The sequence below is a fragment of the Hippocampus zosterae genome, chromosome 1 (assembly GCF_025434085.1).
Source record: "Hippocampus zosterae strain Florida chromosome 1, ASM2543408v3, whole genome shotgun sequence".
In the NCBI taxonomy this organism is placed as follows: Eukaryota; Metazoa; Chordata; class Actinopteri; order Syngnathiformes; family Syngnathidae; genus Hippocampus; species Hippocampus zosterae.
In genome coordinates, this window is record NC_067451.1 from 40850586 (window position 1) to 41138943 (window position 288358).

A 288358-nucleotide genomic window follows, 5' to 3' on the forward strand; every position below is an offset into this window, starting at 1 on the left:
TTCCAGTCCATACTCCGCACAGATGTTTCGGTAGACTATGCCAGCCACCTGGTTATGGCGTTCCATGTAGGCCTTCTCTGCCAGCATCTTACACCCTACAGTTATATGTTGGATCGTCTCAGGTGCCTCTGTGCACAACCTACAGGTCTTGTCTAGTGTTGTATATCTGGGCCTCAATGGCTCAGGCTATACACAGGTTGGTATGTCGGGACCTGCAGTCTTGTGCGACTGTTCTGTTAATCAGGAGCTGATATTTGGCACAGGTTATTGGCCGATAGTTGGATGGGACTGCACCCTTTAAGGGATCCTTCATGTTCAGGATCGTTCGCCCTTCGTTTAGCCATCCTGAGTGAGTCCCATCCCTCAGCAGCTGGTTCATTTGCGCTGCTAGGCGCTCATGGAGTGCTGTGAGTTTCTTTAGCCAGTAGGTGTGGACCATGTCCGGCCTGGCGCTGTCCAGTTCTTCATATCTGAGAGTCTTTCCTGTATGTCTGCCACTCTTATGGTAACTGGGTTCTGTTCGGGGAGGTTGCTGTGCTCCTCTCTCAGGTTCACCAGCCATTGTGCACTGCTGTTATGTGCAACCTCCTTCTCCCATATGCCTTTCCAGTACCTTTCAGTTTCCAGTCTTGGTGGGTCACCTATATTGTTAGGACCCTGAAACTGAGTGTACATTTTCGCAGGTTGTGTTGTGAACAGCCTGTTTATTCATCTGGCCTCATTCTCTTTCATGTACCGCTTTAGGCGGCTGGACAAGGCTTGGAGCCTTTGTTTGGCAGTTTCAAGTGCTTCAGGTATGGTCATATGGATGTACCTCTCGGGTATCGGCTTTTTCATCACACCTCTCTGGGCCTCCATCACTTGACTCACATCTTTCTGAGCCGCCTTGATCTTAGCCTCCAACAGTCTTTTCCATGGTGGGTAACGTATCTCATGGCTTCCATGGTTGCCAAGCATCTCTCGGATCACTGATGCTGAAGCGTATATCAGCTCATTGGTTTCTGTGATCGTTACGGTCGGGATCACCCTCAGTGCTGCATTCACACTTTCCATGAGACTTTCAGGTGGTACTTCACGTAGCCGTTGTAATCGGTTTCTAGGTTGCTCAGTTTTCATTCCCGCCATGATCTGAGCTTTCAGGTCAGTTGCTGCCTCGCTCAGCATGTCATTCATTGGGGCTGGCCTCCCAATCTCATCATCTGCATTCATTGGGGCTTGCCTCCCAATCTCTGGTATGACCTCCACCTCTGATCTGGCAGCCTGGGGCCCTTCACCATGGAAACTGTGTTGTACATCATCAATCTCAAGTTGTCACAGCAGTTGCTGTTTGTTGATGTTGGAACACGGAGTTACGAGTTGTTTCGTGGTCAACCGTGACTGTGGGTTTCGAAGTAACCATTTAGCCTACATTCTCTGCATGTAACCCCTCTGACTAGGGTTGCTTGAGTAGTAGCATTCCAACAGAGCCATGTTATCGCATCTCGCCCATCTCTGCTTTGTTCCAGTAGACCATTTTTCATCATCGTGCTCTGTTTCCCCACACCTGACGCAGACCTTGTTTGGCCGGGCGACGTCTGAGCCGGCATGTCATTCGTTTTATTGTCTCTCATCATTGTATGAGGTAGATATTAGCGTGAAGGATCTTACCCAAGGACCCAAAAAATTCCCCAAGCGGGATTCGAACCACCGACTCCCGTACGACTCGAGGACTCGAGGATGTAGTGCAGCCCTATGTTGACTGCGTCCTCCACAGACCTGTTTGCCCGGTACGCAAACTGAAGAGGGTCCAGCAGGGGTCCGGTGACATTCTTTAGGTGGTTCAGCACAAGGCGTTCAAAGGACTTCATGACCACAGACGTTAGGGCGACGGGCTTATAGTCGTTCAGTTCCGATGTTGCCGATTTCTTGGGAACTGGGATGATGGTAGACTGTTTGAAGCAAGATGGGACCTCACACAGCTCCAGGGATCTGTTGAAGATTTGTGTGAAGACCGGAGCCAGCTGGTCAGCGCAGACTTTCAGGCAGGAGGGGGACACTTTGTCGGGCCCCGCAGCTTTCTTAATCTTCTGCTGCTTGAAGAGCCGTCTCACGTCCTGTTCGTGGATCTGTAGTGGAGAAAAAGAGGGTGGTGGGGGGGAGATAGAGTGGTTTCTGGTACAGGTGGGTGTGTCGACAGAAAAACATGTTTAGTTCATCAGCAAAACCCTTATTGTTCACTGTTTGGGGGGATGGCATTCTAGAGTTAGTGATTGCTTTCAGGCCATTCCATACAGATGCAGAGTCATTAGCAAAGAACTGATTTTTCAGCCTCTCTGCATAGCTTCTCTTAGCGATGTTAATTTCCTTTGTCAATTGGTTTCGGGCGTGTTTGTACAGTGCCCGATCGCCACGTTTCAATGCGGCCTCTTTCCTGAGTTGCCTGAATTTGGGAGTAAACCATGGCTTGTTATTGTTGAAGGAGCGTAAGGACTTCGTTGGTACACACGTCCTCACAGAAACTGATGTATGATGTTACAGTGTCTGTGTATTCATCCAGTGTGCCCGTTGAAGTTTCAAAAGACGCCCCAATCAGTGCAGTCTAAGCATTTAAAAGCGAAGAAGATAGATGACACGACGAAGAACAAATTTGCTGAAGCCATAGCTAAATGTATGGCTTCATTGTAAACAGCTCAACTCAAGCTGAAATCATTCGCATTGCGTCTCACGACTCCACTACAGATTGCCAGCGAGAGCCTCCATTACAAGCTGTGTACAGAGATTGTACGTAGCGGAGAAGACTAAGATATACTAAGCGGGAGAAGACACTGTTTCGGGAGAGAAATAAGAGACTAGGTTCATCAGCTTCTGGTGAATAAAGAGCAAGCAGCCTTTCGAATACGATGTTTGGAACTATTTTGTGGGGAAGGTTACAGTGTTCCATGTCCATGTAAATAAAGCGGGTGGAGCTTCTCTGTGTTTGTCTGACAGTGATGGTGCGCTGAGGCGTTCGTTCATGACAACAAAAGTTCAGCGGTGCAGTGGTAGCGACCGAGCGAAAATAAAACGTCTCCAGTGTTATCATCGAACCAAGTGTAGTCATACGAAATGATGTCTACACAAAACCGTAGAGAGACTTCCGCGCAAGAAGGACCAAAAGAATCAACATTGCCTGACTGCTGTGTTCAAAGCAAACTTGAGAAAAACGAAGTATGCAACCATGACTTAAATCCACTACAGGCTGAGTACTAGTTGACCTTAGATGTGCACTTTAATATGTTATATTGCTCTGTTTTGATTCCATAAAACGAGCTGTTAAAACAGCTGTTGTGTGACAAAATATTTCACTGTTGTTGATGGACCGTAATATTGTGTGAGAGATTATGTGTGAATAACGCTCCAAGTGAGAAATGTTCATGTAAAATTGAAAATTGTTATTTTAGTAAATATTTGCATTTTGCACATAGAAAACTGATTCACGAGTCCATGTTGATGAGAGCATTAAAATGGGGAAAAATGGGACAAAAAAATATAAAAGGAAATTCTGAAATTATTCCGCTAGAAGTAGTAGTGGAACATTGTTGAGGAATTTCATGCCTCCACCACCTCGTAAAAATCCCTGAAGGCTGTCAGGTGCCCTCAAAGAGGAACCCTAATCTCAAGATCTGTGACCAGCAGCAGTGGTCTATACTTTGTCATCATATCAAGATCGAACTTTGCTTGACCTTCTTTGTCTCTACTTTTTACTTTGTTGGGTTTGGTGGTTGTGGTGTTGTTCCTCTCTGTTAGTTGTGTTTGTTCAGGCACTTGGAAGAAGCAATGTACAATGCGGTTGAAGGTATTTCCTGCTCACTGTTTTTACAATCACCTTTAGTGCCCTCGACCCCCACCACTTTGGACACCCACAGGACATGTTTAACGTCAAAAGAGGAACTGTTATCTCAAGTATCTGTATTCCTGCCATCACACAAAATGGTGGGTAGTGGTGATCTGGTCTCACCCCACCGCTCCCAACTTCTTCCAGCCACACCGGGTCAGATGACATGTTACTTTCTTTGTTTCGGGGATTTGCATGAGAGGCGTACCTCCCCGCCTCTCATTATCATATTGTCTCTATATAATCTCATGAATGTGTTTCTTCTGGGCTTCCTGTTGAAATCTGAGACTCACAGGAGCCCGAATCGATTCGTGTTGCGTTGTGATAAACTGAAGAAAAGACACGTGGTGTTGGGTCTTCTTCCACCTTCTTCCTTCTTCCAGAGAGATAAAAGAACCTGTAACCAAGGAGGGCCAAGAGCAAATTGACCGCTCCCATTCCTCAACAGACATCACGATTAATTGTTAGTGAATTTGAGTTAATTATGACAGTTGCATTTTTAATTAGGTTAAATATTTTAATCGTTTGACAGCTCCAGTATAAATTATACATTATAAATAAAGCGGCCTCGCCAAAGGAAAAGATTCAGACCACGGACGTTAAGACCCGAAAGCTTCTAACCATGCATGGGGGGTTCCATCCCAAATCCAGCACCCTGAGACTGTACGCAAGCCAAAAGGAAGGAGGCCGGGGACTAGTGCGTGTGAGAGCCACTGTCCAGGATGAAACATCCAAGCTCCATGAATACATCAAGGAGAAGGCTCTAACGGATGACGTACTCAGAGAATGTCTCAGACAATGGGGAACAGAGGATGAGGTGCTGGAAAGAGGGACCATCATGGGAGGACAAACCCCTACACGGGATGTACCACCGGACCATAACTGAAGTGGCCGATCTGAAGAAGTCCTATCAGTGGCAAGAGAGGGCTGGCCTGAAGGACAGCACAGAGGCACTCATCCTGGCTGCTCAGGAGCAGGCCCTGAGCACCAGAGCCATTGAGGCCCAGATATACCACACCAGACAAGACCCAAGGTGCAGATTGTGCAAAGAGGCACCTGAAACGATCCAACACATAAATGCAGGGTGTAAGATGATGGCAGGGAAAGCCTAAATGGAACGCAATCACCAGGTGGCTGGCATAGTCTACCGAAACCTCTGGAACTGGACTGAAAACCCCAAGGTCAAAATGGGAGAAGGAGAGATACCGACGCGCGTTCATACCGACCGCTGTCAGGCTGCTGAATAAAAATAACAATAATAATGATAATAATTAAATGAGGGCGGCCCGGTAGTCCAGTGGTTAGCACGTTGGCTTCACAGTGCAGAGGTACCGGGTTCGATTCCAGCTCCGGCCTCCCTGTGTGGAGTTTGCATGTTCTCCCCGGTTCTGCGTGGGTTTTCTCCGGGTGCTCCGGTTTCCTCCCACATTCCAAAAACATGCGTGGCAGGCTAATTGAACACTCTAAATTGTCCCTAGGTGTGAGTGTGAGCGTGAATGGTTGTTCGTCTCTGTGTGCCCTGCGATTGGCTGGCAACCGATTCAGGGTGTCCCCCGCCTACTGCCCGGAGACAGCTGGGATCGGCTCCAGCACCCCCCGCGACCCTAGTGAGGATCAAGCGGTTCGGAAGATGAATGAATGAATGAATAATTAAATGATGTGAAAGACAATTGTAAATAGCACTGCGATTTATCCATTTTGTGTTTATATTGCACTTAATTGAACGGTGTTTGTTGTTGTTGTTTTTTTCTTGTTTCTTCTTTCTACCTACATTCTTGCTGCTGGAGGCTGTAAATTTCCCCAGTGTGGGACAAATAAAGGATATCTTATATATTAGAGCTGTCAGTTTAGCGCATTTTTATTGGCATTGATTTAAATAAATTTTAACGGGATTAAATTTTTCTCGCGAGATTAACGCGACACTTCACAGCGGATGTTACGTTGCGCTTTAAATAAACCAGAAACAAAACAACAAGCACGCTGCACAGGTCCACGCACGTTTGTTTTGCCAGCCACGGCAGCGCAAGACACATAAGTAAAGCAAGTATGCAACCATGGCTTAAATCCACTATAGGCTGAGTACTAATTTACCTTAGATATGCACTTTATAATGTTATATTGCTCTGTTTTGATTCCATAAAAAGAGCTGTTAAAGCAGCTGTTGTGTGACAAAATATTTTTTTCACTGTTGTTGATGGACAGTCATCTTGTGTGAGAGATTATGTGTGAATAACTGCTCCAAGTGAAAAATGTTCATGTAAAATTGAAAATCAAAGTTGTTATTTCAGTAAATATTTGCATTTTGCACATAGAAAACAAACTTATGAGTCCATGTTGATGAGAGCATTAAAATGGGGAAAAATAGGACAAAAAAACATAAAAAGAAATTCAGAAACGATTAAAAATGCGTGAGTAATCGCGATTAATTTTTTCGTTCATTTTTGTTAATTATGACAGTTGCATTTCTAATAAGATTAATATTTTAATCGTTTGACAGCTGATATATATATATATATATATATATATATATATATATATATATATATATATATATATAATTTAAAGCCATTCAGAGGTGCACTTGCTCATGTGTTTTGGATCATTATCCTGCTGCATGATCCATGATCCAACAGCACTTGAGTTTGAGGGTGCGAACTGACGATCGGACGTTCTCCTTCAGAATTTTCTGGTCGACAGCAGAATTAAATGTTCCATCAATCACAGCTGGTCCTGAGGTAGCAAAGCAGCAACAGACCATCCCACTGTCACCACCATGCTTCACTGTTGGCATGTTCTTTTTTTCAAATGCTGTGCCATCTTGAACCCCAGATGTGACAGGCTGCTTATCTGAGCTGAGGTTTGTATTCTCTTTGGACAGCTGATGGAGAAATCTATGCGCAAAACTATAATGTTTAAAGTTTCATTTAATTAAGATTTTTATTTGTCCCGCAATGGGGAAATTATAGTCAGAATTCAGAAAGGAAAACACTGGGTCAGGAGAGGGAAAAAAACACGCTCCTCTTCTGAGGATAATTTAAGTCCAGGATAAAAAAAGACCCTAGCACATAAATAAGCATATGACAGTTACAACAAGTCACAAGACATAACATGTAATAAGGGGGAAGATGAATGGGAAGGGGGGTATAGGAAGGGGGGCTGACGGCGACGCGGCACGTCTGACCAGCTGCACGGACCACCTTGCGCTCCGCAGATCGTACCATGTCACCGGGGAAAAGAATCGGAGTGATGAAGACGGTGATAATAAGGATGTGTATGCGCGTATGATTGTCTAGTTGTGTATGTGTATGCGTGTACAGGCCACAGCTGCTTCGTCAAGGTCTGCTCATGAAGACAGTCCCGGCTTATCAGTCCATGGCCGAGAAGGAGGGGAGTGATGGTGGGGGGCACTAGCTTCCATGCATACTTCCATCAAGGAGAAAGGGTCCAGAGTAGCGTTGTTTGTTTTGGAGGGACGGCCGCCAACAATTTCAGACAGCCTTGAGTCTGTGGCCTGTATCTCTTCACTGGCGCCGATCAGCCAAATCCGCAATCTCTTTCCACAGCGCGGATTCCAACTTCCAACTCCATGTTGTTGTCGATTGTACGGAGTCGCTCCAAAACCGCATCTATATTGCGGTTGAGCTCAGTCACTGCTTGAGTCTGAGTGTTGGACATTCGCGCCAAACCATCCAGAATGACCGGCAGCTTCTTCACTTCCAATAAAGCCGCTCCCATCGGTTGAATTTTGCGATAGAACAGGAAGCTGCTAACACCAAACAGCAGCATACCTGCTGTCAGAAGGCTGATAATGTAGATGTCTTCCACATCCTCAACGGACAGTATTGACAGGCACACCATTCTCCACTTTCTCCATGGATCAAGGGCGTATCCGACAGCAAATGTCCCCGAGGGGGAAGTAGGCTCCTCACTGTCTACTCTTTTCGTCCAACCAACCAATTCCATGGTTAGTTCTTCGGATGAAAACACGGTAGGAGGCTAGGAGAAATTAGACAAAGACAGCACAAACACCAAGTAATTTAGACTCGTAATTTGGGCACGTATAGACGTTTGGGTGCATATCCAGCACCCCCAAATGCCTGTGCACAAAGGCCTCGGCTGTCTGGGTGGAGGGCTTTTGAAACCCACAATTATCACGTCAAAGCAAGGGTTCGAACAGAGGGAAGAATGCTAGACTCAGTCAAAAAGGGTGAATGAACAATTTGGGAACAAAGCGTTGTTGAACAATAAAAGACAATTTGAGAACACCCGTCGCGCCCAGGCGACATTTGTCGTCTACAAAGTCTGCGATTTGTCGATTCATTGTAGACCAAGTCAAGTCAACAGTATTTATAGAGCACTTTCAAAGAGCCATCGCTGCATACAAAGTGTATGCAGCAATAAACAGTAAGACGAATCGGTAATAAAGGCGGTAGAAAGCAATAAAAACAGTAAAACCAAGAACAAATCTAAGTCATGCTGAGTCAAACGCCAAAGAATACAAGTGAGTTTTGAGGAGGGCTTTAAAGATGGGCAGCGAGGAGGCTTGCCGAATATTCAGTGGGAGGTCATTCCAGAGAGAGGGACCAGCAACAGAAAAGGCTCGATCCCCTTTAGCCTCAGTTTAGTTCTTGGTACTTCTAACAAAGAATGGTCCACAGACCTGAGGCGCCGGGCAGGTGTGTAGGGGCGGATGAGCTCAGAGAGGTAAGGTAGCGCGAGATTATTCAGAGATTTGAAAACAAAGAGGAGGGTCTTGAAAATAACTCTAAAATGAATGGGGAGCCAGTGAAGGGATGCCAAAGTAGGAGTTATATGCTCCCTCTTACGAGTACCAGTCAAGAGGCGAGCAGTGGCATTCTGTACCAGCTGAAGGCGCTTAATGGAAGACTGGCTGACTCCAAAGTACAGGGCATTGCAGTAATCCAGCCGCGATGTGACAAAGGCATGAATTACTGTCTCAAAGTGTTCATGTGAGAGGAGAGGTTTTATTTTGGCCAGCTGTCTAAGGTGAAAGAAGCTGGATTTAACAACGGCACCAATTTGCCGATCGAGTTTGAAATCACTGTCCAGTTTAAAGCCCAAGTTTGAGACCGTTGATTTCAGATAAGGAGACAGGGGCCCCAAGTCTACAGGATGGAATGTACAAGGGCCACTGGGACCAAACAATATCACCTCTGTCTTCTTTTTGTTGAATTTCAAGAAATTTTGTGCCATCCAGGTTTTGATTTCTTCCAGACAGGATAGGAGTGGCCTTAATGAGAAGGCGTCTTTCTTGCTCAGTGGGACATAGATCTGGCAGTCATCTGCATAGCAGTGGAAGGGAATACCATGTTTCCTTAAGATGGAACCAAATGGGAGCAGATACAGTGAGGATAGCAGAGGCCCCAGAATTGAGCCCTGTGGAACACCACATGACAGGGGGACAGTGCGTGACTCAGAGCAGCCAAGGCTGACACAAAAGGTCCCGTCAGCTAGACAGGACCTAAACCACTCAAGAGCACTCCCGCCAATGCCCACCAGACAGAAAGGTGTCATCGTATCGGTGGTTCAAAGCTTAAACCAAGGTAACCAATCACTACCGAGGGGCCGGACCGTGGGCGGTGTATGCAAATATCGGGGGCAGTCTTTTCTTGTATTTCACATACGTAACAATAAAAGTTCAAACTGGCGGACAGGGAACTGAGCATGATCATCGGGGCAACTACCGTCGTTGTACAGTACTGTTAGAACAGGAGAGATGGCGGAGCTGCAATATAAAACTTTGAGATGTAATACAATCGAACGTTTGACCTTTCCATGGACAATATTATGGAATGTTTATTCAGTATTAAGATACAGTGTCACCTCTACTTATGTAATTCATTGGTTCTCGAAGAATTTTCTTGACTAGAAAACTTTGTAAGTTGAGACACATTTTCCATGTAAATGCCTTAAATCGTTCAAAATTCAGACAAATGTTTGTTAAAGCATAAAAATGCATCACAATGTGTAACAAAATGTTATAATTAGATTACTGCAAAATTAATGAGAGTCTTTCATTGTGTAAAAAACAAAGAGGAGAGTAAATAATAAAAATGATGATCATTTAACTTGTAACTGCGTCCTCATCGTTTTTGCTCTCTTTCGTTCATGTTCTCTCTCAGAAGTGTTTTTTGACTCGTGTTTTGTCAAGAACTGTTCTAAAGACGTTTGATTTGTCGCCTTTTAACAATCCTTCGAAAATATCCAAGGCAAACATCAGTATAGTGAGCGACTGGTGAACACTTTTTCTGGGTGTTCACATTGACGTCAAACTATCGGAATGTCTCATGGCCTGAGGGGTGAATGACGAGGACACTGCATTGACACATTCTATCTATCTACACACATAGACACATATGGTAGAGGTCCCTCTTAGTCAATTGGATGCCAGGAAGATGGTAGGTAAGCGCCAAAGACAGAACAGATAGAAGTATGTTGCTTTCAGGAAACTTGGAGTTGAAGGAAGCAGCCCATACTGTATTTTTACCTTTTGTATCCTGAAATTTCAGAGCGGCCCGGTGAGCGCGTTGACCTCATAGTTCAGAGGTCATGGGTTCGGTCCAGGCTCCGGCCTTCCTGTGTGGAGTTTGCATGTTCTCCACGGGCGTGTGTGGGTTTTCTCTGGCTACTCTGGTTTCTTCCCACATTCCAAAAACATGCGTGCCAGGCTGAACACTCGAAATTGCCCCTAGGTGTGAGTGTCTCTGTGTGCCCTGCAATTGGCTGGTAACCAGTTCAGGGCGTCCGTCCACCGCCTCCTGCCCAAAGATCTGAAGGATAGACCTGAAGCACCGGACGGATACCTTGGGGCGGAAGAGCTCAGAGAGGTAAGGTGGGGCGAGGCCAGTAATAGATTTGAAAACAAAAAATAGAACCTTAAAAAGAACACTGAAATGTATAGGGAGCCAATGAAGGGATGCCAGAGTCGGAATTATGTGCTCCCTCTTAAGAGTATCAGTCAAGAGACAAACAGCAGCATTTTGGACCACCTGGAGACGCGCTTGATGGATGATTTGCTGACTCCACAGTAAAGTGCATTACAATACAGTCATACCTCGGTTTTCGACAATAATCCGCTCCAGAAGGCTTTTCGAAAACCGAAACCACGCTCTTTAAAAAAAAAAATCTCCATGAATACGTCTGGTCACTATGGAACGCTACACAAGGAAGTGTCACTCCCTCGTCTACCCGAGGAAGCGTCACTTCCTGGTGAAGGAAGGCGAGAGGAGTCAAGTGGTGTATTCAAGTGCGCTAAGTTTGGACGAGAAACGATTTTCGGTCATAATCCGAGGCATAAAAAACTCTAAATTTTGGGTCGAAAACCGATTTAGTCGAGAACAGAGGGGTTCGAAAACCGAGGTTTGACTGTAACCTAGCCGAGGTGTGATGAAGGCATAAATTGCTTAGCATAGAAAGGACAAAGGCCACTGGGACCAAAAACCATCACTTCTGTTTTCTATTCTTTGAAATTCAAGACATTCAGTGCAATCCAGTTTTTGACTTCTTCCAGACAAGACAAAAGTGGCCTAAATGAGAAAGCGTTTTTTTTGCTCAGCGGGACATCTGACAGTCATCTACATAGCAGTGGAAGGAAAATTCATGTTTCCTTTCGAGGTGGGCAAAATGCAGCCAGCGGGCCGGATCTGACCCGTTGGTCTTGTCAACCCTCCGGCCCACTGAAGGTTGGTACACAATTAAGCTTTGATGTAAAGTCATTTCATTTAGACTTGTAATGACAGGCATTTTGACGCCATGTGGCTTACTTGAAGTTGCAGAGCACAGGGCGGGAGGGGGAGACGATACGGAAGCCCGCAGTAGCGCCAACTCAAGCAACTCCCGCTCAATAAGACGGAATCGGTGTGCTGCTATTTTCTATCAATGAATCCAAGACAGCCACATGCAAGTGACTCTTTATTGCAGTGAGGTTTACTGGAATTGCGAAAATATTTCCATCCTGTAGATCATGGCATGCAAACGAAGAGGAACAGTAATGGCCGCGGTAGAGAAAATGAAGTGTATCTGATTAAACGAAGCGGGTTACAAAGTACGAAACATTCAGGAGACGCTTGGAGTCTGAAAGACTCAAATCTACGAGACTTTGAAAAACGAAGCGATTCTTGCTCAGTCCGATTCTGGCTATTTCCATGCTCAGAGTGAATTGCTTGCGGCTCGACGGACAGTTGAGTTGTAGCGACACCACTCAAGTGAATGGTTCGACTGTTATCGTGCTAAAAACTTGACGCAAACTGGACCTCTAATAAGAGAGGAAGCGAGTTCCATAGTGCTATGGGCATCGAAGCGTCCTGTGGCTGCCTTCAAAGGTTCTTTGCACGACATCAGCTGAGCAACGCTCTTTTGTGTGGTGATCGAGCGTAGATCAAGTTCGAGACAGTGAGTGAGTGGAAAGAAAGCCACCAAGTCTTTTACTCGTCTCATTTTGTAGCAAATAGTCCTGTTATGTTTTGTCATATACCTGTACTGCATGCTGCAATTTTTGGGCAATATATTGTTGCACTTTGTTGCTTGTGTTGTCACACATGTTAACATACTTGGACGTTCATACAGAACATATACCATCAGTTGTTTCACTGTTGTCATTCAAAAAAAGTATGGTAATACTATATTGCTTTTGTTCTGTTGATGTTTGGAATGAACTGTCAACATATGCAGTTTTTTATATGTACCGTATCTTGTGTTGACGCTGCCCACCTGTCAACTTTACAAATCAATGTGGTCCCCAAGCTAAAAGGTTTGACCACCCTTGCTTTAGAAGGAACCCAAAGGGAGCAAATAGAATGAAAACAATAGACGGCCCAGATTTTAACCCTGTGGAACACCATACAACAGTGGGGCAGTTGGTGACTGAGAGCAGCCGAGGCTAACACAAAAGGTTCTGTCATCCAAAATGGACCTAAATCACTCAAGCACGCTACCGCTACTGGGTGCTGAAAATGGGCCAACAGAATACTGTGATCCACTGTATCAAACACTGCAGTTAAATCCAATCAAACCAGACACACATAGTCTCCAGTGTCGTTTGCCAGGAGGATGTTGGGGGAAGAGCGGCCTTTCTCTTCCTCCGCGTGTTCATTAATTTTGGGTAATGAGGATGTTGGTTATCCAAATACAGGCTGGAGTCAATGAACAGTTCCTTCGAAGGGTTTAATTAATTTTTCTGCAGTTTACGAATCAATTCGGGCTCTGGAGGGTTCCAGATTTCAGTCAGGAAGTGTAAAAGAAACACATTCATGAGATTACATAGAGACAATATGATAATGAGAGGCAGGGAGGTACGCCTCTCATGCAAATCCCGGAAACAAAGAAAGTAACATGTCATCTGACCTGGTGTGGCTGGAAGAAGTTGGGAGCGGTGAGGTGAGACCAGACCACCACTACCCACCATTTGGTTTGATGGCAGGAACACAGATACTTGAGATAACAGTTCCTCTTTTGATGTTAAACATGTCCTGTGGAGGGGGCCCCTAAAGTGGTGGGGGTCGAGGGGCACTAAAGGTGATTGTAAAAACTGTGAGAAGGAAATACCTTCAACAGCATTCTACATTGTTTCTTTCAGTTTGTGAAGTTAAATTTGATAAAAATGCTTGGAATGCAACATTAGGATCTTCATTTGAGTAAAACTCAGAACAGTTTTGATTTTCTAGATTCATCTGTAAAGCAGTATTTGTTATGTTCTAGGTACATTTGACAATAAAGTTGTATCCAATCCAATCCAATTATTTCTGATGTTTGCATGATGTGTTTTAATTGCAATAACCTTGTGCAAAGACAAGCAAGTGATCATTTATATCATCTGAAAAGACCACCTACTATTTCATAATGAATTTTATTAGATATAGCATTCGGCAAGCCTCCTCGCTGCCCATCTTTAAAGCCCTCCTCAAAACTCACTTGTATTCTTTGGCGTTTGACTCAGCATGACTTAGATTTGCTATTGGTTTTACTGCTTGGTGCTTTCTACCGCCTTATTACTTATTACTTATTACTGATTCGTCTTACTGTTTATTGTATATGCTAAATCGCTCCATGTACAGCACTTTGTATGCAGCGATGGCTGTTTGAAAGTGCTCTATAAATACTGTTGACTTGACTTGACTTGATAGCATATTAACGTGGCTCTATCTATTGTTACTCTATGCACGGTAGGTTTTATAATTACCGGAAAAAGACAATTCCTATACGTTTTATTAATAAAGTTAACTTTCTGGTAGCAATTTGGATGTACAGTAATTAATCAACATTAAAGAACCCCACAAAATATTCTTTTTTTTGGTCAACATTTGAATAGCCAAGCATGTCAGCTAGTTTCTTATTAAACAGATCAAGGGAAGCTCCTGTTGTTCTATAGAGATAGCTTATGATTGATGACAGATGATTTTTTACAAACTATGTACAGTGGTACCTCAACTTACGAACGTCTCTTTACACGAAATTTTCAAGTTACGAAACGCCTCAACAGGAAAATATTTACCTTTGTTCCGAAAAAAAATTCAATCTACCATGCATCCATCTATTTTCTGATTTGCTTTATCCTCACAAGGGTATATACTTATTAGATGTACCGAAAACTAAGCGGAGGCTCAGAGAGGATTGTGCCTTTTCCATTGCCGGTCCCTGTCTTTGAAATGACCTGCTGAACGTTAGGCAAGGCCCCTTGCTGCCCAGCTGTAAAACTTGTCTTAATGCTCATTTTTATTCTCTGGCTTTTGACTTGAGACTTGATTTAAGTTGGACTGTTTTTGTGTTTTTTACTGTCTTTGTGATTAAATAGTTTTATTGTTTGTTGTTGTATGAATTCTTTTTGGTCCATGTAGAGTGGTTTGTATACAGCAGTGGTTGGTTGTTTTAATGTACTCACTAAATAAAGCCCCCTAGTATCATATTTCCCTTTCACATCTCAGGTATCGGGGTGCTTTCAAGCAAACTGCGAGGCCCTTTTGTTTCCCTCTGTTGGTCATTGTTTTGTTTGTGTTCATCTGGATGGGTTGTAACTGAGAAAGTAAATTCCTTGTGTGTTTTACATACTTGGCCATTTATCTAATTCTGGATTTGAGTTGACTTGGCCTGAGAATGCATATACAAGAAAATATTTGTTTTAAAAACGTTTTTTTTTTATTTAAGAACTAAACATGCTGAACTTAAGTAGAAGAATTATAAACAGAAACTAATAAATATAAGAACACGCCAGAGACAACACCATCATGCACTATTAGAATAGAATAGGAGTAATACACAAGAAACATCCCAGTGGGCATCTGTTGTCATGTCAACATCAATATGATATCCAACACTGCTATAAAATTGGCATCATAATTTGGTCAAAAATATAAATTACCATGGGCGGCCCGGTAGTACAGTGATTACCACGTTGGCTTCACAGTGCAGAGGTACCGGGTTCGATTCCAGCTCCGGCCTCCCTGTGTGGAGTTTGCATGTTCTCCCCGGGCTTGCGTGGGTTTTCTCCGGGTGCTCCGGTTTCCTCCCACGTTCCAAAAACATGCGTGGCAGGCTGATTGAACACTCTAAATTGTCCCTAGGTGTGAATGTGAGTGCGAATGGTTGTTCATTTCTGTGTTCACTCAAGTAATGATATCGATGGAACTGTGACATTGTGACATTTTGACATTGTTTCTATGTCAAAAAAAATAATCAAGCACAGCGGGAAGGCTCTTGCACGGTCATTCATGTCTTGCAAACAGAATTAATTGGCTTTATTTACGTAGATGAACATTCGGTCTTACAACCTCTTCATTAGGATTAAATTAAATTATGAAGAGATGGAAAATACATTGATTTAGGCAAATATATTTGAATTACAAGACAGTGTACAAGATTTTTGCATTTCTGCAGCGTTTCACTTTGTCATTCCAGGTATCCTTTGTCATTCCAGGTATACTTTCCTGAAGATCTGATGTTGCATTTTAAAATGAAAGGCCTCTGAAATCTGCAATTTTGACCAATACCCCTGATTTAAATAAGTCAGAAATTTCTAATTTCATCATCCCATAACCAGACAAGGTCTAAGGCAGGGGTGTCAAACTCATTTTTTGTCACGGGCCACATTGTAGTTTTCCTTGGAGGGCAGGTATGACTGTGAAAACATTTAAGAAGTCCAGAGTAGTTAATTCAACGATTGTTTAAGTTACAGTGATTAGGGGAATTAACAAGAAAATCTTACAATATCTCACCTATTTATTGCACATGAGAAGTAGAAATTCTGGTACAGATTTGTCATTGTAGAAGTAGACATGTTTGATTTCCTTTCACAGGCCACATAAAATAATGTGGCGGGCCAGATCTGGCCCCCGGGCCTTGAGTTTGACACAAGTGGTCTCAGGCACATTAGTCCAACCTTGTTATCCAACAACGTTATCGCTCCATTTCCCATGTCCCCCGCCTCCCCCGGCACATGGGAAAAGCTCTGACGGAGGTGGGAGTTGAAACTCTTTCTGACAGGGGATTCTGCCAGACGCTCCCAACAAACCCTCACGATAGGTTTGGGTCTGCCAGGACGGACCAGCAACTTCCCCCACCATCGGAGCCTACTCACCACCAGGTGGTGATCAGTTGACAGCTCCGCCCCTCTCTTCACCCGAGTGTCCAAAACATGCGGCCGCAAATCCGATGATACAACCACAAAGTCGATCATCGAACTGCGGCCGAGGGTGTCCTGGTGCCAAGTGCACATATGGACACCCTTATGTTTGAACAAGTTGTTTGTTATGGACAATCCGTGACGAGCACAGAAGTCCAATAACAAAACACTACTCGAGTTCAGATCGGGGAGGCCGTTCCTCCCAATCACGCCCTTCCAGGTCTCGCTGTCATTGCCCACGTAAGCATTGAAGTCCCCCAGCAGAACAAGGGAGTCCCCAGCAGGAGTACTCCCCAGCACACCCTCCAAGGACTACAAAAAGGGTGGGTACGCTGAACTGCTGTTGGGTGCGTACGCACAAACAACAGTCAGGACCCATCCCCCCACCCGAAGGCGGAGGCAACCCTCTCGTCTATCGGTGTGAACCCCAATGTACAGGCACTGAGCCGGGGGGTAATGAGTATGCCCACACCTGCTCTGCGCCTCTCACCGTGAGCAACTCCAGCGTGGAAGAGAGTCCAACCCCTCTCAAGAGAACTGGTGCCAGAACCCAGGCTATGTGTGGAGGCAAGTACGACTATATCTGACACTAACAACAAATCTTATATATATATATTTTTTTACAAGAACCGATTTCAGTTGCTTTGAAGTGCAATCAGTTTCCTATCCCTTGTCTAAAATACGATTCCTGATTATATCTTTCAACAACATTTAAAACATGGGCTCTTTGGGCTGTCATGGGCTCTTTGGAAATGCATCCATACAGGGTTGGACCTTTTTGTTTGTACCTTTACATGCAAACAAAAGGGTACAGAAAACTTGTTTGTACCTAGCGGTTTGATTGTGAACCCACAACGTACGTCACATAAATTTGTACATTTGAGAACAAAGATGAACCGCTACAGTACCCTTTTTTTCTGACTGTGTACCTTAAACTTCCCGAAAGAGTGCTTGGCTGCAAAAGAGTTGGAATCATGCTTCACTTTCGTTACGGGTACAACCGCTTTAATTTGAGTGCACACTAAAGGGAAGCTAAGTTCCAGTTGGTTCTAACAGGGGTTTTTTTCTGTCTTTACAGCACTTGGTGAAGGGAAGGATGGATTTATTCGTTGTCCTCTTGAGGCTCTCAATTGGAGTGAAAGAAAGTACTTAATCTTGGAGGAGATCCTCACCCACCGCCCTGACATTGTTTGCCTTCAGGAAGTTGACCATTACTATGACACTTTCCAGCCAATCATGGCCAGCCTAGGTTATCATGGTAGCTTCCTGGCAAAACCCTGGTCTCCTTGTTTAGATGTGGAGCAAAACAACGGTCCTGATGGTTGCGCGTTGTTTTATCGCAGCTCGCGCTTCTCCTTACAGACCACACTTCATCTGCAGCTGTCAGCAATGATGTTACCCACCAACCAGGTGGCCATTGTGCAGATACTCAACTGCCAGCTAACAAGCCAACAACTTTGTGTGGCTGTCACACATCTGAAAGCGCGAAGTGGCTGGGATAAGGTGAGGAGCGCACAAGGTGCTAATTTGCTCCAGAGCCTCCGAAGCATAACTTCCAGGAGTAGGGGCGGCAATGTGCGTTTATCAGGGACAAATCCTCTTGTGGTATGTGGAGATTTTAATGCAGAGCCTTCAGAGGATGTTTACCGCCGCTTTAGATCCTCTCCACTTGGCTTGGACTCTGCATACAAGCTGTTGAGCGCTGACAGACAGACGGAGCCACCGTACACGATCTGGAAGATCTGCCCGACTGGAGAGAGCTGTAGCACGCTTGACTATATCTGGTATACACAAGATTCCTTGAGTGTGGACTGTCTGCTTGATATTCCTACTGAAGAGCAGATAATTCCAGACCGCTTGCCCTCGTTTCACTACCCGTCAGACCATTTATCGCTGCTTTGTGACATCAGCTTCAAAGAGGCACCTTAATGCAGCCTTATTCACGGAACTATTGAAAGTTGAATAACGATAAACGCCTCTGAACAAAGATTTATGCTTGAGTAAGTGAGGAGAATCTGCTTATTTTTGTCTAGTTTTTGTAAAGAACTGGTTAGGTTTGCACATTGAAAATGGGATACACAAGTGATAGTCAAAAGAGGCATCCTTCACTGCTCTTGCACATATAAATGCAATTTTAATTTCAACTTAGGTGATTTTAATGAGTGTGTAATTTTCTTAGGTCTTTAAGTTGAGTGAAATGTTTAGTGTTGATGTGATGTGCAATAACACTGCAAAATATCATTCTCAATAAACATTACCGAAGTTATGATGTGGTTGTAAAGTAGTTGGAGTTTCACCACTTTATCTATTTTTCAATACCGTAATTGATTTGTGAGAATTCTTGAAATAAATTGCATTTCAGTACTTCATACAATGCATTGTCTTTGTTGACATGAATTTGCATTCAGAAAAAAATAGTAACCTATACTTCACTAGTACAGTAGACCCCCAATCTCAATACATCATCCATACATGTCACTTATTTTAAGTGCACGATTGAGCGTCTTCCTTTCAGGTTTATGGGATTGACTGGAACAGACCTCCTGCTCGAGCCGTACGAAGAAAAGAAGGTGCGTTCTCGAATGGGAAATGCTACAAAGTATTAAAGAGATGTTGGTCTCTTTATAAACACATTAGCTAAACCCCGGTGGAACGAAAAAAGACGTCGTGGACAGGTTACAGCTATTGTTAGTAGAAAAATGTGGGCATGGGAAGGACACAGGGAACTGGACTGAGTAACATTTTTATTTTTCAAAGATGGCAGCCATCAGCAAGTGCTCTTCAAGAGCCTTGGGTTTTTTTTTTGTTTTTGTCTTGTTTTGTCACATGATGTTACGTCGTGTGGACCTGATGTGGACTGTTTTCAGCATATTTGCCCATGGCATTCGTCAAAGAAGAAGAATTTGTGCTTGACTGGGAGGAATGGCGGCGCCATTTGACTGTCGTTGCTGGACATTCTCGGGGCGATTGTATCTTGCGCCTGAAGTAGGCAGCATTTTCACAGCCCCGCTTTGTTCAGCGAAAAGGTCGGGGCTGATGGACAGTTTGCGGCTCGATGGTTGCATGGATTGAGGAGCCGACGTTGAGAAGAAAGGAGCGTCAGCGCAGAGCGCCGATGCGTATGTGGAACTGGGAGTTGCGGCTTGGAATTGAAGCAGACTTACATGGGACAGGAGAAGAGAGACAATCTCTCTTTTTCGTTAATGGATGCCACAGCTTCTTGTTGCTTTCAAGCTTAGCTTGTAGCAGACGTGTGCATATTGCAGCATGACGTCTTTGATCGACTGGTGAAAAGGACACTTTGATTCGCTCCTCTTTCATCTATAACTGCTTCAGACAACAAAGTTTATGCATGAAAGTGGTTACGAGTGCACGATTGTGTCTCATGTGTTGTGTATTATTTTGTCATTTTTTTGTTAACTTTTCTTTTGATAGCGGCGCAGACACACACAGCGGCTCCTCGTTTTATATTAAGAGGGAGAAATTTCATCTGTGCTGTATGTTAGACATACAGTATATTTATACATATATAAATGCATACATATATCTTCCCATAAAAAGTGCTTGCACTGAGGGAAGCCATTTTCTTACTTTTTCTAACCCCTACAAATTTGGTATCACTGGAAAGCACTGAAAGTCCTCTTTAGAGTAACAAAAGGAGTTAATGCGATTGGAGGCACTGGGTGGGAGATATTTAGGTTCACAAGTGTCCTCTACAGAGGACAAATTTGAACTACTGGTAGTCAGGAGGATATTACACACACCGCATTATAAGGCGCAATTTACAATGCATCCACTAGATGGAGACACAGCCGTTCATTTGACTCGAGAGGCGTTCACTACCGCCTCCAAAAAACGTAAATTAATGATTACTTCAATGAAAGTACAAAAATCGAAATTGCAGTAATTCATCAAAAGAGAAAATCAAGTGAGGAAATCACAAAATAACGTACAAGATTAAAATTAAGATATCTCCTTTATTTGTCCCGCAATGGGGAAATTACAATCAGAATTCAGAAAGGAAAAACGCTGGGTAGGGAGAGGGAAAAAAAAAAAGAAAAAACACGCTCGAACTATCCTCTTCCGAGGATAATTTAATTCCAGGATAAAAAAAAGACCCTAGCACAGGAATAAGCATATGACAGTTACAACAAGTCACAAGACATAACATGTATAAGGGGGAGGATGAATGGGAAGGGAGGGGGGGTAACCACGACACGGCCGAAAAATGACCAGCTGCGCCGTTGCGCTCCGCATTATCGAACCACGTCACGGGGGAAAAAGAATCGGAGCGATGAAGACGGTGATAACAAGGATGTGTATGCGCGTGTACTTGTCCAGTCGTGTATGTGTATGCGTGTACAGGTCATAGCTGCTTCGTCTAGGTCTGCTCATCATGAAGACAGTCCCGGCTTATCAGTCCATGGCCGAGAAGGAGGGGGGTGGTGGTGGGGGCCCGAGACTCCATGCGTATTTCCATCCAGGGGAAAGGCCAGATAGCGTTGTTTGTTTTGGAGAGACGGCCGCCAACAATTCCAGACAGCCTTGAGTCCTTGGTCTGTATCTCCTCACTGGCGCCAATCATTCAGATCCAAAAATTGTTTCGCAGCATGGATTCCAACGTCTCCATGGTATTTTCAATTGCGCGGAGTCGCTCCAAAACCGCAAAGTCACAAAAGTCGCAACAATATTGCGGTTGAGAGTCACCACTTGAATCTGAGTGTTGGACATTCGCGCCAAGCCATCCAGAGTGACCGGCAGCTTCTTCACTTCCAATAGAGCCGCTCCCGTCGGTTGAATTTTGCGATAGAACAGCAAGCTGCCAACACCAAACAGCAGCATACCTGTTATCACAAGGCCAATGATGTAGATGTCTTCCACATCCTCCACGGACAGTACTGTCAGGCACACCGGTCTCCACTTTCTCCATGGATCCAGGGCGTATCCGGCAGCAAGTGTCCCCGGAGGGCAAGCAGGCTCCCCACTGCCCGCTCTTTCCGTCGAAAAAATTTTGTTGATAACATCGAGAGACCAGCCAACTAATTCCATGGTTAGTTCTTCGGATGAAAACACTGTTGGAGGCTAGGGAAAAAAAAGTTGGACAAAGACAGCACAAAAGACTAAGTGGCGAGCAGGGAAAAAAAAGGTGGGAGGGCAGGGGAGCTGTGCAAAAAGCGTCCGCCTTCGTCGAGAGCCAAGCAAAAAAAAAAAAATGTTATATGGCCCCCTACAGAATTTATTTAGGCATTTCCTTGAGCATAGCTCCTACAGAAAGATCAGACGATGGTAAAATGTAGGAGACCGGACTGTCTTAGATGTGTTTATTTATTCCTTTGTCGTGTACTGTGTTCATAAACCAGGAAATCACAAAATAAATTCTGTAGGGAGGCTAGAGAATTAATTTTGTGATTTCCTCGCTTGATTTTCTGTTTTGATGCATTATTTTAAATTTTCGTAGTTTCAATAATTCATTCATTCATTCATCTTCCGAGCCGCTTGATCCTCACTAGGGTTGCGGGGGGTGCCGGAGAAAACCCACGCAGGCCCGGGGAGAACATGCAAACTCCACACAGAGAGGCCGGAGCTGGAATCGAACCCGGTACCTCTGCACTGTGAAGCCGACGTGCTAACCACTGGACTACCGGGCCGCCAGTTTCACTAATGCAATTGTTAATTTATGTTTTTCCGCGGCGGTCATGAACGCCTCTCGAGTCAAAGGAAGAAGAGACTGACAGACGTACAGTAACTGTATTTGTTGAGAAAATTCATAAAGTGTGCATTTAAAAAAAAGAATAACACCACCGCTCTCCTTTTTTTGGAGCTGCAACACATACTTATTTAATAAAGCAGCGACACAGTTCACTGAACCAACAGCAAGTAATAACATTGTAAGCATGTGTCCAGGAAGAAGCCATCTTGGGGTCGACATGTTACCATTTATGACCATACACAAGGTGCAAAAGAAAATGGAATACTTTTTGGCGCGCCTTATAGTGCAGAAATACGGTATTCAATATTCTGTTGGCTACAATAACATTATTCGAAACTAATCTAGATAAAAGGAGAATGGTTAGCATTTCATTTGTAGTCATCGTTATTTTTGGGGGATCTCATTCTCCCATTCAACAATTCCATATCGTCGCTGGTTTGTGATAAGCAAGCACGTACAGTTTTGTCTTTAAATTTAAAACAAACAAGCAGACAAATAAATGTTTACATTCATGCTGTGCATGTTACTGATACGTTGATATAACAGCATTTATCTCCCCTACCAATAAGGCTACAATGGAGTGAACATGTCCACTCTTGCTGCTCTTTTCAGAACGAAAAAAGTCCCGTTCTCACTTTGCCTTCCATCCACATTCATTCTCATTGGATGCATGTTCCGTTGTCAGACTCTCTTCGGAATCTTTTCAGTAAGCTTCCATTCAAGAAAACAATGAGAGTAAAGTTTTCCTCTGTTCCTGAGAGATGTGTTATAAGTTGCCCACATAGGGCACAGGTTTTTTCCACACAGGGAGGTAGGGTCCTGGAATCGAACACTGCACCTCTGCACTGCTAGGAGGATGTGCTAACCCAGGGGTGCCCCAACTTTTTGGACCGAAGATCGACTTTTCGATCAACCAACCTCTCGGGATCGCCCCTGACCGTGCATGCACACATACACACACGCCATGATGAGAAGCCGGACATGGAAGCAAGCGATGCACTTTGGCACCTGTTGACTATCGTAGCTCACACGTACCGTTTTAAAGTTGCTTCCCTCAACTCTCTAGATTCCTATTCTTTGCCCGTGCCCTCGGTGAATTGTACACAAAGCACACTCTGAATGAGAAAAGTGACGATAAGAGCTATACCGCAACAGCTCTGATCACAAGCTGCAATTGCAGACTGCTGAGCACTAACAACTTCCGGTAGCGTAGGTCACGCGCCACCGTAGGTTAATGATTTACCTGCTTTATTTTAGTTATTAAATATTTTTTTTGTGAAAATGAGACTGATAGGATGATTAGGGTGCAGTGTACATTAACACAAAAAATATATTACTAACATGTACAAAGACACACAAATGTTTTGTTTTGGGTTTTTTTCTCCTCTGCACCTTTCAGATCTACTTGTGACCAGTCCTAGATCTACCGGTCGATCAGGATCGACGTAATAGGCACCCCTGTGCTAACCATTCCACCACCATGCCGCCCCTGTCAAACCTTAAAAAAATAAAATAAAATGTTTTGAGGTACGCACTTTAAATTAAGAGGAACATGACTTTAATTTGAACAGTTTACAAATGTAATTTCAAAGTGAGAAACACACTGGGGTTATTCTGATTGAATCTTTACTCTCCTTCTTGTCATGGTTCTGTTTGTGACCAACAGGTGGCACTGTAGGGATCTGCCTGCAGCTGCACACCTGTTGGTCATTGTGTCATTAGTTTGTTTGTTTAAAAGGACTCCCGACACGACCACTCGGGTTCGGGTCATTGTTGCCGTTTGTTGCTGTTGCTGTGTGCACGTGCCATGTTTTGTTTTCTGTCTTGGGTTTTTGCTTTTAATTTATTGTGATTTTGCTGGACTTTATTTGAATTAGTTTTTGAGTTTCTCCTGTGTATTCCTGTTTCATTTTTGTTAAATACATTTTGGTCAGCCACCTTGCTCCTTCCTGCCTCCCTGCCTTTTGGGGTCCTCCAACTACCACGTCGCAAAATGTGATACATCTGTTGTATTTTCAAGATGAATACATCTTTCATTTTTTGATCCAAGAACACATGTGCTTTGGTCAGACCTCTGAGAGTCCACCCATTCGGGTTGGGTTTATGACACCGTTACAAACACTGGACTCGGTGTATTTCCATGACAAAAAAAATTAATTGTAAAATAAATTCTTTGAATTTGGATTATGAAACTAACCGTTTGTTAATACATTAGAAATGATGTAACCTTCTCTAACCTTTTGTACCAAGTATTTGTTCCAAAAATATTACCCTAAACGTTAAAATACAGTTGTGAAGTATGCCCAAGTGTTCATTCACAATGTGAACTAAACATTCCTTGATGTTCCTAAAATATTGGATCGTATGGTACTCAGAAAAATAAACATGATGCGTAGCCTACAATCGAATGTATGGGATTGCATGTTTGAAAGGGAAATATTGGAATGAATGTCGTGATTCGTTTTCTCCGGGCACTCCGGTTTCCTCCCACATTCCAAAAACAAAAGCATGGCAGCTTCATGGAACACTCTAAATTGTCCCTGGGTGTGTGAGTCTGAATGTGCGTGGATGGTTGTTTGTCTCTGTGTGCCCTGAGATTGGCTGGCAACCGGTTCAGGGTGTCCCCTGCCTACTGCTCGAAGACAGCTGGGATCGGCTGAAGCACGCCCGCGACCCTCGTGAGGATAAGCAGATCAGAAAATGGATGGATGGATGGATGTCGTGATTCTCCCCACCCACCTCACGTCCAACTTTGCAGATGACCCATATTGTTTTAAAATAAATGATGTAAAAGTATTCATTCATATACACTAAAACAACATAAAAAAAGACAAAACAAGGCACTTTGGATGAACACAAGTCCCAAGCCAAACTCACGGCATTTATAAAACAAGACAAACGTGACTGATGATGGCAGAAACAAAAACAAAGAATCAAGAAACCCTGCAACTCCATCCGAGCCAATTGACGAGACATCGAACTAGACCGTGCCAGGACGAGTGGTTGAGCGGGTGCCTGCTTTGATGTTCAACATGATTTCTAGCATTCTCTGATGGATTCATCTTTGCTCCATGTAGAAGTCTATGGATGGCCCTCTCCGGAATATCCATCTAGCCAGTTTCGTACATACATGGTGGTAATAAAGTATGATGAGCTATATTTCCCATGATTATTCATGCCAATGGGGATCAACTGGACAACCCTCACATATGTCTTTTCACAAACGCATCATGCAACGGATTTCATACTGTCTGTTTGATGCAGTTAGATCTATTATGTGACAAGCAACGGTTCCTCCATGCGGGATCCTTCTTTTTGTCCTCCTCCTCTGCCGTCACCACCGTTTGTGTGTCTGGAGATGTCCTGGTAGCTTGAGAGATTCAGCAGGGCGATGTTCTCCTTCTCTGCCTCCCTCACCATGACACTCCATTGTAAGAATGTGGTCACTGGAAATGATCAGGATGGCAGGAGTGTGGGTACTCAGCTCTTTGGAGTTCCAAAGTTTTTTTTTCATCAATGGGTTGTTTTGATCTGGTTTGAGATTGATTGGTTTATATCTTCTGAAAAGGGGGGCTGACAACACGCCTTTTCACCATCTGCGTTGTTTGTTTAGGTAGATTGCGAGAGAGAGAGAGAGAGAGAGAGAGAGAGAGAGAGAGAGAGATGGACATTCCATGGGGGTGGGGGTTGAATGATTTTATTGCATTTTTTTCCTTTAATACCAACATTATTAATCCACATGCGGCCACACAAACATTTTCACATGACCTGCTGTTTGTTTTCTTGTCATTTTTGCTGATCTCATAAAATGTTTTTTAAAAAACAAAGGAAAAAAAAAGAAAGCATACTCAAGTCCGAACACTCAAGTAAAGTGTAATGGTAGATATCAAAACTCGAGCGGAAACAAAAAAAAACCTCAAGTACTGTCCTGAGTCACTATTGACTAACTTTTGAGTCACTATTGACTAACTTTTGTGTCATTCTGTCTTCGTCAGTGCATGAATGTGCATCACTCAGCTTGAGCTTTTTTGCTGAAACAATACACAAAGTATTGTATGGGATGGTTTTACCGCCTGCTTTGCGAAATCAATTTACAATTACCTCAAATAATGATTCTTGGGAGAAAAAACTAACAAAAGGAAAAAAAAATCTCTTGTCAACACACATCTGTTCTAAAAAATAAAAAAAAAGAGATATGCATGTGAGTAAGTCCAATACACATCCAAATATTTTTCAGCGTGTGTCAGAAAATTATTCCTGGGAATTTTGGTTGCAGTACATCCCGATATCAGCTTTGGCAGTTGAGAGAGCAACGTGTTTCTCCACAACGCCCATAACCAACTCTCCCCCCCGGTAATTCTATGACGAATTACTTTCTCTACTTGTAACGGCATCCGACTGCCAAGGCACAGCTTGTTTGGGTGCTGTCTCTGACAGTTGCAGTCTAAAAAGCTGATAAAACAATTAAAAGAGGCAGGCATGAAAACAGGACCGAATAATCAGAGGAAGATTCTTCGATGTATCTTCCATACATCGAAGAATAAAAAAACAAAACAAACGGAAGAGGAAAAGAGCAGGCGTTAGAGGCCACGCAGGGAAATAATAGCAAGTTGGCATGAATCACAAAGTACCGGAGAAAGAGGAGGGGAAAGAGAAAGAGAGAGAGCCGGGGAAAGAACCACCCCCCACCCTCAATGGAATTTATTTGCGGTTTTGTAACTGCATGGTCGCAAAGGCAGATTGGCCCCGACCTCAACTTGTTGCACTACAAGAGATTTTGTCACTCTGGAATCGAAATATGAAGAGAAGGTCCTCTAGTGAACATGTCGGAGGAGATGAAAATGGACATCAAATGCTTTCCTGTGAACCTCCGAGGGAGAAAGACACAAAAGTTGAACTGGGGAAGAAGGTGACATTGCTTTCAGGGATTTCAGTCATTGTTGGGATCATGATTGGAGCTGGGATCTTCATCTCGCCAAAAGGAATCCTAAAATACTCGGGCAGCATTGGGATGTCTCTGATAGTCTGGATTGCTTGCGGCGTGCTTTCACTGTTTGGTGAGTTTTTGAACGTATTTAATCTTTCCCATGTTTCGTGGTGGAAGCAGACATTAACTTGTGATGAACACTTGCCAAATGTGCGCCTCCAGAAGGAGCCAATTAAAAAAACCCTACTCCAGCATTTTTAGATTCTTATTTTCATAGAAATTCTCATGTGTTAAACACTGAAGACCTTCCCTTCATCTTTGAAAGACATTGCAAACATTGGGACCAAATCCCTTTCATATCAATGAAACAATACTCTGTTACTATTTGATAGTACTTTTGATTCCTAACTCAATTTGTTGTTGAAATGTTGACATGAATATGAAATCCAGGTATACTATTATAATACAGGTATATTATTCATTCATTCATTCATTCATTCATCTTCCGGTATATTATGAAATGTAATAATTTGGTGAGGTAAATACAACTGCGACAAGTCTATACATTTATAAGAACCCTCGTAGGGAAAGCCTAACGACGATATAGCCCCGACACTCCCCACTCCCCGTCTAAATTGTATGGAGATGTGTCCGGGTGTGAGTGGTTGTTCGTCTTCTCATGCTCTGCTATTGGCGGGCGACCAGTCGAGGGTGTACCCCATCCATCTTTCACCCAGTCAGCTCTGAGAGACTTTGGGTCTCATAAATCCTATTTTTAATCACTTATTAAATTCAACCTTTGGTATGATACCACTTGCCGCTGTAGATGAGATCAAATATAAAACACGAACTACAAGAAATAAAAGAAAAACATAATATTACAGTTATATAACTAGCAATAATGGTAAAATAATGAAATGTTATATTAATAGATGAAATCTTATTTTATATATACAAGAGCTCCGTTCATGTTGGCATTTGGCATACAGGAGGTCCAGTTTATCCTCACTAGGGTTGCGGGGGGTGCCGGAGCCTATCCCAGATGTCTTTAGGCAATAGGCGGGGGACACCCCGCATTGGTTGCCAGCCAATCGCAGCGCAAACAGAGACAACAACCATGCACGCCCACACTCACACCTAGGGACAATTTAGAGCAGGAGTCCCCAAACTTTTTCCTGTGAGGGCCACATAACTTTTCCCTTCTCTGATGGGAACCTCGGTACCTCTGCACTGTGAAGTCGACGTGCTAACCACTGGACTACCGGGCCATCCCATTGCTAGAGATTTGGAACACAAATAAAATTAACCTGAGTCGGTAATGATCAGTTGAGAATTATTGTCAGGATCGTCCCAAATGAACTTTTCCGGAAACCAATGCAAGTAAATTCTGATGATTCTGATTCTGATTCTGATTCTAAATGGGAATTTTGTAAGAATCAAAATTGTGAGTAAAGTATGACATCACTATTTACGATTTAATGAGATGACAAATATTAGTTATCATTAATTATCGATATGCTTAAGTGGTTGAAGAGATCAACTCAAGTAAATGTTGTATGAAACTGGTGAAAATGAATAGTAATTAATAATAGTTTTGCTGTTAGATCATCACAACAGATTTAAAAAGCAGGACGAATGGCCTAAATTATAAAACTCACCTTTAGTCAAAATTTAACTTCAGACAAGGGGGTGGTGGGGGAGCTGTTTGCTTTGGCCTCAAAATGGTTAGCAACGACCACTGACTGAGCCAAGTAAAGTGTGCTCATTCGCAGATCGCGCTTGTATGACAAGAGCAACTCTGAGAACTCCTGCGGAGAACCTCGAAGCCATGCAGAAGAAAACAATTCCCCAGACTTTATTCCTTGCTGTCCCCTTGACTGCATCTTTGACTTCATATGGGCCAAACAGATCCTGGGTTGTATACTCAAGAAGGCCTGCCCTTTGTGTGCGCTCCAACGGGAGGTCACCCATCACTTGCTGGCATACTCTAGCTCTTTGCTTTCGGCAGTGGATGCAGACATTTATTACTCTTCTGACGACGTGACGGCCCTGTATGATCCAGGCTCTTTTCTAAGTGTCTAGGATAGTTGCTGCGACCCCCTCATGGTTCTTCTCATGAGCCTCGTAATGTGGCCAGTCTTGTTTGCATAGGCACCAGAGGAATAGCACTTTTGCTTTCATTCCAGGACTGAATGCGTCCTCCACAGAGTAGGAGTCATGTCCCCTCATCGACCACGAGTGGGTCAAGAGTTGTGTCATGGATTTCAGCTCCAACTTGGGCTTCAAGGGCAAGGCATTGGAAAGCTTCTCCTCTCTCAACAGCTGTAAGACTGGGTTTAGGGTTTCTATTGACAGTGGGCTGGTGGTTGCCTCCTAACCAGGCCTCCACCGCCCGACGTGTCCAGGCAACCATACCACACAGCTTAGCGAGGGAGCTGAATCTCCCAGGCCCAATGAGGCGCACAAGGGCCACGACCTGCACCGATACGATAGAAAGAGGTGGAGTGGTCCCCAGTCTACCAAGCAGTCTGCTAGCTACCAAGACTGCTAGGCGGGGGACACCCCGAATTGGTTGCCAGCCAATCGCAGCGCACACAGAGACAACAACCATGCACGCCAACACTCACACCTAGGGACAATTTAGAGCAGGGGTCCCCAAACTTTTTCCTGTGAGGGCCACATAACTTTTCCCTTCTCTGATGGGGGGCCGGTGTAAGTTTATAAGAGAAAAAGTGTGACGATCGTAGGGGAGCTTAAAACATTTATTGTTTTCCAGAAAGCCACACATAACCAAATAACCCATTCCAGGTTTTTTACAGAAAAAAAGTCAGGAAACAAATAATAACGCTATTAATTAAATAACTAACAACTAAAAAACTCTCTCTGATTTATTTACAGAAAAAACAGGAAATAAATAATAACTAAATAACTCTCTCTGGCTTCTTCATAGAAAAAAAAGCCATGGAACATTAAATTTTTGTTGTGCCATGCACAATCTTAACATAAAAGTTCAGCTCAGTTGTCAGAGAAGAATCTCTCTGACACATATGAGCAGTCTCTTAAAGTTCTTGTGTTCCTTCCTTATAATCCTTTTGTAGGTTCCAGTCGGCTTATAGACACCGCTGTTTGCGGTTAGGGTTTTTTTGGGACGATTTTAACACAGTGACAGGTCATTTTGAGGGTTAGAGGGCCGGGCCAAATGTGCGGACGGGCCGTAGTTTGGGGATCCCTGATTTAGAGTGTTCAATCAGCCTGCCATGCTTGTTTTCTGAATGTGGGAGGAAACCAGAGTACCCGGAGAAAACCCACGAAGACCCGGGGAGAACATGCCAACTCCACACAGGGAGGCTGGATGCCAACTCCACACAGGTAGGCCGGAGATGGAATTGAACCCGGTACCTCTGCACTGTGAAGTCGACGTGCTAACCACTGGACTACCGGGCCACCCCATTGCTAGAGATTTGGAACACAAATAAAATTAACCTGAGTTGGTAATGATCAGTTGAGGATTATTGTCAGGATCGTCCCAAATGGACTTTTCCGGAAACCAATGCAAGTAAATGGGAATTTTGTAAAAATCTAAATTGTGAGTAAAGTGTCACATCAATATTTACGATTTAATGAGATGACAAATATTAGTTATCATTAATTAACAATATGCTCAAGTGGTTGAAGAGATCAACTCAAGTAAATGTTGAATGAAACTGGTGAAAATGAATAGTAATTAATAATAGTTTTGCTGTTAGATCATCGCAACAGATTTAAAAAGCAGGACGAAGTGGCCTAAATTATAAAACTCACCTTTAGTCAAAATTTAACTTCAGACAAGGAGGGGTGGGGGGAGCTGTTTGCTTTGGCCTCAAAAAGGTTAGCGACGACCACTGACTGAGCCAAGTAAAGTGTGCTCATTCGCAGATTGCGCTTGTATGACAAGATCAACTCAGAGAACTCGTGTGAATTGCCCAACACACTGACCACTGAAACTGAATCTGTACATCAAGGTAACATCCATCCATCTATCAATCCATTTTCTGAACTGCTTATCCTCACAAGCGTCATGCGACGTGCTGGAGCCTACCCCAGCTGTCTTTGGGCAGTAGGCAGGGGACATCCTGAACTGGTTGCCAGCCAATCGCAGGGCACACAGAGACGAACAACCATCTGCACTCACACCTCAGGACAATTTAGAGTGCCCTATAAACCTGCCACACATTTTTTGGAATGTGGGAGGAAACCGGAGTAGCCGGAGAAAACCTACGCAGGCACGGGCAGACCATGCAAACTCCACACAGGAAGGCCTCTGTGCTATCCTTCAGGCCATCTCTCTCTAGCCACTGATAGGACTTCTTGAGATCAACCACTTCAGTTATGGTCCGGTGGTACATCCTGTGCAGGGGGTTGTCCTCCCATGATGGTCCCTCTTCCAGCGCCTCATCATCTGTTCCCCATTGTCTGAGACATTCTCAGAGTACGTCATCCGTTGGAGCCTTCTCCTTGATGTATTCATGGAGCTTAGTGTTTCCTCCTGGACAGTAGCTCTCACACTCACTAGTCCCCGGCATCCTTTCTTTCGGCTTGCGTACATTCTCAGGGTGCTGGATTTGGGATGGAACCTCCATGCATGGTTAGGAGATTTTGGGTCTTAACGTCCGTGGTCTGAATCTCTTCCTTTGGCCACCTTATTATTCCTGCAGGGTATCTGATCACTGGTAGGGCATTGCTGTTTCTTGCCCGGGTCCTATTCTTGCCATTGAGCTGGCTTCTTAGGACTTCCCTCACTCGCTGGAGGTACCGTAGTTTCACAACCATTCGATGCTGTTTCTTGCCCGGGTCCTATTCTTGCCATTGAGCTGGCTTCTTAGGACTTCCCTCACTCGCTGGAGGTACCGTAGTTTCACAACCATTCGATGCACCGTATTGTTAGGTGCAGTCTCATTAATGGGTGCTATTTCTGTATTTGACACATAGACAAAACGCACTGTATTATTGGGCGCAGTTTTACAGTGGTAAAACATACACCAGCTTAAACATACGGCATGCATGTGCGCACGCTAAAAACACGTTAGCTTGAAGCATAAGGTAGCATGCCAAGACATCAGAGATGTGTTCCTCGAGCTGGTCCTCGAGAGCTGGTCCTTGGCCTCGAGGACCGGCTCGAGGACCGAGGGGTGGTCCTTGGTTCTCGGCCTTGGCCTCGGAGTCAAGTCCTTGGTCCTCGGGCTTGGCGTCAAGTCCTTGGCCTCAGGAGTCAAGTCCTTGGCCTTGGATTGCCAGTCCTCGGACACTATGAGGGATTAAAGCCTCGAAACCCTTGTATGAGGAGTGCAAAAATCGCGAAGGAATCTAATAAATTCCATCCAAGGAAACCCATATTGATGGATTTACTCTGGCGCTTTAAGAGGGTCGGGTCTGCCACTGACAGGTAACAGTCAGCGCAATGTATAAAGAGCGGCATCGCAGTTAGTTTCAATCACGGTTTGTTGCGTTCTCGATCGGCAGTTTAAATAGCGTGTAAAGCCTTTCTATAACAGTGGTGTCTTATTTAGTTATTTTTGCGCAGTCGTCACGTTTGTGCAGTCGCACTAGAATGTTTGAATTAAGTAATTTGCGTTACAGCTGGAGTCAATAATGTCGGCAGTTCACTTCCGGCCGGGTTTGGCCGTTGGGATTTGGAGTCCTTTTGCCCGATTCCAGTTATGTTTGCAGAATGCTTTCTCATGTTTGAAATAATGAATATTGATAACACATAGTTTAAAATCATGGTTGATTTAATTATTTTTTATGATTATTGTGAATTTGAAGGTGTTAAATTACTTAATGTAGTATTAGTGGGAGTGGTAATAATAGTAGTACTCAGAGAATGTTTAGAGATTCAGCCATCTCGTTTACCTATGCGTCCCACTTACTTGACGCATAATTTTCCCATGGGACGGACAGTTCCGTACAACGTGCGTTTTTGGGACGCAAGGAAATTTCTCAGTGAAAACAAACAAATAAACAAAAAAACTACGGCAAGCCTGAGGATTTCACAGGAACAATCGTTACCGAGTAGCGTGTCGTTTCCGTGGCATCATTTTCACGGTACCGAAAAATAGTTTAATTAGTCACCGCACTTGAATTGATTGTGTGATCCACGCAATTTCACTGCGCCTGTGTGTTTGTGATGTGGTGTGGTGTGTGACTGTGTTTCTTCTAATTTACTTTCGTTTTGTTTTGTTTTCAGTGTTGGGGGGGGGGACACAACAGATGACGTCATGTGCGCATGCGGGTTGTTATTTTAGTCCGCAAACTGAGGAATTGCGCGGATGAAAGTTTGAGATGGCGGCGAAAAAAACTCACCAAAGTTTACTAATTACGATATTTAAGAAATGGGAATGCTTGTCTGATTTTTCGTATGAATCGTCCAAAGGGCGTATCACAAAACTCACCTGTGACGTATGCACAGAACGCGAGAGCGAAATATGACGCGAGGCACGATTACGAGGCAAATTGGTCATTAGATTTGTAGGCTAATCGCTGTGAAAAATATAATGAAACAGTATCTGTTATTCTATAATGTCCTGGTTGTAGCATGGTAACTTTGTGGATAAAACATTCATCACGGGGTGTACAAGCGCAGTCATGGCGTAGGACACACGGCTGCAGAGCTCCTTGATCACTTCGAGCAACGCCGTACCTTATTAGTATTTTGACGAGTTTTATTTGTATTTAAAGGCGTTGACGAAATGCCTAAAGCAAACAAAAAGTCGGTTTCACGGTTTGAAATAACCCACTCAGACGGAGAGTATCGTGCCGCACGAACCCGGGGAGCTACGGGCTAATGAGGCTACAACTAACCTATCAACGATCCTGCAAGAATTAAGGGAATTCCGGCGTGAAAGCCCCAATCAAGGGGCTTTTCTCACCGAAATCAAGGACGAAATTAAGACGACTAACAACAGAATAGATGACGTCGAAACGAGGATCTCAGAGACGGAAGAAAGAGTGCTGGGGCTGGAAGAAGTTACGAAGGACCTCCTACAGCTACAAGCTAAAATGCAAGATAAGATTACTGGTCAAGAGGGACAAGCAAGACGGGACAATATAAGAATTTATGGTGTTGAGGAGGGGCCTCAGACCAACTCGGCAACGATGATAGTGTTTTGTAGAACATCTCTTTAAAGAAAAGCTCGAGCTTTCCACCTCCACCGATCTGAAGATTGAGCGGGCGCACCGAGCGCTAGGCCGTAAACCTCCCGCCGATTCCCCCCCGAGGTCTATTATAGTAAGATTTGCCAGCAATAAGATGAAGGAGGAGGTCCTGCGTAAAGTTTGGCACAAGAAGGGATTTCTGTACAAAGAGAAGAGAGTTTTGGCAACCACGACTATGCTCCAGAGACCCTGAGGAAACGCCTGGAATATGCAGAGGCGAAGAAGGTGCTGCGGGAGAAAGGGATACCATTCCAGACTTCGTTTCCAGCGAGGATGAGAGTATTCTACGAGGGAGAAACGTGCCTTTACAACTCAGCGGAGGTGGGCACTTCCGACATGCTCAAGAGGGGTTTTCCCGTGGCTGTATACAAACCTCCTACCACCTGGATTGACAGAATTAACAACAGACTGTGGCATCGGTCTGCGAGCGGTGAGGAACAACAGCGGGCAAATCCACGTGAGGGTTTCAAAAAGAAACTGGCCGCATACAGGAGAGTGGACAATGAAAATTGTTGAAGCATGACGAGGTGACGAGATTTTCCACTGTGGGACAACCAAGGGTTCGTTGAATTGAACAGTATTTGGGTTTTTGTGTGAATATGCTTGGGCATGGGTGTAAGCATGCGTGTGTTGGCGTATACGTGAACAGGTGTTTGTCGGGGTATGAATGGGTGTGTGGACAGTTATGTATGATTGCACAGGGGTGTATGTGAGTAAGAGTGTATTAGTAAGCACTGTAGGAACATGTGGAAAGGTGTCAGAGATTTTCTCGAACAAAGTTAAAGAAACGACTCGGCACACAGGAAAATTGTCTTCAATATCGGCGGAAGCGGACCTCTGAGAGCGAACGACGGTTGTTGCTCCGCGATCACACTCAAAGTCCCGTCTCCGCGAGTTTTACATTTTATTGTAACATATGCAAAATACAAGAAAAACACTGCCCCCGATATTTGCATTGTGATTGGTTACCTGTTGTTCAACCTCGAACCACCAGTACAGTGGCGCCTTTTCTGTCTGATCTACATTGAATCAACATGTTGCCGACTTTGCGGATGGCCAATGTCGCCTGGGCGCGACGGGTGTTCTCACCTCGTCTTTTGTTGCTCGCCCACTGTTCCCGAATTATTCATTCTGTTCCCGAATTATTCATTCCCCTTTTGTGACCAAGTTTCGCCTTCTCCCCTGTGGTCGCCCACCTGTATTAACGTGTTAGTGTGGACTTTAACAGCCCGCCGGCCAAATGGCCGGCGCCTTTTTGTGTAGGCATTTGGGGGTGCTGGATATGCACCCAAACGTTTAGATGTGCCCAAATTGAATGAAACTTTAAACATGATACAATTTAGCTCATAGATTCCTCTAACAAAAGGTATGTAGGGGAATAGGTAGGTGCGAGTATGTGTGTGGGTGTATGTATGTATATGTGAAATGCAACTAGGTGTTTATACTTCAGAGTATACGTGAGTCATTCAGTATGTATGCCTGTTCGTGTGTGTACTTATGTGTGCATGTATGTATACATAGATATGATCGGAGACGCTTGGACTCCTATGCATAAATGTGTTTGGGGAGCGACGACTAACGGAGGGCCCTCTACATGGGAACTGTAGTGGAGGCTTCCCCTCCGAGCCAGCAGAAGATCCTGTTTTTTTGGGGGGTCAAATTTGAGACCTCACAGCGGAGTGTTTACTCGGCGGAACTTTCGCAAGTTACTGAGTTTGTTCTTCTCAGATCTTGTGCTATTTTTGTTTTTTTCTTTTTTTTCATTTACATGTCAGAGTACGAGTGGAAAATGGGTCGTTTAAGCAATAGGCATTGTTTACTTTTTGATGGAGAGTCACAAAATGCCACTTAGGTTCGCTTCGTATAATGTGAAAGTTATCCTAAATCCTATCAAGAGAAGCAAAATTCTGGGCAAAATGGCGAAAGACAAGGTAGACATAATGTTTCTGCAAGAAACCCACCTAAATGACTTGGAACATTTGAAACTTAGAAGACAAGGATTTAAACAGGTGTTTTCAGCCTCCTACGAGAAAGGACATAGGAGGGGGGTGTCTACTGGTATTTCTACAAAAGTAATATTTTAGGTGCAGTCAGAAATTAAAGACAAGGAAGGGAGGTACAATATGATTGTGGGTAAAATGGAGGGATCTGTTGTGACCCTAATAAATGTTTATGCTCCACTTGGGGCATCGTGGGGGTTCTACCGACATATTTTTGACTTAATGATAACTTAGGCCCAAGGATTGGTCATATGTGGTGGTGACTTTAATATAAGATTGGATTTCAAAATGGACTTGCCACAAACATCACAGCAGCACAATAACCCAATGGCTGAGAAAGTGGGAAAGATGATAAAGGAGATGGGCATATGTGATGTATGGAGAGAGCTTAACCCAACTACCAGAGATTACACTTTTTACTCAGCGCCACATACTTACTCAAGGATTGATTACTTTTTCATGTACAGTAAAGATCTCGGCCTTATAAGGACATGTAAAATTGGAATAACGAACCAGGCCATAGCCCAGTTTATTTAGATCTGCAAGTAAAATATAATAAAGGTCCATGGGCATGGAGGCTTAACTTAAATGCACTTAAGGGAAAGATGAGGGAGGAAATAAAAGAGGAAATCTCACCATTTTTGTCAGAAAATGACAACAGAGTGGTGTCCCCAATTATGGTGTGGGATGCAGGCAAGGCAGTTTTGAGAGGGAAAATTATTGGCTTCGCAAAAGAAATCCAGACTGGAGAAATTGGAGAAACTTGAAAACTCATTGCAGCAATTAGAGAGACAACATTAAAAAAAACGTTCAGTCGGAGGTGGACCAAAAAATTAAGGCAGTTAAAAATCAGATAAAAGATATCTATGATCTAGTCGTTCAGAAAAAAAGTTACTTTCTTAAAACAAAATTACTACGAGGCGGTTAGTAAAGCAACGAGAAACCTGGCATATAAATTAAGGAAACAACAAGCCTAGAGGGTGGTACATAAAATTAAGGATCCTTGTACCAGACAAATGAAACATGACTTCAAGGATATCCAAAGTTGCTTCGAAAGATACTATAAAGATCTCTATTCTCTAAGGGTCCCTGACGATGGGGGAGCTCCTGACGCTATGTTGGAGTCACTCAACCTCCCAACGGTCTCAAGAGATCAAAATGAAGTTCTCATGGCTGAAGTGATTATGGGTGAATTACAGAAGGCTATTTTCCGACTAAAGCCGAATAAATGCCCGGGCACGGATGGATTTCCCTCCGAGTGGTACAAGGCTTACAGTGACATTTTATCGCCACTACTACTGAGAACATTCAATTGGGTCCTAGCAAAAGGAACCATCCCCCCCCCTCTTGGCGATCATTGCTTTGATACCAAAAAAGGGGAAGGACAAAACAGACGTTTCCGTCCAATTAGCATCTTGAACCAAGACTATAAACTTTTTACATCGATTTTAGCAAGACGTTTGAAATTGATACTTCCAGATATTGTACACTTAGATCAGACGGGCTTTATTAGGCAAAGACAGACTATGGATAACGTCAGAACAACCCTACACATAATTGCTCATATAAAGGCACATGACTTGGATGCGGAAAAGGCCTTTGACTCAGTCAACCGGTCATATTTATATAAGGTACTACGGAGATTTAAATTCAAGGACAATTTTATAAGAACTATACAGGCTATATACGATATGCCAATAGCAAAAGTAAGGATAAATGGAGGATCTACAGATTTTTTCAATCTAGAAAGGGGATGCCGACAGGGGTGCCATATTTCCCCACTCTTATTTGCCATTTTTATCGAGCCCCTAAGTCAGTGGATAAGGCAGAAAGACGAGATCGAGGGGATAACCGTTGGACAGGATACTCATAAATTAGCCCTATTTGCGGACGATATATTAATATTTCTGGGAAAACCATCTACCTCTTTCCCAGAATTGCTTTCTACGATCAGTGAGTACAGAGGATTTTCGGGATACAAACTCAATATACAGTATTTTCATGACTATAAGGCGCCATTAAAAGTCTTAAATTTTCTCCAAAATGGACAGGACACCTTATGATGCGGAGCGTCTTTTGTATGCGCTGAGTTCCAAAATCTGACTGACAGCCGACACGCTGTTTATATAGAGAAAAGGCGGAAGTGACTTGACAGGCATGCGGCAAATAAGTTGGCCAATCAGGGAAGGGTGGGCGTGTATATATACATATATGGAGAGGGAGACAGAGAGAGAGAGAGAGAGAGAGAGAGAGAGAGAGAGAGAGAGAGAGAGAGAGAGAGAGAGAGAGAGATAGAAGGCAGACGTGAAAGAGGAAAGGCATGCAGCAGTCCGCCAATGGGTGAAGGGTGGGCGTGTAAGTAGACGCTAAAGGGTCACCCCGAGCAGGTACCAACACCTGTATAGAGTGTGGCAATGTGCATTGTTGCAAAACAACTTCGGTTTTGGTTTCTAAAAACCCCCGAAAATAAATTCTACAAAGATACATGCCTATGAAGCTCAGATCAGACTTCAAGCCATCGGTTATGCTTTTGGCATGCGTGCCCATCTCACAGCAGCGGTGAAAAACCAAGTCAAGCAAATGAACTCTGAGCTTGCCGTTATTCCTGGAGGCTTGACTAAAGAACTCCAACCGCTGGACATCGGCATCAACCGGGCGTTCAAAGTAAAGTTGCGAACGGCATGGGAACAATGAATGATCGATGGCAAACACAACTTTACAAAGAGTGAGAGGCAGCGCTGGGCGAGTTACGCCACAATTTGGAAAATGGATTGTGGCTGCTTGGACGAACGTGTCTGCTTGCACTGTTGTTCGAGTTTTTGGCAAAGCCGGCACATTTCTGAGGAGCCACATGGCAATGAGAGTGACTCTGACAACGAGAGGGAACACGGCTTTTTTGATGGATTACCGGTACTTGCACAATTGTTCGATTCTGATACAGAGGATAAGGACTTTGGATTTCTGGGTGATGATTGATCGAAAAACGTGAGTACATTGTACGATGGCTAAATAAAATAAAACGGAACTCAGTTTTGCTTCCGTTGCCTTTTTAAAAACGTGTTTTTAGCTTGTATCTGTATATCTTGGCATGCTACCGTATGCTTCAAGCTAACGTGTTTTTAGTGTGCCCGCATGCATGCCGTATGTATATGTGTAAGCTGGCGTATGTTTTACCACTTTAAAACTGCGGCCAATAATACAGTGCGTTTTGTCTATGTGTCTATGTGTTCTGACACTAGTTTTCATAGTGTCAGAAATAGCACCCATTTCTTAGACTGCGCCCAACCATACGGTGCGGCGAATGGTCGTGAAAATACGATACATAAAACTCAGATATTGTCATTTAAGTACTCTCCGAGCAATGTGATGAGAGATGAATTCAATTTTAACTGGGACTCAGAGTCGATCAGGTCCTTAGGCGTGAATATTCCAAAAGATTTAGATACAATTATGCTTGGAAATTATTCCCCTCTCATTGCCCAAATTAAGGCTGACTTGAACAGATGGAACCTGGTTCCATTCCTTGGATTACTGCAAAGAGTGGAAGCGATTAAAATGAACATGCTACCCAGACTACTATATCTATTCCAGACTCGAGCAATTGACTTATCCAAGGATATGTTCCAAGAGTTGGACAAAGTAATATCGCGATTTATTTGGCAAGGGAAGAGGCCAAGAATTAGATTCAAGACTCTACAATTGGCAAAAAGCAAGGGAGGCCTCTCCCTACCGAATATGTTAAACTACTATAGGGCAACCCAAGTAAAGATTTTGGCCAATATTTGTAATCCGTCCTATAGTGCGAAGTGGAAAGACATTGAATGTCAGCTATCTAGTAATATTCCACTACAAGCAATTATCAGGGACCCTGGTTTGGTCGATTGTCTTAAGAGTGTTAACCCTTAGATAAGAACCTCAATTAAGGTGTGGCACGGAATATTAAAGCAAGACAAAGCCCATATTTGCTTCTAAGATGGATTGAGTATGATTCGGATTTCTTACCAAACAGAATGGATACGGGATTTAAAAAATGGATTTGAAACGGGTTAAAGATATATAGGGACCTCCTTGAGGTGGGCGGGATGCGACAATTCCAAGATCTTAGAAACAATTTCGGATTGAGTAATCAAGATTTCTATCAATTCTTGCAGCTTAGACATTACTTAGAGAGATCTCGACGCACAGGATGGGTCCAACAAAGTGGTTTCGGCTTAATCAAGATTTTCCTACTATCGTATGGGTCAGATCCTGGAAGGGGTACTATATCGAAAATTTACAAAAAGTTGCAGGTACTAGAAGGTGGAGATACAACATATATAAAGAATAAGTGGGCTAAGGAGGGTGGCATTTCAATTCAACTGGAAGCATGGGAGAGAACAATAGCACAGCAATGGAAATGTACATCGGCTCTCTCTTGGAGGGAATTGGGTCAGGTTTTTTAGAGTTCTGCCCCAAGGGACTTCACAAGGAATGAATACAGCGTGTTGGAGATCCTGCAGTAATAGCAGAGCCTCACATTTTCATGTGTTTTGGGAATGCCCGGTCATCTCCAAATACTGGGAAGAGACAAGGGTAGGATTATCGGAACAGTGGTCCTTCCGACCTTTGAAGCCCTGTACTTGGGACTGGAACCTGACTTTACCATTAACTTTGCTCAGAAATATACCTACAACATCTTACTGTTAGCGAGCGGTGGTTGGGGAAATTTTTGAAATGGAGACACTGACATTTACTCTTCGAGGCGAACAAGAGAAATTTGAGACATTATGGGGTACCTGGATAAAATATACTGAAAAGTAAGGAAGTGCTTGAACAGATAGTTGAGTTACCCTCTTGGCCTGATTCCACTCAAGTTTATTTCTGTTTATTATTATTATTTTATTTTATTTCATTACTTTTCTATTCAAATGGCACAGTGCTCAGGACATTGTATATGTGGGAGGGCAGTAATTGTAACCAGTTTCACAGGGATGTCGATGTATGTATGTGCTATTTCGATCCCCGGAACTGGCGGGGTTCTATGTACTTAAACACGTGACCATGTTTTTCTTTTTTCTAAGTGTTTGAAAAAATTCAATAAAAAGTTTCATAACAAAAAAAAACCATTCGTCACAAGGTTTAGTAACGCTAATGTTAACTGTTGATGTGAACTAATGATGACGTGTGTTAAATTCTTTCGTCAAATTGATCGTAGATTACACATGCATCGTCTTGGAAGAGGATGTCAAGCTACGTCAATACTTACCTGCATTAATGATTACCAGTCAATTAATCTTTGCAGTGTAAGATTGGAAAATACTCTGATGATGCCACATGCACATGAGTACACCAGTTTTTGATCCATTTATTTTTTGGAATAAACCTGGAGTACACAGCTGCTGATGTAAAGTTCATTGTTAATGCATAGTTCAAACACTGACCCTTGAAACATTATACTTTTGAGTTACGGAATTCTTGATTATCAATATCAGTCAAAATAGAAAAATGGGTTCCCATGATGAACGTTTACATTTGTTATCGTGGTTTCCCATTGGGTAATCCGACGGAATCGAAAAACGGTTCCCATGAATTTCCGAAATCCTCAGGCCTGCTCCTGAATTATTTAAATTTTTGCAGCATTTGTTTATCATTGTATGTCTATGTTGTTGTTTGTGTTATTATCATATGCAATTGAATAAGTAGACCCTTTCAGAATTCGAAATTTGGGACTCTCTCAATCCATAATAGCACTCATACTTTTCTGATCAGCGAGTCCCTAGGACTCGCTGCCAGTAAACTGTAAAATTATCACTGAGAGATGACTGCTTTTTCTGCAGTCAGTGATTGACTTCTATGCAAATTCATTTCTCAACTTGTGTTCCGTGCAACGTCATGTCTGTTGAGTGTTGATTTACTTCATATTAAGAAACGACTGCACGAAAACATTAATTCATAAAGATATCCTTTATTTGTCCCGCAATGGGGAAATTACAATCAGAATTCAGAAAGGAAAAACGCTGGGTAGGGAGAGGGGAAAAAAAAACACGCTCGGACTATCCTCTTCTGAGGATAATTTAAGTCCAGGATAAAAAAAAAGACCCTAGCACATGAATAAGCATATAACAGTTACAACAAGTCACAAGACATAACATGTATTATATAGTTTCTTTAGCCAATAGGTGTGGACCATGTCCGGGCCTGGTGCTGTCCAGTTCTTCATATCCGAGACTCTTTTCCTGTATCCCTGCCACTGTTATGGTAACTGGGGTCTGTTCATTTATTCATTCATTCATTCATTCATCTTCCTAACCGCTTGATCCTCACTAGGGTCGCGGGGGGTGCTGGAGCCTATCCCAGCTGTCTCCGGGCAGTAGGCGGGGGACACCCTGAATCGGTTGCCAGCCAATCGCAGGACACACAGAGACGAACAACCATTCGCACTCACACTCACACCTAGGGACAATTTAGAGTGTTCAATCAGCCTGCCATGCATGTTTTTGGAATGTGGGGGGAAACCGGAGCACCCGGAGAAAACCCACGCAGGCCCGGGGAGAACATGCAAACTCCACACAGGGAGGCCGGAGCTGGAATCGAACCCGGTACCTCTGCACTGTGAAGCCCACGTGCTAACCACTGGACTACCGGGCCGCCCTGTTCATTTATATGTTCACAAAATATTCTGTATATAATATATAAATGTGTATATGCGTATGAAATGTGGAGTTTGCATGTTCTCCCCGGGCCTGCGTGGGTTTTCCCCGGGTGCTCCGGTTTCCTCCCATATTCCAAAAACATGCGTGGCAGGCTGATTGAACACTCTAAATTGTCCCTAGGGGTGAGTGTGAGCGTGGATGGTTGTTCGTCTCTGTGTGCCCTGTGATTGGCTGGCAACCGATTCAGGGTGTCCCCGGCCTACTGCCCGGAGACAGCTGGGATAGGGTCCAGCACCCCCCGCGACCCTTGTGAGGATCAAGCGGTTCAGAAGATGAATGAATGAATGAATGAATGAATGAATGAATTAATTAATTAATTAATGTATATCCTCATAAAACTTGGTCCTCGTCCCCTTGAAGTCCAAAAATAGGATGGACTAAATAAATGAGAATATGAGGAAAATTAAACCAAGAAAATCAAACTTTGCTTGTGAATTGTGACTCAACCAAAATATACAGTAAAAAAACAACCTCTTACCTTCACATTTGTTGCACAACTTGTGAGGCAATCACTGTCATCATGAGTTTTGTAACCTTCAATGAGACTGTTGCACTCATCAGCAGGTGTTTGACTCACTATTCATGAGCAAACATTTATGTCAGGTGCTGTTCCCAGATGTAACATTTCAGCTCCTTCAACAGATGGTTGATTTTTTTTTTTCAGGCCTCAATAGAAAGGGAGTTCAGAATCGTCCAATGTTAATTTCCATTCGTGGGTGTTTTAGCTGTGTGCTTGATTCACTATCCTGTTGCAAGACCCCTGAGCCAAGGACCAAGCTTCCTCACAGTGGGTGGCACATTTCCCTCGAGAATAGATTGATAGTCTTGAGATTGTACCATGCACAGACTCAAGACACCCTGCACCAGATACAGAAAAACAAAATGTAACGGCCCCTCCTCCATGTTGCACATTGGCGACAGTGTTCCCCCCCCCCCCTTGCTATGCTTCATATTTGCGTTTTTGAACATTGACACATCACAAAAGATTTGTGGCTAATCAACATGCACTTTGGTAATTTCCAGTCATGCTTTTTAATTATTTATTTCTAAAAGTTGTGTCCGCCTTGGTCGCCTACTTTGGCTCGACAACAACAGATGGTGCAATCACATATTGATGTACCCTGACCATATAGTTCCCCTTTTCTTTGCAGGTTGTTCAAGGTTCTTTTGTAACTGTGAGCATAATCTGTCTCTTCAAGTCAAAATAGTTCGAAATACTGATTCATTTGAAAACCACCTTGAAACTTACCAGGTATTTATGTCTTTACTGAATGTATGTATGTTCTCTGGATACATGCCACTCGCCTCAAAAACGTATTCTGCCTTTTTCACATTTCCAAGATTCGCGCATCTTTCAAGGGGACTGAGAGTCACGTGTCAATCAAGTGGGGTGCCACTGGTCCCTGACATGTCAGCAATTTTTCCCCAATATAACCTGCCCTACTCTGCCTCTGTTTGGCTCATCAGTTATCCAACGTAGAGTTGACCAATCTAATCAGCCAAGGCATCAAGTAGCAGCCAATTAAAGCACAGAAGGGTGCGTCAAGGTTTTACCATCCTTGAGCCAAAATGGACAGGGGCGGTATTTACACGTGAGTATGCGCAATGCTGACTGAAAAATAATAGGTATCCTCCGTAATACTGTACACATGTGTACCCTAGACGACACCACTGAGATTTGAGGTCAATCATGTCAAGCTAATGATTTTCCACATTGCGATGCTCAGCATGGATACAAAACAGATAGTAACAGACAAAATCCGACCTGGTCATCACGCCCTGCACTGTGAATGTTGTCACAATCAGGTATCCCAGGCTGAACTGTGGTCTGGTACTAGTGATGTTGTAGTTGCGAACGAGCCGGCTCTTTGACATGAACGATGACACCCTCACACCCATTTTCCCTCTCTCTTGTGTTGTTCTTCTTATAAATGATGAGCCATCATTTTATGAACAAATGAGCCTGAGCTCAACTTTATTACTCAGCATGCATGGTGATCTCTCGTGCTCCCTCGTTACCGGAAGCCTTGTCATATGCTATCAACTCTAATCCCACAGCGCCCTCTGTTGGCTATATGTTTCACAAACACATATCAAGACATTCCCTTTTCTTTATAAGAAAACATACATATCCCGCTTCCTCAACTGGCGGACCGCGATCCACGACCGGATCGCCGACCTCCTCTGTCCGGACCGCCGACCTCCTCTGTCCGGCCCTCCTCTGTCCGGACCGTCGGCGAATTGTATAAAATAATAATTTATAAAGTGATTTTTACGTTATACATTTTATATTTGTGGACTATAATCTGCGCATTACCGCGATCGCTTGTTAAAATTATCCGTTGTATTCTTTGCGTGCACAGATGTAACGCAGAGGACCGCAACAGCGCGACTTTGCGTGTATGTTTGACTCACTGGGGACCCTAGCTGACCAGGGCATGTCGGCGATAAGATGCGCTGATTGGCTCCTCTGAACTGAAGGTGTGGCCATACATAAGCGTCAGCATATACGATGTGCTGATTGGCTCATCTGAACTTAAGGTGTGTCCATACATAAGCGTCAGCACGCGTCTATCCCAAAACACACCCATTCAAAATGGATGATTGCGTCAGGAAACAGACGCATGCGCGACCCCACAGTGTGCTCACAGCTTCAGCCCAGGAGAGCCGCACACAGACAATTAGACAAGACGAATCGCGTGAGGTTTCGATTGTGTGCAGTTCTGCTCCCGTCTCCATCGGGGATCTGAGCAGCTGCTTAATAACAGAACACCGCAACATGGGAAATGAACATCACAATGGCGTCTTCAAATAATATTGCATGCCTCAGACATTGCATTCACCTTTAGTGGAAGAAAAGCACTGCACATTCCTGTGCTCCCTTGTGTCAGTATTTAAAATGGTTCTTAACTCCTCTTCTGATATATTTTTTAAGTGATTTCAGAGGGGATGTGAAAAGGGGAATTGTACAAATGAAAAGGATATTTTTGTTTTCATGTTTAGTATTTATTTTGGTAAAATTAGTATTTTGTTTTTGTTAAATTAAGGGGAAAAAGACAACTACTGTTTAACAAAGTTAAAGTAAAAATGTCTTATTTCCCTAAAAGGGCTATTTCTATTATTAAGCAGGCACAACTTAACAAAATAAAAGAGTTTCTGTGCCTCAACACAATACCTCTCATTATTTGCTGTGTACTGGCAAAGTGAATAATTGTTATTTTCATGCACCCCATTATTGGTTGGTTGTGAAGAGTGTTGATTTGTATAAGCTTGGCTTGACCATACTAAATGGGCATATAGCCCTGCTCCCTCCCCATGACCGCCGTGCATGGGACCGGACCTTGGTCTTATTAAAAAAAAAAAGTGGACCGACAGCATTTCTAGTTGAGGACCACTGATATATATAGTTCCACATACAGTATATGCAAACATGCAAATGTTTTCTTTTTTTTAATTTAAGTTAGCGTAAACAAATTCTTTATTATGAACAACTTTCTCTTCTTTTTTTAAACACCTGTCAATCTTACTAGAACATTTAAATATTTTTTTTCTTTTTCTTTTTTTTTTTTTTACAAATCAAGCCTGACAGGTTTCTTAATGTTACGGTTGGACGTCCTTAGAACAGGTGATGTTGAGGTATCATTCTCTGACGATGGTTCATGACCATTCTCGTTCAGCTCAGTCATGTTGGATTCAGTTGGAGTACACACAACATCCTGAGACTTGGCGTTTCATCGTTTGTCTCTTGGAAATGTTCTTTGGTTTTGCAAAGGTTTCGACGATTTCTCCTGAACACGTTTCCGTCCTCGGTTCTCACTTCGTATGACCTTGGTCCAACTTCCTTGAGTACTATAGCTTTCTTGTTCCACACCTTTTGATCCTGGATTCGAACAACATCATCTTTGACCAGTGGTGGAAGTGTTTTGGGCGCTTCATCATAACGTTGCTTTTGTTTGCTTTTTAGATAGTCCATCTTACTTTGAATGTCTTTGTTCTGTCTCGTTTCTGAATAGCAGGGCAAAGTTGTGCGAAGTTTGCAATTCATTAACAACTCAGCAGGTGATTGGCCACATTCAACAGGTGCGGGCCTGTAACTCAGAAGAGCTAGATACGGATCAGATCTGCTGTCTGTTGCCTTTTTAAGAAGTCGCTTGACAATATGCCCACCTTTTTCTGCTTTACCATTCTTGTGCATGCAGGGGACTAGATGTTACATGACTAAAGCCAAACCGCATTGCGAACTGTTGCCACTGTTACACTGTTGGAATGACAATCCTTTTGTCTCCCAGTAATAGGTAATTTGTAACACTGAGCTCTGACCTGATGCGGTAATACTTTCTTAATGATCCACTCAGCCAGCCTTCTCTCATCTGTGTCATCACCGTCTGCATTTCTGTGTCTTTCATGGTTTCCTCCCTTATTTGTTTGGATTTTGAATCTGAGACCGGCAGGGACACCACTATGAGGTTTACATGAGCCTCGACTTCACTTTCAGTGGAGCTCTGGTGCTCTTGATAGCGCATCTGCTAACACTAGATGTTTGCCTGGTGTGTAAATCAATTCAAAATCATACCTCTGCATTTTCATGACGAGGCCCTGGGTTCTTGGTGACATCTTGCTTAAATTCTTCTTGATGATGGATATTAATGGGTGATGATCTGTCTCAACTGTGAATGTTGGAAGGCCATACACATAATAATGGAAAATGTCCAGTCCATAAGCCAATCCCAAACATTCTTTCTCAATTTGTGCGTATTATGTTTCAGTTCTTGTCATGGATCAAGAAGCATAAGCTACAGGTTTCCAATTTTCACCTTCTGCTTGTAGTCAGACAGCTCCAAGACCGTCTTTGGACGCATCTGTCGAGATTTTCAGTCTTTTTGTTGAATCGTAGTATGCCACAACTGGCGCAGTCGTGAGCGTAGTTTTCAAAACATTCCGCTCTTGCTCATGTCACCTCGTCCATTTAAACTCTGTAGCATCATGAAATAGCTCTCTCATGGCTGATGTTTTCACTGACAGATTCGGAATAAACTTTCCAATGAAGTTAATCATTCCCATGACTCCTAGTACACCCTTTTTGTCTGTGGGGCGAGGCATGCTGAGGATGGCTTTTATTTTCTTTTTATCTGGTTGAATACCTCAGTTGGACAACTTATCCCCCAGAAACATTATCTCCTGGACACCAAACTGACATTTCGCACGATTACGTTCAATGCATTTTCTTCTTTGTTGCACTTTTGCCAGTCTTTCATTGTGTTTCTGTAAGGTTGTGCCCCATATGTCAACATCATCCACATAACAGCAAACCCCTTCAAGTCCTAGCATATTGTCCCTGGTTCTACGAAATATCTCTGACGCTGAGATTATTCCAAATGGCATTCTCAAGAACCTATACCTGCCAAAGGGAGTATTAAAGGCGCAGTATTTTGAGCTTTTCTCTTTGAGCTGTATTTGCCAGAACCCTTGTGCTGCATCAAGCCTTGAGAAGAACATGGCTCCGCCCATTTCACTCACAATCTCACAATCTCACAAACTCATGTCCTGGAGGGCCGCTGTCTTGCATGTTTTCCAAATCTCCCTGTTGCAACACATCTGATTCAAATGATCAGATCATCAGCAAGCTCTGCGGAAGCCTGACATTGAACTTGTTCATTTGAATCAGGTGTGTTGCAACAGGAAGACTTTGAAAACATGCAGGACAGCAGCCTTCCAGGACCTGAGTTTGACACCCCTGATCTACATTGTCTGTGTCACGATGCACCATGCCTACAAAAAATATCTCACTTAAGTCAGTTTCTCCAACTGGTCGCACAGATCCAGATTTTGCTTTCGATAGACATTGCTTGGCAAAGTGATTATTTCCATTACATTTTGCACACTTCTTGCCATAAGCAGGGCACTGTCTGGGCTCATGTTTAGAACCACAACGTTTGCATGAAAATGTATTTTCTGAGCTTTTGTTTTGCCTCACATTTCTCTTAGTTTTGTTTTTGACAACCGCTAGCTTGGCGCCATCTCGAGGACTTGACTCATCGAAGGTCTTGGTGTGGTGTTGAGCTAGCTCTGGAGCATCACACGTTCTTTCTGCCTCCACCAAAGTGAGCTTAGCCTCCCTAAGAAGCCTTTCTCTCGTCCTCTTCTCATATATACCATACACGATTTGGTCACAAATCACTAAGTCCTTAAGATCACCAAACTCAAATGACTTGTCTTTCAGCTTCAAATCCGTGATAAAGCTATCAAAAGTTCCTTCCTGCTGCTGCCCACATGACTGAAACACGTACCTCTCATATACGGTGTTCTTCTGCGGAGAGCAATGAGCATCAAACTTCCCAATAACTTTAGCATAGTCCTTGATGTCGTCAGCTTGATCAAATTCAAAAGTGTTGAAGACTTCAATGGCTTGAGGACGAGCGACAGTGAGTTAGAAGCGCTATCTCTCTCTCTCTCTCTCTCTCTCTCTCTCTCTCTCTCCCCCACTCTATGTCGCTCTCTCTTTTTCACGTGTCTGAAGCGAGGTTTGGCAGTTGCTCAGCTGCCGTGCTCAGAGATGTAGACCGGAAGAGAAAGGAGAGGGGCGAGGAGCTTGGTAGGTACTTCGCGGAATGCACGCTGAGCACATGCTCCATCGCGTCTGCGCAGCAACAGACAAACACTAAATTAGGGTATATCTTGAAAAAAAACATATTTCAAGGCCAGCTGATCCACTGAGCTGGTGGAAATACCGAGATTCCGTCTGTCCCCGTTTGATGAAAGGAATAGGGAGTAGATTGTGCATTGTAGCAAAATCTGTCCCGTCAGAGAGGGTGTTCTCAAAGACTGGACAAATAATTACAGAGAGAAGGAGCCGGATCAGCCCGTCCAAGTTGAAGTATTTTGTTTTGTTGACTGCAAATTTAAAATAAAGCAAGGAGTAGCTTATGTTTGTGTTTACTGCTGCCGTTGCAGTTAATACTCAATATTTTTGTTATGATGCAGCATGTTTGATTGCTGTTGGTTGAAGTTTCATTTTGTTGCTTGTTTATTGTTTGGAGCCTTTTTAATGTTCAATAAAATAAGTAAAAAGCCATTTCTTTGCGTTATAATTGCTATTTGCAGTCAGTAGAGTGCAATATTTGCTTCACCAAGTCAGTTATCAAAATGTATGCTAAATTTGTCATAAATACAAGAAAAGCTAAAGTCAAAAGAGCCATTTGGGAGACAAAAAGAGCCGTCTCTTTTCATTGAGCCGATCCAAATGAATCGGATCACCAAAAAGAGCCAAAAATCCCATCACGATCTGGTACTTCTACCTACGGGGACATGTGTGTACTTTTTATTTTACTGTATATAATAAAACCAGAACAAGATAAAAACGCCAAGACTCGCAATACTCTTGGAAATCAATAAACACACGCACACACACACACACACAAACACACACACACACACACACACACACACACACACACACACACACACACACACACACACACACACACACACACACACACACAAAGAGAGGCACGCATTACATGTGCAAAGGCACTATAGACCTTGATAATTTTGTTCAAAGATATTGCTGGCCACCATAATTATTGCTGGCCACCACTGTCTTAAATTGGCTGAATGAGCTTTGTGAATTTGCCTGATAAATAAGATTGTCACGTCCCGTGCCCGCCAGCAGGTGGCGGGCTTTTCCCTCCGCCAACTGCACACCTGTCCGTTATTTCGGGTTGATTATCTGCCTTTATTAAGAGGCTCTGGCAGTCCACTCACTGCCGGAGAATTCCACGCCGTGCCATTGTTCTCTCGTGCTAATTCCTCTATTGTAGACTACTCGTTGCCTTCTTGCCTTGCGGCCATTACTCTTGCTATTCGCGTTAGTCACTAAATTGTATACATATATATTGCCTAATCATTACTTCCTCGCACTTTGTTTTTTCAGCGAGCGTTTTCGGTTGTTTCCTTATTTCCTGGTCCTTAATTGACCAGCGCTTTTTGTTACTGTTTCCCTGTCGGGCTCTTTCTGTTAGTCATTAAAGACTCTTTTGTTTTTCTGACAAGATCTTTCCGTGTCTGCTTTACTGGGAATCCACCCCTTTATTTTGTTCTGTACGAAGCGATCTGTTCATCGCCTCGGGCAGAACGTGACAGAATTCTCCGGCCACCATGGATCCCACAGACATCGATAAGATATTGTCCGCTCTTTCCCTACAAGAGCAACAGATGAGTCAGCAGGGCCAAGCCATTTCGGAACTCCGCGGCGTGGTCTCCGTGCTGGCTCATCGGTTCGATGATTTCGAACCTCGCTTAGTTCGGGTGGAGGAACGGAGACCACCTCCCCCCGGGGTTCGTCCAACCACCCCGGAAGCGCCCTCCTCATATCCCACTATGTCGAGGGAGCCATCGCTTCCACACCCCCCTCGTTACGGGGGTGAGTACGGGCAGTGTGGACACTTCCTACACCGGTGCTCTCTCATATTTGACCAACAGCCGTCTGGCTACGCTAATGACGCCGCCAAGGTGGCTTATGTTATTAGTCTGTTGACAGGTCCGGCGGCGTCATGGGCGATTGCGACCAGTGACGCAAAGCCGAATCTCCGTTCGTCGTTCCCTGATTTTGTGGCAGCATTTCGTCGGGTGTTCCACCATCCCGTGCGGGGCAGAGAGGCAGAGGGTCGGCTACTCGCCCTCCACCAGGGAAAGCGATCGGTCGCGGACTACTCCATTGAGTTCCGGATCCTGGCCGCACAAAGTGGATACGACGATCGAGCACTGTGTGGACTGTTTCGCCGTGGCCTGAACTCGCAACTCAAGGACGAGCTGGCAGCCCGCGACCACAGCACCGATCTGGAGGAGCTGATCGACCACTCCCTCCTCATGGACAATCGCCTGAGGGAGCGAAGCCGGGAGCGTGGAGCTGATCGGTTTCCGCTTCGACGCACCGCGTACCGTGAGGAACATCGTGGGGTACCGAGCAGCGGGGCTCGGTGACCACTCCCGAGTCCGGGAGACAGCACCCACGGAGGAACCGATGCAGCTGGGAGGCAAGGACGTTGGTGCGGAGGAAAGAAGGCGGCGTCTCAGCGATCGTGCGACGACTGACAGCGTCCAACCATCTCCTCACGCCGCAACCAGCTATTGGCGGTTATGCTATGACCAGTCGTCATTCCATGTCCACCCCGATTACTGTGAGTCACGACCCCGCGCGACACCCTCCGTGTCTAGGCGAGTCGACACGCGACCGGGACACCCCAACAGACTTGAGCTCGAGGGGGAGATATTTGGTGGGTCCCGGTCGAGGCGGGTTCGGGCCCTGGTAGACTCAGGAGCAGATGACTGTTTAATGGACACCAATCTCACATCCGAGCTGGGTTGTTTTTTGGAAGAATTGATCGATAAGAAGCGGATTCGTGATCTTGATGGGCGTCTCCTGGCGGTAGTAACGCATAGAACGGAGCCGCTAAAACTTCAACTCTCCGGCAATCATATCGAGCATCGCCGGTTTTACGTAATGCGGTCCCGCAACGCTCCGATCATCCTCGGATTACCATGGTTTAAGACACATAACCCTGTGATTTCCTGGGCGCGCCCAGCAATAGATAGCTGGATCCAGTATTGTTATCAGCACTGTTTACAATCAGCCGTCGGGAAGCACGAACGCGTCACATCCCCCGAGGAGATCTGCCTTGACGGAGTGCCGGATTGCTATCGGGATCCAAGGGAAGTATTCAGCGAGGATCGCGCGCGCTCCTTGCCCCCACACCGCCCCTACGATTGCGCTATAGACCTGCAGGCGGGCGCTCCGTTGCCGACCTCGCGGCTGTATCAGGTATCCCAACCCAAGCGCGAGGCGTTGACGGAGTACATCAACAGCTCGCTCGCTGCAGGTATCATTAGACCATCACGTTCACCGTTAGGGGCGGGTTTTTTCTTCGTGGGGAAGAAAGACAAGACCCTGCGACCCTGCGTAGACTATCGGGGATTAAATGAAATCACAATCAAGAATAGATACCCACTACCCTTGTTGGACTCCGCCTTCGCCCCACTGCAATCAGCCACCGTCTTCTCAAAACTAGACTTGCGCAGCGCTTACCATTTGGTTCGCATCCGGGAGGGTGACGAATGGAAAACCGCTTTTAAGACCCCTCTGGGCCATTTTGAATACCTGGTTATGCCTTTTGGACTGACAAACGCTCCTGCCGTATTCCAGAACCTGATCAACGACATTTTAAGGGACAGGATTAACATTTTTTGTTTCGTTTATCTTGACGACATTTTGATTTTTTCCCGGTCATTACACGAACACCAGCAACATGTTAGGCTGGTGCTACAACGTCTACTGGAGAACCGGCTCTTCGTCAAGGCAGAAAAGTGTGAATTCCATGTTCCCGTCATCTCCTTCCTGGGGTTCATTATAGAACAGGGCAGGTTACGAGCGGACCCCATTAAGACGCGTGCGGTCACTAATTGGCCGGTTCCTACCAATCGCAAGGAACTGCAGCGCTTTTTGGGGTTCGCCAACTTCTACAGACGTTTTATCCGCGGTTACAGGCAGAAGGCGCTTCCCTTAACCCGCCTTGCGTCCGTCAAAATCCCATTTAAGTGGGACCCGACCGCGGATGCGGCGTTCGCTAACCTGAAGGCGGCATTTACTAGTCCCCCCGTACTACAACATCCTGATCCTGATCTTCCCTTTATCGTAGAGGTGGACGCCTCGGATTCAGGGGTGGGTGCGGTGCTGTCCCAACGTTCTCCGGTCGACCAGAAGCTGCACCCCTGCGCCTTCTTCTCCCGTCGACTCAGTGCTGCCGAATCCAATTACGACGTGGGCAACCGTGAACTGTTGGCAGTTGTGACCGCCTTGCAGGAGTGGTGGCACTGGCTCGAGAGGGCAAAGGAACCTTTCACGGTCTACACGGATCATAAGAACCTCGCTTATCTCCGCTCCGCCAAAAGTCTAAACGCCCGTCAGGGCCGGTGGGCCCTGTTCCTCACCAGGTTCGACTTTGTCCTTACCTACTCTCCCGGGTCCAAGAACACCAAGCCCGACGCCCTTTCCCGTCTCCACGAACCTGCGGGGAGGGACCGGTCCCCGGAGACCATCTCCCGACCCAGTGCATCGTGGGGGCCGTCCAATGGGAGATTGAGCAGCGGATCCAGGCAGCCCTGGTTCAGGTGCCGGCGTGGTGCCCAGCGGGGAGGCTGTTCGTGCCTCCGCCCCTGCGATCTGAAGTTCTGCAGTGGGGACATGGGTCCAAGGTGGCATGTCACCCTGGGGTGAACCGGACGGTGCAACTCGTCGCCCAGCGGTTCTGGTGGCCGGAGCTCCGTAGTGACGTGACGGAGTTTATCAATGCCTGCACCTCCTGCGCCTGCGGCAAGTCGTCCCATCAACCTCCGGCGGGACTGCTCCAGCCGTTGCCCATTCCTCCTCGCCCTTGGTCCCACATCGCTCTGGACTTCATCACGGGCTCTTCCTCCTTCCCGGGGTCGAACTGTCGTGCTCACGATCGTGGACCGCTTCTCCAAGGCAGCTCATTTTGTGCCTTTGTCCAGGTTGCCGTCGGCGCTGGAGACCACCGACCTCCTTGTCAAACACGTCTTCCGTCTCCACGGCATTCCAGCGGACATTGTGTCGGATCGGGGGCCCCAGTTTGTGTCTCGTGTCTGAAAGCGGTTCTGCCGGTCCCTCGGAGCTACGGCCAGCCTGACCTCGGGATACTACCCCCAGTCCAATGGACAGGCTGAGCGCGCCAACCAGGATCTGGGGGCGGCCCTGCGCTGTGTGTGCCTCCACCGTCCCGCATCCTGGGTCGACCACCTACCCTGGGTGGAATATGCACACAACACCCTTGTCTCTTCCGCCACAGGCAGATCGCCATTCATGACGGCTTACGGTTACCAGCCGCCACTGTTCCCGTCCCAGGAGGGGCAGGTGGAGGTCCCTTCTGTACAGCACCACCTTATGCGGGCCCATCACATGTGGAAGGAGGCCCGGGCTGCGTTGTCCCGCACTGCGACCCGGAACCGGCAGATCGCAGATCGTCGTCGACGCCCGGCGCCCTCATATGTAGTGGGACAGAAGGTGTGGCTGGCAACGAGGGATCTTCGCCTGGCCGGCACGTCTGCAAAGCTGGGACCCCGATTCACTGGACCATTTGAGGTCGAGGCCGTCATCAGTCCCGTCGCAGTCAGGCTCCGGCTACCGGCCACCATGAGGGTTCACCCCGTGTTCCACGTCTCCCTGCTCAAGCCTGTGTCTTCCAGTACCTTGGGGCCTTCTCCCGCTCCGCCACCACCTCCGCGGGTGGTCGATGGTGGCCCGCTGTACGCGGTGCATGCCATCCTGGACTCTCGGCGCAGGGGCAGGGGTTTCCAGTACCTGGTCGACTGGGAGGGCTACGGGCCGGAGGAGCGGCAATGGGTGCCCCGCTCCTGGATCCTTGATCCGTCCCTTTTGCGCAACTTCCACACTGCTCATCCGTCCCGGCCGGGTAGTCCGCCGGGACGGATGAGTCACGTTCATCGCCTCGGGCAGAACGTGACAAAGATAAGATAAGATATTTTTATTTGACCCACACTGGGGAAATTTACAGTCTACAGCAGCAAGAAATGTAGACTATGTGAATATGAGTAAAGGTACACTGTCAAACATTTCTATATATTTATGTGTGTGTGTGTGTGTGTGTGTGTGTGTGTGTGTGTGTGTGTGTGTGTGTGTGTGTGTGTGTGTGTGTGTGTGTGTGTGTGTGTGTGTGCGTGTGTATGTGTGCGCGTGTTGTAATTGTGAAACAGGAGACTCTACCAAGAGCATGATGGGGGAACATTTGCATAATGTGCGTGGAAAGATGCCTCAGAATTTAGTTTTAATCTTGTAAATAGTGACCCTGCAAACTTCAGTCTTTGCCATATCTTAGTCTGAGAGTATGTTGCGACTACAAATTCCATCACTTGTTTGTAAATGTGATCAGGTGTGAGATGTAGTTTTACAAGGGTCTTTTCCAAATCTTTTTTTGATGTACCGGTAGCTTTAGTTGACATCGATAACTTATCAGTTAATGCTGATATGACATCAGATGTGTCCCATTGGCCCATGATTCTATGCTATTTGTCCAGTACAGCAGTACAGCATTATAAAACAGGGATGTTTAATTGTAGTTAGTTTCCATTTTGAAATGCTTTTGGTTGCTTTGATTTTTAATTGTATCGGTTTTAATTGAGATTTAATTAGATTTATTAGTTTTAGTCTTGTTTTTTTAAATGTTGTATTTATTGTGTGCAAGATTAAAAAGACACCACAGTAATATTGATTACTACTCAACAACAAAAATACAATTTTTAAAACATTTGAAAAACAACCATCCACAAATCAAATACAGGTACAGTAGAACAGTCCACAAACTTAGAAGTACAATCCAATAAGTGCTGTGGATAATACTTCACAGGGAAGATGAATCACAACATTAATGTCTTAAAGCTTGGATGGTCTTGCCTTACATTACTTGTTTGGCAAAGTATTGCACACATGGCACAACGAGCCACTTTTCCAGGATGCTTTTCTCTGTTTATCGTAATCAAATTGGACAGATGGACGGCTAGATCAATAGATGAAAATTGCTTGTGGTTACTTTGGCAGAAACTTAAGTCTGCTTGAAATGTGTTGTGTTTTTTTCATACATGAAGCCAAAAAAGGAGAGCACTTGCTATGGAGCGACACGTTTCGGCGTGAGCTAAGTTACAGAAGCAGGACAGACACAATCAACGTGTCAACTCGCGGCATGTCGGGTCACCGCTGAGTGGCGATGTCCTCTGGCGGCGCTTGTTTAGTGGCTGTTGTTAGATGACATCTCTTAGAGGTGCCACACAGTGAAAGGAAAACAATTCGCTGATAGCTGTTCGATTATTGATGCTCTCTCTCTGCCAACCACGTGGCACAAACCTCCCCTGTTGGTTCAAGCATTCCAAGAAAACTTCTCAACTCTGTTGCATTCGTTGGCTCCAGCTGTCAAGATTCGGTTTATGGACCAACAGGTGGCACTGTAGGGCTCCCCCGGCAGCTGCACACCTGTTGGTCATAGGTAATTAGGGCCTTAAAAGGACTCTCAGCCCGAACACTCAGTGTCGGGTCATTGTTGCTTCTTGCTACTGTCATGTTTGTTTGTTTGCTGTTCCTTTGCTGCTGTCATGTTTGTTCTAGTATTGTTTTGGTTATTGATAGTTTTTGTTAAGTTATGGGTTTTGTTTGTTACTTTGGACTTTGTTTTCACGTGGCTTAGAAATGTCACCTCTGACTTCGACAGTTCACACTTCTTGACGTTGAGAGTGATGCCTGCCTGCTGGATCTTCTCCAAAGTAGCATGCAGGCGGGCATCATGCTCCTCCTGTGTTCGGCCCCATATCAGCACATCATCCATGTGGCAAACAACACTGTCCAGCTCTTCTGTAACCTCTGTTACGAAAGTGCTCAGGGACGGAGGCTATCCCGAAAGGTAGCCACTTGAAGTAATAGCACCCGAAGCGTGTGATAAATGTTGTCAGCGTCACCGAATTGGGTGTTAGGGGTATTTGCCAAAACCCCATTTTTGCATCCAGCTTACCCAAAAATTCTGGCTCTGGCCAGCATGCCCGGTATTTCCTCCACTGATGGCAGGATATAAGTTTCTCTGCGCACAGACTCGTTGAGTTTGGTGAGATTGATACAGATGCGTACGGCACCTGATTTGTTGCGCACCACCATGATGCGAGTGCTGTTGGCTCTTCGATTCTGCTTATCACCCCGAGTCGTTCCATTCAGGATAGCTCTTGCTTAACTTTGTCCAGTAATGGACATGGAATCCCCCTTGTTGTTTTTAATGAGAAAAGTTCAGCCCCTGGTTTTAGCTTGATGTTGTAACGGTTTCCGCATGTCTCAGAGCCCAGTGCATATTTTAGGATGGTTCTCCTTCAATGTCGCCATAGTAACACTGCCTAGGCGTATGGCGAGCCCCAGCCTGCAGCTCACAAATCTCCCCAGCAACGCGGTATGCACGTGACGAGCAATGTAAACATCTACTCCTCCTCAACTTTCCTCAGCAGCAGCCTGGCGACGCACACGGCCTCAAGCGGGCTCCTCCCTGGTCCCAGGAGTCACTTTGTCGCATTTCTGAGTATATGTAGATTGTTTCTGTACGTGCTCTTGAACATTTTGTGTGGCAGAGCAGTGATATCGGCGCGTGTATCGATTTTGAACATCACACTGCGCAGATTAATGTCGATTTTGACCATCCACGGGTCACAGCCTGTTGTAACACTGCCGAGGAGGACCTCCTCCTCATCCTCGTCTTCTTCGTCCCCTGTAATTTCGTACGCGGATTGAAACTTGCACACACACTTAAAATGTCCCTTCCTCCCGACATTTTGCCTCATGAGCGGGCGGGCACCCGCAGCGGCTCCTCTTGTTTTATGTTGCCTTTAGAGGGAAGAAATTTAATCGGTGCTTTATGTTGCATATACAGCACATTTGACAATAAAGTTGTACTTGACTTGACTTTACAATCACATTTTGGATAGGATAGAAAGCTGTCTCATTTCTGACACACTGACTTGTGCACCCCTTTCCTTGCTGTAGTGAGTACAGTGGGACTTGTTTATTTGGCTATTAGCATAGTCAGGTGTATTTTTAGCAGTCTTTAAATTGCTCTTGAACACTCTGTCAACAGATTCTGCACCACTTGCCTCCGAGTTGGTGTCCCCTCGCAGATAAGATCTGCATGCATTCAGTCCCCTGTCCTGCAGTCCAACAACAATTCTGTCTCTGATCAGTTCTTTATGCAGCGACCCATAGCTACAATGCTCTGCCAGCATATATTGCAGTGACCAACGGATCCACACTCTCCCTTCTCTTCTGATAGCTCATATTGAATATAGCACGCTCAAAGATTACGTTGTTCTTGACAACAAAAAAAGTTTTGGAGTCCCCCTCGCACTTTTTGGCATGTGCACCGTTGAACCTCTGTCAAATTCAACCTGCGTAGTATATCATCAGCCTCGTCACCCATGCAATAAATCAGTGTGTTTACTTGTTTTTCTTGAATCTTTTCGGAATCAGGCGGAATCTTTTGAATCTCCAGATCCATTTGTCCCATTCCTTCGGTTTTGAAAAGTCAAAGGGCTCCGGTGGCTGGATGTTAAACATGGCGCACAGCCCTGCGGTGACGACTGCTCCCGCAGTCTGTTAGCTCCATTCGCCCGCGCCGAGGATCCTTCCTCTCCGTCGCTCATTTCGCCTTTCCCTCTTTACCGCCGTGTACAAAAGGTCCTCTTCACCCACTCCACGTCAACTACAGGACTTCTGACACAATTTGTGTTATCAAATGAGGCACACGTGAGTCCAGCTGTTGTGTTAACGTGGATAACTTTTATATAACTTCCAGACGCGTGTATGCCTCCCCCTAGTCACTCTCTCGTCCCCCGCTCTCGACACACACCCATGACGTAATTGTCCTGCAACTCTGTAGTCTTTGTTGTACACGATTACACCACAATACTGTATTTTAAAAAATGCCTAATGACTCAGAGGATTTGTACATGGCTGTACATATGATTGCTTCTCTGCGCCGACATTGACCAATGACAACATGAGTGGATTTATCCCATGAGCTGATTGGCTAGATGCCCCACCCACCCCTTCCCTTGTGTCTCATTGCGTGGTTGACTCTGATCAGTGTCTCATCATGTGGTTGCCTTTGACAGCGTCTCCTCAGCTGTGGACTCTCTGATCAGTCTCTTCATGCTGTTGTGTTTGCTTCGAACAAACAAGAGAGAAAGAGAGGGGGTGATTGTCCAACAAAAGCAGCACGTCTCTCTTCATCTCCTCCTCCTTAATACCGATTAATTATCTTATCACAAACTCATCTGCTGCATGCGGATAGCTTCCGAGGAGTCATCTGGAGGCTAATGGCGGCTACACTGTCAGAGCGTCATAAAGTGAGAGCAACGTCACTTCACCTCTAACAGGAGGCAATGCTGATGAATGTTAATTACAGTATAAGGTTTTATAATGACAGATTCAAGTAAAAATGGTCACTGCTGTAATATGTATGTATGTTCCTGAGGCTGCTGAGGAAGCATGGCCTGCCACAGGAGGTGCCACGACAGTTCTACACGGCAGTCATCGAATCAATCCTGTGTTCTTCCATCACGGTTTGGTTTGGGGCCGCCACAAAAAAGGACAAAATCCGACTTCAACGGACAGTTAGGACGGCAGAAAAAAATCGTTGGCACCGCCCTACCCACTCTTGAGGACTTGCACACTGCAAGAATCAAGACAAGGGCACGGAAAATCCTCCTGGATCCCCCGCACCCTGCCCACCACCTTTTTCAGCCACTTCCCTCAGGCAGACGCTACAGATCCATGCGCACCAAATCCAGCAGACACTTAAACAGCTTCTTCCCTCTAGCCATTAACTCCTTAAACAGTCACTGACATAGTCACTCTTCTTGCACCACAAAATGGTACTACAAAACTACTGGTTACTCTAAAATGGTTCAATGATTTTGTTGTTTACGATGATACTAGTGCAGCGTGTTATACCGGAGACAAATTCCTTGTGTGTTCTACATACTTGGCCAATAAAGATGATTCTGATTCTGATTCTGATGTAAAGTATAAATAGTGTTTACATATTTTAAATATGCTGGCACCCACATACACGTACACGAAAATGAACGCGTGCCACCTGCTGCCGAATACGGAACATGACACAAATAGGCCAATTATAGGCACCTCACTTATGTCAGTTGATTGTGTGCCTAAAGGAGGTGCCATGACCAAATTCTGCTGAATATTTGGTCAACTCCAATGGTGGGCGAATAATTAGCCGCCACGTGAGACACACAGTTTTACACATGCTTGCTTGTCTCGCTCACACGCACATGCACATACACAAGTCGAGGCCGCTTTATTTACAGTATATTGTATAATATATACTGGAGCTGTCAAACGATTAAAATAAAATTAAAGATGCAACTGTCATAATTAACTCAAATTCACCAAAAAATAATGCGGGATTACTCACGCATTTTTTATCGTTTCTGAATTTCTTTTTTTTTGTCCTATTTTTCCCAATTTTAATGCTCTCATCAAACTGGAGTCATGAATCCGTTTTATATGTGCAAAATGCAACTATTTACTGAAATAACAATTTCGATTTTCAATTAGCTCGGAAGATGAATGAATGAATGAATTTTACATGAACATTTTTCACTTGGAGCAGTTATTAACTACGGAGCACCGAAGGGGACATAGAAGGCAAAAAAAACTTGATTCAACAACTTCAACAAACAAAACCCAAACTTAACAAAAAAAGTCATGCGAGATCTCGCAAAGTATTCTTTATTTTTTTGATTTTTAATGCTGGTTGACGTGCTTCCAGGTCGTACGTGCTTCCGGGTCATCGTACGTGTAACCGAAAACATCAATTATGGAGCGTGTTCAACCGTTCATGAGTTTAATAGAATTTTAGTTTGAAATTGGCTTGAAATACAAAGACATTAAATCTGTTATTGATGTTAAGTATAGTTTCCAAATAAGCGAAAGACATTTTAAGCGAGTGCTTAACCAAAGAGCACTATTTCGTCGGAAAACGTTCAATGACTTGGGTGTCCTGGTTGACTTCATTCGCAATCAATTGCAGCATTTCGGACAACTACACGGTTACAGGTGGATGTACAGTAAGTGCAGAGAATATGAAAATGGTCACGTTAAAGGCCTCCAGCGTTTCCTGGTGCCAATACCGCCAGCCAGCACTCTTGACAGTTACTTGGATGGAGCCAGTACCGCCATTTAAAGAACTGAATATTGGTGGCGGTTTCTTCGCAGCCAGTGCATGGAGTTCTGGTTATCCCTCTTCACAGACCTCAGAGACAATGGCTTCTTTGACGGTGGATTTCTGGACAAAAACATCCTACAATTTTGTTGCATGGGACTTATTCTACTATATTATATTATATTATATTAATACAATAATAGGTTATTATATTATATAATATTGCCCAAGATGGCCGCTTGTGCAGCAGTGTGTTCGGCGACCCTCCTGTCATTTCTGGATTTCTTTTACTTTTCGCAATCCTTGTTACCTCCCTAACAGCGTCTCGGTTGGTTTATGATCGCCGATCGTTGTTATTGATTCAACAACACGTCGGACATTCGGCCGCGTTTTGGCAAGACGGTGGTCAAAAGACGCTAGCTCCGTTCTTGGCTAACCTGCCAGCTAATCTCTTCCGCGTTCGCTCGCCCCCTTCACAGAAGCGCCGCTACCATCGCCGCCGCCGCCGCCGCTCGTGAAGCTAAAACAGGATCTGAGACACACTTCGATCGCTCCGGCGTGATGTGCCCTCGACCCCGTCGCCTCGTGCTTGCTAACAGTCGTTGGCTCTCCCATCGCGCCACGGCATTTCTACCCTCCACGCCTTTCTCGGGGAGGAATCCAGCGAAAGCTTTTGAGGGAATTCCCCCGGGCTCGGCGATCGGAAGAGGCAATCCCTCCCGTTGCTACTCCCACAAGGATCGCGTTGTTAAACGCCCGGTCGCTGACGAACAAGACCCATATTCTGAGGGAGTATTTCCTTTCCAATTACTTGTATTTCCTGTGTCTGACGGACACTTGGGCCGGTACTGGTGAGTACAACGCTTTGCTTGAGTTGTTGCCACCTGACCCGTGGTTTCAGGCCCATTTCCAAAATTCTGGAAAAAGTGGTGCACATGCAGTTGAAATTTTTCTTGGATGAACATAACATCTTGGAGGTACAGTCAGATTTCAAGACGACGCATAGCACAGAGTAGGCCCTGTTACGCATTTCTAATGACATCCTCCTGGCAAATGACTTTGGAGACCATGTGTGTCTAGTTTTATTGGACCTAACTGCAGCAATTGATACAGTGGATCACAGTATTCTGCTGACTCGTTTGCAGCACTTGGTGGGCATTGGCGGCAGTGCTCTCGAGTGGTTTAGGTCCGATCTAGCTGACAGAACCTTTTGTGTCAGCCTTGGCTGCTCTGAGTCACGCACTGCTACCCTGTCATGTGGTGTTCCACAGGGCTCAATTCTGGGGCCTCTGCTGTTTTCGCTGTATCTGCTCCCATTGGGTTCCATCTTAAGGAAACATGATATTCCCTTCCACTGCTATGCAGATAACTGCCAAATCTATGTCTCACTGCGCAAGAAAGACGCCCTCATTAAGGCCACTCCTATCCTGTCTGGAAGAAATCAAAACCTGGATGGCACAAAATTTCTTGAAATTCAATGAAAAGAAGACAGAGGTGATATTGTTTGGTCCAAGTGGCCCTTGTACATTCCATCCTGTAGATTTGGCCCCCCTGTCTCCTTATCTTAAGTCAACAGTCTCAAACTTGAGCCTTAAACTGGACAGTGATTTCAAACTCGATCGGCAAATTGGTGCCGTTGTTAAATCCAGCTTCTTTCACCTTAGACAGCTGGCTAAAATAAAACCTCTCCTCTCACATGAACACTTTGAGACAGTAATTCATTCCTTTGTCATATCCCGGCTCGATTACTGCAATGCCCTTTACTTTGGAGTCAGCCAGTCCTCAATTAACCGCCTTCAGCTGGTCCAGAATGCCGCTGCCCGCCTCTTGACTGGTACTCATAAGAGGGAGCACATAACTCCTACTCTGACATCCCTTCACTGGCTCCCCATACAAATTAGAGTTTTTTTCAAGATCCTCTTATTTGTTTTCAAATCTCTTAAATGATCTCGCGCCACCTTAATCTCTGAGCTCATCCGCCCCTACACACCTGCCCGGCGCCTCAGGCCTGTGAACCAGACATTATTAGAAATACCAAGAACTAAACTGAGGCTCAGAGGGGATCGAGCCTTTTCTGTTGCTGGTCCCTCTCTCTGGAATGACCTCCCACTGAACATTCGGCAAGCCTCCTCGCTGCCCATCTTCAAAACCCTCCTCAAAACTCACATGTATTCTTTGGCATTCGACTCAGCATGACTTAGATTTGTTCTTGGTTTTACTGTTTGGTGCTTTCTACCGCCTTTATTACCAATTTTTCTTACTGTTTATTGTGCATGTTAAATTGCTCCATGTACAGCACTTTGTATGCACCGATGGCTGTTTGAAAGTGCTCTATAAATACTGTTGACTTGACTTATTCAGGTGAGTTCATACATTCTGATAGACTCATTAATTAAATGTGTATTTTTGTATGTAAGAGTGAGTTGATGGGAAAGTGGACAAGAGCACGAAAGAAGGAAAGAAGATATAGTGTGTTGTCACAGGGTGAAGGTGAAGGAAAAGTGGGGAGTGGGGAGATGTGGTACACATGAGAGGGGAGGAGTGAGACAAAAAAAGCACCTTCATGATAAAATTTCTTGCTCATAAAAGCTGATATGACTGTGCAACTCTTATTAAATCTGTCTGTATCTTAATTTCAACAGGATGAGTTGGATGACATGGCCCTAGTTTGGCCCCACAACCCTCCTTAAATAAAAGTCAGGCGAGGGCCCTTTTAGGACCCTATACGTGGCGCGACGAGGTGGGAAAAAGGTTCCCCAGGGGGCGAGTTGGGGATGGTAAGAAGGAAGCGCAAGCAAGGCGGGATGGACCAAAGACATGTGGTAGGGTGGGTGAAAGACAGACTGGTGGGGATTCACCCCCATCCAGGCCCTGAAAGCAAGAGGGGAGCAAGGAGCAGAAACAATAAAAGAAGAGAGAGGAATGAAAGAAGGGGAGAGAGGAGGAGAGGAAGGGCGGGACGGGAAGGGGGAAACAGAACTGAGGCTCGGGACAAGAACGGTGAACGAGTGATAGTCACATGGAATGTGAGGAGATTGAGTGTGAGAGAAACATTTAGAAAGCGGTTGAGGAGAGTAGCAGAAAGAGTCAACAAAGAAAACTGGGAAGTGGTGCTGATGACGGAACTAAAGGCAGACGAAGCCGGGGTGCTGTGGTTGGGTGAGGAGGATGAACAGGTCGTGCTGGTTCATGGGAGGAAAGCCGGAGTGATGCTGAGGGGAACGGCATTGAGGGCGTGGATAGAGGAAGGACAGCAGAAGTGGCTGGGAGAGAGAGTGGTGGCGGTGGTGCTAGGAGGGCTCAGGTTGGTATCGGTCTACCAACCGAGCTGGGGAACGGACAAACGAGAGATGGAGAGATGCCGACGAGATATGGGGAGTCAGGTGGGAATGGGAGGGAGGGAAAGACTGATAATTGGAGGAGACTTCAATGCGAGTGTGGGAACGAATGTGAAGATACGAGGAGTGTGTGGGGGGCATGGGTTGGGGAGGATGAATGAAGCCGGAAGGGATCTAATAGAATGGTGTCGGGAGCACGATCTGGCATATGTTAACAGCTATAGGAGGTTTAGAAGGAGGGTGACGTGGCGACACATGGCAAGCGGGAAATGGTATGAGTTGGATGGATTTCTGGTGAAAGGGAATGAGAGACATCGCATGGTGAAAAGGATGTGGACTATGAGTGAGTATGAATTGTCAGACCATAGACCGGTGTGTATGAAGGTGAATGGGGAGTGGAAGAGCTGGAGGACAGAAGAGAGGACCCAAAGGAGAACGGTGCAAGCGAAGTGGGAGGTGTTGAAAGTGGAGGAGAAGAAAAGAGAATATGAGGAGAGGACAAGAGAGAAATTGGAGGAGTTGAACAAGGAAGGACGGGGAAAGGAGAGTGGGTGGACAGAGCTGGCGAACATAATGGTGGAAACAGCAGTGGAGGTATGTGGAAGGGAGAGAAGAGAAATATCCAATCCTTGGACGGTAGGGAGAGAGGAGGAGATAGAAGATATGAAGAAGAGGATAGGGGAGAGGGTAGACAGAAGGAATAAGAAATTGGAGACCCTGAATGCGAGGAGAAGGTTGAGAGTGAGGGGAGGAGGGAGAGGAGTGGGGGAGATGGAAGAAGAACTCACCAGACTAAAAGCGGAAGTGAAGGAAACGCGAAAGGAATTGAAGAAGCTGCTGAGGAGGCTGGAAAGAGACTGGTGGGAAGGCGTGATTGAGGACTGTCAGGAAGCATGTTCTAGAGGAAGGATTGGTGATATGTACAAATGTTTGAGGAAGTTGGGAAAAAGGGATAAACCGGCCGCTCGGAGCACGACGGTGACGACAGAGGAGTTTAGGGAGCATTTTGAAAGCGTGTCGAGGGAGAGGTACGAGGAAGAACCAAGAGTGATAGAAGAGGCAGTTCAAGGAGCAGTAGATCTCAGAGACGATAGCAGAGCGAGCGAAGCAAACGAGATCATGAATGAGGTGCCTGAGAGGGAAGAAATCATGGAGGCTATGGGGGATATACGGGAGTCAGCACCGGGAGAAGATGGGGTGAGAATAGGATTTATACGGAGCGCGTGTGAGGAAGTGAGAGAAAGAGTGATTAAGATAGTGAGGCAGATGTTTGAGCAGAGGGCGGACCGATGGGAGGGAAGTGTAAAAGTGGGACTGATGGTACCGATACATAAGAAGGGGGACAGGAATGATAGAAACAACTACAGAGGAGTGTGCCTGCTGAGTATGGGCAGCAGGGTGTTAGGGAGAATGTTAGCGAAGAGACTGAGTTGGTGGGCCGAACATCTGGGGCTCCTTGACGAAAACCAAGTGGGCTTTAGGAAAGGGAGGTCCACAGCAGATGTAACGCAAATGATGGTACGCATACAGGAGGATGTAGAAGATTGTAAGAAGAGAGTGACCCAGGAAGGGGTAAGGGACATGAAGGACAACGACTGGCCATGTGCCAGACTGTTAGATTTGAAAAAGGCGTATCCGAGAGTGAGCAAACCAGCGCTATGGAGGGAGTGAGTGGAGGATTGATGCCAGCGAGAGGGCTGAGGGAAGGATGCTCTACATCACCGATCCTTTTTAACAGCTACCATCAGGCGGTGATGAGACAGGCACTAGCGGCGAGGAATCAAGATAACAGGGAGGAAAAAATGGTGGTGTGGAGGTGGATACCAGGAGGGTCATTCGCAGGTGAACATGGCTGGGAGAGAGGGAGCTCGGAAACAAAGGAAGTGAGGGTATCGAGCGCCTTGTTTGCGGACGACACTACTATAGTGGGGACGAAAGGACAGATAGACCAGAGTGTAAGGAGAGTGAAAAGTGTAATGGCCCATTGGGAAGAGAGGAACAATGAGGAGAAGGAGGAGTTTGGAACGCTAGAGGGGGGGGGGGATTAGAGTGTTGGGAAGCTGGATTGGGACTCAGGCAGATGTGAGAAACAGGATCAAGAGGGCTGGAAAGCTATGGGGGAGTGTGAAAGGGTGGTTGAAAGGGACACGACTATCTAAGAGGTGGCAAGGGAGAGTAGTAGAGGTGTGTGTGGAGAGCAGCTTGCTGTATGACTGTCAGGTAAGAACATGGATGAAGAAGGATGTGGGGAAACTACAGAAGTGGATGGATAGGTGCTACAGGTATGTGTGGAGTGATAGGAACGGAGAACCACTGAGGCAAATGCAAGAAAGAGGAGTGAATATGTAGGATGTAAGGAAAATGTTGGGAGTAAAATCCATCGAGTGGAAAATCGAGAGGCCAGTGTTGCAGAGAATTGGACATGTGATGCGTATGGGAAATGAAAGACTAACAAAAGCTATGGTATTGGGATGGTGGGAGGAACTGGAAGGAAGAGGGAAGAGGATGGGGCGCAAAAGGAAAACGGTGTTGTACTGGAAGAGAGTGATGAGGAATGCAGGGATGGACTGGACGGAGGTGGAAAGATTGACGAGTGACAGGGAAGGATGGAAGCGGAGAGTGAGCGAGCGAATGGATCACCTGTATAAATGGGAAAATCAGAAAGGTCACAGATATGAGGCGGGAAGGAACGAGGAAAGACTGGAAAGGAATGTGAGGAGGGTGAATGATGGGTTGGTATGTCGGTATGACGGGTGCGGAAAAGTGTGCAGGAGTAGAGCTGGTCTAACCATGCACGAGAAACGAGGAACAGGTGGAGTTTGAGTGCGAGAAGTGTGGGAGGAGGTTTGCGTCGAAAGGTAATAATATGAGTCACCAAAGGAGTTGCACGGGAGGAGCGTATGAGGAGAAGGGAGAAAGGAGACAGTGTGGAGGGTGTGAAAGGTGGGTGACGAAAGCAAACTATGCCAGACACGTGAGGGGGTGTGAAAGAGTCTGCAGAGAGTATGAGGTGGAGAGGGAAGGAGGGAGAAGGGAGGGAGCGGGTGTGGCGCGTGGAGGGAGGGCAGGGGAGGGGCGAAGGGCGAATGGGGAGGGGGGGCGCGGAGGGAGAAGGGTAGCTTGCAGGAGGTGTGGGAAGGAAATGTTGGCGGGGAACCTTGCGAGACACCAACGGGATTCGTGCCGGGTGTGGGATCCGGGAGGGGGGGCAAGTCCCTGACGGGGGCCGATTGCCCAGGATCGGATCGAACAGCCATCTAATCAGGCCCTCAAAGAACATGAATGTCCCCAGTGATGTATATGTTACCTGAACTTTATGGAACAAGGGACTTCCTCTCCCCAGTGAGACAATGAATAAGTTCAACTGTGCAAAAGTCTTTTGTTTGACCATGCCTTGTGATCCGGATGTATTTGCATTGTGTGCTTTTTTGATGGCCCAGTCTGATCTAACCTGGGAAAGAAATAAGAGACTAGGTCACCAAAAGATCCATTTCAGGCTGTGAACTTGTATTTGCACCTCAGAGAGGCAGGCCCTCACCGCTACTCTTTAAGATAAGAAAACCTTTATTAGTGACACGTTCGGGCAAGCCGAAATAAAGTTTGGATCCCAGAAGTGCAGACACCAAACAAGGTCTCCATTGCAAAAAGGGTTTAATATACAAAATTCGCACCGACAAAGTAGTAACATAAAGTGCTGGTCAACACAATGACCAGAGGGCACAAAAACGAATAACCAAAAGCGCTTGCACAAAAGGCAAAGGGGGAAAATAAGAACCGCGAAGGCAAACAAAAAACAATGTAACACCTACACGCAAGAGAAAGCCAAATCACAAACTAATAACCATACTTACAAAATACTTGGTACCAACAGTTCAAAAAAGGAAACACGAGGTCTATAGTAGTGATGGGTCCAGCGACACGATGCGTTGATGCATGCGCATGCAGTCTCCCAAGTCATTGAACGTTTCAGACGAAATAGTCCTCTTTGGTTCAGCACTTGCTTCAAACCGCACTTAACATCAAGAACAGATTTAATGTCTTTGTATTTCAAGCCAATTTCAAAGTAAAATTCTATTAAACTCACGAACGGTTGAATACGCTCCATAATTGTTGTTTTTGGTTACACGTACGATGACCCGGAAGCACGTACGATGACCCGGAAGCACGTCAACGAGTGCATCTACCCCGGTCAAGGATGACACCACGTACTGATGTCCAAAATGTTTAATCATGGAACACCGTGAAAACTAAAACACATTTGGAACAACAATCGAAATTACAATATCTTGAACAGGACATTAAATAAATAACACAAAATGACATACCGTGTGCACCGTGGTAAACCGAAAGTAGATCAAGTTACGGTAAATCACGTAGATCACACGGTATCGTAGTTCTGTCTCTGACTCTCTCTCTCTCTCCGAATCCCGTTGTCTTCTCGATCTTTCTCTCTTTCCTCGCTATACACGGCACTTGACCCAGAAGTGATTTTTAACAAACATTCCGAATAACATATTCAGAGGATTTAAGGAAAAAACAAATATGAAAGTTCACATAGAAATATGAAATACTTTTGTAAAACAACAAGCCTAAAATAAATTATATTTTTGTTGTCATGGCAACCAACAACTCAGTCTTGGCGCCAGTTACACTCCCACCAAATTACTGTTGGAGTAACATTTGTAAATGAAAAAATACGTTTCACCCTTGAAAATAATCAACAGTAATTTCACCCTTGTTCTGATGTATCCTTAAACGAGACAAATTTAATGTCATTCAAACAAACAATGGAATTTACATATTCCAAAAAATTTACCTATTCTAGATTGAATATTTGACACCTTAACTTACAGCATCTCATGCTTTCTCCCTAGTTGCCTTCAACTAGAACCACTAACTTCTGTACGGCTCTTTGAACGACGGAAGGCTTATTGAGGCGCTCTCCCTTTCTCCCTAACTTTCGTTCTCCTATCTGTACGGTTACTTTTCGCACCAGTCCGTCATCATCTTGATTTGCTTCAATAACCCTAGCAAGTTTCCATTCGTTGCGAGGCACATCATCCTCTTTGATGATCACCTGTCACCTGTCACCTATCCCTTGACCTTGGTTGTGGTCGTTGGGGCGCCCGTGAAGACCCTTTCACCGTTTCTTTCCAACCGTCTCTGTTTTCTGCCGCTCTCTGGGACTTTGCGAAATCCAGGTTGGTCCACTCTCTGATGTTGTCCTCCCACCTCTTTTTCTGCCTTCCTCGTTTGCGAGATCCTTGTACAGTTCCGTGTAGCACCGTCTTTGCAAGGCCTGATGATCTCGTAACATGGCCGTACCACCGTAACTTCCGTCTTTTTACGATGGTGAGTAGGTTGTCATGGTGTCCGATAGCTTGTTGTATCCGATAGCTAGTTGATAGATAGTGATGTTGATGATCACAACATCACTAACTACCATATTGCGCCTTGGTGTAAGCCATCGTTGCCTCAGGGTAAGGTTTGCAAGGTATTCCTTCCTCCACCTGTGCCAGAATTGTTCGGAAAGATATTAAATCCTTCTCCACCGTTTTTTGGCGTAGAGATCTTCCTGGATAAACTCACCAGGTGGGGGAAGTGGTACAGACGACTTCATTGTAATCAAATGATTTGGCGTGAGAGGTTCCAAACGTGTGGGATCACTGATGTTGTCAACAGTTAAGGGCCGGTTGTTTACAATGGGCATAGCTTCATAAAAGAAAGTCCTTACGGAAGTCATTTAACCTTCCAGCGCTTTGGGCCAAGACAGTGCTCAGTACACTTCTCACTGTCCTGATTTGAAGTTCCCATACCCCGCCAGTGTGACTTGAGTGTGGCGTGTTCATCTGAAAATCACATAGTTTGTCTGCAAGATAGGAGGCTAATCTTTGTTGATTTAATTCGGAAGGGGCCGAAGCAGTCCATACCACAGTAAGCGAATGGTGGTGTTGCATCAACACGGTCACTGGGTAAGTCTGCCATCCGCTGTTCCTCTGGTGGTGCGCGAATTCTTCTACATTGTACACACCGTCTTCGTAACTCATTGAGAGTTTGTCCTCTGCCTTGATGTTGTATTTTGTTGTGATGATGACTAATAATGAGGTTTGTGAGAGCACCGTCTTTAGGGAGTATTACTGGGTGTTTTAATTCAAGCGACACAGCTGCTTTTCTTAGTCTTCCTCCTACTCTCAATATGCCGCCTTGAAAGCACGGGTCAAGCTGATAAAGTTGATGGTTACAAGGCAGTTTTCCTGATTTCTCGCTAAGCATGCTCATCTCCGTTTGGAAGACATCCTTTTGTGTCAGTTTAACAAGGGTCAGTGTAGCTTGCCTCTTTTCTTCTACGTTTACAGGTTTTGTGGTTTTGATTCTCTTGGCTAGCCGTTGGATGCGAGCAATGACATTAACTGCTGTTGCCCATTTTGAAATCCGTGACAGAAGCTCTTGAATGTCAAATTGCCTTACAGCTTCTGTCTTTAACACTTGTACAATCCTCACCTCAGGATCTCCCACCAGTAGCTCAGGTGTCACTTCGTTTATGGCTATATCTCTCTCCCATAAAAACCTTGGACCGGTGAGCCAATTTGAGTTGATGAGACCTGCCACGTTCAGGCCTCTGGAGGCATGGTCTGCAGGGTTGTCTCCTGTGTCGACGTAGTACCACCGCTTTGCATCACTGTTTTCTCGAATTCTCTGGACCCGATTTGCAACAAAGACATGGAATCGTTTAGCGTCATTGTTAATATATCCTAGAACCACTCGAGAGTCTGTCCAAAAATATTCTTCATCTATTTTGACTTCCAACTCCTCCCGTAACATCTTGCTCACGACTGCTGAGGTTACTGCTGCGCTTAGCTCCAGCCTTGGTATGGTGAGTATTTTGGTTGGAGCCATTCTCGCTTTGCCAATGACAAAGGAGCAGTTCACCTTCTCTTTAACACCCTGATGTAGCTACACTGACCATACCCTCGGCTGCTAGCGTCAGAAAAGTGGTGAAGCTCAACTCTCTGTACCTTGCCAAACCTATCAATGTCAATTTGATCAAGGTTCTCCAAATCCTCTAGCCAAATCTCCCACCTTAACTTTAAGTCCATAGGTAGTAGATCGTCCCATCCTGTATCTCTCTGACACAACTCTTGTAGTATCCTCTTTCCTTCAAGGATGAATGGGGCTAAAAAACCGAGAGGATCGTATAAAGAGGCTACAACAGAAAGAATCCCTCTTCGTGTGGTGGGTCTTTTATCAAGTGACACCTTGAAGGAGAAACTGTCACTTTCGATCTTCCATCTTACCCCAAGCGCTCTTTGCACTGGTAAGTCGTCAGGCCTGAAATCAACATTCTTCACGTCCATAGCACATTCTGCTACAACGATTGAATCTAGCACTTCTCGGTTATTGGAAAGGAATTTGTGGAGGTGTAGGTTTCCTCTTGCACACAGAGCTTGAGCCCTTTTCACAAGCTCTTTCGCTTCAGCTACTGACTCCACGCTTATGAGTCCGTCATCAACATAGAAATTTTTCCGAATGAAACTAGCTGCATTGGGGAACTGTTTCTCATTAAGGTTGGCAAGGCATTTCATGGCATAATTGGCACAGCCAGGGGAAGACGATGCTCCGAATAAATGCACCTTTATACGGTATTCTGTGGGTTGTGAATCTAAGTCTCCATTTTCCCACCAGAGAAAACGCAGATAATCTCTGTCCTCCTTTCTAACATGAAACCCGTGAAATATTTTTTCTAAATCACACATAATTGCAACAGGGTGTTTCCTGAAACCCTCTCCGTGAGCCGTCACCTTACCGTGGTGGAGGGGTTTGTGTGTCCCAATGATCCTAGGAGCTAAGTTGTCTGGGGCTTTATGTCCCTGGCAGGGTCACCCATGGCAAACAGGTCCTAGGTGAGGGACCAGACAAAGCACGGCTCACAAAGCCCCTTATGAAAAATAAAATCGATGGTACTTTGTTTCCCTTGCCCGGACGCGGGTCACCGGGGCCCCCCTCTGGAGCCAGGCCTGGAGGTGGGGCTCGTTGGCGAGCGCCTGGTGGCCGGGCCTACACCCATGGGGCCCGGCCGGGCTCAGCCCGAAGAGGCAACGTGGGTCCCCCTTCTCATGGTCTCACCACCCGTGGGAGGGGTCAAAGGGGTCGGGTGCAATGCGAGCTGGGCGGCAGCCAAAGGTGGGGACCCTGGCGGTCCGATCCTCGGCTGCAGAAGCTAGCTCTTGGGACATGGAATGTCACCTCTCTGGCAGGGATGGAGCCCGAACTGGTGTGTGAGGCAGAGAAGTTCCGACTGGATATAGTCGGACTTGCCTCCACACACAGCCTAGGTTCTGGTACCAGTCCTCTCGAGAGGGGTTGGACTCTCTTTCACTCTGGAGTTGCTCACGGTGAGAGGCGCAGAGCAGGTGTGGGCTTACTCATTGCCCCCCGGCTCAGTGCCTGTACATTGGGGTTCACACCGGTGGACGAGAGGGTTGCCTCCCTCCGCCTGCGGGTGGGGGGACGGGTCCTGTTTTTTGTGCATATGCACCAAACAGCAGCTCAGCATACCCACCCTTTTTGGAGTCCTTGGAGGGTGTGCTGGAGAGTACTCCTGCTGGGGACTCCCTTGTTTTCCTGGGGGACTTCAATGCTCACGTGGGCAATGACAGTGAGACCTGGAGGGGCGTGATTGGGAGGAACGGCCCCCCCGATCAGAACTCGAGTGGTGTTTTGTTATTGGACTTCTGTGCTCGTCACGGACTCTCCATAACGAACACCTTGTTCAAACATAAGGGTGTCCACATGTGCACTTGGCACCAGGACACCCTAGGCCGTAGTTCGATGATCGACCTTGTGGTCGTGTCATCGGATTTGCGGCCGCATGTTCTGGACACTCGTGTGAAGAGAGGGGCGGAGCTGTCAACTGATCACCACCTGGTGGTGAGTAGGCCCCGATGGTGGGGGAAGATGCTGGTCCGTCCTGGCAGACCCAAACGTATTGTGAGGGTTTGTTGGGAGCGTCTGGCGGAATCCCCTGTCAGAAGGAGTTTCAACTCCCACCTCCGACAGAGCTTTTCCCATGTTCAGGGGGAGATGGGGGACATTGAGTCCGAGTGGACCATGTTCCGTGCCTCTATTGTTGAGGCGGCCAATCTGAGTTGTGGCCGTAAGGTGGTTGGTGCCTGTCGTGGCGGCAACCCTCGTACTCGCTGGTGGACACCAGCAGTAAGGGATGCCGTCAAGCTGAAGAAGGAGTCTTATCGAGCCTTTATGGCCTGTGGGACCCCAGAGGCAGCTGACGGGTACCGACTGGCCAAGCGGAACGCAGCTTTGGTGGTCGCCGAGGCAAAAACCAGAGCATGGGAAGAGTTCGGTGAGGCCATGGAAGCCGACTTCCGGATGGCTTCGAGGAAATTCTGGTCCACCATCCGACGTCTCAGGAGGGGGAAGCAGTGCACCACTAACAGTGTGTACAGTGGGGATGGGGCACTGCTGACTTCGACTCGGGACGTTGTGAACCGGTGGCAGAGTACTTCGAAGACCTCCTCAACTCCACCAACATGCCTTCCTTGGAGGAAGCAGAGCCTGGGGACTCTGAGGTGGGCTCTCCTATCTCTGTGGTTGAAGTCACCGATGTGGTTAAAAAGCTCCTCGGTGGCAAGGCCCCAGGGGTGGATGAGATCCGCCCGGAGTTCCTCAAGGTTCTGGATGTTGTGGGGCTGTCCTGGTTGACACGCCTCTGCAACATCGCGTGGTCAACGGGGAGAGTGCCTCTGGATTGGCAGACCGGGGTGGTAGTCCCTCTTTTTAAAAAGGGGGACCGGAGGTTGTGTTCCAATTACAGAGGGATCACACTCCTCAGCCTCCCTGGTAAGGTCTATTCAGGGGTGCTGGAGAGGAGGGTCCGTCAGGAAGTCGAGCCTCAGATTGAGGAGGAGCAGTGTGGTTTTCGTCCCGGCCGTGGAACAGTGGACCAGCTCTACACCCTTAGCAGGGTTCTCGAGGGTATGTGGGAATTCGCCCAACCAGTCTACATGTGTTTTGTGGACTTGGAGAAGGCGTTTGACCGTGTCCCTCGGGGAGTTCTGTGGGGGGTGCTTCGTGGGTATGGAGTACCGAACCCCCTGATACGGGCTGTTCGGTCACTATACCACCGATGTCAGAGTTTGGTTCGCATTGCCGGCAGTAAGTCGGAATCGTTTCCAGTGAGGTTAGGACTCCGCCAAGGCTGCCCTTTGTCACCGATTCTGTTCATAACCTTCATGGACAGAATCTCTAGGCGCAGCCGAAGCGTTGAGGGGGTCCGTTTTGGTGGCCTCAGTATTGCATCCCTGCTTTTTGCAGATGATGTGGTGCTGTTGGCTCCTTCAAACAGGGCTCTCCAACTCTCACTGGAGCGTTTCGCAGCCGAGTGTGAAGCGGTTGGGATGAAAATCAGCACCTCCAAATCTGAAACAATGGTCCTCAGTCGGAAAATGGTGGAGTGCCCCCTCCGGGTCGGGGGGGAGATCTTGCCCTAAGTGGAGGAGTTTAAGTATCTTGGGGTCTTGTTCACGAGTGAGGGCAGGAGGGAGCGAGAGATCGACAGGCGGATCGGTGCAGCGTCTGCTGTGATGCGGACGTTGTATCGGTCTGTCGTGATGAAGAAGGAGCTGAGCCAAAGGGCGAAGCTCTCAATTTACCGGTCGATCTACGTTCCAACCCTCATCTATGGTCACGAGTCGTGACCGAAAGAACGAGATCCCGGATACAAGCGGCCGAAATGAGTTTTCTCCGCAGGGTGTCCAGGCTCTCCCTTAGAGATAAGGTGAGAAGCTCGGTCATCCGGGAGGGGCTCCGAGTCGAGCCGCTTCTCCTCCACATCGAGAGGAGCCAGATGAGGTGGCTTGGGCATCTGATTCGGATGCCTCCTGAACGCCTCCCTGGTGAGGTGTTCCGGGCATGTCCCACCGGGAGGAGACCCCGAGGAAGACCCAGGACACGCTGGAGAGACTATGTCACCCAGCTGGCCTGGGAACGCCTCGGGATCCCCCGGGGAGAGCTGGAAGAAGTAGCTAGGGAGAGGGAAGTCTGGGCTTCCCTGCTAAAGCTGTTGCCCCCGCGACCCGGCCCCGGATAAGCGGTAGAAGATGGATGGATGGATGTTTCCTGAAACGAAATAGTACAGCTGTGAGGCCATTTGTAAGGTCAGGTCCTGTTAACAGATGGTCATTCAGTGAGGTGGCCTTTGTACTTTGCAGAACAGTCAAAGACCACGCGGATCTTGTTCGGTTTCCGGGGGTGGTACACACCTTGATGAGGGATATACCAAAGATTGCCGAGTTCTGGTTGGCTGTCTACTTTCTCTGCATCACCATCTTTAATGATGCCCTCCATAAACTTCAGATAGTCACCTTTGAACTTGTGATCTCTGTCTAACTTCCCTTTCAGTTGTTTCAGTCGTGCCAAAGCCAGCACCTTATTGTTTGGGAGGTGAGGTCGTGCTTTGAAAGGAAGTGGCATTTCGAGGTGACCGTGTTCATTTTGTTGGAAGCCTCCTTTTAATATTTGCAGAAAGAGAATGTCATCTTGAGATATGCTTTTTTCACCTGCTTTTGTGTCTGCAAAATCAGACTCAAGGGCTTTAATGACGGCTGATGGTGTTACAGGTGGTAACTCTTTGACAGATACTCGAAGACAAAGTCCAGTCACATCGCCTGCATTTACGCATTGTGCTACTCCTCCCACAATACTCCAGCCAAGATCGGTTTTGACAGCGTAAGGCTCGTAGTCACCTCCAGTAATGACCTCTCTTGGAATCAAGGCTCGGGAGCAGTCATAGCCAATCAATAATCCAATGCCACAATCCATTGGTGGGGGTATCTCTTGAGTTATGATAACAAGATGTTTCCATGAAGTGGCTGTTTTGCGGGTAGGAATATGTGTCCACTCAAGAGGAATGAAGTCTCTTGTGTAGGCCGGAGGTAGGTCAATTGAAATATTTGAGGAAAATCCTCTTACTTTAAGTCCACAAACTCTTTCGCTTTTTATCACTGAGTCCTTTCCCATCATCGTGGAGAGTTTCAATTTAACTGGGTCCATGTCTACCTTAAGCTTTGCGCACAATTCTTGATCAACAAACGTGTGGCTACTTTGTGTGTCCAACAGCGCATAAGCTAGGGCCTCTGTCTCAGGTGCGTTAGGTGCTGAGATCCAGACGGGCACAATCATTGATGTACTCACAACATCACTTCCCTTGACACAACAAGGTAGTGAGGATGTGATTTCTTCAGTGGTGTTCTGTGCTGAGGCTGTCTCCGTTGGAGAACGATCTTCATGTAATGCGGTTGGATGATTCTTTCGGCATACTCCACACATGGCTCTATTTCTACATGCCTTAGAATTGTGACCCTTTCTCAGGCATACAAAACATAGCTTATTTTCATAGATGTATTTTCTCTTTTCCTCTGAAGACATTTTCATAAGCTTCTTACATTTATGTAGAGAGTGTTCTTCTCCACAGCATATACATATGCCTGGATTTTCGGCATCTCGTAAATCGTTTTCATTGGGGTCTTGATCGGCTGTAGAGGTTTGCGGATCTGGGATCCTCACCTTTGCAGCAAATGTGTTTGCTTTTCATTGCCTACCTCCCTTTACTGTCATCTCAGTAGATTGTCTTAATGCGTATAGAGACGACACTGGATTGCAAGCGATGCGAAGGAAATGCAACATTCTCTTTGGTGTGTACGGGGCTGCTCGTACCATTCCTTTCCTTAATTTCCTCTTCCTCATATACACCTAACTGTGCCTTAATTACTTCCATGTCTCTGATTTTCAAGTTTTTTCAACTGCTGACGTTGAGCTTCAATAGCCTCTTCCATGTTAATCTCAGTTTCCTTTGCAGCCAGAAGAGCAGCCATTTCGGCCCGCTTAACTGAAATGCTTGGTGATTCGGACGGGTGCCCGGAAGGCTTGGCACTGGGTGCTGTAACTATGGATGCGGTGGAACCATATATGGACCTGGCATATTCGTTATCTAGCAGCATGTGTAATTTTGCGTTTTCTGCCACAGCATCAAAATCTTCTTCATCTTCTGTTAGACGGATACTCATTACTTGCAGTAAGTCTGCTGTTGCCGCTACACATGAATCAACTTTTCGCCGTAATTCTTGACTTGGTGTTGTCTGGCTTCGGACACTGTCGTATATTTCTTTTATCTCACCCTCAAGCTTCTCAACTTCATCCATCATGTCGTACATGTCTTGCTCAGGGCACCATTGTTTTAACTTTCTTCGGGTTTCTCTAACATGACTTTTCCATTTCTCATAAGTTACATTCAACTTGCCTTCCTTTTGAATGAACACTTTCTCTTTTAGTTCCTGCATTTTAGGTGTCAAATGTCTTAAACGAGAGGATTTTCTTATTTTTGCCTCAGCCTCCCTTTCCACATTTTCATGCTCCTGCATCTCATCACACTGACTGTCACTATATTGAGACATTTTTGGAGCTTTCAAACTTCAGAACCTGAGTTTTACAGAGCAATAATAACAATGGCGCGCTTGTCAAACATTCCACAGATATTTTCACACATTCAAGAACTCACATTCATGAGGTCTCATTTATGATAATCTTCGTCTATGTTCTATCCATCTACTTTGCGAGCTATTGGAAGCTGTATAGGCCTTTGCCAACTCTGGTTAATGTCCACCGAAACCTTTAGCTGCTACAGGATGAGAAGCAACGTCGCGCGTTGAAATCTTGCCTTACTGCCGGTTGAGGAGCGACGATGCATGCTGAGGGCCTGTAGCTTGCTGCGGGTTGAGTGCGACGACGTTCGAAGTATCTCGTGGATAGCTGCGTGGCACGCGGGTTGAGTGCGACGACGCTCGATGTAGCTCGTAGCTTGCTACGTGATGTGCGCCGAAGCCGATAGCTTGCCGTGGGGGGAGCACCTGCGCGCCAAAGCCTCCAGAAGGATGGATGAGGACACATTTTCACTGCATCTACCCCGGTCAAGGATGACGCCTCGTACTGATGTCCAAAACGTTTAATCATGGAACACCGTGAAAACTAAAACACATTTCGAACAACAATCGAAATTACAATATCTTGAACAGGACATTAAATAAATAACACAAAATGACATACCGTGTGCACCTTGGTAAACCGAAAGTAGATCAAGTTACGGTAATTCACGTAGATCACACGGTATCGTAGTTCTGTCTCTGACTCTCTCTCTCTCTCTGTCTCCCGTTGTCTTCTCGATCTTTCTCTCATTCCTCGCTATTCACGGCACTTGACCCGGAAGTGATTTTTAACAAACATTCCGAATAACATATTCAGAGGATTTAAGGAAAAAACAAATATGAAAGTTCACATAGAAATATGAAAAACAAAACAACAAGCCTAAAATAAATTATATTTTTGTTGTCATGGCAACCAACAACTCAGTCTTGGCGCCAGTTACAACGAGTATAAAAAATAAATGAAATAAATGAAAAAAGATTGCGAGATCCAATACTTTGGAATACTTTGCGAGATCTGGCATTCTTTGCCAGATCTCGCAATACTTTGGAATACTTTGCGAGATCTCGCATTACTTTGTGAGATCTCGCAATACCTTGGAATACTTTGCGAGATCTCACAAAGTACTTTGTGAGATCTCACAATACTTTGGAATACTTACCAAGATCTCGCATTACTTTGCGAGATCTTGCATTACTATGCGATATCTCGCTAAGTTTTTTTTTCATTCCATGTCCCCTTAGGGGCTTCGTAATTCACACATAATCTCTCACAAAATATTACTGTCCATCAACAACAGTGAAAAAAATATTTTGTCATACAACAGCTGCTTTAACAGCTCTTTTTATGGAATCAAAACAGAGCAATATAACATTATAAAGTGCACATCTAAGGTAAACTAGTACTCAGCCGATAGTGGATTTAAGCCATGGTTGCATACTTCGTTTTTCTCAAGTTTGTTTTGAACACAGCAGTCAGGCTATGTTGATTCTGTTGGTCCTTCTTGCACGGAAGTCTCTCTATAGTTTTGTGTAGACATCATTTCGGTTGACTCCACTTGGTTCGATGACAACACTGGAGACGTTTTATTTTCGTTAGGTCGCTACCACTGCACCGCTGAACTTTCGTTGTCATGTCACCTCCTCAGCCCACTGTCACTGTCAGACGAATACAAAGAAGCTCCACCCGCTCTACTTATATGGACACGGAACGCTGGAACCTTACAAAATAGTTTCAAACAAGTAACAATTGCGTCAGAGGCATACATCATATACCTAGATACAGGTAACTTTGGTCTTGTCAGTGGAACAATCTGACTTCTGTGGGAAGTCTCTCTACGGGTTTGTGCAGACATCATTTCGGATGACGACACTTGGTTCGATGGAGCCGTTTTATTTTTAGTGTTCGCTAGGTCGCTACCCCTGCACCGCTGAACTTGCACACTCAGCACACCGTCACTGTCAGACAACACGGAGAAGCTCCACCCGCTTTATTTATATGGCCACAGAACATTTGACCTTCCACACAAAATAATTCCAAACAAGTAACCATCGCGTCAGTAGCATACATCGTATTCGACAGGCTACCTGCTCTTTATTCACCAGAGGCTCATCAACCTAGTCTCTTATTTCTCTCCCAAAACAGTGTCTTCTCCGCTACGTACAATCTCTGTACACAGCTTGTAACGTAGGTTCTCGCTGACAAACCGGAGTCGTTAGATGCAATGCGAATGATTTCTGCTTGAGTCTGCCTGTCACGGTTCTGTTTCAGTCTGGCCAGCAGGTGGCATCAGCGGACTTCTGTGCACACCTGCTGCCAATCTATGATTAGTAAACTCTGTACTTAAGGAACCCTCTGCTGTGCACCTGTTGTCGGAGTATTGCCTTTGCCTTGCTGCTTCCTTGGTGCTTCCTTGCTCATAGACTGCTTTTGCTATAGACTTCGTCGTGTTTCGCTTTTGAACTCTCGGTACCAAGTATTTTGTAGGTATGGTTTTTGTTTTGGGATTTGGCTTTCGCTTGCGTGTATTTGCTACATTGTTTTTTGTTGGCCTTTGCGGTTCTTATTTTCCTGCATTGCCTTTTGTGCAAGCGCTTTTTGTTATTCGTTTTTGTGCCCTCTGGTCCTTGTTTTGACCAGCACTTTATGTTACTTCTTTGGCAGTGCGATTTTTGTATATTAAACCCTTTTTGCTACGGAGACCTTGTTTGGTGTCTACACTTCTGGGATCCCACCTTTATTTCGGCTTGCCCGAACATGACACTGGCTGTGGACAATGTTGACAGGGTTGCATGTAGTAGCCATACATTTAGCTATGGCTTCAGAAAATTTGTTCTTAATCGTGTCATCCATTTTCTTCGCTTTGAAATGATCCATAGCTGTCTGTCTTAGACGAGGGGGCGGAGTACTCACGTCAGCTGTGTGCTTGGCCATGAAGTGGTATTTCAGACTCGACGTGCTACGATGATAGCTCAGTTTACGACTGCAAAACATACAGGTAACTTTCGTCTTGTCAGTGGAACAATCTGGCAACTTTTTAAAAGTAAACTTTCCATTCCTAAACTCTAAGTATTCGTTTTCGGTGTCTCACACGTGCGTGGACCTGTGCAGCGCGCTTGTTGTTTTGTTTTTGGTTTAATTCTTATTTCTTGAATTTCAATGAAAAGAAGACATAGGTGATACTGTTTGGTCCCATTGGCCCGTGTACATCCCATCCTGTAGACTTGGGCCCCCTGTCTCCTTATCTTAAGTCAACAGTCTCAAACTTGGGCCTTAAACTGGACAGTGAATTCAAACTTGACCGGCAAATCGGTGCTGTTGTTAAATCCGGCTTCTTTCACCTTAGACAGCTGGCCAAAGTAAAACCTCTCCTCTCTCATTGACACTTTGAGACAGTAATTCATGCCGTTGTCACATCCCGGCTTGATTACTGCAATTCCCTTGGAGTCAGCCAGTCCTCAATTAACCGCCTTCAGCTGGTCCAGAATGCCGCTGCCTGCCTCTTGACTGGTACTCGTAAGAGGGAGCACATAACTCCTACTCTGACATCCCTTCACTGGCTCCCCATACATTTTAGAGTTTTTTTCAAGATCCTCTTATTTGTTTTGAAATCTCTAAATGACCTCGCGCCACCTTACATCCTAGCTCATCCGCCCCTACACACCTGCCCGCCGCCTCAGGTCTGCGGGCCAGACATTATTAGCAGTACCAAGAAGTAAACTGTGGCTCAGAGGGGATCAAGCCTTTTCTGTTGCTGGTCCCTCTCTGGAATAACCTACCACTGAACATTCGGCAAGCCTCCTTGCTGCCCATCTTCAAATCCCTCCTCAAAACTCACTTGTCTTCTTTGGCATTCGACTCAGCATGACTTAGATTTGTTCTTGGTTTTACTGTTCGGTACTTTCTACAGTCTTTGTTACCAATTTGTTTTACTGTTTATTGTATATGTTAAATTGCTCCATGTACAGCACTTTGTATGCAGCGATGGCTGTTCGAAAGTGCTCTATAAATACAATTGAATTTACTTGAATTGAATTGAATATTTATCGACCAACGTAACATTCGCTGTGACGTGGGCCGCGTGAATCTCGCGAGAAAAAAAATTATCCCGCTAAAATTCCTTTCAATTAATGCCAATAAAAACACACTAAACCGACATATGTAATTGATACACAAGGAACACAACTCCCTGATGAGTTTCGAGGCTTCACACAAGCAGACATGATGATGCGTACAAGCATTGACAAACAGAACAGTTAACTGCATTCAGAAGTAGAAAAAACAAAGGTAGCTTACCAAAATTACGATAAGAATGTACAATGGCAACATCGAAACACATAAATGGAAAAGAAAATATTTTGTAATGATCAGATTTTCATCAAAGGTAACGCCGTATGCAGGATCCTAATTTGAGTATGTTAACATTATAAGGCATATTTATATTTCTTAGTAGTTCATGGTCTCATGTTATTAACATTTGTTGTACATTAAAATAACACTGTTTGAAACTAATGGGAAAAAAATCTGTTCCTAAAACATTGAATTATTCTATAATTATCTTTGTTGTCAATACCTCTTAAAACTGGCAATATAAAAATCAATCAATGAATGACCTGGAGCTGTTTGATGTTCTTTTGAGGATGTCCAGTCAAAAGACCGTTCCAAAAATGAAGTCACATGAAAATAAAGCTTCACACCTACATTTTTATTCGGAATAAGAGTCTCATTTGTGTTTGTGTTGCTGCAGTGTAAATAGCAAATGCACTGTGCTTTGTGGTGTTGATTGCTAATCTGTCACACTTGTTGTTCCTAGGTGCCTTGTCCTACGCTGAACTGGGATCTTATATTAAGAAGTCTGGTGGGCATTACACATACTTATTGGAGGCTTTTGGTCCACATGTGGCTTTTGTGAAACTCTGGGCTGATGTCACTGTGATCAGGTAATGTTTGATTTTGTTTACTAACCTTGTACTGAGAATGTGAATCCTATGTCCTATGTCAATATTTCATTGACAGTGATCCCTCACTACTTCGCGGTTCACTTATCGCAGTTTCAGTGCATCACGTTTTTTTCCCCCAAAGTATTGTATACAGAAAAAAATGCAGAATGTCTCACAGATTTTATACATGGCTGTACGCTTGATTGGTTCCCAGCGCGACGTCGACCAATGACAGCACCAGTGGATCTATGCCATGATGCACAGCCATGTTGATTGACTGTGCATCTTCGCAGTCCCGCCCAGCATCCTCCCTTGTGTCTTATCACGTGGGGTACTCTTTGGTCAATGTCTCATCACGGGGTTGCCTAGATCAGTGTCAGGAGTCTAGACACTTTTTGGACTAAAGATTGACTTTCTGAACAACCATCCTCCTGCGATCGACCTGTTACTGTGCCTGCGCACGCATAGTCACACGCACGCCATGATGAGCAACAGCCTGACACGGAGGCATGCGACACACTTTTGCACCCTTTTAACTATTGTAGCTCACATGTACCGTTTTAAAGTGCTTCCCTCGGCCCTCTAGATACTTATTCTTTGCCCGTGCCGTCTGTGATTTTTACACGAAACAAATTCTGAATGTGAATAATGATAACGGTAAAAGATATAGCGCAACAGCTCTCTTCACAAGCTGCAATTGCAGACTGCTGAGTGCAAACGACAACGTAACGCGGGTCAGGCCCCACCTTAGGTTAAAGATTTAAATACCTGCTTTATTTTTTTTATACTTTTTGTGAGAATGAGACTGATAGGATGAGTAGAGGGCAGTGTACATTAAAACCAAAATATATATTACCAAAATGCACAAAGACACACCAATGGTTGTTTTTTTTTTCTCCTCTATACACCTCGCGGTGGACTTGGGACCAGTTCTCAATCTAGTGGTTGATTGCAATCGATGTAATGGGCACCCCTATGCTTCTATATGTGCTGGGTCTTTTTTTTATCCTAGCCTCAAATTATCCTCGGAGTATAGTTTTTTTTTTTGTGGTTTCCTTTCGGAACTGACTGTAAATTTCCCCAGTGTGGGACAAATAAAGGATATTTATTATATACCGGTATATCTTATTTACTTCTTATTTTAACAATTCAGTTTATTTGAGCAAGTGTTTGTATACAATAATGGTTATCAATCATCCTTCAGCTTCATGATGTCTTGGAAGAGTGAAAACGGTCTTTGACATTGTCCAGCTGAGTGCAGCTCATAAGGTGAACTGTGGGGGAGGGGCGGGGTGAACATTTTTGACTGGTACATTATCTCAGCCCAAGGCATATTTGATTCTCAACAGCTCTCCACAATCATCCCGTGTTGTCTTTTGAGTCAAGAAAATTTGTCTTTTATTTACCATGAAAATTATCTTTGTAATGGCCAGTCAGAGGGCATACTTGCATACTGCCAATCCTAAAGTTTTAGAGGACAGAGGAACAAAATTAGCACACCACCCATTTCAATTTCAGTTTAGATTAGAAAAACAACAAACTGTATCATTTGGAAAATACATTTTTTATTTCACGCAAAGTATATGTACCAAAACGCAAGAAGACTGTCGATATCCTCAGCAGCATGCACAGCCAAGTTGAGACTGAGGATACATACAACCACTGTGACCCAGTACAACAAAGCCAAGTGTGGAGAGGATGTGATGGACCAGGTGGTGTGGGAGTACACTGTGCGTGCAGGAACACGGAGATGGCCAATTTCTGTGTTCTACGACATGATCGACTTGGCTGCACTGAATGCTCACATTGTTTATCAGGCATGCACAGGGGTGCAGGAAAGACGAGCACAGTTCCTGCTTGAACTGGCAAAAGAGCTGGCCAGATCTCACATCAATGCAAAGGAATCACACAAAGAGAACAAGCTTCTTCAGCAGCCTCTCACACCCAGCCCCGGTAAAAGAGCCAAATGTCAAGTTAGAGACGGATGCACACGGAACTCTGCAACTGGCAGATGTGTTCACTGCTACAAGTACACCAGTGGCAAATGCAAGAAGGAGCCACCACTGGAGTGCCAACCCTGTTCTGACAGCCCAGACAGACTATGTAAATGCATTTATAGATTTTGAGAAGTCTGTCGATTCCCTATTTTTTGTATTTTGCAGGATAACAACAATAAAAAAGTGTTGGTATATTTGTTTTTCTTTTGACATACCCTGTATATATTTTACCCTCTCAGAAATACTGATCTTATTTGAATATTTCAGTTTATTTGAGCAGATGTTTGTATACAATAATGGTTATCAATCATTCTTCAGCTTCATGATGTGTTTGAATAGTTATTTTTATAATGGCCAGTCATTTTATGGAGGGCATACTGCCAATCCTAAAATTTTAGAGGACAGAGGAACAAAGTTAGCAGCCCACATATTTCAATTTCAGTTTAGAAAAAAGCACAAACTGTACAATTTGAAAAATACTTTTTTTATTTCACACAAAGATACCCTTACCCTAAGAATCAAGTCAAGTCAACAGTATTTGTAGAGCACTTTCAAACAGCCATTGCTGCATACAAAGTGCTGTACATGGAGCAATTTAACATGCACAATAAACAGTAAGACAAATCGGTAATAAAGGCGGTAGAAAGCAATAAAAACAGTAAAACCAAGAACAAATCTAAGTCATGCTGAGTCGAATGCCAAAGAATACAAGTGAGTTTTGAGGAGGGCTTTGAGGCAGCGAGGAGGCTTGCCGAATGTTCTGTGGGAGGTCAATCCAGAGAGAGGGACCAGCAACAGAAAAGGCTCGATCCCCTCTGAGCCTCAGTTTAGTTCTTGGTCCTTCTAATAATGTCTGGTCCACAGACCTGAGGCGCCTGGCAGGTGTGTAGGGGCGGATGAGTAAGGTGGCGCGAGATTATTCAGAGATTTGAAAACAAAGAGGAGGATCTTGAAAATAACTCTAAAATGAATGGGGAGCCATTGAAGGGATGCCAGAGTAGGAGTTATGTGCTCCCTCTTACGAGTACCAGTCAAGAGGCGAACAGCGGCGTTCTGGACCAGCTGAAGGCGCTTAATGGAGGACTGGCTGACTCCAAAGTAAAGGGCATTGCAGTAATCGAACCGGGATGTGACAAAGGCATGAATTACTGTCTCAAAGTGTTCATGTTAGAGGAGAGGTTTTATTTTAGCCAGCTGTCTAAGGTGAAGGAAGATGGATTTAACAACGGCACCAATTTGCCGATCGAGTTTGAAATCACTGTCCAGTTTAAGGCCCAAGTTTGAGACTGTTGACTTAAGATAAGGAGACAGGGCGGCCAAGTCTACAGGATGGAATGCACAAGCCACTGGGACCAAACAATATCACCTCTGTCTTCTTTTCGTTGAATTTCAAGAAATTTTGTGCCATCCAGGTTTTGATTTCTTCCAGACAGGATAGGAGTGGCCTTAATGAGAAGGCATCTTTCTTGCTCAGTGGGACATAGATCTGGCAGTCATCTGCATAGCAGTGGAAGGGAATACCATGTTTCCTTAAGATGGAACCCAATGGGAGCAGATACAGCGAAAACAGCAGAGGCCCCAGAATTGAGCCCTGTGGAACACCACATGACAGGGGAGCATTGCGTGACTCAGAGCAGCCAAGGCTGACACAAAAGGTTCTGTCAGCTAGATAGGACCTAAACCACTCAAGAGCACTGCCGCCAATGCCCACCAAGTGCTGCAAACGTGGTCTCCAGAGTCATTTGCAAGGAGGATGTCATTAGAAACGCGTAACAGGGCTGACTCCGTGCTATGCATCATCTTGAAACCTGACTGGAAGACCTCCAAGTTGTTATGTTCATCCAAGAAAAATTCCAACTGCATGTGCACCACTTTTTCCAGAATTTTGAAAATGAAAGGCAGTTTGGAAATGGGCCTGAAACTTGACAGCACAGCTACATCCTCCAAAAGCGCCAAGGACAAGGCTTGGGTTTAGGTTTTGGGAGCACAGTTTTTGAAGGAGCCACCAAATCCAGGATGGCACGGCATGACGAGTCGAACCAAGAGGTGAGTTCCTCTGTGTTAGACGAGGGTACGCAAAGGTCATTAAAGGCATCAGAGAAACGACTAGCAGTGCGGGGGTTAAAAATTCGGCGTTTACAACTAGGAGCGCCAGATTTCACAGCAGCATGCGGTAAGACTACGTCAAACACAACTGCCATGTGATCAGAAATCCCATTTTCAAGGACTTCCAGATTTGACACCGGTAGACCATGAGCAAGGACAAGGTCTAAAATATGTCCTTGTTCATGTGTCGGGCTGGTCACATACTGCACAAAATTAAGAGTCGATAAGTCTTAAGAAGTCTCTTGCCAGCGGTTTTTGCGGACAGCTGATTTCCGCAAGAAAGGTTGAAAAGTCGCTTAAAAAGTCTTTGCTGTATTTAGGAGGACGGTAAATGACAGCACAGAGCACCGGGGAAACACGACCAACTTCAAAGAAGGTTGCTTCAAAGCTGGTGGCCGATGTGGTGAATGTGCACCGTTTACAATTGAAATTGTTCTTAAAGATGCTCACCGTACCTCCACCACGACCTGATGTCCTCGGGGTATCGAGGAAACCACAGTCAGGTGGCAACAATTCAATCAAAGCGTTATACTCACCAGTACCTGCCCAAGTCTCCGTCAGACACAGGAAATCCAAGTCCTGTTCACACGGCACACATTTGCTCCGGTGCTGCACCGAGATATTTTGTTGCGGGATATTTTGCACCACAGCAAATTGTGTGGAGGGTTCACACGTACAAAGCCGCTGAGCGACACTGTGTTGGGGCTGCCCCACTTGCGGTCACACGGCAGTTTCTGCAGCGGAGCAAAACGACAGGAATGCGGAAGTAGAACATGCACATGCCTAAAGTGTACTCCCTTTTCCCCGCCTTCTTCTTTGTGACAAAAATGGCTTCCTCTCCGGAGAAATCAACGATGTGGTCGCTTATCAGACGCCGCAGGAGAGAGAGAAAAGAAAGATTCCTGAAATACAGAAGAGCACGACAACTACGTATTCTTCGTTTTATTCAGCAACAAATGGACGACTACGCGGCGTTCGTGGCTATGTGGACGGTCGCCATGGCGTCACCAAACGCCGAGAAAGCCACATGGATGAAGACACGCAGTTCTGTTTGGTGGGACAGAGTTGTCAACGATTCGTTCACTCATTCAGACTGGATATCTACCGTATTTTCACGACTATTCGACGCACCGTACGGTTGGGCGCAGTCTCATTAATGGGTGACATTTCTGTATTTTACACATAGACAGACCGCACTGTACCAATGTGTGCAGTTTTACAGTGGTAAAACATATGCCAGCTTAAACATACGGCATGCATGCGCCCACGCTAACACGTTAGCTTGAAGCATACGGTAGCATGCCAAGACGTACAGATACAAGCTAAAAACACGTTTTTAAAAAGGCAACGAAAGCAGAACTGAGTTCGAGTGTATTTTATTTAGCCATCGTACAATGTTCTCACGTTTTTCGATCAATCATCACCCAGAAATCCAGCAAAGTCCTCATCCTCTGTATCAGAAGGAGAGGACTGCACATCCCAATTGTCATTGAATGCATCACATGCTAGTGTGAGTTGCGACGCATTGCCGAGCAATAAGAAGGAGCAGCAACAGCAAAGTCAACATTTCTCTGGTGTGAAGCTTTCCCACATTTGAAAGTAAAGAACAGAGCGAAACATGGTGGCAGTGCGCGTGTGTGTAGAAAGAATTGAACAATTGTGCAAGTACCGTAATCCATCAAAAACGCCGCGTTCCCTCTCGTTGTTGCGTATTGTGGCGTAACTCGCCCAGCGCTGCCTCTCACTCTTTGTAAAGTTGTGTTTGCCATCGATCATCCATTGTTCCCATGCCGTTCGCAACTTTACTTTGAACGCCCGGTTGATGCCAATGTCCAGCGGTTGGAGTTCTTTAGTCAAGCCTCCGGGAATAACGGCAAGCTCAGAGTTCATTTGCTTGACTTGGTTTTTCACCGCTGCTGTGAGATGGGCACGCATGCCAAAAGCATAACCGGTGGCTTTAATTTTGAACTGAGCTTCGTAGGCGTGTCTCTTTGACGAATTTATTTTCAGGGGTTCTTAGAAACCAAAACCGGAGTTGTTTTGCAACAATGCACAGTGCCACACTCTATACAGGTGTTGGTACCTGCTTGCAGCGTCCCTTTAGCGTCCACTTACACGCCCACCCTTCACCATTGGCGGACTGCTCCCCAGGTTGCCTGTCCTCTCTCTCTCTCTCTCTCTCTCTCTCTCTATGTATATATACACGCCCACCCTCCCCTGATTGGCCGACTTCTTTCCCGCATGCCTGGCCACAGTCACTTCCGCCTTTTCTCTATATAAACAGCGTGTCGGCTGTCAGTCAGATTTTGGAACTCAGAGCATACAAAGGACGCTCCGCACCATAAGGCGTCCTGTCCATTTTGGAGAAAATTTAAGACTTTTAATGGCGCCTTATAGTCGTGAAAATACGGTAACTTCAGAATGAGCAAGGAAGCATTCGGATATGTGTGCGAGAAGCTACGCCCGTCCCTCTCATGTGTAACGACTGCCATGCGAACGCCGATCAGCGTGCAAAAACGGGTCGCGATCACCCTCTGGAAACTGGCTACCAACGCGTGCTACAGAACAATAGGACATCTTTTCGGTGTTGCCAAAAACACAGTCTGTGTCATCGTTCATCAGACTTGTTCTGCCATTGCTTCAGAAATGAGCCAAGACCTCATTAAATGGCCTGTTGGTGACCTGATGGTTGAAAATGTCCGAAATTTTCAACAGCGCTGGGGCTTTCCTGAAGTTCTGGGTGCAATCGATGGTACACACATTCCCATTATTCGACCACATGATTGTCATACTGACCACTACAACAGAAAAGGATTTTATTCTGTTATTATGCAAGCTGTTGTCGATAGCAGCTATCGATTTATTGACATTTTTATTGGCTGGCCAGGTAGTGTACATGACGCACGAGTATTTGCAAACTCTCCCTTATATCAAAACAGAACATCTGGCTTATTGTTTTGGGCAGATAAACGGGATATTGGTGGAGTGCAAGTACCATTGCTGTTGGGTGATGCAGCATATCCCTTATCTATGTGGCTCATGAAGCCTTTTTCAGACAATGGCAGACTGACACAACCTCAAAAAGAATTCAACTATAAACATAGCAAGGCAAGAATGGTTGTGGAAAATGCATTTGGCAGGTTGAAAGGTCGATGGAGAATTCTGCTCAAAACACAGGAAACACACCTGCCAAACCTCAATAACATTGTTGCAGCATGTTGTACACTTCACAATTTGTGCGAAAAATGGGGAGAACATTTTGACAACGAATGGATGGTGGCAAGTTGTGAAAATGACAAGACCACAGATGAAACGAGGGATGACCAAAGACCAACATGTGACAGTGCAGCAGCCATACGGCAGGCCCTACTAGTGCATTTAAATGCCTTAAAGTGTTGCTACACTAAATAAAACGTTTTGAAAAATGCACAAGATATTTCAATGTTTCTTTTATGCTTTAAACCTTTAATCTCTAGAGAGAGAGAGAATATATGAAAAGAACTGTGATTTGGCATTGGAGAACAAACTTTTATTTGGCACAGAAATCTTCAAAACATCTACACATTCTAACATGTAAATTCTAAGATTATCACTCAAATATGAACACGTACTATTGACTTGCAATTAGAAAAGGAATACTGCTATATACACACATATATATATATATATATATATATATATATATACACCCCTGCTCTAAATTGTCCCAGGTGTGAGTGTGAGGGTGGATGGTTGTTCACCTCTGTGTACCCTATGATTGGTGGCAACCAGTTCGGGGTGTCCGCCGCCTACTGCCCGAAGACAGCTGGGAAAGGCTCAGCGATCCCTGTGTGGCTAAAGTGGTTCAGGAAAATGGATTGATGGATAGATATTTTTAGGTATATATGGATAGATGGGTGGATGGATAAATGGATGGATGCGTGCAGGTGGGTGGATTGATCGATTGAGGTCATGCGAAACAATTGCTTTGTTCCATGAGGTAAGCTGTTCAGCTCATGAAGATAGCTCACTAGCTAGGTCGATAGATACTTTATTCAGTATTTGGAAAATAGAATTGCTTGCTCATCAACAAGATTGTTGTTATAATGTGTGAAATAAGAAGAAGCGGACAAATTAATTTGATAAATAGAGATGGGCATTCCGTCCCTGGAATGAAACGGTCCATCTGTCCCATGACGGAGAATGAGAGGTTTCTTAAAAAGGACAGACTAAGCAAGGATGGCAGTGTCCCCTGCCTACTACCCAAAAACAGCTGGGATAGGCTCTCCACCCCCCCATGTCCATTGTGAGGATAAAGTGGAAATAGAACATGGATGGATGGAAGGATGTCGGAATTGTTATGTTTTTGTTTTGATTGTTTTGTTGATTGTTTTTGTTCCCTCGTGCACTTTTTGTCTCCACCTGTTCTTGTCATCCGTGTCCCTTGTGTTGAGCCAATCAGATACCTTAACCCTTTGTGCTTGCATTTAGTTCCTTGTATTCTGTCAGCCTTGTCAGCTCGTGTGTGTGTCTGTGTGGCCCTGTCATGTTTTGTTTCTGGTATGGGTATTTGTTACTTTGGTTTCCTGTGGTTTTCAGGACTTTGTATATTTCTTTTTTTTCCAGTGTACTCCTCATTTTGATTGTGTTAAATACATCTTGCTCAGTTCTCCTGCCTCCCTGCTTTTTGGGGTCCTCCACCTACCACCTCGTAAAACAACAGGAATCCATACCTACTAAACAATCATTAGTCATTTTTGAAAGGTTCCATTTGAGTGATCTGCCCTGAACTCAGATTGAAATCGTTCAAATAGATGGCTAGAGGCCATGTGATCATTTAGCTGTTCTGCTATAATTGTTGTCAAGAAAATTATAAGTAATGGGAGCTTTCCCAAAAATAGAGCAATGATTATTTTATATTTATTTATTTATTTAAATATAAGAAGGAATTTCCGAAGATTGCAAATAGCTCTCTGCGAGTGTCCCATGAAAAGGGTTGAGCAAGCGCATTGTCTGTTTTGATGCACAAACAAGTGATGTGAGTCTTTTAATATAGGCTTTTGACATAAGCTATTCATATTTATATTTTGTTTCATTTTCTGTAACTACTTTTAAAATGTATTATTTCACATTGTATGTTTCTAGCAAATCTACAGCATGTACATGAATTTCTTTCCCTGTACCTTAATGTCTTTGTGTTCTACAGACCTGCTGGGATGGCAGTCATCTGTCTGGCTTTTGGACAGTACATTCTGGAACCTTTGTTTATGCCCTGTGATATTCCACCTACTGCTGTCAAACTGGCCACAGCCATTGGCCTCAGTATGTATTATGAGTTTTTCTTTTCAATTTTCCAGCACTAGCTGAAGTGTCTAATTATCACATCTAAATTTTGTTTTTAAATTAGAAGTTGACCAGCATAACACAAGAATTTGTGGTCTGTAATTGCATGCTTTGTCTCCTGTTTTCTGGGGTCATGAAAATGTCATGCTGACAATCAATAGAAATTTCCGATTTATCTGTATATTCATTTTTAATTTTGTCAGGAAAATTGCAGCAAGATTGTAGGGACATCATTTGACATTGATATCTCAATGTCAAATGATGATATATATATATATATATATATATATATACTAGCTGGTTCGCCGCCCTCCGGGCGGCTCATCAGCTAGTTCCTACGGAAGGCTGGTAAGGTGGGCCTTCGGCCCACAAAAGTGTTGTTGCTTGGTTCAACTTTTTGTTCATCTTCATTGCTTATCGCGAAAATAAAGAGATGTTTAGCTCTACTAAATAACTAACAATTTTATTGCAACGCTTGTGGGTAGACAACATTTTTTCGCTAAGATGCCCGCGCGATCGTAGTGAGCCACTGCCTGAGCGGCGCAGTGGCGGCGCGCAGCGGCGCGGTGAAGTAGGTACGTTTTGAAAAGGGACGGTAGTCCAGTGGTTAGCACGTCGGCTTCACAGTGCAGCGGTACCGGGTTCGATTCCAGCTCCGGCCTCCCTGTGTGGAGTTTGCAGGTTCTCCCCGGGCCTGCGTGGGTTTTCTCCAGGTGCTCCGGTTTCCTCCCACATTCCAAAAACATGCGTGGCAGGCTGATTGAACACTCTAAACTGTCCCTAGGTGTGAGTGTGAGTGTGAGTGCGAATGGTTGTTCGTCTCTGTGTGCCCTGCGATTGGCTGGCAACCGATTCAGGGTGTCCCCCACCTACTGCCCGAGGACAGCTGGGATAGGCTCCAGCACCCCCCGCGACCCTAGTGAGGATCAAGCGGCTCGGAAGATGAATGAATGAATATATATATATATATATATATTGCGCGTCGTCCCGCACGCGGTCTGTCCTTCCGTCTGTCCCTTTTCAAAACGTACCTACTTCACCGCGCCGCTGCGCGCCGCCAGAAGTCATGCTGAGTCGAACGCCAAAGAATACAAGTGAGTTTTGAGGAGGGCTTTAAAGATGGGCAGCGAGGAGGCTTGCGGAATGTTCAGTGGGAGGTCATTCCAGAGAGAGGGACCAGCAACAGAAAAGGCTTGATCCCCTCTGAGCCTCAGTTTAGTTCTTGGTACTTCTAACAAAGACTGGTCCACAGACCTGAGGCGCCGGGCAGGTTTGTAGGGGCGGATGAGCTCAGAGAGGTAAGGTGGCGCGAGATTATTCAGAGATAAAGTTTGCAGACGACACCACGGTCATCGGTCTCATCAAAGACGGCGACGAGTCTGCGTACCGCAAACAAGTGGAGCAGCTGGAGCTCTGGTGCAGCCGACACAACCTCTGGCTGAACACGCTCAAGACTGTAGAGATGATCGCGGACTTCAGGAAACATTCTTCTCCACAGTTGCCCCTCACACTATCCAACTGCCCTGTGTCAACCGTCGAGACCTTCAAGTTCCTGGGAATCACAGTCTCCCAGGACATGAAGTGGGAAGTCAACACCTTCTCAATCCTGAAAAGGGCCCGGCAGCGGATGTACTTCCTAAAGCTGCTGAGGAAGCATGGCCTGCCACAGGAGGTGCTACATCAGTTCTACACGGCAGTCATTGAATCAATCCTGTGTTCTTCCATCACGGTTTGGTTTGGGGCCGCCACAAAAAAGGACAAAATCCGACTTCAACAGACAGTTAGGACGGCGGAAAAAATCGTTGGCACCGCCCTACCCACTCTTGAGGACTTGCACACTGCAAGAATCAAGACAAGGCCACGGAAAATCTTCCTGGATCCCCCGCACCCTGCCCACCACCTTTTCCAGTTACTCCCCTCAGGCGGACGCTACAGATCCATGCGCACCAAATCCAGTAGACACTTAAACAGCTTCTTCCCTCTAGCCATTAACTCCCTAAACAGTCACTGACGTAGTGACTCTTCTTGTACTACAAATACTGCTACTGGTCACTCTAAAATGGTTCAATGATTTTGTTGTTTACGATGATACTAATGCAGCGTGTTATGCTAGAGACAAATTCCTTGTGTGTTCTACATACTTGGCCAATAAAGATGATTCTGATTCTGGTTATGGCATTCCATGTAGGCTTTCCCTGCCAGCATCTTACACCCTGCAGTTATGTGTTGGATTGTCTCAGGTGCCTCTTTGCACAACCTATACCTTGGGTCTTGTCTGGTGTGGTATATCTGGGCCTCAATGGCTCTGGTGCTCAGGGCCTGCTCTCGAGCAGCAAGGATGAGTGCCTCTGTGCTGTCCTTCAGGTCAGCCCTCTCTAGCCACTGATCGGACTTCTTGAGATCAGCCACTTCAGTTATGGTACAGTGGTACATCCCATGTAGGGGCTTGTCCTCCCATGATGCTCCCTCTTCCAGCACCTTTTCCTCTGTTCCCCATTGTCTGAGACATTCATGATCAGGATCATTTGCCCATCGGTTAGCCATCCTGGATGAGTCCCATCCCTCAGGAACTGGTTGATTTGTGCTGCTAGGCGCTCATGGAGTGCTGTGAGTTTCTTTAGCCAGTATGTGTGGACCATTCATGGCCTGATGCTGTCCTGTTTTTCATACCTGAGACTCCTCCTGTAAGTTTGCCACTGTTATGGTAACTGGGTTCTGTTCAAGGAGGTTGCTCAAGGAGGTTGCTCCCCATTATCTACCTCCTACACTCAGTGCTGTCACACTTGGAGAAGGCTGGGAGCACTGTGAGAATCATGTTCTTTGATTTCTCCAGTGCCTTCAACACCATCCAGCCCAATTTGCTGGGAGGCAAACTGCAGAACGCCGGAGTGGACCACCATCTCACAGCATGGATCATAGATTACCTCACAAATCGGCCGCAGTACGTGAGATTGCAGATCTGTGAGTCGGACCGGCTTCTCTGCAGCACTGGAGCGCCGCAGGGGAATGTTCTGGCTCCATTCCTGTTCATCCTCTACACCTCGGACTTCAGACATGACACTCCAAACTGCCACCTTCAGAAGTTCTCCGATGACTCTGCGATTGTTGGCCTCATTACAGAAGGGGACGATCGGGAGTACAGGGGACTGACAAAGGACTTTGTGGACTGGTGCCAGCAGAATCTCCTCCAGATCAACCCGAGGAAAACTAAGGAGTTGGTTGTGGATTTCTGCAGGAAAAAGTCCTCACCAGCACCGATGAACATCCAGGGTATGGACATAGAGAGGGTGACCTCCTACAAGTACCTTGGTGTTCTTCTCAACGACAAACTGGACTGGTCCACAAACACGGACACCCTGATTAGGAAAGGACAGAGCCGACTCTTCCTACTCAGGAAACTGAGGTCTTTTGGGGTTCAGGGGTCACTCCTAAAGACGTTCTATAACTCGGTGGTGGCCTCGGCCATCTATTATGGCATTGTCTGCTGGTCAGGCAGCATCTCGGCCCGGGACAGAAAGAGACTGGAGCGACTGGTCAGGAAGGCCAGTTCTGTCCTGGGTTGCTCCCTTGACACTCTGGAGGAGGTGGGCAACAGAAGGATGCTAACTAAGCTAAAAGCTATGATGGCCAGTCCCTCCCACCCCCTCCAGCCCGCCCTGACAGCACTTGGTAGCTCCTTCAGCCAGAGACTGTTACACCCGCGCTGCAAGAAGGAGAGATACCGACGCTCGTTCCTACCGACTGCTGTCAGGCTGATGAATAAAAAATAACAATAATAGTGGTAATGATAATTAAATGATGTGAAGGTAAATTGTAAATAGTACTGCGATCTATCCATTTGTGTTCATGTTGTATTTAATTGAAAGATGTTTGTTGTTGTTTTTTTTTTCTCTTCTTTCTACATACATTCTTGCTGCTGGAGGCTGTAAATTTCCCCATTGTGGGACAAATAAAGGATATCTTATCTTATCTTATCTTATACTGTCAATATGTAAACATAAACAAATAAATCAATAGCAAACAACAGACAACCAAGGGCACTTGTGATTATTGCAGGTTAAAGCTTAGGTAGTGAATTTTTGAAGTGAAATAATCGGATGTCAGATGCTGAGGTAGTGTCACAGTCTGTGGCAGGAGGCAGGGATAGAAAGCAGGGGGTGCGGGGGGGCGGGCAGAAAAGGGAGGGAGTTGAGTCTCCTGACCGACTGGTGGAATAAACTGTTCTGCTGCTGGTTCTAGCACAGAGACATCACAGTCTTCTCCCCAATGGCAGTAGGTCGAAGAGGCTGAGATGGGCGGCTGTTGTCACCTGCAATCCGGATGGCCTTGTGTGTCAGATGAGAGTGGGCGTGTGGGGGACCAGAGGCAAAAATGATCTTCTCAGCTCAGATCTTCGGCAGGACACAGTGCAAGTGCCGTACCACACAGTGATGCAGCTGGTCAAGATGCTCTCAATAGTGCCTCTATAGGATGTCTGCATGATGGGGCCGAGGGGGGGCTCTTGCTGTCCTCAGTTTGCAGAGGAAGTACAGGCGCTGGTGGGCTTTTTTGGCCAGTGATGTGGTATTGTGGCTCCAGTAAAGGTCTTCAGAGATAGTGCACACCAAAGATCTTGGTGCTACTCCCCCTCTCCACTGCGGAACTGTCAATGGTCAGTGGAGCATGCTGCGTGTGCGTTCTCCTGAAGTTCACAACAATCTCATTTGTCATCTACACATTCAGGCTGAGATTGCTGGCTTTGCACCACAAGGCCAGCCTGCGCACCTCACTCCTGTAGATTGTCTCTTTGTTGTTGTTGAGACCCACCACAGTCGTGTTGTCCGCAGACTTAATGAAGAGGTTGGCGCTGGATGAGGGAGTGCAGTCGTGGGTCAGCAGAGCGAAGAGGAGGGGGCTCAGTACACATCCTTGCCCCCCCCCCCCCCCCCGTGTTCATCATGATAGTGCTGGATGTATTGCTGCCTCCCCGAACTGCCTGTGGTCTCCCCGTCAGGAAATCCAGCAGCCAGTTACACATGAAAGTGTTGAGCCCCAGGTGGTCCAGTTTCATTGTCGCGGGGGGGGGGCTGTTTTTTCAGGACCGGGATGATGGTGGTGGTTTTGAGGTGAGTGGGGACAACAGCCTGGTTCAGTGAGGTGTTGAAGATGACTGTGAGCTCCTCAGCACAGTCTCTCACACAGCACAGTCTTGTCAGGGTCTGCCGCTGTCCGTGCATTTGTCCCTCTGTGGGATCGCCTCACGCTATACCAAGAAAGCGTCAGCACCTGGTTGCCAGGAGGAGGTGGGGTCTTCTGTGCTGGGGTGTTGTTGTCGGCCTCAAAGCGGGCGAAGAATTTGTTCAGGGTGTTCAGCAGGGAGATGGAGCTGTCACAGGTCTGCAGAGAGGACTTATCATGCGTGATGATCTGGATACACCACCGTTTTGCCTGTTAAAACAATATGCTCAACTCACCTGGTTTGTTAAAAAAAACAATCAGTTGGAATGACAACTGTGTCAGGCAGTCAGCATCAGTGTGTGGAGTCACTTATGTCGAGTGCCTTTAAAAGTAATTGGATGGCTCTCATCAGCCTATATGGAGCACTCGAGAGCTGCCTCTAAACCATGGCAGCAAGCGGTGTGCAATAAACTATCGGCATATCCGTCCATTTTTAGCATGTTTAGTATAGATTGATCGATATTAGTGCAATAACACTGACTGTACAAAACTCACTGAAATCCAGGCATTGTATTGATTCATTTAATATTCATGCTTCAATCAATCAATGAAAAAATAAACCCAAATGTTTACTTTGTAGTGACATTCTGACAATGTACATTGCACACACACACACACACACACACACACACACACACACACACACACACACACACACACACACACACACAAATAGACATCTTTATAAAAGGATCTACTTCCTTGGACCAAAATTAAAACAAATGATAAAAAATGGCACAAGCAACGTATCACTGATTTGCGGCTATTTAGCGTATTCCAACTGACAGTAAAACAACAGTGGGATGGTTGTTATTCGATGCTGGATCAAGTTGTTGTTTGCATAGAATTGTGGTCTGTTCTTCCTTCAGTACTGAAACTGCTTTACAGTGTTTTCCTCATTTGCCTACTGATGACAAAGCATCAGGTCTTCAGTATCTTGCTCAAGGACACTTTGACATGGTCACAATAGATCTAACCTACAACCTCATGGTTGGGAGACAACCACTTTACCACTGAGCAACTGATGTTTTGCTAAAGAATGATGAATTACATGAAACTTAAATAAAAAAAATGACGGACTAAGTACTGATGGAAGTGGGTGTCTGTCCATCAGTGTAATTGTCACTAACCTGATCAAGCAACAACAGACTGCTTAGTCCGCCGCTGACAGATGCCTAGTTTGTTGACGACAGAGCATGCGCCCCACCTGTCTCGTGTTTGTTTGCGGGGCTGAATACAAGCAGGGTTGCTTCCATTGACTAAATTTGGAAATGCTTGGCACTTCCTTTACAGTAGGTGGCTGTATGTGCCAAAGATGTGTAATCTCCTTTGAACGAAGAATAAGGAGAAGAGGAAGATGAAGACAACAACGACAATGTCGAACATTTATAGATTCTACATTTGGCCACAATACAGAGCGAGATTCTGGTTACGATAAGCCATTTTGAAATAAAAATAAAAACAGTTGGTGTTTTAGGAATTAAAACAAATGCATGCAACCACCAGCTGTTCTTCAATATTGGGTAAACAATTGTATGTTAAATGTAATTGAGTGTATGTGTGTGGAAAGATCTTTTGGACAAACTGATGTGGCACTGATATATGGCAAAGGTTTATTTTTGGAGGGATGGGTGGTCGGCAACGGTTACTGACAGAAACGATGATTAAAATAAAACACTTGAAAACACCCTCACATCCTTCATACAATTGAACCTCGTTACAACATATTTTGAGGGACATAATGAATATGGACGTTTTAACGGTAGTTCGTTGTAACCATTTCCAATAAAATGGCCGCCAACTACGATGTATAATACAGTATGAACATTTATAGATGTAAAAACGTAACATGTAACACAGTATAAACATGTCAGTAGGGGGTAGAAAAGAAAAAAAAAAAACAAAGTGTTGCATGCACAAAATAAATGCAATATATATGAGTTGCATATATGCAATTTATGCATACATAAGATGGCTGGGCTATTTACAATGTAATATAAAAGTAATACAAAAAATAAATCAAGTTTAGTTATCCCCTCTATGAGCCATCACTTTATCATAGTGGAGGGGTTTCCCTGTCCCAATGATCATTTGGGTTAATTTTTCTGGGGCTTTAGGTCCCTGGCAGAGTCACCCATTGAATACTGGTCCTAGGTGAGAGATCAGACAAAGAATGGCTCAGAGACCCCTGATGATGAGTCAGAAATTTGGATCTTAGCTTGGGCTCTGGTTCCAGTCTTCTTGAGACGGGTTGGACACTCTTCCACTCTGGAGTTGCCCAAGCTGAGAGGCGCTGAGTAGGTGTGGGCATACTTATTGCTTGTAAGTGAGCGTTCACCCAGTGGAAGACAGGGTAGCCTCCCTCTGCCCTCAGGTGGGTGACAGGTCATGAACATTGTTTGTGACTATGCACTACACAGCAGCTCGGAGTTTCAGGTGTCCGTGGAGGGTGTGCTGGAGAGTGCTCCCCCTGGGTACTCCATTGGTTTGCTAAGGGACTTCAATGCTCAAAAGGGCAATAACAGTGAGACCTGAAGATTGTGACTGGGAGGAACGATCTGAACCCGAGTGATGTTCTGTTACCGGACTTCTGTGCTCATCACACATTGTTAACAATGAACACCATATTTAAATATACGGGTGTCCGTATGTACACACCTCCCGCGGCCGCAGTTCGATGATCAATTTTGTAGTTTGTTGTCGGATTTGAGGCTGCATGTTTTGGATATTCAGGTGAAGAGAGGGGCGGAGCTGTCAACTGATAACGACGGTTGGCTCCGATGGTAGGGGCAGATGCCGGTCCGACTGTGCAGATCCAAACTTATTGTGAGGGTTTGCTGGGAACATCTGGCAGAGTACCCTATCACAATGTCATGCACTGATGAGTGAATCATGTTGTTTAGCTCTAATCAAGGAATCAGAGGACAGAAAATTGTTAAATCACTTGGTTAGTGTTTATGATAGTGGTTGGTCCAGCAAACAATGGTTGGCCTTCATTGCAGTCAACACAACTCTAGAGTACATTTTATATTTGCACACTTTGGCGACACAGTGTTTGACTGATTAGTACTGGATGTTGGCTTCACAGTGCAGAACTCGATTCTGGCCTTGGCTTCCCTGTGTGGAGTTTTCATGTTCTCCCTGTGCCTGTGTGGGTTTTCCGCAGGTAATCAGGTTTCCTCTCACATTCCACACCAACAACACGCATTGGAGGCCAGTGGATAGTTGTTCGTCTTTGTGTGACCTACAATTGGCTGACAACCAGTTCAGGCTGTCCCCGCCTACTGCCCGAAGACAATTGGGATAGGCTCCAGCGCACCCACGACCCATGTGTGGATAAGTGGATGAAAAAAATGGATGGATATTTGGATTATCTATACTTTTGCTCCAGTTTTTGTTTATTTTTTATTTGAATAGATATTGGTGGGATCATCAATCATAGTACTTTGTTGAGCCCACACTGATAAGAATGTCTGATAGTGCGTTTATGCTAGTCACTGTGGCAGAAACAACAAACAATTTTTTTTTTGCATATTATACCGTATTTTCACGACTATTCGACGCACCGTACGGTTGGGCGCAGTCTCATTAATGGGTGACATTTCTGTATTTTACACATAGACAGACCGCACTGTACCAATGGGCGCAGTTTTACAGTGGTAAAACATACGCCAGTTTAAACATACGGCATGCATGCGCGCACGCTAACACGTTAGCTTGAAGCATACGGTAGCATGCCAAGACATACAGATACAAGCTAAAAACACGTTTTTAAAAAGGCAACGAAAGCAGAACTGAGTTCGGGTGTATTTTATTTAGCAATCGTACAATGTTCTCACGTTTTTCGATCAATCATCACCCAGAAATCCAGCAAAGTCCTCATCCTCTGTATCAGAAGGAGAGGACTGCACATCCCAATTGTCATTGAATGCATCACATGCTAGTGTGAGTTGCGACGCATTGCCGAGCGGAAAGAAGGAGCAGCAACAGCAAAGTCAACATTTCTCTGGTGTGAAGCTTTCCCACATTTGAAAGTAAAGAACAGAGCGAAAAATGGTGGCAGCGCGTGTGTGTGTAGAAAGAATTGAACAATTGTGCAAGTACCGTAATCAATCAAAAACGCCGCGTTCCCTCTCGTTGTTGCGAATTGTGGCGTAACTCGCCCAGCGCTGCCTCTCACTCTTTGTAAAGTTGTGTTTGCCATCGATCATCCATTGTTCCCATGCCGTTCGCAACTTTACTTTGAGCGCCCGGTTGATGCCAATGTCCAGCGGTTGGAGTTCTTTAGTCAAGCCTTCGGGAATAACGGCAAGCTCAGAGATCATTTGCTTAACTTGGTTTTTCACCGCTGCTGTGAGATGGGCACGCATGCCAAAAGCATAACCGGTGGCTTTAATTTTGAACTGAGCTTCGTAGGCGTGTCTCTTCGTCGAATTTATTTTCAGGGGTTCTTAGAAACCAAAACCGGAGTTGTTTTGCAACAATGCACAGTGCCACACTCTATACAGGTGTTGGTACCTGCTTGCGGCGTCCCTTTAGCGTCCACTTACACGCCCACCCTTCACCATTGGCGGACTGCTCCCCAGCTTGTCTCTCTCTCTCTCTCTCTCTCTCTCTCTCCATATATGTATATATACACGCCCACCCTTCCCTGATTGGCCGACTTCTTTCCCGCATGCCTGGCCACAGTCACTTCCACCTTTTCTCTATATAAACAGCGTGTCGGCTGTCAGTCTGATTTTGGAACTCAGCGCATACAAAGGACGCTCCGGACCATAAGGCGTCCTGTCCATTTTGGAGAAAATTTAAGACTTTTAATGGCGCCTTATAGTCGTGAAAATACGGTATTTTACACTGCTATGGCCCATATCCAAATTGTGCCAGAAAACTGAATTGTGTCATTTAAACCATGCAGCGTAAATCCAGCCTTAGTTTTGTGCCGACAACTTAAGTATCGTCTGGTCACCAGAGCTGAATCTCAATATCTGCTGTCTGACGACAATCACACCTGTCAACACAAATGGGCGGGAGAAGTGAGTCTTGGGTGTGGAACTCAAGGCTGTCCTCTATTTCTTTTGACACAGGCCCAACACTGACTCTGATATGCCTCTGATCATATCTCAGAAGCTGGGTCAGAAAAAAGTCAGCTTTGACTGGAAGTGTAAAACTGGCCACTAATGAAGAGGAACAAGTGATTTCCAATGTTGTTGTTGTTTTTATTATTTGTTTTTTCCATATTTGAAATATTTAAATTAATTAAACTAATATATGCTTATTTTAAGTTTTATACCTGAAAGAGCCATGATCAATCCTGATCAAGCTTATTGTCCAGGAATACACTGAAAACATTAATCAATGTAATTCGGGCAACAGGGTTACTTCAGCTAACTATACTTTGGAAAATGTGCTATTTCTACATACTTTGGGTGTTACATGACTCTCTCTATCTCCATAGCCTCAGTAATGTACACAAATAGTATGAGTGTGATATGGACAGCGCGGATCCAAATCTTTTTCACCCTCTGCAAGCTGGTGGCCATCAGCACCATCACCATTCCTGGACTATACCAGTTCTTCAAAGGTAGGACAAGTTTCATCTCATCCCAACAGCGACTCTAACTCACATTTCATCTTGGAATAATTGTTTATGTTAAGAAAGGACTAGATTCACAGAAAGTAATGAAATTCTGAAAGTACTGATAAAATTCGGAATTTAACATGGAAAAAAATAATAATTTTCTTGAGGAAAAACAACAAGCAGCAGGCTTCTAAAAGTTTACAGGTGAGCTTAGAGCCTATCTGAGCTGAACCTGAAAATCAGAGGACTCATGTACACCACTGCAGAAAAAACAATCATGATCCAATCACATTCAAATCCACAGTGCATCTGGAGTATTCACAATGCTTCACTTCTTCCACATTTTTATATGTCCTGGCCTTATCCATTCATCCATCCATTTTCTACTGCTTCGGTTCACGGGGGCAACAACTTTAGCAGGGAAGCCCAGATTTTCCTTTCCCCAGCCACTTGTTCCAGTTCTTCCTGGGGATCCTAGGTGTTCCCAGGCCAACTGGGAGACATAGTCTCTCCAGCGTGTCCTGGGTTGTCCCTGGGGCCTTGTGCCGGTGAGATATGCCCGGAAAACCTCACAAGGGAGGCTTTCAGGAGGCATCCTAATCAGATGCCCGAGCCACATCATCTGGCTCCTCTCGATGAGGAGAAACGGCTCGAGGTAGAGCCCAGACACCCTGCAGAGAAAACTGATTTCATCCGCTTGTATCTGGGAAGTAGTTATTTCGGTCATGACCCATAGCTCGTGATCATAGGTGAGAGTTGGAACGTACAGGAGATCAACCGGTAAATAGAGAGTTTCGCCTTTTGGCTTCGCTCCTTCTTCACCAGAACAGACCAATACAAAGTATTCATCACAGCAGACATTGCACCGATCCACCTGTCGATCTCTCTCTCCCTTCTGCCCTTACTTGCGAACAAGACCCCAAGATACTTCAACTCCTCCACTTGGGGCAAGATCTTTTCCCCAACCCGACACTCCACCCTTTTTCGACTGAGGACCATTGTTTTAGATTTGGAGGTGCTGATTTTTATCCCAAGCACTTTACACTCGGCTGAAAAACGCTCAAGTGAGAGTTGGTGAGCCCTGCTTGAAAGACCCACATCAAGTATCACATCATCTGCAAAAAGCAGAGATGCAACACAGAGGCCACCAAACTGGATCCCCTCAAGGCCTCAGTTGCACCTAGAAATTCGGTCCATAAAGGTTATGAACAGAATCGGCGACAAAGGGCAGCCCTTGCGGAGTCCAACCCTCACTGGAAATGATTCCGACTTACAGCCGGCAATGCGAACCCAACTCTGACATCGGTGGAATAGGGACCGACCAGCCCGTATAAGGGAGTTCGGTACTCTATACTCCCGAAGCACCCCCCACAGAACTCCCTGAGGGACACGGTCGAATGCCTTCTCCAAAACCAGAAACCACATGTTCCCAGGTACCCATGAGGACCCTGCTAAGGGTGTAGAGCTGGTCCACTGTTCCATGGCCGGGATGAAAACGACAATGCCCCTCATGAATCTGAGGCTCGACTTCCTGACGGACCCTCCTCTCCCCTGAATAAACCTTACCAGGGAGGCTGAGGAGTGTGAAAGAGGGACAGCCACCCCAGATGCACTCTCCCCGATGCCTACGTGATGTTGCAGAGGCGTCAACCAAGACAGCCCCACAACATCCAGAGCCTTGAGGAACTCCGGGTGGGTCTCATCCACCCCCGGGGCTTTGCCACCGCGGAGCTTTTTAACTACATCAACTACTTCAACCACAGAGATAGGAGAGCCCACCTCAGAGTCCTCAGACTCTGCTTTCTCTCAGGAAGGCGTGTTGGCGGAGGTGAGGAGGCCTTCGAAGTACTCACAACATCGAGTCAAGATCAGCAGCGCCCATCCCCACTGTCTACAGTGTTCATGGTGCACTGCTTCCCCCTCCTGAGATGTTGGATGGTGGACCAGAATTTCCTCGAAGCCATTGTGAAGTTGGCTTCGATGGCCTCACCAAACTTTTCCCACGTCCAAGTTTTTGCCGAGGCGACCGCTGAAGCCGCGTTCCATTTGGCCAGTCAATACCCATCAGCTGCCTCTGGAGTACCACAGGCGATAAAGGCCCGATAGGACTCCTTCAGCTTGATGGCATCCCTTACTGCCGGTGTCCACCAGCGAGTACCGCCACGACAGGGAACGACCACCATGCGGTCACAACTCTGAATGGCCGCTTCAACAATAGAGGCGCGGAACATGGTCCACTCGGACTCAATGTCCCCCGCTTACCCCTGGGCGTGGGAAAAGCTCCTTCTGACAGGGGATTCTGCCAGATGCTCCCACCATACCCTCACAATACGCGTGGGTCTTCCAGGTCGGACTGATGTCTTCCCCCACCATCGGAGCCAAACGTGGTTATCAGTTATCAGCTCTGCCCCTCTCTTCACCCGAGTGTCCAAATCCGATGATACAACCACAAAGTCAATCATTGAACTGCAGCCAAGGGTGTTCTGGTGCAAAGTCCCTGGTGCCAAGTCCTTCCACACACAGGCGACCCTCTCGTCCACCTGTGTGTGGAAGCAAGTCCGACTATATACAGTCGGAACTTCTCTGCTTCGCACACCGGCTCGGGCTCCTTCCCTGCAAGAGATCTGCCGTTTCACGTCCCTAGAGCTGTCTTCTGAAGCTGAGGATCGGACCACCAAGTTCTCCACTTTTGGCTGACGCCCGGCTCACAATACTCCCAATCCCTTTGGCCCCTCCCATAGGTGGTGAGCCAATGGGAAGGGGGACCCACGTTGCCTTTTCGGGCTATGCCCGGCCGGGTCCCATAGGTATAGGCCCAGCCACCAGGCAATCGCCAATGAGGCCTGGCTCCAGAGAGGGGCCCCAGTGACCCGCGTCTGGGCAAGGGAAAATCATTCAATTATCTTATTCATTTATCTGGTCCCTCACCTAGGAACTGTTTGCCATGGGTGACACTGTCAGGGGCATAAAGCCCAGGCAACTTAGCTCCGAGGATCATTGGGACACACAAAGACCTCCACCACGATAAGGTGACGGCTCATGGAGAGGATGTTCTGGCCTTATTTCAAGATTAAATTCATTGTTTTCTTCACAATTTTATACAGAGCACCCTGTAAGGACAAGCGTTTTTAATGATGATGATTATTATTATTATTCAAACTATATTTATTAAAAAATACAAAATGTAAATTTAGAGATTACATGTACATAAGTATTTGCAGCTTTTGCCATGAAGCTAAAATTTGAGCTCAGATGCATTCCGTTTCCAGTTGTTCATCCTTGAGATAATTCTACTGCTTAACAGTCAAATCATTTATGTAATAAATCGTGATTTCCTAAAAGGTCCGACAGTTGACGGTGCATGTCAAATAACAAACCAAGCATGAAGTCAAAGAAATTCTCTGGAGAACTTCGGCATACAATTATCTGGTGGCATGGATCCTGCTCTACTCTCAGCTATATTAAAAAATGTTCATGTCTTTTTGTGTATGTGTGTTTCTGTGCACATAGGGGAGACACACAACTTTGAGAATGCCTTTCAAATAAACAACATAAAGCTGTCCACTTTACCTCTGGCCTTCTACTCTGGGATGTATGCATACTCTGGATGGTAGGTATGAAGTGCTGGCTGATGGAGTTTTCACCGGGGAGGCGGTGTAAAAAAGAATATAAAAAATATTTTATATTCTTATATTTCGATTCTATAATCGAAAATGGGATATACAGTGTATATGTCGATCGCTCTCTCTCTCTTGTATACTGTATATATACAGTATATTTTTAAAAAATCCTTTTCTCACCCCTCAGGTGGTGTCCGTCCCTCATTCAGCTCGGGTCCTCTACCAAGGGGCCAGGAAGCTTGAGGGTTCTGCACAGTATCCTTACTGTTCCCAGCACTGCACATTTCTGGACTCAGATGTCCGATGTTGTTCCCGGGATCTGTTGCAACCACTCCGGGGATGAGTGAGTGTGAGAGCCACTGTCCAGGATGAAACATCCAAGATCCATGAATACATCAAGGAGAAGGCTCCAACAGATGATGTACTCAGAGAATGTCTCAGACAATGGGGAACAGAGGATGAGGTGCTGGAAGAGGGACCATTTTTTTATTTTTTTATCCTGGACTTAAATTATCCTCGGAAGAGGATAGTCTGAGCGTGGTTTTTCCCCCCCTCTCCTTACGCAGCGTTTTTCCTTTCTAAATTCATTGCGGGACAAATAAAGGATATCTTAATCTTAATCATGGGAGGACAAGCCCCTACACGGGATGTACCACCGGACCATAACTGAAGTGGCTGATCTCAAGAAGTCCTATCAGTGGCTAGAGAGGGCTGGCCTGAAGGATAGCACAGAGGCACTCATACTGGCTGCTTAGGAGCAGGCCCTGAGCACCAGAGCCATTGAGTACCAGATAGACCACACCAGACAAGACCCAAGGTGTAGGTTGTGCAAAGAGGCACCTGAGACGATCCAAGAGCCTGGAGCCAGTAACCCCCAAACTAGATGAGTGGTTGCAACAGATCCCGGGAACAACATCGGACATCTCAGTCCAGAAAAGCGCAGTGCTGGGAACAGCAAGGATACTGCGCAGAACCCTCAAGCTTCCTGGCCTCTGGTAGAGGACGGACACCACCCGAGGGGGTGAGACGAGGATTTTTTTTTTATATACACACACACACACACACACACACACACACACACACACACACACACACACACACACACACACACACACACACACACACACACACACACACACACACACACACACACACACACACACACACACACACGCACACACACACACACACACGCGCACACACACACACACACGCGCACACACACACACACACACACACACACACACACACACACAGAGAAGTTGGTATTCCGTCAGTACTGACATCAGTGACAAACTGACACATGATGTCTTTAAAAAAAAAAAAAAAGAAGCCCGAAGCCCAGACAGAAGTGGGGTTTTGTCAGTCTTGACTCTTCACATACTTTTTCTGCCACGTACTGAATTTGCCTTTCCCCCGTGAGACCACCCAAGGAAATAGCATGTATGATGTCCCGGTGCACTGAAGAAAATTCCGGCATCCTAGAGGCTAAAATTGAGGTGTGTGCGTGTAGTGATAGATAAACATAAATAACAACAGAATGCAATGATTTGCAAATCATGTTCAACCTATAATTAATTGAATATACCGTACTTCAATGACAAGATGTTTAATGTTCAAACTGATAAACGTCATTATAAGGCGCTTATCAATAAAATGTATTATTATTATTATTATTATTGTAAAGGGAACGTTGAGTGATGTCATCAAACAACTGTTTGGAACATCCCACAGGCTAACTGGGAACATTCATTCGTAATTTCATAATTTCTTGGAATTTTGTAGAAGTGATCCATCCATCCTTCCATCTTCCGATCCGCTTTATCCTCACGAGGGTCGCGGGGAATGCTGGAGCCTATCCCAGCTGTCTTTAGGCAGTAGGCGGGGCACACCCTGAACTGGTTGCCAGCCAATCGCAGGGCACGAATAGACAAACAACCATTTGCGCTCACACTCACACTTTGGGATAATATAGAGTGTACTGTTATCGCTACGTGTTGGATACTATAGGTATGTTAACGCAGGTCAACAGCAAGCCAAACTCATTTATTCATGAGCCAAGAAACTGAGTGTCTTGCTCCTTTATTACGGTCTTCTTGATGGCGTACAGTGAACAACTGTGACATCGACTCAATGAATTGCAGAGTGAAACTGAAATGAACAGATTTAAAACATGCATTAATATTGTGTACACAAATACAACACAAATCGTCAGGTGTTTAACAAGGACATAAATACAGCTCAAAATGTGACAAACAACGATAAACAATGCATTTTCGCAGCACCTTCGCATGCTAATTAGCTTGTTAGCACCGATTTAGCATTGTCGCTACGTCGTTAGCAACACTCTAAACTAGCGAATTTCCAATAACAATCTCTGAAACACATTTCTAAATAATGATAAACACGAGCAGACTTACAGCCATTGCTTTCGAAGGTGAAACGAAAGGAATATAACTCAGGAGGACCAGTTGACCAGGTATCTCACCTCTATTGAAAACTATCTCATCGCATTCGATAAGAGGTGGGAGGTCTGGACGTGGACCTCCACCTACTGGCTCAATTTGAAACCCTGTTGCTTTTCTGCCAAGCATTTCGGTCAGACCAGCGCACGTTCTCATCTGGTAAGTCAGGGGGCTACTCTTGATCCCGAAGAGCTTGAAGAATTCGGGACGAGCCAGCGAGCTATTGCTCTCATCGTCGAGGATTACATACATCTTAACGGATCGTTCTGGCTGGTCTTTTGGGAAAATACGAACGAGACATACCTTCGAGCAAGAGCGCGGCGGACTGCCTTTACCACAGATCTCAGTGCACCGTGACGTTACCTCTGGTGGTGTGTTGTCTTGGAACTGAGGCTTTGGTTCCGGCGCGTTTTCCGGCTAAAGTTGTTGACTTGACTCAGGATGCATGACGCAGCAGTGTTTTTCGCTGTGACACTCCTCGCAGTTTAATTTCATGTTGCAGTCCTTTATTTGATGAAGGGGAGAACAGCAGCGGAAACATCTTCTGTATTCCTTGAGTATGTTCCTCCTTTCTTGTAGTGGTTTGGTCCGGAATGCTCTCCATTTAGCCAGAGGATGTGATTTATTATGAACGGGGCAGTAGCGTGTTAAATCATCCTCCTCTGTATTATCTAGAGTGGCTGTGTCAACCTCTGTTTTGTTTACTGTAAGAGGTGTTTTGTATATAGGTTGTTTGTATGGTGGTCTCTCACCTTTGGGGAAGGGTTGACTGCTGCAGATGGCAAAACTTGGATCGTTTCTTGCTTTAGCCTCATCTTGGACAAACTTGACAAAATATGCGAAGGGAGGGAACGACACGTCATATAGTTGTTTGTATTTTGAGCCTGTGTGAAGCCATCTTTCTTGGAGACTTAGAGGCAACTTTTCAACTATGGGCTTAACACCACGGGGTGTGTCGAGGTAAGCAAGGCCAGGGAGATAAGTCTCATCTTTAGCAACTTGTAGCTCCAAGAGCAGATCTCAGAGCTCCCTGAGTTTTAGGTCGTCTCTGTAAGGCGAAGGAAGTTGTCCAATTTTTTAAAGAGGGCGTTTTCCACTACTTCTGGTGTAGCGTAACACTCTTGGAGCCTGTCCCAGGACACCTGGAGGGCTGCTTGTGGGTTAGTGGTATATACAGCTCTGATTCTCTTCACGTGTTCTGAGGACTCTTTACCGAGCCACTTGACTAGGAGATCTAACTCCTGACTGCATGTGAGGCCAACATTTCCGGTTGCATTTATGAATGACGACTGCCATGCTCTAAAGTTTTCTGGGGTGTCGTCAAAATGAAATAGCCCCGTTGTGATTAACTCTCTGCGTGCAAGGAACTTAGCAAAGTCTGCCATGGGTGGATCATTATTGGGGGAAGCGTGGTAGCTATGCTTCACATAGTCTCTTGGTATGTCAGGTGTTTCATCCTTTACAGAAGTTTTCTTGCGTACCGGAGGAGAGCGGTGTTGTTCGGGTGTCCTTGAGGTGAACGATTGTGTCCTTGCCGGTTGAACTGACTTCAGCTGGGTCTGGTGTTGCACGTACTCCATAGTTCGTTCTCTTACTGCTTGTAGTGGGACTGCACTCTTGACGCTTTCAGCTTTGCCATGTTCGATCGCTACAGCGGCTTCTAGGACTTCTGCTTTTGCTGTAGCGGCTGCCACTTCCTTCTCCATCTCCAGCAGATCTAGATCTGCCTCTAATGTTGCTTTTTCCAATTCCAGTTTGGCTTGTTGTTTCTTGATTTCCAATTGTTTTTTTCTGTATGAAGCTTTAGCATTTGTAGCTTCTGCAGTGGCTCTTGCCAAGATGGCTGCTTCTAGTACACTTGACTTTGAGGACAATATGGATGAGTGTTTGGATGATGCCTTCGAGGATGCTTTGGCTTCGGAGTAAGCCATTTCTTCTTGGGCGTTGTCCATCGCTGCGTTGTGGTTCTTTCTTGCACCAACTGCTGATATGGCTTTTCACTGTACTGTTATCGCTACGTGTTGGATACTATAGGTATGTTAACGCAGGTCAACAGCAAGCCAAACTCATTTATTCATGAGCCAGGAAACTGAGCGTCTTGCTCCTTTATTACGGTCTTCTTGACGGCGTACAGTGAACAACTGTGACATCGACTCAATGAATTGCAGAGTGAAACTGAAATGAACAGATTTAAAACATGCATTAATATTGTGTACACAAATACAACACAAATCGTCAGGTGTTTAACAAGGACATAAATACAGCTCAAAATGTGACAAACAACGATAAACAATACATTTTCGCAGCACCTTCGCATGCTAATTAGCTTGTTAGCACCGATTTAGCATTGTCGCTTCGTCGTTAGCAACACTCTAAACTAGCGAATTTCCAATAACAATCTCTGAAACACATTTCTAAATAATGATAAACACGAGCAGACTTACAGCCATTGCTTTCGAAGGTGAAACGAAAGGAATATAACTCAGGAGGACCAGTTGCAACGATCACGGTCACGCTTTCTGTAATTAGTCGTCTGTTGAAACATGACGTCTGCTACCCACAATGCACCGCGATAACGAAATGAATATTCTAAACGGAATTACTATTAATGAAATGACCCAAAACTTTTACTGTGGGCAGAACATAGAGTGCGCCATTAACCTGCAATGCATGTTTTTGGAATGCGGGAGGAAACCGGAGTGTGGGAAAGCGGATCATAAAATGTCTGGACGAATAGGATGTATTCTGTTGTTATTAATGTTATAAACACAACTACATTGGAATGGAGTTGGACAGAAAAGGAGAGAGTGTCAGAGCGGGCAAAAAATAGTTCCCACGGTTTTGGTTCATCCATCCATCCATTATCTACCGCTTATCCGGGGCCGGGTCGCGGGGGCAACAGCTTTAGCAGGGAAGCCCAGACTTCCATCTCCCTAGCTACTTCTTCCAGCTCTCCCCGGGGGATCCCGAGTCGTTCCCAGGCAAGCTGGGTGACATAGTCTCTCCAGCGTGTCCTGGGTCTTCCTCGGGGTCTCCTCCCGGTGGGACATGACCGGAACACCTCACCGGGGAGGCGTTCAGGAGGCATCCGAATCAGATGCCCAAGCCACCTCATCTGGCTCCTCTCGATGTGGAGGAGAAGCGGGTCGACTCTGAGCCCCTCCCGGATGACCGAGCTTCTCACCTTATCTCTAAGGGAGAGCCCGGACACCCTGCGGAGAAAACTCATTTCAGCCGCTTGTATCCGGGATCTCGTTCTTTCGGTCACGACCCATAGCTCATGACCATAGGTGAGGGTTGGGACGTAGATCGACCGGTAAATTGAGAGCTTCGCCCTTTGGCTCAGCTCCTTCTTCACCACGACAGACCGATACAACGTCCGCATCACAGCAGACGCTGCACCGATCCGCCTGTCGATCTCGCGCTCCCTCCTGCCTTCACTCGTGAACAAGACCCCAAGATACTTAAACTCCTCCACTTGGGGCAAGATCTCCCCCCCGACCCGGAGGGGGCACTCCACCCTTTTCCGACTGAGGACCATGGTTTCAGATTTGGAGGTGCTGATTTTCATCCCAACCGCTTCACACTCGGCTGCGAAACGCTCCAGTGAGAGTTGGAGAGCCCCGTTTGAAGGAGCCAACAGCACCACATCATCTGCAAAAAGCAGGGATGTAATACTGAGGCCCCCGAAACGGACCCCCTCAACGCTTCGGCTGCGCCTAGAAATTCTGTCCATAAAGGTTATGAACAGAATCGGCGACAAAGGGCAGCCTTGGTGGAGTCCTACGCCCACTGGAAACGATTCCGACTTACTGCCGGCAATGCGAACCAAACTCTGACATCGGTGGTACAGTGACCGAACAGCCCGTATCAGGGGGTTCGGTACCCCATACTCACGAAGCACCCTCCACAGAACTCCCCGAGGGACACGGTCAAACGCCTTCTCCAAGTCCACAAAACACATGTAGACTGGTTGGGCGAATTCCCACATACCCTCGAGAACCCTGCTAAGGGTGTAGAGCTGGTCCACTGTTCCACAGCCGGGACGAAAACCACACTGCTCCTCCTCAATCTGAGGCTCGACTTCCTGACGGACCCTCCTCTCCAGCACCCCTGAATAGACCTTACCAGGGAGGCTGAGGAGTGTGATCCCTCTGTAGTTGGAACACACTCTCCGGTCCCCCTTTTTAAAAAGAGGGACTACCACCCCGGTCTGCCAATCCAGAGGCACTCTCCCCGTTGACCACGCGATGTTGCAGAGGCGTGTCAACCAGGACAGCCCCACAACATCCAGAACCTTGAGGAACTCCGGGCGGATCTCCTCCACCCCTGGGGCCTTGCCACCGAGGAGCTTTTTAACCACATCGGTGACTTCAACCACAGAGATAGGAGAGCCCACCTCAGAGTCCCCAGGCTCTGCTTCCTCCAAGGAAGGCGTGTTGTTGGAGTTGAGGAGGTCTTCGAAGTACTCTGCCCACCGGTTCACAACGTCCCGAGTCGAAGTCAGCAGCGCCCCATCCCCACTGTACACAGTGTTACTGGTGCACTGCTTCCCCCTACTGAGACGTCGGATGGTGGACCAGAATTTCCTCGAAGCCGTCCGGAAGTCGGCTTCCATGGCCTCACCGAACTCTTCCCACGCTCTGGTTTTTGCCTCGGCGACCACCGAAGCCGCGGTCCGCTTGGCCAGTCGATACCCGTCAGCTGCCTCTGGGGTCCCACAGGCCATAAAGGCTCGATAGGACTCCTTCTTCAGCTTGACGGCATCCCTTACTGCTGGTGTCCACCAGAGAATACGGGGATTGCCGCCACGACAGGCACCAACCACCTTACGGCCACAACTCAGATTGGCCGCCTCAACAATAGAGGCACGGAACATGGTCCACTCGGGCTCAATGTCCCCCGCCTCCCCCGGAACATGGGAAAAGCTCTGTCGGAGGTGGGAGTTGAAACTCCTTCTGACAGGGGATTCCGCCAGACGCTCCCAACAAACCCTCACTATACGTTTGGGTCTGCCAGGACGGACTGGCATCTTCCCCCACCATCGGAGCCTACTCACCACCAGGTGGTGATCAGTTGACAGCTCCGCCCCTCTCTTCACCCGAGTGTCCAGAACATGCGGCCGCAAATCCGATGATACAACTACAAAGTCGATCATCGAACTGCGGCCTAGGGTGTCCTGGTGCCAAGTGCACATATGGACACCCTTATGTTTGAACAAGGTGTTCGTTATGGACAATCCGTGACGAGCACAGAAGTCCAATAACAAAACACCACTCGGGTTCTGATCGGGGGGGCCGTTCCTCCCAATCACGCCCCTCCAGGTCTCACTGTCATTGCCCACGTGAGCATTGAAGTCCCCCAGGAGAACAAGGGAGTCCCCAGCAGGAGCACTCTCCAGCACACCCTCCAAGGATTCCAAAAAGGGTGGGTGTGCTGAGCTGCTGTTTGGTGCATATGCACAAACAACAGTCAGGACCCGTCCACCCACCCGAAGGCGGAGGGAGGTAACCCTCTTGTCTACCGGTGTGAACCCCAATGTACAGGCACTGAGCCGGGGGGCAATGAGTATGCCCACACCTGCTCTGCGCCTCTCACCGTGAGCAACTCCAGAGTGGAAGAGAGTCATACAGCCTCGCGAGAGAACTGGTACCAGAACCCAGGCTGTGTGTGGTGGCAAGTCCGACTATATCCAGTCGGAAATTCTCTGCCTCACACACCAGCTCGGGCTCCTTCCCTGCCAGAGAGGTGACATTCCATCTCCCAAGAGCTAGCTTCTGTAGCCGAGGATCGGACCGCCAGGGTCCCCGCCTTTGGCTGCCGCCCAGCTCACATTGCACCCGACCCCTTTGGCCCCTCTCATGGGTGGTGAGCCCATGGGAAGGGGGACCCACGTTGCCTCTTCGGGCTGTGCCCGGCCGGGCCCCATGGGTGTAAGCCCGGCCACCAGGCGCCTGCCAACGAGCCCCACCTCCAGGCCTGGCTCCAGAGGGGGGCCCCGGTGACCCGCGTCCGGGCAAGGGAAACCTAGATCCATTTATTTCGATCATCATTGGGGTCTTTGAGCCGTGCTTTGTCTGGACCCTCACCTAGAACCTGTTTGCCATGGGTGACCCTGCCAGGGGCATAAAGCCCCAGACAACTTAGCTTCTAGGATCATTGGGACACACAAACCCCTCCACCACTGTAAGGTGACGACTCACGGAGGGTTTTTTTGGAATACCAGGTTTTGGTTGTTTTAAAATTAATTCATTTTCAAACATCCTTTTTCCTGAACAGGGTTTGCCGGTGTTGCTTGACCCTGCCTGGTATAAGGGAGACTACACACCAAATTGGTTGCCTGTCAGTCGTAGGGCACATACAGAGACAAACAACCATTCACACCTACATCCACACCCCAACCAAGTGGGAGCCAATCACACACTGCCCGCACATGAATCAGGCGAATGTACCACAGCACCATCAGTGACCACTATGTAATCATTATTAAGTATTTCACTGGATATACACTTGTGGATGTTTAACATTTCAACTCTGAGAACTTTAATGATCCCACATCAGCAAAATTCACAGGTTGCAGCAGGAAATAATACAACATTATGTCAAGAACAAGTACCATATTAAACCAAGTGAGAGGGCGAAAAAAAAAAAAAAGAATTCTTGTAAAGAGCAGACTAAAAGCCCCACTCTGGATTTGGACCATAAGTGGCAGATGCAGTCTGTAGTGCTGAGGTATTAAGTTTACATTATGTTTGGAGTTTGTGACAATTGTACTTTGTATGCCACCAAACACATACGTTGCTAATCATACAGGTGATGTGTTTTCCAGGTTCTATCTCAATTTTGTTACAGAAGAAATTCATAATCCTGAGAGGTAAGTTTACATATCTGTTTTAAATGGAAATAAATGCTCACCATGGAGCCCACACTTGGTCAGCTGCTAAATCACTTACTTAAAGGCCAAAACTGAGACATGCATTTCTGTTGGATTCAAGAGAAAAAATATATACTGTATATGTTATGCTCCTTATTTTTTGTACAGTTCTTTTATCATTTCCCTTTGTTTAACCGCATAAAAAAACTCATTGAGCTATAAAATGTTCAAGAGTGGCCTGGCTGAGGGAGCAAATACATGGTTCCAACAATCAAAGAATTCTCATAACCACATACTATGTGATTTGTACACACAATCCGAAACATATCAATACAAAATAATTCTACAACAAATTTGCTCATTTTAAAAGCAGTCACTTTGTCCAATACCATACATTTCACATTCTTTTCCAATTATTTTAATCCTCCCAGAGTAATAAATTTTGACAAGTTCAGATCCTTTTGTAAATTATTCAATGAAAAGGGAGCAGCATGTTTGAAAGACCCTTGGAACTGACATTTGATTTAAAGCACAAAACCGCTGTTGGTTTTTACCCAAGCATGCACACAGATTCATGGGAAGATCACAATAATAAGAAAAAATATTTTTGGAATAGGCCCACGGGCTACTCATGTAGTCCTTGAGGGCTCCCTGGAGCCCGCAGGCACCACGTTGATGACTGCCCCAGTGGTTCAACAATAAATGACTGTCATGTGCATAAAAATGAAAACAGGCATTTGACACACAGATATCAATTAACTAGATGGAACATCACAGTGTACCTATAGCAGATCCATGAGGGACCCCTTTAGAAACACGAAGAAAAGAAGCAGACAATATCACAAAATGTGCAGATTCTTTCTGACAAATGATTTGAGAACCAGCCAACAGCAACAGTAAGTTTAGGCCAGTATTGTTTTTATTTTTATTTTCTAACTATCCAGTGCCTCAATAATGTCATTAACTACCCTCATTCAAACGTTTGCAAGAATGCAGAGCTTCAAAGTTCGCCTGTAATTATTATACTCCCTTATTTCCACACAGATTGAGGCCAAATGAGTCTGAAAATTAGCCTCTCGAGTGGTCAACATTTTCAGGTGGTGAAGTTGAATTTGTGTGCATAGCTCAAATAAGTATCATGAAGAGAAAAAGTGTTAATTCAAGCAATTTAGAATTACAGATTTGTCTGAAATGCTTTGTGAGTTGGAGGTTCATTGCTTTGTATTTTCCCATCGGTTGATTTTAACCATCCATCCATTTTCTGAAGCGCTTTCTCCTCACAAGGGTAGCGGAGCGTGCTGGAGCCTATCCCAGCTATCTTCGGGCAGTAGGCGGGGGACACCCTGAACCGGTTGCCAGCTAATCACAGGGCACACAGAGACGAACAACCATCCGCGCTCAAACTGCTATGCTTGTTAATTTTTTGGGAGGGGGAATATGGGAAGAAACCGCAGTACACAGGCCTGGGGAGAACATGCAAACTCCACACAGGGAGGCTGGAGATAGGATCGAACCCACAACCACTGCACTGTGAGGTCGACGTGGTAACTCGGTTGATTTTATTGCTTTCCATAATTTCTTTAGCTCATTTGGTGAGTTTTAGATTATTACTCATATTCTGCCTTTTTAAAAGACAGGTATAGGGATTCTTGAGACGTCTGAAACTCATCCAATTATCTTAAGACCTTGATTTCCTCGCATTAGCCCAAGCAACATCACTTCTTTAAAAAGTGCTTTAAAAAGTCGAGACAGCTCACGGGGAAAAACAAGGGTTGGAGCGGGTGGCCTTTGACTCTGTATTTGCGATAGGATGCAGGTTTGTTGATAATCTCAGAGAAATATTTCCAAGCCATTTTCACTTGGTCTATAAGGGGCATCTTGTTTATGTCAAAACTCTGCAAGTCATGATAAAAAGCTTCCTTACAGAAATGTTGAAAATCAAACACCATTTATAGTCATGTTCTGCAAAATTCTAATTGTTTGTCTCTATAATGCAGCGATCACACATGATTAGCAAACATGCCAACATCAGAATACTTCTAAGGAACATTTATTTAAAAGAAATCAGTGAAGGAGGATTTTTTTTGGTTAACTTTTCTTTTGATAGCGGCGCTATGTTGAGAGGGAAGAAATTTCATCTGTGCTGTATGTTCCACATACAGTACACATACAGTACAATCCAATCAATGGCTGTTTAGCATTTGGATGCATTGGGCAACTGATTAATTTTGTAAGGTCAGATGAATCAGAAATTGAATGAAAATGGTTGGAGAAGACAGTTCAAGTTAAAATCACCCAGAAGAAGAATCGCTTGAAAATGTTACATTGTAATAAATCCAACAACAAAGTATCTTCTCAACCCCTCTAAAAGGAACCAAAACAATTCTGAGAACAAACTGACATGAACTTTAGTACATGAGTATAACAGTGAACGCTTATGTTTCAGGACACTGCCCTTGGCTATCTGTATCTCCATGGCAATTGTGACAACCTGCTACGTGCTGATTAATGTGGCCTACTACACTGTAATGTCAGTTGAGGAGGTCCTGGCCTCAGAAGCAGTTGCTGTGGTAAAAAACACTGAAATACAAACTCAAATCCATTTGGTGTAATTGCACTTTATTTTATAGGTACACTGAGTGTACCTATTGTTTGAGGATGTGTGTAATACACTCATCCTCAAACAATTGTGTCAATCAAATATGTGCATTATTTACTGAGAAATTGTTTGAAAAAAAAAATCTCATCTCATCTCATGTTAGCAAAATAATTCCAGTGTCCTGCATCTGTTTCCACGATGTGCATGCTGTTTTCCCCTTGTGTCACTCCACTCCACAATGTTTCGTTGAAATCAGATGTTCTACTCTTTGTCATTAACAAACAATGATTATGGGCTGCTTATACAGGGTGACCCAAAAAACGGACCCCAACTCTAATTAGGCCCCGTTTCTCAGTGTTTTGTCCGAATGAAATGAAACTTTGGCCATAACTAGTTTATTATATTCAAACATCACATCAAAACACTAGGGTCTTTGACCTTTTTTCTCCGTTCTACAGCATACAGCATTTAGCTCCATGCATTTCTTGAGGCGCAGCACGACATTGTCCATGACATTCTTACAGACTGAATTGGCAATGGCTCTCATCTCCACCCTTATGGCTTTCTTGAGTTGTGTGATGATTCTGGGTTTCCCTGTGTATACTCTGTCCTTAAAATAGCCCCAAAGAAAAAATCTGTGGGGCTTAGGTCCGGGCTATGGTGTGCCCACCAAAATCAGTCTTGAGACTGATCACTCGGCCCCTAAAGTTCTCTTTCAGCCAATCTCGGGACAGGTTTGAGGTGTGAGAACTTGCTCCATCTTGCTAGAACCTGAAAGAGGCATCATTGGACCAATCTTCATCGAAGAGTCTTGCGCAGCAGCGACAGTCACCAAGGAGCGGTATGTGGAGGTCCTCAAAACCTTCAAGAATGAGCTCCAGACCATCTACCCGTCACTCATGATCAAGTTCTGGTTTCAGCAAGATGGATTTTCTTTCGGGCTATCTTAAGGACAGAGTCTACGCAGGGAAACCCAGAACCATCACGGAACTCAAGGTAGCCATCAGGGAGCAGATGATTTTAGCTGTACTGTCCTTGGCTGAGATAGTCCTTCCCTCTCTTGTCCCGTTTGCCATTTCTCTGCAATCATTTGGGCTGAGGTCTTTTCAGATCTTCCAGAAGTTTATTATTGGGCAGAGGTACAATGGAATTGCCAATGTGTCTTTTCATTTAAGAGGCAAACCAATATTAAAATTCAGACAGTCATGCGGCGAAACACTCATGCGTGTTTGGCCTTAGCAAATCTTGTCAAAACACTGAGCATCTAAAGCCTTTGCTATTGGTTAGCTGACAGTCTCAGCCTGGAATCAATTCACTCACTTTCTGTCCTGTCTCATGACATTTTTGTTCAACCAGCATCAAAGAACTGGTCTAGTTCAATTTGGGTGATTCCATCCATATGTAGTACAGGTATATTGTTGGCCACATAGGATTCGGTAATTGCCAAAGTCATATTTCAATGCTTTTAGAAAACCAGAAAAAGCAATTGTGCTTTTCTAGTAGAAAACACGCTATTTTTTCACTGATATTGGAACAAAACACTCAACCAGATATGTGCACAATGAGCAAAAGGACAAAGACAACCAGAGTACCAGGAAAAAAACTCACATAGGCACCGGGAGAACATACAAACTCCACACAGGGAGGACGGTTCCGGATACGAACCCATGATCTCTGCACTGTGTGGCGGCAGTGCTAACCAGTTAACCACTCTGACGTCCTCCAAAGTCTGTCATCCATCCACACGTTTTCTGATCCGCTTATCCTCACAAAGGTCGCCGAGCATGCTGGAGTCTACCCCAGTTGTCTTAAGGCAGTCGGCGGGGTACACATAGGCGTACAAATATCCACACTCACACTCGCACCGAGGGACAATTTAGAGTGTTCCATTAACCTGACATGCATGTTTTTAGAATGTGGGAGGAAACCAGAGTACCCAGAGGAAACATGGGAGAAGATGCAAACTTCACACAGGAAAGCTTGAACCCTGCACCTCTGCACTGTGAGGCCAACGCGCTAACTCGTCGACCACTGGGTCGCCTTCTCCAAAACAAATGAATAACATTCTAAATGCAGCCTAATATAACAATTTGGCCCAAAATGACTTTGGCAATTAGCAATGTATCAAACAATATGTATATTGTTTGATACATACACATCCGGGGCCGGGTCGAGGGGGCAACAGCTTTAGCAGGGAAGCCCAGACTTCCCTCTCCCTAGCTACTTCTTCCAGCTCTCCCCGGGGGATCCCGAGTCGTTCCCAGGCAAGCTGGGTGACAGTCTCTCCAGCGTGTCCTGGGTCTTCCTCGGGGTCTCCTCCCGGTGGGACATGACCGGAACACCTCACCAGGGAGGCGCTCAGGAGGCATCCGAATCAGATGCCCAAGCCACCTCATCTGGCTCCTCTCGATGTGGAGGAGAAGCGGCTCGACTCTGAGCCCCTCCCGGATGACTGAGCTTCTCACCTCATCTCTAAGGGAGAGCCCGGACACCCTGCGGAGAAAACTCATTTCAGCCGCTTGTATCCGGGATCTCGTTCTTTCGGTCACGACCCATAGCTCGTGACCATAGATGAGGGTTGGGACGTAGATCGATCGGTAAATTGAGAGCTTCGCCCTTTGGCTCAGCTCCTTCTTCACCACGACAGACCGATACAACGTCCGCATCACAGCAGACGCTGCACCGATCCGCCTGTCAATCTCCCGCTCCCTCCTACCCCCACTCGTGAACAAGACCCCAAGATACTTGAACTCCTCCACTTGGGGCAAGATCTCCTCCCCGACCCGGAGGGGGCACTCCACCCTTTTCCGACTGAGGACCATGGTTTCAGATTTGGAGGTGCTGATTTTCATCCAACCGCTTCACACTCGGCTGTGAAACGCTCCAGTGAGAGTTGGAGAGCCCCGTTTGAAGGAGCCAACAGCACCACATCATCTGCAAAAAGCAGGGATGCAATACTGAAGGCCCCAAAACGGACACCATCAACGCTTCGGCTGCGCCTAGAAATTCTGTCCATAAAGGTTATGAACAGAATCGGCGACAAAGGGCAGCCTTGGCGGAGTCAAACCCCCACTGGAAACGATACCGACTTACTGCTGGCAATGCGAACCAAACTCTGACATCGGTGGTACAGTGACCGAACAGCCCGTATCAGGGGGTTCGGTACCCCATACCCACGAAGCACCCCCCACAGAACTCCCCGAGGGACACGGTCAAACGCCTTCTCCAAGTCCACAAAACACATGTAGACTCGTATGGCGAATTCCCACATACCCTCAAGGACCCTGCTAAGGGTGTAGAGCTGGTCCACTGTTCCACGGCCGGGACGAAAACCACACTGCTCCTCCTCAATCTGAGGCTCGACTTCCCGACGGACCCTCCTCTCCAGCACCCCTGAATAGACCTTACCAGGGAGGCTGAGGAGCGTGATCCCTCTGTAGTTGGAACACACCCTCCGGTCCCCCTTTTTAAAAAGAGGGACTACCACCCCGGTCTGCCAATCCAGAGGCACTCTCCCTGTTGACCACGCGATGTATATATATATATATATATATATATATATATATATATATACACACACACACACACACACACACAGTATATATATATATATATATATTGACAAAGCTTCATGTGTGGAACCTAGCTTTTCTAAACAAATCCCTGCTATTGTAAAAAAGCACAAATGTAAACAGTTGAATAATGTCTCAGTAATACATTGCAATGGTCTACTGCGGACTGGATGAAAAACCATGTGATTCTTGTTTCCATCTATCACACACACACACAAATGTTCACTAAGAAACTAAACTGCAGTGCATTCTTTGACAGTCACACAACACACTACACACATAATGTATTTCATTATCTTTAAATCCCTCCTCAAAACTCACTTGTATTCTTTGGCGTTTGACTCAGCATGACTTAGATTTGCTATTGTTTTTACTGCTTGGTGCTTTCTACCGCCTTATTACTTATTACTTATTACTGATTCGTCTTACTGTTTATTGTATATGTTAAATCGCTCCATGTACAGCACTTTGTATGCAGCGATGGCTGTTTGAAAGTGCTCTATAAATACTGTTGACTTTACTTGACTTGACTTGACATTGTTTTAACATACTTTCCTTATTTACAGACATTTGCAAAGAAGTTGATGGGGGATTTTTCATTCGCCATGCCAGTATTTGTTGCCATGTCGTGCTACGGCTCCATGAACGGTTCCGTCTTGGCCCTGTCGAGGTACAGTTTTTTTTTTTTTTCTAATTTGGAAAGCGGGCGACCCGATAGTCAAGTGGTTAGCACGTTGGCTTCACAGTGCAGAGGTACCGGGTTCGATTCCAGCTCCGGCCTCCCTGTGTGGAGTTTGCATGTTCTCCCCGGGCCTACGTGGGTTTTCTTCGGGTGCTCCGGCTTCCTCCCACATTCCAAAAACATGCGTGGCAGGCTGATTGAACACTCTAAATCAGGGGTCCCCATACTTTTTCCTGAGAGGGCACATAACTTTTCCCTTCTCTGATGGGGGGCCGGTGTCAGTTTGTAACATCAACGATCGTAGGGGCGCTTAAAAAATTTATTGTTTCCCAGAAAGCCAAAAAAGGCAGGAAACAAATAATAACTAAACAACTCTCTCTCTTTATAGCCCCTTGAAATCCACAAAAAAAGTGTTCTGTCATCTATGAGACCGCCACCTACCTTGTCTTGTTTATGTCTGCGACCGTCTTGTTCATCTGTTCTACTAATTGATCTGAGACACAACTAAAACACTGAAACATTCTATGGTGTGTAAATAACTCTGTGACCTTGATTTCAACCCTATTTGCGTCATTGGTCATTTTGGCCCGAAGACCACCTTTGTACTTTTTTTTTGTACAGCTTCCATGGAAATGTGAATAAAAACAGCATTTCAATTTTTCTGCAGTTGGGGACAATCTAGGAAAAGTCATAAAATTTCAAGTTAAAAAAAAATATCATTTAGGGGGGTTTGGGGGCGTTTTTAACACAGTGATGGGTCATTTTGACCCGAGGACAACAGGAGGGTGAGAGGGCCGGGTCAAATGTGCCCGCGGGCTGGGTACTGGCTCACCTCAACGTGGAGGAGAAGCGGCTCAACTCTGATGACCAAGCTCCTCTCCTTATCTCTAAGGGAGTGCCTGGACACCCTGTGTAGAAAACACATTTCAGCCGCTTGCATCCGGGATCTCGTTCTTTTGGTAACAACCCATAGCTTGTGACATAGGTGACATACTACGTAGATTGTCTGTTAAATGGAGAGCTTCGCCTTTTGTCTCAGCTCCTTCTTCATCACGACAGACCGATATAAAGTCCGCGTCACAGCACCGGTCTGCCTGTCAATCTCCTGTTCCCTTCTGCCCTCATGCCCTCCTCCCAAATGATCATCAGAGCTAAACTGCTTGGGGTTTCATGCCCATGGCAGGGTCACCCATGGTAAACAGGTCTGAGGTGAGGGACCAGACAAATTACTCTTCCCAGTATCTCTTTGATGAAACACAAATGGATATAGTTTTCTCTTGAGAGGATGCAGGCTACTGGTGTAGGTCCCGGATTTCCCCGGGAAATAATTGGATCCCACGTACACACAGACAAGAATAAATCAACAAATGTTATATTATAGAAAACCGCAAGACAAAGAACAGCAAAGGTAATAACGATCACTGGACCCGCTATAGTTTGCCTACCAGCCCGGCATCGGTGTGGAGGACACTATCATCTACCTCCTCCACTCTGCGCTGTTACACCTGGAAAATGCTGGGAGCACTGTGAGGATCATAATCGTACACATTACATTTCAGGTACACACGATGAAACAACAAACAACATGTGACAAAACAAAAGACAAAAACAGCAAAAAAGAACCAAAAAGCTAGGCTCTTGAAGAGCACTTGCCGAAGGCTGCCTACTCGGGCGCCATCTTGGGGGAAAAAAACAGTACAGGGGAGAGTGCCGAAGGCCTGTGCGGACCGACTGACAGGGATCCAAACACAGATCTTAAACTCCTCCCTGGCACAGGCCACCGTCCCGTCATGCCTGAAAGCACCCACCATCATACCTGTCCCCAAGAAACATACCATCAGCAGCCTGAATGATTACAGACCAGTGGCACTGACCCCAGTGGTCATGAAAGGTCTTGAGAGGCTAATTCTTCACCACCTAAAAGCATGCCTCCCACAGAACTTTGACCAGCATCACTTTGCCTACAGACAAAATAGATCAACAGCTGATGCCATCTCCACCTTTGTTCACATTGCCGCGAGCCATGGAGAGGAGCAAGGAAGCTATGTCAGGGTGCTTTTTGTGGATTTTAGTTCAGCATTCAATACCATCCTGACCGATATTCTCATCACAAAGTTGAAGCACCTGAACTACCCATCCCCCATCTGCAAATGGATCAGAAGCTTTCTGACAGATCGACCACAGACTGTGAGGGTGGGGCCCCACACATCCTCTTCACTGACACTCAGCACGGGCTCCCCCCAGGGCTGTGTGCTGAGGCACTTCCTGTTTACACTGTACACACGTGACTGTACCCCCATGTATGACTCAAATGTCATGGTGAAATTCGCAGATGACACTACATTGGTGGGTCTCATTTCCGATGGCGATGAGATGGCGTACAGGGAGGAGATACAGAGACTCATAGGCTGGTGTTCATTAAACAACTTGCTACTGAACACCAGCAAAACAAAGGAAATGGTGATGGACTGGAGGAGGAAGAAAGCAGACCCCTCCCCGCTACAGATAGGAGGTGTCTGTATGGAGAAGATCTCGACGTTCAAGTTCCTGGGTGTGCATGTAGCGGATGACCTCAAATGGCACGCCAACACAGATGCTTTGGTCGGGAAAGCGCAACAGAGGCTGCACTACTAAGATTGCTGAACAAATGCCAGACGGGGTCACACACCTGCTACACAAAATGAATGTGTGGGGGCCCTTTTAAATGTCGATTGTGATCTCCAGTCCAGGGGTCCAGCCGGCGTCCCCCCTAGCTCCTGGCACCTTGGCACCCCCTCTTCCTCAAACTCATCTTCTCTCATTTACACTCAGAAAAACATAATTATTTGCAGTCACTCATTTTGAACCTTCACCCAAATCATCTATAACTATGAAAGGTAGCACTGAAACAAAAGTATTTTGTGACGATATGAAAAACCACCATGCAGCAATATTAAAGCCTATACTGTGAATGAAAACCCCTTCATTTCTTACTTTATCACTTCTAATCAAGTCACTTAGCTTTGATCCTTAATTCTGAATATTTTCCCATGGTTTATGGTTGGAATGTCAAACGTTAAATATTCAATGAGCGTTTACACAGCTAAATGCTGAAATAATAAATAAATCAGTTGGTACCCTGATATTTATATACAATATACCTGTATGTATATAAGTAACATTTTCAGTGGTGTGGAAAAAAAATGAATTGTTCAAAAGCGTTTAAAATGGTCATATCTTACTTTTTTATTTGATCAAATGTATTGTAATTACTATATTTATCGTTATTCTTTTAATGAATACAAATACAACTAACTTGGAGTTTTTGAGCTCTCAACTATAATTTCACAGGTTTGTTTTTGTTCGTGTGATGTCATTTCAGTACTGCTTTCGAGGTATTTTATGCAGGTGTAGTATCAAAGTGACGATTTTAGTTTTGTGACAACACTCGTGTCCAGGCTCTCCCTAAGAGAGATGGTGAAAAGCTCCTATACCCTGGAGAGGCTCAGAATGGAGCTACTGCTCCTCCATAATCAGAGGAGCCCGATAAGGTGGTCTAAGAAATTGGATTATGCCTGAACATCTTTCTGGTGAGTTGTTCCGTCCATGTCTCACTAGAGGAGGCCCCAGGAACACCCATGACACCCGGGGGAAACAATGTGTGCTGACTGGCTTGGGAACGCCCCGGCACCTACAGGAAAAGCTGAATGAAGTGGCTGGGGACAGCAAGTCTGAGCTTCTGCTGGAGCTGTTGCCTCTGCAACCTGAACCGGATAAGCACAAGTCAATGGATGGATGGTTAAAGAAAGTAAACGTTTGTGTGTTTTGCAGAACATTCTTGGTGGCGTCACGTGAAGGACAACTACCTGAGGTTTACTCCATGATTCACATTCGCAGAAACACTCCTATAGCTGCCGTCCTTATATTGGTCAGTTTACTACAATTAAGTAAATTCAGATCAATGAAGTGTAATTAGAACATATTGACAGCAACACAGTCCATCTTAAATTAAGATATTCTATAAACTCATTTGCATGCTGTAAATGACGACATAATCACAATGCACGCATGCATTGTTGGCGCAGAAAGAATGGTGGGATTCATTATGTACCCAAGCCAACTAACTGTAAAGAGTTGTGCAAATGACTCCAACAAACTCATGTTGCCCAATGGAAAGTAACTTTCCGATCCTTACGGGATTACAAAGTGGGGATGAAGATATGTAGCCTGATATCCATTGGCCAGATATTCATTTATCGAAGAAACTGAGTGTTTACAGTAAAGAGAGACAACTGGGACCCATGCTTCGGCCATCGTCCCCAGAACGAAAAAGTACAGGTACATCCTAGCAAATAACTACTTGCATGGCAGGTGAAGTAATGTAGACAGCTAGTCTGCTACTTAGTTTCATTGCTTGTTATACCATAAAATAGGGAATGGACAATTGCGTCAAATTGTTGCGATGGAAATCTCGGTGGGACCGCCTTGTCGGGCTATTTTTAAGTTACTAATTGGGTTCTTGGATGACAATGGAAAGCAAAACATCACAAACAATAATGCTCACAAATTCACAGTTTAAGTTCATTCATTCATCTTAAGATATCCTTTATTCGTCCCACACTGGGGAATTTATCTTCCAAACCGTTTGATCCTCACTAGGGGTGAGGGGGTGCTGAAGCCTATCCCAGCTGTCTTCGGGCAGTAGGCGGGGGACACCCTGAATCAGTCGCCAGCCAATCGCAGACAGTTTAAGTTACATGCAGATGAGAGTTCATTGACGCTCATCGCTGAAAGTGCAAGCTACCAGTTACTAGATTGCACTAATTACAAACACTTTGACATAATTTCACAATTCTTGACCACTTGCTTAGCATTTAAACTAGAGCTGTCAAACGATCAAAATATTTAATCTAAATAAAAACGCAACTGTCATAATTAACTCAAATTAACTAAAAATTAATCGTCATTATGCACGCATTTTTTATCGTTTCTGAATTTCCTTTTATATTTTTTGTCCTATTTTCCCCCATTTTAATGCTCTCATCAACATGGAATCATGCAACAGTTTTCTATGTGCAAAATGCACATATTTACTGAAATAACAATTTTGATTGAACATTTTTCACTTGGAGCAGTTATTCACACAATCTCTCACACAATATTACTGTCCATCAACAACAGTGATAAATTATTTTGTCACACAACAGCTGCTTTAACAGCCAACCAAGCCTCTTATTTCTCTCCCGAAACAGTGTCTTCTCCCGCTTGGTGTACCTTAGCCTTCTCCGCTACGTACACTTTCTGTTCATAGCTTGTAATGGAGGCTCTCGATGGCAATCCGTAGTGGAGTCGTTAGATGCAATGCGAATGATTTCAGCTTGAGTCTGGCTGTGGACAATGTTGACAGCCTTGCATGCAGCAGCCATGCATTTAGCTATGGCTTCAGCAAATTTGTTCTTCGTTGTGTTATCAATTTTCTTCGTTTTGAAATCATCCATAAGTGTCTTAGACGAGGCGGCGGAGTACTCACATCAGCTGTGTGCTTGGCCATTAAGTAGTATGGTATTTCAGACTCGACGTGCTATGATGATAGGTCAGTTTACTTCTGCAAAACATCCAGGTAATTTTGGTTTCGTAAGTGGAACTGTCTGGGAACTTTTTAAAAGTCAACTTTCCATTCATAAACTCTTTAAGAATCTGTTTTCGGTGTCTCGCGTTGCCGTGACTGGCAAAACATACATGTGCGTGGACCTGTGCAGCGCGCTTGTTGTTTTGTTTCTGGTTAATTTATAGAGCAACGTAACATCCGCTGTGACGTGTGCCGCATTATTCTCATGAGAAAAAAAATTAATCCCGTTAAAATCCATTTAAATTAATGCCGATAAGAACACGCTAAACTGACAGCTCTAATTTAAACCAAATGGCCACAATAACTTGCCAGATAGAAATGAGCACCGCAAACATGATTATGTCCTCGGTCCAGTCTGAGTTTAATAGCTTGCAGCCAGCCACAGGCGCCACTGGTGTTTTTGAAATTACGTGATTCCTCCTGGAATTGACAAAAATGTCGACCCTTTTTCACTCTAATTTCTAGTTACATACAAAGAACAAGTCATGTTGATATTTGAAACGATTCAAAAACTGTAACAACTCCACGCTTAAAAAAATCTTTACAGCCACACAAACATATTTATCCCGTCATTTTGAGCAAATATTGCACGTGTAGCTTTTGATGATGTAGAAAAGAAATGGATCTATAGTTCAAGTCTTTCTTCACACAATGGTACACTGAGATACGAGTGACCCGACTGAACCATTTTTTTACAATACGAGCCCTCGATGGGCTGAATTTTTTTACTTTGACAAGCAAGTAAAGATGTGAGAGAGGAGTGAATCCAACTCACTTCAAATTCTTTCCAAAAAAGACAGTTATATTGTTCTATATTTATAATAGCCTCATACTGTAGTTGTGACTCAGGGTAGGCCTAATACAAACAAATAATCCAAAACACCATCTAAATATATATCTGCCATGGTCTTGCTATATCCCATTAAAATAGGAGTGTGTTGTTTTGTAATCACAAGCAAGATTTGAATGAAGCCTTGCGTCACCCCTCCCTCCGCCCCCTTGAGTCACAAATCAAAGGACGCTAACGTGCACGAGATGTGTGTTGTGCACAGTAAACAAGACGATCTAAGCCCTTGCTGCACATTCACAAATATGTCTTAATTCAAGATGGACGATTGCACACACAGATGTGTTGTCGTGGGTACAAGGCAGTCTTCAATTGCAGATGATTTCACATTCTTCAGAGTGTCAAGCAGGTGAAAAGCCTTTCGCCAAAACGTGTCTTGGTAAAACAAACATTGTCTGAGATAAAAGAACCAACAAATTTCAATTAATCTAAAAACTAATGATTTCCCCTTAATCCTGGCTGCGTGCGCGACAACTGATTGAAAACAGCCCCCATTCTTCCCTTGTTTCTTTGCAATCTGCGATAGGCTATTATTAAGGTGTGGTGTGCTTCAAAACACTTTAAAAAAGGTTGAACTCTACCTCTAAGCAATCGACATTTGAACACAATTCAAAGAGCCATACAAGATTAGTGATGCACTCAAGCCTTGTTGCATGTGCTAATGAAGCCTACTCAGATGAGAAGAAAAACAGACAAATTACTGATCCAATGCCTTGAAAACGAAATAACCTTGATGAATGAGCATATCCAAAGTATCTTATTGATGCACCTAAATGAAAAAAAAATCCTGAAATCCAAAGCACTGAAAGAAATGACAACTTCAAAACTTAAAAAAAAAATGAATCCATTTTAAAATGGATCAATGGATCTTTTTCTGCACATTGCCAAATTTGTCGAAGCAAGCTCCCCGTTCCTTCTGGAATGATGTGTGCTTAGTGTCACCCAAAGATGGCACTATCACATCAGGGGACCTTGGTAATGTGATTGTACCAAGCCTGATAAGAATGACAGGAAGACTGCAGGCTTCTTAAAAATAAACTGCTCGCTAAAGCTCGAATAAACGTCCAAGTTGATGGTTAAATTCCAAATGATGCGTACGGTTTGACGTGGCCGCAGAGGCAGCCCCTGGTGGCCTTCTCCCCCCTGGCCAATGGTCGGTTGTGGCGGTGACAGTTCAGCATCAAATCAGCGCATGTGTGGCCCACCATGATGCAATCTGAGTGGTTACAGCAGTGTGACTCACCATTGACTTCAATAGGTTCTTTCGGGCTGGGAGGAGCAGCACAATGTCCATTGAAGCAGTTAAGTAGAAATGCAGAAAATGTCCATTCTATTTAATTAGGTCACTACTGAATGATTTTTAGAATTGCAATATCGCAGAGTGCTTTTGTTCAGCGTTACCATGGAGGGAATTAAATTAGATTCACAAGACAGCATATTATTTGTTTCTGTTACCTTTTACTTGTGTTCAGGGCAGCAGAAATCGTTTTTATTGCCACAGGACGAATTTTAAATTAAAAAACAGGGCCTGATTGACATAAGGTTTGCACATGAAGGTACGGGTGCAAAGTTGATTTGCTCAGTCAAACAGGTATGGAAACGGATCTGCTAACTGAGTGTACCATGGATTGAATCAAAATGCACAAAAGCGCAGTTAATTTTGCATGTTCCGGGAGTTTATCCAAACGCATGAATTTAGTATGTGCGATGTTATTTATCAAAACTGAGAAAAATTGTGACGGCTGATATTTATGGCTTGAACCCTCATGCTGTATCTGAAAGGCATACCACATCTGAAAGGCAGGTGCAAACAACATATTTCAGACGCTCTATAATCGCCATGCTAGAAAATATGTTGTGATTTTCAGAGCCAGTAACAAAAAGGAGTTATGACATATCACAGAATGCAACATTTATTTGAAGTGCATTTTTTTCCCCATCTGGATAATGTCAGCAGCCTGGCATTTGGTGATGGCCACTCACAGAGCAACTTGTCAAGTAAAACGCAAAGTTACACAGAATGGGAACATAAGTCCAACTGCCACAAACCGGGGAAGATAAACCAAAAATGTATATGGTTGCTGTCTCCCACCCCAATATTATTGGAGCAATAGATCTATGATGTGTACCTCAAGAAAATGATTGTTTGCCTCGTTCCACATTTTTACAAACTTCAATTTGCTCTTGCAGTGCTCTCCCAAATATCAACGCTACCTGAAGAGCAAAACCCTCTTTTTAAAACATGTTTCCACCTGCAGCACATGTGATCTGTTGTACTGAGTGAATACGCAATTTAAAGGCCACTATTTGGGATCTCAGTTTGCGATTGGAAGCTGTGAAGCGCATGCATAACAAACCCACCGTGAGCACACACAATGAAAACACAAGATATTGCTCTTAATATACTGAAGATGGATGAGTCCTACAATTCTTTTAAAAATTCTGTGTGCAGTATCCATTGACCATGCTCCAGCTGTTTCTGGGAGACATCTACAGCCTGTTAAACTTCATGAGCTTTTTGCGGTGGTTATCAATTGGTGTGGTAGTCCTTGGTTTAATCTACCTTCGATACACCCGGCCTGACCTTCCACGCCCCTTTAAGGTCAGTATTGACACACATTTATCTTTTCAGCCACATATAATCCAAGCAATTGTTCCAAATTCAAGTTCCAAGGGTGCATCACTAAAACCTACCAGTGCTGGTGTTTGGCAGCTCTGCTATAGCGATGGTGACGAGAGAGGAACAAATGTCAGAAGGAGCAGAAAATAAACACATAACTGAATTGCAAGGAGCACCAGAAACAAATATACCACATATGAGTGGTGGCGAGCCATGCATTTGCTACCTGGGCCTTTAGTGGGGCTTCTTTATACCACCATTTGTCACAACTCGGACAAGCCGAGTTAAGTCTGGATCCCAAAAATGTAGACGTAAACAAGGCCTCCGTAACAAAAATAGTTTTTAATGCTTATAATCGCACCGACAAAGAGGAACATAAAGCGCTGGTCAAAACAAGGACCAGAGAGAACATAAACGAATAACAAAAACCCCTTGCACAAAAGGCAAGGGAGAAAATTAAAGACCGCCAATACAAACTAAAACAATGTATCAAAATACACGCGAGCGTAAAGCCAAATCACAAAACCAAAATCGTACTTACAAAAAGCAGGTGTACCGAAATTGCAAAACGCGAAACGCGACGAGGTCAATAGCCAAATAGTCCATAAGCAGTGAGAATAACAATACCAGAAACAATACTCCGACACAGGTGCAATGCAGAAGAGACCTCAAATACATCCATCCATCCATCCATCCATCCATCCATCCATCATCTACCGCTTATCCGGGGCCGGGTTGCGGGGGCAACAGCTTTAGCAGGGAAGCCCAGACTTCCCTCTCCCTAGCTACTTCTTTCAGCTCTCCCCGGGGGATCCCGAGTCGTTCCCAGGCAAGCTGGGTGACATAGTCTCTCCAGCGTGTCCTGGGTCTTCCTCGGGGTCTCCTCCCGGTGTTACATGACCGGAACACCTCACCAGGGAGGCGTTCAGGAGGCATCCGAATAAGATGCCCAAGCCACCTCATCTGGCTCCTCTCGATGTGGAGGAGAAGCGGCTCGACTCTGAGCCCCTCCCGGATGACTGAGCTGCTCACCTTATCTCTAAGGGAGAGCCCAGACACCCTGCGGAGAAAACTCATTTCGGCCGCTTGTATCCAGGACCTTGTTCTTTCGGTCACGACCCATAGCTCGTGACCATAGATGATTCGGTCCATTCGTCCTAAAGTGTACCATACTCATCTTTTTTTTCTTTTCGCCATCTTATTTGTCGAAGGATTAACTTTGAGCTAATGACCGAGCGGGCTGATTCAAAAGGGGGCGTTTACCCGTTTCCACAGCAATGGCAACATAGGCCAGTATCATCCATCAAAATTGCTCCTGGAGCCAACTGCAGCCCGAACAGGAAATGAGCAGTGAAAAAAAAAATCGATCGATGGATGCCATAAACAAGCGTTTTATCTGCGAGCCAGATGCAATCATCAAAAGAGCCACATATGGCTCACGAGCCATTGGTTCCCGACCCTGCTTTATCAGGTTACAGGGTGCATGAAAGGGTTAATTTTACTGTCAATATTTTAGACCTCCTTAAATTGGATGGACATTTCAAGTTCAAGGATTTTCCTTTTTTGCCTCTTTTATTCCAACATTTCAAGAAATGAAATACATGGTCCAGACAGTATAGTCTACATGTGTTTCGCAATATGCAATGTGTGTACCTAATGTGGCTTAGAGAAGTATTCAGCCTTCTGGAGTTTATTTATTTATTTTAAGCTTTTGCCACATTTGAGGCTTCAAAGACTCAACATTGGATTTTTTTTTTGTGAAGAATTAACAGCAGTTGCGACGCACTCGTGAAGTGAAATGAAATTCATACAATAGTTAAAACTTTTTTTTTTAGAGATTAAAAAAATAGGAATGAAAAATGAGTGCAATGAGTGCAATGAGTGCAAAATTATCCCCCACCCCACTTCCCTCCCAAGTTAATATTTTGTAGAAGCACCTTTTGCTGCGATTACAGTTCCAAGTCTTTCGGCGTATCGATCATTTTTACACATCTAGGGACTGAGATTTCTCCGCACTCTTCCTTGCAAGACAGATCCAGCTCAGGTACATTAAATGAGCAGCAGTTTTTAGATCTTTCCACAGATTCTCAAAGGCATTCAAGTCTGGACTTTGACTTGGCCATTCGAGCACCTGGATACGTTCTGAACCATCCTCCTCTATATTTTGATTTATTTAGGATCATTGTCTTGTTGGAAGGTAAAACCTGAATCCCACTCTTGGGTCTTTTGAAGACTTCCACAGGTTTTATTCCATAATGACCCCGGATTTGGCTCCATCCATCTTCCCATCAATTCTGTTTTCCCTGTCCAGGCTAAAGAAAAGCCTTTCCTCTCTTATTCACCATCCGACTACATTTCTCAAGCCCGATGTCGCTGCTGTAGATCCTGGTTGTGTGAATCAGGGATTCTATGTCCCTTTCGCTCTTAGCATACAGCTTTATGTCATCCATTTAGAGGAGGTGACTGATTGTAGCTCCATTTCTGAGGCGGTATCCATAGCCTGTCTTGGTGATTACTTGGCTTAGGGGGTTCAGTCCTATGCAGAACAGCAGTGGGGAGAGTGCATCACCTTGGTATATGCCACATTTGATGGACACTTGGGCAAGTGGCTTGCCATTGGCTTCAAGTGTGGTTTTCCACGTCCTCATCGAGTTCGCAAGGAAGGCTCTTAGGGTCCTGTTCACCTTATACAACTCCAAGCATTCTGTGATCCATGTATGTGGCATCTGTGGTTTTCCACGTCCTCATCGAGTTCGCAAGGAAGGCTCTTAGGGTCCTGTTCACCTTATACAACTCCAAGCATTCTGTGATCCATGTATGTGGCATCGAGTCATAGGCTTTCTTGTAATCAATCCAGGCTGTGCACAGGTTGGTACGTCGGGACTGATGTTTGGTTCCTCTGGTATCTCTACCAATGCCCTCTGTGCTTCGCTCATGTATTGATCCATGTGTCCACTTATCTTAGCCGCAATGATGCCTGACATGAGCTTCCATGTTGTGGAGAGACAGGTTATTGGCCGAAAGTTGGATGGGACTGCACCCTTTGAGGGATCCTTCATGATCAGGATCGTTCGCCCTTCGGTTAGCCATCCTGGGTGAGTTCCATCCCTCAGCAGCTGGTTCATTTGTGCTGCTCGGCGCACATGGAGTGCTGTGAGTTTCTTTAGCCAGTAGGTGTGGACCATGTCCGGGCCTGGTGCTGTCCAGTTCTTCATATCAGAGACTCTTTCCTGTATTGTATCTGTGTTCAGGGAGGTTGCTGTGCTCCTCTCTCAGGGTCACCAGCCATTGTGCACTGCTGTTATGTGCAACCTCCTTCTACCATATGCCTTTCCAGTACCTTTCAGTTTCCAGTCTTGGTGGATTAGCTCTGTTGTTAGGACCCTGCCACTGAGCGTACACTTTCGGGGGTTGTGTTGCAAACAGACTGTTTATTTGTCTGGCCTCATATATATATATATAAAAAAAAAAAATCCTCATCTCACCCCTCGGGTGGTGTCCGTCCCTCATTCAGCTCGGGTCCTCTACCAGAGGCCAGGAAGCTTGAGGGTTCTGCGCAGTATCCTTGCTGTTCCCAGCACTGCACATTTCTGGACTGAGATGTCCGATGTTGTTCCAGGGATCTGTTGCAACCACTCATCTAGTTTGGGGGTTACTGCCCCGAGTGCTCCGACCACCACAGGCACGACTGTCACCTTTACCTTCCAGGCTCTCTCCAGCTCCTCTCTGAGCCCTTGGTATTTCTCGAGTTTCTCATGTTCCTTCTTCCTGATGTTTCCATCACTTGGGACCGCTACATCCACTACAACGGCTTTCCTCTGCCCTTTATCTATGATCACGATATCTGGTTGGTTCGCCATTACCATCTTGTCAGTCTGGATCTGGAAGTCCCACAGGATCTTCGTTCTGTCATTCTCCACCACCTTCGGAGGTGTTTCCCATTTTGACCTTGGGGTTTCCAGTCCATACTCTGCACAGATGTTTCGGTAGACTATGCCAGCCACCTGGTTATGGCGTTCCATGTAGGCTTTCCCTGCCAGCATCTTACACCCTGCAGTTATGTGTTGGATCGTCTCAGGTGCCTCTTTGCACAACCTACACCTTGGGTCTTGTCTGGTGTGGTATATCTGGGCCTCGATGGCTCTGGTGCTCAAGGCCTGCTCCTGAGCAGCCAGGATGAGTGCCTCTGTGCTGTCCTTCAGGCCAGCCCTCTCTAGCCACTGATAGGACTTCTTGAGATCAGCCACTTCAGTTATGGTCCGGTGGTACATCCCGTGTAGGGGCTTGTCCTCCCATGATGGTCCCTCTTCCAGCGCCTCATCTTCTGTTCCCCATTGTCTGAGACATTCTCTGAGTACGTCATCCGTTGGAGCCTTCTCCTTGATGTATTCATGGAGCTTGGATGTTTCATCCTGGACAGTGGCTCTCACACTCACTAGTCCCCGGCCTCCATCCTTTCGGCTTGCGTACAGTCTCAGGGTGCTGGATTTGGGATGGAACCCTCCATGCATGGTTAGGAGCTTTCGGGTCTTAACATCCGTGGTCTGAATCTCTTCCTTTGGCCACCTTATTATTCCTGCAGGGTATCTGATCACTGGCAGGGCATAGCTGTTTATTGCCCGGGTCTTATTCTTGCCATTGAGCTGGCTTCTTAGGACTTGCCTCACTCGCTGGAGGTATTTGGCTGTAGCCGCTTTCCTTGTGGCCAGTTCGAGGTTGCCATTGGCTTGTGGTATACCAAGGTACTTGTAGCTGTCCTCAATGTCTGCTATTGTTCCTTCTGGGAGCGAGACCCCTTCAGTGCGGACTACCTTTCCTCTCTGAGTCACCATTCGACTACATTTCTCAAGCCCGAATGACATCCCGATGTCGCTGCTGTAGATCCTGGTTGTGTGGATCAGGGAATCTATGTCCCTTTCGCTCTTAGCATACAGTTTTATGTCATCCATGTAGAGGAGGTGACTGATCGTAGCTCCATTTCTGAGGCGGTATCCATAGCCTGTCTTGGTGATTACTTGGCTTAGGGGCTTCAGTCCTATGCAGAACAGCAGTGGGGAGAGTGGATCACCTTGGTATATGCCACATTTGATGGACACTTGGGTAAGTGGCTTGCCATTGGCTTCAAGTGTGGTTTTCCACATCCTCATTGAGTTCGCAACGAAGGCTCTTAGGGTCCTGTTCACCTTATACAACTCCAAGCATTCAGTGATCCATGTATGTGGCATCGAGTCATAGGCTTTCTTGTAATCAATCCAAGCTGTGCACAGGTTGGTACGTCGGGACCTGCAGTCGTGTGCGACTGTTCTGTCAACCAGGAGTTGATGTTTGGCTCCTCTAGTATCTCTACCAATGCCCTTCTGTGCTTCGCTCATGTATTGATCCATGTGTCCACTTATCTTAGCCGCAATGATGCCTGACATGAGCTTCCATGTTGTGGAGAGACAGGTTATTGGCCGATAGTTGGATGGAACTGCACCCTTCGAGGGATCCTTCATGATCAGGATCGTTCGCCCTTCAGTTAGCCATTCTGGGTGAGTCCCATCCCTCAGCAGCTGGTTCATTTGAACTGCTAGGCGCTCATGGAGTGCTGTGAGTTTCTTTAGCCAGTAGGTGTGGACCATGTCCGGGCCTGGTGCTGTCCAGTTCTTCATATCTGAGACTCTTTCCTGTATGTCTGCCACTGTTATGGTAACTGGGTTCTGTTCAGGGAGGTTGCTGTGCTCCTCTCTCAGGGTCACCAGCCATTGTGCACTGCTGTTATGTGCAACCTCCTTCTCCCATATGCCTTTCCAGTACCTTTCAGTTTCCAGTCTTGGTGGGTCGGCTCTGTTGTTAGGACCCTGCCACTGAGCGTACACTTTCGCAGGTTGTGTTGCGAACAGCCTGTTTATTTGTCTGGCCTCATTCTCTTTCGTGTACCGCTTTAGGCGACTGGACAAGGCTCGGAGCCTTTGTTTGGCAGTTTCGAGTGCTTCAGGTATGGTCATCTGGATGTACCTCTCGGGTATCGGCCTTTTCATCACACCTCTCTGGGCCTCCGTCAATTGACTCACATCTTTCCGGGCCGCCTTGATCTTAGCCTCCAACCGTCTTTTCCATGGTGGGTAACGTATCTCATGCCTTCCATGGTTGCTCTTATAGCCCAGAGTCTCCAGGATCACTGATGCTGAAGCGTATATCAGCTCATTGGTTTCTGTGATCGTTACGGTAGGGATCGCCCTCAGTGCTGCATTCGCACTTTCTATGAGACTTTCAGATGGTACTTCACATAGCCGTTGTAATCGCTTTCTAGGTGGCCCAGCTTTCATTCTCGCCATGATCTTAGCTTTCAGGTCAGTTGCTGCCTCGCTCAGCATTTCATTCATTGGGGCTGGCCACCCAATCTCATCATCTGCATTCATTGGGGCTTGCCTCCCAATCTCTTGTATGACCTCCTCCTCTGATCTGGCAGCCTGGGGCCCATCACCATGGAACCTGCGTTGTACCTCATCAATCTCAAGTTGTGACAGCAGTTGCCGTTTGTGGATGTTGGAACACTGAGCTACTAGTTGTTTCGCGGTCAACCGTGACTGTGGTTTCGAAGTAACCATTCAGCCCACATTCTCTGCATGTAACCCCTCTGACTAGGGTTGCTTGAGTAGTAGCATTCCAACAGAGCCATGTTATCGCCTCTCGCCCATCTCCGCTTTGTTCCAGTAGCCCATTTTTCATCAAGGTGCTCTGGTTCCCCAGCACCTGACGCAGACCTTGTTTGGCCGGGCGACGTCTGAGCCGGCATGTCATTCGTTTTATTGTCTCTCATCATCATTGTATGAGGTAGGCATTAGCGTGAAGGATCTTGCCCAAGGACCCACACTGGATGGTGTTACAGTATGTGCTCATTTTTGCCCCAAGCGGGATTCGAACCACCGTCTCCCGTATGCCAATCTGATGCCTTACCAACTGAGCTATCCAGCCGCTTGGTCCTTCGAGCTGGATATATATATATATATATATATATATATATATATATATATATATATATATATATATATATATATATATATATATATATATATATATATATATATATATATATACACACACATATATATAAATTTGCACCATGTCCAAAACACAGCACTTTTCGAAAGTGACAGCTATTTCTTGGGTAATGTGAAATGTTACCATATTGATACTCACATCTAAAATACGTTTGCTTAAAATTTGCTTAACTTATATTTATATCCATCCATCCATTTTCTAATCTGCTTAGCCTCACAAAGGTCGCGGGCGTGCTGAAGCCTCTCCCAGCTCTCTACGGGCATGTCACGTTCTGCTCGAGGAGAAAGAGTCGCTCCGAGCAGAACAATGAATTAAATAAGTTGGATCCCAGGTAATGCAGACAAGAGAGAGTATTGTAACAAATAAGGTGTCTTTAATGACAGAACGAAAAAACAACAGAAAGAGCCCGACAGGGAAAAACGGTAACAGAAAACGCTGATCAAATAAGGATCAGGAAATTAACAGAAAACGCTGATCAAATAAGGATCAGGAAACAAACAGAAAACGCTCGCGGCTAAAACAAACGCGAGGAGATAATCGCGCTGGTGGTAATAGTAGAAAATGCGATATATCGAAAGTCGAAACAAGTGGGCAACAAGTATAGGCCGTAAGGCAAGTATGCGACGAGGCAAATAGCAATAGTGAAAATAGAGTACGAGAGAGTAATGGCTCGGCGTGGAATTCTCCGGCAGTGAGAGGACTGCCGGAGTCTCTTAATAAAGGGATAAACATCACCCCGAGATTGAAAACAGGTGTGCAGTAGGTAGAGGGACAACCCCGCCACCTACTGGCCGGCACGGGACGTGACAGGGCAGAAGGCGGGATACACTCTGAACTGGTTACCAACCAACCGTAGGGCACACACATCGACGAACAACCATTCGAGCTCATGATCACACTTAGGGACAATTTGGAGTGTTCAATGTCCTGCCACACTTTTCTTTTTGGATTGTAGGAAACCAGAGTACCCGGAGAAATCCCATGCAGGCACAGGGAGAACATGCAAACTCCACACAGGAAGGCAGGAGCAGGTACCGAACTCTGCTTTATGAGAAGGGCATGCTCAGCTGTCGACAGCCCATTACGGTATATGTGACGACATTGATGAATTTAATGATTTCTCACGATGACTACAAAACAGTTACATATCAAATGGGACACTTTCTATAAAGCTCCTTAAGTGTTTACATTTTCAGATGATCACATCTATTTCAGCTCCTGCCTCCCTGGGTGGAGTTTTCATGTTCTCCCTGTGCATACATGGGTTTTCTCTGGGTACTCCCATTTTCCAAAACCATGCAACGCAGGTTAATGGAACACTCTAAATTGTCCCAAGGTGTTACTGTGAGTGCCAATAGTTGTTTGTGTATGTGAACCCTGCGATTGGCTGGCAACCAGTTCAGGGTGTCCCCCGCCTACTGCCTGAATACAGCTGGCATAGGCTCCAGCACCCCCCGCGACCCTTGTGAGGATAAAGTGGATCGGGAAATGGATGGATGGATCACTTCTACAAAATTCCAAGAAATTATGACCAATCACTCATTTTTAGAACAGGCCAGCGGGCTACTCTTCTCATGTGGTCCTTGGTGACCCCTGGTATACATTACGGGCAAAATATCTTTTGTCAAGACGCATGGCTGAGTTTGACAAAAATCACCACTGTTCATACAGAAATTAATGTGCCAGCATATCATTTTAGATTTTCTTGTGCCTCAATATTGATGGGATCGTGGAGAAATGGACAACCCATGTTTGCTTCAGTTGAGAGGGAGACTGTTACCAATGGTGACTGAGTCTGAGTTTATTTTATCCGGATCTTTGAAATGGCTCATTCAGATCATCCCTGAATTTAAATTCTTGCAAGTTTTAACTACACCAGCTTACTGTACTTTTACATTTCTAAAAAAGAAACACACAGATGGATGAGAATACACAGCTGTATATGAAACAAGAAGATGGAGAGAAAATAACTTGAATAATTATGAGTGTGCAAAGCAGATGCAGGAGGAATATAACAAAACAGTGGGGAAACTGATTATACAGGCAATCACGGAAAGATTGAGGAAATAAACCGGGGCAACTTAAAAAGTGACATTCCTGACCTGATGATGAATTGTGTTGCTCAACATGTAAACCCACTCTTCACTCCTGCTTTCTGCCCAGGTCCCGATTTTCATCCCAGTGGTGTTCAGCCTGACTTGTTTCTTCATGGTCTTCCTGTCACTGTACTCAGACCCACTCAACACAGGCATTGGATTTGCCATTTCCCTGACAGGGATCCCCGCCTACTACATTTTTGTACACGTCAACCGTAGGCCCAAGTGGTTACAAAGGGCTTTAGGTCAGTCTCAACCAATGGTTACTGTAAATCACATCATTACATAAAGGCAGCAACACATATAGTAAAATCAGGGGTGTCAAGCTCATTTTTGTCGCAGGCTACATTGTAGTCACTGTTTCCCTTGGAGAGAGAAAAAAAGTATTTTAAAAATAAAATGAAAAACCAGGTCACCTTTAACCTACAGTGGTGCCGTGACCTCCATCAGCTGAAGTTGTTTGCGGACAAGAAGTCTGTTAGTTTGCAGCTTGCGATCAGAGCTGTTGCAGTACTGTATATCTTTTTAATCATGATTTTCATTTAAAGTCTGTTTCATGTACAATTCGACGAGGGCACTGGCATGGAATGGGACTTTGGAGGGGCCAGAGAAGCATTTCAAAACGGTACATGTGAGCTACGATAGTTAACACACTGGAAAAGTGTGTCCCATGTCTTCACATCAGGTCTTGATGAAGGTAGACAGTGATTTGCTTTTCACAAACTCAGTAACATTATGGACAAGAACAGGTTCTTAGCATGCTATGTTATTATGCTAGCTTTTATTTCAATAAATCTTTCACAAATGCTCAGCTGTGGAGCTGCTACACCAGTTTTTCGTTATCATTACTGCGATAGTGGTGACACCTCTTCAATTTAGGTCGATGCTAATGGCTAATGTGATAACAGTGAGTTGAAATTGACAAGTTGATGACATCACTGATGTTTTCATGTTGCAGTATTGTTAAGTGTTTGTTGTTAGTGCGTGTGATATACGAAGTGAAGCTCTCATAACTCCACCATCAGTATCATTGGACCAAACATTTTTCTTACAAAGGTGGGGCTTCACTTCAAGCTGCTGCCTTCTTGCCTTGCCAAAGAGCCGCCGATGGCCCCACTATACCAATGACATCAAACTTAATGCCTGGGGGCCATAAATGATCTGCGACATCATTTTATATTGCCGGCAATAAATCATGTACGTTGGCTTCATGCTTCTTGCAAATTGTCTGCCCTTTTCACAACACTAAGATATGAGATATTGCAAGCATTTTAACCACTCCCTCCCTTAAAATAGATTAGAGAAATATCCAATCATTTACTGGTCTCTGAGCTCGAAACTCATATCCATCAATTCGTTGTGTATACCTGACAATATCATTGATATGGGTTAACAGTCTGAACGGCCCTCCAAGGAACGCCATAACTATGAATTTGCAACAAAAAAAAAAGTGAATCCTGCACTACATGAATCTTTTAAGACCACAGTATAGCGTGCTTTGGTATAGTTCCCTTTTGTTTTTAATGTGATAAAAGACTGAATTTCGAATATTGTTTGTTTGAGTAGCAATTAATATCAACTTTAATGTAACACATCACTCATTTGCACTTTTTCTTCTGTGTGTAGATTCTATCAACAGAAGTTTACAAATTCTCCTGGAAGTGGTCCCGCCGGAGCAATAATGGAAACCACATCCTACAACAAGTCTTTGGACTCAGGAAAGCTACCCTATATACCGTAAATTCCAGGAAATGAAGAACCGCATGCTGAGATTTATGAAGAAAAATCAATTTTGTAATTATATGTGAAGCAAAAGTGTATAGTGTATAGTGTAAGAGATGTTAATTTGTGGAATAATTTCGGAACTCAACTGAAGACTTGTGAATCACTTGCTGTGTTCAAAAAGAGATTCAAAAATAAACTACGCAAAAACTACAACTCAAATATAAATGAAGTTGGGACTTTGTGTTAAACACAAATAAAAATAGAGTACAATGATTAGCGATGGATAGGCTACAGCACACCCACGACCCTTTTGAGGATAAGCGGCTTGGATAATGGATTTTTGGATGATTTGCAAATCATGTTCATTTAATATTTTTTATTGAATATATGACATAAAGGGGGGCCCTGTGGTCCAGTGGTTAGCGCGTTGACCTCACAGTGCGGAGGTCATGGGTTCAACCCTGGCTTCAGCCTTCCTGTGTGGAGTTTGCAGGTTCTCCCCGGCCTGTTGGTTTTGTGGTATATGGTTTTTGCTGCTTCGCTGGTCTTCAAAAAACACTCGGTGATCGGTGGCTGTTTCTCGACGAATGAGCACTTCAGGGACCACGGCTGATTGGGAAAAGATTTTATTCAACCAATGTCAGAGTGAAGTCTTTCCAAAAAGTTGAGTGGCCCAAGGCATGGATGTAAAAAAGCCTCCCTACCCCTGTCAGGCCCGTATCTTTTATACCTGGCAAGGGGCTGATGTCATGGCTTTGTGCACCAGCTGCGGTTTTCAATCTACTAGTTTACTTCAGTCCTAAAAAAGGAGATCTTGACCAGTGCTGTTGGTGATGGACGACAACAGCCACTTTACCTTATTATAGGATTGCACACACTGCTGAAACTGGATTCTCCCTGACCAGCAAATATAGAATAGAATTGTGTTACTGACGCCAAGTGGACATTCTAAGGCCACCTATAGGAATAGAGAGGGAATTCCAAATTACACTTCATTCCCCCCTTCCGGGACAAAGTAATAGTCCCGGAAACGGTCTAACAAAAGATAACATCGGTAAAGGTCCAAACATCTTTCCCCAACCAAATTTTATATATGCTCACGTCTACAATTTGGCCCAAATTCTTCAGCCTAAATCACGCTCAAGGCATGCTACTTAAGGTTATTTTAACTAGGAAAGCTCAAACTATTTAGTTAGCCAATTGCTCCCTGACAACAATCTGAGGCCTCTCAGGAACCACAAGCAAAGAAAATTGAAGTCTGCATAATTCAAACGACGATACCACCCCCCTTAGGTAATACCCTTACAACGGTGACAAATTGCGAAGTAATGAATTTGGTGTGGCCCGTTAGAAGCCCCAAAAAGCTGCCGGCCCCTCCTCAAGAAAAAACCTCGCCAGTCTAATGACAAGGAAAAAGAGGAAGGCCCTTTCTACCATCCCCAGTGGTTCCCTTCACCTGGTGTCAACCAGGTGTAAGGAGCCCTGGCACATTACAATCCACAAAACAGTATGAACTCACCAAACAGTGTGAACATGTCCCCCTACCACCAAACAGTGAAATTGTACCGTCACATGATCAGCCGGCCAGCAGGTAACAAAATGAGGTAAAAATATTGGAATAAACAATGAGGTATATAGTAATGAGGTATCAAAACATGCTATCAAAACAAGCCCCTGAAATGTCGCCCCCCCTTCTTCATGTGTAAGTGCGTGCCGAGGCAGAGTCCATTCCCCGAATCTTCAGCGATAGAACGTGCTGGGTATCACTGCCCAGGGCCTGCTGTTCATACAAAGTCCTTATGTCCAGGTCACTGTCCATAGAGTCCCTTGCACGGCCCCGGTCAGCATCCAGAGGTTCTGGAACGAATAAGAACTCCTGCCAGTATCGCGTGATGACAATGGCACTCAACGCAAAACACATGCAACTTTGACACAATAACGATGGTAAACTGGTCGCGGGCCGGGCAACAACATACGGTGGATCACATTCCAGTGGAATCATGCAACACATCACTTAGTAACTGTACATTGTCCACATGTGTTCGCTGGGCCAGGGCAAGGATGTTACCGGTGTGGTCTTCCCATTTGACGGTGTGTCTGCACAGGGACCTTCCTGCCCTTGCGCAACTACATGGCAGTATGACAGCTCTTCCCAACACTCCATCAACATTGCTCAATGTAACGCTCCGGCCGGACTCTGTGGCGGACTGGGCGTCCGTCACTGGGTCCTGTTGGGTGACCGTGTCCATTGGGGACACCATCTCCGGTGGTAGTTGGCTCGGTGTCGCTGTGTTGGGGAGGGCGCGTCGTCAAGATTGACATTGTCGGACTGTTGGCTTCCTCGATCGTCGGCTGTGTCGCCCCCGATGTCCTCAGGAACAGATACAGCAGACACGTTATCCACCACAGCTCGACCTTGCCCGTCTTCCTCCCGATCTGGGCCCCTGGGCGACTCTTGTTCTGGCAGTTGTTCGGAGTTCTCGCAGCCGCGACTCCCTCTTTGGGGTTCTTCATCTTTGGGCACCTTGACGCAGTGTGTCAGATGGTACCAAGTTGGCGACCCTTTCACTTGCACCGCTGTTCCGGTACAGCGGACAACTTCAAATGGCCCCTGCCGTCTTTCGTTGTACCACTTGCGGCGGAACACTTTCACATACACCTTGTCTCCTGGCTGAACCGTGTCTTTAGTATTTGCTTCGAGTCTCTCTTGTGCTTCTTCTTGTTTCTGCCTTTTTACGTGCAGAAAAAACCCTTTGCCCCTCCACATGTTCTCTTAAGACGACGTTTCGGGGGCGTCTTCAAGCCGTTCCAATCCGGCTTGTCACTGCAACCACCAGGTACACGTTTCACACGCCTTCTTTCATACACATTGCTGACAGCTCCACTCAAAGAATAACACTGACTGCGCTTTTGAGGAGTTTGGGGACGCTGAAGGGAGTTTGGTAAGGCCTGGTTGAAGACAGGGGTTTAGGGGACTGAGGAGGTCTTAGTGATTTTAAATGTGGAGGTCCGTAACATTGAGTCCGGTTGTTCGGGGTCTAAAGCAAGCATCGGCTGGTGCGCTTCCTGGCAGCAGAGTGCTGGTTGGCTTTGACTCCGTCAGTCGTCAAGCCCCGGACATTAGCAGGTTGCTCTCTGGCACCACCTCCTGGCTCCTCAGCGGCGTAGGGAGCGGAAGACGAGGAGCTTAGAGAGGAAATTCTCAGCTCGTTCTTCTCCAAGTTTGTCCTTGCTTTCTTCAAAACATCCCGAGTCCTTGACAGCTGGTTCACAATGAAATGCTCCATGCTCTCCTTGGTGCGACTGGTGCTCCTCAGTCTTTGAATCGTCCCCTTCAGTACCTCCTCCTGCTCAGACACGCGCAGCTTGAGGGACAAGATCTCCTCTTGCATCGACTGCTCCTTCTTCAGGTTCGGCGTGGCGGCGTTGGCGCTGGGCAGCGCCGCCCTCCAGAACATCTTCAGCAGGGACGCCGCCTCCTCCAGAATCTGCCTCAGGGTCTTCGTGTTGGACAAGAGACTCGGGACATTGCCGTAATCCAAGAGCTGCTCATTGTTTTGTTTCTGGGCGGCTCCTAACGGTGGAGGAGAGCGCAGGTGCGGGCGCAACGCTGCCTCCATGCGCTGCACGATGCTGCGACCTTCAAGGACTTGTTGCTGGAGAGCGTTAAAGTCATCCACGTGACCGACGGCGTGGCGGCCATAACGGTTGGCGAACGAGCCATCGGCGGCGTCGCCTTCCAGCTCAGCGTGCGGGTCGAGGGGGTCGTTGGCGGCGCTATGGTTGTCATCCAGGTCCGAGTAGGGGGGCAGGGAGATCCACAGTTAAAGAGACCAATGTCCCTGACAGGTGGAGAAGGGGCCGGGTCGTGCAGCAGCTGTCGCCTGTAGACGTTTTCTCTCTGAGGGCTGGCGCCGAAGGCCGACAGGGACGGCGTGCGAGGGAAGCCGGCGCCCAGTTTTTGCTCCAGCTGCTTGTGGAGCTCCAGCTGCTTGAAGGCGCTATTCTCCTGGATGCTGCTCTGCAGCTGGGCCCGCAGACTCCTCACCTCGCTCAGTAGCTCCGCCGACTCCGCGGGCAGGCCAGGAGCTTCGCACAGGAAGCCTTTGTTGGATTTGAAGCTGGAGCACACGCGATCGTAGACGTGCAGTTCGTTCTGCAGGGAGTGGATGAGGTCTCTGCTCTCACACAACTGCTGCTGCAGTAGAGACGCCTCGTGCTGCACTCTGTTGATTCTCTCCTGACCGGCTTGCCTCAAGGCGAGAATCTGCCGTCCCTGCTCCTCACTGTGTGTCTGAAGTCGTCTCAACTCCTCCTTCCACTGCTCAGCTTCCAGTTCGGCTTGCTTGAGGCGGGCGCGTGCTTCGATCAGCTCCTCGCACGAGTCTGTGCTGGCCCTTGAATATAGATGTTTGTAGCTGCTCCTCCGTCGCGCCCAGGGTTTGCTAATTTTTCCTCCAGCTGCTGTCGGAGCCTTTCGTTGGTCCGAATGGACTCTTCCAGACGCTGGCGAAGACATCGCACCTCCCGTAGGTGCTCTTCAATTAAATTGGGCCCCGAGCCCGACTTTAGTGAGTGACCCTCGGGAATGCTGCCCAGCTGGTACTGCGGAAAGGCATGATGAGGTAGCTGGCTGTAGCCTTTCAAGGACGGAGCGGTTAAACCCCCAGAGGCTGAGAAAAGCATTCCCGGACAGCTGAAAGATGATTGGAGGTGTCCACGAGAAGGAGGAGGGATCGATGAATGGGCATCCGGTTCGGATTGTCGCTGCTCATCCTGGTCCCGATAGTCTCCGGCGTCTAACTCGGAGCACAGATCCAGGTCTTCGTTGGTTTGACACTCGTCGGACACCAAGGAAGTCCTGTCTGATGGGTCGGTGGTCTCCGAGAGGGCTTGGCAGCTGGATGGCGTCTCAGGGCGATGCTGCAGCTTGTTGTGCAGAGACTCGATGATTTGGTCTTTCTGCTGAAGCTCCTTGCTAAGCTGCATGGCCAGCAACTCGTGGCCTGTCTTGTCAACGGGGCTTTCCACTCGTCCAGTCAGCTCGATGAGCAGTCTCTGAGCTAGCGCGGTGCTTTGTGAAAGCTGCTCTCGAAAGCTCTGCCCCATGTAGTAGTCAACATCGTTGGCCCGCAGCAGCTCCTCAAAAGCCTTGGTGGTGTCAGCCAGATGCTGTGTGAGGATATGGGAGACTCCTTCACCCTCTCTCATCCTCTGCCTCAGGTGGGAGAGCTCACGAGCTTGGGCCTGGATGAGAGAGTTGTACTTTCCAGGCCATGTGGCACATTTCCCCTGCTCTGCTTCGCACTTCCCCTCCAACTTGGAGCTGCTCAATTGTGCCTCCAAGGTGGCCACTCGTGCCATCAGCTCCTGCAGCTCGCGACTGGGTTTGGACGCAGGCAAAGTCGCCTGGGTGTCGGACACCCAGCCTTCATCTTCCTCCACGCCCTCTTGGGCGGGTGACATCTCGAAGGCCCAGTTAACCTTGCGCGGCGTGCGCTCAAGGCTCGAGGCGTAGTCGCTTGTGGCCGAAAGGGAGCGAACACGCATCTGAAGCCCGCGGATGACTTTGTGGCAGCGGGTTAGCTGGGAGCGCAGATCCTGGACCAGGTGATGTAAAGCCGACTCCTCCCCGGTTCCATCGCATGCATCTCCGTTAGTCCCGGTTCTACTGGCCTTGTACCAGTCCCCTCCCACGCTATCCTCCTGTGGCCTGCTGGCATCGTCCCTCTCAGCTTCATTTTCACTGCGTCCACAAGTCTCATAGCCCAAATCCTGTAGATCCACTTGCACCTGCTTACTGGCCTGCTGCACGGACGTCTCGGTGAGCAGGTCCCTGTAGTCCTTCAGCTGCTCGGCCTGAGCGTGAACGGTGGCTTCAGACACCATCAGCCTCTCCTGCAGCTCTCGGTCCTCCAAACAAAGCCGGGCCGAACGCTCACTCGGACCCTTGACAGCCACGCAAGACGTCGCCCCCAGTTCATCATCTTCCATGTAGTCCTCCTCCTCAGTATCGTCCTCCTCCTCACCCCGGTCAAGACTCCCGTGGTTCGTCCCCACTTGACGTTCTTTTAGGAAGCGGTTCTCCTTCCAAAGCCTCGGCAGTGTGCTCCTCATCTGGGTCACCGAGGTGAATCCCTCCCGCTCGAGCTGCGACTGTATTTCTTTTAGCTCCAGTTCAACGCTCTGCGTGCGAGTCGTCAGGAATGCAGACTCTCCTTCATGCCCACGGGCCGCTTGAGGCTGGGTGAAAGGCAAACTCGCAGGTGTAACTTTCTCGTCGTCCTCTATGCTGTCGGTGAACTCGTCGCTGCTGCCGTCTTCATCATCCCCCTCGTCCTCTTCGGTGCTGACATCTCCTAAGTCACGCTGCCTTTTGGTGGCCCTTTCCATGTCCAGGGCCATGTTCTGAATCCGGGTCAGGACCTCCTCCAGTTGCCCGCGGAGTGCCTGAACCGAGTCCAGCTGAGTGTGGAGGGCCAAGACCTTGTCCGAGCTGTCGCTATTGGTGTGAATGAGATTCTGGTAGAGTCTCTTCTCGGTCCTCAGGGCACCATTCAGCTGACGGTACTCCAAGACGAGCTGCTCCAGCACATGCTCGGTACTTGCTGTTGCTGCTCCCTTTGCTTGCTGGGCAGCCAAAGACGAACGCAGAGCAGAGAGTTCTTTCTGGGCTTCCCTCTCCTTCTTAAGCATTAACTGCAGCTCTTCCCGAAGGGCCTTCACATCTTCTTCACTCTCTGGAGACGGCGGCCGCATCATGACTTCCTCTTGGTTCTGCATCATCTCCTTAAAAAAAGGCTTCTTTCTCTCGGAGAAGACCTTGCAGGTGTTGCACGTCTCCGGCCGTCTGCCTCTCTTTGTCCTGCCTCAGCTCGCACAGTTCCTGCTCTCTCTTGGACAGCTGCCTGCGCACCTCCTGCAGCTGACCTGTGCGCTCGCTTATAACCAAGGACAGCCTGTACGAATTGTCCTGCAGGTACTGGTCTTTGTCAGCGAGGGTGTTGAGCAAGTCCGAAAGCCGCGTTTGGTGTTCAATCGATTGGCGGCTGCGGTCTGACAGCAGCTCCTGGAAGAGCTTCTCCTTCAGCTGGAGCCGAGCCTTCAGCTCCTCCACCACGTCGGTGGGGCCGGCCTGAACTCTGGCGACCAGGGTCGCCGTCAGATCCTGTATCTCCTTGCTGAGAGCCTGCAGCGCTGCTTGCAGCTGGCCAATGATGGCGTCCTTCTCCCTGAAAGTTCTGCTCTCCTTTTCTTCACTGGCCTGTTTCAGCCACTGAAGGTTTCTGTAGGCTTCGGCCGCCTGCTCCAGCTCCAGCTCTTTCCTTTGCACCAGAGCATCGAGACTCGTGATGGTCTCCTCGTTGTTAGACAGGATGCAGCGGAGCCTGTCCAGGTCTCGGTCTTTTTCCCGTAGCGCCAGCTGCAGTGTCCTCACTTGACCCTCACGTTCATCCAGGCAGCGGAACTTGTCATCGATGGTGCGCTCCAAAGCTCTGTCTCTGTCTTTAATTCGCTCTCTTAATTTCTCAACAAGTGCATCTCTTGGTTTGGGACTTTCTGGTGTCTCGAACATTTGTGAGTACTCCTGTAACTGTCGCTCCTTCTCCCGCAGAGAGTGATTGAGCTGTGCAATGCTCATGTCTTTTTCTTGCGCCGCGGAGAGCCTCTCGGCCTCGACTTCCTTCAGAGCTTCAGAGCTCGGCGCGGGTTTTCTGAAGTGCGCAACGCAGGTCCTGATTGTGTTTTTCAGTCTCTTCCTTATGCTGCAGCGCCTCCTGGAGGTCAGCATTCAGTCTGTCTTTGAAGCGGGCCAGATCGTCATCTTGTCTCTGACTCTGACTGAGACTCCTCTGGCTGGCCTCCAGCTCCAGGCCCAAAGAGAACAGGGAGCTCTGCACGCCCACCAGCTCCCCTTGCAGCTGGGAAAGCGTCACAGACTCACTGACCCCCTCTGGTGTCTTGCTTTGTGCGAGTTGATTCCGGTGGGCCATCTCTCGGAGCTTGTTTAATGTGACGTTCTGCCCCTCGATCAGCTGATACTAGTACACGTATAGTCTCAACTACTTCCCTGTTAAAAGTCCCTTCCACCGGCCAAGGCCTCTCGATGTCAGGCCATCTTTTATTCAATTTTTTGGATATTTCTTTAACCCCCTTAATGAGCGGGTAGTTTCTCCGCACTACCTCGATGGGGGTGGTCACCATTGGACTAGCGTAGTTCCTTTCCCCCATTTTTTTTTCTTTTTTTTTTTTTTTTGATTGCAGATAACAATATCAATTAAACAATGCACATACGATTTTGCCAACCTCAGATGGACCCCTTAAGACCGGCTGTCTCAATTGATATTCGATCCGGTGTATTCCGTCCGCGCTATTTCTGTACCCGCACTCAACTTATGTTGGAGATGACACCTTGTTTGAAAAACAATTGTTCACAAGTTTATGATGATCAGTCTGTAGTCAGTCTGCTATGCAATCCCTGTTGTCAGGTTTTTTTATGTAAACAGAAAATCAGAAGTATTGAGGAGAGCCCCAGAGAGCAATATCAATAATTGGTTTTTAATTTTATCATTCTGTCTTTAATTTAAATTAACAAGTCGGGCTTTTCTGCAACTCCAATTTCTCATTGCTCCCAGAGGGTCTAGGGGGCGCCAGCTGACCCTCGTATTATTTATGAGGGGCCACACTCTTTCTTGAGATGCATACATGCACATCTATATTAGTGTCGTTAGCTAGCATTCCCGTGCTTCTTGTTTCTTGTTAGACAGCTGTGGCACATTAATTCTCCTGGGTTTCAGTTACCTCAGGACCTCCACAGTTGGTCATGCATTCTTTTGCTCCTTCAGCATGCCGTCCCCCATCATCCTGTCACATTTTCTCGCTACCAGCAAGGTAGGCCCCAAAATGGGCACAACTCTGGCCCCACGCCCCGCCCCCACGTCACCCACACGGGGAGTGCCTAGCCTTGAAACACGGTGGGCAGGTACAGGTTGGCCACTCCCTGTCCCGCCCCCGAAGCCAGATTCCCCTCCCCGACCGGGCACCGCAGGCGGGCACGCGCCCCAGAGCACCGAGAAGCACACTATCCTATCCATTCCATTCGTTTCTTCTACAAGCACGCTCACTCACTCGCACTCAAGAGCACACACACACTTACTCACGATCGCGCACACGCGCACACACGCACGCTCACCTACACACACCCATGGGTACACTCACACACACAAACACACACACACACACACACACACACACACACACACTCACACACAGGGATCCCACACGTCTCTGCACGCGCAGACACTCACAAACAAAGAAGACAGAGCAGGATTCGAATCCATTCCACGTTTTGCTGTTTGCCAACTGCGGCTATGCAGTTTGGTGTTTAACAGTGCAGATATGCACTGACAAATACGCACGTCTTACTTAACTTTCGTTTCGTTTCTAATAGCGCTTTATATTTTCCCCTTTATTTTCTGCAGAATTTAACTTAAGTGTGCACACAAAATACTTTTTTTCCCAGGTATACCAATCCTTGCACGGCAGAGGCCTCATTGCCACGTTTTCCCTTTTTCACACAGAGGGATTTTCTCTACACACACAATGCCGTCCAGCACCTATTTCCCAAACGCGGTCTGTACAGGCTCAAATTTATCAAACTTTGACAGATGTGTATGCTATTATGACACGTCCCCATAGAGGAATCGAACCGCAAGCAGATCGTATCAGCTTAATCAATATTCAAAAACCGCCAGTCCTTCGTTTTACCTGGGGGCCTCTTACACCAGCATTTAAATTGACAAGCCTTATAACTCACATACACCTCTAATTCGATCAGTGTCCAAACGACGTGGCTTCGCGCGCATCATTCTCTTCGGCCCACAGGTCCGTGACCTGGCCGGATATTTCCTTCATCCACTCTCACACTTCACGGTACGGATGCCAAAGTTGCGCTCGTTCCTATTAGCCAAACGCGGTCGGCGCAACCTCCCTTTTGCGCTGGACTTTGGCAGAGACTAGGCTCCCTCCGGACATCTCGGCTATAGCCCCTGGCCTGTGTGGATTCACCCGTATCTTGTCGCAGCATAGTTCAATCGTACCCGTGTTTCCGCCACAATCACACAGCTAAAATTTCGATCCTCCGCGGGACCACTGAAACGACTAATTTCCACGTCCACGTTTTATGGGACTTCCTACTATTTTCTTCTCGTGACAGCCGACCAGCGTTGTTCTCGACAACCTGTCCTGTTTCACATTCGCCCTCCCTGGAGCGTTTATTTCTTCTCGTTTATCATTCTCACCAGACATGTCATGCATACAATTCCCAAAACGTTTTGTTACTGTTCCCTTTTTATTTATTTTCCTGTTTTTATTTTACTTTTCTTTCGCTGTCTCTATTTGGGGCCACTCCCCCTTCAAAAGTCGCATTATGACGGCTTTTGACTAGGAGAGACAACTTTCCCTGGAGCCCGCCGTGGCCCCATCAGATCCGTTTAACTGTCCTCCGTGCGGGGGACAACGCTCCCTCCCCCCCTTTCCAAGAGCGAGCATGCTGCGGCGACTTTGAGTGCAAGCAACTCACCTCAAAACAGGTCGTCGGCTGGCCGCTGGATGCTCGCGGAGAGAGCGGACGGGACGGTCCCCTGGAGAACACGAACCCTGTTCTTGACGCCAAAAATGTGGTATATGGTTTTTGCTGCTTCGCTGGTCTTCAAAAAACACTCGGTAATCGGTGGCTGTTTCCCGACGAATGAGCACTTCAGGGACCACGGCTGATTGGGAAAAGATTTTATTCAACCAATGTCAGAGTGAAGTCTTTCCAAAAAGTTGAGTGGCCCAAGGCATGGATGTAAAAAAGCCTCCCTACCCCTGTCAGGCCCGTATCTTTTATACCTGGCAAGGGGCTGATGTCATGGCTTTGTGCACCAGCTGCGGTTTTCAATCTACTAGTTTACTTCAGTCCTAAAAAAGGAGATCTTGACCAGTGCTGTTGGTGATGGATGACAACAGCCACTTTACCTTATTATAGGATTGCACACACTGCTGAAACTGGATTCTCCCTGACCAGCAAATATAGAATAGAATCGTGTTACTGACGCCAAGTGGACATTCTAAGGCCACCTACAGGAATAGAGAGGGAATTCCAAATTACACTTCAGTTTTCTCCGGGTACTCTAGTTCTGCCTCCCACATTCCAAACGCCATTATCTACCTCATCCACTCAGTGCTGTCACACTTGGAGAAGGCTGGGAGCACTGTGAGAATCATGTTCTTTGATTTCTCCAGTGCCTTCAACACCATCCAGCCCAACTTACTGGGAGGCAAACAGCAGAACGCCGGAGTGGACCACCATCTCACAGCATGGATCATAGACTACCTCACGAATCGGCCGCGTGAGGTTGTAGAGCTGTGAGTCGGACAGGCTTCTCTGCAGCACTGGAGCGCCGCAGGGGACTGTTCTGGCTACATTCCTGTTCATCCTCTACACCTCGGACTTCAGACACGCCACTCCAAACTGCCACCTTTAGAAGTTCTCCGATGACTCTGCGATTGTTGGACTCATTACAGAGGGGGACAATCGGGAGTACAGGGGACTGACGAAGGACTTTGTGGACTGGTGACAGCAGAATCTCCTCCAGATCAAACCTAGAAAAACTAAGGAGTTGGTTGTGGATTTCTGCAGGTAACAGTCCTCACTAGCACCGATGAACATCCATCTACTCAGGAAACTGAGGTCTTTTGGGGTTCAGGGGTCGCTCCTTAAGACTTTCTATAACTCGGTGGTGGCCTCGGCCATCCATTATGGCATTGTCTGCTGGTCAGGCAGCATCTCAGCCCGGGACAGAAAGAGACTGGAGCGACTGGTCAGATAGGCCAGTTCTGTCCTGGGCTGCTCCCTTGACACTCTGGAGGAGGTGGGCAACAGAAGAATGCTAACTAAGCTAAAAGCTATGATGGACAGTCCCTCCCACCCTCTCCAGCCCGCCCTGACAGCACTAGGTAGCTCCTTCAGCCAGAGACGGTTACACCCGCGCTGCAAGAAGGAGAGATACTGACGCTCGTTCCTACCGACTACTGTCAGGCTGCTGAATAAAAATAACAACAATAATAATAATAATTCAATGATGTGAAAAACAATTGTAAATAGCACTGCGATTTATCCATTTTGTATTTATATTGCACCTAATTGAATGGTGTTTGTTTGTCTCGCGCCACCTTACCTCTCTGAGCTCGTCCGCCCCTACACACCTGCGCCTCAGGTCTGTGGACCAGACTTTGTTAGAAGTACCAAGAACTAAACTGAGGCTCAGAGGGGATCGAGCCTTTTCTGTTGCTGGTCCCTCTCTCTTGAATGACCTCCCACTGAACATTCGGCAAGCCCATCTTCCCAGCTCGCTGCCCATCGCTGCCCATCTTCAAAGCCCGCCTCAAAACTCACTTGTATTCTTTGCCATTTGACTCAGCATGACTTAGATTTGTTCTTGATTTTACTGTTTGGTGCTCTCTACCTCCTTTATTACCTATTTGTCTTACTGTTTATTGTGCATGTTAAATTGCTCAAAGTACAGCACTTTGTATGCAGCGATGGCTGTTTGAAAGTGCTCTATAAATACTGTTGACTTGACTTGACTTTACTCACAATCCAGCTAATATCAGGCCTAGTGCAGGTCATGATGTATATGAGGCTGCCCAGCATTGCTCTATATTTCCTCTGATCGGTTTTGTCCCCTTCTAGAGCCAGGTCACATTTGATTTCACTTGGAGTGGCTCTTGCTTTGCATTCAGACATGCCAAACTTCTCCAATATTTTCTCAATATATCTGGATTGGTTTAATGTGATTGAGCCCACATTTTGCTTGAAATCAATCCCAATGAAATGAGTAAGGCATCCGAGGTCTTTCATCCGAAACTTACTCTTGTGTTTCTCTTTGATCTCACATAAACACCTCTCATTGCTGGCAGCCACAATGATATCATCGACCCACAATAACAAAATCACTTTTTCTTTGTCAGACATTTTGGTGTAGATACAGTGGTCTGGTTGACTCTGTACAAACTCGTTCTCAAGTAAAAACTCATGGAGCATCATGTTCCAATTTCTCCCAGACTGTTTAAGGCCATATATGGATTTGTTTAACTTACACACAAGTTGTACCCCATCCTTTTGTTTCACACAAAAACCTTCAGGTTGATCCATGTATAGTTCGCAGTCAATAGGTGCATGTAAGTATGCTGCCTTCACGTCCATTTTGTTTAAGAGCAAGTCATACTGTGCAGCAAGCTGTGTCAGTAGTCGCAGCTATGTCAGATTAGCGGTCGGCGAAAACGTCTCAGAATAGTCAAGTCCTTCTCTCTGACTGTACCCTTTGGCTACATATCTCCCTTTATATGTTTCATTGCCTTTGTCATCCTCCTTTAAAGCATACAATCACCTTCCCCCACTATCTGTCTACCCTCCGGTAATGGCACAAGGGTGAAAGTGTCGTTCTCTTTAAAAGAAGTCATCTCATCTATCATAGCCTTTCTCCACTTATCTGACTTTGGTGATGCCATTGCCTCGTAGAATGTTTGTGGCAATCCCACTGTTGCTCTATAGCAGTAATCAATTGTGATTTCATTGCCTTTTACTACACATTCATAATCCTCTAAATATTTTGGTGTCTTCCTTTCTCTACCAGAAGTACGAGGAGTCTCAGTACCATTGGTTGGGTCCGTGTCACAGTCAGCTTTATGCTCTGGTTCTGTGTCAGAATCTTTTTCTACATATTCTGTCTGTGACTGACATGCTTTAGGCATAGTTACCCACTCTACATAGTGGTCCTCCAGTTGAGTCTTCTCAGTCTGCGTCTCACTCTCAGTCACGGTCTTTGTGATGAAGTGGACCTGTCTGTTTTTCTGAACCTTGTTTTTCTCTGGAAAATAGATCAAATAAGCAGGTGAATGACGGTCAAAACCAACAAAGATCCTCTTTTTGCCCTTTGGATCTAGCTTTTTCCTGTTTTGCTCATAGACCATGCATTCTGAACCAAACTTTTTCATTTTTGACAAATCTGGCCTTTTTCCTGTGAAAAAGAAATAAGGAGTCTCCCCTGTTCTTTCGCAGTAACACCTGTTCCGTATAACTGCTGCTGTTCTGGCCATATGGCCATAGCTCTTTGGGTAAGCCTGATTCTATCAGCATACACCTGACCATCTTAAACAATGTGCGCCAGTTCCTCTCTGCTGTCACATTTTGATGTGGGGAGTAGGGCGCTGATCTCTCATGTTTTATCACATTATCTCGAAGCAGAGATTGATACTCTTTTGAAACAAACTCTGCCCCATTATCCGATCTCATTCGCTTTACTTTACCATATGGTGCTGTGTCTGCCAAGAACTGCTTTGTAGCTTCAACTGCGATGTTTTTGTTCCTGAGAAAGTATACAAAAACAGCTCCAGGAAAGTCATCAGTCAAAGTGATAGCATATTTGTACCCGTCGAATGACTCTGGGTCAATAGGCCCACCTAGATCTGCATGTACCAACCCTAATGGCTCTTTAGCTCTCACATCACTTTTCCTGTTTCTATTCTGGGTGAATTTCCCTTGAATACAGGTTTCACACTGGTTAGGTCTAGTTTTGTCACTGATTTTCATACCTTCTAGTACAGCTTCAAGCTTAGCAATATCACCATAGTTACAATGGCCCATTATCTCATGCCATGTTTTCATGTCTAAAGATGCATTGCAGGATTCCTCACTGCATGCAGAATTTTCCGTGACAATGTCAAGACAGTACATTCGGTGTTTTTCATTCATCTTGCATATTGTCCCTTCTGAAAGAATCATCCATCCATCCATCCATATTCTACCGCTTATCCGGGGCCGGGTCGCGGGGGCAACAGCTTTAGCAGGGAAGCCCAGACATCCCTCTCCCTAGCTACTTCTTCCAGCTCTCCCCGGGGGATCCCGAGGCGTTCCCAGGCCAGCTGGGTGACATAGTCTCTCCAAGCGTGTCCTGGGTCTTCCTCGGGGTCTCCTCCCGGTGGGACATGCCCGGAACACCTCACCAGGGAGGCGTTCAGGAGGCATCCGAATCAGATGCCCAAGCCACCTCATCTGGCTCCTCTCGATGTGGAGGAGAAGCGGCTGGACTCTGAGCCCCTCCCGGATGACCGAGCTTCTCACCTTATCTCTAAGGGAGAGCCCGGACACCCTGCGGAGAAAACTCATTTCGGCCGCTTGTATCCGGGATCTCGTTCTTTCGGTCACGACCCATAGCTCGTGGCCATAGATGAGGGTTGGAACGTAGATCGACCGGTAAATTGAGAGCTTCGCCCTTTGGCTCAGCTCCTTCTTCACCACGACAGACCGATACAACGTCCGCATCACAGCAGACGCTGCACCGATCCGCCTGTCGATCTCTCGCTCCCTCCTGCCCTCACTCGTGAACAAGACCCCAAAATACTTAAACTCCTCCACTTGGGGCAAGATCTCCCCCCCCCCCCCCCCCCCCGACCCGGAGGGGGCACTCCACCCTTTTCCGACTGAGGACCATGGTTTCAGATTTGGAGGTGCTGATCTTCATCCCAACCGCTTCACACTCGGCTGCGAAACGCTCCAGTGAGAGTTGGAGAGCCCTGTTTGAAGGAGCCAACAGCACCACATCATCTGCAAAAAGCAGGGATGCAATACTGAGGCCCCCAAAAAGGACCCCCTCAACGCTTCGGCTGCGCCTAGAGATTCTGTCCATAAAGGTTATAAACAGAATCTGTGACAAAGGGCAGCCTTGGCGGAGTCCTACCCTCACTGGAAACGATTCCGACTTACTGCCAGCAATGCGAAACAAACTCTGACATCGGTGGTATAGTGACCGAACAGCCCGTATCAGGGGGTTCGGTACTCCATACCCACGACGCACCCCCCACAGAACTCCCCGAGGGACACGGTCAAACGCCTTCTCCAAGTCCACAAAACACATGTAGACTGGTTGGGCGAATTCCCACATACCCTCGAGAACCCTGCTAAGGGTGTAGAGCTGGTCCACTGTTCCACGGCCGGGACGAAAACCACACTGCTCCTCCTCAATCTGAGGCTCGACTTCCTGACGGACCCTCCTCTCCAGCACCCCTGAATAGACCTTACCAGGGAGGCTGAGGAGTGTGATCCCTCTGTTGTTGGAACACACCCTCCGGTCCCCCTTTTTAAGAATAATTTTGTTGTTATTTTTCTCAAAGTTGAACTTCGCTCCTTTCTCCTTTGTAAATTTCCCCAGTGTGGGACGAATAAAGGATATCTTATCTTATCGAAGTGGCTGCCTCCACTGAAACGATATTCTGCGGGTATCCTGGGATGAGGAGAGCATTTGTGATCTTGACACTCACTACTCGTCCACTGCTGTCGGCCAGCTTGATTTGCGCGTCCCCCTTCTTCTCGACACTTCCGGTGATCTGTCTTCCATCAGCCAGCTGCATGATGTGATCTTTAGGCCGGAAACTCTCATCAAATCGGGTGAATGCGGTCTTGTCTGTGATTATGTGGGCAGAAGCACCGCTGTCCACAAGTAGTCCATATTGCTGCGCTCCCTTGGGTCGCCATTCACTCACCCGGAGCAATACTGTTTCCTCTTCTTCCCTCGAAGATTTGGCTTGGTCTCTCCCACGGAATACTTTTTCCGCATCGTCCATAACTGCAGCCACTTTCTTGTTCTTATCAGCATTTGTCCTTCGCTTGTCCTTCATACAGGATGAGTGTCAATGTTTTATCATCGAAGCAGCCGCACAGTTCAGCATATGCCAGTTCGTTTTTCCACTCGGTTTCTGCTGCGGCCTGTTTGCTGGATCCCGCAGCTACGTCACACCCAAGGATAGCATCTTTTAGCCCGATGGTTTTCAAGTATGCTAGGAACCTTGCCTCCCAGATGTGATAGCGGGGCTCATCTCCGTCAAATCGCGGCGGTAATCCTCTCCCATGGAGCGCCGCTGTGCCTGTAAGCCACCTGGGCCCATAACCTGTTGGAGCTCCTGCTGCGGACGTCTCTCGCTGTTCATGTGTAGGCATCATTGCTGATGACTACACTCGGTTCGAAGCACAAGACTGGAGACGTTTCTTATTGATTTCAAACTCGATCGGCAAATTGATCCAGCTTCTTTCACCTTAGACAGCAGGCCAAAATAAAACCTCTCCTCTCACATGAACACTTTGAGACATTAATTCATGCCTTTGTCACATCCCGGCTCGATTACTGCAATGCCCTGTACTTTGGAGTCAGCCCGTCCTCCATTAAGCGCCTTCAGCTGGTCCAGAATGCCGCTGCTTGCCTCTTGACTGGTACTCGTAAGAGGGAGCATATAATTCCTACTCTGGCATCCCTCACTGGCTCCCCATTCATTTTAGAGTTATTTTCAAGATCCTCCTCTTTGTTTTCAAATCTCTGAATAATCTCGCGCCACCTTACCTCTCTGAGCTCATTCCTCCCCTACACACCTGCCCGGCGCCTCAGGTCTGTGAACCAGACATGATTAGAAATACCAAGAACTAAACTGAGGCTCAGAGGGATCGAGCCTTTTCTGTTGCTGGTCCCTCTCCCTGGACTGACCTCCCACTGAACATTCGACAAGCCTCCTCGCTGCCCATCTTTAAAACCCGCCTCAAAAATCACTTGTATTCTTTGGCGTTCGACTCAGCATGATTTAGATTTGTTCTTGATTTTACTGCTAGGTGCTTTCTACTGCCTTTATTACGGATTCATCTTACTGTTCATTGTGTATGTTAAATCGCTCCATGTACAGCACTTTGTATGCAGCGATGGCTGTTTGAAAGTGCTCTATAAATACTGTTGACTTGACTTATTTTTCTGTGGTCGCTACCACTGTGTCTCTGAACACCCGACTTGCCTCAGTGCATCGTCACTGCCAGAAGCAAACTGCAGGGAAGCTCCACCCCCTTTATTTATATACACCCCATAATACGGTATCCCTCCACACAAAATAGTACCAAACATTTACCGTATTTTCACGACTATTCGACGCACCGTACGGTTGGGCGCAGTCTCATTAATGGGTGACATTTCTGTATTTTACACATATACAGACCGCACTGTACCAATGGGCGCAGTTTTACAGTGGTAAAACATACGCCAGCTTAAACATACGGCATGCATGCGCGCACGCTAACACGTTAGCTTGACGCATACCAAGACATACAGATACAAGCTAAAAACACATTTTTAAAAAGGCAAGGAAAGCAGAACTGACTTCGGGTGTATTTTATTTAGCCATCGTACAATGTTCTCAAGTTTTTCGATCAATCATCACCCAGAAATCCATCAAAGTCCTCATCCTCTGTATCAGAAGCAGAGGACTGCACATCCCAGTTCTCATTGAAAGCATCACATGCTAGTGTGAGTTGCTACGCATTGCCGAGCGGAAAGAAGGAGCAGCAACAGCAAAGTCAACATTTCTCTCGTGTGAAGCATTCCCACATTTGAAAGTAAAGAACAGAGCGAAACATGGTGGCAGCGCGTGTGTGTGTAGAAAGAATTGAACAATTGTGCAAGTACCGTAATCCATCAAAAACGCCGCGTTCCCTCTCGTTGTTGCGTATTGTGGAGTAACTCGGCAAGCGCTGCCTCTCACTCTTTGTAAAGTTGTGTTTGCCACCGATCATCCATTGTTCCCATGCCGTTCGCAACTTTGAACGCCCGGTTGATGCCAATGTCCAGCGGTTTGCCAGCAGGGGGCGGGCTTTCTCCCCGCCGCCTCCACACCTGTCACCCATTTGTGAGTGATTACTCTGCCTTTATTTGGACGCTCTGGCAGTCTACTCACTGCCGGAGTATTCCACGCCGTGCCAAAATTATCTCGCCTAATTCCTATTCGACTTGCCTCCTAGCCTTGTGGCTGTTATTGCGCGTTGTTATTCCTCTTTCGAGTGAGATTTATAGCTTTATCTAATCAAGACCCTCCTTGCAATTTTTCCGCAAGCGTTTTCTGTTGTTCTCTTTATTTTATCCCTGGTCCTTATTTTGACCAGCGCTTTTTGTTATTCTCCCTGTCGGGTAATTTTGTGTTCGTATTAAAGACTCCTTTTGTTCTCTGACAAAACCTCTTTCTGTGTCTGCTATTTCGGGGATCCACTTTCAGTTATTTTGTTGTGCACGATGCAATAATTCCATCGCTTTGGGCACAACGTGACAGGTTGGAGTTCTCTCAAGCCTCCGGGAATAACGGCAAGCTGAGAGTTCATTTGCTTGACTTGTTTTTTCACCGCTGCTGTGAGATGGGCACGCATGCCAAAAGCATAACCGGTGGCTTTAAGTTTGAACTGAGCTTTGTAGGCGTGTCTCTTTGTCGAATTTATTTTCAGGGGTTCTTAGAAACCAAAAACGGAGTTGTTTTGCAACAATGCACATTGCCACACTCTATACAAGTGTTGGTACTGCCTTGCGGCGTCCCTTTAGCGTCCACTTACACGCCCACCCTTCACCATTGGCGGACTAGCTTGGCTGTCCTCTCTCTCTCTCTCCCTCTCCATATATGTATATATACACGCCCACCCTTCCCTGATTGGCCGACTTCTTTCCCGCATGCCTGGTCACAGTCACTTCCGCCTTTTCTCTATAGAAACAGCGTGTCGGCTGTCAGTCAGATTTTGGAACTCAGCGCATATAAAGGACGCTCCGCACCATAAGGCGTCCTGTCCATTTTGGAGAAAATTTGAGACTTTTAATGACGCCTTATAGTCGTGAAAATACGGTACTCATAATGCCAGTGGCATACATCGTCACTCAACACTCTCGATGCAATTGACAACGTTTTTTCGATGAAAAGAGCAGGCAGTGGGCAGCCTACTTGCCCCTCGGGGACATTTGCTGCCAGGTACGCCTTAGAGAAAGTGGAGAATGGTGTGCCTGCCAATACTGTCCGTTGACAATGTGGAAGAAATCTACATTATCGGCCTTCTGATGACAGGTATGCTGCTGTTTGGTGTTAGCAGTTTCCTGTTCTATCACAAAATTCAACCGACGAGAGCAGCTTTATTGGAAATGAAGAAGCTGCATTTTTTTCTCGATAGTCTAGCGTGAATGTCCAAAACTCAGACTCAAGCGGTGACTGAGCTCAACCGCAATATGGACGCGGTTGTAGAGCGTCTCCGTATGATGGGTATCAACTTGGAGAAGTTGGAATGAGTGCTTCAGAAAAAAAATTGCAGAGTTGGCTGATCGGCACCACTGAAGGGATACAGCCACGGACTCAAGGCCATCTGAAATTGTTGGCCGCCGTCCCAAAACAAAACAATGCTATCTGGACCTTTTCCCCTGGAATGAGGTACGCGTGGAAGCTCGTGCCCCCACCATCACCCCCTCCTAATGGCCATAGACTGATAACCCAGGACAGTCTCCATGAGCAGACCTTGAACAGCTGCGGCCTGTTACGCACACACAACCAGACAATCACACGCGCATACACATCCTTGTTATCACCGCCTTCATTGTTCCTGATTTTTTCCTGTGACGTGAACTGATCTGCTGAGCGCTGGAATGGACTGGCAGCTCGCCGGTCGGGCCACGTCGCCCCCCCCCCCCCCCCCCCCCCATCCATCCGCCCCCTCATTACATGTTATGTCTTGTGACTTGTTGTAACTGTCATATGCTTTTGATGTGCTGGGTCTTTTTTTTCCTGGACTTAAATTATCCTCAATAGAGGATAGTTCGAGCATCTTTTTTTTCCTACCCTCCTTCGTGTGTTACTTTCTCATCTAAGATCTCGGGGCGCTGTAGACATGACGAGTACCGACAGGCCCTATGCACTGTCTTCCATGTTCATCATTGTCATCAGGCGCCCACAGGTATGGCAGCCTCGGTCACACGCTCCCTAGTGTTATCCCTGTTTTTGTCATTTTCGTCCCTTAGCGGCTTACTTACACGAGGTAAAAGTTGCTGCGCATTGGGGAGTCTACGCTCAGTGTTTTTTCACTAGCACACGAAAATCCACAAGGTTTTTCGGAACTAATCGCGAGCGCAGCGGCTGCGCTGTACGGAGCATGGAAACGGCGCCGGAGGAGGGGGAAGCGAGCCGGCGTGCTCGTCAAGCTCCAGCAGCGTGGATTTCGAACCCTGCTCCCATCGATCCATCTTGATAATCTACAATCTTTGCCAAGCAAGATGGATGAACTTCTTCTCCTCACAAAGACCAACAAAACCTTTGCATGTTCTGCTGCGCTCTGCTTCACCGAAACCTGGCTCAGTGACCGCCACCCGGATTCCGCGCTACATCGACCCTGCTTCCGCCTTCTCCGAGCCAACCGCGACACGGAGCTATCAGGGAAATCTAAAGGTGGTGGGATTTGCTTCTATATCAACGAAGAATGGTGCACTGATGTCACGAAGCTCGGCGCACACTGCAGCCCGGACCTGGAGTCGCTGTCTTTAAAATGCAAGCCATTCTACTCGTCCACAAGCTAACGCTAACACGGCGATGCAAATGCTAGCCGAACAAGTAAACAAACTCAAACTAAAATACCCGGAGTCACCCCTCATCATTTTGGGCGATTTTAATAGAGCATATCTTAACCGTGAACTTCCCAGATATAAGCACCACATCGACTGTTTCACCAGAGAAGGCAATATTCTAGACCACTGCTATACAACAATCAAAAATTCATACAGATCGGTCGCCCGTGCAGCATTGGGTCTTTCTGACCACAATTTAATCCACTTAATACCTACATACAGACAGAAACTCAAATGTGCTAAACCGGTTGTTAAGAAAAAAAATGGACAAATGAAGCAAAGCTAGCTTTTACAAGAATGCTTAGACTGCACTAATTGGGGCGTCTTTGAAACTTCAACGGGCACACTGGATGAATACACAGACACTGTAACATCATACATCAGTTTCTGTGAGGACATGTGTGTACCAACGAAGTCCTTTTGCTCCTTCAACAATAACAAGCCATGGTTTACTCCCAAACTCAGGCAACTCAGGAAAGAGAGAGGCCGCATTTCGAAGTGGAGATCGGGTACTGTACAAACACGCCCGAAACCAATTGACAAAGGAAATTAACATCGCTAAGAGAAGCTATGCAGAGAGGCTGAAAAAACAGTTCTCTGCTAATGACTCTGCATCTGTGTGGAATGGCCTGAAAGCAATCACTAACTATAGAATGCCATCCCCCCAAACAGTGAACAATAAGGGTCTTGCTAATGAACTAAACATGTTTTTCTGCCGATTTGAAAAGGACACCCCCATTTCCCACACACACCCACCTCTACAAGAAACTACTCTATATAGGCCCCACCCCCACCACCACCCTCCTGTTCTCCACTACAGATCCACGAACAGGACGTGAGACGGCTCTTCAAGCAGCAGAAGATCAAGAAAGCTGCGGGGCCCGACAAAGTGTCCCCCTCCTGCCTGAAAGTCTGCCCTGACCAGCTGGCTCCGGTCTTCACACAAATCTTCAACAGATCCCTGGAGCTATGTGAGGTCCCATCCTGCTTCAAACAGTCTACCATCATCCCAGTTCCCAAGAAATCGGCAACATCGGAACTGAACGACCGTAGGCCTGTTGCCCCGACGTCTGTGGTCATGAAGTCCTTTGAACGCCTTGTGCTGAACCACCTAAAGAACGTCACCGGACCCCTGCTGGACCCGCTCCAGTTTGCCTACCAGGCAAACCGGTCTGTAGAGGACGCAGTCAACATATGCCTGCACTACATCCTCGAGCACCTCGACAGCACATGTACCTATGTAAGGATCCTGTTTGTGGATTTCAGCTCTGCGTTCAACACCATCATCCCAGAACTCCTTACCCCTAAACTTCTCCAGCTCGGTGTGTCGCCTACGATCTGCCAGTGGATCATCAGTTTCCTGACGGGACGGACACAACAGGTGAGACTGGGAAGAACAACATCATCAACACGCACCACGAGCACTGGAGCACCACACGTTCTCTCTACACTGCTCTTCTCCCTCTACACAAACGATTGCACCTCAACAAGTCCAGCTGTCAAACTCAAAAAGTTCGCAGACGACACCATGGTCAACGGTCTCATCAAAGACGGTGACGAGTCTGCGTACCGCCAACAAGTGGAGCAGCTGGAGCTCTGGTGCTGCCGACACAACCTCGGGCTGAACACGCTCAAGACTGTAGAGATGATCGTGGACTTCAGGAAACATTCTTCTCCACAGCTGCCCCTCACACTATCCAACTGCCCTGTGTCAACCGTCGAGACCTTCAAGTTCCTGGGAATCACAGTCTCCCAGGACATGAAGTGGGAAGTCAACACCATCTCCATCCTGAAAATGGCCCAGCTGAGGATGTGCTTCCTGAGGCTGCTGAGGAAGCATGGCCTGCCACAGGAGGTGCTATGACAGTTCTACACGGCAGTCATCAAATCAATCCTGTGTTCTTCCATCACGGTTTGGTTTGGGGCCGTCACAAAAAAGGACAAAATCCGACTTCAACGGACAGTTAGGATGGCAGGAAAAAATCATTGGCACCACCCTACCCACACTTAAACAGCTTCTTCCCTGCTTAGCCATTAACTCCCTAAACAGCCACTGACTTACCTATTTGCATACCTATTTGTCATGTCCTTGTTTACGATGATACTAATGCAGCGTGTTAGCCCGGAGACAAATTCCTTGTGTGTTCTACATACTTGGCCAATAAAGATGATTCTTCTTCTTCTTCTTCTTGTTTTTCATGTTTCTTGTGCAGAGTGTTTCTGTTAAGTCCAATTACCCCATGGGGATAAATAAAGTTTTCTGAATCTGGAAACCGAATACAATGAAATATGTGACCAGGTGTCACGTTGTGCCCGAAGCGATAGACAGATCGCTTCGTGCACAACAAAAAATAAGGAAGTGGATCCCCGAGATAGCAGACAGAAAACGAGATCTTGTCAAAGAACAAAAAGAGTCTTTAATACGAAACACAAAATACCCGACAGGAAGAATAACAAAAAGCGCTGGTCAAATAAGGACCAGGGTAAAAATAAGGTAACAACAGAAAACGCTCGCGGAAAACGAAAGCGAGGAAGATCAGAATAGGCTATAGGAATAATTTACATACAATCAATAACTTGAACGACTAGACAATTGCCAGAAGGCTAGGAAGCAACGAGTAATATTAATTTAGGGTTTTCTTTCGCGAAGGAACAATGGCGCGGCGTGGAATTCTCCGGCAGTGAGATGACTGCCGGAGTCTCTAAATAAAGGGGGGTAATCAGCCCGAAATTACGGGCAGGTGTGCCGATGGCGGAGGAGAAAACCCGCCACCTGCTGGCGGACACGCGACGTGACACCAGGTATGAGATGTTACCGGCATTGGCCGAAGCAACCCAGCCAGAGGTCGGCGTGAAGCCTTGTCACAAGCACAGGTGAAGCAGGCCTAAATAATGTCCATGATAAATCAATAATGTTGATTTATCATGGCTTGCATACACTTAATTCCAGAATGGCAGGCCACATTGGAAGCATGCCCCCACTGTAACACCTCTGATCAAAATGCGTCTCTTTAGGCCTCTATGATCCCTTGCTCAATCTCCCAAGGAAGCATACCCACTATGCAATGACCTGGCACTATGGCTTCAGTCCTGGTTTTGTCAACCGTAGGATCATGGAGTCAGGAGAGAGCATCGGGTTTTTGATTACTAGAAACCTCAAGATAGGTTAATGTGAAATTGAAACAGGTGAAGAGCAGAGCCCATCGTTCCTGATGTGAGTTCAATCATTTGGCAGAACAGATGTCAACCAGGTTCTTGTGGTCACTAAACACTGTAAATAGTTGTTTAGCTCCTTCCAACCCAACGTTCAGACAATTCCAGTCCTGGAGGGCCGCTATCCTGCATGTTTTCCATTCTCACTGTTGCAATACACCTAATTCAAATAAATAGGTTCAATATCAGGCATCCGCTTAGTTTGCTGTGTATACACACAATGAAACTGATGTCTGAAGCATGTTGATGAGTTTGAGCAAATTATATTTTACTCATAACAACTTTTGTCTCCATGGGGGGTGCGTTATTTTTTATTTTTGACCTATTATTTTGACCTCAAGATGGCATCGTGAGTGTGGCTGCTTTTCCAGCAGCTCCTATATTTTTTTCTCCTACTTCTTCCTTTCATAACTTTGCTGCTGTGAATTGGGAATTTCTCCATTGCGAGACTGATAAAGGATTTCTTATCTTTTTATCTTATTGTCGAGTGATGTTAGATTGAAGCAACCCAGGTAAGGCGAGGTAGATATTTATTTTTCTGTATTCGTAACCTGAACCTCCCAGTTTGACTGGCGTGCCAGTGCACTTTTCCTGGTCGGAGGTCGGAAAACTCCGATGTTCCAATTTTACAATACAATACAATACAATACAATACAATACAATACAATACAATACATGCTGATTTATATAGCGCTTTCACAACAGCGGCAGCTGTAACAAAGCGCTTTACAAAACAGTTAACATAAAGTAAAATAATAAACACAACACATAACATAAAACACGGACAGTCGTGCAGTCCAAACGACTTTTCCGTCACACGCTTTGTTGTTTGATGCGGTTTGAGATGAAAGAGGAGAGAATCAAAGTTTCCTTTCACCAGTGGATCAGAGACGTCAGCATAAATTCACCTGGTGCTCTGACTGAAATGAGTCATACCTGGTGCTTTGCAGTCAAGCAGTTAACCCAGGGGGAATGCAGGAAGAATGAGCAGACTGGGCAGCCAGACTAACAAAACAACCATTAGATAGCTTTTCGTCAAAAATGTCATTCATAACGGACTTGTGCATCAATGGGTACAACATTCATAAACCAAGTTTGTTGTGGATAATGTATAACAATTTAGGAGTAACTCATCCAACGTCATGGGCGGCACTCGTACTGTACACGCACACACGCACACAACACACACACGCACACAACACACAGACACACACACACACACGCACACGCACACACATCAGACACATCTGAGCCTCATTAAGTCATGTTTGCACCAACTGGCAAAACTTCCCATGGTATGGTTTATAGCTGTATCACTCTACTGATTTTTGTTTCTGATGCGAGGTGTGGGTGGAATGGGAAAAGCCACCTAAATAGTCTACAGCAAGCATCCTCCTGACAGTTATTTACATTGAACTTTTACTGTCAGGAAGCTGTCAATTTGACAACTTTTCAGTTCATATGGTCTAATATAACATTCTGGCATCATTACAGTTCATCTCTCTCAACGGAACAGCTGGTTTCAATGGAGCCTGCATTGACGCCCCTATGGTGCACATGCACATGTGCATGTATTCACTCACTCTGAGAATGGTTTGGTATGAATCACAGTTGGCTCACAGTATAGCTGAAGGAAAAGTTGAATAATTTGATTCAAAATACTGGTGGTGAATGATGTGAAGTTCTATCCATTTGACCTATATTTACTAAACATTGTGTGCGTGTGTATGTTTGGCAAATGGGAGACGGGGTTCGAATCCCGCTTGGGGCAAAAATGAGCACATAACACCATCCAGTGTGGGTCCTTGGGCAAGACCCTTCACGTGAACACCTACCTCATACAATGATGGTAGACAATAAAACGAATGACATACCGGGTCAGACGTCGCCCGGCCAAACAAGGTCTGCGTCGGGTGTTGGGGAACCAGAGCACCTTGACGAAAAATGGGCTACTGGAACAAAGCAGAGATGGGCAAGATGCAATAACATGGCTCTGTTGGAATGCTACGACTCAACATGAAGAGAATGTATGTGGGCTGAATGGTTAGTTTGAAACTCACACTCACGGTTGACCACGAAACAGCGAGTAGCTCAGTGTTCTAACATCCACATACGGCAATTGCTGTCACAACTTGAGATTGATGAAGTACAATGCAGATTCCATTGTGAAGGGCCCCAGGCTGCCAGATCAGAGGAGACCATACCAGATATTGGGAGGCAAGCCCCAATGAATACAGATGATGAGATTGGGAGGCCAGCCCCAATGAATGAAATGCTGAGCGAGGCAGCAACTGACCTGAAAGCGAAGATCATGGCGAGAATGAAGGCTGGGCAACATAGAAACCAATTACAACGGCTATATGAAGTACCACCTGAAAGTCCCATGGAAAGTGTGAATAAAGCACTGAGGGCAATCTATACCGTAACGATCACGGAAACCAATGGGCTGATATATGCTTCAGCATTCAGTGTTCCTAGATATGTTTGGCTATAAGAGCAACCATAGGAGCCATGAGATACGTTACCCACCATGGAAAAGACGGTTGGAGGCTAAGATCAAGGCAGCTCGGAAAGATGTAAGTCAACTGACCGAGGCCCAGAGAGGTGTGATGAAAAGGCCGATACCCGAGAGGTACATCCAGATGACCATACTTGAAGTACTCGAAACTGCCAAACAAAGGCTCTAAGCCTTGTCCAGTCGCCTAAAGCGGTACACGAAAGAGAATGAGGCCGAACGAATAAGCAGGCTGTTCGCAACACAACCTGTGAAAGTGTACGCTCAGTGGCACGATTCTAACCACAGAGCAGCCCCACCCAGACTGGAAATTGAAAGGTACTGTAAAGACATATGGGAAAAGGATGTCACACATAACAGCAGTGCACAATGGCTGGTGACTCAGAGAGGAGCACAGCAACCTCCCTGAACAGAACCCAGTTTCCATAACAGTGGCGGACATACAGGAAAGAGTCTCAGATATGAAAAACTGGACAGCACCAAGGCCGGACATGGTCCACACCTCCAGCTAAAGAAACTCACAGCACTCCATGAGCGCCTAGCAGCACAAATGAAGCAGCTGCTGAGGGATGGGACTCACCCCGGATGGCTAACCGAAGGGCGAAATATCCTGATCCTGAAGTATCCCTCATAGGGTGCAGTCCCATCCAACTATTGGCCAATAACCTCCACAACATGGAAGCTTATGTCAGGCATCATTGCGGCTAAGATAAGTGGACACATGGATCAGTACATGAGTGAAGCACAGAAAGGCATTGGTAGAGATACAAGAGGAGCCAAACATCAGCTCCTGGTTGACAGAACGGTGACAAGACTGCAGGTCCTGACATACAACCTGTGCACAGCCTGGATTGATTAAAAGAAACCCTTTACTCAATGCCATATACATGGATCATTGAACGCGTATGTAGTTATATAAGGTGAACAGGACCCTAAGAGCCTTCATTGCGAACTCGATGAGGATGTGGAAAACCACACTTGAAGCCAATGGCAAGCCACTTACCCAAGTGTCCATTAAATGTGGGAGATACAAAGGTGATGCACTCTCCCCACTGCTGTTCTGCGTAGGACTGAACCCCCTAAGCCAAGTAATCACCAAGACAGGCTATGGATACCGCCTCAGATATGGAGCTACAATCAGTCACCTCCTCTTCATGGATGACATAAAGCTGTATGCTAAGAGTGAAAAGGACATAGACTCCCTGATCCAATCAACCAGGATATACAGCAGTGACATTGGGATGCCATTCAGACTTGAGAAATGTAGTCTAATGGTGACTCGGAGAGGCAAGGTAGTCCACACAGAAGGGGTCTCACTCCCTGAAGGAACAATAGCAGACATTGAGCTACAAGTACCTCGGGATACCACAAGCTAATGGAAACCTCGAACTGGCAACAAGGAAAGTGGCTTTGGCGAAATACCTCCAGCGGGTGAGACAAGTCCTAAGAAGCCAGCTCAATGGCAAGAATAAGACCTGGGCAAGAAACAGCTATGCCCTGCCACTGATCAGATACCCTGCAGGAATAATAAGGTGGTCAAAGGAAGAGACCACGGATGTTAAGACCCGAAAACTCTTAACCATGCATGGAGGGTTCCATCCCAAATTCAGCACCCTGAGACTGGACACAAGCCGAAAGGAAGGAGGCCAGGGACTAGTGAGTGTGAGAGCTACTGTCCAGCTTGGATGAAACATCCAAGCGCCGTGAATACATCAAGAAGGCTCCAACGGATGACGTACTCAGAGAATGTCTCAGACCATGGGGAACAGAGGATGAGGCGCTAGAAGAGGGAACATCATGGGAGGACAAGCCTCTATATGGGATGTACCACCGGAACATAACTGAAGTGGCTGATCTCAAGAAGTCCTATCAGTGGGTCGAGAGGGCTGGCCTGAAGGACAGCACAGAGGCACTCATCCTGGCTGCTCTGGAGCAGGCCCTGAGCACCAGAGCCATTGAGGCCCAGATATACCACACCAGACAAGACCCAAGGTGTAGGTTGTCCAAACAGGCACCTGAGACGATCCAACACATAACTGCAGGGTGTAAGATGCTGGCAGGGAAAGCCTACGTGGAACGCCATAACTAGGTGGCTGGCATAGTCTACCGAAACATCTGTGCGGAGTATGGACTGGAAACCCCAAGGTCAAAATGGGAAACACCTCTAAAAGTGGTGGAAAATGACAGAGTGAAGATAAAGACTGACAAGATGGTAATGGGAAACCAACCGGACATCGTGATCTTAGATAAAGGGCAGAGGAAAGATGTTGTAGTGGATGCAGCGGTCCCAAGTGTCGGAAACATTAAAAAGAAGGAACATGAGAAACTAGAGAAATACCAAGGGCTCAGAGAGGAGCTGGAGAGAGCCTGGAACGTAAAGGTGGCAGTCCGGCTTGTGGTGATCGGAGCACTAGGGGCAGTGACCCCAAAACTAGATGAGTGGCTGCAACAGATCCCGGGAACAACATCGGGCATATCAGTCCAGAGATTTGCAGTGCTGGGAACAGCAAGGATACTGTACAGAACCCTGAAGCGTCCTGGCCTCTGGTGGAGGACCCAAGCTGAATGAGGGGACGGACACTACCCGACATACAGTATATATTTATATATATATATGTCTTCAGGAGAAGAAGACACAGGGATGGAGCAGCTGGTCGACTGGAGAACAGTGGGACAGTACCGCCCCCAATCATGAATCTGAAGTGTCAACCTCGACCACAAAAGACAAATTAGGATTAGGGTGAGTCAATACAAGTGGACACGTGAACAATTTATTCAGCTCCTTAAATGCCGACACAGCATTTTCAGTCCAATGAAAACATGTGTTCCGAGAGGTGAGCTTGGTCAAAGGGGCTGCCTTCTGACTGTAATTTCTTCTAAACCTTATGTAACAATGTACCAACTTTTTAGTAGAGGCCGTATGCCACTCTTCTGCGGCCTGGGTCTTGGCACGGTTGACTCTGCGCTGTCCTCTTTCTATGATAAACCCTACGAAAGGGACAGACTCTGAATGAAACTCACACTTCTCGGCCTTCGCGTAGAGTCAATTCTCCAGCAACCTTTGTCGTACTTTTCTTACATATCTTCTGAGTTTCTGAACACTCTTGAAAAACATTGAAATATCAACTCAACAAACAAAACTGAAAATATTGAGCATGTCCCTCATAAATAAAACTTTGTAAAATTGCTGGTGCATGAGTTAACCCAAAAGGCATGATGACCAGGTACCGTATTTTCACGACCATTCGGCGCACCGTATGGTTGGGCGCAGTCTCATTAATGGGTGCTATTTCTGGATTTTACACAGAGACAAAACGCACTGTATTATTGGCCGCAGTTCTAAAGTGGTAAAACATATGCCAGCTTAAACATACGGTATGCATGCGCGCACGCTAAAAACACGTTAGCTTGAGGCATACGGTAGCATGCCAAAACATACAGATACAAGCTAAAAACACGTTTTTAAAAAGGCAACGGAAGCAAAACTGAGTTCAGTTGTATTTTATTTAGCCATCGTACAATGTACTCACGTTTTTCGATCAATCAACACCCAGAAATCCATCAAAGTCCTCATCCTCTGTATCAGAATTGAACAATTGTGCAAGTACCGGTAATCCATCAAAAACGCCGTGCTCCCTCTCGTTGTCAGGGAGAGAGAGAGAGCAAAGGCAGATGTGAGTGAGGACAGGCATGCGGCGAAGAAGTCCGCCAATGAGTGAAGGGTGGGCGTGTAAGTGGACGCTAAAGGGACGCCCCAAGCAGGTACCAACACCTGTATAGAGTGTGGCAATGTGCATTGTTGCAAAACAACTTCGGTTTTGGTTTCTAAAAACCCCCGAGAATAAATTCTATAAAGAGACACGCCTACGAAGCTCAGTTCAAACTTCAAGCCATCGGTTATGCTTTTGGCATGCGTACCCATCTCACAGCAGCGGTGAAAAACCAGTCAAGCAAATGAACTCTGAGCTTGCCGTTATTCCCGGAGGCTTGACTAAAGAACTCCAACCGCTGGGCATCGGCATCAACCGGGCATTCAAAATAAAGTTGCGACCGGCAGTTCGAAGTAAAGTTGCGAACGGCAAACACAACTTTACAAAGAGTGAGAGGCAGCGCTGGGCGAGTTACACCACAATTTGCGAATCGATTGTGGCTGCTTGGACGAACGTGTCTGCTTGCACTGTTGTTCGAGTTTTTGACAAAGCCGGGATCATTTCTGTGGAGCCACATGGCAATGAGAGGGGAACAGGAACGAAAGGCGGCGGCAACCCTTGCTTCGCCAGGGAACAGGAACGAAAGGCAAAGTCAACCCTTGCCTCGCAGAGGAACAGGAACGGAGGGCAGTGGCAAGCCTATGGCTGGGCTTGGCCGGACATGGACGGAGCTCGGCGTGACGGGGAACATGGGACGGCAGGATGTGAACGAGGCTAGGCCTGACGTGGACGTGGCACGCCTAGACGTGGACACGGATGGGGCTCGGCCTACCGTGGATCTGGCTTGTCGAGACGAAGAACACGGGACGGCCGCATGACCGGCACTGCCTGAAGGGGAAAGAGTATCGCCTGCCGAAGTGCTCCGCCAGGCACAGGGTGGAACTAGGACAAGTCCTTTGTACCTGCGGGGTCCAGTAGATGGTCGGGTCATTCTGTCATGAAACAGTGGTGGTGGTGGACCCCATAAAGCAGGCAGGAGGGAGGAGTAGGGTGAACTTGACGAATTCTATTCATAAAACACAGAGAAAACTAAATCCAAAACAAATCCAAAGTGTCAAACAAAACCCACAGCTGAAGCAAAAAACTAACAGTGACCGAAACATGACAGACAAACAATGACCCAACACTGAGTCGTCATGTGGGGAGTCCTTTTAAGCAACTAATAACAAATGACCAACAGGTGTGCAGCTGCAGGCGGAGCCCTACAGTGCCAGTGTCTTGTTGGACAGTGTTCCACTTGATGCACATGCAGCTTGCAATAGACACAGGCACCTAACTGGACGTGCCGCACAAGTTCTTCTGGAGGAATTTGTTCGCCTTCTCGCTGCATGGGTTCTTGGGTGCCTTGGGAAGTCGATGGTCATGGCTAGTAGGTTAAGGTCTCTCCAGTGTTGAGCGGTGGGCAAGGAGGTTCTTGGAGGGAGGTTGGGACTGTTCATATCCCCGTTTCCGATCTCTCTCCCTGAGCCGATTGTCCAACCAGATTGACAATGCGATGAGTTCTTCAAGATTAATAGACTCATCCCGGATGGCCAGCTCGTTCTTTCAGGTGACACTCAGCCCGCGACTGAATATGCTATGAAGAACATAGTCATTAAGCCGCTCTCTGCAGAAAGAATGCGAAACAGTATGGAATGGTCGGCAACAGATTGCCTCCCCTGAACACCGGCCTCCTAATTCCTCAAATTGGTGGGCCAGCTAGGCAACTGCGCCACGGAGTTCCGCTAATGTGACAACCTACTGTCCCACCAGTCGTCCCTGGCTGGCCATAGCTTCCCTAAATGTATACAAATCTGCGAAATCCATGGTTGGATAATTCTGACAAAGACGGGATGGAAAGTTGATCCCCAAAGGCATACTCAAATAAATAGCGATAAAAAATATATTTATTTACAGAAAAGCAAGAGACCGATAAAGTACAAACAGAAATTGCGATCGATAAACAGCCAGGAACCCCCCGCCCCCCCAAAAAAGAACAAAAATCGCTTGCAACTGGCAATCGAAAATCCATAAAACGAAATGATGAAAGTCTTAATACACGTACACTTGTCCAAAATAACTTGATCGAAAGGATACTTGCGAAACAAAAGCAATCGAGACAAAAGCGACATTGAGCAAGGTGCGCCGCTGAAGTGTCATGCACAACACTCCAGCTAGTGCTGAAACAAAAACAACAAAAAACAAGGCCGAACATAACATGACAGTATGTGCAGGACACAAACCAATGTCCTGTTCAATGGGTGTAACCCTGACTGCATTTATATAACCAAATCTTCGGGTTAGAAAAGGGGTTACGTCATCAGGCGCCGACAGGTATGGCAGCCTCGGTCACACGCTCCCTAGTATTATAATTGTCATTTTCGTTTGTTTTTGGCGACCCTGAGCGGCTTACTTACACGAGGGAAAAGTTGCTGCGCATTGGGGAGTCTACACTCGGTCTTGTAAATTTCCCCAGTGTGGGACGAATAAAGGATAACTTATCTTTTTTCACCAGCACACGAAAATCCACAAGGTTTTTCGGAGCTGATCGCGAGCGGAGCGGCTGCGCTGTACGGAGCATGGAAGCGAGCCGGCGTGCTCGTCAAGCTCCGGCAGCGCGGATTTTGAACCCCGCTCCCATCGATCCATTTTGCTAATCTACGATCTCTGCCAAACAAGATGGATGAACTTCTTCTCCTCACAAAGACCAACAAAACATTTGCACGTTCTGCTGCGCTCTGCTTCACTGAAACCTGGCTCAGTGACCGCCATCCAGATCCCGCGCTACATCTACCCGGCTTCCGCCTTCTCCGAGCCGACCGCGACACGGAGCTATCAGGGAAATCGAAAGGTGGTGGGATTTGCTTCTATATCAACGAAGAATGGTGCACTGATGTCACGAAGCTCGACGCACACTGCAGCCTGGACCTGGAGTCGCTGTCTTTAAACTGCAAGCCATTCTACTCGCCACGTGAGTTCACCTCCTTTTTACTAGTCGGTGTTTACATTGCGCCACAAGCTAACGCTAACACGGCGATACAAACGCTAGCCGAACAAGTAAACAAACTCGAGCTAAAATACCCAGAGTCACCCCTGATCATTTTGGGCGATTTTAATAGAGCACATGTTAACCGTGAACTTCCCAGATATAAGCAGCACATCGACTGTTTCACCAGAGAAGGCAACATTCTAGACCACTGCTATACAACAATCAAAAATGCATACCGATCGGTCGCCCGTGCAGCATTGGGTCTTTCTGACCACAATTTAATGCACTTAATACCTGCATACAGACAGAAACTCAAATGTGTTAAACCGGTTGTTAAGACTGTGAAAAAATGGACAGATGAAGCAAAGCTAGCTCTACAAGAATGCTTAGACTGCACTGATTGGGGCGTCTTTGAAACTTCAACGGGCACACTGGATGAATACACAGACACTGTAACATCATACATCAGTTTCTGTGAGGACATGTGTGTACCAACGAAGTCCTTCCACTCCTTCAACAATAACAACTAAACATGTTTTTCTGCCGATTTGAAAAGGACACCCCCATTTCCCACACACACCCACCTCTTCCAGAAACCACTCTACCTACCTCCCCACCCTCTTTTTCTCCACTACAGATCCACGAACAGGACGTGAGACGGCTCTTCAAGCAGCAAAAGATCAAGAAAGCTGCGGGGCCCGACAAAGTGTCCCCCCCCTCCTGCCTGAAAGTCTGCGCTGACCAGCTGGCTCCGGTCTTCACACAAATCTTCAACAGATCCCTGGAGCTATGTGAAGTCCCATCCTGCTTCAAACAGTCTACCATCATCCCAGTCACCAAGAAATCGGCAACATCGGAACTGAACGACTGACTATAGGCCTGTTGCCCTGACGTCTGTGGTCATGAAGTCCTTTGAACCCCTTGTGCTGAACCACCTAAAGAACGTCACTGGACCCCTGCTGGACCCTTTCCAGTTTGCCTACCGGGCAAACAGGTCTGTGGAAGACGCAGTCAACATAGGTCTGCACTACATCCTCGAGCACCTCGACAGCACAGGGACCTACGCAAGGATTCTGTTTGTGGATTTCAGCTCTGCGTTCAACACCATCATCCCAGAACTCCTCACCCCCAAACTTCTCCACCTCGGTGTGTGCCCTACGATCTGCCAGTGGATCATCAGCTTCCTGACGGGACGGACACAACAGGTGAGACTGGGAGCAACAACATCATCAATACGCACCACCAGCACTGGAGCCCCACAAGTATGTGTCCTCTCTCCACTGCTCTTCTCTTTCTACACAAACGATTGCTCCTCAAAAGATCCAGCTGTCAAACTCATAAAGTTTGCAGACAACACCACGGTCATCTGTCTCATCAAAGACGGCGACGAGTCTGCGTACCACCAACAAGTGGAGCAGCTGGAGCTCTGGTGCAGCCGACACAACCTCGGGCTGAACACGCTCAAGACTGTAGAGATGATCGTGGACTTCAGGAAACATTCTTCTCCACAGTTGCCCCTCACACTATCCAACTGCCCTGTGTCAACCGTCGAGACCTTCAAGTTCCTGGGAATCACAGTCTCCCAGGACATGAAGTGGGAAGTCAACACCATCTCCATCCTGAAAAGGGCCCGGCAGCGGATGTACTTCCTGAGGCTGCTGAGGAAGGATGGCCTGCCACAGGAGGTGCTATGACAGTTCTACATGGCAGTCATCGAATCAATCCTGTGTTTTTCCATCACGGTTTGGTTTGGGGCTGCCACAAAAAAGGACAAAATCCGACTTCAACGGACAGTTAGGACAGCGAAAAAAATCGTTGGCACCGCCATACCCACTCTTGAGGACTTGCACACTGCAAGAATCAAGACAAGGGCAGGGAAAATCCTCCTGGATCCCCCGCACACTGCTGTCCACTGTCCACAGCACATTTAACAATAAAGTTGTACTTGCCATGTGATAATCAGCTTTATTTTTTACAATTATTATACAATACTGACCTATGTCTACAATGCAGAGGTGATTGCTCTAAGACTGCAAGGGAAGCTCAGCTTCCCCTAAAATGCCAAAAAGTAAGTGATCAAATAAATGTGTGTAGGTACCATTGTGCGGACATGTCATTGACTAAATATGCGCAACAACGCGCTCAACTTTTGTTCTGAATCAGCTTCTTATTATTGGTTACAATGAGACTCTCTTGTCATTCATTCCCGCAGCTTCACTGTGCTTTAAACTGCGTGGACGTTGAATGTTGACCGCCGGACGCTGGGCGTCGAGAGAGTTCAGTGTAGGTTATCCCAATGCATTGAAACGAGACGAGTCTTCGGATAAATGCTGGCTTTGTCCCGCCCATTGGACGCTCAGCGTCTCTGGGAGTCTATGGACAGTGGGGGTTTATTGGCTGTCCCGGAAGCTTTTCTGCATAATGGTTGGATGATCTGTCTGAGGCTCAATCGCTTTTTGATTGACAGCGATATGAGCCAATCACCGATCTTATGGTGAAGGCAACATTCTCATTTTTTTTGAAAAGGAACAGAGAGTAGAATTCACGGACAAATAAACTGACACATTTTATATTATTATGATCTAGGCCGAAATTGAGCTTCCCCTCCTTGGCAGAACAATATCCGACACTGATACAATGAACCCAAAGACCAAAAATGTGCAAAGGTATATTTGGCAAACTGTACAGAGACGACTTGCGGAGACAGTTCACGTTGGTCAGTGCCTTAGCCAATTAGGACGCAGAACACAATTCACTGTTTAAAAGTATGAAAAAAACTGCACTAAAAAAATCCGTGAAACAGCGAAGCCGCAGAAAGTGAACCGCGTTAGAGGGAGGGATCACTGTATATATATTCATTCATTCATTCATTCATTCATTCATCTTCCAAGCCACTTGATCCTCACTAGGGTCGCGGGGGGTGCTGGAGCCTATCCCAGCTGTCTTCGGGCAGTAGGCGGGGGGGCACCCTGAATCGGTTGCCAGCCAATCGCAGGGCACACAGAGACAAACAACCATTCGCACTCACACTCACACCTAGGGACAATTTAGAGCGTCCAATCAGCCTGCCACGCATGTTTTTGGAATGTGGGAGGAAACCGGAGCACCCGGAGAAAACCCACGCAGGCCCGGGGAGAACATGCAAACTCCACACAGGGAGGCCGGAGCTGGAATCGAACCCGGTACCTCTGCACTGTGAAGCCGACGTGCTAACCACTGGGCTACCGGGCCGCCTGTATATATATATATATATATATATATATATATATATATACAGTATATATATTTAAAAAAATAATCCTCGTCCCACCCCTCAGGTGGTGTCCATCCCTCATTCAGCTCGGGTCCTCTACCAGAGGCCAGGAAGCTTGAGGGTTCTGCGCAGTATCCTTGCTGTTCCCTGCACTGCACTTTTCTGGACTGAGATGTCCGATGTTGTTCCCGAGATCTGTTGCAACCACTCATCTAGTTTGGGGGTCACTGCCCCGAGTGCTCCGACCACCACAGGCACGACTGTCACCTTTACCTTCCAGGCTCTCTCCAGCTCCTCTCTGAGCCCTTGGTATTTCTCGGGTCTCTCGTGTTCCTTCTTTCTAATGTTTCCATCACTTGGGACCGCTACATCCACTACAACAGCTTTCCTCTGCCATTTATCTATGATCACAATATCTGGTTGGTTTGTCATTACCATCTTGTCAGTCTGGATCTGGAAGTTCCACAGGATCTTCGCTCTGTCATTCTCCAGCACCTTCGGAGGTGTTTCCCATTTTGACCTTGGGGTTTCCAGTCCATACTCCGCACAGATGTTTCGGTAAACCATGCCAGCCACCTGGGTTATGGTGTTCCACGTTGGCTTTCCCTGCCAGCATCTTACACCCTGCAGTTATGTGTTGGATCGTCTCAGGTGTCTCTTTGCCCAACCTACACCGTGGGTCTTGTCTGGTGTGGTATATCTGGGACTCAATGGCTCTGGTGCTCAGGGCCTGCTCCTGCGCAGCCAGGATGAGTGCCTCTGTGCTTCAGGCCAGCCCTCTCTAGCCACTGATAGGACTTTTTGAGAAGAAGGGATGTACACGGTGGTACATCCCGTGTAGAGGCTTGTCCTATCATGATGGTCCCTCTTCCAGCACCTCATTCTCTGTTCCCCATTGTCTGAGACATTCTCTTAGTACGTCATCCGTTGGAGCCTTCTTGATGTATTCACGGAGCGTGGATGTTTCATCCAAGCTGGACAGTGGCTCTCACACTCACTCGTCCCCGGCCTCTTTTGGCTTGCGTACAGTCTCAGGGTGCAGGATTTGGGATGGAACCCCCCATGCATGGTTAGGAGCTTTCGGGTCTTAACATCCGTGGTCTGAATCTCTTCCTTTGGCCACATTATTCTTCCTGCAGGGTATCTGATCACTGGCAGGGCATAGCTGTTTATTGCCGGGTCTTATTCTTGCCACTGAGCTGGCTTCTTAGGACTTGCCTCACCCGCTGGAGATATTTGGCCGTAGCCGCTTTCCTTGTTGCCGGTTCGAGGTTGCCATTGGCTTGTGGTATACCGAGGTACTTGGAGCTGTCCGCAATGTCTGCTATTGTTCCTTCAAGACCCCTTCAGTGTGGACTACACCTTTCCTCTCATCGTCACCATCCGACTACATTTCTCAAGCCTGAATGACATCCCGATGTCGCTGCTGTAGATCCTGGTTGTGTGGATCAGGGAGTCTATGTCCCTTTCGCTCTTAGCATACAGCTTTATTTCATCTATGTAGAGGAGGTGACTGATCGTAGCTCCATTTCTGAGGCGGTATCCATAGCCTGTATTGGCGATTACTTAGCTTAGGGGGTTCAGTCCTATGCAGAACAGCAGTGGGGAGAGTGCATCACCTTGGTATATGCCACATTTGATGGACACTTGGGTAAGTGGCTAGCCATTGGCTTCAAGTGTGGTTTTCCACATCCTCATCGAGTTCGTAAAGAAGTCTCTTAGAGTCCTGTTTACCTTATACAAGTCCAAGCATTCAGTGATCCATGTATGTGGCATTGCGTCAGATGCTTTCTTGTAATCAATCCAGGCTGTGCACAGGTTGGTAGGTCGGGACCTGCAGTCTTGTGCGACCGTTCTGTCAACCAGGAGCTGATGTTTGGCTCCTATGGTATCTCTACCAATGCCCTCCTGTGCTTCGCTCATGTATTGATCCATGTGTCCACTTATCTTAGCCGCAATGATGCCTGACATGAGCTTCCATGTTGTGGATGGGAATGCACCCTTTGAGGAATCCTTCATGATCAGGATCGTTCGCCCTTCGGTTAGCCATCCTGGGTGAGTTCCATCCCTCAGCAGCTGGTTCATTTGTGCTGCTAGGTGCTCCTGGAGTGCTGTGAGTTTCTTTAGCCAGTAGGTGTGGACCATGTGTGTGCCTGGTGCTGTCCAGTTCTTCATATCTGAGACTCTTTCCTGTATGTCTGCCACTGTTATGGTAACTGGGTTCTGTTCAGGGAGTTGCTGTGCTCCTTTGCACCAGCCATTGTGCACTGCTGTTATGTGCAACCTCCTTCTCCCATATGCCTTTCCAGTACCTTTCAGTTTCCAGTCTTGGTGGGTCAGCTCTGGTGTTAGGACCCTGTCACTGAGCGTACACTTTTGCAGGTTGTGTTGCAAACAGCCTGTTTATCCGTCTGGCCTCATTCTCTTTCGTGTAGCGCTTTAGGCGGCTGGACAAAGCTTGGAGCCTTTGTTTAGCAGTTTCGAGTGCTTCAGGTATGGTCATCTGGATGTACCTCTCGGGTATCGGCCTTTTCATCACACCTCTCTGGGCCTCCGTCAATTGACTCACATCTTTCCGAGCCACCTTCACCTTAGACTCCAACCGTGTTTTCTATGGTGGGTCACATATCACATGGCTCCCATGGTTGATCTTATCGCCAAGCATTTCAGCTCATTGGTTTCCGTGATCGTTACAGTCGTCGTGAAAATGCCTCGTTAACTTGCTCCTTGGAGAAATACCATCGAGCAAGAATTTCCTGGATTAATACAGACAACACAACACACACACAGACAGTCACAAAAAAGCTTTTGTCATTTCATGTGAATAAAATACTGTGCCTGTATTTTTACTGATTGATGTGGCCATAAGTCGAGATGTCCACATACATTTTGGGATGAGTGATTGGAGTTTTCTGACTTATTAAATGATGTAAGCGTTGTTTTTTTGTTTTTTTTGCTTGTGTCCTCGACTCTCGTTATTTTCAAATAAGTAATTTTTTTTCCACGTCTTACCATATGACACCATGCCACATTTTTTAAATTGTGCAGGACTCGCGCATATGACATGATGAATATGACATATTCACAAACTGAACCAAACAAAAATCATATCACTTTTTTCTTAATTTACTTTGGATTTTTCAAGTCTTAGTGAAATACAATTTGAGTATTTCACAACACCAAAATCGCGACTATGACAAAATAATAACATCATTTTTTTTTTAAAGTGTTTTTTTTTAAGACATTCATGGCTCAAGCATCTTGGTGGGTGGACACATGGTTTTAATGCATCCTGGCACACACGGTGATATTTGAATTTTTTGCATTTCAACAAAATTGTTTCTTGCCGAAGTGTACTTTTAGAGTAAATTGTAAATTGTAAATTGTTTTATATTGTTTGTCGTAACAGAGAGGAAAAAAAGTTAATTTGTCATATAATGAGTAGCACAGTTGTGATCATTTTTCTCATCTCCAGTTATGCAGACCCATGTGCGAATCGTAGACTTGAAGGCTTGTGAGCACACATGCCCCTCGGTGCAGTCATACTCTTGTATTTGCATCATCTGAGGGCTCCAGAAAGCTGAATGTAAAATTGCAATCTAAAATAGCATTCATTTGAAGAAGAAATATGGAAATACTTAATCATGTTATTAGAAATAGCTCTAAAAAAAAAAAAATCAGATTGTCCTGAGTACCTCTCTTTTGACCAACACATCACCCAAATCACCAAAACTGCTTTCTTCCACCTCAAAAACATTTCTCGTCTAGGAAAAGTCATAAAATTTCAAGTTAAAAAATTATCATTTAGGGGGTTTTTGGGGCGTTTTTAACACCGTGACGGGTGATTTTGACCCGAGGACAACAGGACGGTTAGAGGGCCGGGTCAAATGGCCCGCGGGCCATAGTTTGGGGACCCCTGCTCTACCACAACACATCCGCAACTCTACTGGCCTCCAATCCTTCAAATCATCTCTTGAAACTCATCTTTTCCGCAATGCTCTTAACACCTTTTAATCTCTTGTACCCATTTTGCTTTTTGTTCATCTAAATGTGCTTTTGTAAATTATGTATTCTTGTTTTAAGTGCACATTTTTATCCTGTTTTTTAAGCTCTTGTAAAGTGTCTTTGAGTGTGATGAAAAGCGCTTTTAAATAAAATGTATTATTATTATGAATATTTCCCCTGAGGATGCTGATGGAGAAGTACAGGGAAGGTAGGAAGGAGCTGCACTGTGGCTTATGACAGGGTGCCAAGAGAGGAATTGTGGTTCTGTATGAGGAAGTCAGGGGTTGCAGAGAAAGATAAGATAAGATAAGATATCCTTTATTCGTCCCACACTGGGGAAATTTACAGCCTCCAGCAGCAAGAATGTATGTAGAAAGAAGAAAGGAGAAAGAGAAAAAAAACAACAAACATCTTTCAATTAAATACAATATGAACACAAATTGATTCATTGAAAATGAACAAAAAAGTACGTTATTGGTGCAGGACATCTATGAGAATAGTCCAACAGTGATGAGGTGTGCCATTGGACGGACAGAAGACTTCAAGGTGGAGGTAGACTGCATCAAGGATCGGCCCTGTGACCCTTCTTGTTTGCTTTGGTGATGGATAGATTGACAGATGAAGTCAGACAGGAGTCTCCCTGGACTATGATGTTTGCAGGTGATATTGTGATCTGTCGTGTGAGTAGGCAGCAGCTACAAGAAAACCTAGAAAGGGGGAGGTTTGCACGAGAGAGAAGCGGAATGAAGGTCAGTCATAGTAAGACAGAGTACATGTGCATAAATGAAAGGGAGATCAGTGGAACGGTGAGGTTACAGGGAGCAGAGGTGGCGAAGGTACAGGAATTTAAGTAGCTAGGATCAACAGTGCAGAGCAGCGGAGATTGTGGAAGAGAAGTGAAGAAAAGAGTACAGGCAGGATGGAACAGCTGTAGAAAAGTGTCAGGAGTGATTTGTGATAGAACAGTGTCAGTTAAGGTGAAGGGAAAAGTTTACAGAACAGTTGTGATACCAGCCATGATGTATGGTCTAGAGACACTAGCAATAGGCAAAAGACAGGAGGCAGAGTTAGAGGTGGCTGAGTTAAAGATGCTGAGATTCTCCTTAGGAGTGACAAGGATGGACAGGATCAGAAATGAGGTCATCAGAGGGACAACTCAGACAGGAAAGTTTGGAGAAAAAGTTAGAGAGGCCAGACTGAGATGGTTTGCACATGTACAGAAGAGGGACAGTGGATACACATTGGTAGGAGGATGTTATAGATGGAGCTACCAGGTAGGAGACAGAGAGGAAGGCCAAAGAGGAGATTCATAGATGCCGTGAGGGAAGACATGCAGATAGTTGGAGTCAGAGTAGAGGATGCAGAGAACAGGGAAAGATGGAAATTAATGAGTCGCTGTGGCAACCTCTGAAGAGGGACAAGCCGAAAGGAGAAGAAGATATTTAACATATTTATATTCGTGATGTCAAGCGTTTAAGAAATTATGTGATTAATTTATTTGGGTCTGTAATTAATTAATCTATATTTTAATCTAATCTAAAAATTACTGATTAAATCCCTATTTCATTTTTAATTCGTTACATTAATGAGGAAGATCAAAAGATAAAAGGAAAACGTGGCATTATAAAGTATTTTATTGTTTATCAGCAGACTTGGACTGATGCAGTCCTAGCCATTTACTTTCTGCTGTATTTGAAACCAGTCAAAGTCCTACCTACAACCTAGTTTCGACCTTGGGGGGAATATCTCCGTTTTGTTTGTTTTTGTAAATCTCCAAAGAATTACAAAATAAATATAAAAGGGAACATCAGGTCCTTAGAAAGTGCTTAGGTTCACATATCAAAAACAGTAAGAACAATTTTCTGAGCAATACAAGTACCCAACACTGAACTAGCTTCAGATAATAAACAATAAAAAAACAGACCCTTAAATCACAGTGCTGTAAGTTAGTACTTCAGAAATAACACCGTTCATCATGAGAAAATAAAAGTGCTGAAGAAAACATCAATCACTTCTAGTAGTCTACAGATCTATGCCTCATACATGGGGTGTTCGAGTTTAGTTTGCCGAAGAGCTTTGCTATGTATTGCTCACTCGCTATATCGGTGAGGCCCAACCCGCAGCTCGCAAGCCGCATGTGGGTCTTTGGCTGGTTCAATGTGGTTGCCGGGCTTTCACATAACAAGTGTCGAAAAACACCTCGGAACTGGTGCTGCCATTCAAACAACGGCACTAAATACACAGATCTAACTATGTCAGCCTATCATCAATCCTGTTACTTGATTGACATTCAGGGCAACCAATCAAATACCAACTGGATCACCGCTCATGCGCAAACAACGGTGCTCAGTGCTAAACACTCAGCTAGTCAGCTTTAAAGGTAGGGGTGCCCAATATGTCAATCGCAATCGACCCGGAGCCAGTGGACTGGTCCCAAGTCGAGTGTGAGCGTTGGGAGGAGGAAATGGGTGGTGGAGGGGATAGGTTGGTATTTTCCAATTTCGTTTGTGTTCAGTGAAGTTTCGGCTCTCGCTCATCTCGGTGTCTGTGCGTGTCTGCATGTTTGTGTACTGTATGTGTGTGTATGTATGCTTGCACGTGTGCAATCGGGTCGATGACGGGAGGTTCGTCGCTTCAAAAGTGGTCCTTCGATCAAATATGTACCAAGCTGACCCAAGTAGTCAGTAACTACTGCAGCTCGTGTGTGTGTGTGTGTGTGTGTGCGCGCCTCGATGGGATCACCACCTTATCGTGGTGAGGCACTTTGCGCGTCTCCATGACCACTAGAGCTATGTCGGCAGGAGTCCCGCACTCCTGTCAGGGTCACCCAAGCCGAACAGGTCGAAGGGTAGAGGCCTGACAAAGAGTGATCCCAAACCGGCACCTGGGGGCAGGCATAGGCGGAGTCCAACAGACCGGACTACCGGTAGCCCCCTGCAACTCTTGCCAGGAGAAGGTCATCATGGGTACCCTCATGCCACCGGAAACCACCTGGCAGGAGTGAAGATGGTGGGAGTGAGGACTGTGCACCCACACCCTCACCTTAATCCGAACCTTTGCGCAAGCTTCTTCCAGGATTGGTTTGACTGCAACTCAACCGAGATACATACACTTCTGAAAGCAAAGCATGAGGCCCATAAAGCTCTCCTGTCCTGCCCTACATCCCTCACCCGTAAAGCAACCTTTTCGGCAGTTAGAACAGCGACCCAGCGAGCACTCCGTATCATGGAGGACACCTGGTGGGTGCAGAAGGCAAATGAGATCCAAAACCTGGCAGACTGTAACAACACCCAGGGCTTCTACAATGCCATCAAAGCACTGTATGGTCCCAAGAAGCGGGCAATTGCTCCAGTCCGATCAGCAGATGGCTCTGCACTCCTCAAGGACCACCATGAGATCCTTGCCCGTTGGGCAAACCACTTTGAAAATCTTCTCAACCATACCAACCCTGTCAACCCACACATTCTGGACAATCTTCCAGACCTGCCAACAATCATGAGCCTCGACATCCCACCATCCTATTCTGAAACCCAGCAAGCCATTGCGGGCCTAAAGAACAACAAAAGCGCTGGTCCTGATGGCATCCCTGCAGAGGTTTTCAAACACGGAGGTTATCTCCTCACGCGCCGACTGCACCTCCTGATTCAAAACATCTGGGAATATGAGACTGTCCCGCAGGATTGGAAGGATGCTAACATTGTTGTTATTTATAAGCAGAAAGGGGACAGAGCAACCTGTGGGAATAGCCGAGGAATCTCTCTCCTCTCCACCGCAGGAAAGATCTTGGCCAAAATCATGCTCAGCAGGCTGGTCAAGCACATCTCAGAAAATGTGCTTCCAGAAACTCAGTGTGGCTACTGGAAGACACCATTGACATGATCTTTGTTTTAAGACAGCTAATGGAGAAAAGCAGAGAACATCACAAGGACCTGTACATAGCCTTCATCGATCTCAGCAAAGCCTTTGACACCATCAACCGTGAGTTGCTCTGGAAACACCTCTCCAAACTTGGGGTGCCACCCAAGTTTCTCAGCATCCTCCAGCAGCTGCATGATGGGATGCAAGCCAGAGTGCTCATTGGAGGACTCCAGTCAGAGCTCTTCAAGGTGAAAGTTGGGGTGAAGCAGGGTTGTGTCTTGGCTCCAGTGCTTTTTAACATCCTCCTTTCTGCCATTACATGCCTCTTCCACCGTGGCATGGGACATGAAGACGGTGTCCATATGGAGTACCGCCTCGACGGAAGCCTCTTCAACATCAGACGGCTCCAGGCTCACACAAAGACAAAAATCTGTCAGATCTGTGAGCTTCAGTATGCTGATGACTGCACTATACTAGCTCACAGTTCAAACTCTATGCAGCACGCCCTGGACACCATTTCCAATCTGTACCAATCCTTTGGTCTTCAGATTAACATTAAAAAAACTGAGGTCATGTTCCAACTCACTACCCCAACTTCCACAACCCCACCGTTCACATTAATGGCACTCCACTAAAAGTAGTGGACCATTTCACCTACCTTGGCTCCACTTTATCGTCAAATTGTTCCCTTGACACTGAAGTCCACACCCGTATTAATAAAGCATCATCATCCTTTGGTCGCCTACGCAGCAGGGTCTTTGAAAACCGAAACCTGAAGACCCGTACCAAGATTGCTGTGTATAATGCAGTATGTCTCTCCACTCTGCTCTACGGGTCAGAGTCATGGACTCCATATCGCCGGCACATTACTACCTTGGAAGCCTTCCACATCCGCTGCTTGCAAAAGATCCTCGGCCTGTCCTGGGAAGATCAAATTCCCCATACAGACATCCTCAAAAGCACCAATTCCATCTGCATAGAAGCGGCCGTGGCAAAGAAACATCTTCGGTGGATCGGAAACACCATTCGCATGCCAGACAACCGCCTGCCCCGCCAGGTCCTCTATGGCCAACTGAGAGGTGCAAAGCGTTCTTCTGGGGGGCAAAAGCGACACCTCAAGGACTACAGCAGGGACCTCCTAAAGCGAGCCAACGTCAACCCCACGCAGCTTGAAACACTTGCACTCAACAGACCAACCTGGCAGATCACTTGTGCCACTGCAATCTCTCAAATACACCAAATTAACCGAGCCAGACGAACAGAGAAACGCATTCAACGACATCAGCGGGCAGCTGATACCCCCCTGGTATCCGGTTTCCCTTGCTCCATCTGTGGTCGAGTCTGCGGCTCAAGGATCGGTCTCTATGCCCACAGAGTCGCTGACCCCCCCCCCACCCAACCCATCCTCCCCTCCCTTGGAGCAAGTGTCATCATCAGACATGATGGACAGCTAGAAGAAGTGTGTGCGCGCGCATGTGCGCGATGTGGCTCTTTGCAGTCACACAGTAAAAAAAAAAAATGGCTCTTAGTTTCTGATGTGTTGGCCACCCCTGCGTTATCTTGGAAATGCTTTCGGTGCTAACGTTAGCTGTGGCTGCACTCGCGAATGGCTGCTTTGCATTGATGTGGGAGGCTACATTTGAATTGCTTCAGTGGTATGCAAACTCCTTCTTACAAATTAGGCACAACACTCTACCTTTGTCAGTTGTGTCGTCAGGGCGTTTTTTGAATGTAAATTTACCGTGCCGAGAACTCTCACATCCTGCTCCATTTTCACCTCTCCACTCCTCACCGCTGCTTACGAAGCCCACCCAACTCCAATGGGCCTATCAGCTTCGGCTAAACAAGCCCCAACATAATGGCAGCCAATTAAGGTCTGGTTCAGGCTGTGACTGACAGTTTTCCCCACCCTCAACAACTCTAGCACAGGAAGCCAACACAAAAAAGGGCGATTAGGAAAAGGCAACCCACCAACAGAAAGAATAAAGGCAGAGAGTAAAATTTAGATGAAAGCAATAAATGTTAATGAATCGCAATTAACACAATAATTTGACATCTCTAATTTATATTTTTCATGCGTCTCATGTAATTTTACATATTTTTTTGCTGTGTGTTCACTGCACTACATGTTTGCACTGTTTGCACAATAATAATAATAGTAATAATTAAATGATGTGAAAGACCATTGTAAATAGCACTGCGATTTATCCATTTTGTGTTTATATTGACTGTTTTTTTCTTCTTCTTTCTTCTTTCTACCTACATTCTTGCAGCTGGAGGCTGTAAATTTCCCCAGTGTGGGATAAATAAAGGATATCTTATCTTATCTTATCTTATCTTAATCGGGGCAATCACATCTGCCCCATCACTAAGTCATACATGTACACTGCATACAAAGTAACCTTTGACTTCCAATACACGCTTTGACCCTTGGCGGATGGGCTGCAAACACACATCTGTTGACCCTCTCTCAGCCACCATCTGCCACTTTCACTGGAGCCCACATGGTCTAATATTAACTCCCTCCCCCTCTCTCCCATGCACAAAAACAACCATGTTAGCGCAGTGAGTTCATAGCGGTGACAACATGGCTGCAGGCCCTGACCTCATGTTGCTTTGTGTCACAATGCCGCAGCAAGTGGGGTGAGTTTGCGAGTCTGGAAAGCTTTTAGAGGAACGAGAGCATCAAATGAAATCTCCCAATAAAATAAGATTTTGTCTTTTACTTCTGTTTGAAAAAAAGAAGAATAGCCTTGCAGAAGGGATTTTCTTCAAGGACTGAATCAATAACTATGCATAACATTCCCAAATGAGTAGTAAGAAAGCTACAAATTCAAAAAACATTGTTGAAATTCTAATATTAAAATCCATCCATCCATCTTCTACCACTTTTCGGATCGCGGGGCAGCAGGTTTAGCAGGGAAGCCCAGACTTCCCTCTCCCCAGCCACTTCTTCGAGCTCTTCCTGGCGGATCTCAAGGCGTTCCCAGGCCAGCTGGGTGACATAGTCTCTCCAGTTTATCTTGGATCGTCCCTGAGGTCTCCTGCAGGTGGGACATGCCCGGAACAGCTCACCAGGGAGGCGTTCAGGAGGCATTCGAATCAGATGCCCAAGCCACCTCAGCTGGCTGCTCTCGATGTGGAGAGACTCTTCAATCTGAGCCCCTCGCGGATGATCGAGCTTCTCACCTTATCTCTAAGGGAGACCCCAGACTCCCTGCGGAGAAAACTCATTTCGGCCACTTGTATCCGGGTCTCGTTCTTTCGGTCACGACCCATAGCTCGTGACCATAGATGAGGGTTGGGACGTAGATGGACCGGTAAATGGGGAGCTTCGCCTTTTGGCTCAGCTCCTTCTTTACCACGAGAGACCGATACAACATCTGCATCACAGCAGATGCTGCACCGATCCGCCTGTCGATCTCTCACTCCCTCCTGCCCTCACTCATGAACAAGACCCCAAGATACTTGAACTCCTCCACTTGGGGCAAGATCTCTTCCCCGACCCGGAGGGGGCACTCCACCCTTTTCCGACTGAGGACCATGGTTTCAGATTTGGAGATGCTGATTTTCATCCCAACCGCTTCACACTCGGCTGTGAAACGCTCCAGTGAGAGTTGGAGAGCCCTGCTTGAAGGAGCCAACAGTACCACATCATCTGCAAAAAGCAGAGATGCAAGACTGAGGCCACCAAAACTGTCCCCCTCCACGCTTCGGCTGCGCCTAGAAATTCTGTCCATAAAGGTTATGAACAGAATCGGCGGCAAAGGGCAGCCATTGCGGAGTCCTACCCTCACTGGAAACGATTCCGACTTACTGCCGGCAATGCGTCACAAACTCTGACATTGGTGGTATAGTGACTGAACAGTGCGTATCAGGAGGTTCAGTACCCCATACCCACGAAGCACCCCCCACAGAACTCCCCGAGGGGCAAGGTCAAACACCTTCTCCAAGTCCACAAAAAACATGTAGACTGGTTGGGCGAATTCCCACATACCCTCGAGGATGCTGCTAAGGGTGTAGAGCTCGTTCATTGTTCCACGGCCGGGACGAAAACCACACTGCTCCTCCTCAATCTGAGGCTCGACTTCCTGACGGACCCTCCTCTCCAGCACCCCTGAATAGACCTTACCAGAGAGGCTGAGGAGAGTGATCCCTCAGGTCCCCCTTTTTAAAATGACGGACCACTACCCCAGTCTGTCAATGCAGAGGCACTCTCCCCGCTGACCATGCGATGTTGCAGAGGCGTGTCAACCATGACAGCCCCACATCATCCAGATACTTGAGGAACTCTGGGCGGATCTCATCCACCCCTGGAGCCTTGCCACCGAGGAGCTTTTTAACCACATCTGTGACTTCAACCACATAGATAGGAGAGCCCACCTCAGTGTCCTCAGACTCTGCTTTCTCCAAGGAAGGTGTGTTGGTGGAGTTCAGGAGGTCTCCGAAGTACTCGGCCCACCGGTTCACAACGTCCCGAGTCGAAGTCAGCAGCGCCCCATCCCCACTGTACACAGTGTTAGGGGTGCACTCCTTCCCCCTCCTGAGATGTCGGATGGTGGACCAGAATTTCCTCGAAGCCGTCCGGAAGTTGGCTTCCATGGCCTCACCGAATTCTTCCCACGCTCGAGTTTTTGCCTCAGCGACCACCGAAGCTGCGTTCCGCTTAGCCACTCGATACCCGTCAGCTGCCTCTGGGGTCTCATAGGCCAGAAAGGCCCGATAGGACGCCTTCTTCAGCTTCACGGCATCCCTTCCTGCTGGTCTCCACCAGCGAGTACAGGGGGCGCCGCCACGACAGGCACCAACCACAACTCAGATTGGCCGCCTCAACACAACAGAGGCGCGGAACATGATCCATTCAGACTCAATGTCCCCCGCATCCCCCGGGGCATGGGAAAAGCTCTGCCGGAGGTGGGAGTTGAAACTCTTTCTGACAGGGGATTCCGCCAGACGCTCCCAACAACCCCTCACAATACATTTGGGTCTGCCAGGAGGGACCGGTATCTTCACCCCTCAAGGCTCTGGATGTAAATTTCCCCAGTGTGGGACAAATAAAGGATATCTTATCTTATCTTATCTTATCTTATGCTGTGGGGCTGTCCTGGTTGACACGCCTCTGCAGCATCACATGGTCATCGGGGAGGGTGCCTCTGGATTGGCAGAACGGGGTGGTGGTCCCTCTTTTTAAAAAAGGGGGACCGGAGGGTATGTTCCAACTACATCACACTCCTCAGCCTCGCTGGTAAGGTCCATTCAGGAGTGCTGGAGAGGAGGGTCCGTCAGGAAGTCGAGCCTCAGATTGAGGAGGAGTAGTGTGGTTTTCACCCGGGCCGTGGAACAGTGGACCAGCTCTACATCCTGAGCAGCGTCTTCGAGGGTCACGATACTGCCGATGTCAGAGTTTGGTTCGCATTGCTGGCAATAAGTCGGAATCGTTTCCAGTGAGGGTTGGACTCCGCCAAGGGTGCCCTTTGTCACCGATTCTGTTCATCACCTTTATGGACAGAATTTATAGGCGCAGCCGAAGCGTTGAGGGGGTCCGTTTAGGTGGCCTCATTATTGTATCTCTGCTTTTTGCAGATGATGTGATACTGTTGGCTCCTTCAAGCAGGGCTCTCCAACACTCACTGGAGCGTTTCGCAGCCGAGTGTGAAGTGGTTGAGATGAAGATCAGCACCTCCAAATCTGAAACCTTGGTCCTCAGTCAGAAAAGGGTGGAGCCATGGGTTGTGACCGAAAGAACGAGATCCCGGATACAAGCCGCCAAAATGAGTTTTCTCCAAAGGGTGTCCGGGCTCTCCCTTAGAGATAAGGTGAGAAGCTCGTCATCTGGGAGGGGCTCAGAGTAGAACCGCTTCTCCTCCACATCGAGAGGAGCCAGATGAGGTGGCTCGGGCATCTAATTAGGATGCCTCCTAAAAGCCTCCCTGGTAAGGTTCCTACTGGCAGGAGACCAGTAGGAACCTTATCTTTCTAATGGTTGGAGGTATGACGAGTCTCTGTCCCTTCAGTAAGATTCCGATTCGTGAACTGTAAGGAACGCCTGCTCTGCTCTGTACAGCCTGAGTGCCGGTTCATTTGGACCGTGTTCGGTCCAGCCTTCTGTGCACAGCTGCATCACACGTGCACACACACTGTCCCTCCGCAGCTGCTCTCTCAGCTTTCCTAGGTATTGGGTGGTCGCCGGTAGGTTCTCCATCACCATGTCCGCGTAGATGTTCGTATCTTCGAGCAACTCCTTGTCGGCTGGTGTCTCCACCCTCTCCATGGGAGCTCGAGACAGCGTGTCGGCTGTCCACAAGCACTTTCCTGGGACATGAGAGATGGAGTAAGAATAGCGCATGAGTCGCATCCTGAAGCGTTGGATCCGCGGAGGTAAGGCGTCCAAGGCTTGGGACCCCAGGAGACTCAGGAGAGGCTTGTGGTCCGTCTCCATCAGGAAATGCTTCCCGATGAGAAAGTTTCGAAACCTCTTGCAGGCCCAGGTCAGCGCCAGAGCCTCCTTCTCCACTTGTGCATATCTCTGCTCCGTAGGTGTAAGCGACCGCAACATGTAGGCGATTGGCCTCCATTCTTCCTCCCACTTCTGGAGAAGAACGCCTCCCAACCCGTATGACGACGCGTCTGCAGACACTTTGCTCTCCCTGTTGGGATCAAACATGGCTAGCACCGGTGTGGACGTCAGCGCATCTTTTAAATCTTGGAAGGCTCGCGCATGGTCGATGCCCCACACCCAGCAGTTCTTTTTGGACAGGAGATCACGGAGAGGCTTATCCCTCTCTGCCAGCTGTGGCACAAATCTCCCGAGTTGGGTCAGCATTCCGAGAAAACTTCTCAACTCTGTTGTATTCGTTGGCTCCGGCATCATCCTTACTGCCTCAGTCTTGCCTGGGTCTGGCCTGATGCCTCTGTCTCAGATCACATGGCCTAGAAATGTCACCTCTGACTTTGACAGCTCACACTTTTTGACATTGAGCGTGATGCCTGCCTCCTGGATCCTCTCCAAAGTAGCATGCAGGCGGGCATCGTGCTCCTGCTGTGTTCGGCCCCATATCAGCACATCGTCCATGTGGCAAACAACACCTTCCAGCCCTTCTGTAACCTCTGTTGCCATTCGGTTCTGAAAGTGTTCAGGGGCGGAGGCTATCCCGAAAGGTAGCCGCTTGAAGTAATAACGCCCAAAGGGTGTGATAAAAGTTGTCAGCTTCTCCGAATGAGGTGTTAGGGGTATTTGCCAAAACCCCATTTTTGCATCCAGCTTGCTAAAAATCCAGGCTCCAGCCAGCATGCCCCGTGTTTCCTCCACTGACGGCAGGATATACTTTTCTCTGCACACTGACTCGTTGAGTTTGGTGAGATCTACACAGATACGTACAGCACCTGATTTCTTGGGCACCACCAGGATGCCAGCGCACCAGTCTGTTGGCTCCTCGATTCTGCATATCACCCCGAGTCGTTCCATGCGGGATAGCTCTTGCTTGACTTTGTCCAGTAACGTCAATGGACATTTTTAAAAACACCTCCTTGGTGTTTTTAACGAGAAAGGTTCAGCCCCGGGTTTCAGCTTGATGTTGTACGGCCGCCGCATCACTCCGAGCCCAGTGCATATTTTGGGGTAATTCTCTTTTAGTGTCTCTATAGAGACGCTGCCTAGGCGTGCGACGAGCCCCAACCTGCAGCTCGCAGATCTCCCCAGCAGGGCAGTATGCACTTGACGAGCGATGTACACATCCTCCATCACCTCCCTATCACCTTCCTCAGCAGCAGCCTGGCAACGCCCACGACCTCAAGCGGGCTCCTCCCTGGTCCCAGGAGTCGTTTTGTTGCCTTTCTGAGTTTAGGGAGATTGTTTTTGTACGTGCCCCTGAAAACTGTGTGTGGCAGAACGGTGACATCAGCGCCCGTGTCAATTTTGAACATCACACCACGCTTATTGATGTCAATTTTGACCATCCACGGGTCACGGTCTGTCGTAACACTGTCAAGGAGGAACCCCTCCTCGTCCTCATCTTCTTCGTCCTCTGTAACTTCGTGCGCAGATTTAGACCCAGGACACACTGGAGAGACTGTGTCACCCAGCTGGCCTGGGAACCCCTCGGGATCCGCCAGGAAGAGCTCAAAGAAGTGGCTGGGGAGAGGGAAGTCGGGGCTTCCCTCCTAAAGCTGCTGCCCCCACGACCCGACCCTGGGTGGAAAGTGGATGGATGGATGGATGGATAGGTGTCACGTTTTGCATTGTGGTCATTGGATGGAGGACCCCAAAAAGCACAGATGCAAGGAGTAGTGATGGGTCCAAAAACACGGATGCATTGACGCATGCCTCAAGCTCACAGAGCAATCCACGTGTCAGTGCGTGTGGTCCTTCGTGACCAACACATGGACTGTGTCAACACAGAGCAGGCTGCGTCGACTCAGTCCAGGTTGAGTCGACGCCGCAAAAGCAAAAGAACTGCTGGGTGTGGGGCATCGACCAAGCGCGAGCCTTCCAAGATTTAAAAGATGCGCTGACGTCCACACCGGTGCTAGCCATGTTCGATCCCAACAGGGAGAGCAAAGTGTCTACAGACGCGTCGTCATACGGGTTGGGAGGCGTTCTTCTCCAGAAGTGGGAGGAAAAATGGAGGCCAATCGCCTACATGTTGCGGTCGCTCACACCTACGGAGCAGAGATATGCACAAGTGGAGAAGGAGGCTCTGGCGCTGACCTGGGCCTGCGAGAGGTTTCGAAACTTTCTCATCGGGAAGCATTTCCTGATGGAGACGGACCACAAGCCTCTCCGGAGTCTCCTGGGGTCCCAAGCCTTGGACACCTTACCTCCGCGGATCCAACGCTTCAGGATGCGACTCATGCGCTATTCTTACTCCATCTCTCATGTCCAGGAAAGTGCTTGTGGACAGCCGACACGCTGTCTCGAGCTCCCATGGAGAGGGTGGAGACACCAGCCGACAAGGAGTTGCTTGAAGATACGAACATCTACGCGGACATGGTGATGGAGAACCTACCGGCGACCACCCAATACCTAGGAAAGCTGAGAGAGCAGCTGCGGAGGGACAGTGTGTGTGCACGTGTGATGCAGCTGTGCACAGAAGGCTGCCCCGAACACAGTCCAAATGAACCGGCACTCAGGCTGTACAGAGCAGAGCTGGCGTTCCTTACAGTTCACGACGGAATCTTACTGAAGGGACAGAGACTCGTCATACCCCCAACCATGAGAAATGATGTCCTCGCCAAACTGCATGAAGGTCACCAAGGCGTGGTAAAGTGTAGACAGCGAGCACAGCAGGCAGTATGGTGGCCCGGGCTGAGCCAACAACTGAACGAGGTGGTTCTCAACTGCCGAACATGCTGCAAGGAGAGACGGAACCGGAGGGAGCCAATGATTCCATCACCCTACCCGGGCCGACCATGGGAGAAGTTGGGTGCAGATCTGTTCGTGCTCGGAGGCAAGACCTACTTGCTGGTTGTGGACTACATGTCAAGGTATGTGGAGATAGCTTCGTTGGCCTCCTCAAAATCGGATGAGGTAATTCGCCACCTTAAGTCGAACTATGCACGCCACGGGATCCCCGACCTTCTAGTTTCGGATGGAGGGCCCCAGTTCTCCGGAACGGGCTTCAGGGCTTTCGCGGAGTCCTACGGGTTCCGTCACATTACAAGTAGCCCACGATATCCACAAGGAAATGCCGAGGCAGAACGTGCCGTTCAGACAGTCAAAGGCCTCTTGAAAAAGGCAGATGACCCCTAGCTGGCCTTACTCGCATACAGGGCTACCCCTCTCGAAAACGGGTACAGTCCGGCTCAGCTTTTCATGGGGAGGAGACTCCGCACAACACTGCCTGTCCTTCCTGCCCTGCTCGACCCAGACGTCCCGGACCATGATGCCGTTGTACGGAGTGATCGGGAGAAGAGGACAAAAGATGCTCAACGTTACAATATGCGGCATCGGGCACAGAACCTCGTCAGACTCGACCCGGGACAGGACGTGTGGATTAAGGACCAAGGAGCGGAAGGAGCCATCATTGAAAGACATGCTTCCCCACGATCATATCTGGTGGAGGGGCCCCATGGGACCATCAAACCAAACCCGCGTCATCTCATCCCAATGAGGTCCTCGCCTGAGCAGAGTGACCGTGGTGCAGCGGAACAGTTCTCGGGAAGCGTTCCAGGAAAACCATCGGCTGAACCACCGCAGCAGAACCTTCCAGACCCGCCAGCTACTCCAAATACCAAGACCAGGTTTGGGAGAGTCGTGGTGAAACCAACCAGGTTGGACTTGTAAGCCCCCCTTCCTCCTACGGTTTTGGTACAATCGATGAGGCTGTGCTTGTAAGGTTGTTTGAATTTATTTTTTTAAAAAAACATAACGGGGGATGGTGTATGGTGCCATGTGTTTGAATGTGCCGTTTTGTTCGCTCTACGATGTCTAGCTGATTGCAGAACATATGTGTGTTGGAGCCATTGTTGAAAATAAGAATGACATTTGTTTTTGTGCATGTGATTTTTTGACACAGGCTGAGATAGGAGCAGACCTCTCAAGTACGATGCAGAATAATCCTCAAGGTCTGTTGAATCATTGGCAGTCTACCCAATGATTCTAGAAAGGGGAGATGTGGTGTAATTGTGTACAGCATGACGATAGAGTCGCGGGGCGACTACGTCATGAGTGTGCGCCGAGAGCGGGAGACGAGAGAGTGATTAGAGAGAGAGGATACACGTTTCGGAAAAGCTCAATAAAGTTACCCGCGTTAACACGACAGCTGGACTTACGTGTGCCTGACTTGATAACATGACACGTACTACGTCAGCCTATCATCAATTCCGTTACTTGATTGACATAGAGGGCAACTAGTCAGCTGACTGAATCACCGCTCATGCGCAGACAATAGCGCTAAATGCGAAGCGCTAAGATAGTCAGCGAATTACCTTTTTTTAGGGCAGGGCGGCACAATACGTCGATCGCAATCAACCAAGAGCCAGCAGACTGGTCCCAAGCGGACCACGAGTGGTTGGAGGAGGAAATGGGGGGCAAAAAAAAAAAGATTTGTGTGTTTGTGTCTTAAGGCTTTATTTGTGTTTGAGCGCTCCGGCTGTTGCTCGTCGTGGCGTGCATGCATATGTGCGCAAGTGCATGCTCGTGTGTGTGTGTGTGTGTGTGTGTGTGTGTGTGTGTGTGTGTGTGTGTGTGTCTCTTTGCAGTAACACAGTAAGAAAAAATTGGCTCTAACTGACTGGTTGGACACCCCTGCAATAGTACGTGCATAATAGCAGCTACCGGAGAAACGCAAATTGTCTGCCGTGTTGAGCCATTTTGATCTCCTTTTGGAGAATAAGGTATTTATTCAAATGTCCTTTTCACACAGTGCCTCTTGGATCTTTGACATGTCTTATTTCATTCTTGTTCGAATTAATTTCATGGTAACTCTTCATTTACTATTCACATATTTTATTACATGTGAAATGCCGAATTTGCCATACCGGAATATCAAATACCAAACAAAAGCACCTCTGCAACTACATCTGGCATGTTACTCATCATTATTACCGTATTTTCACGACTATAATGCGCCATTAAAAGTCTTAAATTTTCTCCAAAATGGACAGGACGCCTTATAATGCGGAGCGTCTAGTGTATGCGCCGAGTTCCAAAGCCTGACTGAGAGCACCTCTGGCCGACACGCTCTTTATATAGAGAAAAGGCGGAGTGAGTGACGACAGGCATGCGGAAGTCCGCCAATGAGTGAAGGGTGGGCGTGTAAGAGGACGCTAAAGGCACGTCCCTAGCAGGTACCAGTCGCCAATGAGTGAAGGGTGAGCGTGTAAGAGGTGTTTTGCTTCCGTTGCCTTTTTAAAAACGTGTTTTTAGCGTGTGTGCATGCATGCCGTATGTATAAGCTGGCGTATGTTTTACCATGCCTGGCTGCACCAAATAATACTGTGCGTTTTGTGTCTGTGTCAAATACAGAAATCCCTTACTGAAACTGCGCCCAACAACACGGTGCGCCGAATGGTCGTGAAAATACAGTAGTTTGTTTTTTTGAAACTGTTCAAAATGCCAAATTTGTTCGGTTTTATTTTTTAGATGACCTGTGGCAATATTTGGATGATGAGGTAGGGAGACTGGGAAGAATTGCGACAGCAGATGCTATGCCTGAGGTCCAGCGATACCTAGCAGAAGGGAAAATTGCACGCAATCAAGACACACTGTTGGAATCGAAGGACCAATACACTAGTGCGAAAATACATATTTTTCCAAAGCTGTTATCTGGGCAAGCTTTGAAGCTACCTCCCTACTCTGAATCAATTCTTTAGCATTTTTTGATGACCAAATAATTCCATCAGCATTTCTTCCTAAGGGTGGCGACTTCGGTGTTAATCTACAATTCAGGACATTTTTAAAATAATGAAACAACACTGGTAACTCATAATTTAAAAAATGAAAAATTGGGTTACTGTAGTATGAGTAATTACAAACAGATTTCATTTTTGATCAAAGTCAAATCCTAGGTCCTTGGCCTCGAAGTCAAATCCTAGGTCCTTGGCCTCAAAGTCAAATCCTAGGTCCTTGGCCTCGGAGTCAAGTCCTTGGCCTTGGGTTGCCAGTCCTCAGACACAAGGAAGGATTTGAGCATCTAATCCTTCGTCCACAGATATAAAATGGGCCAGAGGACCGCATAAATCATGAAGAAATCAAACATAATCCATCCAGAGAAACCCATGTTGATGGACCACAGCCACTACTGACACGTTGATGGGCCACTTTATCTGACGCTTTAAGTGGGGCGGGGCTGCCACTGACAAGTGACACTCAGTGCAACGTGTAAAGAGCGGCATCACAGTGAGTTTCAATCACGGTTCGTTCCGTTCGCGATCGGCAGTTTAAATAGCGTGTAAAGCCTTTCTGTAAAAATTGTGACTTTTATTTAGTTACTTTTGCACAGTCGTCACGTTTGTGTGGTGACACTAAAATGTTTGCTTGAACCAAGTAATTTGCATTTCAGCTGGAGTCAATAATGTCGGCACTTCACTTCCGGGTTTGGCCGTTGGGATTTGGAGTACTTTTGCTCGATTCCAGTTATGTTTGCTGAATGCTTTCTCATGTTTGGAATAATTCATTCATTCATTCATCTTCCGTACCGCTTGATCCTCACTAGGGTCGCGGGGGGTGCTGGAGCCCATCCCAGCCGTCTCCGGGCAGTAGGCGGGGGACACCCTGAATCGGTTGCCAGCCAATCGCAGGGCACACAGAGACGAACAACGATTCGCACTCTCACTCACACCTAGGTACAATTTAGAGTGTTCAATCAGCCTGCCGCGCATGTTTTTGGAATGTGGGAGGAAACCGGAGCACCCGGAGAAAACCCACGCAGGCCCGGGGAGAACATGCAAACTCCACACAGGGAGGCCGGAGCTGGAATCGAACCCGGTACCTCTGCACTGTGAAGCCGACGTGCTAACCACTGGACTACCGGGCCGCTGTTTGGAATAATGAATATTGATAATACATAGTTAAAAATCGTGGTTGATTTAATTATTTTTTATTATTATTGTGAAGTTGTAGGTATTAAATTAATTAATGTTGTATTAGTGGGAGTGGTAATAATAGTAGTACTCAGAGAATGTTTAGAGATCAGCTATCTCGTTACCTAGACGCATAATTAACCCACGGGACGCACAGTTCCAAACAATGTGTGATTTTGGGACGCAAGTCAATTTCTCAGTCAAAACAAACAAACAAACAAACAAACAAAAAAAAAACTATGGCAAGCCTGAGGATTTCACAGTAACAATCATTACCGGTAGTGTGTTGTTTCCGTGGCATCATTTTCACGGTACCGAAAAATAGTTTAACTATAAAAGTCACTGTTCAATTAATTCCGTTTTTCACGGCCCTCTGAATAGGGATCGTCGGTTGGCATGGAAGGATCACTTTCTGTACTTTTTGGACACATTTATTGGAGCACTTTGCAGCAAAAGTAATAGTAATAGTAGATGTAACAGAAGTAGTTGCAGGATCGCAGGGGTCCCCAAACTACGGCCCGCGGGCCGTATCCAGCCCACGGGCACATTTGACCCGGCCCTCTAACCCTCCTGTTGTCCTCGGGTCAAAATGACCCGTCACTGTGTTAAAAACGCCCCAAAAACCCCTAAATGATAATTTTTTAACTTGAAATTTTATTACTTTTCCTAGATTGTCCCCAACTGCAGAAAAATTGAAATGTTTTTATTCACATTTCCATGGAAGTTGTACAAAAGGTGGTCTTCAGGGCAAAATGACCCATGGCACAAATAGGGTTGAAATCAAGGTCACAAAGTTATTTACACACCATCGAATGTTTCAGTGTTTTAATTGTGTCTCAGATCAATTAGTAGAACACGTGAACAACACGGTAGCAGACATAAACAAGACAATATAGGTGGCATTCTCGTAGATGGCAGAAGTCTTTTTTTTTGTGGATTTCAAGGGGCTATAAAGAGAGAGAGTTGTTTAGTTATTTATTTCGTGTTTTTACTGTGAAGAACTGAGAGAGGGTCATTTAGTTATTATTTATTTCATTAATAGTGTTATTTGTTTCCAGCCTTTTTTTTCTGTTACGACCCTGGAAAGGGTTATTTGGTTATGTGTGGCTTTCTGGGAAACAGTATTTTTTTTAACCTCCCCTACGATCGTTGATGTTACAAACTGACACCGGCACCCCATCAGAGAGGTGAAAATGTATGTGGCCCTCACAGGAAATAGTTTGGGGACCCCTGCAGTATCAGAAGCAGTAGCAGGTAATAACCTAAAGCACACATGAATGCAGTAAAAAATGAACATATCTGTCTTTCTGCATCACAATGTTAATCGGTATAGAATTGACATTAATTAATAATGTTATTTTAACAATGCATCTAATCAACGTGATTTCACTACGTATTATTATCGGCATCATTATCCATTACTTTAAACGTAAGAAACAATACATCACAAACATATCAAGTCGACTCGAACAAAAGAACTACAAGCCCCAAAGGTCCAAACCGGAAGTAGAGCGCCGGCATGATTAAGCCCAGCTGCAACGCAATGTACTTCATTCAGACATCAAATTTCGGCTGGACAAACATGACAACTATGCAAAATTAGTTAAATAAAGACACCACTGTTCTAGCAACACTTTAGCCGGTGCTGTTTACATTGCCGATTGCTAGTGATGGGTCCAGCGACACCGATGCGTTGATGCATGCGCCGGGCTCACAGAGCAAACCACGTGTCGGTACATGTGCTGCTTCATTACGTCACGTGATTGACACATGAACTGCACCGGCGCAGTTTAGACTGCATCGGCTGCGTTGACACAGTCCAGGCTGCTAATTGACACATCGACTGCCTTGACACAGTCCAGGCTGCTAATTGACACGTGAACTGCACCGGTGCAGTTTAGACTGCATCGGCTGCTTGGCACAGTCCAAGCTGTGGCACTTAGTCCAGGGGGCGTCGACTCAGTGCAGGGGGCGTTGACGCAGAAAAAGCCCGCACAGTGTATCCTAAGGAAGTGCGTCTGGCGACACGATGCTGATTGCCGAAACAAGCTAGACCTCACCCTCGCTCGAATAAAAATATGTTTGGGCAATACGGAAAACACACTGATTATCAGAAAAAAATGTGTCTGTCTGACTTACAGCGTCATCTCAGCTGTCATATAATAGACTATTATTATATATATTAATATATAATATATATATTATTATATATATTAATATGTGGGGCGGCCCGGTAGTCCAGTGGTTAGCACGTTGGCTTCACAGTGCAGAGGTACCGGGTTCGATTCCAGCTCCGGCCTCCCTGTGTGGAGTTTGCATGTTCTCCCCGGGCCTGCGTGGGTTTTCTCCGGGTGCTCCGGTTTCCTCCCACATTCCAAAAATATGCATGGCAGGCTGATTGAACACTCTAAATTGTCCCTAGGTGTGAGTGTGAGTGCGAATGGTTGTTCGTCTCTGTGTGCCCTGCGATTGGCTGGCAACTGATCCAGGGTGACCCCGCCTACTGCCCGAAGACGGCTGGGATAGGCTCCTGCACCCCCCGCGACCCTAGTGAGGATTAAGCGGTTCAGAAAATGGATGGATGGATGGATATTAATATGTGGCATGGGTTGGGTCGACGCCGCAAGTACGTGCTCGCGCGCACAGCTGAGAGCAGCAGACTATCGACTGCTGAGACGCGCTTCACTCGAGTGACGTTGCTACAGTACGTGCATATTATGGAGCAGCTTCCGGACAAATACAAATTGTCCGCCGCGTAGAGCCATTTTGATCTCCTTTTGGAGAATAAGGTATTCATTAAAATCTCCTTGTCTCACCAAGTGCCTCTCGGATTTTTGACATGTCTTATTCCATTGTGTGTGTGTCTTCTCCACAACAGGGGAAATAGCATGCATTAAATGCAACAGACTGAAATTTAAAACACTGGAGCATCTTATTTTTCTAAATCAAAAATTGTGAAGACAAAGCCCACAAGCATCCTCATTCACATGAATTTCACATTATTGAAACACATTGAATGATACAATATGAATGCATGGATGTGAATGATATTGTCAAGGGTCAATGTCATCTTTATTGTCAAATATGCTTTATGTATGACATGCAGCATAGATGAAATTTCTTCCTCTCAATCCTCAGTGCATACATGCATGTAAACATGCTGTGCATTAAACACGCACAGCTAAGAAGGGATAGCAGCTACACTATATAAAAAAAGACATGTAATCTGAACAGTATAGACAATATACACAGCATAAACAACAACATAAACAATGGTGCTTGTGGCTAGACTGAGCTTTTAACTCATTCAGTACCAGTCATTGGGTAGAGTGAGGTAGTGCATTGTATACACGTCATCATCAAATCAGTTTGTTCAGTCTGTCAAGTGGGTTGGCTGCAGGGATTTTGAAGGTCCAGCAGGTGGCAGTGGTCAGTGACACAGTATCAGTACAGTATCAACACAGTGTGTCATTGTGTCGACACGCCTCATGAGGCCTCATGGACCCATCACTACCGATTGCGAACGGTAACTGACTGTGATTGCATAGCGATGCGGCAAATATAAAGCACAACGGACACAATGCAAAGCAACCTATCATAATGGAATCTAAAGCTAACTTTACATATCTGGGAAAGAAAAGCACACGCACAGCTTACCATTGGTCCATGCCAACGACAAAGCGAGTGTATTCACTAACGTAACATAATGCGATGCTGCTTTTTATAGGTCGCGCGAACGGTCACATGTCAGTGCCAGCCCCGCCCCTCTTAAAGCGCCAGGTGAATACAACAGTCACCGCACTTGAGTTGACTGTGTGATCAACGCGATTTCATTGCGCCTGCATGTGTGTTTGTGATGCGGTGTGTTGTGTGAGTGTTTCTTCTCATTTACTTTCGTTTTGTTTTGTTTTTAGTGTTGGGGGGGCTCAACAAATGAAGTTATGTGCGAATGCGGGTTGTTATTTTAGGATGAAAGTTTGAGATGGCAGCAAAAAAAAAAACAAACTCACAAAGGTCTAGTAATTACGACATTGAAGAAATGGGATTGTCAGTCTGATTTTTCGTATGAATCGTCCAAAGGGCGTATCACTAAACACACCTGGGCACGATACGACGAGAGGCACGATTTCGAGGCAAGTTGGTCATTAGATTTGTAGGCTAATCGCTGTGAAAAATATTATGAAACAGTATTGGTTAATCAATAATTTACTGGTTGTAGCATGGTAACTTTATGAATAAAATATTCGTCACAAGGTGTAGTAATGCTAATGTTCACTGATGGTAGAACAAATGATGACGTGTGTTAAATTCTTGTGTCAAATTGATCGTAGATTACACATGCATCGTCTTGGGAAGAGGATGTCAAGCCACCTCAATACTTACCCTTATTAATGATTACCAGTCAATTAATCTTTGCAGTGTGAGATTGGAAAAAATATTCTAATGATGCCACATGAGTACACCAGTTTTTGATCCATTTATTTTTTGGAATAAACCTGGAGTACACAGCTGCTGATGTAATGTTCATTGTTAATGCATAGTTTTCAAACGTTGACCCTTGAAACATTATACTTTTGAGTTTCAGAATTCTTAATTATCAATATCAGTCAAAATAGAAAAATGGGTTCCCATGATGAACGTTTACGGAACCCAACATTTGTTATCGTGGTTTCCCATTGGGTAATCCGACGGAACCGAAAAAACGTTTACCATGAATTTCTGAAATCCTCAGGCCTGCTCCTGAATTATTGAATTTTTTTCAGCATTTGTTTATCATTGTATGTATATGTTGTTGTTTGTGTTATTATCATCTGCAATTGAATAAGTAGACGCTTTTAGAATTCGAAATTTGGGACACTGTCAATGCATAATGGGCCTCATACTTTTCTGATCAGCGAGTCCCCTGTAAACTGTAAAATTATGACTGAGAGTTTACCGTTTTTTCTGCAGTCAGTGATTGACTTCTATGCAAAGTCATTTCTCAACTTGTGTTCCGTGCCATGTCATGCCTGTTGAGTGTTGATTTACTTCATATTAAGAACCTACTGCACTAAAACATGAATTCATAATTGTATACCATGTGATTTTATTTTTTTCTCAGTATAAATAACACGTACCCTGACTGATCTACTCTTTGAATAAAAACACTTCATTCAAGCGTTAGGGAGTGCAAAGGGTTATGATGGAGGGGTGTTGCAAATCATGAAGACCTGCCAAGTGGTATGTTAGCATTGTTTTATACATGTCCTCGGCTAGGCCTCAGTTTCAAAATCAGTCCATGTCCCTTGCACTTGGCCTCGGAGGCAAGTCCTTGGTCCTTGGCCTTGGCCTTGGAAAATTTCTCAAGTCCTTGGCCTTGGCCTTGCCTCGGAAAATTTTCCAAGTCCTTGGCCTTGGAGTCAAGTTCTTGGCCATGGCCTTGGCCTCGGCTTGCCGGTCCTTGGACACAACACTGAATGATTACTTTTGGGAGTGTTGGAGGTGCAAGACTTTACTTAAAACTCTCTTTGTTAATGAGAGTGTTTTAAGCAAAAGGAAACAGCATTGCATGCTGGAAAAACATGGCATATTCTTAGCAGCTGACCAATTTATTGCCAAGTCTCTTGAACCCATCAAGCAGCAAATCAACCCCCCGCAGTGGTGTCAAGTTTAAAATTACATTCCCCTTTTGAAGACCACTTTTCCCTTAAAGCCCCAAAGAGTGAGGGATCAGTGTGAGTAAGATGAGCTCTCTTGACTGGTCCGCAGTCAACACATGCAGAATGTTCTTGCTCCCTATCTTCTTTATCGACAAGTGATAGTGGCATAATCTGTGCCTCAAGACAGAAAGCTGAGAGATGGCCGTGGCTGGAGACTGCAAATTTCCCCAGTGTGGGACAAATAAAGGTTTTCTTATCTTATCTTATCCAGAGTGTTCTTGGTATCATTCAAAACCATGATTTGACTTGCTATGGTCCCCAAACTCAGCGGCAGTTCTGTGTTTTAGAAAGAGATACAGTATTGCAATTTGAGAGTCTCAGAGGAATCAGGGCTGATCCCGGTGCAGCCTTCCCTTGGCTCCTTTTTCCAGGTTTCCTTTTGTATTTTGTGTTATGGAGATCAAGAATCCCTTGTGTTAAAAGTGTTTTGCTCTCTCTTGCATTAAAAACCCCTGCACACATTCACACACAACAAAACTTTAAAAGACCTTCTTTTCTTCTTTTCTTCTCTTCATTTCTTTGTGTTTAATGTGATGTCTGGAGCTCGAAATGCTCTTTGCCCAACAAACATGAAAACATAAACCAAGTGTGGATGGCAGATGAAGAGTGCAATAGGGATAAAAGAAACGTGAGGGAGTGAAAAGGCAGACCGAAATAGAGGGCAAATAAAAATAAATACAGTAAATCAATAAATAAAAATCTGAGACGAATCAATTAATGGTGTGCTCCTCACATGGCTATTTTTGAGTTATTGAAAAAACGTTTAAAAATGTGATTAATTTTTATAGTCAAGTACTAGACTTCAAAAGTATAAAACCTGAATGGTTGAATGCAGTGATCAATTTGAACATGTGATATTTTATTGGCAAAAATATGGCATGACTGTGAGTCATTGTCATTCTTTCTCAAAAATCTAGTCATCCACAAATAGCGGTCCAAACGAATGGTAAATCACCCAAACTAATTTAACAGAAAAACAGATTCAACTAATCAGACCTAGAACCAAGGATGATCATTGTGCAAGAATCAGGATAAATACAACAAACAAAAAAATCCATTCTCTGACAATATTCTTTATGCAGTAGGATCATTGATCTGAGGGTAAATGGGGCCATCTGGTCTCTGTAAAAAACATATACACACGCGCACAAACACACACACACACACACGCACAGACACACACACACACACACACACACACACACACACAGCCTATAAATATAAAGGATGTCTTTGTTTTGACGGAAAATGTTAGGACTGGATGGAGGAGGTATTAAATTTCAAGCGGTTAGGAGGGTTTCATTTTGGTTATGGGACACCGGGAAGGTGGAGTCGACGGGTGTTAGTGTTGAGAAAAAGAATGTGTCCCAAAAATTCTTTCCAAAATAAATACCAGTTCTTACATGCATGGAAAAAAATAGGTACATGAACACACAACATTGAAATCTCAAAAGCAGGCCAAATAAACCGGACTTAAGACACCAAGGCAGCGAGTTTGAAGAGAAAGGGTAATGAAAATAAACCAAATGAGGGGAAAGAGAATGTGTTGTAATACTTTTGTGAAGAAAAAAACTAAACAAAACAGGAGCAGCAACTTGATTGAAGGAAAATCTCCCTCATTGGAATATGAAATCTCAAAAGCAGGCCAAATAAACCGGACTTAAGACACCAAGGCAGTGAGTTTGAAGAGAAAGGGTAATGAAAATAAACCAAATGAGGGGAAAGAGAATGTGTTGTAATAATTTTGTGAAGAAAAAAACTAAACAAAACAGGAGCAGCAACTTGATTGAAAGAAAATCTCCCTCATTGGAATATGAAATCTCAAAAGCAGGCCAAATAAACCGGACTTAAGACACCAAGGCAGCGAGTTTGAAGAGAAAGGGTAATGAAAATAAACCAAATGAGGGGAAAGAGAATGTGTTGTAATAAACACATTCTCTAAACAAAACAGGAGCATGTGAAGGAAAATTGTAAATAGTACTGTGATTTACCCATTGTGTTCATATTGTATTTAATTGAGAGATGTTTGTTGTTTTTTTTTCTCTTTGTCCTTTCTTCTTTCTACATACATTCTTGCTGCTGGAGGCTGTAAATTTCCCCAGTGTGAGACGAATAAAGGATATCTTATCTTATCTTAGCAGCAACTTGATTGAAGGAAAATCTCCCTCATTGGAATATACTTAATTACCGTCCTGTTTGTATCTCACAGTGTATGATTTGACGTTAAAATCTTTAAGGGTATTGTAGAAAACCTTATTTCAGTACTTCAAAAAGTGATATTTTGGAGATTCTTTAGACACATAAGGAAAGTCTTGATTTTAGTTTTAATGACGATAGATGACAGCTAAAGTCATCCTTCCATCCACCCATCCATTTTCCGATCTGCTTTATCCATACAAGGGTCGCGAGGGGGTGCTGGAGCCTATCCCAGACGTCTTCAGGCAGTCGGCAGGGGACAACCATGAACCTGTTGCCACCAATCGCAGGGCACACAGAGACAAACAACCATCCGTGCTCACACTAACCCTATGGAGACAATTTTGAGTGTTCAATTCAGCCTCCCATGCATGATTTTGGAATGTGCGAGGAAACCAGAGTACCCGCAAAAAACCCATGCAGGCATGGGGAGAACATGCAAACTCCACACAGGAATTGAACTCCAGCTGGAATTGAACCCAGTACCTCTGCACTGTGAGGTCGACGAGCTAACCACTCCGAAACCAGTGGCCAGGTTTCGGAGTGGTTTGGTTTCCAATACACTCTTGCGGCCAGGCTTGATGGCTTTTACTCCAGGGCCCTCAGGAGGATTGAAGTGATCTCGTGGACCTAGTGCATCACAAGGCTTTAAGAGACAAAACCAAACAGCCACCAGCCTCCCATTTCGCAGCAATGCGGCGAATGCGATGGTATGGCCATGTCATTCCCAGGAACACTGAACCAGCACCATCTTAGCCTTCAACCCCCAGCAAACTGGCTGTAGATGACCCAGAGGTGCCCCCTGCACTTGCTGGCTGGAAGTAAAAGCCCTGGACCTTCGGGCCTGCACTGTGACCCTGGCACAAGTTCAACATCTTGCCCACAATAGACCGAGATGGAGAGACCTAGTAACTATGGTTGGCTCTACACGCCATGTAGTGCAAGAAGACTAAAGAAAGAAGAAAAAAAATTGTTATACCAGAGACTACCGTATTTTCCGCAAGAAAAGACGCACTGCATTATGACGCACACCTTCAATGAAAGGCTATTTTGTAAATGTTTTCCACGCTTCACATTATAAGGCGCAATGTACAATGCCTCCACTAGATGGTGCTATGCTCCTTCCATTCAACTTGAGAGGCGTTCATGACCGCCTCTGAAAAATGTAAATTAACTATTACTGTACTTAAGTGAACCTACGAAAATTGAAAATAATGCATCAAAACAGAAAATCAAGCGAGCAAAACACAAAATAAATTATATATCCCTCCCCTACAAAATTTATTTTGTGATTTCCTCACTTGATTTTTTTCGTGGTTTCACTGAAGTAATAATTAATTTACCGTATTTTCACGGCTATAAGGCGCCATTAAAAGTCTTAAATTTTCTCCAAAATGGACAGGACACCTTATTATATGGAGCGTCTAGTGTATCCGCCGAGTTCCAAAGCCTGACTGAGAGCACCTCTGGCCGACACGCTGTTTATATAGAGAAAAGGCGGAGTGAGTGACAACAGGCATGCAGAAGTCCGTCAATGAGTGAAGGGTGGGCATGTAAGAGGACGCAAAAGGCACGCCCATCGCAGGTACCAGTTGCCAATTAGTGAAGGGTGAGCGTGTAAGAGGTGAAGAGAAAAACGTGAGTACATTGTAAAATGGCTAAATAAAGTACAACCGAACTCAGTTTTGCTTCCGTTGTCTTTTTAAAAACGTGTTTTTAGCGTGCGTGGATGCATGCCGTATGTTGGCGTATGTTTTACCATGCCTGGCTGCACTCAATAATACAGTGCGTTTTGTGTACGTGTCAAATACAGAAATAGCACCCCTTACTGAGACTGTGCCCAACAACACGGTGCGCCGAATGGTCGTGAAAATACGGTCCGTTTTTCGGAGGCGGCCATGAACGCCTCTTGAGTGAAAGGAAGAAAGCACGGAGACAGACAAAGACGTACAGTACCTGTATTTGTTGAGACTGTGAAAACCATTATTAAAGTCTGCGTCAAAAAAAATACAATAAAACCACAGCGCTCCTTTTTTCAACAAATACAGGTTAGTCTTTATCTAGACGGATAAGATAACTAACGACTAAAGACTGTGCCTTATTCTGTTCAACTCGAGAGGTGTTCATGACTGCATCTGAAAAACGCATTGGCATTTCCTTGATCATAGCGCGATCAGACGTCAGTAGTAGTTATTTATTTGTTGTGTATTCACAAATGATAAAATCACAATATAAATTCTGTAGGGGTGGAAAGAGAATTTGTTTGTCATTTGTTTACATTTTTTGGAGGCGGTCTTGAATGCCTCTCGAGTCGAATGGAAGAAGGCACGTAGACAGACAAAGTTGTACCTGTATTTGATGACATTGTTTTAAAAAACGAACACCACAGCTTTCCTTTTTTCGGAGATGCAACAAAAACGTATTTGATAAAGCAGCGACACAGTTCACTGAACCAACAGAATCAGAATCAGAATCATCTTGATTGGCCAAGTGTGTAGAACACACAAGGAATTTGTCTCCGGTATAACACGCTGCATTAGTATAATCATAAACAAGGACATGACAAATAGATATGCAAGGACATTTTGTAATGTAAGTGAACCGTAGTGCTGTGGTACCACCCAGTGACAACTGTGAGGCAATGTGCAAAGTATCAAGCAGAGCTAAAGTGATCAGTGGTAGAATACAATACGATCACAGTTGTACAGTTGGTGCAGAAAATCATTGAACCATTTCAGAGTAGAGCTAAGATCGGTCCTAAAATATCGAGCCCGACCCGAACCGGCCCGAGGGTATTTAAGTCCAACCCGGCCGAGCCCGAACCTAAGCTAGATTTGCAGGCCCAAGCCTGAAGCAAACCCAACATTTCACATTTTATTTGTGAGGACTCGGGAGGAGGAGGGGTGATTTCTGATAACAAAGCCTGTCTTTTGGAACAAAATCTAAGTTAAACAAGACTGTATACACATTTACATCTTTTATATTTGTGTTTCTGAAGAGGTTACATTAACCGACAATTTTCTATCATTGACTGATTTTTTTTATGAGTAGACAGGGAAAATTTAAGGCTGTCCGTCATTTTGACGGGTTGAAAATTGGGCCGTAAACCACCGCAGCAGTACGTCCTTAAGAATCTACCGCGGCACTATACGAGAGAGAAGCAGAGAGACAAAAAAGAGTAATGATGGGTGGATCATAGACAGAGACAGGAAGGAGTTCTTTGAATTGTCATTGCAAGAGTTTAGTACAGTACGTGTTGTGATGAGGCGACTTCTGTTTTTTTGTGAACCACGGTCTCTCGTGGCCGTCAATAGTTTTGGCCACGAGAGACATTTTAAGGCCCGACCCGAATGCCGGGTTTGGTCGGGCTCGGGCGGCCCGATCTTACCTGTATTTTAGAGTGACCAGTAGCAGCATTTGTTGTACAAGAAGAGTGACTACATCATTTACTGTAGAGGGAGTTAATGGCAAGAGGGAAGAAGCTTTTTAAGTGTCTGCTGGATTTGGTGCACATGGATCTGTCGCACCTGCCTGAGGGGAATAGCTGGAAAAGATGGTGGGCAGGGTGCGGGGGATCCAGGAGGATTTCCCGTGCCTCTGTTTTGATTCTTGCAGTGTGTAGGTCCTCAAGAGTGGGTAGGGCGGTGCCAATGTTTTTTTCCGCCGTCCTGACTGTCCGTTGAAGTTGGATTTTGTCCTTTTTTTGTGGTAGCCCCAAACCAAACAGTGATGGAAGAACACAGGATTGATTCGATGACTGCCGTGTAGAACTGACGTAGCATCTCCTGTGGCAGGCCATGCTTCCTCAGCAGCCTCAGGAAGTACATCCTCTGCTGGGCCCTTTTCAGGATGCAGATGGTGTTTACTTCCCCCTTCATATCCTGGGAGATTGTGATTACCAGGAACTTGAAGGTCTCGACGGTTGACACAAGGCAGTTGGATAGTGTGAGGGGCAACTGTGGAGAAGACCTGAAGTCCACGATTATCTCTACAATCTTGAGCGTGTTCAGCTTGGGTTGTGTTGGTTGTGTCAGGTTGTGTCGGTTGCATCAGAGCTCCAGCTGCTCCACTAGTTGTCGGTACGCAGACTCGTCACCGTCTTTGATGAGACCGTTGACCGTGGTGTCGTCTGCGAACTTTATGAGTTTGACAGCTGTACTTGTTGAGGTGCAATCGTTTGTGTAGAGGGAGAAGAGCAGTGGAGAGAGAATGCATCCCTCTGGTGCTCCAGTGTTCGTGGTGCGTGTTGATGATGTTGTTCTTCCCAGTTTCACCTGTTGTGTCCGTCCCGTGAGGAAGCTGATGATCCACTGGCAGATCGTAGGCGACACACAGAGCTGGAAAAGTTTTGGGGTGAGGAGTTCTGGGATGATGGTGTTGAACGCAGAGCTGAAATCCACAAACAGGATCCTTACATAGGTTCATGTGCTGTCGAGGTGCTCGAGGATGTAGTGCAGGCATATGTTGACTGCGTCCTCTACAGACCAGTTTGCCCGGTAGGCAAACTGAAGAGGGTCCAGCAGGGGTCGGGTGACTTTAGGTGGTTCAGCACAAGACATTCAAAGGACTTCAAGACCACAGACGTCAGCGACAGGCCTATCATCGTTCAGTTCCGATGTTGGTGATTTCTTGGGAACTGGGATGATGGCAGACTCTTTGAAGCAGGATGGGACCTCGCACAGCTCCAGTGATCTGTTGAAGATTTGTGTGAAGACCGGAGCCTGCTGGTCAGCGCAGACAGGCAGGAGGGGGACACTTTGTCGGGCCCCGCAGCTTTCTTGAGCTTCTGCTGCTTGAAGAGCCGTCTCACGTCCTGTTTGTGGATCTGTAGGGGAGAAAATGAGCTGCACCCAATAGTGCAGAAAATACGGTATACAGGCTATTTTCTTACCGATTAGTGTTAATGTAACAGCGACATTCTGTTTTTACAACTCTCCGTGAACTTTTAACACTCGCCTATTTGCAGTGTACTGAAGTACATTGTGGCGGCTCTGTGATCAAGTGGTTAGTGCATCAACCTTAGAGTGCAGAGGTCATAGTTTCGATCAAAGCTCCGACATTCCTGTGTCGAGCTTGCGTGTTCTCCCCGTGCTTGGATGGGTTTTCGCCGGATTCTCCGGTTTCCTCCCACATTCCAAAAACATGCATGGCGGTTGAATGGAAAACTCAAAGTTGTTTTCAAAATTGTGTGCGCTAATGGTTGTTCGTCTCTGTGTGCCCTGCGATTGTAAATACTACTGCAGGCGGCCCGGCAGTCGAGTGATTCGCAAGTCGACTTCACAGTGCAGAGGTACCGGGTTCAATTCCAGCTCCGGCCTTCCTGTGTGGAGTTTGCATGTTCTCCCCGTGCTTGCGTGTGTTTTCGCTGGGTCATCCGCTTTCCTCCCACATTCCCAAAACATGAATGACAGGTTGATTGAATACTCCAAATTGTCCCCAGGTGTGAGTGTGAGCGTGGATGGTTGTTCGTCTCTGTGTGCCCTGTGATTGGCTGGCAACCGGTTCAGGGTGTCCCCCGCCTACTGACCGAAGACAGCTGGGATAGGCTGCAGCTTGTCCCGTGACCGTTGTGAGGATAAAGTGGCTCAGAAAATGGATGGATGGATGGATTAAGTACATTGTATTTGTTGAATTTCTTTGTCAAAGTCAAATCATGTTAAGATGCAACAAACTGATGGGTTGCTTACAAGGACAAGCTAGACTGCAAGAAATTGGAGGGATATTTACAAGGAAAAGCTAGACGGCGAAGGCACTGATTAATACCTTGAAAATAAACCCCACAATCTAAATTTGGGGTGGGCAAACTTTTTGGCTCGGGGGGCCACATTGATTTCTAAATTTGAGAGGTGGGCTGGGTCAGCACAAGATACGGTACAAATAAAAAACTGTATATGTTGACAGTCCATGACAAACATCAACGGAACAAAAGCATTCAAGTTTTGCCATACTTTTTTAAAATGAGAACAGTGAAACACCTATGGTGTTGTTTTAAATACAATTCTTCAAATACACCCTGGTACGTTGGTAGCAACAATGACCCGGCACTGAGTGTTCAGGCTGGGAGTCCTTTTAAGGCCCTAATTACCTGTGACCAACAGGTGTGCAGCTGCCGGGGGAGCCCTACAGTGCCACCTGTTGGTCCATAAACCGAATCATGACACCCTGGATGTTCAGCAGTGCAGGTGAGGACTGTTTCCTGTAGAAGTCCACAACCAACTCCTTAGTTTTTCTAGGACTGATCTGGAGGTGATTCTGCTGGCACCAGTCCACAAAGTCCTTCGTCAGTCTCTTCTACACCCGATCGTCTCCCTCTGTAATGAGGTCTACAATCTCAGAGTCATCGGAGAACTTCTGAAGGTTGCAGGTTGAAGTGGTGTATCTTTAGTCCGAGGTGTAGAGGATGAACAGGAATGGAGCCAGAACAGTCCCCTGCGGCTTTTATACTGGTTTAATTTGCAGAGAAGAGTTTAGGAGCTCGAATTGGGAGTGTAGCATGTGAGAAGGATTGTTCAAAATGTTGCTTGCCTGTTGAATAATATGTCCTGGGGAGCAGGGGGTGTGGGCTGTCCTATTACCTTGCCTGCTGTTTTAACCAGGCTGGTTATCTGAGCCTTAGATTTTACAGTTAGGTTCCCAAATCAACTGGTTATTCAGAACCGCAGGACTGATTCGATGGTTGCTCTATAAAAGATCAACAGATCAACTTCTGCCAACTTCAAAAATCCTGAGACGTCGCAAAAAATGAAGGCGCTGATGGATCTTCGAACAGACCTTTGATACATGTGTCTGCCAGTTAAGCCCGCAATCTATATAAATCCCCAAGTATTTGTAAGATGAGACCTGCCTGATGTTTGCGCCATTTATAAAGATGGGGCTGTGGTCTGGAATTGATTTAGGGTCAAACACCATTTCCTCAGTTTTTTCCACACCAGTCAACAAAATTGTCAATCCCATCACAGTGGCTACGAGTGCTAGAGTCCCTCGTGAGCAGACTAAGGATAGCTCTATCATTTGAGAATTTTAAAACATACTGATTTGGTTGAGAGCTAACACAGTCGTTTGTAAATAGGGTGAACAGGAAAGGTGAGCTCACACAGCCCTATGTAGCCCATGTGCTTCTCATGACCTCATCTGATAGTACAGTTTTAAATCTCACACGCTGTGGCCTTTTTAATAAGAAGGAGTGGTACCACCTAATAAGAAATGGATTGACATTAAACCGAGCCAGTATCTTCAGCAATATGTCTGGATGGACTGAATTAAAGGCTGAGCTGATGTACACAAATAGCAATCTGGCATATGCCCCCTATCACTGTTTTGGACACAATGACAGAAAATATTCTGTCGTCTCAAGTGGGAGTTCCTAGAGTTGGCGCTACTGCGGGCTTCCGTATCGTCTCCCCCTCCCTCCCTGTGCTCTGCAACTTCAAGTAACTGCACCACCTGGCGTCGAAATGCCTGTCATTACAAGTCCAAATGAAATGACTTTACATCGAACCTTAACTGTGTACCAACCCTTGGTGGCCATGATTAAATAGGCCAATGGGCCGGATCCGTCCCGCAGGCCGTAGTTTCCACACCTCTGATCTGAATGGTTAGGATCCCTCCAAAAATCCGAATACAGAGTGTAGCAGAGACACAGCCCTAGGGTTAGGGTTTACACTTACTCCGACAGAAGGGGTCTCTAAATCCGGTCCTCAAGAGTCCTGATCTAGCCTATTGAATTGAATCTTGTTCCACACATCTCTTTCTAATTATCAGGATCGTTATTAGGCTTTTGCAAAGCTTGGTGGTAAGCTGATCATTTGAATCGGGTGTGTTGGAAGAGGCTAGCATATAAAACAGGCTGGATATGAGCGCACCAGGACCAAACTTGGAAACCCCTGTCCTAAGATGATGTAGTTCTGTCTATATGAAATATGGGCAATGTGTTGCATCAGCAAATTTAGCCTAAGGCACCTGAGGGTGAAGAGAAGCCGACTATAAGTCAATAAATCATCGGGAACATCGGGACACAGTATGTCTTGCGTTGTATACAATAGTTCCTTTGCCTTCAAAATGTCAGATTCGCCGATGGTAATCATTTGAATCAGATGTGGTGGAGGAGGGAAAATCCTGAAACAGGCAGAGCAGAGGCGCTCTATAACTACCCGATGACATAAGCGGTGCCTCTGTGCACATGAGCTCTGCAAATTGAATAACTCCAGTTCAGGCCTGTTGCTGTGCTTTTACACCAGGGGTGGGCAATTCCAGTCATGTGTGGACCACACCCAAAATTTTATGTGCACCCCTGGTAATGAACTTATTTACATCAAACCTGCACTGAAAAATAAGATCATTTTCAACCAGTCATGTGTTGCACATGATTAAAATGTTGGAAACCGATGACATTTTCTCGTGTTTTCCTCAAAAATTAGCAAATGATAAATGTTAGTTTGATACATTATAATCATGTGCAACCAAAAACCAAGTACTTTTATTTTCAGTGTGCAAGTCGGGGGCTGTTCGACACCATGCCATTGCAACGTCGTTCACGTCGATGAATTTCAGCTATCTGTCAGAGGTGGGCCGCCATCCAATTCCACTCGGCACACAATGAGCGGAGGGAGGGCAGTGTTGCGGTTGTCGTGTATCAAAGATTAAAAAAGAGAGAACACAAGTCAATAATTGTGTTGTTGTTCTTTGCTTTGGCAGAGAAGGTGATTTTGTAATGGGCCTGCAATCAATATTTACTGTACTTCCCACTTTGACTTTGGACTTAACTGCAGCATTTGATACAGTGGATCACAGTATTCTGCTGACTCGTTTGCAGCACTTGGTGGGCATTGGCAGCAGTGCTCTTGAGTGGTTTAGGTCATATCTAGCTGACAGGACCTTTTGTGTCAGCCTTTGCTGCTCTGAGTCACGCACTGCTCCCCTGTCATGTGGTGTTCCACAGGGCTCAATTCTGGGGCCTCTGCTGTTCTCGCTGTATCTGCTCCCATTGGATTCCATCTTAAGGAAACATGGTATTCCCTTCCACTGCTATGCAGATGACTGCCAGATCTATGTCCCACTGAGCAAGTAAGACGCCTTCTCATTAAGGCCACTCCTATCCTGTCTGGAAGAAATCAAAACCTGCATGGCACAAAATTTCTTGAAATTCAACGAAAAGAAAACAGAGGTGATATTGTTTGGTCATAGTGGCCCTTCTACATTCCATCCTGTAGACTTGGGCCACCTGTCTCCTTATCTGAAATCAACGGTCTCAAACTTGGGCCTTAAACTAGACAGTGATTTCAAACTCGATCGGCAAATTGGTGCCGTTGTTAAATCCAGCTTCTTTCACCTTAGACAGCTGGCCAAAATAAAACCTCTCCTCTCACATGAACACTTTGAGACAGTAATTCATGCCTTTGTCACACCCCGGTTTACTGCAATGCCCTGTACTTTGGAGTCTGCCAGTCCTCCATTAAGCGCCTTCAGCTGGTCCAGAATGCCGCTGCTCGCCTCTTGACTGGTACTCGTAAGAGGGAGCATATAACTCCTACATTGGCATCCCTTCATTGGCTCCCCATTCATTTTAGTGTTATTTTCAAGATCCTCCTCTTTGTTTTCAAATCACTGAATAATCTCGCGCCACCTTACCTCTCTGAGCTCATTCGCCCCTACACACCTGCTCGGCGCCTCAGGTCTGTGGACCAGTCTTTGTTAGAAGTACCAAGAACTAAACTGAGGCTCAGAGGGGATCGAGCCTTTTCTGTTGCTGGTCCCTCTCTCTGGAATGACCTCCCACTGAACATTCGGCAAGCCTCCTCGCTGCCCATCTTTAAAGCCCTCCTCAAAACTCACTCGTATTCTTTGGCGTTCGACTCAGCATGACTTAGATTTGTTCTTGATTTTACTGCTTGGTGCTTTCTACCACCTTTATTACCGATTCGTCTTACTGTTTGTGTGTATGTTAAATCGCTCCATGTACAGCACTTCGTATGCAGCGATGGCTGTTTGAAAGTGCTCTATAAATACTGTTGACTTGACTTGACTTGATATTTTTCCATTTCCACGTCTCACTTATTCACAATCATCACCACCACTTTCATTCGATGGAATCTTAAAATCCAGGGACTTTGGTGGACCACAGAGGAATGAGCTACTTGATCTCCCTCAGTTTCCCCAAGCAATGAGGTAAAGCTACTTTGCAAACGGAAAAATATGATATTAAAGTTTTACAAGCCTTCACTAAAAATAAGCAAAATACTCCTGGCTGAATTATCAATAAAATGGTAGTATGAGTGCTTTACCTTCCACCGGGGAGCTAAGAGCGCGAGGGACAAAAAGAGAATGCTCATTTTCAAGTCTACGTACAAGTGTGTAAGAGTGTGTCTGAGAATGAGCGACACCACGCATGACCTGTGAGAAAATGTGACTCGGGCTTGAGGTTTTTGTGTCTCCTGTGGCGGAAGGGATGAGAGGTCAGGGGTCACTTTAGGGCTGAAATAGGGACCCCCACACCCCAAAAAATAATTGGCTGAGTATTGGGACTGGCTTCTTAAAAATGATGAAACAGCATCTGTACATCCTGACATGCTGACACTTATCCAACAGTGGGCGGGCAAACCCCGATGGCAAAGAGTTGGTTGAGCTGGACATCTGTAGATACCTAAAAGCATGTCACTGGGACAATCAATCGTTGTTGTGAACCATCAGCAAGTCTGCTCAGCTCGGCTGCTGCCCATCTGCCAATGACTCAAGTCATTCACAAGTCCAACTGTGAAAGAACCTTGACTAGAAATTGAAAAACACACATGAAGCGGGCAATTTTAATCCAGTACTTATTCATGACTGTCATTTACTGCGCAAAACAAAAATCTGAGAATTGTAGTGTGCCAGTGAATTTTAGCTCCTGAAAAGACCATTTGTGTAGCAGTGTGAAATATGTGCTGTCATATAACTTCATTTATGTCTTCCTTTTTGTGTAAATACAACTGAAGACACAGCAGTTTCACTGCAATCTTACCAGGATCTGAAATTTGAATACTGTCACAGTGAAAACAGAGCACTCTGATGACATTCAAAGTCAAGATTTTCGATACATCTCTTTATTGGAATACTGTATAGGTCAATTGCGCTCTTTTGTGTGTGTATATTTGTCTGCATTTGATTTTGGATAGGGGCTGGGGTGGCTGCATTTTTCATGCGTTGGAGCTTCATTGATGTAAGGAAAACTGGCCTTGATTGTTTACTTATGGAAATGGAGTGTGCTTTTGTAATTTTTTGAAAAACCTTTTTTGCCTAAAATGCCCAGTGATAGTGGGATTATTATAGAAGAATAATATTAATGTTTCCATTTTTGGTAAATGTTTTTATTGGGGGGGGGGTGTAAAATATGTAGATATATTTACCTATTATGATGTTTCTTTTGGTTTACAATTGAGAATAATTGTCAATGTGTCCAATTTCTTAAAAATGCAAATTGAAAGACTTAGTTGTCAATGGATTTTTGATTAGGTTTTTTTTTTGCCTGTTTTGTTTTGTTAAGAGACTTTCCTGGTTTTAGTGTGAAGGGTTCTTCTTAATATAATCGTCGAAAGAATTAAGAACGAATATCTTAATAATTGATTTAAGAAGGGACAGTTCAGCGAGTGATTCTGTCACTTTAGAATTTGGCAAAAGCTCTTAATCTGTCCCTTCCTGTCAACACATTAATTGTGAGTGTGCGCGCACGTGCATGCGTGTGTGTGTGCGGTCAGACCCACATTTCAGTTTCTGCCTGCGTTGGTTAACACCAAATCTGTGTTTAATCAGACTTTAATCTCAGAATTCTCACTTTAAAGTCAGAATTCTGACTTTAATCTCAGAATTCTGACTTTAAACTCAGAATTCTGACTTTAAAGTCAGAATTCTGACTTTGTGATGTTCGTGGAGCTATGAATTGTGACCGTCAGCGTGTGGCGTGACTTGAAAGAAAGGACATCATGTCGTTACCCAGCGACTTTTTGCGTGGCCGAGGAGTGTCGGAGGACATCTTTTCACTTTTGGAGGAGCAGAGGGTGAGTAAACAGTGCGTCGTGTTTGTTTCATTTGGAGTTAACGTGCTCCATGAAGCTTGTAGCTCCGTTGCTAGTCCGAATGTCATGAATGGATGCACCCAGTTTACATTCGTGAATAAGTAGAACGTAACCAATTTAAATGGGTACGTTCCTGTGACGCCACACAACGTTGTTAAAAACAACACCACTCTCGACATCGAACCCGGATGGCAGTAGCCGTCTGGAGCATCGTTGCAGCCTACCGTATTTTCACGACTATAAGGCGCCATTAAAAGTCTTAAATTTTCTCCAAAATGGACAGGACACCTTATGGTGCGGAGCGTCCTTTATATGCGCTGAGTTCCAAAATCTGACTGACAGCCAACACGCTGTTTATATAGAGAAAAGGTGGAAGTGACTGTGGCCAGGCATGCGGGAAAGAAGTCGGCCAATCAGGGAAGGGTGGGCGTGTATATATACATATATGGAGAGGGAGAGAGAGAGAGAGAGAGAGGGAGAGAGAGGACAGGGAAGCTAGTCCGCCAATGGTGAAGGGTGGGCGTGTAAGTGGACGCCTCAAGCCAGTACCAACACTTGTATAGAGTGTGGCAATGTGCATTGTTGCAAAACAACTCCGGTTTTGGTTTCTAAGAACCCCTGAAAATAAATTCGACAAAAAGACACGCCTACGAAGCTCAGTTCAAACTTAAAGCCACCGGTTATGCTTTTGGCATGCGTGCCCATCTCACAGCAGCGGTGAAAAAACAAGTCAAGCAAATGAACTCGGAGCTTGCCGTTATTCCCGGAGGCTTGACTAAAGAACTCCAACCGCTGGACATTGGCATCAACCGGGCGTTCAAAGTAAAGTTGCGAACGGCATGGGAACAATGGATGATCGGTGGCAAACACAACTTTACAAAGAGTGAGAGGCAGCGCTTGGCGAGTTACGCCACAATGCGCAACAACGAGAGGGAACGCGGCGTTTTTGATGGATTACGGTACTTGCACAATTGTTCAATTCTTTCTACACACACAGGCGCTGCCACCATGTTTCGCTCTGTTCTTTACTTTCAAATGTGGGAAAGCTTCACTCGAGAGAAATGTTGACTTTGCTGTTGCTACTCCTTCTTTCCGCTCGGCAATGCGTAGCAACTCACACTAGCATGTGATGCATTCAATGACAACTGAGATGTGCAGTCCTCTGCTTCTGATACAGAGGATGAGGACTTTGATGGATTTCTGGGTGATGATTGATCGAAAAACGTGAGAACATTGTACGATGGCTAAATAAAATACACCCGAACTCAGTTCTGCTTTCGTTGCCTTTTTAAAAACGTGTTTTTTTCTCATCTGTATGCTACCGTATGCTTCAAGCTAACGTGTTAGAGTGCGCGCATGCATGCCGTATGTTTAAGCTGGCGTATGTTTTACCACTGTAAAACTGCGGCCATTCGTGCGGTGCGTACTGTGTATGTGTAAAATAAAGAAATGTCACCCATTAATGAGACTGCGGCCATTTGTACGATGCGTCGAATAGTCGTGAAAATACGGTAATTGCCGTGAACTGAACACACCTGTGGTCGTGTCGTAGCAAGTACTGTAGTGACGTGCCGAAATTCAAGGCTACATCATTTGAAGTATGTGCACACGCATGCATAAATGAAGTCAACAGTTGATGAATTGCTGTCTGAATAGGGACTTTATTATCATAGTTACATATTTTAATACAAATAGGTTATAGAGTAATTTTCAAGCATAAATGTATCTTAACGGTTTTCAACATTGAAGAGTTGCAACATATTTGCCTGTGTATTTGGTTTACAATTGTAGAGATTAGTATTACATTTGTGCTTCATACTTTAAAATTAAGCGATTATGTGTTACGGTGATTGAGTGTATATTTTTTCTATTTGTCTTGTTGTGCAGATTGACAGTGATGTCATAGCACTGATGGACGATGCCACCCTTGCCAATTATGTCCCGTGCTATGGAGACCGTATAGCACTCTTCAATTTTTGCAAGACTCAACAGCTCCCATCCAAAAGAAAAAATTGACTTTTGGAAAAATTACGTGAAAAAATGAAAATCAGGAAAGAAAGCGGGAAAGAAGACACTTCCTCAAAGACACAACAAGCAAGACAGACGAAGAGGCAGAAAACAATGAGAAATGTTGCAATTGGATGGATACACAATGATGGAAAAATAACCAAACAGGTGAGGGAGAAGCAGGGAGGGGGTACCAGAAAATTTCAAATGTCCACAGAAGCTGGGTTGAAAGAAATTCTCAAGGAAGGAAAGAAACTATTTTTCCCCGATGGAATTTCTCCTAAAGGATCTGAATTGGACTTTCAGTTTGAGGTGTGGGATTTCAAACAAAACCTCCTAACTGATGAAACCTGCCAATCCATCGGCAATATGTATGAGGCTGCAAAGCTCATGTTGTTGCGCTTTTACATTGCAACAAGGCCAAAGGACGACTACCATGATGGCAGCACAGCGTCCAAAGAAGTATTGGTTGTGTCACACACTGCCAGTGACAACAACTCTGAAATTGAAGAGGTCTCTGTCGATTCAAATGAAATCTAAACGGCATTCGACATTTCTGTTGATTCAGAAATGACTTTTGGCCCCACATACAACACGGAGGGAGATGCAGACATCACACTTATCTATGATGGTCCACCTGATCCACAAGATGTGATGACAATAACTGTCCACTCCACTGACACATTGAATGATATGATCATAGCATTCTCTGAAAATGCAGTCTTAAACAAATCACTCAATGTGAAACGCATACTCCCAGATAATACAGAAGAAGCAGGTGTTGGATCTGGAGTACTGAGGGATCTTCTCAGCTGCTTCTGGCAGGAATTCTATGACCGATGCACCCTTGGTACAACAATTAAAGTACCATTCATTTGCCGTGATTTTCCTGCAGAAAAGTGGAAAGCAGTTGAGAGAATTCTTTTAAAGGGATACCAAGATAGTTGCTACATCCCAAACAAACTTGCATTTCCTTTCCTCAAGCATGTGCTTTTCAACTGTGTCTATAGTGATCTAAAAGCCCATTTTCTGCAGTTTGTGAGCAGCCAAGAACGTGAAGTTTTGATGGAAGCAATGAAGGACTTTTCAGAAGTGGACCTAGATGATCTTGTGGAAGTTTTTGACAGCTACGGGTGTAGAAAAAGAATCTCTGCTGGAACCTTTCCCACAATACTGCAGGAAATAGCACACAAAGAGCTTATCCAAAAGCCCATGTTTGTGATTGACTGCTGGTGGGAGGTTACTCTTCACCGCGTCTCCCTCAGTCTTGAAGCACTGAGCAAGTTGTGCTCGGACTTGCAACCTACCTCAAAAAAAGTCTGCCAACTGCTGAAATTTGCAACTGATTTAACCCCAAAGCAGAAGGAAGTTATAAATCATCTGAAAAGGTTCATCAGAGAGTTGGATGAATTCAAGCTTCAGAAGTTTCTCCGGTTTTGCGCTGGATCTGATCTTGTTGTAACCAACGCTATTCTTGTGGAGTTCCAGGAAATGACTGAGTTTAGTAGAAGGCCGGTGGGGCACACATGTGGAAAAGTTCTGCATATTGCTGACAGCTATGAACATTTTCCAGATTTCCGATCGGAATTCAATGCTGTTCTTGAAAGCAATGTCTGGGCGATGGACATTGTTTAGCTTTTTCTTACCCGTAACTATGTTAATAAGCCATCGTAGGTTGCATCAGCACTACATGGCTTGGGTACATTATTGTGTTCACTGTTTACGATATGTTTGTAGCAACGCCGTTTTTATAGTTACTGTATATAGAAATAACTTGCATTTGGTGTTATATTACAGTAATATACAGTTCTGGAGTTTTATATACAAAAAGGCCAAAGAAGTTATACATAACCATTGAATGGTTGTTTCAACAGCTATACTGTATTATTTAGGTCCATGCTTCATCATTAAAAGTAAGAATTTATTGTGTTCAATAAACATTCACTATGTTTTTCTGTCTACACATGAATGTTGACGGTTAATATACTTGTGTGCAACGTTGAATGGTTTAATAACATTTTACAGATATTTCCTAATGGCTGTGAGGCACGTCGGCCTCACAGTGGAGAGGTGCAGGATTCGAATCCGGTTCCGGCCTTCCTGTGTGGAGTCTCCGGCTTCTCCGCATCCTCCCACATTCCAAATACATGCGGGGCATGTTAATGGAACACTCCAAATAATTGTCCGTGATTGTGAGGGCAGATGGTTGTTAATCTGTGTGCACTGCGATTTGCTGGCAACCGGTTCAGGGTGTCCCACCCCTACTGCCCAACAACTGCTGGGACAGGCTGCACAGCATATCTCGTGACCCTTGTGAGGATAAAGCGGATCAGAAAAAGTGTGGAGATGTTTTCTATCAATATTAACAATAAGACATCCATCCACTTTTGACCCACATATCCTCCAGGGTCACGGGACATGCTGGAGCCATGGCACTGTTGTTTAAAATAAAGGTTTCAGAAAGGGCAAGTCCGTGTACTTCCAGCCCACTACTGAAAAGAGTGCAATCTAGAGAAGTCAAAAAACAACAACTGGTTTATGGAGCAAATTTGAAGCTTCATTTTCTTGAAGAGTTTGAAACAAATTAATCCCAAACTGTGCACTCTGTTTGCGAAGGGTGGACCAACACCCTTCAATACGCTGATTGGCTGTACTTCTTCCGTAATGGAAACTTTTCTCCGCAGCAAAATTGTCTGAGTGGTTTCTACGCAAAAACATCTGCATCTGTTCGACACAAACATTTTCTGTGCCCCTGTCTGCACGGATCCTCTCTGGACACCCACCAATGCGTGAAACTGTTTTTATAAAATAACTTGCAACCACCTTAGGGTCACTGTTTGTGGTCTAGGCTTCCGCCCATAACACATATGGGCTTCCGCCCATAAAGCCATCAATACAGCCATTGATGCCAATCCCGTAGGGCTTTAATTTACTTTTTAAATGTTTTTATTGGTGAAAATGAGACTGATAAGATGATTAGGGTGCAGTGTACATTAACACAAAAATATATTACTAACATGTACAAAGACACACGTTGTGACAACACGTTTGTTTTTTTTTCTCTTCCACACTCCTCGGATCTACTTGGGACCTGTCTTAGATCTACCGGTAGATCACGATCGACCTAATTGGCACCCCTGGGCTAGAGGGAAGAAGCTGTTTAAGTGTCTGCTGGATTTGGTGCACATGGATCTGTAGCGCCTGCCTGTGGGGAGTAGCTGGAAAACGTGGTGGGCAGGGTGCGGGGGATCCAGGAGGATTTTCCGTGCCCTTGTCTTGATTCTTGGAGTGTGCAAGTCCTCAAGAGTGGGTAGGGCAGTGCCAATGATTTTTGCCAATGATGCCCCTGAGGTACAACCACGGCCCTTCTCTTATGTACCGTGTTCTCCCATCATGGAACTTGTTGAATCTCTTGGAGCTCCCAAATACACCCACTATTTCCCATTGAACCGCAGCCCTCCAAACGCAAAGTCGGTTATGCAGGACCTTTCCAATGAATCTTAACTAACTTCACTTCACAGCACTGTTTTCTCAAGCTTTGTCAGTACTGTGAAGAACAGACTGGGTCCGTACCAACGCCCTCTCCTGCAGTGGACACACACGTCTGGCATCTGCTGTGCTGATACCCGATCACTTGTTTTTGAAGTTACACAATTGCATGTGCCCGGCCAGCTAAACCGTCTTTTCATATCAAAACAAAGAAAGAAGTCAATCAAGGAAGAGAGAAAGACAATAAGAACTGCTGTCACCATGTAAGACCACACATAGAGCAACGCAGAGGAACCCAAGTGGGTGTAATGGTCATGCAGTGTCTTTTCATCCGCGGGCCCCTATGTAGTTTTACTGCGAGACGGTCAACAGTCTCACAATGTGGCAAATCTAACAGCCAGTCAAAAATGCACATGAGGGTTCACAAAAAAGCTATGAACGCCACCCAAATAAAACTGGTCCGCAGAGCAGTTACTCTTTTAATTGACAATGTCTTGTCCCACTTCCAAACAAACAAAAAAGACACATTTCCCTGGATAGGTTATTGTGTGTGAGTGTGCGCGTGCGTGTGTGTGTGCGTGTCATTGCTCGAGAAAACGTCTCAATAAGATTGTTTTTTTGGAAGGATACTATTTCGTGGAGGAGCTGTTGTCCTTCTCCACCTTCCCCATTTAATCAGAATATTTGTAAAAAAAATTATATTGTACTGTTATTGTTTTCAAAGACCCCCTTTTGTATCTCTCTCTCTCTCTCTCTCTCTCTCTCTCTCTCTCTCTCTCTCTCTCTCTCTATATATATATATATATATATATATATATATTAGAGCTGTCAAATGATTTATATATTTAATCTAATTAAAATGTTCATAATTAACTGAAATGAACAAAAAAATTAATCATGATCACTCACGCATTTTTTATCGTTTGGGAATTTTCTTTTATATTTTTTGGTCCTATTTTTCCCCATTGTAATGCTCTCGTCAACATGGAATCATGAATCAATTTTCTATGTGCAAAATGCAAATATTTACTGAAATAACAATTTCAATTTTCAATTTTACATGAACATTTTTTACTTGGAGCAGTTATTCACACAATCTCTCACACGGTATTACTGTCCATCAACAACAGTGAAAAAATATTTTGTCACACAACAGCTGCTTTAACAGCTCTTTTTATGGAATCAAAACAGAGCGATATAACATTATGAAGTGCACATGTAAGGTAAACTAGTACTCAGCCTGTAGTGGATTTAAGCCATGGTTGCATACTTCATTTTTCTCAAGTTTGCTTTGAACACAGCAGTCGGGCTCTGTTGATTGTGTCGGTCCTTCTTGCGCGGAAGTCTCTCTACGGTTTTCTGTAGACATCATTTTGGATGACTACACTTGGTTCGATGACAACACTGGAGACGTTTTCTTTTCAGTTTGGCCGCGACCACTGCACCGCTAAACTCTCGACGTGCATCAGCGCACAGTCGCTGTTTCTTCGCTTTGAAATGATCCATAGCTGTCTGTCTGAGATGAGGGAGCAGAGTAATTGCGTCAGCTCTGTGCTTGGCCACTAAGTGGTATTTCAGACTCGACGTGCGATGATGATAGCTCAGTTTGCATTTTGCAAAGTTACCTGCAAAACATACAGGTAACTTTGGTCTTGTCAGTGGAAATATCTGGCAACTTTTTTAAAGTAAACTTTCCATTCATAAACTCTTAAAGTATCCGTTTTCTGTGTCTCGTGCTGCCGTGGATGGCAAAACAAACGTGTGTGGACCTGTGCAGCGCGCTTATTGTTTCTGGTTCATTTATAGAGAAACGTAACATCTGCTGTGACGTGTGCCGCGTTAATCTCGCGAGAAAAAAGTAAATCCCGTTAAAATTAATTTAAATTAATGCCAATAAAAACGTGATAAACTGACAGCTCTAATACATATATATATATATATATATATATATATATATATATATATATATATATATATATATATATATATATATAAACACACACATACACAAACAGGCTGGAACAGATTAATTGCATTTTCATCCATTACAATGGGAGAGGTTTCCTCGGTTTACATTGTGGAACTAACGTTCCCAACTTGAAGGTACCACCGTACTGCTTTTTCTAAAGTTGAAGCGAGACAATAGCAGGATGGTAAGAGCAGCCAAGGTGTCCATTTTGTATCAGCTCGGTTAGTGAGGCAGCAAACAAAGGCCTCCTATTGTTCCAGTTCAATGTTTACCACGTGGAGGCAATGGGTGACATTTTTGGGGAGTGCACTTTCATTAGACTTTAAGCCCCATCCTACCCAGTGAGCCACCATCCCCCACTCTTTTCTTTCAGTTCCTTTGGCAGATGTGAGACAGGCGCTGGCCTTTCTCCCTTTTTATTTTCCTTTTTAATGTGGGGGTAGTTGCTCAAGCGCCACATGTTTTGAATTTAGGAGGCATTTGTGTGGAAACACATGGATTCCTGGCTCAGCATGAGCAGCAGATTCGATGCACCCCTTCCATTTTTTTTTAATCGTTAACTTTTCAATTCCAGGACAAAGGTATGGTTTTTTTTCAATTGTTAACAAGTGTCCAAACTAATGCCCATGATGCCTAAACAGTTATAAAGATACAAAATAGGCGAAATGCAACATTCTGAATGCTAATAGTTACCACTGCGGGAGTGTCTTTTATGAGCCTCTTTTTTAAAAGGTATGTACGCTGAAAACAGAACGGAGGGTCAACGGGAGGGTTTACTTCCCACATTGCCTCAAATCAGGGCAGTATTAATGATTCACAGACATGTGTTGGCCTAGGTCTAGGTCAAGGAGAACCAAAATAGAAATACAAAGACTCTGAACCCGAGAAGATGTTATTTTTAAGAAGCCTAATACCCTCAGCGTGATCCCCAAATCAATTTGAAACAATTTTCAATCACTCTGATAAATGAATAGATCATTAATAAAAACATTATTTCTGCAGAACATGGAGAGCCAGCGGAAGCGAGCGAGAACGAGAGCCAGTGTAAGCGTTCGTGTGGCTCTCCAGCGGCGGTCGACCCATTTGGTCCGGCACTAGCAGCTGAATCCACCACTGAACAACCAGCTGGGAAACGGTGAACCCGGAAGCAGCGGCGGCAGAACTTACTCGGCAGCCTTGGAGGCGTGGAAGAGCGAATGAGAGGCAGCCTGTGTGGGCGAGCAAGAGGGTTCGTCTGGAGCTCCGGCGGCGGTCGAGCCGTTGGGTCCGGCGAGGACAGCTGGAATTCACCACCAGAGAGTAACTGGCTGAACGGTGAGCCCAGCAGTAGCGGCGGCGAAGTTCACTCGACTGCCGCAACAGTTTAGCCCAGGGAAACAACAAACCACTTGCCACGCCAGCGACATCCAGGTCGGAAATAAGCCCACTGGACACGTCACCAGTGAGCATACAACCGGCTAACAAACAAACCCCGGTAAGATGCCGCGCAAACAAAAGCACGATGCAAAGCAGGACAAGGAATTGATCACTCGCAAGTAAATGAACAACTCCAGCAACAAAAAGAGCTTTTTACAGCGCTCATGCAACAACAGCAGGGAAACTTTCAAAGATTCGTCAAAATGATACTTGAGTCAACAAACTCATGACTAGATAGCTTTTCCAGGGAAGTGCAAGAAATAAAAACCAGCATCAACATCACTCAAAAGGAAGTAGATGACATCAAAAAACAGCAAACTAAGGAAACCAATCCTTGTAAAACCATGCAGACTGAAATATACAAAATATGTGACAGTCTGCTCGTATTGACTGACAAGATGGACAACTTGGAAGGACAGACCAAAAGAAATAACCTGGTAATCGATGGAATTGAGGAAATACAAGGAGAAACGTGGACTGAAACAGAGCAAAAAGTCCAAAAAAATCTTCAAGGAGCAACTGCAAAAAAGGAGACAATTGAGGTGGAAAGAGCCCATCGCACAGGAAGATATGAACTGGGGAGACCTCGACTTAGGCCAGTTGAGGTATAATTGGAGAAATACAAGGACAGAACAAGGATCTTCAGAGAGCAAAATATCTAAAAGGCACGAAAATCTACATCAACAAAGACTTCATTGATGCTGGGTGTCAAAATAGAAAAGAACTGCTCCCAAAATTAAAAGCTGCAAGAGACAGAGGGGAAATTGCCTACTTGAGGTATGACAAACTCATAGGCTACCCAGCCTAACCAGTACACCAACACAACAGGATCAACTTCAACATCCATGCTGAGAACTGTTCACCACCAGATAAAAAACTTTGACTTTACTGAAAAAGAAAACGCACACCAAAAACATGAACTTCAAAACCTTTATTATGCTGACCGCAAGACATTCGACAATTATTTCACCAATTATAGTCACAGCATAACAAACTAAGAGCATTACACGGACGAAGAAGTTAACAAATGTCGAACTGGAAAATACACTTTCAATAATACATTTAAACAGTAGAAGTCTCAATAAAAACTTCACTAAAATTAAAGAATACTTGACTACATTTAATAAATGTAAAATAATTCCCATATCAGAAACTTGGCTTGACAATGAAAAAACACGTGACATGAGAATTGAAGGATATGAAATGTTTGCAACAAATAGGGAATATAGGGATATATCTCCTGTTGAACAAGGGGAATTCGACTCTGTATGTAAAAGAGAAATGGGAAAAGGAACTCCAAACCGAGATAACGGAGGAAGAATGGTTGAATATGTGCAGGAGACAACAATCAACAACCGCTTCGAGATGTTGGCGGGAGTTTGGTTGGAAAAATATCATGAGATTTTTTATAACCCCAGGGATGACCGGGAAATACAAACAAGGGCAGAGTGAGTGCTGGCGGTTATGTGGACAGGACAGATCTGTAGATCATGCACACATATTTTGGAAATGTCAAAGGCTGAAAGGCTATTGGGAAGAGGTTTGGAGAGAACTGAAGAAGATAATCGGTTATGAAATACCAAGGACCGGCTTAGTGATGTATCAGGGCGATATAAATCAAGGAAATGTACTACCGAGAGACGAGTACTTGGTAAAAGTGTTGCTGGCAGCCAGCAAGAAGGCCATAACAAGAACATGGTTGAAAACTGACCCGCCAACAAAGAACCTGTGGCTGGAAATAGTGGGAGAAATATTTGAGTTGGAAAGATTCACATTACATATTAAGGGTCTAAGTAGGGAAGTTTAAAACGAGATGGGAAAAATGGGAGGAGTACAAAAACAAATGAATGAGGGAATGACACCACAAATCGGGATAGGTCACTATAGATTACGGATATAAATCCAACATAAGGGACTCCTGTCACTGTTGATCACAACATTCTACTATTTTTATTTGTAGGGGTGTTGTTTTTTTTTCTTTCTTTTTCTTTTTTCCCCCCAAATATGTTTGTATGTCATTTGTTGTTTCCTATGTTAAAGGGCCGTCACAGCCATACATGGACGTTGTAATGGAAACTAAACACGGGTGGAAATGAACAACGTCCTCTGTATTCATATGTTCAGATTTGTATGGTCCTAAGTGTGGTTGAAATAATAAAGATGCTAGTTACAAACAAAAAAAAATATCCAAAACTATAGGGATCCTCCATAAAACTAAGGATGTGCTGAATAGGAGATCTATGTGTACAATATATTCTTCATTATTACTTCCACATATGACCTATTGCGTAGAAACATGGGGAAACGACAGTTAAACAAACACACTCAATGTTCTAAAACTACGAAAAAAAAGCAATCAGAATAATCACTAGATCCAAATATACAGAACCCACAAATCGACGATTTATCAAATTAAATACAATGAAATTTATGACCTGGTGGACTTCAAAATCGCCCACTTAATGTACAAAGCACACAAGTCAAGTCAACAGTATTTATAGAGCACTTTCAAACAGCCATCGCTGCATACAAAGTGCTGTACATGAGCAATTTAACATGCACAATAAACAGTAAGACAAATCGGTAATACAGGCGGTAGGAAGCACCAAATAGTAAAACCAAGAACAAATCTAAGTCATGCTGAGTCGAATGCCAAAGAATACTGTCACGTTCGGGCAAGCCGAATAAAGTTGGGATCCCAGAACTGTAGACACCAAACAAGGTCTCCGTATCAAAAGGGGTTTAATATACAAAAACTGCACTGCCAAAGAAGTAACATAAAGTGCTGGTCAAAACCAGGACCAAAGGGCACAAAAACGAATTTTAAAAAGTGCTTGCACAAAAGGCAAGAGAGGAAAAGAAGAACCGCGAAGGCAAACAAAAAAACAATGGAGCAAATACACGCAAGCGAAAGCCAAATCAGTGCTAGTGATGGGTCCAGCGAAACCGATGTGTTGATGCATGCGCCAGGCTCACAGAGCAAACCACGTGTCGGTGCATGTGCCGCCTCATTACGTCACGTGATTGACACATGAACTGCACCGGCGCAGTTTAGACTGCATCGGCTGCGTTGACACAGTCCAGGCTGCTAATTGACACATCGGCTGCGTTGACACGGTCCAGGCTGCTAATTGACACGTGAACTGCACCGGTGCAGTTTAGACTGCATCGGCTGATTGGCACAGTCCAAGCTTAGTCCACTTAGTCTGGACTAAAACTAAGTCCACTTAGTCCAGGGGGCGTCGACTCAGTTCCGGGCGGCCTTGACGCAGCAAAAGCCCGCACAGTGTATCCTAAGGAAGTGCGTCTGGCGACACGATGCCGATTGCCGAAAACAAGCTAGACCCCACCCTTGCTCGAATAAAAATATATGTTTGGGCAATACGGAAAACACACTGATTATCAGAAAAAAATGTGTCCGTCTGACTTCTAGCGTCATGTCAGCTGTCATTTAATAGGTTATTATTATATGTAAAGTGTTTTATGAACGTTTGTACTGTACGTCATACTCCAGTTGATTGAGAGGTCCCGCCTCTAAGGGGGAGTTCCAGAAAGTGACTGCGAGTGAGCACACCGCATGTTTGATGACTCTGCCACGTTGCTATTAAAAGTCACATAAAACGTAAACCTTGTCTGCTGACCATCATTACATCGGCTAGGCTAGCTTAGCTGTTGTCGTGGTTCAACGCTTAATATGTGGCGTGGGTTGGGTCGGCGTCGCAAGTACGTGCTCGCGCGCACAGCTAAGAGCAGCAGACTATCGACTGCTGAGACGCGCTTCACTCGATTGACGTTGCTACAGTACGAGCATATTATGGAGCACCTTCCGGACAAATACAAATTGTCCGCCGCGTAGAGACATTTTGATCTCCTTTTGGAGAATAAGGTATTCATTAAAATCTCCTCGTCTCACCAAGTGCCTCTCGGATTTTTGACATGTCTTATTCCATTGTGTGTGTGTCTTCTCCACAACAGAGGAAATAGCATGCATTAAATGCAACAGACTGAAATTTAAAACACTGGAGCATCTTATTTTTCGAAATCAAAAATTGTGAAGACAAAGCCCACAAGCATCCTCATTCACATGAATTTCACATTATTGAAACACATTGAATGATACAATATGAATGCATGGATGTGAATGATATTGTCAAGGGTCAATGTCATCTTTATTGTCAAATATGCTTTATGTATGACATGCAGCATAGATGAAATTTCTTCCTCTCAATCCTCAGTGCATACATGCATGTAAACATGCTGTGCATTAAACACGCGCAGCTAAGAAAGGATAGCAGCTACACTATATAAAAAAAGACATGTAATCTGAACAGTATAGACAATATACACAGCATAAACAACAACATAAACAAGGGTGCTTGTGGCTAGACTGAGCTTTTAACTCATTCAGTACCAGCCATTCAGTAGAGTGAGATAGTGCATTGTATACACGTCATCATCAAATCAGTTTGTTCAATCTGTCAAGTGGGTTGGCTGCAGGGATTTTGAAGGTCCAGCAGGTGGCAGTGGTCAGCGACACAGTATCGGTACAGTATCAACACGTGTGTCATTGTGTCGACACGCCTCATGGGGCCTCATGGACCCATCACACTGTTTATTAAACAGCATAAACAACAACATAAACAATGTACGGAAGAGGATTAGGGCCAATGAAGAAAGAAAAAATAAGGTTGGCAAGATTCTGACTTTAATCTCAGAATTCTGACTTTAAAGTGAGAATTCTGACTTTAACCTCAGGATTCTGACTTTAATCTCAGAATTCTCACTTTAAAGTCAGAATTCTGACTTAAATCTCAGAATTCTCACTTTAATCTAGATCTCTTTTATCTGCTCCCATTGGATTCCATCTTAAGGAAACATGGTATTCCCTTCCACTGCTATGCAGATGACTGCCAGATCTGTCCCACTGAGCAAGTAAGATGCCTTCTCATTAAGGCCACTCCTATCCTGTCTGGAAGAAATCAAAACCTGGATGGCACAAAATTTCTTGAAATTCAATGAAAAGAAGACAGAGGTGATATTGTTTGGTCCCAGTGGCCCTTGTACATTCCATCCTGTAGACTTGGGCCCCCTGTCTCCTTATCTGAAATCAACGGTCTCAAACTTGGGCCTTAAACTGGACAGTAATTTCAAACTCGATCAGCAAATTGGTGCCGTTGTTAAATCCAGCTTCTTTCACCTTAGACAGCTGGCCAAAATAAAACCTCTCCTCTCACATGAACACTTTGAGACAGTAATTCATGCCTTTGTCACACCCCGGTTTACTGCAATGCCCTGTACTTTGGAGTCTGCCAGTCCTCCATTAAGCGCCTTCAGCTGGTCCAGAATGCCGCTGCTCGCCTCTTGACTGGTACTCGTAAGAGGAAGCATATAACTCCTACTTTGGCATCCCTTCACTGGCTCCCCATTCATTTTAGTGTTATTTTCAAGATCCTCCTCTTTGTTTTCAAATCTCTGAATAATCTCGCGCCACCTTACCTCTCTGAGCTCATTCGCCCCTACACACCGGCCCGGCGCCTCAGGTCTGTGGACCAGTCTTTGTTAGAAGTACCAAGAACTAAACTGAGGCTCAGAGGGGATCGAGCCTTTTCTGTTGCTGGTCCCTCTCTCTGGAATGACCTCCCACTGAACATTCTGCAAGCCTCCTCGCTGCCCATCTTTAAAGCCCTCCTCAAAACTCACTCGTATTCTTTGGCGTTCGACTCAGCATGACTTAGATTTGTTCTTGATTTTACTGCTTGGTGCTTTCTACCGCCTTTACTACCGATTCGTCTTACTGTTTATTGTGTATGTTAAATCGCTCCATGTACAGCACTTTGTATGCAGCGATGGCTGTTTGAAAGTGCTCTATAAATACTGTTGACTTGACTTGACTTGATATTTTTCCATTTCCACGTCTCACTTATTCACAATCATCACCACCACTTTCATTCGATGGAATCTTAAAATCCAGGCACTTTGGTGGACCACAGAGGAATGAGCTACTTGATCTCCCTCAGTTTCCCCAAGCAATGAGGTAAAGCTACTTTGCAAACGGAAAAATATGATATTAAAGTTTTACAAGCCGTCACTAAAAATAAGCAAAATACTCCTGGCTGAATTATCAATAAAATGGTAGTATGAGTGCTTTACCTTCCACCAGGGAGCTAAGAGCGCGAGGGACAAAAAGAGAATGCTCATTTTCAAGTCTACGTACAAGTGTGTAAGAGTGTGTCTGAGAATGAGCGACACCACGCATGACCTGTGAGAAAATGTGACTCGGGCTTGAGCTTTTTGTGTCTCCTGTGGCGGAAGGGATGAGAGGTCAGGGGTCACTTTAGGGCTGAAATAGGGACCCTCACCCCCCAAAAAATAATTCGCTGAGTATTGGGACTGGCTTCTTAAAAATGATGAAACAGCATCTGTACATCCTGACATGCTAACACTTATCCCACAGTGGGCGGGCAAACCCCGATGGCAAAGAGTTGGTTGAGCTGGACATCTGTAGATACCTAAAAGCATGTCACTGGGACAATCAATCGTTGTTTTGAACCATCAGCAAGTCTGCTCAGCTCGGCTGCTCCCCATCTGCCAATGACTCAAGTCATTCACAAGTCCAACTGTGAAAGAACCTTGACTAGAAATTGAAAAACACACATGAAGCGGACAATTTCAATCCAGTACTTATTCATGACTGTCATTTACTGCGCAAAACAAAAATCTGAGAATTGTAGTTGTGCCAGTGAATTTTAGCTCCTGAAAAGACCATTTGTGTAGCAGTGTGAAATATGTGCTGTCATATAACTTCATTTATGTCTTCCTTTTTGTGTAAATACAACTGAAGACACAGCAGTTTCACTGCAATCCAACCAGGATCTGAAATTTGAATACTGTCACAGTGAAAACAGAGCACTCTGATGACATTCAAAGTCAAGATTTTCGATACATCTCTTGTATTGGAATACTGTATAGGTCAATTGCGCTCTTTTGTGTGTGTATATTTGTCTGCATTTGATTTTGGATAGGGGGTGGGGTGGCTGCATTTTTCATGTAAGATAAGATAAGATATCCTTTATTGTAAGGAAAACTGGCCTTGATTGTTTACTTATGGAAATCGGGTGTGCTTTTGTAATTTTTTGAAAAACTTTTTTTGCCTAAAATGCCCAGTGATAGTGGGATTATTATAGAAGAATAATATTAATGTTTCCATTTTTGGTAAATGTTTTTATTGGGGGGGGGTGGAAAATATGTAGATATATTTACCTATTATGATGTTTCTTTTGGTTTACAATTGAGAATAATTGTCAATGTGACCAATTTCTTAAAAATGCAAATTGAAAGACTTAATTGTCAATGGATTTTTGATTAGTTTTTTTTGCCTGTTTTGTTTTGTTAAGAGACTTTCCTGGTTTTAGTGTGAAGGGTTCTTCTTAATATAATCGTCGAAAGAATTAAGAACGGATATCTTAATAATTGATTTAAGAAAGGACAGTTCAGCGAGTGATTCTGTCACTTTCTTATTCTTATTCTTATTCATCCCATGGCCTAAGAGGCCGTCGGGGTGCCATGGTGGAGGTCTGGGCAGTCAGGGATCTCCAGCACTCTCGGTCCTTAGCTGTTCGTAGCAGGGTCTGGAAGCTGCAGTTAGTCCATTCCTTAATGTTGTCCATCCAGCACTTTCTCTGTCTGCCTCTTCTCCGTTTCCCTTCCACTGTCCCCTGTAGGATGGTTTTGGATAGCGAGGTATGCCTTGTAACGTGGCCATACCAGGCCATTTTGCGACGTTTTGCGACGTCTGTCACTTTAGAATTTGGCAAAAGCTCTTAATCTGTCCCTTCCTGTCAACACATAAATTGTGAGTGTGTGTGCGCGCGTGCGTGCGTGTGTGTGTGCGCGTGTGTGTGTGCGTGTGTGTGTGCGTGTGTGTGTGTGTGTGTGTGTGTGTGTGTGTGTGCGCCCTTGGTAAGGGTAAATAGTTGGGAGGTTAGTTGATCGAAAAGTAGATCTTCGATCCAAAAAGTTTGGGCACCCCTGCTCTAGCCATTAAGTCCCTAAACAGTCACTGACGTAGTTGCTCTTCTTGTACTACAAATACTGCTACTGGTCACTTTAAAATCGTTCAATGATTTTCTGCACCAACTGTACAAACTGTCATTGTATTGTATTCTACCACTGATCACTTTAGCTCTGCTTGATACTTTGCACATTGTCTCACTTACATTACGAAATGTCCTTGCATACCTATTTGTCATGTCCTTGTTTACGATGATACTAATGCAGCGTGTTATACCGGAGACAAATTCCTTGTGTGTTCTACATACTTGGCCAATAAAGATGATTCTGATTCTGATTCTGATTAATGGCTTAAACTGTCAGTTGAGTCATTCAAGTAGTTTGAGCCCAATTACCCTTCACTCCTCTGTGTCAAAACCGATGGGAGGAACAACTGCTTCACTTGTATCATACAACCTGTGCATATGTGTGTGCTCATGTATGAGCAATCGTACCTGGGGTTTGACTTGTTGGACTGTTTTAAAGGCTTTCTGCCCACTTGGTGGAGTTTGTACTTTTCCCTGTGCCTGGGCGGGTTTTCTCTGGGTCCTCCAGTTTCCTCCCACTTCTCAAAAACATGCTTAGTAGGTTGATTGAACACTCTAAATTGTCCTAACGTGTGATTGTGAGCATGAATGGTTGTTCATCTATGTTTGGCCTACGATTGGCTGACAAGCAGTTCAGGGTGTACCCAGCCTACTGCCTGAACACAGCTGGGATGGGCCACAGCATGCCCGCGACCCCCGTGTGACGAATTGGTTCAGATAATGGATGGATGTTTGACTTCAAAAATGGTCTGTGCGAAGAAGCCTAAAAAAAATCACACAAAAAATAATACACACATTCCAGTGTTGCAAACTTGAACGCCTTCCCAGAAAACTGAATGCTATTATATCTGCAGATGGGCCACTAAAACCACATTTTCTTCCATTTGCAGTTACCCAAGCTATCATGTGTTGGTTTTCTAATAGTTTTGTTCAAGTCATGTTTCACTGACATTTAAAAGCCTGCCTTTCTAATGTTGATGAGCAGTTGTTTTCCCTCTAGTCTGAAAAGTAACTGTTCAGGACTTGTACTGTACACTTTCTTTGCTTGGGAAAACGTGCAAATCCACCGCCGGTATAAGATGAGTCGAAAAAAAAAAACGTTTGCCCCAGTTTCAACAATTACCCATGGAGATTCCAATTTGTGGTTTGTGGTCATTATGTGACACACTAACGATTGCCCCCAGACTTAAAAGGGTTATGTGCAGGTTCATGGAATGGTGTTCTTTTCTTGTTTATTTATTTACTTTGTTTTTGAATATATAGAAGGAAAAATAGATTTCCACTTGACAAAGACATGACAGGTACTCTATCACGGTTTGTGGGACTGGATTTACGTTGATGTGATTGTGATGTAATTCTACTCATGATTGTTGGTCATTGTAGCATATTGAAAGATGACTTTGGTTTCTGATGATAATCAAGTGACCATGTGAAACAAGTGAATAAACAAATTATGTCCAATTAGTATAGGATTTAATTAAAATCTCAGAGAAATCTCAAATAAGTCATGCAAACAAAAGAAGTGATTTTTTTTTTTGTCCTTGTCAGTGTGGACAACCCAGAGGAATTTGTATTCCAATACAATAATCTGGAGGTGGTAATGCAATTTTTATAATGTGGGACATGATGAGTTGTAGTTGTAGTTGTGTACGAGGATTTGAAAAGTTTGGTTTCAATCCATTAATTTATTTGTTTGTTTATTTTTCGTGTATGTAGATGAAATGATTGAGAAATGTAAAAAATGGATTGGAGGAATACAGGATGTGGTCTAAAATGAGGAGTTTTAATCGCTCATCCTTGCTCATGAAGTACTGTTTCAACAAACCACATTGAAAGATGGACTTTCATTTGGACTGAGTGACCATGCTTCATTGAGCCCCGTACACCCCCCCCCCCTTCTCACAGGAGGTAGCAGAACGGTACTGCGGCTGATTTGTGAGGTAGTCCATGATCCATGTCACAGCATGGATCATAGACTACCTCACAAATCGGCCGCAGTACGTGAGGTTGCAGAGCTGTGAGTCGGACAGGCTTCTCTGCAGCACTGGAGCGCCGCAGGGGACTGTTCTGGCTCCATTCCTGTTTCATCCTCTACACCTCGGACTTCAGACACACCACTCCATACTGCCACGTTCCAAAGTTCTCAGATGACTCTGCGAATGTTGGCCTCATTACAGAGGGGTACGACAAAGGTACAGGGGACTGACAAAGGACTTTGTGGACTGGTGCCAGCAGAATCTCCTCCAGATCAACCCTAGAAAAACTAAGGAGTTGGTTGTGGATTTCTGCAGGAAACAGTCCTCACCAGCACCGATGAACATCCAGGGTATGGACATAGAGAGGGTGACCTCCCACAAGGACCTGGGTGTTCTTCTGAACAACAAACTGGACTGGTCTACAAACACGGACACCCTGATTAGGAAAGGACAGAGGACCACAAACTCTTCCTACTCAGGAAACTGAGGTCTTTTGGGGTTCAGGGGTCGCTCCTTAAGACTTTCTATAACTCGGTGGTGGCCTCGGCCATCCATTATGGCATTGTCTGCTGGTCAGGCAGCATCTCAGCCCGGGACAGAAAGAGACTGGAGCGACTGGTCAGGAAGGCCAGTTCTGTCCTGGGTTGCTCCCTTGACACTCTGGAGGAGGTGGGCAACAGAAGGATGCTAACTAAGTTAAAAGCTATGATGGCCAGTCCCTACCACCCCCTCCAGTCCGCCCTGACAGCACTTGGTAGCTCCTTCAGCCAGAGACTGTTACACCCGCGCTGCAAGAAGGAGAGATACCGACGCTCGTTCCTACCGACTGCTGTCAGGCTGCTGAATAAAAATAACAACAATAATAATAATAATTAAATGATGTGAAAGACAATTGTAAATAGCACTGCGATTTATCCATTTTGTGTTTACATTGCACTTAATTGAACGGTGCTGTTTTTTTTCTTCTTTCTTCTTTCTACCTACATTCTTGCTGCTGGAGGCTGTAAATTTCCCCAGTGTGGGACAAATAAAGGATATCTTATCTTATCTTAATTGGACTGCGGCTGAAGCTTGCATGCCTTTACAATCCACACCAGGCAATTACAAAGTATGTGTGCTCACACGCTTGCCGGCTGAAGCAAGAAAGGCTCAAAAACGATCTGAGGAGATAGATGACTGTATAATTGTAATAAATGTAACTTTCTTACTCCCTACACTCTTGTCAATGTTAACAGTTTTACACAGCTTGCAAATTCCACTATGAGTTCCAGGCTCCATTCTTGTCACCCAAGTCTGCACAGATTCTCCAAGGGGGGAGGACTGTATTTGTGGGGGTCTGTGGACTGCCTCTCCACCTGCTATGCACCCTTTGTCATCAGGATCGCCTGCTTCATTTCAATGACAAAGTTGTTGAGCCCTTCATGCAGCACCCCCACTAACCCCTGGAGCTCCTCTTGGTAATGTCATGGTCCCTAAGGTCATTGCATCTATATCACCCACCTTGTCGTCGCCACAGTTTGCGATATAAAGCAGCCAAAAAAGCACGTCTGCTCCACATTTACGACATGACATTTGTAATAAAAACTACTTTAGTGCAGGCAAGCAATTTTACTTGTCCTAAACAAGTCCTAAACAAATGACTTATCAGTACAGGTCATCATCTGATCAACAAAAAACATCATATTTGAGAAAAAAAATCTATTTTCACCCCCCCCCCCCCACCCCCAACTCAAATTGCATCAACAAATGCCAAATGTCTACATATTTAAGCTTGGTTAACAATTTCACCATCCATGTTCCAGTTACCAAGGCCACTGTCCAAGTGTTTGCTCAGCAGTAGATGCTCGTATGTTAGTGCAGAAAGAGCCTGCTTCCCCAAGGCAAACAGACAACTTTAAAATGCTGATAAAATACATCACAGTCACACAACCACAAAGTGATGCCGACCCCAATAATTTTTTTTCTCCAGAGAAAAACAAAGAACAGCAATTAGCAGACGGGAATCACACAACAAAAGAAGCTGCCTATCATATAAAAGTGTAATCTACAGCAGTGGTTCTAACTGGGAGGTCAAGACCCAAAAGTGAGCTGGAGACAACTCATGAGAAAATTGCATGGGATCGTATTCATATTTTTGTTGTTTTGGGGTACAGCACATATATAATATTATATACTCTAAATGTGTTTTCAGAGGATATATTTAACCTTCCAAAATATTGTTTCTCACTTCTAATGAAGGGGATCTGGACTTTGTAAGAGTGGGAAATTGAGGGCCGCAGGGTGACAAAACGGTAGAGAACCGCTGGTCGAGAGCACCTAACTAAGTGTGATTTTGGAAATGGACTCTCCTTACTTTGGTGGTGTACTATAACACAAAGATGACCGTGTAGAACAGAAGTGTTCCTCTTCTCTGACTTTAATCACAGACTTGTAACACGAGTTTTACTAGTGACTTTATATGAGAGACCAATCCACAGAATACTGCCAGGGTTCAATTGCTTTCTATTAGAGTGATAGACACAGAACCCTAAACAGGATTTGTGGTACATAAAATTTGAAAGAAGGCAATAGTGCGTACAAAATTCCACCACAATTGCATATTGTAGCAGATTTGATCAGACTTGATGTAATCTTCTTGTGTCTCTCTTGGGGCTTCATGATTCGTGAATGGGTGGTAATTGAGTGTTTTGGCCTGTCTCAAGCTCAGACCAGATGGCATGCTCATAAAGCTGTGGCCAGTTGCTGTCTGAGCACAACTGAATTTGCAGGGTGGCAATTTGCTTGGTGGACGTAGGCCTCCGTGATATATTATTTGACAGCAAAGATTATTGTGAAACGAGCACACGCAAGGTGTGTGTGTGTGTGTGTGTGTGTGTGTGTGTGGGAGGGGGGTTCATCTGTTTGGGTAAATTGGCAACAATACCGTGACCATCACAATAGATTTAACGGCATATCTATTTTGTCAAAAGAACCTTGAAGAAACGGATATGCTAACACTCAAGGTTTGAAATGTTGTTTTGTTTTTTGGAGGGGTAGACATGTATGTATGTATGTTTTATAAATCCGCTTTTTGTGCCCATGTTAAGTTCTGTTTGTTCTTAATATGGGATCATTAAGTTTGCTAGTCCATCTTAACTGGCTTTCCACTCATAAGACTAATAGACCCTTCCACGATGGCCTATTGAGTCTACATTTTACAACTTTTTCCAGCTCTCTGTCCTCGAGGTCACAATGCACAATGAGCATTTGAAGTCAAAATGTTAGGTTGAGGCAAAACCTTGCCCGGGTTGAAAGCAATTGTTGCTGTCACAGTGAGGTCATGATGTGACTAATTGTCTCAATGCATGGAATAGTAATGTCAGAACTGGCGCACATGGCCGCTCTCTTAAGTTATGTCTCAAGGGGAAACACTTTTTTGCTGTACCATGGTACTGGGAAGCCAGTGTAAAAGCAGCTCATGATGAGCGGCAAAGAAATGTACACATCCCAAGGTTAGCATGTGACTAACCATCATGAAAACCATCAGTTTTCAGTGAAAATAAACCTTGAACTAATTGGTGAAGTGTTACTACTTTTACAATACAATACAATACATGCTGACTTATATAGCGCTTTCACAACAGCGGCAGCTGTAACAAAGCGCTTAACAAAACAATTATTTTTTGCGCCATTTGCACATCTTTCTGAAACAGCAACCAAAAATGTGGAGGTGTTTTGGTAATTGCTTAAGTGGGTTCAAGTTTTACCAAACTCTTGGTTAATTCTTCTGTTTTAACCCTCTGCAAGACACCATTAGTGACACCGTCATCTGGATATGCATACTGTATGATATAAAACGGCTTTAATTTAATGCAGCAGTGTGCTTTAACTCTGTGTTATAACAAACATTGAATGACATCCATGTGCCCCCTTGTTATTCGAAGGGCATATCATAGAGCAGGCTTTATTTGGAGCAAGCTACCCTCAAAGAAAGGGGGAGCGATGTTGGCACACGTCATGAATAACCAAACAATGATGTTAAAGTGTTCGGGTCAGCGTGTGTTTGTCTGAGACGTGGCTCAGGCGAACATTGTTGTGGCACACTTTTTAAATGCTCGGTTGTGTCTATGTGTGGTTGTGTGTGTGTGTGTGGAGGAGGATCATGCACTCTTTGTTGTACTTATTTTTTAAGAGAAAGAGAGAGAGAGAGAGGAGAGAGAGAGAGAGAGAGAGAGAGAGAGAGAGAGAGAGAGAGATAGAGAGAGAGAGAGAGAGAGAGAGAGGAGGCAGCTTGGGTTCTGGTTGGGGATTGAAAATTGAGGAAGGAGAGAGGCTTGCTCGCGTGCTTGCTCACGCACACGCGCCGAATCCCTCTCTCTCCTGTGTGTCTCTTTTTGTCCATTTCATTCCCACTCAAGCCACTGGGGAAGAGTACATGAGGATATATGCAAGAGCTCTCGACAAAGAGTCGATCTTCTTGTTTAAAGGCTGTTGTTTTTTTGAAACCCGGTGGACTTTTAGCGGATGGTGATCGACAGATGAGAATTTTAATCATGTTACAAATTTAAATTACAAGGGGATTGATTTTCTTCGTTGTTCCTCCGCCTCTGTGGATGGGACTGTCGCAGCAAGATGGGTGCCAAAGGGAATATGCTCCCTTCTGCACAACTCCAACTATTTTTTTTTATGGCGTTTTTCAACTCGATCTGCTGCACGACTTTGAAATACCAAGTTCATGAGGAACAACGCACGGGGATTGTCATCGGGCGCTTAAAGGACGACGTCGCTGAAGTTTTATCCAAACTTCCAAGCTACGTATCTCTTCGTTTCCGTGCCATGCGGCGGGGTAGCATGCCATTCTTGTCTGTGCGAGAGGAGGACGGAGAGATCAGCATCGGCTCCAAAATTGACCGTGAGAAGCTTTGTGAGAAAAATGTTAACTGTTCCATTGAATTTGACGTCGTTACCCTGCCGACGGAGTACCTGCTATTATTCCATGTGGCGGTGGAAGTGTTGGACATAAATGACAATTCCCCACACTTCTCGCATGCCATCGTCCCCATTGAGATCTCTGAAAGTGCATCTGTTGGGACACGGATACCGCTAGATGGTGCTGTAGATGCGGACGTTGGAGAGAATTCGCTGCACACATACACCCTCAGTCCCAACAACTTTTTTAAGATCGACATCAGGACTAGGACAGATGGGGCTAAGTACGCAGAGCTGGTGGTGATACGAGAGCTGGACAGGGAGGTGCAGTCTAACTACCAGTTGCAGCTCACTGCTTCAGATAATGGGGTGCCCCCCAAATCTGGCTCCACATTGGTGAAAATTAGCATCGCCGATTCAAATGACAACAGTCCAGCATTTGAAGAGCAGACATATGTTATTAATTTGATGGAAAACTCTCCTCTTGGTACTCTTGTCATTGATTTAAATGCTACAGATCCCGATGAAGGTACTAATGGAAAAATAGTGTATGCTTTCAGCTGTCATGTCCCCTCAAAAATCTTGGAGAGATTTAAGATCAATCCAGAAAACGGACACATTACAGTTATTAAAAAGGTGGACTATGAATTGTCTCCCTCCTACGAGCTTGATGTTCAGGCTCAGGATTTGGGCCCAAACTCCATTCCTGGGCTTTGTAAAATTGTTGTCAAAGTGGTGGATGTCAACGACAACAAACCAGAGATAAACATTAACCTAATGACACCAGGTAAAGAGGAGGTGGCCTACATCTCAGAGGGTGCACCGATAGATACCTTCATTGCATTGGTGCATGTTGACGACAGTGACACGGGGCTCAATGGCGAAGTGGTCTGCCGGCTTCACGGCCACGGTCACTTCAGACTCCAGACAACATATGAAAAGAACTATATGATTCTCACCAATATTTCACTAGACCGGGAGAAGAGGTCCGAGTATAGCCTGACAGTCATAGCGGAGGACCGGGGCTCCCCAAGCCTCTCCACGATCAAACACTTTACTGTGCAGGTACTTGATGAAAACGACAATCCTCCTCATTTTGAGAAGAACCACTATGAGGTGTTCAAATCCGAGAACAACTCTCCGGGAGCATACCTGACCACTGTGGTGGCCTCAGATCCAGATCTGGGCACCAATGGCCAGGTGACATATGCCATAATTGATGCTCCGGTGCAGGAGACCTCCATCTCGGCGTATGTCACTATTGATCCCTCACATGGTGCCATTTATGCCTTGAGGACCTTTGACCACGAAGACCTCAGTCATGTCACTTTCACAATCCAGGCACGTGATGGGGGAAATCCTTCCCTGTCAGCCAACACCACTCTCCTGGTTACAGTTTTGGATGAAAATGACAATCCCCCTATCATCCACTCCCCCTCCCTCCAGAATCAGACTGCTGAACTTCCAGTGTGGAAGTATGCATCTCCTGGTAAGTTAATCACAGCGTTTCAAGTCACAGACCGCGATGCTGGTGCTAATGGGGAGGTGAGTTGCTCCATTATTAGCGGAAATGACGATGGTCTGTTTGTGATGGATGCTCGGCGATGTGAGCTGAAGACCAATGCAAGCTTAGAACAAGCGCCGAGGGATGTGATGGAGATCAAGGTAGAAGTCCAGGATCGAGGTACCAATCGACTCACCGCAGAGGCCTTCCTCAAGCTTTCTCTGCAAGAGAATATGGACATCCTCCCCACTCTTGATCCCACTAGCTCCAGCCACTCCTATCATGATCTCTCTCTCATCATCATCATATCTCTCGGGGCAGTTTGTGTTCTGTTGCTTGTTGTAATAGTGATGTTTGCCACAACTCGTTGTGCCCGGGAAAAAAAATATCCAAAGCACAACTACAATTCTCGCCTGGCAGAAAACAGCTATCAGAAACATCCCAAGAAGCCAACAAAGCATATAGACAAAGCAGATATTACTCTGGTCCCAACTATCAATGGAATTCTTCCTGTCCAGTCTCACCCGCACTCCCCGTTAGCCTCCCCTCTGCCTGAGAGGGGCACGCTAGGGAGCAGGCAGAGCCATCACAGCTGTCAGTCATTGAACAGTCTTTTCACCATTTCCTCCAATCACGTGCCGGCGAACTTCGCCCTGGAGTTGGCTCACACTGCACCCCCTGTTGAGGTAAGACATGAGAGTGTTTTTGGATGTAGATTGGGCAGCACGTTTTTTTTGTGTGTGTGTTAGGTTCAGTACTGCTAATATGCAACTTCATGGCCACCATTTGTCATTAAGATATCAAAAGAGACACTGTGGCATATTCAGTCCACAAATCACATTTTACATCTCCAGCGCATGTTAAGAATGTGTTTTTTGCCTCCCACATTCTAGTACCTCCATTCAGTAAGTCATGACCCCTTCCCTTTGTACCACACCTTCATTTAATATTGTCTTGTGGTCTTGCTTTGCTTTGTCTTTCTTCATGTTTCCCCTTATTTTCTTTTCCTTTCTGTTTTGTCTGCCCTTGTTTGTTTTCTGGGGATTGTAGCAAGTCTCACAGCTTCTGTCCATGCTCCATCAGGGCCAGTACCAGCCACGTCCAAGTTTCAGAGGCAACAAATACACCCGGAGTTACAGGTAATACTTATTTAGAATGGAAGTTTGGGGTTACTTTTATGATGGAAGTAAAGTTGTTTTTTAATGTTGCTTTGACTTAAAGAAAATTTTCAATAATTAATTATGCATGCGTATTTGAACGAAAATCCAAATTACAGTGGGGGGGGGGGGGGGTTTCCCCCAAAATTTATTGCCAGTCATGGTGTGAATGTGTGTGTCTTTGCATGTGCCCTGTGAATGGCCGGCGACCAGTCCAAGGTGCAGTCTACCAAGGCCAGCTAGGATAGCTCATAAATTGGATTGGATTGGATACAACTTTATTGCCAAATGTATTGTATGTGTAACTTACAACACAGATGAAATTTCTTCCCTCTCATCATAAAACAAAAATATATCATAAACTGCAAATATATATTGTATATCATGCGGGGGCAGTGAATTTTGGAGCTCAGGCTTCAGTGGGAAATGAAATGACCTAATCAGCCTCTCAATACCACCACTCACAATCATGGCACAATTAAAAAAGTACATATCAATAAAATTGAAAATACTCACTACAACATCCTACCATCCATCTTCTACCGCTTATCGCGGCTGGGTCGCGGGGGCAGCAGCTTTAGCAGGAAAGCCCAGACTTCCCTCTCCCTAGCTACTTCTTCCAGCTCTCCATGGGGGATCCCGAGGCGTTCCCAGGCCAGCTGGGTGACATAGTCTCTTCAGTGTGTCCTGGGTCGTCCTCAGGGTCTCCTCCCGGTAGGACATGCCCGGAAAACTTCACCAGGGAGGCATTCAGGAGGCATCCGAATCAGATGCCCAAGCCACCTCATCTGGCTCCTCTCGATGTGGAGGAGAAGTGGCTCGACTCTGAGCCCCTCCCGGATGACCGAGCGTCTCACCTTATTCCTAAGGGAAAGCCTGGACACCCTGCGGAGAAAACTCATTTCGGCCGCTTGTATCCGTGATCTCGTTCTTTCGGTCACGATCCATAGCTCGTGACCACATATGAGGGTTGGAACTTAGATCGACAAGTAAATTGAGAGCTTCGCCCTTTGGCTCAGCTCCTTCTTTACCACGACAGACCGATACAATGGCCGCATCACAGCAGACGCTGCAGCGATCCGCCTGTCGATCTCTCACTCCCACCAGCCCTCACTCGTGAACAAGACCCCAAGATACTTAAACTCCTACACATGGGGCAAGATCTCCTACCCGACCCGGAGGGGGCACTCCACCCTTTTCCGACTGAGGACCAAGGTTTCAGATTTGGAGGTGCTGATCTTCATCTTAACCGCTTCACACTCGGAAACGCACCAGTGAGAGTTGGAGAGCCCTGCTTGAAGGAGCCAACAGTACCACATCATCTGCAAAAAGGATAGATGCAGTACTGAGACCCCCTCAACGCTTCGGCTGCGTCTAGAAATTCTGTCCATAAAGGTGATGAACAGAATCGGTGACCAAGGGCACCCTTGGCGGAGTCCAACCCTCACTGAAAACGCTTCCGACTTACTGCCGGCAACGCGAACCAAACTCTGACGTCGGTGCTATAGAGTCCGAACAGCGCGTATCAGGGGGTTCGGTACCCAATACCCACGAAGCACCCCACACAGAACTCCCAGAGAGGCACGGTCAAACGCCTTCTCCAAGTCCACAAAACACCCTCTGTAGTTGGAACACACCCTCCGGTCCCCCTTTTTGAAAAGAGGGACCCCCCCCCCCCCAGTCTGTCAACCAGAGGCACTCTCCCTAATGACCACGCGATGTTGCAGAGGCATGTCAACCAGGACTGCCCCACAACATCCAGAGCCTTGAGGAAATCCGTGCGAATTTCATCCACCCCTGGGGCCTTGCCACTGAAGAGCTTTTTAATAATAATAATAATAATAATAATAATAATAATAATAATACATTTTATTTATAAGCGCCTTTCAAGACACCCAAGGACACTTTACAATAACAAATTCACAAAACAATACGGGTTGAGCAGCGGCAGCCAAAACTCGCCAGCGTTCACTCAATCCGAAACCCAGAAAGAAACCACAAGGGAGGTAGAGGGGGAGAAAAAAAAACCACACTCAAATTACCCTCATTTTGAGGATAATTTGAGTGAGGCAAAAAACTCCTGCACAAGCATATGACAGTTGCAACAGGTCACAAGACATAAACAATGAAGGCGCTGAAACAAGGGAATGTATGAGGGAGGCGGTGATGGTGGGTGACTAGCTTCCGTGCATATTTTCATCAGGGGAAGGTCGAGATAGCAGATGTTGTTTTGGTAGCAGGCTGCCCAAGAATTTAAGACAGCCTTGAGTCCGTGGCTTATGTCTCTTTAGTGGCGTCGATCAGCCAAATCCCTGATTTCTGTCCATATTTGAGCACAGATTCCAGTTTCTCCAAGTTGTTGACCATCTTGCAGAGACGCTCCAAAACCGCAATAGTTTGTGGTTGAGCACAGTCTGAGTCTGAGTGTTGGACATCCGCGTTATGCCATCCTTAGGCGCAGAAAGCAAAAGTGTCCGCCTTCGTCGAGAGCCAAGCAAGATGTTTTTAACCACATCGGTGATTTGTACCACAGAGATAGGAGAGCCCACCTCAGAGTCCCCAGACTCTGCTTCCTCCAAGGAAGGCGTGCTGGTGGAGTTGAGGAGGTCTTTGAAGTACTCCGCCCACCGGCTCGCAACATCCCGAGTCGAGGTCAACAGCGTCCCATCCCCACTGTACACAGTGTTAGTGGTGCACTGTTTCCCCCTCCTGAAACGTCAGATGGTGGATCAGAATTTCCTCGAAGCCGTCCGGAAGTCGGCTTCCATGGCCTCACCGAACTCTTCCTACATCCGAGTTTTTGCCTCAGCGACCACCAAAGCTGCATTCCGTTTGGCCAGTCGATACCCGTCAGCTGCCTTTGGGGTCACACAGGCCAAAATGGCCCAATAGAACTCCTTCTACAGCTTGACGGCATCCTTTACTGCTTGTGTCCACCAGCGAGTACGGGGGTTGTCGCCACAACAGGAGCCACCACCTTATGGCCACAACTCAGATTGGCCGCCTCAACAATAGAGGCATGAAACATGGTCTCGGACTCAATGTCCCCCGCTTCCCCCGGGACATGGGAAAAGCTCTGTCGGAGGTTTGAGTTGAAACTCCTTCTGACAGGGGATTCCGCGAGACGCTCCCAACAAACCCTCACAATAAGTTTGGGTGTGCCAGTTCAGACCGGCATCTTCCCCCACCATCGGAGCCTACTCACCACCAGGTGGTGATCAGTTGACAGCTCCGCCCCTCTCTTCACCCGAGTGTCCAAAACATGCAGCCGCAAATCTGATGATACAATCACAAAGTCAATCATTGATCTGCGGCCAAGAGTGTCCTTGTGCCAAGTGCACATATTGACACCCTGATATTTGAACAAGGTGTTCGTTATGGACAATCCGTGACGAGCACAGAAGTCCAATAACAAAACACCACTCGAGTTCTGATCTCCCGGTGTGAACCCCAGTGTGCAGGCACTGAGCCGGGTGGCAATGAGTATGCCCACACCTGCTCTGCGTCTCTCACCGTGGGCAACCGCAAAGTGGAAAAGAGTCCAACCCTGCTCGAGAGAACTGGTTATCAGAACCTGGGATATGTGTGGAAGTAAGTCCGACTATATACAGTCGGAATTTTTCTCCTTCACACGCCAGCTCGGGCTCCTACCCTGCAAGAGAGGTGACATTCTATGTCCCTAGAGCTAGAATCTGCAGCCGAGGATCGGACCGCCAGGGTCCTCGCCTTTGGCTGCCGCCCAGCCCACACTGCACCTGACCCATTTGGCCCCTCCCATGGGTGGTGAGCTCATGAGAAGGAGGACCCACGTTGCCTCTTCGGATTGAGCCCGGCCGGGCCCCAAGGGTGCAGGGCCACCGGCCACCAGGCGATCGCCAATGAGCCCCACCCCCAGGCCTGGCACCAGAGGGGGGCCCTGGTGACCCACGTCTGGTCAAGGGAAACTGGGTTCCATTTATTTTGTTCTTCATAAGCGGTTTTGTGAGCCATGCTTTGTCTGGTCCCTCCCCTAGGACCTGTTTGCCATGGGTGACCCTACGAGGGGCATAAAGCCCCAGGCAACTTAGCTCTGCTTGGGTTTTCTCCGGGTACTCCGGTTTCATCCCACATTCCAAAAACATGCATTGGAGGCTGATTGATCACTCAAAATTGTCCCTAGGTGTGGATGAGGGCGTGCATGGTTGTTTGTCTCTGTGTGCCCTGCGATTGGCTGGCTACCAATTCGGGGTGCCCCCTGCCTACTGCCCTGGGATCGGCTCCAGCACCCCCGCGACCCTAGTGAGGATGAAGCGGTTCGGAAGATGAATGAATGAACTTAGTTCCTAGGATCATTGGGACACACAAACCCCACCACCACAGTAAGGTGACGGCTCACGGAGGGGCACACTACAACAATTCAAAAAAAAAAATAATTAAAAAAGGAGAGAGAGGCATTTTAATTATTTGGCATCAAATAAGCAAGGGACATAGTTCACCCTTCCTTCAAATGAGTTCAAACCTTGACACTACAATACCATTTGGAGCAATTCACAATCTGTATTCATCTAATAACATGACAAAAACAAAGGTTGGCAAAAATTAACATCAACCTGTGTATCCACCTTTTGCCATTCATACACTCAAACAGAATAGGTCATAACTCCCTGCAAATATCCGCTTTGTGTTCAACTACACAAGATGTCACATTTAGTAAGTACATTTGTGACATAATTTCAGTATGCATATTTTTTCAGATGATTTTTGTTCAGTGGTTTACCGTAAGATTTTTTGTTACGTAAAATAGGTGCCTTGGCTCCATCAGTTGGAAAATACGAATCTCTTCATTACCCTCCTTAATCAAAGATCAAATTATTCATCGTGTCTAGCATGATGCACATAGACTGTCACAATTAATATCAGATGGGGAAAGAGGAGTGATTCTTCTTTATATTATTACTGGAGCCATAACATCATGGTGCGGGGCCCCGCTGCAATTTTGACGATATGCATAATGGGGCAGCCCGGTGATCGGGTTGTTACCGCATCGACCTCACAGTGCAGAGGTAGCAGGTGTGATTCCAGCTCCGTCCTTCCTGTGTGGAGTTTGCATGTTTTCCCCGTGTGTGCGTGGGTTTTCTCCTGGGACTCCGGTTTCCTCCCACATTCCAAAAACATGAATGGCAGGCTCATTGAACACTCTCAATTGTCCCTCGGGGTGAGTGTGAGCGCGGATTGTTGTTCATCTCTGTGTGCCCTGCGATTGGCTGGCAACCGGTTCAGGGTGTCACCCGCATACTGCCTGAAGACATCTGGGATAGGCTCCAGCACACCCCGCAACCCTTGTGAGGATAAAGCGGTTCAGAAAATGGATAGATAGATGGGTATATGCAAAAGGCTCGTCGTGGCACCGAAAAAAAATTAACATTAGGTTATAAGTTACATGTATTTTGTTTTGACGGTTTTCAAAAATTGATCCACTCCAACAACAAAACTGTCATAATCCATTGAATGTGGCATTCCGGCAGATCCTCTGGTTTTATCAAGTATTTGGTTTGCTTTTCAATTCAACGCTTTACATTGCAATTATCAACAAAACTTTTCAAGGCATTCCTATCGCTATGAGTCGCCTTAAGTATTTAACAAGATACACAATTAGCCAGTATTTCATGATAGCTGCAACAAATGATTTCTTATCCCACTCAGATATGCCCTCCAAGAGATGGATAAATTCAGCCTCAAAGACAGCGGTCGTGGGGACAGTGATGCAGGCGACAGTGACTACGAGCCTGGCAGGGACTCACCTCTAGATAGACTCCTTGGTGAGGGACTTGCTGAGCATTATGCACCTGATGTCCATCACAAAACCCAAACAGGTACCCCCCTGTCCCATTAGTGCTCCCCTCACATACTTGCCTTCAAGTTAGGACTGGGTTATTATGGAACATTGGTGATTACGAATCCTCCATTGCTAAATAATAGACACCGAATAGACATACATACAACAGTTATCCAATAGTGGATATCATTCAAAATCTTTCGGTTGTTGAGGTCTCCTTGTTCCAACACATCTACTGCAAATAATCAGTCCATCAACTAGCTCTAAAGAAGGTGTACAATGATCCTGATCATTTGAATCAGGTGTGCTGAAGCAGGAAAACAGATAAAACGTCCACAATAGCAGTCCTCGATGAAAGACAAGTGTGTTCACTGCCATAGGTACTCTATCGGTAGATAGTGTCCCCGATGTCTTTTTTTAGACATTGCCACCCTGCAACGGTTCCATCTCCCCGGTCCTCTTTTCGGAAACAACTGGTGCTGACCTGGAAGAGCCTGGTCGGATTTGTGTTTTTGATCTCATGAAAGCTCTCCCTCAGAGGACTGGATTCTTGAGCAGTGGTGGAAGAGAATATTTATGTGTTGGGGGAGCTCTCTAGAGATTAGCTGAGCACTTCACACATCATACAATCAAAACTGTCTATTCAAATTTTTGTATACAGTGATCCCTCGCTATTTTGCAGTTCGTTTATCGCGGATTCGGTGCATGGCAGATTTTTTAAAACATATTCATTTTTAAAAAAAGAAAGAATTTTATTTATTTTTTAAGTCACAAAAAGTCTGCAAACGGTCCGCGAGAAGCAGCGAAAGTCTGCAAAACAACAGTGAGTCACATGGAGCAACATATACAGTACATGTGGGGTGAGAGGGGGGGGGGGCTGAGAAGATGTAAAGGCATGTTGATTGGCTGTGCATCTGTGCGTCTAAGTGTTGTTTATGATGGTGCTAGTGTGTGGTGCAAGTGCGTGTGAGTGTATGTGTGTGTGGCTGAGAGAGAGAGAGAGAGAGAGAGAGAGAGAGAGAGAGAGAGAGAGGCTTATAAGAACAGGTCTCTTCCATCCTTAACTATACAATACAATACAATACAATACATGCTGATTTATATAGCGCTTTCACAACAGCGGCAGCTGTAACAAAGCGCTTTACAAAACAGTTAACATAAAGTAAAATAATAGACACAACACATAACATAAAACACGGACAGTCATGCAGTTCTAACCACTTTTCCATCACACGCTTTGTTGTTTGAAGCAGTTTGAGATGAAAGAGGAGAGAATCAAAGTGTCCTATAACCAGTGGATCAGAGACGTCATTCTCAAAATGTGCACATGTCGGCTACAAGCTAAGTTTCAAAGTCAACAAGAAGCTGTAGCATCCATTGACGAAAAAAGAGATTGGTTCACTTCTCCTGTCCCATGGAAATCCATTTCAATTCCAAGCGGCGACTAACTGTCTAATCATACTAATATAAACACGTCTGCTGGGATCGCTGGCCTGTGTGTGTGTGTGTGTGTGTGTGTGTGTGTGTGTTTGCATGTTTGCAACAAGATTTTTTTCACAACACAGGGTTTTGCACTGTTGCAAATTTGATCTCAGATGTAAGCACACACACATATACACACTCACACAAACAAACAAATGTGTACTCTATTTTTATTCCAATAGTGGATAAGTATGAGCACACACTTATTTGGCACTTCATATTGTCAGTGTAGAAAGAAAAAAGTGAAAGAAGTTGTGAAATTTACGATCAGCATTCACCTTTATTTGCATCAATTTCTTGGATAATGTCTTTTATTTTGCTTCGTCCGTCTTTCATTTTGATCACTTTTACCCTCTCTTCCAGCATCAGCGCTCATCTTGTCTGAGCTGCTTGACATCCAAAGGTCCATTCTGTAGCAATTTTAGCAATGCAACATCCTTGCTGCGTCTGAAACGAACAATAACAAATACTTCCTAGATTACTGCGCATGTTGTAAACCAGTGTGGTGGTTGCTGTTGCCGTTTCCGAATGAAGCAGTAGAGGTCGCTGTTGGATTTGACTTTGTTGTAGTGAATTTAGCTGGTCCAGAATGCCGCTGCTTGCCTCTTGACTGGTACTCGTAAGACGGAGCATATAACTCCTACTCTGGCATCCCTTCATTGGCTCCCCATTCCTTTTAGAGTTATTTTCAAGATCCTCCTCTTTGTTTTCAAATCTCTAAATAATCTCGCGCCACCTTACCTCTCTGAGCTCATCCGCCCCTACACACCTGCCCGGCGCCTCAGGTCTGTGGACCAGTCTTTGTTAGAAGTACCAAGAACTAAACTGAGGCTCAGAGGGGATCGAGCCTTTTCTGTTGCTGGTCCCTCTCTCTGGAATGACCTCCCACTGAACATTCGGCAAGCCTCCTCGCTGCCCATCTTTAAAGCCCTCCTCAAAACCCACTTGTATTCTTTGGCGTTCGACTCAGCATGATTTTACTGCTTGGTGTTTTCTACCGCCTTTATTACCATTTCGTCTTACTGTTTATTGTGTATGTTAAATCGCTCCATGTACAGCACTTTGTATGCAGCGATGGCTGTTTGAAAGTGCTCTATAAATACTGTTGACTTGACTTGACTTGAATGTCTTCATGACGCTGGAGCATGGAAAATGATTTCGCAACAGGGTTTTTTTTTCGTCGTATGGGGGGCAGGAGAATGGGAATGGTGTTAATGCCTGAAGATTTTTTCACATTAGGGGGTATTTTCGTGTAGGTTTCGATAGAGAGGAGTTTCACTGTATATGTTAATTGGTCGCTACTTCGTGGATTTCAATTTATCGCTGGTGGTTTTGGTCCTCATTAACCGCGATAAACGAGGGATTACTGTGTGTGTATATACATGCATATATATGCAAAAAGAAAAAAAAAAAAACAATTCCTCGTCTCACCCCTCGGGTGGTGTCCGTCCTCCATTCAGCTCGGGTCCTCTACCAGATGCTAGGAAGCTTGAGGGTTCTGCGCAGTATTAATATCATTTTATTAATGATATTAATTGTAGGCACAGTGAACAGTTGACATGAAGTTTGACTTCAGTCCTCACTTTATGTGCTTCCATTGTCAAACGTTAAGCCCCCCAACATAATTCATCCAGTGTTCTAGCAGCTTTATTATTATTATGATTATTATTATCATAAATGTGTTTATTTTGACACTTAAATCTTTGAATTTAAACATTTGATTTGACCCTTTCATCAGCTCAGCATACTGTATGCAGCAGCTTCCCTATCCACTGCACGCACTTGTGCGGTTCTTCTCTAAGATGTATAATAAATGTGTCATTGGTAATGAGCTGATAATGAAGTCCCTCAATGGCAGACGTAAGAAGAGCATGCTTCTAATGACGGCTTTAAGATGGCTTATTTAATTTGCCTAATTTATTCTTCTGAGATTTTCTGTGAAATTTATTTTTGAAAAGAGAACCATGAAAGGGAAATGCCATCAAAAATGTGATTTAGAATGGCCAATGGCCATTGACAGACTTGTCTGATTGCCTCTTAATAGGATATGTATGGCTCACAACAGATTTCCACAGATGTTGATCGCAAAATAGGTGAAAAGAAAAAGGCAAAATAATAGCTGGTGACATCACAGAATTTCCAGACTCTGTAACTTTTTTCTTCATATAAAGCCATAACTAATATTAACCGCTATTTCATTGTCACTGTATTAAATTTAGCCATTTTAATAAAAACTTCAAAATATGCACAGATATACAGTACGCTACTCACTAAAAGTTAGGGATATTTTGCTTTCAGGAGAAAGTTATGGAAAATGTAAAAAGTTCATGCTACAGTGATATCATATCATAAAAGTTGAACATTTAAGTAGAAGGATGCAGTTGTAATTTCCTCTTCTCCATCAATTCATTGAAACAAAAGTTAATAACTGTATTTGAGGTCATTAAGAATGAAATTAATATGCTCATGGCAACACATTAGCTATATTTCAATAGTTTTTTAAAGAACTTTCACAGTTCAGTTTTTGAAAAATTCCATCAGAGATTTTTTTTCTCCGAAAGAACAGCCACTAAACTTCACTTGAGAAATATATGTTAAAATAATCTCACACTTTGCTTATTGACACAAGAGTACATAAACTTCATGTCTATTTCCTGATATCTTACAAGAAATTCCCACTTTTTTTCCAGCTATGAGGCTCTGCACAGAGGAGTGTCGTGTACTGGGTCATTCAGATCAGTGCTGGATGCCCCGACTTGCGTCCCCAGAGTCATCATCCTCAGACTATCGAAGCAATCTCTACATTCCCAGGGATGAAGCCTGCCAGGCCACTGACCAGTCTCAGGACAACACTCCACAGCCATGTATTGAAAATGGATCTGGCCGGAACCAAAGCTTCTCCACCTTTGGAAAAAACCTGGGCAGAGAGAGCACTGCGGAAGAGCAAGCTGAAGTTAACAGTGGGGATGAGGCTAGAGATGAAGAACTTTGCAGAACTTCATCGTTGCTCTCTGAGATGAGCAGTATTTTTCACCGCCTGCTCCCCCAGAGTTTAGATTCATATGGCCAAGTTAATGAGAAACAGAAGGGGACGAGTTTCAGTCATATTGGTGTATCAATGACTGGATCTTTGGATCGAAAGAGGGATCATCGCCCTCGCAAGACCAACGCCTACATCCACCAGCAGGGTGTGCCAGCCTGGGCTGCCAATACACACTTCCAGAATCCTGGAAATGGCATAATTCCATCTGGTCACCATCAGGGCGACAGCTACTACACCCTGAAGCCGTGCACCAAGCTCAGCTGCCAGGGCAGCAATGACAGTAACTCACAGGCAATCAAAAACAGTCAGAACCCCAAATCACACAGCTGCTCCATGCTCACAGCAAGAGTCAGCCCCACTGGGAAACAACCTTGTCAGGCTTCAGTGGCAACAACCGTGCCCATTCCTGTCCCATCATCCAAATGGCTTCCTGCTATGGAGGAAATTCCAGAAAACTATGAAGAGGACGATTTTGACTCTGTACTGAGCCATCTACAGGGAAAACACAGTGACAGCCGCTATGAGCTGATGGATGCCAGTGAGTTAGTCGCTGAGATCAATCAACTTCTCCAGGATGTCCGGCAGAGCTAGACCCATGTTTTTTTGTTTTTCTTTTTGGGGGAATTATAATTTTGAATATTACGGTATATATATCAGTGTGATCTGATCTGTCTTTTACCTTCAGACAAAGATTGGGGGTGAGTGGTTGACAAATTAAAATGCTGACAAATGAATAACAAGAGACCTGTAATTGTCATGAAAGTTGCATTTCAAATGTATTAACTCTTATTTAAATGCTAAATATCCCAAAAATATTTGTAATTGTTGGATGGTACACAATGTACATCATTCCACTGTATTTATCTTTGTATTTTAAAAATATTATTATAACTTATATTGATATAAAAATGTAAATACATTTAACCAAAGGTCTATTTTTATATATTGAATGCATGTCCAAAACATTGAATCAAAAGTTGAATATGTGATTGACATTCTGCCTATTTAAATTGTTTATGTATTGTGATTCATTTCTATTATTATTGTATGCATACTGTACATGTTAATTGACCAGTTGTAATTTGTGTAGTCTGTGGAAAAATAGACATCACGCAAATAAAATGCCATTTAACTCTGTATGCTGCATTCCTATTCTTTTACTTAATCTATATGGTGTCATGCACTGTGGTGGTGGGGAACCCCAAAAAGCAGGCAGGAGGGAGCAGCAGGGTGAACTTGACAGACTGTATGAACAAAACCTAAATGCAGAACAAAGACCTGAAAACAACAATTATCCAAAGTAACAAACAAAAATTCATGGCAGACATAAAAACAAGGAGGAAGGCAGGCAATACAAACAAAAATCCTTGGCTGTAAGGCACAAACACTAAACAACAAAATAATAACCATCAAGTGTCTACTAGGGAAACTAGCTTCTGATTCTGGAGCCCTCAGGCCCGTACTACCCAAATCAGACTGACCTCAAATTTTCAGCTAACTCCCGTTTCCGGGGCTACCCGCCCTGTACTCTCATGCCACTGAAGCCGCAGCCCAAAACACGATAGTTTAGATAGCTATACGACAACCAGGGAAATTAGCTTCCGATTCTGGAGCCCTCAGGCCCGTACTACCCAAATCAGACTGACATTAATTTTCCTGCAATCCGTCTTGCTGGTCGAGCCTGCCCAGGTACACCGGATTGGCGTTCACGTCTCCGTTGGCAAGCGGCCCGGCTCCTGGCCCCGAGAAAAGAGATCTTCGAAGTCCCCGTAGGCTCCGGTGCGCTGATTTGGTTCAGTCGCCGCAGATCACTGCAGGAGCTGCAAGACAGGCTTTGCCACCCAGACACGAGCCCCCAAGTAATTTCAGAGATGTTCGCTAGGACCATCAACAAAGGCTTGAACACAGGAACAGATTGTTTTTCTCTGCTGGCAGTGTCATGATTCAGTTTAGGGACCAACAGGTGGCAATGTAGGGCTCGCCCGGCAGCTACACACCTGTTGGCCATAGGTAATTAGGGCTTTAAAAGGACTCCCAGCCCGAACACTCAGTGTCGGGTCATTGTTTGCTCTTGCTACTGTCATGTTTGTTTGTTTGCTGTTCCTTTGTTGCTGTCATGGTTCTGTTCCTGTTCCTGTTCCAGTTGTGGTTTTGTTTTGCTACTTTGGATTAGTTTTGGTTGTTAGCAATTTGTTTTGGATTCTTTGGATTTTTCTGTTATATTTAGTCAAGTCAAGAGTATTTATAGAGCACTTTCAAACAGCCATCGCTGCATACAAAGTGCCGTACATGGAGCCATTTAACATGCACAATAAACAGTAAGACAAATCGGTAATAAAGGTGGTAGAAAGTACCAAACAGTAAAACCAAAAACAAATCTAAGTCATGCTGAGTCGAATGCCAAAGAATACAAGTGAGTTGTGAGGAGGGTTTTAAAGATGGGCAGCGAGGAGGCTTGCCGAATGTTCAGTGGGAGGTCATTCCAGAGAGAGGGACCAGCAACAGAAAAGGCTCGATCCCCTCTGAGCCTCAGTTTAGTTCTTGGTACTTATATATATATGTCTGGTCCACAGACCTGAGGCAGGTGTGTAGGGGCGGATGAGCTCAGTGAGGTAAGGTGGCGCGAGATTATTCAGAGATTTGAAAACAAATAGGAGGATCTTGAAAATAACTCTAAAATAAATGGGGAGCAAGTGAAAGGATGCCAGAGAAGGAGTTATGTGCTCCCTCTTACGAGTACCAGTCAAGAGGCGAGCAGCGGCATTCTGGACCAGCTGAAGGCGCTTAATGGAGGACTGGCTGACTCCAAAGTAAAGGGCATTGCAGTAATCGAGCCGGGATGTGACAAAGGCATGAATTACTGTCTCAAAGTGTTCATGCGAGAGGCGAGGTTTTATTTTGGCCAGCTGTCTAAGGTGAAAGAAGCTGGATTCAACAACGGCACCAATTTGAATTTAAAATCAATTCGTCAAGTACACCCTGCTCCTCCCTCCTGCCTGCTTTTTGGGGTCCACCACCACCACCGCCACGCAACGTGACAGGCAGGAGACACAGTTTTCAATGAAGCCACTCAGTGTGGGCTTCCCAACTGACACCTGACCTCTGCAAACTCTGCCGGCCTTTTTATTGATTGTACATGCAAATCACAAGAAACATATCAGAAAAGCACTCCCATCTTCATTAACATGACACACCTCTGGACTGCCATTGGGTTGCCCCTCAGACAAAGCATTCTTTTGGTACCAGCACGAACATCCAAAAACAGGCACATGTACATTTTAACGAGCAGTGTCTCCTTGAATTGATATACTGTATTTGTAATTCTGGCTCGTGACCCTATCTCATGATGGAGTGTTCGGGTACTCCCTTCCGTCCAAGGTTAAATCTTCCTTTCCAAGTTTGTCAAATAACAGGCACCAGTGTGTCTACTAATAATGTAGTCCGGTACAATCTGCTTGGGTCTCTTGGTCTCTCTATGCTTATTGTGTGCAAGATGCTCTAAACGCAAGCATTCCGAGGTCACTCAAGCATGTAACAAGATTAAACTTTAAAACATGACAACATTGTCTCCCCCCCCCCCCCCCCGCCCCCACAAACGTGGGGAAGCGGGGTCGAAAGCATTGTGGCTGACGGAGACTGGTTTAACCCGGGACACATGAAAAATAGGATGGATCTTCATGAAGGGAGGGAGCTTCAGAAGTACAGCTGCTGGACCGAGCACCTTTGGGATCTTAAAGGGCCCGTTAAATCGGAGATTGGGTTTCTTGACACCTGACTAGAGTGGAAGATGAAAGAATAGAGTAGAAGTTGGAGTACAGCCACACGTTCTGCTCAGGTCGGTAGGCTGGTGCTGAACGACGACGATGGTTGGCACCACAACTGGCACGTTCCGTCACATGGAGCAGGGCAGTTCGGGCGACCTCCCAGACACACGGTCCAGGTGGTTCTGCACTGAAGGAACTGCCACTTCACACTCCTGTGCCGAGAAGATGGTGGCTGATAACAGAGAGACACCTCAAAGGGCGAGAGTCCGGTGGTGGAGCAGACCAGGGAGTTGATTGCATATTCAACGCAGGGGAGAAACTGGCTCCAGGTGGCAGGCCTCTTCGTGGCCACACAACGAGGTTGGACTCCACGCTCTGGTTCATCCTCTCAGTTTGCCCGTTAGAGACTAACAGAAGCACCCAACCCCTTGCAAAATGCCTGCCATACACGGGAGACGAATTGAGGTCCTCGATTCGAGAAAATATCCTTGGGAAGGCCATGCAGGGCACACATAGGCCATGAGGAGCTCCGCAGTCTTGGAGGCTGATGGAAGTTTAGGCAGGGCAACCAGGTGAACTCACTTGCTGAAACGGTCCACCACCGTTAGGATCACAGTGTTACCCTGAGAAGGGGGAAGTCCGGACACAAAGTCCAATGCCACATGGGACCAGGGCCAAATGGGTGTAGGAAGAGGCTGCAGCATACCGGTGGGTGCCTGGTGTGAAGCCTTTCTGCGAGCGCAGACAGTGCAAGCCATTTAGACTCCCAAGAGGGAGACTTTAGTCTCAACTCTGTTTCCCCCCCACAGAAACCAAATATGTGTCACGTTTCCTGTGTTTGGTGGATGTAAACATGTTGCTGAGCATCAGAGAACACACAGTCTGCGAGAGCCACAGAACCAACCCCAACTGGCAGATGACAGTCCACGAGCTGATGGCGTTCCTCGCAATCCTTTTTCGAAGAGCGGCGATGGGTTACATATGTCCATAGCGAGACATGTGGGCCAATTTTTTGGTACCCCAGATATCAAACCCATTATGTCTCGTAATCGATTTTACAAAATAAAGCAGTACCTCCGCTTTGACAACAAGGACACCCAAAGGGAACACATAGAAAATGACTAATTTGCTGCAATTTCAGAAATCTGGCAGTAGTTCGTTCAGAACTGTATAACATCTTACAGTACAGGACAGCATGTCACTGTGGATGAGCAGTTGTTTCTGTCAATGGTTCGCTGCCCCTTTCTGCAATACATGGCATCCAAGCCTGACAAGTTTGGAATCAAATTTTGGATTGCAGCGGATCTGGATACTAAATACATGTGTAATGCCATGCCCTACTTGTGAAAAGATCACACTCGTCCAACGGGAGAGAGGCTGTCAGAGAATGTTGTTCTGAAATTGATGGAACCATTTCTGAACCAGGGAAGGACTGTAACTATGAACAATACCTTCACGTCTCTGTCTTTGGTGAACAGACTCCTTCAGCGCAATATGACTCTGCTTGGCCCCCAACAAAAATCGTCGGGAGCTACTAGCAACTGTAAAGGAAGCCTCGGTGCACCAGTCACATTCCACACAGGTGTTCACATCTGGAAGAGCTTTGCTGACTGTGTGTCAGAGATTTTCTCGGACAAAGTTAAAGAAACGACTCGGCACACAGGAAAATTGTCTTCAATATCGGCGGAAGCGGACCTCTGAGAGCGAACGACTGTTGTTGCTCCGCGATCACACTCCAAGTCCCGTCTCCGCAAATTCTACATTTTATTGTAACATATGCAAAATACAAGAAAAACACTGCCCCCGATATTTGCATAGCGCACCCCCAGTCAGGCCCCTCAGTAGTGATTGGTTACCTGTTTTTCAACTTCGAACCACCAGTACATTGGCGCCTTTTCTGTCTGGTCTACATTGAATCAACATGTTGCAGACTTTGCGGATGGCCAATGTCGCCTGGGCGCGACAGGTATTCTCACCTCGTCTTTTGTTGCCCACCCGCTGTTCCCGAATTATTCATTCCCCTTTTGTGACCAAGTTTTGCCTTCTCCCCTGTGATCGCCCACCTGTATTAACGTGTTAGTGTGGACTTTAACAGCCCGCCGGCCATTTGGCCGGCTCCTTTGTGTGTAGGCATTTGGGGGTGCTGGATATGCACCCAAATGTTTAGATGTGCCCAGATTAAATGAAACTTTACACATGATACAATTTAGCTCATAGATTCCTCTAACACCGTGTATGCGTCCAAAAAAAAAAGTTTCTCTTTTGAGCACCATGCATCAAAAAATTGAAATTGTGGATGCTCGAAAACAAAAACCAAACACAGTTGATGATTACAATAATCTCAAATGCGGTGTCAACATCATGGACTAGAAATTGTGCAATTACTCTGTGCGTGCAGGTAGAAGGAGATGGCCGATAGCTGTGTTTTATAACCCCCTTGATATGGCTGCCACAAAAGCACATGTTTTGTACACAGCATGTACAGAGTTAAAAGAAAGTCACCGATTGTTCATGCTGGAGCTTTCAGAGGAGCTCAAAAGGAGACTGATGCAGGAAAACCAACAAATGGAAGAGCATAAACAGCTGAGCCGTGAGATGAACGTTGAGAGTCACCAAATAAAGACTAAGTGCTAAGCACGCTTACACTGCAATAATAACAGAAGTACTCAGCGTTATGCAGCCTGTGGCAAATTTACCTGTGGCAAATGTAAGCAGACTTCACATTGGTTATGTGACAAATATGAGATATGAAGATTGTATGGAACAATTGTTTGCTTGAAACATTTGCCTCGCTTGGTACATTTGTCCTTTTTATTTTTGTTTATCTTTGTGCGAAATAAAAAGTATTTTTCAAATTATACAGGTTGTTGTTTTTATAAACTGAAATTGAAATGTGTGGGGTGCTAATTTTGTTCCTCTGTCCACTAAAATTTTAGGATTGGCAGTATGCAACTATGCCCTCCCTAAAATGACTGGCCATTATAAAAATAATTTTCATGGCAAATTGATAAAAATATTTATTGAATCAAAAGACAAAACAGGATGATTTTCAAAATAAAGACACTGAATACAAATTTGCCCTCCGTAAAATGTTTGGCCATGATAAAAATAAATTTCATGGCAAATGAATAAATAAAAATGTTTCTTGAATCAAAAGACTAAACAGGATGATGTGGAGAGCTGTTGAGAATCAAACACACCCAGGGCTGAGCATGCAGAATTAGCAATTCAGTGGAGAGAAAGAGTAACTTGAGTGGAATTTGCAAGTTCTAGAAGAGGGAGGGGGCATGGAGCAGAACTGGAAAAACCCAGGACTCTATGATCCTCATGGTGGGCCACCAGAAGCTCCAAGCCATGAAGGTGAAGGTATGATGGACACCGGGTTAGCAAGCAAATCGGCTAGCGTGACCCCACTGGAGTACCCGAGTGTTAACAGGTTCGTTCCCCACACCCTCCAAGGTGGCGGACAGTGCGCCAGTGTGTGCGGCAACGCTCCTGCAACAATATCAACAAAGATGGCTTGTGTGTTTGCACGTCCACAGCAACACTTGGCTGGAGCAGACAGTGGTACCCAGGTTGCCTGAACCCAACGCGCGTTCTTATACCACTCAGTCATGGGAATATGCAGCAACGTCATTTTTAAAATAACATTTGTTTTTATGAATAAATGGACTTTGTGATGAGTATAGCACATTTAGTGAAGTGAAGCTCTAATTTTATAAAACAGGATTGATCTATTTTCACAAGCATGAAGGGACAACTTAGAGTGGGCAATTTGACCGCCATGAATGTTTTTGGAATGTTGGCGGGGACCCACACAGGGATAGGGAGAACATGCAAACTCTTCACCAGAGCCAGAATTGAACACTACACCTTTGCACTGTGAAGCCGAGGCACTCACCAGACGACTACCAAGCTGCCCTTGTACAATACAGACAAAGTGCCGTTTTCATTCCCTTTTATTTGCTCATGGCGAATGCTGCTGCAAGAAGCGTATGGAATGCCACAGCTATTTCCACCAGTCTAAAAGACTCCCTCACAAACATGAACACACATTGACAAAATTTCTGGGAAGCCGGTATGCCATTTTCGATTTTGTGCTCAGCTCCAATTCATCGCTGATTTAAATGACTACGTTGGTGCCCTCTTGTGGCCAAGCAGATATATTGAGGAGGGCTCGATAAGATTTTCTCATGGGGGCGGGGGGAATGCTTCGTCGCCCTCTTGTGGCATGTATGAACACAACGCAAGACAAAACTTTTTCAGATTAAATTAGAAATGGTTTTCAAAAAACATACAACAAAATTCCACATCAGTCAGATCAGATCACAACATGAGGTATATTTCTTCACCCATCAATAGGTGTCAAATTATTGAAATACCTGGTAAATTGCAATAAATAAATAAATAAATAGCCCTGCAGTCAAGACTTACGATCCAACAACAGAAAATGTCTATTTAAATACACACCTTGAATTCCACGGATGGGTTCGAGGTACTTTAAATTATTCTAAGTACTGACAAAATATTATATAAAAAGTTTTTCTTTTTTCAAAAGGTAGCTGCACTGGACAATGCTGGCATATATTGAAAAGGTGCGATTGATTAACATTTTTAGAAAAAAGTAAATGTAACTTTTAAAAGCAAAGCTAAAAAACATTTTGAACTCACTGTGTAAATTCACACAAAAATAAAAGCAGAGGACCACCAGCATGTTATCCCAGTCAGCAAATTTGTCTGGCCCAGCTCTGGGGCAAACACGGCATGTACACTCGGCCCACATACCTCAGTGGCTCACGTCTGGCATCCATGATGTGGGCCGCATTCGGCCTAGATCTGAGCCACATTGTAAAACCATATCTGGCCTGACTCTGGCCCTACGCTGGGCCAGAACAGGTTCCTCATATCAGCCTTAATTCACCCCACTAAGCCACATCTTTCATGATGCATATTTGACCCACATTTTAAAAAAAAGTCTCAAAAAACGACCGTTACCAAACTATGTTTATTGTCATAATTTGTGAACCTCACATATAACTCCACACTGGAAAATGCACTTTTATTTATTTAACAGTGAACACAAAGTTCAAATTGGGATGCAGCTTACTCTTAAACAGTATTTTTCTATCCATTAAATTGTTGCGCTCTCCATGCCCTCTTTTCTTCTCATGCTCTCCTTCCTGTCACCATCCCGATCAGGAGCCACATGTACCCGTCTTTTGATTGTGACATCACTTTCCCGGTGTGAGGCCCAAGATGTTCGGCTGTGAGGTCTCACAGCGGCTGTAAGAACTGTAAGAAACAAGGATGGACAGTGTGTTAGGAAAACAAACATTTGAACATGTCATGAACAATGAATGGTTCGTAAAAATAACCCTTGAAATGTCTTATAATAAAAATCATAATACATTTCATTTATAAGCGCCTTTTAAGACATTCAAGGACACTTTACAACTAAAACTATACTCAGTGTGACGCTGTGGGGCAGAATATTTGCCACCAAAAACTAAACGGGAATAACTTTTAAATGGTTTATCCTGCATTTGAATTACATGAATTGAAGTTAAGTGGCTCAGATAATGGATGGATTTGTATATTTTATTCTGAATCATATTGAATAAATTAATCTGAATTTGAAATGACAGACTTTTTTTCTTTGAAACTGTATTTGATCCTCACAGAAAATTAAATTGGGTTTATTTTCATATTCAGTCTTACAAATGCAAAACTTTTCATTTCAATGTCAGATTTTGTTTTTGAATTGAGGTACTAAGTTTTAAATTAACTTTTTGGTCAAGCATGAAGTGTCCGGTTTGTATTGCAGCAAACAGAATCAAAATTAATTTAATTGTATTTCCTTGCAGAAAGGGTTCTTTTTTGCCAGCACCTCTGACTGTTGAATCACCTATATTTTCACGAAACTCACATGCACACGGAAACTGTGACGCAGGAGGTTCACGCCCAGTCTATGTGACGAAGCTGAGCGGTTTATTTTCAAAATTCAGGCGCTTCAGTCTCGATTTAAATACAGCAGGTTACAATTTTAGAAAACAATACATGTAAATAACCCTTAAATTTTAGCACAATATATTTTTAATATTTCCCTATGCCACCATAAAGAAGTCATATCTGTGCTTGGAGCACATAATCCCCACTCTTCCGCCCTATACCGGGCTAATGCTCATCATCATTATTAGCGCCCTTCAAAATTCAGACTAAACTCTAGACAAAGTTGTCTTTGTATTGTAACTGTCAGTATACTGTCACAAAGAACAAATGTTAACCTAAGCATGAAAAAAATTGGGCACTCACTGGGCGCCTCACCTTCCGGTGAGACCCCACCTCCTTTACCGCCGGCTGGTGGGCATTTAACCGCGTCAGGGGCCCAAGAGCCCCGGCGTTCCCCCTCGCGACCACTCGGAGGCATCCCACCACACGAGGCTGCGATCCGATCCTATCCGATCCGATCCTGGGCAGTCGGCCCCCGTCAGGGATTTGCCCCCCCTCCCGGGTCCCACACCCGGCACGAGTCCCGTTGGTGCCTCGCGAGGTTCCCCGGCAACAATTCCTTGTTGCTCTCTACACACCCCTCTAATACTCTCCCTTGCCACCTCTTTGAAAATAGTGTCCCTTTCAGCCACCCTTTCACACTCCCCCGTAGTTTTCCTGCCCTTTTGAAACTGTTCTTCACGTCCCGCCTGAGTACCAATCCAGCTTCCTAACACTCTGATCTCCTCCCCCTCTTGTGTTCCAAACTCCAGCACCTCCTCCTTCTCCTCATTGTTCCTCTCTTCCCACTGAGTCATCACACTTTTCACTCAACTTACACTCTCATGTATCTCTCCTTTCGTTCCCACTATAGTAGTGTCATCTGCAAACAAGGCGATCAACACCCTCACTTCTTTTGTTTCCGAGCTCCCTCCCTCCCAGTCGTGTTCACCTGCGAATGACCCTCCTGGTATCCACCTCCACACCACCATTTTCTCCTCCCTGTTATCTCGGTTCCTCGCCGCCAGCGCCTGCCTCATCACCGCCTGATGGTAAATATTAAACAGGATCGGTGATGTAGAGCATGCTTCTCGCAGCCCTCTTGCTGGCATCCATCCTCCACTCACTCCCTCTCTACTAGGGATGTGAATCTCAGCACTGAGGACGATTCGATACACATCTCGATGCACTACCAGCGATGCGATACTTAAACGATACATGGAATTTTCTGGCGACACGATGCGATACGTTTCACCATCTTCACTATGTGATATGACAAATAAATAAAGTTTAAAAAAAGATGGAATTCAGTATGGTATTGCAAAAAGTAGACCACTTTATTCCTTATAAACAGTAGAACGTGTAAAACAACGTATTTAAGCCCTTTCACAATTGGGTTTTGTGCAAAGAAAATGTAAACAATTTGGCACCTGAGACTCACAGCTGTTGCTGTAGTGTAAACACAAACAGACTACTCACTGAGTGTCTTATATGAAATATCCATCTCCATAGGACAGAAAAAAATACAATTGAAACAATGTGGCAGTCACAGCCTCAAAGCTGCTGTGTGTATTGTAGCGTACACAGACCACTCTCACTGAGTGTCAAAATGAGTCATCCATATATAGTTTTCCTTGCGCGGTCACAGTGAGCTGCAAGGGGACACCCAAAATAAGAGCCGATTTTTTTCTGATCCTGACCTGGTTGTTTGCCAAGAGTTTCTCCGGTGTCCAACGAGGAACTGGACAGGGAGGTGGGGGAGGGGGCGGGAAACTTGTCGGTGATCTGGTGCCATCGTTTTAAGTGGTCTGCATATTTGTGGTGCTGCCGTTGTATGGCTTCGTAGTGCGACATTCTTTGCAAATTACGAAGCTTTTATCAATCTTTCCGTCTTTCTTTTCGAAGCCGTAGTATTTCCAAACATAAGATCTGAATGTTGCGGAAGCATTAAATACAGTAGTTTCCTCGCTGCTGTTTGTGCGAACTTCCATAGTGTTTCGCTAGTTGTGTACTGGACTGTATGTGACGCACGGCTACCGTTCGTATTCAACACAAAACGCAAAACAATGATGGTGCATTCATTGCCCCTAGGAAAGGGCAGATGTGACGTTTAACATGAATAAAACGGCGCTTGAATCGGATTTTACCGATACCCACCAATGCATCGTAATGAATCTCGATTTCACCCGTCAATCGCTTCGTACCCAGTGAATGAGCCGATGCACTCGCATCGCGCACTTGCGCATCGATGTATCGATTAATATCGATCATTTTCTGCACCCTTACGCCCTACCCCTCACCTTATACTCTGTCGTCTCATGCAAGTCCATAATGGTATCCAGACATCTGCCTTTCAGCCCATACCGATCAAGCAACATCCACAACGCTGGTTTGCTCACTCTCGGATACGCCTTTTTTAGATCGAACAGTCTTGCACATGGCCAGTCCTCATCTTTCATATCCTTCACCCCTTCCTGAGTAACTCCTTCTTGCAATCTTCCACATCCTCCTGTATGCGTACCATCATTTGCGTCACATCCGCTGTGGACCCCCCTTTCCTAAAGCCCGCTTGGTTTGCGTCAAGGAGCCTCAGGTGTTCGGCCCACCAACTCAGTCGCTTTGCTAACATTCTTCCTACCACTCTGCTGCACATACTCAGCAGGCACACTCCTCTGTAATTATTTCTGTCGTTCCTATCCCCCTTCTTATGTAATGGTACCATCAGTCCCACTTTTACGCTTCCATCCCACTGGTCCGCTCACTGCTCGAACATCTTCCTCACTATCCTAATCACTCCCTCTACCACTTCCTCACACGCACTCCGTATATATCCTATTCTCACCCCATCTTCTCCCGGTGCCGAATCTCGTATCTCCCTCATAGCCTCCATGATTTTCTCCCTCTCAGGCACCTCGTTCATAATCTTGTTTGCTTCGCACGCTCTTCTATCGTCCCTTAGATCTAAGGCTCCTTGAAACGCCTCTTCGATCACTCTCGGTTCTTCCTCGTAACGCCCACTCGACATGCTTTCGAAATGCTCCTTGAATTCATTTGCTGTCACAGTCACGCTCCGAGCGGCCGGTCTATCCCTCTTTCCTAACTTCCTCAAACATTTGTACATTTTGCCAAGCCACCCTCTCGAACATGATTCCTGACAGTCCTCAATTCAGTTCTTGTTCCTTCTGTCTACACTCTCCCATATCTTCTTCTTCATCTCTTCTGTCTCCTCCCTTCTCCCTACTGTCCATGGGTTAGATATTTCTTTTCTTCCCCTTCCACATACCTCCACTGCTGTCTCCACCATTATGTTCGCCAACTCCGTCCACCCGCTCTCCTTTATCAGTCCTTCCTTGTTCAACTCCTCCAGTTTCTCTCTCGTCCTCTCCTCATATTCTCTTTTCATCTCCTCCTCTTTCAACACCTCCCACTTCACTTGTACCACTCTCCTCTGGATCCTCTCTTCTGTCCTCCATTTCTTCCACTTCCCATTCACCTTCATGCACACCGGCATATGGTCTGACAATTCGTATTCACTCATCATCCACATCCTCTTCACCATGCCGTGTCTCTCATTCCCTTTCTCCAGAAATCCATACAACTCATACCATTTTCCACTCGCCATGTGTTGCCACGTCCCCCTCCTTCTAAACCTCCTATAGCTGTTAACATATGCTAGATCATGATCCTGGCACCATTCTATTAAGTCTCTTCCGGCTTCATTCATCCTCCCCAATCCATGCCTCCCATACACTCCTCCTATCTTCACATTCGTTCCCACACTTGCATTGAAGTCTCCTCCAATCACGTCATCAGGCGCCGACAGGTATGGCAGCCTCGGTCACACGCTCCCTAGTATTATCCCTGTTTTTGTCATTTTCGTTTGTTTTTGGCGACCCTGAGCGGCTTACTTACACGAGGGAAAAGTTGCTGCTCATTGGGGAGTCTACGCTCGGTCTTTTTTCACCAGTACACGAAAATCCACAGGGTTTTTCGGAGCTAATCGCGAGCGGAGCGGCTGCGCTGTACGCAGCATGGAAACGCCGCCGGAGGGGGAAGCGAGCCGGCGTGCTCGTCAAGCTCCGGCAGCGTGGATTTCGAACCCCGCTCCCATCGATCCATCTTGCTAATCTACGATCTCTGCCAAACAAGATGGATGAACTTCTTCTCCTCACAAAGACCAACAAAACATTTGCACGTTCTGCTGCGCTCTGCTTCACTGAAACCTGGCTCAGTGACCGCCATCCAGATCCCGCGCTACATCTACCCGGCTTCCGCCTTCTCCGAGCCGACCGCGACACGGAGCTATCAGGGAAATCGAAAGGTGGTGGGATTTGCTTCTATATCAACGAAGAATGGTGCACTGATGTCACGAAGCTCGACGCACACTGCAGCCCGGACGTGGAGTCGCTGTCTTTAAACTGCAAGCCATTCTACTCGCCACGTGAGTTCACCTCCTTTTTACTAGTCGGTGTTTACATTGCGCCACAAGCTACCGCTAACACGGCGATACAAACGCTAGCCGAACAAGTAAACAAACTCGAGCTAAAATACCCAGAGTCACCCCTGATCATTTTGGGCGATTTTAATAGAGCACATCTTAACCGTGAACTTCCCAGATATAAGCAGCACATCGACTGTTTCACCAGAGAAGGCAACATTCTAGACCACTGCTATACAACAATCAAAAATGCATACCGATCGGTCGCCCGTGCAGCATTGGGTCTTTCTGACCACAATTTAATCCACTTAATACCTACATACAGACAGAAACTCAAATGTGTTAAACCGGTTGTTAAGACTGTGAAAAAATGGACAGATGAAGCAAAGCTAGCTCTACAAGAATGCTTAGACTGCGCTGATTGGGGCGTCTTTGAAACTTCAACGGGCACACTGGATGAATACACAGACACTGTAACATCATACATCAGTTTCTGTGAGGACATGTGTGTACCAACGAAGTCCTTCCGCTCGTTTAACAATAACAAGCCATGGTTTACTCCCAAACTCAGGCAACTCAGGAAAGAGAAAGAGGCCGCATTTAGAAGTGGAGATCGGGCACTGTACAAACATGCCCGAAACCAATTGACGAAGGAAATTAACATCGCAAAGAGAAGCTATGCAGAGAGGCTGAAAAACCAGTTCTCTGCTAACGACTCTGCATCTGTATGGAATGGCCTGAAAGCAATCACTAACTATAGAATGCCATCCCCCCAAACAGTGAACAATAAGGGTCTTGCTGATGAACTAAACATGTTTTTCTGCCGATTTGAAAAGGACACCCCCATTTCCCACACACACCCACCTCTACCAGAAACCACTCTACCTACGCCCCCACCCTCTTTTTCTCCACTACAGATCCACGAACAGGACGTGAGACGGCTCTTCAAGCAGCAAAAGATCAAGAAAGCTCCGGGGCCCGACAAAGTGTCCCCCTCCTGCCTGAAAGTCTGCGCTGACCAGCTGGCTCCGGTCTTCACACAGATCTTCAACAGATCCCTGGAGCTGTGTGAGGTCCCATCCTGCTTCAAACAGTCTACCATCATCCCAGTTCCCAAGAAATCGGCAACATCGGAACTGAACGACTATAGGCCTGTCGCCCTGACGTCTGTGGTCATGAAGTCCTTTGAACGCCTTGTGCTGAACCACCTAAAGAACGTCACTGGACCCCTGCTGGACTCTCTCCAGTTTGCCTACCGGGCAAACAGGTCTGTGGAAGACGCAGTCAACATAGGTCTGCACTACATCCTCAAGCACCTCGACAGCACAGGGACCTACGCAAGGATTCTGTTTGTGGATTTCAGCTCTGCGTTCAACACCATCATCCCGGAACTCCTCACCCCCAAACTACTCCACCTCGGTGTGTCTCCTGCGATCTGCCAGTGGATCCTCAGCTTCCTGACGGGACGGACACAACAGGTGAGACTGGGAGCAACAACAACATCATCAATACGCACCACCAGCACTGGAGCCCCACAGGGATGTGTCCTCTCGCCACTGCTCTTCTCTCTCTACACAAACGATTGCACCTCAACAGATCCAGCTGTCAAACTCATAAAGTTCGCAGACGACACCACGGTCATCGGTCTCATCAAAGACGGCGACGAGTCTGCGTACCGCCAACAAGTGGAGCAGCTGGAGCTCTGGTGCGGCCGACACAACCTCGGGCTGAACACGCTCAAGACTGTAGAGATGATCGTGGACTTCAGGAAACATTCTTCTCCTCAGTTGCCCCTCACACTATCCAACTGCCCTGTGTCAACCGTCGAGACCTTCAAGTTCCTGGGAATCACAGTCTCCCAGGACATGAAGTGGGAAGTCAACACCATCTCCATCCTGAAAAGGGCCCGGCAGCGAATGTACTTCCTGAGGCTGCTGAGGAAGCATGGCTTGCCACAGGAGGTGCTACGACAGTTCTACACGGCAGTCATCGAATCAATCCTGTGTTCTTCCATCACGGTTTGGTTTGGGGCCGCCACAAAAAAGGACAAAATCCGACTTCAACGGACAGTTAGGACGGCAGAAAAAATCGTTGGCATCGCCCTACCCACTCTTGAGGACTTGCACACTGCAAGAATCAAGACAAGGGCACGGAAAATCCTCCTGGATCCCCCGCACCCTGCCCACCACCTTTTTCAGCCACTCCCCTCAGGCAGACGCTACAGATCTATGCGTACCAAATCCAGTAGACACTTAAACAGCTTCTTCCCTCTAGCCATTAACTCCTTAAACAGTCACTGACATAGTCACTCTTCTTGCACCACAAAATGGTATTACAAAACTACTGGTATACTCTAAAATGGTTCAATGATTTTGTTGTTTACGATGATACTAGTGCAGCGTGTTATACCGGAGACAAATTCCTTGTGTGTTCTACATACTTGGCCAATAAAGATGATTCTGATTCTTTCACTCCCTCCCATCGCCACCTGACTCTCCATATCTCGCCGGCATTTCTCCATTTCTCGCTCATCCGTTCCCCAGCTCGGTTGGTAGACTGAAACCAGCCTGAGCCCTCCCAGCACCAGCGCCACCACTCTCTCTCCCAGCAACTTCTGTTGTCCTTCCTCTATCCACGTCCTCAATGCCGCACCCCTCAACATCACTCCGGCTATCCTTCCGTGAACAAGCATGACTTGTTCCTCCTCCTTACCCAACCACACCACTACGGCTTCTTCTGCCTATAGTTCCATCATCATTACCACCTTCTATTTTTCTTTGTTGACTCTTTCTGCTACTCTCCTCAACCTCTTTCTACACATTTCTCTCACACAATTACTCTCCTCACATTTCATGTGACTATCACTCGTTCTCCATTCTTACCCCGAGCTTCAGTTCCGTTTCCCCCTTCCCGTCCCGCCCTTCACTTCCTCCTGTCTCCCCTTCTTTCATTCCTCTCTCTTCTTTTGTTGCTTCTGCTCCTTGCTCCCCTCTTACTACCAGGGCCTGGATGAGGGTGAATCCCCACCAGTCTGTCTTTCACCCATCCTCCCACATGCATTTTGTCCATCCCGACTTGCTGGTGCTTCATTCTCACCATCCCTATCCCACCCCCTGGGGAACCTTTTCGGTCCCACCTCGTCGCGCCACGTGCGGGTCCTGAAAGGGCCCTCGCCTGACTTTTGTTTAAGGAGGGTTGTGGGGCGGCTATTCCCACTTCCCTCCGTTCCGTGGGGTGAGCATCGGGTGTCTCTCCTTCTGGTGAGGTCCCTCCTCCTTCCCCGTCGGCTGGTGGGCACTCAGCCGAAGCAGGGGCTTGAGACCCCTGGCGTTCCCCCTCGCGCCACTTGGAGGCATCCCACCATGCGAGGCACGCGAGGCTGCAAGCGCTGTTCTTCTTGCTTCTTCTTCTTCTTCTTCTTCTTCTTCTTCTTAATTGCCGGGTGGCAGCTAACGTTTGTGGTGCATCACCACCTCCTGCATCGGAGTGAACTAATACTTGACTGTTGTATATTAATGTACGTATGAGGAAAAAAAAAACCCACGAAAATTCTAAACTTGTACTTGTACCTTCTTTTGCCGACGGCAGTTGATTTGAACATTATCTTACTTGACCACGTTTAATTTGTGTGTGCGCACCAGCGAGCTTGCACAAGAATTATGACGTGCGTGTGCAAATGTGTGTGCGTGCATGCTCGCGCTCACGCCTGTGTGTGTGTGTGTGTGTGTGTGTGTGTGTGTGTGTGTGTGTGTGTGTGTGTGTGATGAATGGAATTCCGCATCGGTGTGCAATTGTAAAACAAGGCTGTGTGTTGGAAAAAAAAAATCTGAAACTGCATTTAAAGGTTGCTCAATACTGGCTGGCCATATACGGGCCGGAGTTGTAAATTGATTTCAGGCCCAAATACTCCACAACTGGCCCTCATCTGGTTTGCCAGAGTCAAGCCAGTGCCTCCTTTGCCACTCCTGGGCCGTGTTCGGCCCACATGCATTGTGCCAGTGCAGACACAAAGCCAGCTGTGCCAGCTTCATGCTGAATCTGGGCCAGATGCCTTTGCTGACTGGGAATAAAAGGCTTCTGAAAACTGGCATGTTGACCGGATTTCTGACAAGTTGGCCTGAACGCCAAACATGTTGACATTTTCGACCTTTTTGAAAAAATTCCTAAAAATGTACTTGCCATTATCCCGTGAGCACGCCAGCTATCTAATGCAACCTCTCCCGTCCGAATCTGATGTTGTATTTGGGAATAATTGGGAATTTTTCAGGTCAACATGCCAGTTTTCAGAAGCCTTTTATTTCAAAATGCAAAATGGGATCCGGATTGCTGGATTCCTTCTTTTAGAATGTTCTAAAAATGGGTGAAAAGATCCACATGTTAGAATGCAAGTCATGTCAGAACAGAGGCCATCTTGTTACTTTTCAGAGGCCGACATCAGATCCGAATGAGGGTGGTCTGGCTGAATACCTGGAGTGCTCCAGTGTCCCAAACGCCTGGTTTGATTGAGGGATAACTGAAATTCATTTTCAAGAATCTTTTGAAATCAGGAGAGGAGCTCAAAATGTCATATTTGAGAGGCATTTTAATTGGTTATGGGACATTCGTTATGGGACCACAGTACTGTGGTTGTATACCAGGCATGCCGACATGTCGACAACCTGGTGTGGTTGCGCAATCACCCAGATTGTTTTTTTAAATGATTTTTTTATATCAGGTGAAATTGATGTAGAATTACCATTTACTTTATTTTTTATCTCCACTTGAGAATGCTTATTGGTGCTGTTCTGAGAGTTCTTGTTCTTCCTCTGTGAATCTTTACCTGACGGCCAAGAAATTACTTATTTGATAATTTTATTAATTTCTTTTAACCCAAACAAATGACGTTTATGCATGAGTGGAGGCTCTTTTAGTTTGAAGGTGGCCAACGCTGCTTGCTGGCGACAGATTACCGTAATGCACAGTATTGAATACAGTGGAGGCTCACTTGACTTCAGTTTTGCAAGTGGAGGCTGGCTTGACCGCAGTAAATTAACGGTTGCCGCGCCCTTTGACCCGCTGTCGCTGTGCGAGGCAATTATGGCCCGGATTGCCGGGATTTGCAAACATAAGCTTTTTTGAAATTGTTAATAATTATAATTTTATATTTAAGCGTTATATTCTTTTAAGTTAGTTACCTAAATTATATTCTGTTTAATACTTTCTGAAATATTCTTATGTTGCTTACATGTGATTGGGGAAGAAAAGCAGATAGGTGGGTCGTTACCGGAAGGGGGAGTGTTCGTTCGAGAGTTACAAGGCAGACGTTGGAGAAATAAAAAAGAGCTGTGTTCAAACGAAGTCGTCCATCCATCTAACACCTACGAACTCTTCGACTTACACTGGTGGCAGCAGTGTTGGTATGTTTTGATTGGCTTTTTGACTGTTTTTATGCTCCGATTTTTCGTGCAAATTGCATTATTGCTAGCCACATGGATTTTGCACTCTACTGAATGGCTGCAGCTAATCGCTAATTTGGATGAGATTTTGAGGCTTCCTGCAGTTTAAATTTTTTCCCCCTACCTTCTTCTTGACCATTGTTTCCGTTATTCTTCACTGTTTGAGCTTGCCATTTCCAATACTAAGACGTCCGTTAGTCAACCTCTTGAAGTGGCTCATTCCACTGCTGCTTCTATGGCTGCTGTGAATATTACTCAACTAGGCCGCCTCAACATTAATTTCCCACCAGCTTTTAAAGGAGATGGGACTGTGTCTTTTACTAGCTGGTCTCGGCGTTTTGAGGTGCCGATGCAAGCCATGTCGACCGTCCAACCACTGAAATGCCATCTGTGATGGCTTCAGTTTTACCGACAAGGTTAGCTGAGGCTGCATTTCTGTACTGGGATAGCCTTTCCCCCGCCGTCAAGGAGGAATACGGAACTGTCAAGAAGAGGCTCCAGGATGTTTTTGGTCGTAACCTATCCCTCATATACTCATATAAAAAAACTCATAAATGCCCGCCCCCACAAGCCTGGTGAGAGCTTAGAAGTGTACAGTGCTGACGTCACCCGCCTCGTTATGGAAGCCTTCCCTGACTACGGCCGCGGAGCACAGGAAGGGGAGAAGTTTCACTGTTTCGTGGCTGTTTTGGATCCTGCCCTGCAAGCAAAGATCCACGGGATGGGAGCGGGTGACCTTGACGAAGCCCTCATTGTTGCTGGGCGCTGTAAAAGCGCACATGCGGCACTGAACCCATGCATCATACCCACCTATGCAGACTATGGACCAGGTGTCAGTGACTGAATGTTCGGATACTGCTTCTGTTAAGCTTCTAGAAGCAATGGAACAATTAACACTTGATGGTGCACGCCGCCGTTCTCCATCCGGCAATCGTGGTCCACACTAGTCCTGAACCTGCTACTCACCTGACAGATGCTGCGGTTGAAGTTCAGAGTTCTATCTCAGGCACTGTCCAGACTCTCCTGAGTTCCAGCGCAGCAGACATGATTGGATCCCAGAAGATGTCCGGCATCGCCGCCATTTTCCATGCAGACCTGACTGGAACTCCTCCGAGCATGAACGCCAGTAACGGCATTCCCCAAGCAGACACAGCTGGGACTCTCAGCCTGGCGCTATCATTCTGCTGATAGTACATCGCATGGTGACTACGGTGACTACCAGTCCAGGTCCGATCGGCCATACAGGAAACACTACAGATCGCCGTCACGGAGGGAGAGGGATGGCGACCTACCAGCCAAACGCAGTGTTCACTTCCAGTCTCCTGAGAGGCGAGTGCCATCCGGAACTTCCCGATCAATGCAACAGGGAAACGCCCACGAGCTGATGTTGAGGCGCAGACCTCAGACCTCATTAGGCATCCGCTTAGGAAGAGAACTGTTGCAGCACAACCTCCAGGTCATAAGAGGAGCTCATCATTCTGTGATCTTAGGATGGGACTTACTGAACCAGCACCATGCCCTGCTAGATGTCAGCAAAGGCCAGCTGATACTCTCGGGCATGAATCTCCCTCTGCTCTCAAAGAACCATGAAGTAGCTGCCTGCTACAACGTCTCCGTGATGACACCTGCCTGCATTACTGCTCGGAGTGAAACCATCATCACCACATGTGTTGCGAGTGTGACGACCGCATCTCCAGTGCCATCCCACTATGTTGGAGTCCTGATGCCCAACCCTTCATCTGAAGTTTTCGTGGCCCATACTCTCAGCGAAGTTGTCAGGTTGGTCCAATTTGACACTCAGGAATACCGTAACCAAAAGGAGGAGACAGGAGACTCGATTCTGGTACCAGGAGGGAACGAGGAGAAGCGTTCGGTTTCAGTTCTCGGCACGTAACCCTAACGATCTCCCCCTTCACCTCCTCATTTATTGGGAAAGCTACTACATAGGTGTGTCCAACCTAAAGGGTGGGGGCTGTTGAACACACACTGAACTTGTTTGACTATGTGTGTGTATGTGAGTGCAATTTACGTACATGTGTGCAAATGTCACATAAACATCACGTTGCAGCTGGTGTTGATGTCTCCATTCACTGTTCACCCTTGCTCACTGTTTAGTCCTAACAGTTATCTCTTCCCAACCACGTCCTCGGAAAGGTGGTTGCGACCTAAACCTTTCACACAGTACAGCAAGCAAAAGTGAGCATATAATGAAGAATACCGTATTTTCACGACTATTCGACGCATCGTACTAATGGCCGCAGTCTCATTAATGGGTGACATTTCTGTATTTTACACATACACAGGACGCACCGTACGAATGGCCGCAGTTTTACAGTGGTAAAACATACGCCAGCTTAAACATACGGCATGCATGCGCGCACTCTAACACGTTAGCTTGAAGCATACGGTAGCATGCCAAGACATACAGATAAGATAAAAACACGTTTTTAAAAAGGCAACGAAAGCAGAACTGAGTTCGGGTGTATTTTATTTAGCCATCATACAATGTTCTCACGTTTTTCGATCAATCATCACCCAGAAATCCATCAAAGTCCTCATCCTCTGTATCAGAAGCAGAGGACTGCACATCTCAGTTGTCATTGAATGCATCACATGCTTGTGTGAGTTGCTACGCATTGCCGAGTGGAAAGAAGGAGTAGCAACAGCAAAGTCAACATTTCTCTCGTGTGAAGCTTTCCCACATTTGAAAGTAAAGAACAGAGCGAAACATGGTGGCAGCGCGTGTGTGTGTAGAAAGAATTGAACAATTGTGCAAGTACCGTAATCCATCAAAAACGCCGCGTTCCCTCTCGTTGCGTATTGTGGCATAACTCGCCAAGCGCTGCCTCTCACTCTTTGTAAAGTTGTGTTTGCCACCGATCATCCATTGTTCCCATGCCGTTCGCAACTTTACTTTGAACGATCGGTTGATGCCAATGTCCAGCGGTTGGAGTTCTTTAGTCAAGCCTCCGGGAATAACGGCAAGCTCAGAGTTCATTTGCTTGACTAGTTTTTTTCACCGCTGCTGTGAGATGGGCACGCATGCCAAAAGCATAACCGGTGGCTTTAAGTTTGAACTGAGCTTCGTAGGCGTGTCTTTTTGTCGAATTTATTTTCAGGGGTTCTTAGAAACCAAAACCGGAGTTGTTTTGCAACAATGCACATTGCCACACTCTATACAAGTGTTGGTACTGGCTTGATGCGTCCACTTACACGCCCACCCTTCACCATTGGCGGACTAGCTTGCCTGTCCTCTCTCTCCCTCTCTCTCTCTCTCTCTCTCTCTCCCTCTCCATATATGTATATATACACGCCCACCCTTCCCTGATTGGCCGACTTCTTTCCCGCATGGCTGGCCACAGTCACTTCCGCCTTTTCTCTATATAAACAGCGTGTCGGCTGTCAGTCAGATTTTGGAACTCAGGGCATATAAAGGACGCTCCGCAAACATAAGGCGTCCTGTCCATTTTGGAGAAAATTTAAGACTTTTAATGGCGCCTTATAGTCGTGAAAATACGGTATATAATGATTATAGATGTGAGTAAATAATAAAGGATATATCTTGGATAAAGGATATACCTGCCGACAGGTATGGCAGCCTCGGTCACACGCTCCCTAGTATTATCCCTGTTTTTGTCATTTTCGTTTGTTTTTGGCGACCCTGAGCGGCTTACTTACACGAGGGAAAAGTTGCTGCGCATTGGGGAGTCTACGCTCGGTCTTTTTTCACCAGCACACGAAAATCCACAAGGTTTTTCGGAGCTAATTGCGAGCGGAGCGGCTGCGCTGTACGGAGCATGGAAATGCCGCCGGAGGAGGCGGAAGCGAGCCGGCGTGCTCGTCAAGCTCCGGCAGCGCGGATTTTGAACCCCGCTCCCATCGATCCATCTTGCTAATCTACGATCTCTGCCAAACAAGATGGATGAACTTCTTCTCCTCACAAAGACCAACAAAACATTTGCACGTTCTGCTGCGCTCTGCTTCACTGAAACCTGGCTCAGTGACCGCCATCCAGATCCCGCGCTACATCTACCCGGCTTCCGCCTTCTCCGAGCCGACCGCGACACGAAGCTATCAGGGAAATCGAAAGGTGGTGGGATTTGCTTCTATATCAACGAAGAATGGTGCACTGATGTCACGAAGCTCGACGCACACTGCAGCCTGGACCTGGAGTCGCTGTCTTTAAACTGCAAGCCATTCTACTCGCCACGTGAGTTCACCTCCTTTTTACTAGTCGGTGTTTACATTGCGCCACAAGCTAACGCTAACACGGCGATACAAACGCTAGCCGAACAAGTAAACAAACTCGAGCTAAAATACCCAGAGTCACCCCTGATCATTTTGGGCGATTTTAATAGAGCACATCTTAACCGTGAACTTCCCAGATATAAGCAGCACATCGACTGTTTCACCAGAGAAGGCAACATTCTAGACCACTGCTATACAACAATCAAAAATGCATACCGATCGGTCGCCCGTGCAGCATTGGGTCTTTCTGACCACAATTTAATGCACTTAATACCTGCATACAGACAGAAACTCAAATGTGTTAAACCGTCCTTCCGCTCCTTCAACAATAACAAGCCATGGTTTACTCCCAAACTCAGGCAATTCAGGAAACAGAAAGAGGCCGCATTTAGAAGTGGAGATCGGGCACTGTACAAACATGCCCGAAACCAATTGACAAAGGAAATTAACATCGCAAAGGGAAGCTATGCAGAGAGGCTGAAAAACAAGTTCTCTGCTAACGACTCAGCATCTGTATGGAATGGCCTGAAAGCAATCACTAACTATAGAATGTCATCCCCCCAAACAGTGAACAATAAGGGTCTTGCTAATGAACTAAACATGTTTTTCTGCCGATTTGAAAAGGACACCCCCATTTCCCACACACACCCACCTCTACCAGAAACCACTCTACCTACCCCTCCTCCCCCACCCTCTTTTTCTCCACTACAGATCCATGAACAGGACGTGAGACGGCTCTTCAAGCAGCAAAAGATCAAGAAAGCTCCGGGGCCCGACAAAGTGTCCCCATCCTGCCTGAAAGTCTGCGCTGACCAGCTGGCTCCGGTCTTCACACAAATCTTCAACAGATCCCTGGAGCTGTGTGAGGTCCCATCCTGCTTCAAACAGTCTACCATCATCCCAGTTACCAAGAAATCGGCAACATCGGAACTGAACGACTATAGGCCTGTCGCCCTGACATCTGTGGTCATGAAGTCCTTTGAACGCCTTGTGCTGAACCACCTAAAGAATGTCACTGGACCCCTGCTGCCTACCGGGCAAACAGGTCTGTGGAAGACGCAGTCAACATAGGTCTGCACTACATCCTCAAGCACCTCGACAGCACAGGGACCTACGCAAGGATTCTGTTTGTGGATTTCAGCTCTGCGTTCAACACCATCATCCCGGAACTCCTCACCCCCATACTACTCCACCTCGGTGTGTCCCCTACGATCTGCCAGTGGATCCTCAGCTTCCTGACGGGACGGACACAACAGGTGAGACTGGGAGCAACAACATCATCAATACGCACCACCAGCACTGGAGCCCCACAGGGATGTGTCCTCTCGCCACTGCTCTTCTCTCTCTACACAAACGATTGCACCTCAACAGATCCAGCTGTCAAACTCATTAAGTTCGCAGACGACACCACGGTCATCTGTCTCATCAAAGACTGCGACGAGTCTGCGTACCGCCAACAAGTGGAGCAGCTGGAACTCTGGTGCGGCCGACACAACCTCGGGCTGAACACGCTCAAGACTGTAGAGATGATCGTGGACTTCAGGAAACATTCTTCTCCTCAGTTGCCCCTCACACTCTCCAACTGCCCTGTGTCAACCGTCGAGACCTTCAAGTTCCTGGGAATCACAGTCTCCCAGGACATGAAGTGGGAAGTCAACACCATCTCCATCCTGAAAAGGGCCCGGCAGCGGATGTACTTCCTGAGGCTGCTGAGGAAGCATGGCCTGCCACAGGAGGTGCTACGACAGTTCTACACGGCAGTCATCGAATCAATCCTGTGTTCTTCCATCACGGTTTGGTTTGGGGCCGCCACAAAAAAGGACAAAATCCGACTTCAACGGACAGTTAGGACGGCAGAAAAAATCGTTGGCACCGCCCTACCCACTCTTGAGGACTTGCACACTGCAAGAATCAAGACAAGGGCACGGAAAATCCTCCTGGATCCCCCGCACCCTGCCTACCACCTTTTTCAGCCACTCCCCTCAGGCAGACGCTACAGATCCATGCGCACCAAATCCAGTAGACACTTAAACAGCTTCTTCCCTCTAGCCATTAACTCCTTAAACAGTCACTGACATAGTCACTCTTCTTGCACCACAAAATGGTACTACAAAACTACTGGTTACTCTAAAATGGTTCAATGATTTTGTTGTTTACGATGATACTAGTGCAGCGTGTTATACCGGAGACAAATTCCTTGTGTGTTCTACATACTTGGCCAATAAATATGATTCTGATTCTGATTCTGATTCTTTATTGAAAGCATAAGCGTTCTTCATTGCAGGCAAAGCCAACTAATGATTGCAAGCATAAGCGTTCTTCTTTGCAAGCAAAATCAAACTATCATGACAGGCAGAAGCATTCTTCTTTGCGAGCATAAATTGAGGACGCGAGAATCAATCGAATAATACGCGAATGTTCATTCATTCATTCATTCATCTTCCGTACCGCTTGATCCTCATTAGGGTCGCGGGGGGTGCTGGAGCCTATCCCAGCTGTCTTCGGGCAGTAGGCGGGGGACACCCTGAATCGGTTGCCAGCCAATCGCAGGGCACACAGAAACGAACAACCATTCGCACTCACACTCACACCTAGGGACAATTTAGAGTGTTCAATCAGCCTGCCATGCATATTTTTGGAATGTGGGAGGAAACCGGAGCACCCGGAGAAAACCCACGCAGGCCCGGGGAGAACATGCAAACTCCACACAGGGAGGCCGGAGCTGGAATCGAACCCGGTACCTCTGCACTGTGAAGCCCACATGCTAACCACTGGACTACCGGGCCGCCTTATGCGAATGTATGATTACTAAAAAATAATAAATCCAACAGAAGTACACAATGGAATGACTGTTGTTGGTGTTCTAAACGCGACCAAAGAAGACACTGAGCTGCATGTCGGTCAACACCTTGGTGAGTTTCATTCCACCTTATGTATTGACACTGTAGCTGTAGAAGAGTCACACTGTGCTGCTTCACATGTTTCTGATATGACTGCTCCTCCTGTTGAGATAGATGAAACCTGTCTGACTCCAACACAAACTGAGTCACTGAAAGCCTTACTGTCTAAGTACTCTGTCGTGTTAGCAAACACCAAGACGAACAAGGTAGAACAGGTATCATCAAGCATCGCATTCGCACAGGTGATGCATCACCAATCAAGCATAGAGCGTACCGGGTGACACCAGACCAGCGACAGGAAATCCAGCGCCAAGTCGACAAGCTTCTGAAAGCAGACGTCATCGAAGAGAGCTAAAGTCGTTGGACCCCGCCTGTCGTTCTGGTACTCAAGAAGAATGGATCTTGGCGTTTTTGTTTGGAATATAGAAACTTAACGCTGTAACCATCAAAGATTCACATCTTCTGCCAAGAGCGGACAATGCTTTGGATGCGCTCTCAGGTTCTGCTTGGTTTTCCACCATGGACCTCCAGCACGGATACTGGCAGGTGGAAATAAAAGAGGAAGATCGCGAGAAGACCGCTTTCACGACAGGGAGTGAACTCTATCACTTTAAAGGGATGCCAATGGGACTGACCAACGCCACAGCGACGTTTCAAAGGCTGATGGAGATGGTTCTGCGTGGCATCCCATGGCAGACATGCCTCGTCTATTTGGATGATGTCTTGATCTTTAGCCAGTCTTTTAAAGAACATCTCCAGCACTTGGAAGAGGTCTTCTGCAGATTCCAGTGTAGTGGTTTGAAGTTAAACCCTGCCAAATGCTACCTTGCCAAGGAGAATGTACTGTTCCTTGGGCACGTCGTCTCAAAGGACGGTGTAAAGCCGGATGCCAAGAACGTACAAAATGTGAAAGATTGGCCCACTCCACGCACTCCAACTGAAGTGAGAGCCTTTCTTGGACTTTGTTCCTATTACAGAAAGTTCATTAAGAATTTTGCACATCATGCAGTAACCTTGCAAGGACTGACAGAGAATACACCATTCCTGTTGACACCATCTTGTGAAGAAGCATTCGCTTATTTGAAACAAGCTCTATCACGTCCTCCTGTAATGCCCTTCCTAAACTTCACCGAGCTGTTTCAACTCTACACAGATGCCTCCTGCTCTGCCATTGGGGCAGTGTTAGCGCAGTAGTGTGATGAGAGGGAAGTGGTCATTGCCTATGCCAGCCATGTCCTTACCAAAGCAGAGAGGAAATGGTCGACATATGACAGGGAGCTGTGGGCGATCGTCTGTCTGACATTTTCAGCATTATCTCTACAAGCAACCTTTTGTCATCATTACAGATCACAAACCCCTCTTGATCCTAAGAAGAATCCCCATAGACAGTGACAGGATTGGTCAGCGTGCACGTTGGGCCCAGGAATTAGATCCATTTGAGTGGACTGTGATCCACAGAGAAGGACATTGGCATCGGAATGCATTGTCGAGGCACCCAGAGTCCACCTGCCACCACTGAAAACCCTTCTGTCGTCCTGCTGCCTTTTCATGTCATCACAAAACCCAGCTATGTGTGCACTGCCGATCTTCAGCCAACCAGAACCAATACCCCATCAGCCGGTTCCAAACCAGTCCGAAGGATCCCCCTCATCGACTTTCCAACTTTCCACCAGTGGATTGGAGCTGCAGGAGAAGCAACAGCAGAACCCGATCCTGGCAGAGGTCATCAGATGGAAGACCAAAGGCTACAAACCCCCACTCTGGAGGATGAAAAACAGACCCGCTGCAAAGAAGTCACTCTGGCATGAATACAGAAGGCTCACCTTTCACAATGAGCTAGTCTGTAGGAAAGTCCATAACCAAACATCCAAGTCAGTAGTCTATCAGGTTATGATACCTCAAGAGTTGCAGGAAGACGTCTTCAAGCTGCTCCATGGTAATCCCGTGGCATGCCATTTGTCAGTGGAGAAGTTTCTGCAACATGCTCAGGTATTGTGGAACTGGCCCGGGATATTCATCAGTGGTGCAAGAAGTGTGTGCCTGTACCTGTACCACATCAGAGAGCACCAATGAAAACAGTGACTGCAACCTCACCATTCCAGAAAGTGGCAGCTGACATCAGTCATCAGCTTTGGCAAACGGTATGTGTTGATTGTTCAAGATTACTTTCTAAATATGTCGACCATTCCAGATCAAAGGTCAACAACTGTGGCCAAATGCATTTTTGAGAACTTCATCAGAGAGCATGGAATCCGGGAGAGTCTTCACACGGACCAAGGACGCCAGTTCGAGTGGGACCTAGTCAAACATCTTTCTAGTCTACTAGGAGTGAAAAAGACAAGGACCAGCCCATATCATCCACAATGTGACGGTATGGTGGAACGATTTAACCGGACACTAATCGACCAACTAGCTAAGACTCTTCTCCAGCAGTCTGGAGTGTGGGACGACTGCAAAAATCAGGTGGCCGTGGCCTATAACACCAGCCCTCACTCCTCTACGGGATACACTCCCTTTTTCCTGACCCATGGTCGAGAGGCACGGATGCCTGTTAATGCTCTGTTCCCCCTTGATGTGCAGTCTCCAATCTCCACTTTAGCTGACGATGCCATCCTGGGGGCTATGTAGCGTGAGGGAGGGGGACGGGTCGCAACCCCGCCCCTGCACTTCGACCCCGTGGCCAGGGTCCACGGCAGCGCGGT

At 45.8% G+C, this 288358-nt stretch overlaps 3 protein-coding genes, 2 long non-coding RNA genes and 1 pseudogene across 7 annotated transcripts; 3 read left to right on the plus strand and 3 right to left on the minus strand.

Moving 5' to 3' along the window:
• Window positions 1–17224: 17224 nt before the first annotated feature.
• Window positions 17225–18861, plus strand: LOC127608506 (nocturnin-like). Its single transcript, XM_052077656.1, has 3 exons — window positions 17225–17254; window positions 17544–18541; window positions 18651–18861. Exons 1-2 carry the CDS (start codon window positions 17225–17227, stop codon window positions 18414–18416), a joined length of 903 nt encoding a protein of 300 aa, XP_051933616.1. The 3' UTR covers window positions 18417–18541; window positions 18651–18861.
• A 7981-nt stretch (window positions 18862–26842) lies between these two features.
• On the plus strand, window positions 26843–143752 carry LOC127608554 (cystine/glutamate transporter-like). The gene is made up of 12 exons (XM_052077696.1): window positions 26843–27254; window positions 83447–83573; window positions 92862–92977; window positions 103671–103796; window positions 107304–107403; window positions 116708–116752; window positions 119199–119322; window positions 123490–123593; window positions 127416–127512; window positions 132513–132662; window positions 141888–142065; window positions 143447–143752. The coding sequence occupies exons 1-12, from the start codon at window positions 26921–26923 to the stop codon at window positions 143500–143502; spliced, it is 1557 nt and encodes a 518-aa protein (XP_051933656.1). The 5' UTR covers window positions 26843–26920; the 3' UTR covers window positions 143503–143752.
• LOC127608633 (uncharacterized) lies at window positions 44953–48525 on the minus strand. The gene is made up of 2 exons (XR_007964285.1): window positions 46421–48525; window positions 44953–45143 (listed from the first exon to the last, which is right to left on the minus strand). It is a non-coding gene; the product is annotated as an uncharacterized LOC127608633 (long non-coding RNA).
• Window positions 111948–112498, minus strand: LOC127608659 (uncharacterized). Its single transcript, XR_007964301.1, has 2 exons — window positions 112323–112498; window positions 111948–112053 (listed from the first exon to the last, which is right to left on the minus strand). It is a non-coding gene; the product is annotated as an uncharacterized LOC127608659 (long non-coding RNA).
• Window positions 143753–146583: 2831 nt separating the features above from the next.
• On the minus strand, window positions 146584–151609 carry LOC127608620 (myomegalin-like; annotated as a pseudogene).
• A 93622-nt stretch (window positions 151610–245231) lies between these two features.
• On the plus strand, window positions 245232–260020 carry LOC127608455 (protocadherin-18-like). Of its 3 annotated transcripts, none has more exons than XM_052077533.1 (4): window positions 245232–248072; window positions 248437–248525; window positions 254226–254395; window positions 258531–260020. In XM_052077533.1, exons 1-4 carry the CDS (start codon window positions 245586–245588, stop codon window positions 259472–259474), a joined length of 3690 nt encoding a protein of 1229 aa, XP_051933493.1. In that variant the 5' UTR covers window positions 245232–245585; the 3' UTR covers window positions 259475–260020. The 3 variants fall into 3 exon arrangements, with proteins under 3 accessions (XP_051933493.1, XP_051933509.1, XP_051933501.1); XM_052077549.1 differs by having other exon boundaries at window positions 254226–254341; XM_052077541.1 differs by having other exon boundaries at window positions 248470–248525.
• The last annotated feature ends 28338 nt before the right edge of the window (window positions 260021–288358 follow it).

Excerpts from the sequence above, each read along its gene's own strand:
- LOC127608554 (XM_052077696.1), top strand. The coding sequence starts at position 26,921 with ATGGTCGCAAAGGCAGATTGGCCCCGACCTCAACTTGTTGCACTACAA. Across the intron at positions 116,753-119,198 it reads GAAATTCATAATCCTGAGAG|GACACTGCCCTTGGCTATCT; the intron begins GTAAGTTTACAT and ends CTTATGTTTCAG. Across the intron at positions 119,323-123,489 it reads CCTCAGAAGCAGTTGCTGTG|ACATTTGCAAAGAAGTTGAT; the intron begins GTAAAAAACACT and ends CCTTATTTACAG.
- LOC127608506 (XM_052077656.1), top strand. The coding sequence starts at position 17,225 with ATGGGCTCTTTGGAAATGCATCCATACAGG. Across the intron at positions 17,255-17,543 it reads TGGAAATGCATCCATACAGG|GGGTTTTTTTCTGTCTTTAC; the intron begins GTTGGACCTTTT and ends TGGTTCTAACAG.
- LOC127608455 (XM_052077533.1), top strand. The coding sequence starts at position 245,586 with ATGGGTGCCAAAGGGAATATGCTCCCTTCTGCACAACTCCAACTATTT. Across the intron at positions 248,073-248,436 it reads ACACTGCACCCCCTGTTGAG|CAAGTCTCACAGCTTCTGTC; the intron begins GTAAGACATGAG and ends TGGGGATTGTAG. Across the intron at positions 254,396-258,530 it reads CCATCACAAAACCCAAACAG|CTATGAGGCTCTGCACAGAG; the intron begins GTACCCCCCTGT and ends CTTTTTTTCCAG.